Source organism: Lampetra planeri, chromosome 11, assembly GCF_965212315.1.
Source record: "Lampetra planeri chromosome 11, kcLamPlan1.2.h2, whole genome shotgun sequence".
Lineage (NCBI taxonomy): Eukaryota > Metazoa > Chordata > Hyperoartia > Petromyzontiformes > Petromyzontidae > Lampetra > Lampetra planeri.
This window is the reverse complement of record NC_136117.1, coordinates 14,967,747-15,224,794: the sequence shown is the minus strand read 5'-3', so window position 1 is coordinate 15,224,794 and position 257,048 is coordinate 14,967,747. Positions and strand designations below refer to the sequence as shown.

The following is a 257,048-nucleotide window of genomic DNA, read 5'->3' as shown; positions in this document are numbered from 1 at the left end:
GGATATACACACACCTACACACACGTACACACACCATGAGACACCACCACCAACACCATCCACCCCTCTCCTCCCCACATCCGCACTCCCTCGCCACGAGCCCTGGCTGTAATTCCTGACGTGAATCCAACATTCGGGAAGTGTGTCTGGGATGAGAGACTGATGCCACTGTTGCTGATGTTCACGATGCTACTGCTGCAACTGTTGCTGTTGCTAATCCTGCTGATAATGATGGTCGTTCAACTGTTTCTGATACTGCTGATGATGCAACTGCTGATGCTACTGCTGCTGATGTTGTGATTGTCCTTTATGCAGAGGATGATGTTGCTGATGATAAGTATGCAACTGCTGCAAATGATTCATTTGCTACTGATGGTGATGCAATTTCTAATAATGATGTGTAACTGCTGATGCTACTGCTGCTGATAATGACGATGATGATGCTGTTGCTGCTGATGATAATGATAACGATGCATCAGCAGCTGATAACGATTATGTGCAATTGCTGTTGCTGATGATGATAATGCTGCTGGTGCAACTGCTAACGATGATGGTGCTGCTGCTGATGATGATAATGCTGACGATGATGATGCTGATGATAATGGTGCTGCTGCTGATGATAATGCTGCTGCTGATGATGATGCTGCTGCTGCTGCCAGGGTGCGGAATGCGGCAGAAAGAGAAATCTGCCCCCAAATTCCTGAGCAGATGCGAGTGTCGCGCGCACTGCGCGTGCGCGTGTGGCTCTGGGGGTGAGCGAGAGAGAGAGAGAGAGAAGGGGTGGGGAGGGAGGGGGAGAGGAGATAGAGAGGGGGGAGAGTAAAGAGGAAGGCGAGAGTGGGGGGAGAGGGTGGGGGGGGGAGAGGGAGGAGAGGGTGGGGGGGAGGAGAGAGTGGGGGGAGAGGGAGGAGGGAGTGGGGGGGAGAGTGGGGGGAGAAGAGAGAACAAATGCTGGCAATAAAATAATAATGACGGCGGCGATGATGATCATCAACTCAAATGCTCTTGCTGATGCTGCTGCTGCTGATGATGCGGCTGATGATTGATGACGATGCTGCAGATACTGCTGCTGATGATGATGCCATTCAAGTGATTCGTTATGGTCTTACTGTAAGTGTGCATTCATCCGATGCTGCTGCGGATGATGATGATGATACAGCTGATGCTAATCGTGCTGCTGTTGGTGCATCTGCTGCTAATGGTGATGCTGCAGGTGATGCTACTGTTGCTGATGATGATGCTGATGATGATCACGGCTGCTATATGATTTTTCACAGCGGTTCACACAGCTCACGGTTCACAGAGATGCATGGATAGGTGGCAATGCGACAGCTGCTGATGTTGCTGCTGATGATGTTGCTGCTGTTGCTGCTGCTGCTGCTGATGTTGCTGCTGCTACAGCAGTTGCTGAAGATGGCACTGGTTATGATGATAATGATCTGAGTGGTAATGGATTGGGCAAAATAGCCGTAATTTTGCCTGTCATCATAGTAAATTATGTTTAATTCATCGTAGACGGAATGACCACATACACCACACAACATATACACATAACACACAGACAAACGCACCACACACACCACGCACACACACCAACCATACACACACACCCCAAGCACACGTGTCACCACACACACACACTCCACATACGCAACGCACACGCGTTAACTCATCCGTCTGTTTTATATTACGATATATATATTTAATGAGCTCAATAATAAAAATTCTGTAATGTGTGATGTCGGAACATTGCATGGCAATGTCCCACAGAGGGAGACACGTGTCAGGCAGCGTGGCTGGTCGACATCCCTCGCCATCGTCATCAAAGCGGTTCTCTAAACCCACACGTGGGCCGGGGGGATTGGTTGACCATACTTCACCACGCCGGTCAGTGTGGGTTGGTCAAGGGCTTGATGATGGCCGACGGTCGAGGGTAATTACGGAGTGCAGACCAAAGGAATGGATCTCTTCCGAGGGGACATCCGTTGTGGAGATGGAGCGATGATGAAAGCCGCTCCTCGCGTGCGGGTCCTGGGTGGACTGTTACTTAAAAGAATCGTGAGCGGTGGCGGGGGCGGCTTGGGAGAGGCCTTCATCCAGCAGTGGAGTGAACATGTCTGATGATGATTTTGTCCACTCACGCCTCTACCAGCGCACGACTCGCACGACGTACAGTATAGAGCTAGAGACTGCATTGACGCAGCCGCGGTGGCAGCAGCAGCAGCATTAGCAGCAGCAGCAGTAGCAACCAGTAGTATCAGCAACAGCAGTAGCAACCAGTAGTATCAGCAGCAGTAGCAACCAGTAGTATCAGCAGCAGCAGCAGTAGCAACCAGTAGTATCAGCAGCAGCAGTAGCAACCAGTAGTATCAGCAGCAGCAGTAGCAACCAGTCGTAGCAGCAGCAGTATCAGCAGCAGCAGTATCAGCAGTGGCATCGGCAGTGCACGTGTAAAGATAATCTGTCTTACGGCAGCAATCGCGTTCCCATGGTTACGCGGTTTAATAAAACTGGCACATTCCTCAACGCGCTGATGGTGATGACAGTGGCGATGATGATGATGGCGACAATGATGGTGATGGCAGTGGCGATGATGATGATGATGGCGACAATGATGGTGATGACAGTAGCGATGAGGATGATGATGATGATGGCGACAATGATGGTGATGGCAGTGGCGATGATGATGGCGACAATGATGGTGATTACAGTTGGGATGATGATGATGGCGACAATGATGGTGATGGCAGTGGCGATGATGATGATGGCGACAATGATGGTGATGGCAGTGGCGGCGATGATGATGATGATGGCGACAATGATGGTGATGGCTAACAGCGATTGTGGTGATGGCGGTGATGAAAACGACGATGGCGATGGGGGGATAGGCCTTCATTTAGAGGTGGATAGACCACGTCCCATGACGGCGATGATGCGTTTGAAGGCCCACGCCGATTCTATTTATCCGGGCGTGGGTGTCACGGCGAAGATGAGCAGGGTGATGATGGTGGTGGTGGTGGTCGTGGTGCTCCCAGCGGGGAGCGGCAGTGCAGCAGCGGTGAGCGCGCTGCGATAGAAACCCAGAGACCCGAGTTCGAATCCCGCTCACGTCCAACACCAATGACGACTATTTGAATCGGTCCTGGGCCTCCCCTAGGTAGATTCAGCTTCAAATGAGAACCTGGTGCCGCGTGTAAAAAGCATCGGGGAGACAAAAACGGCCGGGCGTGGTGTTGGTCATCCGCCTTCATAGGTGCTCGCTAACAGAACTTGCCCCAACAGTCTGTTTAGGTTATATGGGGGTCTTTGTCTTTGGTACTCACAATGGCAGTCGCGATGAAGATAAACCATCCGACGCTGTTTATAGCCCTGTAGAGCCAGTGGTGAACATTCCACATTCCTACGGCGGGAGCGAGTCTTTACATACAACCACTGTTGACTTCCCCATGAAGCTGTACTCGTTTTATCGATCCCGGTGAGATGATGGCACGGAGTCAACCCCCATCCAGGAGTTGAACTCGCACCCTTGCCCCGCTGAGCAACCCCGATCACTGGACAACTGTGACGGTGGTGATGCTGACGATGATGTCAGCGATCATGATGATCATCATGATGATGATGATTGCTGTGGTAGTAATGGCGAACCTGAGACGATGGTGGCGGTGGTGTTCACGATGATGATGACGATGGGACTGAGTGCTTGGCTGAGAATCGTCCCCGGCCGCGTGTGTAAATGTAATCAATGGCGAGGTAATCAGTCAATGAGTCAACCAGCCACACGAGCGATCTCGTGCCAGCCCGTGCCGTGCCAGCCAGGGTGGGGTGGGTGACGCAGAGGGAACTCGCACGGGAGCACGACCCCTACCCCCTACCCCACCTCGACGGCGAAACTCCCCGTGGCGCTTTGAGAATGATAACAAAGACAAAGATCGCCCCTATAGACATTAACAGACTGCGAGCCAGGGATCCAACTCGGCTGTTGCCAGTTTTCGTAGCGCAGCGCGCCAACTGCTACACTACCGCTCCCCACAACAACAACAACAACATCCATTCGCAACTAAGTGGCGGTGACGCCACCACGGCGCTTGTGCCAGGCTACGTGCACGTAAAGTGTCGAACGCCCGCCCCGCACACACGCACACACACGCGAACGAGAGATATCGCCGATAGGACATCTCATTGCCATTAAACGCTCACCAGAGAAGTCCACCGACGCTGCGTGTCCCTCCCTTGTCCCAGTCCCCTCGACGTGTGCAGCAAGGGGGTGCCCGTGTGGGTGGTGCGGAGAGGCGTGTGGGGTCGGGGTGGCCCCGGCGTGGAAGCCTGTCCATCAACAGACGCGTCTATAAACTACTCAACTATTTGTTCTTATTCTACCAGGTAAGGCCCACTAAGCTAAAGAGGGATTTTTTTTCAGAAGCGAACTGGCCACAAATTATAGCTCAACGAAGTGGCTTATCACGTGTAAATGTCTGGCAGTAAAATGCTCTAAACGCATGAATCTAAATGTAGAGGGAAACCCCGGAGGACCTGGAGAAACATCCACACGAGCACGGTGAGAGAGACACGCAAACTCCAAATAGGGAGGGTGGCGATCGAAGCCACGACCTCATGCAAGCCAGGCGAGGCAGTTCACATCTCTCCTCCCCGGCTTCAAAGGGGGCCTCCGCTGATGGACGCAGGGGTCCAGAGGTCCCACGAGGAGGTCATAACGAGGGTGCGGCGTTGACACGGACACGCGCGAAGTGGCGAGCAGCCGGCTGTTAATAACAGAGGGGGGGGGGGTGGAGTCCTTGAGTCAGGCAGTCACAGCCACCTGATGCAAAACGGGGGATACAAAGGCGGACGGGCGTTGGCACGGCCATACAACTCCTTCGCGCGCCGTTCCGGCCTTAATAGGTGCTCGCTAAGAGCCCTCGGGCCCACAGGCGCTGCGGCTGCAGTGCGATCTCCTGCGCGCGAGGGTGAATCCCGGGGGTTTCCCAAACGGGGTTCATGTCTCCCCGTGCCCCCCTCGCCAATCTGGGGTCAGGCATCAACCTCCCACCCTTAACCCCACCCCTCTTCCAGCCCCAGGGACCCCCCCCCCTCTCCTCCCCCACGCCGCCGCGTAGCCTCATCGACTGTAAGATCAAGTGCTCAGGGGCCAAGTGGCTGGGCACAAAGACAAAGGTCCCCCTCGAGAGTCATGCAGGCCACAAGGCCAAGTGCTGTTAGCGAGCACCTATTAAGGCCGGCACGGCGCACGAAGGAGTTTGCTGCGTGGCCAGGACAACGCCTGGGACGCCTTTTGTATCCCAGTACTGACGTCAAATCATTGCACATCGCGCGAGGAGCTAATTTAAGGCTGAGTCGACCCAGGGGAAGTCCAAATCCTGGTGTGATATCACTCGCCACTGATGTTGGCCGTGGCCGGGAATGGAACTCGGTTTCACGGCAGGAGGCAGTGTGCTCGCCGCTGCTCCATGTGCCGCGTATCACCACCCATGGTCGATCCACTGCTGGATGGAGAGCTCCCCAACCGGTGACCTTAGCTCATGGCCCTGCACGGTGCCACTCACACAGACAGGCGCAGGTTACACTCCCGTCACCAGCCTCCCCAATACAGAGACAAAGATCCCCCGTGTAGCCTCTCCAGGCTGTTGGGGCAAGTGGTGTTTATGCGTGCACCTATTATTATTATAAGTGACCGGAAAACACGCCTATGCCTCCCCCCCATCGCTGCTGTGTACTCAGAGCGCGCCAGATGCTCATCCGCACACAAGCACGTGGTTCTCCCCCGCCCGCCCCAATACACAAACACACAGATGCAGGTGCCCCGTATAGTCACGCAGGAAGTCGGGGGAAGGTGGCGTTACACAAAGACAAAGATTCCACGCATAGCCGGGGATACTGTCCATCCGAGCGTTGTAAGCGAGCACCTATGCAGACCGTCACGGTGTGGGAGGGGGCGGTGTGGTCGGCTCCACTCCCGGCCGCTTTTGTCTCCCCATTGCTGAAGTTGAGTTTACACAGCGAGCCCGGCAAAATAATCATTTACCCACACGCACGGCCCCTCCCCCCACCTCTCCCACCCAATACACACAAGACAAAGATCCTCCGTATAGCCGTCAGACAAGTGCTGGTTACGCACACGCGTAGACGCCACGAGTCTAATCCACGTTGTGCAAAAAAACCGGATCTGTGAGAGAGGAACACGCGCCGGGGGGTGTGTGGGGTGTGGGTGTGGGGGGGCTGTGGGGGGGCTGTGGGGGGTGTGGGGGGTGTGGGGGGTGTGGGGGGTGGGGGCGGGTTGAGTGAGCGAGTGGGAGATGCCACCACGAGGGTCTCTTGGTCACGCATCGCCGACAGCGAAGAGCAAAGTCCTCCAGCGCCTCCGCAGCGGTGCTGCTGCTGCTGCCTTGCGCAATGAGGCTGCTGCTGCTGCTGGCGGATTAGCGATAGCGAGGATAGCAGCGGCACAATGAGTGCCTTATTATTATCATCGCTCATGGGGAGGCTCGCAGACTCCTCCGCCTCGCCAGTTCTCCCGCACCCCCACCCCCACCCACCCTGCTCGCGCTATGATGATGATGACCCAAGCGCCGGCCGGAGTGGGTGGGTGAGTCAGTGGCATTATGGGCGGATAGGTGGGTGAGTGGATAGGTGCGTGGGCGAGTGGATAAGTGAGTTGTTGAGTAGGTGGTTGCGTCGGTGAGTGCGGGGGTGATTCGATGAGTGAATGGGTGGACGCGCGAATGAGTTAGTGGGTAGATGGGTGAGCGGGTAGATATGGCAGGTGCTTGAGTGAGGTAGTGGGTGGAAAGATGAATGAGTAGCTGGGTGGATGAGTAGCTGGGTGGGTGAGTAGATGGGTGAATGGGTGGACGAATGAATGCTATAGCGAGTGGATAGATGGGTGAGCGGCGGTGACCTAACCACGGAACCTGTGCCAGGGCAGGTGCACTTTGAGGTCACGTGAAGTGTCATAGGCTCGCTGCTGGCAGGAGGTGACGGGACAGACCCAGGTGCCGTGGGCTGACTGACTGAGCTGAGTGGCAGGTGGCACCTCCACCACCACCACACACGAGCTCCGAGAGTGACACAAGCGGAGCGACCCTCGCGCCTCAAATCCTTCAAAGGCTCCTTCTCCTCGCCTCGTGTACATTGAGGCAGCCCCCCCGCACCTAGCCGCCCCCCGCCCCCACGCGCCACGAAGTCACCGGGGCTGTGGGTGACGCGGGGCTGTGGGTGACGCGGGGCTGTGGGTGACGCGGGGCTGTGGGTGGCGCGGGGCTGTGGGTGACGCGGGGCTGTGGGTGACTGCTGCTGGAATTCAGCCGTCGACAAATACCGGGCACGGGTCCCGGCACTCTGCTGCCGAGATTGACTTCCTCCACGTCCATAGACTCACACAGAGACCCATAGACTCACACAGAGACCCATAGACTCACAAAAACCCATAGACTCACACAAAGACCCGTAGACTCACACATAGACCCATAGACTCACACAGAGACCCATAGACTCACAAAGACCCATAGACTCACACAGAGACCCATAGACTCACACAGAGACCCATAGACTCACACAGAGACCCATAGACTCACACAGAGACCCATAGACTCACACAGAGACCCATAGCCCCACAAAGACCCATAGACTCACACAGAGACCCATAGACTCACACAGAGACCCATAGACCCACACAGACCCATAGACTCACACAGAGACCCATCGACTCACGTAGAGGCTCGTACAATAACGCGGTGGAAGAACCCCGAGTATTCTACACGCCTCAGTGGCCTCTTTGTTTCTTTGTTTTAGTCTCGGATTTATAGCGGGGCTCCATTATTTATTTATTCTTCGTTACCGTCATCATCGTGGTCGTGTTGACGGTTGTCTTGCGGAAGGCGTCACGCTGCCGTGACGTGAAGCCCAGGCAGCGGTGCAGTGCGAGCGGTGTTTTTGTGTGTGCAGAGTCATTGGTGCCCGGACTGACACCGTCAATTCACGACACTCAAGGACTCAGGGTTGATGGGTCTCTTCGCGAGTGTATGGCTCTACACACGCGTCAACTGGTCTCAATGTAAGTCTACGAGCCTGGACGTGAGTCGTTGGCTCTAACGCAAGTCTATGGGCCCCTTATGTCAGTCTATGGCTCTCTATCTACGTCTTCATGTAAGGCCGTGGGCCTCGATGCGAGTCTATGGGTCGCTATGTGCGAGGGGGCCAGAAGATGACAGGACAGCGATGTGGGTTCGTGCACCGAAATGTCGAGGGGTCTGTTGAGTGTCACGACTCGGCTGGGTGGCCACCACGCAGGGGGCTTGCCAGGTGTTGTAGGCGCGCCGCCGCTGGGGTTGTCTCCGGGGTTTCCGCGCTCCTGCCACGTGGAGTCAAAACTCTCCCGAGTGGGGTTCGTGGCCAAACGTCCCAGTGAAGCAGCAGCAGCAGCACCCTCCTGAGTCTCGAGACTAGGAGAGGCTCTGCTGCGTAAACGGATGAACTGTCAAAACGACGTCGTGAACTCCTCGTGTTGTTATTTTTTACAGCAATACAACTGTGGAGGTGAATGCACCGAACTAGCTAGCGGTGGATAGAGCAAAGTCTGACGACTCGCCGGATGGACGGGGGCTCGATGTGCGTTGTGAGCGCGCCCTCTAGAGGCGAGAGGGGACGCCGGACCCCGCGTGGGCCCTCGCTGGCGTGCGGTGTGGGGGCGGTCAGTGGAACCCGTGCTGTGCCTGAGCGGGTGAGCAGGTGGCCGTGAGTCTGCTGCCTGTCGGGGGCGTTGATGACGATGATCGTTGCGGTGTGAGTGAGATCCCAACCAAATGGGCTATTTTAGAATTAGGCAAAAGTTGACCCTGACGCCGGCTGAGCTTCCTCCACGTGGTTCTACGCTGCGCCTCTTCTCCAGTGACATCCATAGACTCACATGGAGACCCATAGACTTACATGGAAACCCATAGACTTACATGGAGACTCATAGACTTACATGGAAACCCATAGACTTCTCATGGAGACCTATAGACTCACATGGAGACCTATAGACTTACATGGAGACTCATAGACTCACTTGGAGACTCATAGACTCACTTGGAGACCCATAGACTCACATGGAGACCCATAGACTCACATGGAGACCCATAGACTCACTTGCAGTGTGAGTCGTGCTTTGTGTGACGAGGTGAGTATTCAAGAGACCAGGAGACCAATGGAGTAATTTTAGAATGACTTCTCGTCGCCCGATTAATAGCCGATGACTATGGCTTTATATCGATTCATTAGGCTCACGATGAGCAAGCATCAGGGGCGGTGGCGCAGTGGTTAGCGCACCGTGATGTGAATCAGCATCAACATCGCCAGCATCAGGGGCACCATCAGGGGCAGCAGCATCAGCAGTATTATTACAAGAAACAGCATCATCAGCATCGGCAGCAACAATAGAAGTAGCAGCATTACCACAACAATTGACAGGAGCCACGTTATCAATCATCATCAGCAGCAGCAGCATAATCATCATCATCAGCAGCAGCATAATCATCATCAGCAGCAGCATAATCATAATCAGCAGCATAATCATCATCATCAGCATAATCATCATGAGCAGCATAATCATCAGCATAATCATCATGAGCAGTAGCATAATCATAATCAGCAGCATAATCATCATCAGCAGCAGCATAATCACAATCAGCAGCACAATCATCAGCAGCAGCAGCATAATCATCATCAGCAGAGTAATGATCATGAGCACGATCGCCAGCAAACTGTTGCCTCCTCCTCCGTCTCTCCACCGTGGGGTCTGTGACCAACCAGCACCAGCCGTCAGCAGGGACCCCCCCCACCCCCCAAAATAATTATCACCCCAAGCAGCCCCCCCCCCTCCCCCACCCATATTTACCTCCAGACCTCCCTCCCCTCCGCCTTTATCTCCCCCAAGTCTATCGCACACGCTCACAGAGACAACTCCCGTGCAAGCGACTGCCTTCGCCGTCCTAACCAGCCATGGTCAATCCACCGCTGGATGAAGCCCTCCCCAATCCGTCGCGACCATCTGCCACGATCCCGCGATGTATTAATCCACCCGGCGCATGAGCTCATCGTTTCATCGCTCCGTCTCCTTTGGCGGAGGGGTCCTGTGTTGGACAATGGTCAATCTCACGTGTTAATGGAATCGTTTTCGTCGCAATGTTTGTTTGTTTTTTCTGGGGGGCGGAGAGAGGAAAAAGGAAGAGGATGGGGGTTGGGGGTGCGGATGTCAACTCCATTAGTCACTTGGCCAACCCAACTCCACCCCCACCCGCCGTGCTTTGTTTAAGTAGGGGAATGTGGAACAGCTGATTAAGCGGGGCCACGCCGCGCCCATTAAGCCAATTAATCAGCAACAGCAGCTCGGCCAGCGGCTGCTGCTGCTGCTGATGGCAGCGGAGCGGAGAGACAAAGACGGGCGGGGAGGGAACCGTGGGATGCGAGTCCTGTGGCGATCGCGATGTCGTGAGAGAGTTGTAAAACAAAGACAAAAGTTCAAGAGAAACCCGGATAGTTTCAGAGCCTGCTGGGGGCAAGTGCTGTTAGCGAGCGCCTATGAAGACCGGCGCGTTACAGGAGGCGGGGGGTGTTTGTTAGCACCACCCCGACCGCGCCTGTTTCCGCGGCGCGGATGTTGACGACACCTCTAGCCTGGCTGAGTCGACCTAGGGGAGGCCCAGGACCGGTTCAGAAAAACGTCACCGGTGGTGGTGGCCGTGAGCGGGAATGGAACTCAGCTGGCCGGACACGCAGCGCAGCGCGCGAACCACCACGCGAGCACATGGCGCACACACAGAGGCGGTGTTATAATGATCCACGGCACGCGAGGTGGAGGTTGGCCACCACCAACCACGCCCGGCCGCCTTTGTCACTCCCACAGGCAGGTGCGCACGCCGCCCCCCCACGCACTCCCACAGGCGCCGCCCCCACACCCCGCACCGATCAATCAAATTCCTTCACGACGAATAAATCTCAATCAGACACACTCAGCGCGTGGCCGGCGCACGGTCTCCTTAAAGCCCAATTAATGTGCTGCTCCTTTCTGTTCCACTCCCCCTCACATCGCGGCCCAGGGGAGGGGGGGACTCTCCAGCCCAGGGGAGGGGGGTCACTGTCTGTGTGTTTCTGTGTGTGTCTCTCTGTGTCTCTCTGTGTGTGTATCTGTGTGTGTCTCTGTGTGTGTGTCTGGGCCCGGGTAAAACTACGTGGCCGGGAGTCGGAGCCTTTCCCTGTACACCTTGGGGTGCGACAGGGATGTCCTCTGGCTCCCACATTATTTAACATCTATTTCGACTGCGTAATTCGTGAAGCCTTCAATAGCTGTACCGGGGGAATTTCCATTTGGTACAGATATAATGGGAGGCTGATCGACGCCCGGGTGCGATCAAGGGATGGCTCGCTATTGGTCAACCACGTTATGTATGCCGATGATTTGGTAATCGCTGCTCATTCAGAAGAGGAGTTGGAGACGCTGCTGCCGAGACTGGAGCGTGCCGCTAAGAGGTGGGGCCTTACCATCAGCCACACCAAAACTAAGCACCTGCCTGGGTATTTTGTACCATCGGACACTCCACCCCCACAACTCCCAATCGGTGATGGGGCAGTTGTGGAGAGAGTGGAGAGTTTCCCATACCTGGGCAGTGTGCTTATGACCTGCTCCAGTTTATCAGCAGAGGTCTCACTCCGAATCAGTCGAGCGGCAATATCTTTTCATCGGTTGCGTGACGCTGCGTGGAAGCTACCTGGTCTGTCGCTCCTCACGAAGCTTCAGGTCTTCTCGGCCACGGTCATTCCCTCCCTTCTCTACGCTTGCGAAACGTGGACCCCCCTAATGGAGCATCTTCGCCGGTTGGAAACATTTAGGCTGGCCTGCCTACGATCCATCCTGGGTTTAACCAGGCTGGATTGTGTGAGGAGCTCACAAATCCTTGAAAGATCTGGGCAAAGTCCCATCGGTGAGCTCTTCCGGCAGGCAAGGCTGCTTTGGCTGGGTCATGTAGCCTGCATGCCCAGCCACCGCATGCCTAAACAGCTTTTGTTCGGCCGGATCGAGGGGGCTAAACGGGCGTGGCACGGGATGGAGAAGAGATGGAGTGATGTGGTACAAGAGGACGTGGAGCTGAGTGGACTTGCCGATGACTGGTACCAGCGGTGTCAAGATCGACCTCAGTGGAGGAGGCTCGTGAAGGACGCTACTGGGCAGTTGGAGGCAGTCGCCCTCCAACAACAACGGAGGGCGGAGGAGCGACGCTCACAACAACGAGCGGAGTGCCGGGTGGCTAAAGCACAGCAAGTTGGTACAGTAGGGGGCACAGGTGGTGCATCAGCCAGTCATCTCGGTCATCTCGGTCAGTCGACCCGTGGCACCTGCTGGGTCTGCCCCGTGACCTCCTGCCAGCGGGCGTTCGACACTTCACGTGGCCTCAAGGTGCACTTGGCCTGGAACAAGCGTCGTGGTGACGTCACCGCCACTTAGTGGCGAATGGCGGTTGTTGTTGTGTGTGTCTGTGTGTCTTTGTGTGTGTCTCTGTGTGTGTGTCTCTGTGTGTGTCTCTGTGTGTGTTTCTGAGTGTCTTTTTGTGTGTATGTGTGTGTGTCTGTTTGTGTGTCTGTGTGTCTCTGTGTGTCTCTGTGTGTGTCTGTGTGTGTCTGTGTGTGTCTGTGTGTCTCTGTGTTAGCCGTGCAAGGCGCGTGTGTTATTGGGGTCTTACCGAGGTTGACTCGCCATTACATGAGAACCTGGTGCGGTGAGTAAACTTCAGCATTGGGGATACAAAGACGGCCGAGCGTGGTACCGGCACATTAATAAGTCCGTACAGTACCCGCTTACAGCATTTGTCCCAACAGTCCATTCAAGGCGATATGGGGGATCTTTGTCCAGGGAATGTGTGTCTATGTGTCACTCTGTGTCTGCGTGTGACTGTCTATGCCGATGTACATCTTTAGTTTATTTTGCTTACGTCCCAATGCATCTTAATTATTGTTTTTTAAAGAAGGGCCATTGCCCGAAACGTCATCTGAATATAATTCTAACCGTTGATAAGGCAGTGACAGTGTCAGCCGCGACTCGCGCTGCGTCTTTTAGTAACTTCATTGTTGTAATCGCCACGTCTTTTAGTAACTTCATTGTTGTAATCGCCACGTCTTTTAGTAACTTCATTGTTGTAATCGACACCACGTCAGGCCCCGCACGCAGTCCCGATGGGCTCTCTGTTGATTGCGCGGATTCCACCAACCCCCCCAGCCCCCACCCCCTGCCCACTGCATCAATCAAATCCCACACAATAAACAAAATAAATCTCAATCAAGCGCCCCACAGACAACATAAATCTCAATCTGGCCGCGGGTTCGATTCGTCCGCGTGTCTCGCAGTGCGCGGCGCTCCCCTCGGCCTCAACAGCGGCAGCGCAGTCGTGTGGAGCCGTAAGTGCGCGTGGTGTAGGTACACGTGGCGTGAGTACACGTGGTGTAGGTACACGTGGCAGAGGTACACGTGGCAGAGGTACACGTGGTAGAGGTACACGTAGCGTGAGTACACGTAGCGTGAGTACACGTGGCGTGAGTACACGTGGCGTAGGTACGCCTGGCGCGAGTACACGTGGCATAGGTACACGTGGCGTGAGTACACGTGGTGTAGGTACACGTGGCAGAGGTACACGTGGCGTGAGTACACGTGGTGTAGGTACGCGTGGCGTGAGTACGCGTGGCGTGAGTACGCGTGGTGTAGGTACACGTGGTAGAGGTACACGTGGCGTGAGTACACGTGACACTGCAGAAGCGTCCCTCCCTGCACCTCGCGCTCCCCGCTCCGTCTTCCCTGCGCCCCCTGCACCTCCCCCGCCCTCCCCTCCCCGTGGCCACGTGAGGAGCGTCCCCGCTGGAACTCGCCAGGGACCGCTCCGGTCTCTCGCTCGCTCCGTCGCCCGTCGGGACGCTACTCCGCGCGGGGTCTCGTGTGGCCGCGGTGGTCTCGCGTGGTGGGGAGCGGTGGCGCAGCGGTTAGCGCTCACGCCCAGCAACACCAGTGACGCTTATCGGAACCGGACCCTGGGTCTCCCCCTAGGTCGACTCCGCCTCAAATGAGTACCTGGTACGGTGTGTAAACGTTGCCACTGCGGAGACAAATGCGGCCGGGCGTGGTGCTTCGCCATGCACCCCTCGTGTGCCGTGCCGGCCTCTGTAAGTGCTTCCTAACAACAGTCTGATAAGGTGCGACTTTGATCTTTGGCTTTGGAATCGTGTGGTGGTGATCGTGAGTGGTGGTGAATAATTTGATGTTGTAGGCGAAGGTTAAGCAAACGGACAGATGCATCGCTCCATCTCAGTTCCATCCATTCCTCAATTCCTGCAGCTCTGCCATGCGTCCCTCCTCCACATTACCACACGCACAGACACACACGCTGACCCCAACACACGCACAGATACACACGCTGACCCCAACACGCACAGACACACACGCTGACCCCAACACGCGCACAGACACACACGCTGACCCCAACACACGAACAGACACACACTCTGACCCCAACACACGCACAGACACACACGCTGACCCCAACACACGCACAGAGACACACGCTGACCCCAACACACGCACAGACACACACTCTGACCCCAACACACGCACAGACACACACGCTGACCCCAACACACGCACAGACACACACTCTGACCCCAACACACGCACAGACACACACTCTGACCCCAACACACGCACAGACACACACGCTGACCCCAACACACGCACAGACACACACGCTGACCCCAACACACGCACAGACACACACTCTGACCCCAACACACGCACAGACACACACGCTGACCGCAACACGCACAGACACACACTCTGACCCCAACACACGCACAGACACACACGCCGACCCCAACACGCGCACAGACACACGCTGACCCCAACACGCGCACAGACACACACGCTGACCCCAACACACGCACAGAGACACACGCTGACCCCAACACACGCACAGACACACACGCTGACCCCAACACACGCACAGACACACACGCTGACCCCAACACACGCACAGACACACACTCTGACCCCAACACACGCACAGACACACACTCTGACCCCAACACACGCACAGACACACACGCTGACCCCAACACACGCACAGACACACACTCTGACCCCAACACACGCACAGACACACACTCTGACCCCAACACACGCACAGACACACACTCTGACCCCAACACACGCACAGACACACACTCTGACCCCAACACACGCACAGACACACACTCTGACGCCAACACACGCACAGACACACACTCTGACCCCAACACACGCACAGACACACACGCTGACCCCAACACCCACAGACACACACTCTGACCCCAACACTCGCACAGACACACACTCTGACCCCAACACACGCACAGACACACACGCTGACCCCAACACACGCACAGACACACACGCTGACCCCAACACGCGCACAGACACACACGCTGACCCCAACACACGCACTGACACACACGCTGACCCCAACACACGCACAGACACACACGCTGACCCCAACACACGCACAGACACACACGCTGACCCCAACACGCGCACAGACACACACGCTGACCCCAACACGCGCACAGACACACACACAAATACAAAGACCACCGTATCGCCTTTACAGACTGTTGGGGCTAGTGCTGTTAGCGAGCACTTCTCAAGGACGGTACGGCACACGAGGGGGTGGGTTGCCAGCACCACGCCCGGCCGCCTTTGTCTCCCTAGTATCTCCCCTAGTAAACCTAGGGGAGTCCCAGGACCGGTTCAGATAATCATCACTGGTGTTGGCCGTGAGCGGCAATCGAACTCGAGTCGCCAAGTTCGTAGCGCAGCGTAGCGCTAACCGCTGCGCCACCGCTCCCCATCGGAGCTCGGCAGCGGCGCGAGCTGCAGGGGGCTCGCGTGGCGCCCAGCGCTCGGTGACGGGTGTCATTACAACAACAACAATAACAACAACAACAACACGTGTCGTGGTTACCAACAAGCTATGCCTCGCGTTTTCTGTCTGGCTGCTGGCTGGCCTCCTCACCAACCCGACCAGTAACTCTGTTGTTGTTAGCGGCTGCTGCGGGCCATGGCCACAGAAACTAGCTGGGTAACTGGCTGCAAGGGATTGTAACAGATACAGTAAACGTTGAACAGAATTGGAACGTCGGAGGGAGACGTTCGGAAGACGTTTAATTATAGTGACGCCGAAGACTGACCACGGCTCGTTTAGAAGTGCCCGAACTTTTCAATTTGTGCTCCTATGAATGCCATTCTTTCCCCAGAATATTCTTTAAATCCTCGAGAATATAAAAAACGAAAACCTCACGATACATATTATCTTGGCATTTTATTACTGCGTCAAATAAAAAGGCAAATTACTTTTCGTGCTCCGAGTACGGGAAGGTCGCGAGACGGACATGAGACCCATCTTTAATTTTCTGTTGCGCAGCGACGCGTGTTAATAATTATTACTAATATAATATATAATAAGCCAAGAAAGTGCGTCCCGCGCGTGGCGTCACTCCACATGACCCCCCCCCCCCCCCCGTCATTAATAATCATGAGCGAGTGACGTCACTCCACATGTCGCACCCCTCCCCAGTAACCATTAGCGGGTGACGTCACTCCACATGGGGCAACCCCTCTCCCCCTCATTAATAATCATGAGCTGAACAATTTTTCTATTGAATATTTCAGATTTACTGCAATACACCCGTCCTTGGACGGACACACAAGCTCGTAATAATAATAATGAGGCTTAAACAGTGACATTTATCTCGTGATCCGATGTGATGACAGTTGTGCCCATAGAGGGTTCGCTCTGCGTCACGAGACGGCGAGAATCCATTCAGAAATCGTGCGGGTGAGGAGCTGGGGGGGTGCCGTGACCCCACCCCCACCACCAACACCCTCGCGTCCGAGAACGGTCCCGCGGAAGTGGATGTCACGGAATTTCTTCGGAGGATTCGTGCAACTGAGCTCTTGTTCACGCGCGAAGGCCACGTCCGCACGCTCCCTGCTGCAGAGAGAGAAAGGATGCTCGTCACGTGGCAGTGAACCTGAAACGTTTACAATCTCAGAGCTAAAATCGAGCCAAATGCATTGAAAGACCCGGATATGTGGAGCCCGTTGTGGCGCGCCGGACCCCATCGGCTGGCGACACACGCATGGGACGAGGTGGATACCGCGCGTGGCCTCTCAACGCCCCGGGTCCCCTCATTCAGAACCCGCATTGAGGGGCGCGGCTCGGCGCGTCTCTCGATCCACGGCGCCGCCGTCCAACCCGGCGCGTGCCGTCGGGTCGCGCGCGCGCGGCGATCTGTCACTGACATTCCCTGTCCTCTACACAGCCCCCCCCCACTACCCCCACCCTCACCCACCCCATCATCCCCAATCCCTCCACCCCACCTACCACCTCCACCACCCCCTCCACCACCGCCCCCACCCCAAGCCACCCTGCATCCACAATAGCCTCCCAACCTTTCCCCCTCCACCACAGCCCCCCCCCCACCCCACCTGCCACCGTTCCCCCTCCACCACATCTCCCCCCACAATCCCTCGCGCTCTCTTCTCACCCCCTCTCTCTCACGCCGTGAGATTCTCCAAAATATCGCTTACACAGCTGGGCCAGTTCCCACAAACACAACACCCTCCCTCTCCTTCCACTCTCCCTCCCTCTCCCTCCACTCTCCCTCCCTCCACTCTCCCTCCCTCTTCTTCAACTCTCCCTCCCTCGCGCTCCACTGGGGTCGAGGGTGCAGGCGGTGCAACTGCGCCAGGCCCGTGCCAACCTCACTGGCCAGAGCCACCGTCTCTTCCTCGCTCTCCCTAGAGCTGCGCTCTCTTCCCGTGTGCATCTCCTTTACTCTCCCAGCCTCTTCACACCCACAGCTCTTTCTCTCTTCCTCTCTCGCATTCGTCTCCCTGTGCCTCATCTCCTTTACTCATCCTAGGACCCCTTAATCAGGGGATACCAAGGGGAGCTACCTAATCTGTGGGGGCCATATTAGGGGGGTGTCTGTATGTGTGCGTATCTCATCCTCAAAGGAGTACCTGGTGTGGTGAGTAAACTTTATCACTGGGGAGACAAAGGCGGCCCGGCGTGGTGTTGGCTACCCATCCCCTCGTGTGCCTTCCGGCCTTCAGAGATACTCGCTAGCCGCACTTGCCCAACAGTCTGGGGAAGGCTATCCTGGGAATATTTGTATCTATGTGCGTATCTGTGTTGCTGTAGGTATCTGTGTGTGAGCACGTGTCTCAACGCTTGCGAGCGGTGGCGCAGTGGTTAGCGCGCTGCGCGGACCCGGCGAGCCGCGTTCGATTCCCGACCACGGCCACCAACATCAGCGGCGAGGGATATCCATATTTGTCCCGTGCCTCCCTTAAGTCGACTCGGCCTTAAATAAGTACTGGATGCGGTGCGTTAACATCCACCACTGGGGATACAAAGATGGACAGGCGTAGTTCTGGCCACACCACCCCGTCGTCAGCCGCGCACGCCTTCACGATGTTCACCAACAGCGCTCTCCACCAATCTGTGCAGGCGAGACGAGGTGTCGTCTTTGCCTTGGTGTCTGCGTGACATGTCTCCCTCGCACCCAGCGCCACTGCTCTGACACGTGTGCGCGAAGCCGCCTTTGTATCTCCACGCCACAAAGGGCGCCGCGCGCCGTCTCGGGCTCAGCTGCACGGCGCGAGCCGGGCGGGGCCTTCACCTGGAGACGCAGAGACGAGGAGAGCCTCCTCCTCCTCATCCTCCTCCTCACCCCCCTCGCCTCCTCCTCCTCCCTCGCCTCCTCACCCCCCTCGCCTCCTCCTCCTCCTCCCTCGCCTCCTCACCCCCCTCGCCTCCTCCTCCTCCCCCCTCGCCTCCTCCTCCTCCTCCTCCCTCGCCTCCTCACCCCCCTCGCCTCCTCCTCCTCCCCCCTCGCCTCCTCCTCCTCCTCCTCCTCCTCACCTCCTCCTCCCTCGCCTCCTCACCCCCCTCGCCTCCTCCTCCTCCCCCCTCGCCTCCTCCTCCTCCTCCTCACCTCCTCCTCCCTCGCCTCCTCACCCCCCTCGCCTCCTCCTCCTCACCTCCTCCTCCCTCGCCTCCTCACCCCCCTCGCCTCCTCCTCCCTCGCCTCCTCCTCCTCCCTTAACTCCTCCTCCAGCACCTATCAAGGCCACCACCAACCACCACTACCACCACCAACCACCACTACCACCACCAATCGTACAAACTGTCCGGACGATCCGACGCGTGAACCTGTCTCAGCTACACGCGTGAACATCAATTTCCAGAAGGCGTCCGTGACGGCCGAATGCTCCCCAGCACCGCCCCATTAGCTCCCCTGTCGATGCTGCTCGTGGCGGTGGTGATAGTCGTGGTGGTAAATAAAAATCACAACCTCCCTCCCCTCTATCGAACACCAATTACGACAAAAACAACATCAATTAATTAAAAATCTGATTGAATTAAATTAACGCGGGGGGGGGGTCGAGGGGTGGGGTAGGGTGGTTGGGGGTGCGAGTGGGGGTTGGGGGCTAACTTATCTCTCGTCTCCTCCTGCACAGTTTTAAGAATCTGTTGACACGCTGCTTAAAATATCGTGCGCGGGGCCGCGCGTGATTCATGAATGAATGCGAGACGCGAGCCCCGCGGAGCGGGGAGCGATAGCGCGGCCCTTCATTAACGAGAGCGGCCAAGCGTTCACAATCCGCACGCGGTCACTCAACGCGACACCAAGCGGGAACTCCCCGCTGTTCTCCGCGTGGCCCTAGCCAGGACTCGTAATTCTCACGAGGTGCGGTGAGCGGGCAAGAGGGGTGGGTGGGTCAGTTAGTTTATGGGTGGATGAGCGGGTGAGTTGATGAGTGGGAGTAAGTGAGCAAGTGAGTGGATGAGTCAGTTGATGGGTGGGTGAGTGAGTTGATGGGTGGGTGAGTACGTTGATATGTGAGTGAGTTGGTGAGTGAGCGGGCGAGTTGGTTGAGTTGAGTGAATGGAGAAATGACTGTGTGAGTGTGCTGTGAGTAGGGGAAGGAGTGAATGGGTAATGGGATGAGGGCTCGGGTGCATGGTGGTCAGGGCTAGGGTGAGTGGATGATTGAATGGTTGGGTCGAAGGCGGAGCGGGTGAGTTTCTGGGTGGTAAGTGCGCAGTGAGTAACCGAGTGAGTGAGTGAGTAATCGAGTGAGTGAGTGAGTGAGTGGGTGAGTGAGTGAGTAATTGAGTGAGTGAGGGAGTGGGTGAGTGAGTGAGTCATTGGGTGAGTGAGTGGTTGGCGATGCAGTGAAGTGCTGGCGCGAGTAAGTAGGTCAGGGGTGAGTGGCGTAAGCGGGTGGAGGAGTGGGTTGCAGGTAGGTGAGTGAGTCTTTGGTTGAGTGGGTGACTTGGTGAGTGAGTTCATCGCGATGTCCACCATCACCACCACCACCACTGCTTTCTGTTTAAGATAAGGGAAGCGGTCTCTCCTCCTCCCGACAGCCGTTCTTGACAATGAAGAGTTCGTAACAAAAGTCGTCGCGTGTGGAGGACCGTGAACTCTGCCGTGACCCCTGACGACGCCTCTCCGCCACGGGCAGACCTCACTCGGGCGAAGGGTCAGGGCGAGACACAGAAGGAGCGAACATAATATTCGCATCTCTCTCGAATTTAACAGGCGAGAATTGGTTGATAGGAGGCGGAGGATGATGGAGGGGGGGGGGGGGGTGGAGGCTGCACGCTAGCAGTGGAGAGAGCTTCTCACGCACATCGCTCCGAGGTGACGTCTCACTCTGAGCTTGCGTGCGTCTGACTTCTTAGCTGCAGGCGGCACTCTCTTTATCCACACACACACACGTATACACACGTATACACACACATACATACACACATACACACACACGTACACACACACGTACACACACACGTACACACGTACACACACACGTACACACACACACGTACACACACATACACATACACACATACACACACGTACACACACGCACACACATACATACACATACACACACATACATACACACACACACACATACACACACATACACACACATACACACACGTACACACACGTACACATACACACACACATACATAGACATACATACATACACACACGTACACACACACATACATACACACATACACACACGTACACACACACACACATACACACACGTACATACATACACACATACACACGTACACACGTACCCACACACACAGATCCCGCGTATCGCCTGAAGAGACTGTTGGGGCAAGTGCTGTTAGCGAGCAGCGGCACACACGAGTACCGGAACGGGCATGCGAGCGGGTGGTTCGCTGTTGCTGGGTTCGGCAGAGGTGGTGGTGGCTGTTCACGCGGCCTCGTGAAATCGGCTGATTCCCCGGGCGCTCACTCGCAGTGGACAACAACTCCCTTACGGGAGTCATTCTCACTTCATGGAGGAGAATCTTGAATTAATTCATGATTATTTTTAGTGCCGGCTGGAAATAAAATAAAAGCCGCCCGGATTCATCACCTGCAACAATTCTCATTGTGCGCGGCCCGTAGCGTGTAAATTACACGGCCACGACTCCTAATGGTAACAGATAATCCCGGGTTTTAAATTAATATGTAAATGTATTAATCATAATAATCAACATCTATCACAATTAATGTTTTACCTGCGACGCGACACGATCATCGCTGCGTTGTGAGCGCTCGGGGTAAGAGGGGGCATCAATCTCACGCACATACAGCCCGCACTACACCCCCACCTACACCCCCACCTACACCCCCACTACAGCCCGCACTACACCACCACCTACACCCCCACTACACCCCCACTACAGCCCGCACTACACCCCCACCTACACCCCCACTACACCCCTACCTACACCCCCACTACAGCCCGCACTACACCCCCACCTACACCCCCACTACAGCCCCCGCTACAGCCCCCACTACACCCCCACCTACACCCCCCACTACACCCCCACTACAGCCCCCACTACACCCCCACCTACACCCCCACGACAGTCCCCATTACACCCCCACTACAGCCCCCACTACACCCCCACCTACACCCCCACCTACACTCCCCACTACACCCCCACTTACACCCCCACTACACCCCCACTACACCCCCACTACAGCCCCCACTACACCCCCACCTACACCCCCACTACAGCCCCACTACACCCCCACATACACCCCCACTACAGCCTGCACTACACCCCCACTTACACCCCCACTACAGCCCGCACTACACCCCCACCTACACCCCACTACACCCCCACTACACCCCCACCTACACCCCCACTACAGCCCCCACTACACCCCCACCTACACCCCCACTACAGCCCCCACTACACCACCACCTACACCCCCACTACACCCCCACTACACCCCCACCTACACCCCCACTACAGCCTGCACTACACCCCCACCTACACCCCCACTACAGCTCCCATCTCCGCCCACACTACCCCCCACTAAGACCCCCACCCTTTCACGACGTCCCTCTTCACTACACCGCCCCTGCGGGGATTATTGTCTGCTGTGTGTGGGGCATCTATGTGTGTGTGGGTATGAGTGTGGGTATGAGTGGGGAGCGGTAGTGTAGCGATTCGTGCGCTGCGCTATGAACCCGACGCCCCAAGTTCACGGCCAACACCGGTGACGATTATCCGGACCGGTCCTGGGCCTCCCCTAGGTCGACTCAGCCTCAAATGAGTACCTGGTGCGGTTTGTAAACATCGTCACTGGGGAGACAAAGGCAGTCGAGCGTGGTGTTGGCAACCCACCCCCTCGTGTGCCGTTCCGGCCTTCCTCGGTGCTCGCTAACAGCACTTGCCCCAACAGTCTGTTAAGGCTACACGGGGGATCTTTGTGTATGTGTGCGTGTCTGGGTGGAGAGATGATGGTGAGCTCCGGATACATCAGTGGGGGGTACGGGCGGCTGTTTGTGGCTGAGGCTGCGGGGAATGGGGGGGGGGCAACTGGGAATGTGGGGGGCTGGAGGGGCGGGTTGCGCGTTGAATTCTCACAAAGAGCCTCCGTACCCTGACCTTGTCCATGAAAAGGCGCGCGCGATAAGAGACGCATTGTAAAAAATCACTGATGCCATCTTTAAGTGCATTCAGCGCTAGGAAGATCAACCAATTGGTGCCAGACGCCCGGGGAGGAGGAGGAGGAGGGGGGGTGAGGAGGGGGGTGAGGAGGAGCGGAGTCTTTGTTTGGAAGAAGAAAAAAAGTGTAGGATAAAAGGTGCGCGACGATCAATAACGCGGCGCACGCCTCCCCCCACACTCGCATGGAGCGGTAGAGACCCCCCCCCCGACCCCCCCCCGACCCCCCCCCCCGTTTCCTTTTTTTAGCTCTGTGCAGCCCCCCCCCACCCCGGGGGGTTGAGACGTGGAGAGTAGAGTGTGGGGGTCGAGGGGGGGGGGATAGGAGGAGCTCCGATGAGGGGGTGGGGGGCAGGGAGAGGGTGCCCCCCCCACCCCAGCGTGTTCGAGTCGAGGGGGAGCGTAGAGGAGGAGCTCGCTGATTGGTGGACGCAGAGACGTTCGGTGACCTGCGAGAGTGAGAGGGCGATCGGGCCTATTGACCCCACGGCTACCGTGGGTGGACTTACACAAAGACCCATAGACTTACATAGAGACCAATAGACTTGCATAGAGACCCATAGACTTACACAGAGACCCATAGACCTACACAGAGACCAATAGACTTACACAGAGACCCATAGACCTACACAGAGACCAATAGACTTACACAGAGACCCATAGACCTACACAGAGACCAATAGACTTACATAGAGACCAATAGACTTACACAGAGACCCATAGACTTACACAGAGACCCATATACCTACACAGAGACCCATAGACTTGCATAGAGACCCACAGACTACTCGCACAGAGACCCAAATACTTACATAGAGACCCATAGACTACTCACACGTAGACCCAAAGACTTACACATAGACCCACAGACTACACACACAGAGCACCCAAAGACTTAGAGACTCGTAGACTTACACAGAGACCCAAATACTTACATAGAGACCCACAGACTACTCACAGAGCACCCAAAGACTTACACATAGAGACGCATAGACTATGCATACTCTTTGGTTCTGTCGGTAAAGTCACGTAGGTGGAAAAATCATCGATCACGACGTTACGATCGAAACGTCGTGATCGATTATCATCGCTTACAAACATCCAAGCATTCTGTGCATAGGGCCCCCTAGTAATCAGTCAGCCGCACACCTGTGGCACACACCTGTGGCACACACCTGTGGTACAGCACAGGTGGTACAACACAGGTGTTGTGCCACTGCATCGCCAATGCCGACAAACGAAGGTAGATCACAACCTGTGCCGGCTGGAACACCTACCGGAGGTGGCCTTCGCAAACATAAAGAGGAAGGTGCTCTACTCCTACATGGTCCAGTTTCACCAACAGGACACCCTGAGGAGCCACAAGGACCATGCCTGCAGGAAAGCCCTGCCCTGCATCTCTCCGGAGAGGCCTCTCTGGAGACAACTCCACTCCAGCCCGACGTACAACCGCATCGGTGACCTCAGCTGGAGCATCGCCCACGGCACCGTCACCACCAACGCCTCCCTGGCGCGCTTCACCAATACGTCCCCGGAGTGCCGGTTCTGCGGTAAAGTGGAGACGGTGGCGCACCAATACGTGGAGTGCAAGAGCCTGGACTCGTTGTTCAAGGTCCAGAGAAACATCCTCTAAAGTTCAGCCTCCACTTCTCCCCGACGGTCCTCATCTTTGGATACCCGAAGGGCGACGGACCCCAACATCTTCAGGGGCCGGTCAACGTGCTCGTCGGCTACGCCAAGCTCGCCGTGCACAGGGCGAGGAAGGTGGCCCTGGAGGGGAAACGTCCGGCCAGCAGCCTGGGCATCTTCTGCGCTCTGGTCGGAGCCAGGGTGTGTGGGCTGGAGTTCCGCCATGATCGGCTGACCCACGCCGTGCCGGCCTTAAAGGAGCAGTGGGTGCTGGAGGAGGCCGTGTGCTTGGTGGCAGATGACGGGGAGCTCTGCATGCAGATATGAGCTACCCGTCGGAGGCCGTAGGACTGCGAGAAGGGCTGGGTGCAGATGCAGCACTTGTCGTAAAAAAATATGTATATACATTTTTTTTGATAGTAATATTACTTAGAAAACATAGGGGGAACATAGACATGGAGTAGGGAGAGAGGGGGGTAGAGAGAGGGGGTAGAAAGAGAGGGAAGGGGTAAGGAGAGCAGAGCGTGAAATCTTTTGTGAAATCTTTCATTTGAAAAGGTTACATAAAGCAAAGCATTAAAAACACCAGAAATGATGAACGAAGCAAAGTGCCGACTACACTGAGCATCTTCTTGTTTCCTCTGATCGTAAAAAAATAAAAAGAGATGGAGGGAGATGGAGAGGGAGGGAGAGATGGAGAGAGTGAGGGAGAGAGATGGGGGAGATGGAGAGAGATGGAGAGAGAGGGGGGGGTCCGCATTATCTACCTCGCGCCGCGCTCAGTCACCTGAGCTACGCGCGGCTCGTGGGCGTCTCTCCCTCTGCGCACCGAATAATTATCATCTGTAAAATAAAACAAATCTCATGGTTCGTTTTATATAGCGGCGTCGTCCTTCATGCTAATTGAATCTCACAATCGCCGAGTAGGAACCACAGGCCAAGCTGGCAGGATGCTCGGCGGTGAGCAGTCGGCGCTACCAACAGCTGCTCTGCAGTCCTCTCTATATTAAGATGCTTTCGGCCAATCAGTAGCAGGACACCGGGGTAGCCGGAGCAAAATCGTGCGAGGGAGCAACACTCTATCCCACACAGAAAAGACAGATTCTGTCAGTCCAGACTTTGCCGAACTGCGTTCGACTGACGAGTCAGGGCACGGCACCTCCTCGATGCCCACGGGAAGGGAGGAGCCTCGCAAGGTGTGGCCATCCGCGTGTGATCCACCAACCCTCGCTGCTGTCTCGAACGGCGCTGGGCTACACCTTGCCACGTGTACGAGAGCCGATCACCTGACAATCACTGCCAGCACCTCGTGAGTGGAACATTCATCACCATCGTCAACATCACCGCTCCCCATAACGCAAGACAAAGATCCCCTGTCTATCCTTCACAGACTGTTGGGGCAAGTGCTATTAGCGAGCACCTATGAAGGCCGGCACGGCACACGAGGGGGTGGGTGGCCAACACCACGCCCGGCCGCCTTTGTCTCCCTAGCGGCGATGTTTACACACCACACCAGGTACTCATTTTTGCCGGAGTCGACCATTGACACACACACACAAAGATCCCCCGGCAAGCGCAGACACACACACGCGCGGATATAACAACAGCCGCCAATCGCCAAGAAGTGACGTCACCATGGTGCACGTGAAGTGGGGAAGGCTGGTAGGAGGTCATGGGACAGGTGAAGGTACTATGGGTTGACTGAGATGACTGGCAGATGAACCACCTGTGCTCCCCACTGTGCCACACACACACACACACGCGCGCACTCACGCACCTACACAGCACAAAGGCATCCTTTGTAAGAACCCGAGTTGGACTCTGAGATTCGGGGCTGTTGTCATAAATCTTGCACGCACAGCGGTGCGAAGCGGATGTGCGGGTGGGTGCGTCGGTGGATGTGAGGGTGGATGTGAGGGTGGATGGGAGGGGGAGGGTAAGGGAGCAGACACGAGACTGTGACGAATTTTTGTCTTAAGAAACCGAGACTCGTAATTCTTCGGCTGTTGTTGCGAGGACTGAGCGGTGATGCTTGGGAGGTCTCGCGCATGACTCGATGTCTCACTGGATGTGGTGTGCCGGGTCGCTAGTCGGCTGCAGGCTGCGGCTCGTGACTCGTAGCCACGGCCCACAGCGCGAGAGGTATACAGGACGGGGTGTGCCGGGTGTGAGTTCACACAAACATCCAAAGTTATTCCAAGATCTCATGAGCAGCGCCGCATCGGCTCTCAACTTCGCTTCACAGCCCTGGGCCAGTGATGGACATTCCACGTTCCTGTGACGGGGTGGCGGGGGGACACAAGTCTCACCCACAGGACAACCACTGTGGGGCTTCCCGACGAAACGGTACCAGTTTTATCGACCCCGGAGAGATGAGAGTTGGCCGAGTCAGCCGCGTCTCCTCCCCCGACCCTCGGCCACTGGTGGCGCGGCGCCGTCGGCAGAGGCGCCCAGCGGGGCCACGTGGGGCCCGCAGGGGCCGCGCGCCATCCGCCATGGTCCATCCACTGCTGGATGGAGGCCGCCCGACGTCAATGATTTGCAACGTCTTTATTAACACGTTTCACTTGGATTTCGATGTAAAGTTTCTTTCGCGACTTCAGGGATTCATCTTCTTGGTTCTTTCGGTAAAGTCACGTAGAAGGGAAATAATAAAAATAAAACATAATAAAATACAATTCCCACGACGTTTCGGCCACAACGCAAGCAGCCGTCCTCAGGTGAAGAACAGGGCTGTCGGAAAGACGTTTCACTTGGCGAGACAATGGGTCTTTACGGGTGGCATCAGGCATCTCTATCGATGTGGGTGTCATTGGGTCTCTGTCTGTGTGAGTCAATGGGTCTCGATGTATGTTTATGGGTCGCTGTGCGAGTCATTGTTAACTGGGCTGAGACCATCATCAGCTCGCCACACTCGACATCTCGTGGCGGCGCGGGGAGAGAGATCGCGGGGTGCAGGGGGAGAGGGAGAGAAGGGGGGGGGGAAGTTAGAGGCTGGGGGGCGTTGGGGACATTCGGGGAAGTTGTGGGAGGTTGGGGAAGTTTGGGCGCGAAACAGCGCACGTGGCCGATCTCGCCTCACCCCTCCTCACCCCACACCTCCTCACCCCACACCTCCTCACCCCTCACCCCACACCCCCTCACCCCACACCCCCTCACCCCGCACCGCCTCAACCCTCACCCCGCACCCCACACCCCACACCCCCTCACCCCGCACCCCACACCCCGCCCCCCCTCACCCCGCACCGCCTCACCCCGCCCCCCCTCACCCCGCACCGCCTCACCCCGCCCCCCCTCACCCCGCACCGCCTCACCCCGCCCCCCCTCACCCCGCCCCCCCTCACCCCGCACCGCCTCACCCCGCCCCCCCTCACCCCGCACCGCCTCACCCCGCCCCCCCTCACCCCGCACCGCCTCACCCCGCCCCCCCTCACCCCGCCCCCCCTCACCCCGCACCGCCTCACCCCGCCCCCCCTCACCCCGCACCGCCTCACCCCGCCCCCCCCTCACCCCGCCCCCCCTCACCCCGCACCGCCTCACCCCGCCCCCCCTCACCCCGCCCCCCATCACCCCGCACCGCCTCACCCCGCCCCCCCTCACCCCGCACCGCCTCACCCCGCCCCCCCTCACCCCGCCCCCCCTCACCCCGCACCGCCTCACCTCGCCCCCCCTCACCCCGCCCCCCCCTCACCCCGCACCGCCTCACCCCGCACCGCCTCACCCCGCCCCCCCCTCACCCCGCCCCCCCTCACCCCGCACCGCCTCACCCCGCCCCCCCTCACCCCGCACCACCTCACCCCGCCCCCCCTCACCCCGCCCCCCCTCACCCCGCCCCCCCTCACCCCGCCCCCCCTCACCCCGCACCGCCTCACCCCGCCCCCCCTCACCCCGCACCCCCTCACCCCGCACCGCCTCACCCCGCACCGCCTCACCCCGCCCCCCCTCACCCCGCCCCCCCCTCACCCCGCACCGCCTCACCCCGCCCCCCCTCACCCCGCCCCCCCTCACCCCGCCCCCCCTCACCCCGCCCCCCCTCACCCCGCACCGCCTCACCCCGCCCCCCCTCACCCCGCCCCCCCTCACCCCGCCCCCCCTCACCCCGCACCGCCTCACCCCGCCCCGCCTCACCCCGCACCGCCTCACCCCGCCCCCCCTCACCCCGCCCCCCCTCACCCCGCACCGCCTCACCCCGCCCCCCCTCACCCCCGCACCGCCTCACCCCGCCCCCCCTCACCCCGCCCCCCCTCACCCCGCCCCCCCTCACCCCGCACCGCCTCACCCCGCCCCCCCTCACCCCGCACCGCCTCACCCCGCACCGCCTCACCCCGCCCCCCCTCACCCCGCCCCCCATCACCCCGCACCGCCTCACCCCGCCCCCCCTCACCCCGCCCCCCCTCACCCCGCCCCCACTCACCCCGCACCGCCTCACCCCGCCCCCCCTCACCCCGCCCCCCTCTCACCCCGCCCCCCCTCACCCCGCACCGCCTCACCCCGCCCCCCCTCACCCCGCCCCCCCTCACCCCGCACCGCCTCACCCCGCCCCCCCTCACCCCGCCCCCACTCACCCCGCACCGCCTCACCCCGCCCCCCCTCACCCCGCACCCCCTCACCCCGCACCGCCTCACCCCGCACCGCCTCACCCCGCCCCCCCTCACCCCGCCCCCCCTCACCCCGCACCGCCTCACCCCGCCCCCCCTCACCCCGCCCCCCCTCACCCCGCCCCCCCTCACCCCGCCCCCCCTCACCCCGCACCGCCTCACCCCGCCCCCCCTCACCCCGCCCCCCCTCACCCCGCCCCCCCTCACCCCGCACCGCCTCACCCCGCCCAGCCTCACCCCGCACCGCCTCACCCCGCCCCCCCTCACCCCGCCCCCCCTCACCCCGCACCGCCTCACCCCGCCCCCCCTCACCCCGCACCGCCTCACCCCGCACCGCCTCACCCCGCCCCCCCTCACCCCGCACCGCCTCACCCCGCACCGCCTCACCCCGCCCCCCCTCACCCCGCCCCCCATCACCCCGCACCGCCTCACCCCGCCCCCCCTCACCCCGCCCCCCCTCACCCCGCCCCCACTCACCCCGCACCGCCTCACCCCGCCCCCCCTCACCCCGCCCCCCTCTCACCCCGCCCCCCCTCACCCCGCACCGCCTCACCCCGCCCCCCCTCACCCCGCCCCCCCTCACCCCGCACCGCCTCACCCCGCCCCCCCTCACCCCGCACCACCTCACCCCGCCCCCCATCACCCCGCACCGCCTCACCCCGCCCCCCCTCACCCCGCCCCCCCTCACCCCGCCCCCACTCACCCCGCACCGCCTCACCCCGCCCCCCCTCACCCCGCCCCCCTCTCACCCCGCCCCCCCTCACCCCGCACCGCCTCACCCCGCCCCCCCTCACCCCGCCCCCCCTCACCCCACCCCCCCTCACCCCGCCCCCCCTCACGCCGCCCCCCCTCACCCCGCACCGCCTCACCCGGCGCTCGACAGCTGTAGCGAGTCCCTCTGGCCCCCCCCCCCACTCTTCCTGTGAGGAACTCCCCACAACCCAGACCCCCCCCCCCAAACCGGGGGGGGGTCTCCGCCACAGCCGCAGCGAGCCATATGGGGCGCCTAATTGGAGGGCGGCTCCTTCCGAGACGGAGGCGGAGACATCGCGGCGGCTCTGGCGGGCTCTGTGCGGGGAGACGCCGCGTCCAGGCGGACTGGACGCACTGCCCGGGGAACTCCTGGTGGTGGTTGTGGTGGTTGTGGTGATTGTAGTGGTGGTGGGTGTTGTGGTGGTTGTGGTGGTGGTGGGTGTTGTGGTGGTGGTGATTTTATTTGTGTTGGCGGAGTTGATCTTCGCTCACGTGTTCAGCACCACCCCATCCACCCCCACCACCCCAGCTTTGCAGACTCAGGGGTGAATGGTGGTGGATGTGGCTATGGTGGTTGTGGTGGTTGTGGTTGTGGTGGTTGGGGGGGGGTAACAATCGCCTCGAGCCCCCCACAGAGGCTCCGCGGGCTGTGCACGTGGCGATGGCGACCCTCGCCCTGCCCGGCATCCATCCTCACGGCGCGCGTGCGGATTTCGTCGCTTCGTTGCCGCGTTGTTTGTTCGGCCCACACTCAAACATTCCGTTTTTGGATTTTAAATCTAATTTCTTATTTTGCTTTATTGACGAATGAATGCTCCATCACCTCCCCCTGTCATGCGATGCTGCGGAGTGGAGCTGTGCGAGTGTGTGGGGGGAGCGGTGGCGCAGTGGTTGGCGCGCTGCACGACGAATCCGGCGACACGAGTTCGACTGCCGCTCGCTCGCTCGCTCGCGGCCAAAATCTGTGAAAATAATTTGAACCGGTCCTGGACCTCCCCTAGGTCGACGCCGCCTCAAATGGGTACCGCGTGCGATGTGAAAACTCTGCTACTTGAGAGAAAACGGCGGGGGGTCGTGGTGCTGGCCACCCACCCCCTCGTGTGCCGTGCCGGCCTTCATAGGTGCTCACTAACAGCACTTGCTCCAACAATCTGTTTCAGGCTATCGACCTCTGTATTCATTCTGCGCACGCGACATTCAGGGCGGACGGAGTTCCTCGACATCAAATGATGCACCGGCTCCACTGGAGGAGTCTTCCATCGACAGCAAATCCCTTCCTCGTCGCTCTCTCGCCCTTCTCACATCCCTCTCCCTCCTCCCTCTCCCTCACCTCTCGCATCCCTCTCTCTTTTACCTCTCTTCTCTATCCTCCCTCTCTCATCTCTCCCCTCCTCCTCCCTCTCTCTTACATCTCTCCTCCTCCCTCTCTCTCTTACATCTCCTCCCTCTATTCTCTTGCCTCCTCTCTCACGTATCCCTCCCCCCTCTGCTGCTCCTCTCATCTCTCTCCCCATCAATCTTCATGCTCCGTGAGCCGCCCGGCCCCCTCTCACTCTCTCCCCTGTGGGTGCTGCTCTAAGGAAACCGTACGTGGAAGGAGTTCATTACGCGCGCGGTGAATGGCGATTGAGCGATTGTGCCATTGCGTTCATCAGCCGACGGAATGAGCGGTGTGCGTGGGAGTGAGTCGGTGAGTCGGTGAGCGGTGAGCGACCGGGTGAGTGGGAGAGCCGACATCGTCCCCACCTCCCTGGCTCGCTCCGGCAGTTGCCCTGCGCCTCCGTCGATCTGTGGAGCCGATGTAAGTGGAGCCGAGCGGCGACTCCTAATGCGAGGAGCACAGAGGCACAGCCGCGAGGCACGAAGATCACGATCCCCCACAGAGCCTCTTGTTGGGGGCAAGCGCTGTTCGCGAGTCGCAGCAGCGCCGGTAAAGGCCAGCACGGCGCTCGAGAGGGTGGGGAGGGGGGCAGCACCACGCCCGGCTGCCTTTGTGCCGAGATGTTCGTTTACACGCCGCACCAGGTACTCGTTTGAGGCCGAGTCGACCTAGGCGAGGCCCAAGACTGGTTCAGATAATCATCGTTGATTTTGGTTGCCGTGAGCGGGAATTTAACTCTGCTAAGGAGAGGAAACTAAACACACAAAGCAGTTCTAAAGCAATGAGTGTGTCAATCTGGATGATGATGTTTTCAAAGTGCATCATAGCTCCAGTGGCTTCCTAATATCGGAAGCAAGAGCGTTCCAGACGGCCGCAGAAGCGCATCTGAAAGCGCCGCGCGATGCGGCGACCGCCGTCTTTGTTCGATGGCGAGCAGCCACAGTTCGCTGCTGCTGCGAGGATGGTCGGAGTTGGCGTGCGATGGTTTCATGCTCCCTGCCGAACGCGGACGCTCCCCACACAGGCGCCCTCACCTGGCAGAAATCCAAACCATGGACCACATAGAGACACATAGAGACCCATAGAGACATACAGAGACTTATAGATACCCATAGAGACACATAGAGACGCATAGATACCCACAGAGACGCATGAAATCCCCACGCCACAGTAGTGCGAGTGTGGCCATGGGCCGAGATGTTAACTCCCTCGCCTGGTATGCAGGAGGTCGTGAGTTTGATCCCGACCCTGACAGCTGTATATTTGGAATGTGCATGTTCTCGTCGTAGGCGCGTCGATTTTTATCCGGATCCTCCGGCCTTTCCCTCTATGTTTATCAACGTGCATTTGGAGGATTTGGCTGCTTTAAATGTCCACACGGTGATAAGCCACTTCGTTGAGCTCTCGTTTGTGGCCAGGTCGGTTCAGAAAAATATCTCTATAGCTCAGTGGGCCTTACCCGGTCAAATACAACGAGTTTAATAGTTTGTAAGACGTAGTTGTAATAGTTTAATGCAACCCACACTGTGGACCGCACAGTAAACCCACAGTGGCCTGCGCCTCCTTCGACGGAGGGGGAGGAGGAACGGCGAAGCCGCGTGGCGTTTGCGAGCAGAGGCCCCTTTGTGATGGCGCTCGCCGCACTGACAGCGAGAAGCGGGGTCTGTCCATCACGTCACCTCCAAGGTCACAGACACGTGACCCCCCCTCCCACCCGGTGAGAGAGGTCACCTTGTAGAGGTCGAATAAGCTTTAGAGACACGCGCGCCGACGAACACACACACGGGCACACACACACGTGCACACACACGTGCACACACACACACGTGGCACACACACGGGCACACGGGCACACACACACGTGCACACACACACACGGACACACACACACACGTGCACACACGGGCACACACACACACGGGCACACACACACGGGCACACACACACACGTGCACACACACACGTGCACACACACGGACACACACATACACGGGCACACACACGGGCACACACACACGTGCACACACACACGTGCACACACAGACACACGGACACACACGGGCACACACACACGGGCACACACACACGTCCACACACACACACGCGGGCACACACGCGGGCACACACACGGGCACACGCACGGGCACACACACACACGGACACACACACACGTGCACACGCACACACGGGCACACACAGAGACGAAGATCCCCTCCTAATGGCCGAGCAGACTGTTGGGGCAGGTGCCGTTAGCAAGTGGCCCTCATCAAGACCGGCACGGCACACGAAGAGGGTGGGTGGTATCACGGTTGGCAATGTACGGTGCGAAAGAAGTTCAACATACCACGCTCCGCCGCATTTGTCTCTCCAGTGCCGATGTTCGCACATCGCATAGGTAATTAGTTGAGGCCGAGTCGTCCTAGGGGAGGCCCAGGACCGACTTAAATAATCGGAGTACACGCGCTCGCATACTAATACACGCGAGAATAGAAACAACAACAACAACAACATAGACCCACAACAACAACAAAGACAAAGGTACCCTGTATAGGCTTTAACGGACTGTCGGGGCAAGTGCTGTTGGAGAGCACCCACGAGGTCGGCATGACACACGAGGGGCGGGGTCGGTGGCAGCAGCGTCGGTGGCCGCTGCTCCTTCGCTTAAAGCACAGTTCGTCTTCACGTGCCAGCAATCGTGTCACCTTGATTGCATTATGACGTCCTTAACGCTAACCCCTAACTAACCCCTAATCCCTGCGTGAGCCCCCCTCTCTGCAGGACCCCGCCACCCCCCGCCCCCATCACCGCCCTCCTTCTCTCAGCAGGAGGCCCCCCCAAACCTGCCTCGTGATTGATGTGGTGTCGTGTTGCTCCCTGGACCGCAAGGTCGCGGGATCAGAACCGAGCGCTGTTGCAGGAGATATTGTGATGCGTATCTGCTCAGAATGGACTACCGCAGACATCGACCACCGCCCAGCCACGCCAACAGCCACGCGGCGCAGAGCCACGCCACGCGGCCTCACCACTCCAACTCGGCCACAACCATACAACCTCAGCGCGCTTCCACACCACCCAGCGCCCAGCGGAGCAATCAGTCTTGGACTGCACTGCCAAACATAAGGAAAAGTGCTCGGTGAGTGGGTGAGTGGGTGATGGGGTGGGTGAGTGTGTGGATGCGTGGATGAGTGGGTGGATACGTGAGCGGATCGATGGGTGCTTGAGTGAGTGGGTGAGTGGATGTGTGAGTGGATGTGTGAGTGAGTGAGTGAGTGGATGAGTGGATGTGTGAGTGGGTGAATGGGTGAGTGGATGTGTGAATGAGTGAGTGAGTGGATGTGTGAGTGGATGTGTGAGTGGATGTGTGAGTGCATGGATGTGTGAGTGGATGTGTGAGTGGGTGAGTGGGTGGGTGAGTGGATGTGTGAGTGAGTGAGTGGGTGAGTGGATGTGTGAGTGAGTGAGTTGGTGAGTGGATGTGTGAGTGAGTGAGTTGGTGAGTGGATGTGTGAGTGGATGTGTGAGTGAGTGGATGTGTGAGTGGATGTGTGAGTGAGTGGATGTGTGAGTGGATGTGTGAGTGAGTGGATGTGTGAGTGAGTGAGTGGATGTGTGAGTGAGTGAGTGGATGTGTGAGTAGATGTGTCAGTGAGTGAGAGCTTCGTAGAGTGAAGGCAGCAGTGGTTTTCATTGAGTGTGAGGTTACTTCACTTGACTTATTACACCACAAGTCCCGTGGATGGCGGAGGCACACGGCCTGCGCCGTTTCTATTTGACACAGCTGCTGAGCGCAGGCCCAACACGCCAAGCAGCGAGCAACAATCCGCACTCTCAAGAGGCAACTTTTCTCCAGCACAACTTTGAGGAGTGAGACACTTTTGTTGTTGTTTTACTTTTAAGGTAAACAAACAGGGCAACAAAAACACACGCACAACGAAATGAAGGCTCCCTGGGGCTTCTTTCCAAATCTCAGACTCTGAAGAATATAAATAAAGAGAATTAACCGAAGACGAAACGAAAAGCCCCGTACCCGATGGTTGGGAGTCCGTGAGCCGTGGGCCGTTGTCTGGCACTGGGCGCTCCCATCGATCCGAGCGAAGAATCTGCAGAGTTCACGAAACTTTTCTCCGTCTTTGTCCATTGTCACGCTGCTGCTGCTGCTGCTGGCGTGAGCCGACCGTCGAAGACGAATCCTAAAAGCCACTGGGAAGTCTCCCCGATCCATAGTAGCTTTAAATATCACAAAGAAGAGAAAATATAAATCCGCTGGCTAAGTCTTTATTGAATTGCTTTTATCAATTTTTCGCAATTTCACCCGGATTGTCCCAACGAGCCCACTCGGCTGGCTCTCCCGCGTGTGTTTCAGGGATTTATTTGGCTGCTGAAGAAGCCCGTGGAGCCAAACGTCAGACTTCGTGACGAACAGCACGCGGTACAGCGTGCAAACTCCTCGGACAGCCGCACAGCAGAACGGCGACAACCCCCCTACGAGGAATGCATCCCCTGTGCTCGAGAATGGCCCAGATAAGTGGATAACACAGAGCTACCTCTGAAATCCCTTCAAGTGACTTCTGCTCCTCGCAGTAGGGGGCAGTGTTTTCACTCTGCCATACGAGAGTCATGTTCTGCACACAACAGTCAAACCAAGATTTTTAATTATCAGAGCTGGAATTTCGCCAAATTAATTGCAGAACCAGAGGTAAGGTCATGGGGTTATTCGATGACCGGCCTGAGACCATCAACTCACTGCACTTGAGAACCAAGTAAAATCACAACTCTCGTCCCTGAGGTCTCTATGTGAGTGAATGGGTCTCCATGTAAGTCATTGGTGACCGGGATGATAGCACCAACCCACGACCCCGGGGTACCCAGGTTAACCACAGCCCAGTCAATGACAGCCTATGGGTGTCGATGTGTTACGTCTGTGATTTTGTGTGTCTGAGCCATTGGTAACATGTCTGACACCATCTGCTCACTACACGTTGAGAACCCAGGTTTAGTCACGGGCAGTGGCTGAAACCCGGGTTCGATCCCCGGGTCTCAGCTGTGCCAGCTCAGCGCTCTGCCGTCTGAGCTACTGGGCCACGTCTGCGATTGGCGAATTCAATTATTTTTAGTTTGAAAGTTTAAATGATTATGTTCGGTTTTTTCTAAAGAGTGTTGGTTCAATTAGGGTATTGCAGGGGTTAGTGGCGCTCGAACTTAAACATTATTCTTGAGGGATTTTTTCCAACTTGAGGCCAATCGAACCGGCTGCAACCTCATCAGGTCGGCATCGCTTCTCCGTCGAATCTGACATTTTTATTTTTTCAGACCCAGCCCCACGGGAAAGAGGAGCGCAGCAAGTCCACGTGGAGAACGTCGCGTGGACCTTGAGCAGGAGAGGAAGCGGCCGCGGGCCGCACTCCACCGCGGCTGGCAGGGTCGATGGCTGCTGGACGAGGCTGGCGACGGAACGGCGGCCCAAGGAGGGAGACGGAGCGAGGGAATCGTCCCGCGTGCGGGAGCAGGACGTGGTGATGAGTCACTCGACCGTGCGCGATGCCCGTGGGCTCGGGGGGAAGTCTTCATCCAGCAGTAGATCGATCATAGCCGACGGCGGCCACGAGCGGTGTTGCCTGCGCTGTCCTGAGCGGTGCCGCTACCCAGACGGAGCGGCGCGATGAGTTCCCGTATCGGAGCGAGAAATGGACTGTGGCATCGCAGGACCATTAGCGATGGTGATGACTTGGAGCTGCCTTCATCCAGTAGTGGATTGATCGTGGCTGCTGCTGCTGATGATCACGATGATGCTGATCATGATGAATTTACAGCTCATTAGCCAATGCACTGCTGGATGAAAGTCTCCCCAGGCCGTGTCAGTAATGGAGGTTGTTTGACCATACTTCACCACGCTGGTCAGTGCGGGTTTGGTGAGGCGGGGGTCGGCTGTTATATAACTCGCTACTGGCGTTAGCCGCCGGTGGGAATCTAACTCGTGTCACTGTGCTTGTAGGGCAGTGCGTAGACTTGCTCTGCTCATCCAGCACACAGTGAATAGCAGCGCCCAGCGCTGCGCGGACAACCCCCGTCAGCCCTGCGCGGGTCACCCGGCGGGCACGTGAACGAAAATGAAGATTAATTTACGGAACCATCCATTAAATAACAAGAACAACAACATTGCACAGCCCAGCTTCACATCATCACCATCATCGTCGTAGTCGTCACGGTCGCACAGCTGCAGCGTTGTAATGAGGGGCCATGAGTTTCCATGAGGGTCCAGGCGATGTGATTATAGGGGCAGGATCAAGAGGTCACGACGAGACTCGGCCTCATCCCCCTCCACCCCTCCCCTCGGGGCGAGGGCTGATAGGGATGTCAGGGACCCTCGCTTACAGGTGTGACCCCCACCGTGACGAAGGGGATGTGGGTTGGGGGTCAATCCCATATCGACAGGGGTGGGGGAGGGGTTCGGCTGCGGAGAGGGAGAGAGCGTCGCCAGATCTACCGAGAATCGTGGACATTGTAAAAATGATTGCGTAGTAAATACTAATAACGACAATAATCATCATCATTTGTATTTATATCGCGTCTTAATGCTATAATTTATGTTCACCGATGCAGATAAATATATCTGAACTCTCCGCACTGCCCGAGCAGACATCACCACGTCTGCTGTTCGTCTTGTGTCATGCATAATCCTTCATGCATAGTCCTGAGTAGGAACCACAGACCAAGCCGGAAGGCTGCCAGCCAGCAAGGAGCCGGCGCTACCAACAATTTATCTGCAGTCCTCCCGACATGAAGATCATCCCGTCCCATGAGCGAGTGTGTAGACAGTGAAGCCCATTGAGCTGAGAAGCTCGCTTTCGATCAAGGGTGACTCGGCCGGCAGACAACGTCAAAGCATTCCACGTGTGAGAAGAGCCAAGGAGCCCCCGGAGAAAACCCCCACGCGTGCGAGGGGGCAACACTCTATCCCACAGAGAACGGCGAGATGATATCAGTCCACGATTTGCTGCACTGCCTTGTCCTGGTGAGCCACGGTATGGGCCTCCTCGACGCCTCCGAGCAGAGAGTGTTAACCACTACTAACCACTACTAACCACTACTAACCTCTACCAACCACTACTAACCACTACTAACCACTACTAACCACTACTAACCACTACTAACCACTACTAACCACTACTAACCACTACTAACCACTACTAACCACTACTAACCACTGCTAACCACTACTAACCACTACTAACCACTACTAACCACTACTAACCACTACTAACCACTACTAACCACTGCTAACCACTGCTAACCACTACTAACCACTACTCACCTCTACTAACCACTACTAACCACTACTAACCACTACTCACCTCTACTAACCACTACTCACCTCTACTAACCACTGCTAACCACTACTAACCACTACTAACCACTACTAACCACTACTAACCACTACTAACCACTACTAACCACTACTCACCTCTACTAACCTCTACTAACCACTACTCACCTCTACTAACCACTGCTAACCACTACTAACCACTACTAACCACTACTAACCACTACTAACCACTACTAACCACTACTAACCACTACTAACCACTACTAACCACTACTAACCACTACTAACCACTACTCACCTCTACTAACCACTGCTACCACTGCTAACCACTACTAACCACTACTAACCACTACTAACCACTACTAACCACTACTAACCACTACTAACCACTACTAACCACTACTAACCACTACTAACCACTACTAACCACTACTAACCACTACTAACCACTACTAACCACTACTAACCACTACTAACCACTGCTAACCACTACTAACCACTACTAACCACTACTAACCACTACTAACCACTACTAACCACTACTAACCACTACTAACCACTGCTACCACTGCTAACCACTACTAACCACTACTAACCACTACTAACCACTACTAACCACTGCTAACTACTGCTAACCACTACTAACCACTACTAACCACTACTAACCACTACTAACCACTACTAACCACTACTAACCACTACTAACCACTACTAACCACTGCTAACTACTGCTAACCACTACTAACCACTACTAACCACTACTAACCACTACTAACCACTACTAACCACTGCTACCACTGCTAACCACTACTAACCACTACTAACCACTACTAACCACTACTAACCACTACTAACCACTACTAACCACTACTCACCTCTACTAACCACTGCTAACCACTACTAACCACTGCTAACCACTACTAACCACTACTAACCACTGCTAACCACTACTAACCACTGCTAACCTCTACTAACCACTACTAACCACTACTAACCACTACTAACCACTACTCACCTCTACTAACCACTGCTAACCACTACTAACCACTGCTAACCTCTACTAACCACTACTAACCACTACTAACCACTGCTAACCACTACTAACCACTACTCACCTCTACTAACCACTACTAACCACTACTAACCACTACTCACCTCTACTAACCACTACTAACCACTACTCACCTCTACTAACCACTACTCACCTCTACTAACCACTACTAACCACTACTAACCACTGCTAACCTCTACTAACCACTACTAACCACTACTAACCACTACTAACCACTACTAACCACTACTAACCACTACTAACCACTACTAACCACTGCTAACCTCTACTAACCACTACTAACCACTACTAACCACTGCTTACCACTACTAACCTCTACTAACCACTACTAACCACTACTAACCACTGATGGCCACTCCCATGAATAACGGATTGATTACCATCACAATGCCATAATCACCTTCACCATCAAGGCTGTGATGAGGTCAATATCAGAATCTCATCACCACCACCACCACTACCCCCTCCTAATGAATCCTTTGATGTGGTCTTCAGTCAAACACCACCCACCCCCCTCGCCTGCCTTAGTGCGCCAGCTCGCACGGCCACCCCCCAGTCCAGCGGAAGGTTTGAGCACTGGGCCGGTGTGGGTGGGTGTGTGGGGGTATGGGTGGGTGTGTGGGGGTGTGGGGTGTGGGGTGTGGGTGTGTGGGTGTGTGGGGGTGTGGGTGGGTGTGTGGGGGTGTGGGTGAGTGTGTGGGTGGGTGTGTGGGTGTATGGGGATGTGGGTGGGTGTGTGGGTGGGTATGTGGGGGTGTGAATGGGTGTATGGGTGTGTGGGGGTATGAGTGGGGGTGTGGGTGTGAGTGGAGGTGTGAGTGGGGGTGTGAGTGGGTGGGTGTGTGGGGGTGTGAGTGGGTGGGTGAGTGGGGGTGTGAGTGGGTGGATGAGTGGGGGGGTGAGTGGGGGGTGTGTGTGTGGGGGGGGGGGGGAGTAGGTGGGTGGCGCAGTGGTTAGCGCAGCTCCGCGCTACGAACCCGGTGACCCGAGTTCGATTCCCCGCTCCCAGCCCACATTTGTGACGAATATCTGAACCGAAACCCGTGTCTCCCTTAGGTCGACTCAACCTTCAATGATTACCTGTTGCGGTGTGGAAACATCGGCAGTGGGGAGGCAAAGGCGGCCGGGGAGACATGGTGGTGCTGGCACACCCACGTGGCGTGCCGTGCCGCCTTCATTCGGCGCTGCTCGCTGACAGAAACTTGTCCCACCAGCCTGTTAGAGGCTACACGGGGGATCTTTGTCTGTGCCGTGGATGGGTGACTCATTTGATTGATGAGGGGCTCTGGCACGGGGAGAGGGAAGGAGAGCGACGGTTCAGAGGTTGGGTGGGGGTCAGAGGCGCGGCTTCCACTCCGTTGTTGTTCGTGGCCACCGGCCCGCGGCCCTTCCAGCGACGAGTCCCGGCCAGGCCGAGTCCCCGCTCCGAAGGGGACGACTGGCGCTGGGAATGGCCCAGGGTCACAGCTGACGAACGGGACTCTGACCGGGGCCTACCGAGGCCCTCAGCTGGTCAAACAGAATGCGCTGGAGTCTCGAATCGGCTCGAGCCGCCATCTCTCCCACCCCGGGGCGGGTGTCTCACGCCGTCCCACGCAGGTCGATTCCCATCCACCCCGTCGCAGTCTCCCAGCGCAGCGACACAGGCGCCGGATCTCGCGGCAGCTCGTCTCTGAAGAGGTCGAGAATGTTCATTAGTGAATCACTAAACCTGCCCATCGGCTATGAGCCCGTTAAGGGTCAAGGGTTGAATCTGGAGTTGGCAGCAGTGACCTCCACATTCTCCACGGACGCTCCGGGGTGGCGCGGGAGTGGAGTTGTTTCCACTTCTAACAAAAGAGGATCAGCTCCTTCGCACGCGTCTGGTCAACGTGCAAGAGAAGGCCAACTTCCCAAAGAGTCCGCTCGAGTGGAGTGGCTGTTGTCCCCAGCAGTGGCGCGAGGGAGCACTTGCAGGGCTGTGCCTCGAACTCCTCACAAGAGGTCATCTCTGTGCCGAGGTGTTCGATGTTTCAATGTTAACCCTCATTCATACAAAGATCCCCCACATAACTTCAACAGACTGTTGCAGAAAGTACACGACGGGGTGGGTGGCCAACACCACGCTCGGCCGCCTTTGTGTTTCTCGTCGCGATGTTTACACATCGCACCAAGTACTCATTTGAGGCTGAGTTGACCTTGGGGAGGCCCAGAACTGGTTCAGGTAATCGTCGTGAGCGATAATCGAACTCGGGTCGCCGGGTTCGTAGCACAGCGCGCTAACCACTACACTACCGCCCCCCACCCAGACACACACAGACGCACACGGACACACACGGAGACATACACCGACGTGTGTATGTGTCTGGGTATGTGTCCTTGTGGGGTTCGTGTGCATGGCCACCCCATCACTTTATCAGGCATCTGGGCCGAGCCTATTGCATCGCAACACAACTGACAAGCAGACAATGCACATCTCTCCACGTGTGATGAAAGCGATGAATCCAGCAGAGCCGCACTCAGTTGTAGGACTCAGAAGGATCCTGCTGCTGCTGCTGCCACTTTGGGGTGATTTATGTTTCGATGTTTTCGGCGCAATTCGTGATGAGTGTGTTTATCATGCCTATTGTCGTGACACTACGTGGGGAGGAAACCGGAGCACCTGGATAAAACCCACGCCTCGCGCGAGGGGGGGGGGCGCTCTTATCCCCGTACAGATGTAAACAGATGGAGATTAGTCCACTTGCTGTGCTTCCTTCTCCTGGCGAGCCAAGGTTTGGAACTTCCTCGACGCCGACCCACGGGAAGGGACTTGCGCAGGATCTGTGCGGTGACCCACCAACCCTCGGCGCTGCCTCAACCGTGCTGGGTCACAGGCAGACGCGTTCAGTGTGGCCTCTCACACGTCTGTCCCTCCACGTGAAAAACAAAGAATACAGCATTTATATATATATACATCTCGTCATCCTGTGCACAATCTTCTCGAAGTGCGTAATCGTGCAGCATCACTGGTTCCAACACAGGGAGGCTCTGTCTGGACGGGCGTCTCGTGAGCAGAGCCAGGCACACCGCACTGGCCCGTCCGGCTAGCTGCTCGGCCTGGAGTGTGATAGTGATGATGATGGTAATGATGATGGTGATGATGATGGTGATGATGATGATGGTGATGATGATGGTGATGATGGTGATGATGATGGTGATGATGATGGTGATGATGATGGTGATGATGGTGATGGTGATGATGATGGTGATCATGATGGTGATGATGATGATGGTGATGATGGTGATGATGATGGTGATGATGATGGTGATGATGATGATGGTTATGAGTTTATAAGCGGCTGATGGATGTCGCTGGGAAATATTTAGGGCGGCCACGGGCCCTTAGGTCAGACCATGGCGCTTAATGCGACGCGGTTAATTTAATTACGCTCGTAATTAGCGGCGGATCAAGGGAGCCTGAGAGGCATCGATGATCGAGCCGCGTGTCAATCTGCGCCGAGGGTGCAGGGGGCACGCGAGACGCCGCTGCCGCGGCCGTGAGAACGCGACGACAACGACTCTCTCGCAGCCTCCTCCTCCACCCCCTCCTCCCTCCACCTCCTCCTCCCTCCTCCTCCACCCCTCCTCCTCCTCTCACCACCTCCTCCACCTCCCCCTCCTCCTCCCTCCTCCCCCTCCTCCTCCCTCCACCCCTCCTCCTCCACCCCCTCCTCCTCCTCCCTCCACCCCCTCCCCCTCCTCCACCCATCCTCCTCCCGTGCAAGGCCCGCGGGCCCCTGGTGGCCTTTCGTGCGGCCCCTGACGACGCACACAGAGTGAGAAGCCCCCCATCGTGCTGCTGTCAACCCCAATGGTTTCAAATCGAGTGACGGCCCTCAACGCTGCCGATGTCTTATCGGCGAAAGTGCCCCCCCCCGCCCTCTGACACCGCTCTGCCCTGGACGCTGCTCGGCAGGGCACGACGACCGACCTCGAGTGGGGAAAATGAAGAGCGACGGACACGCGGGCAGAAGCCTCCTCCTTCACGGAGACCACAAAGACAAAGATACCCCGTATAGCCTGCGTGGGCAAGTGCTACCAGCGAGTAGCGGCACCTGTGAAGGCCGACACGGCGCACGATGGGTGGGTGGCTCCACAGCAGCACGCCACGGCCGCCTTTGTCTCGCTGGGTAGTGCCCCGCGTGCACCGGACGAGTCCCACACTTCAGATTCGGTCCACATCTGGCCCCGGGTTTCGGTTGTTTGGGGGGGTTCAGATTCTATTCCCCTGCCGCTCTCGCTGTCCCCATTTGTTGGCGCGAGCGGGAGGTGCGACGTCTCCAGCCAAGACGAATGCTTCCCATTAGCGCGGGGGAATGAACGCGCGGGCCGGAGGCGCCGGCCGCGAGCTTCCCCTGCACCGCAGCCCGGAGAGCCCCCGGCACCCCCCTCCCCCACGGCCCCTCCCCCCTGCCCCCCAGCCGCCGCCCCTTGGCCACGGCGCTGTGCTGCTTGTAGGCAGTAATAGGGTGTTCTATCATTGCTCCATGCTGGCGTGGACACCATCTCCCCCCCCCCCTCTCCGATCCTCTCTCTTCCCCCCCCTCTACTACTTTCGTCTCTCACAGCTGGAACGGACACCCACTCTCCACTCTCCATCCCCCCCCTCTCTCTACGATCTCTCCACTCTCTACCCCCCCCCCCCCCCTTCTCTCTACGATCTCTCCACTCTCTCCCTTTACTCTCTTCCACTGCTGCCCACCTCTCACGCCTTGGCGAGGATATCTCCTCTCCCCTCTCTCTCTCTCCTCCTCCACTCAGTCGTCTCCCCTCTACGCCATCACTGTCACCACCAGCAAGGCCGCTATCGTCTCCCTGTCCTCTCTCTCGATCCTCTCTCTCCATCAGTCGGGGCCCCTCTCCAATTCCCGTCGTCCATCGCCCGGGCCCCGGTGCGATGGCACTAGCTGCACACTCTGTCTCCACGCACCGCTCTCCTCTCCCTGCCAGCCCCCTCCCTGCCATCTCCTCTTCCCGCCTATCCCACGTTGTCTCTCTTTTCCATCTCTTCCTCTCCTCCCTCTCTTCCGTCTCATTCTCACAGATATATCTCCTCTTTCCCATCTCCCACCCACTCGATCCCATCTCCTGCCCCATCTCGTCTCTCCCATCCCTCCTCTCCTATCTCATCTCCTCTCTCCCATGCCCGTTCTACTCCCTTCTATCTCCCCTTTCCTCCACGCGTGGGCGAGATCTCATGGGCGAGATCTCCTGGGCAAGATCACCCGGGCGAGATCTCCTGGGCGAGATCTCCTGGGCGAGATCTCCAGGGCGAGATCACATGGGCGAGATCTCCTGGGCGAGATCTCCTGGGCAAGATCACCCGGGCGAGATCTCCTGGGCGATATCACCTGGGTGAGATCTCCAGGGCGAGATCACATGGGCGAGATCTCCTGGGCGAGATCACCTGGGCGAGATCTCCTGGGCGAGATCACCTGGGCGAGATCTCCTGGGCGAGATCACCTGGGCGAGATCACGTGGGCGAGATCACCTGGGCGAGATCACCTGGGCGAGATCTCCTGGGCGAGATCTCCTGGGCGAGATCTCCTGGGCGAGATCACCTGGGCGAGATTTCCCGGGCGAGATCTCCTGGGCGAGATCTCCTGGGCGAGATCACCTGGGCGAGATCTCCTGGGCGAGATCTCCTGGGCGAAATCTCCTGGGCGAGATCTCCTGGGCGAGATCTCCTGGGCGAGATCTCCTAGGCGAGATCTCCTGGGTGAGATCTTCTGGGCGAGATCTCCTGGGCGAGATCTCCTGGGCGAGATCTCCTGGGCGAGATCTCCTGGGCGAGATCTCCTGGGTGAGATCTCCTGGGCGAGATCTCCTGGGCGAGATCACATGGGCGAGATCTCCTGGGTGAGATCTCCTGGGCGAGATCTCCTGGGCGAGATCACCCGGGCGAGATGTTCTGGGCGAGATCTCCCGGGCGAGATCTCCTGGGCGAGATCACCCGGGCGAGATCTCCTGGGCGACATCACCTGGGTGAGATCGAGAAAAAAACCTCATCCGCCGATGCTGCTGCTGCTGCTGCATTGGCAGTGGTGCACCATCACATTCAACAACAACAACTCAACAGTGTGTGTATATATATACACATACAATGTGTGTGTGCATATTCATAGCACATATTCATATTTAAGGCAGTGGTTTTGAGGGTGTGAGACGCGCGATTTGCGCGAGATTCCTCCGGATAGAGAACACGGAGACGGAGCGTCCGAATGTCCGGTCTCTGCGTCGCAAGCGTGACGCGTGGATAACTGCACTATGCAACACAATTTTTGTTCCTGGGTAGTAAGTGTTATTTCGTAATTGCTTATGGCTAAAAAGTATAGAAAATGGCTATTTTCCCCCACAAACTTGCTTTTGTGACCAAGACAGTGATATTTTGAAATTTACCTGTTTTCAATGAGAAAACGGGCGAATTTGTGTCTTTTCGTTCACATAAAGTCAGAAAAAAACAACATATGACTCAAAATTAACATGTATTTATACTTATACTAAAGTAATACAAAAATGACTACAATGCGCACTACGACAGGCGGGACTGGCCACAGTGGACCGAGTTCTCTGCGGGGAGGAGCAACGTCAAGTGGGAGCCACTGATGGACCCCCGGAAGGTGCTGATGCCACCGCTGCACATCACATTGGGCCTCGTGAAACAATTTGTCAGCGCTGTAGACAATTCTTATTGTGATGATGATGATCCCGGTCCTGCGGAGAAGGATAACTCCTGCACACTTCAGCAGAGGTATTGAGCACAGCTTCCTTAGTTACAAATACAGTGATGAGGATACACCGCACGCGGGCATCGCAGAAGCCTTGCTGAGTCTCAAGACTCGTTGTGCAAGAGGGAATCCAGCCAGGTCATTTCGCTACGGCGCGATGTTTAGCCGGTGCCAGTGACCTTGTGCGCGATGCGGCTTCTTTTTAGCAATGGGAGGAACGCGGAGATCCAGGAGAGAGAAAAACCCCGCACAGAAAGAGAACATCAAACTCTGCACAGAAACACTCACTCAGAAACACTCACTCACACTCACTCGGAAACACTCACTCACACTCACTCACTCACTCAGAAACACTCACTCACACTCACTCACACTCACTCGGAAACACTCACTCAGAAACACTCACTCAGAAACACTCACTCACACTCACTCGGAAACACTCACTCACACTCACTCGGAAACACTCACTCGGAAACACTCACTCACACTCACTCACTCACTCAGAAACACTCACTCACACTCACTCACTCCTCACTCCTCACTCAGAAACACTCACTCACACTCACTCGGAAACACTCACTCAGACACACTCACAAACACTCACTCGGAAACACTCACTCACTCCTCACTCACTCACTCCTCACTCACTCACTCCTCACTCAGAAACACTCACTCACACTCACTCGGAAACACTCACTCACACTCACTCACTCACTCCTCACTCAGAAACACTCACTCACACTCACTCGGAAACACTCACTCAGAAACACTCACTCACACTCACTCGGAAACACTCACTCACACTCACTCACTCACTCCTCACTCAGAAACACTCACTCACACTCACTCGGAAACACTCACTCAGACACACTCACTAACACTCACTCAGAAACACTCACTCACTCAGAAACACTCACTCACACTCACTCACTCGGAAACACTCACACTCTGCGGAACAAGAGAACAGATACGCTTCACCTACGCGCAAACACTCACTCACGCTCACTCATCACTCAGAAACACTCACTCACTCAGAAACACTCACTCACACTCAGAAACACTCACTCACGCTCTGGCCGAGGGAACCATCAAACTCCACGCAGAAAGTCGCCCGAGTCGGGAGTCGAACCCAGGCGACGCCCTGTGGCGTGGCGCACCAAGTCCCGCCGCTAACACCGCGACAGCAGCGACAGCCCCGCGTCATCGCGGATCCACGCATCACCATCATCACCATCACCATCATCACCATCATCACCACTATCACCATCATCACCATCACCATCACCACCATCACCATCATCACCATCATCACCACCATCACCATCATCACCATCACCACCATCACCATCATCACCATCATCACCACCATCACCATCATCAGCATCATCACCACCACCATCACCATCATCACCACCATCACCACCATCACCATCATTACCACCATCATCAGCATCATCACCACCATCATCATCACCATCACCACTATTCATCAGCATCATCACCACCATCATCACCACCATCACCATCATCACCACCATCATCACCATCATCACCACCATCATCATCATAATCACACCATCACCACCATAACCATCATCACCACCATAACCATCATCACCACCATCACCATCATCACCACCATCATCACCACCATCATCACCTTCCCCACGTTGATTTGCGTCCCACGATTTAATTTTGGAGCCGGGCTCCGCGTTTATCACCCCACGGCTTTGATTGCGCAATCTTTCAATCGGAAATGCTCCTTAAATCACAGAGCCGATATTCTCTCTCTCTGTCTGTATCTGTATTTGTGATGCTGCGTCGGCAGAGAGCGGTGAACAAGCACAGTTAACAAAGGCTCGTGCACGCATGGACACTGTGGTCACCCGATAATCTGCGTGCTCTGTGGGAGCGTTATTACCCGAAACGTCGTATTTTGCATTTGGTTCAATTCTCTACTCAGCAGTGGTTCATTTCGGTCACTCGCTCAACGACGGTCGGTCAGTTACCTCCTGATCACTCTTCTGTGACGACTACCCTGGTCACTGATCCTGGAACCTCACTCACTGGTTCTGAGGACTCGGTCTCTACCAGACTCTGGCTGCATCGTCTCAGCCACCACACTGCGTTCAACCACCATCACACGGTGTTCAACCACAACAACCACCATCACTACCACCATCACACTGTGTTCAATCACCACCACACTGTGTTCAACCACCACCACCACCACCACACTGCGTTCAACCACCACCACCATCACACGGTGTTCAACCACAACCACCACCATCACTACCACCATCACACTGTGTTTAACCACCCCCACACTGTGTTCAACCACAACCACCATAACCACCACACTGTGTTTAACCACAACCACCACACTGTGTTCAACCACCACCACCATCACACGGTGTTCAACCACAACCACCACCATCACTACCACCACCACACTGTGTTTAACCACAACCACCACCATCACTACCACCACCACACTGTGTTTAACCACCCCCACACTGTGTTCAACCACAACCACCATAACCACCACACTGTGTTCAACCACTACACTGCAACAACATCCGCCATTCGCTACCACGTGGCTGCACCGTCACCACGGCGCTTGTGACGGTGCACTCGGACACCACGTGACGTGTCGGACCTGTTCTGATCCGTCAGTGTTTGTGAGCTCCTCGCACAATGAAGCCTTCTTAAAACCCGGGATGGGTCGTAGGTAGGCCAGCCTGAGATTTTCAAACCAGCGCACAAAGACAAATACAAATATCCCCCATATAGCCTAAACCAACTTTTGGGGCAAGTGCCGTTAGCGAGCACATACAAAGGCCAGCACGATACTCGAGGGGGTGGGTGGTCAGCACCACCCCCAGTCGCCTTTGTCTCCCCGGTGGCAATGTTTACACACCGAACCAGGTAATAATTTTACGCTGAGTCGACCCTTGAGGATGCCCAGGACCACCACACACGCATACAGAGACGCGTATACGCACAGGGCTGCCCGCGTTGGATGCAGGCGACTGCCCACGTGATTGGCCGGCACTGCTGCCCGCTGGGACCAGAGGCTGTGCTGGCGCGTTTCCGAAGAGGGGGAGAGGAGGAGGTGGAGGAGGTGGAATCATGCGGCGTGACAGAGCGGCTTGGGAGGACGGATGATGACACGGACCGCTGCCCCTGCGCCCGCGCAGGCGCGCGAGCTTCAAAATCAATGCGCCCATTTGTATGGCGCCTGTCCCACTCGCCGACCCCCAGTCGCATAGCAACACCCGCTGATGGATGGTCACAAATCGGTTCCTAAGAATGCCTCGTTCCTCGGCAGCACCAGCAGCACCAGCACCACCAGGACAAGCAGCGCCATCAGCACCACCAGCAGCACCACCACCAGGACTATCAGCAACAGCAGCCGCCAAGGGTTGTGATAAATACCCCACGTGGTGGTGGTGGTGGGGGTGGTGGTGGGGGTGGTGGTGGGTGTGATGGGGGTGGTGGTGGGGGTGGTGGTGGTGGGGGTGGTGATGGTGGGGGTGGTGGGGGTGGTGGTGGGGGTGGTGGTGGTAGAGGTGGTGGGGGTGGTGGTGGTGGGGGTGGTGGGGGTGGTGGTGGGGGTGGTGGTGGTGGTGGGGGTGGTGATGGTGGTGGTGGGGGTGGTGGTGGGGGTGTTGGTGGGGGGTGGTGGTGGTGGGGGTGGTGGGGGTGGTGGTGGGGGTGGTGGTAGAGGTGGTGGGGTGGTGGTGGTGGGGGTGGTGGTGGTGGTGGTGGTGGGGGTGGTGGTGGGGGTGGGGGTGTTGGTGGGGGTGGTGGTGGTGGTGGGGGTGGTGGTGGGGGTGGGGGTGTTGGTGGGGGTGGTGGTGGGGGTGGTGGGGGTGGTGGTGGGGGTGGTGGTGGGGGTGTTGGTGGGGGTGGTGGTGGTGGGGGTGGTGGTGGGGGTGGTGGTGGGGGTGGGGGTGGTGGTGGGGGTGTTGGTGGTGGGGGTGGTGGGGGTGGTGGTGGGGGTGGTGGTGGGGGTGGTGGTGGGGGTGGTGGTGGCGGGGGTGGTGGTGGTGGTGGTGGGGGTGGTGGTGGGGGTGTTGGTGGGGGTGGTGGTGGTGGGGGTGGTGGGGGGTGGTGGTGGTGGTGGGGGTGGTGGTGGGGGTGTTGGTGGTGGTGGGGGTGGTGGTGGGGGTGGTGGTGGTGGTGGTGGGGGTGGTGGTGGTGGGGGGGTGGTGGTGGGGGTGGTGGTGGTGGGGGTGGTGGGGGTGGTGGTGGGGGTGGTGGTGGTGGGGGTGGTGGTGGGGGTGGTGGGGGTGTTGGTGGGGGTGGTGGTGGCGGGGGTGGTGGGGGTGGTGGTGGGGGTGGTGGTGGTGGGGGTGGTGGGGGTGGGGGTGGTGGTGGTGGGGGTGGTGGGGGTGGTGGTGGGGGTGGTGGTGGGGGTGGTGGGGGTAAGGGTGGTGGTGGTGGGGGTGGTGGGGGTGGTGGGGGTGGTGGTGGGGGTGGTGGTGGGGGTGGTGGTGGCGGGGGTGGTGGTGGTGGTGGTGGGGGTGGTGGTGGGGGTGTTGGTGGGGGTGGTGGTGGTGGGGGTGGTGGGGGTGGTGGTGGTGGTGGGGGTGGTGGTGGGGGTGTTGGTGGTGGTGGGGGTGGTGGTGGGGGTGGTGGTGGTGGGGGTGGTGGTGGTGGGGGGGTGGTGGTGGGGGTGTTGGTGGTGGGGGTGGTGGGGGTGGTGGTGGGGGTGGTGGTGGGGGTGGTGGTGGGGGTGGTGGTGGCGGGGGTGGTGGTGGTGGGGGTGGTGGTGGGGGTGTTGGTGGGGGTGGTGGTGGTGGGGGTGGTGGGGGTGGTGGTGGTGGTGGGGGTGGTGGTGGGGGTGTTGGTGGTGGTGGGGGTGGTGGTGGGGGTGGTGGTGGTGGTGGTGGGGGTGGTGGTGGTGGGGGGGGTGGTGGAGGGGGTGGTGGTGGTGGGGGTGGTGGTGGTGGTGGGGGTGGTGGTGGCGGGGGTGGTGGTGGTGGGGGTGGTGGTGGGGGTGGTGGTGGTGGGGGTGGTGGTGGTGGGGGTGGTGGTGGGGGTGGTGGGGGTGTTGGTGGGGGTGGTGGTGGCGGGGGTGGGGGTGGTGGTGGCGGGGGTGGTGGGGGTGGTGGTGGGGGTGGTGGTGGGGGTGGTGGGGGTAAGGGTGGTGGTGGTGGGGGTGGTGGGGGTGGTGGGGGTGTTGGTGGGGGTGGTGGGGGTGGGGGTGGGGGTGGTGGGGGTGGTGGGGGTGGTGGTGGGGGTGGTGGGGGTGGTGGTGGGGGTGGTGGGGGTGGTGGGGGTGGTGGTGGTGGGGGTGGTGGTGGGGGTGGTGGGGGTAAGGGTGGTGGTGGTGGGGGTGGTGGGGGTGGTGGTGGGGGTGGTGGGGGTGGTGGTGGTGGTGGTGGCCACGCTGCACGTGGCTGCCTGTGATCCAGTGCAGTGGCGGCGGCAGTGAGGGTTGGTGGATCACACGCGGATATTTTGAAACTTCCCTTCCAGTCGGTGTCCAGGAGGAGTCGTGGCTTTGCCAGGAGAAGGCAGTACACCAAGTGGACTAATCGCCATCTGTTTTACATCGGCACAGGGATAGAGTGATTCCTTCCTAGCGTAATGCGTGGGGTTTTCTCCGGGTGACCCGGTTTATTCCCACGTGGTACAATAATAATAATAAGCACGCATCACAAATGGGCCGAACGCTTCTTCAAGTAGAAACTCCGATGTAGCAGCTGCGGGACCCTCGTGAGAACGACTCCTGCGACTGGGCGATGTGTGTAGCGACCGTGGCAACACCACGCGCCGTGGGCCTCACTCACAGTGGACGTTGAAGATCCCGTGGCGTTATTCGCAAGAGCAGACCACGGTGTGCCGGCGCCAGGGTCCCACATTTGGCTAATTCGTCAATGTCCCCGCGAATAACTCTCAGTTGGGACGCCGCGAACGGATCAGTGGTCATGGGAACAGTGGTGGGGGTGAGAACGTGCAAACTCCACGCAGAGCGGCGCTCGTGTCGGGAATCGAACCCAGGTCCTTTTTGCTGTGAGGCACCACCTGCGCTGCCAATCACCTTGTCACCCATGACCAAACAACACAAATCCCCTCCGTTCTATGGGATTCTTGCGCATGATGGCAGCCAGATGCCAACGTGGCGGTCTGCCGCTCGCCACGCGGAGAGGGCTTCAACTGGGAGAGTTCGTGTCGGCTTGCTGTTCCTCCTCCTGTCTCTGTGTTCACGTGTGTGCTGTTGTGTGTTCATGTGTGTGCTGTTGTATGTTCATGCGTGTGCTGTTGTGTGTACCTCTTCGACACTTCACGTGGCCTCAAAGTGCACCTGGCCTGGCACAGGCGCCGTGGTGACGTCAGCGTCACTTCGTGGCGGATGGCGGGCGTTGGTATTGGAGTGTGTACGTCTAGGTAAACTCAGCCTCAAATGAGTACCTGGTGCGATGTGTAAATATCGCCACTATAGGGAGACAAAGGCGGCCGGGCGTGGTGATGGACACCCACCCCCTCGTATGCCGTGCAGCCTTCACAGTTGCTGCTCGCGAAAGCACTTTCCCTAACATTCTGTTAAGGCTATCGGGGGGTCTTTGTCTCTATGTGTGTGTTCATACGTGTGCTCTCTCTCTCTCTCAAGTAAACCACTCCATTATTCTGACAGTGTAATTGTCCGTCTGCTGCGTGACTTAGTGCAGCATTGAGATGCCAATCAGAGGCGCGTGTCTCTCCATGTTGTGCGTGTGCGTGTGTAGGTCGCGAAGTGGGGGAGTAGTGGAGCGGTTAGCTGCAAAACCCGGCGACCCGAGTTCGATTCCCACTGACGGCCAACACCGGTAACGATGATCTGAGCCGGTCCTGGACTTCCCCTAGGTAGACTCAGCCTCAAATGAATACCTGGTGCTATGTATAAAGATCGCCACGAGGGAGAAAACGGCGGCCGGGCATGGTGCTGGCCACCCACCCCCTCGTGTGCCGTGCCGACCCTCGCTTACAGCACTTGCCCCAACAATCTGTTCAGACTAGACGGGGATTCATTGTCCTTGTAGGTCCACGCAATCTCAAACCAGTTAGCTGTTGTGGTGTGTCTATAGCGCCGGAGAGACAAAGGCGGCCAGGCGTGGTGCTGGCTATCTTACTTCCGTCGTGTGCTGCCCCAGTCTCTAATAGGTGCTCACTAACAGCACTTACCCCAACAATCTGTGTTCAGGCGTTATCGTTGCCTGTATGTACTCTATGAATGTGTCTGTCGCTGTATGTCTCTCTGCAAGTGTCTGTGTGTGTGTCTCTGTGTATGCGTGTGTGTCTGTATGTCTATGTCGCTGTATGTCTCTCTGCAAGTCACTGTCTGTGTGTGTGTCTCTGTGTATGCGTGTGTGTCTGTATGTCTATGTCGCTGTATGTCTCTCTGCAAGTCTCTGTCTGTGTGTGTGTCTCTGTGTATGCGTGTGTGTCTGTATGTCTATGTCGCTGTATGTCTCTCTGCAAGTCTCTGTCTGTGTGTGTGTCTCTGTGTATGCGTGTGTGTCTGTATGTCTATGTCGCTGTATGTCTCTCTGCAAGTCACTGTCTGTGTGTGTGTCTCTGTGTATGCGTGTGTGTCTGTATGTCTATGTCGCTGTATGTCTCTCTGCAAGTCTCTGTCTGTGTGTGTGTCTCTGTGTATGCGTGTGTGTCTGTATGTCTATGTCGCTGTATGTCTCTCTGCAAGTCACTGTCTGTGTGTGTGTGTCTGTGTGTTTGTCAATGTCTATCACCCTAACCCTATTCAGACCCCTCATTATATCTCTAATCCTATTCCAAACCCGATTACTCCTCATATTTAAAACTCCTCGCGCCCGCCGTCTGGAGACGCGGTTGACCGAACGGGTGATGCGATGTTGTTCTGTTTGCGAGGGGCCGTCGTTGTGCAAAGAACAATTTCTAAACGTTGTTGACTCTCGCGAGCAGCGCCCCGGAGTTTCCGTCGAGTGCTCGAGCCAATAACATGTTGGCGATCCTGCAGGATTTGTTTAACACGCCCGACCGCTGATGAGACCTATGAGGTCAAAAGTTCGGTTTGCTTGCTCAAATAAATGTCAAGGTCAAACAGTCAAAGGGATTTCCTTCCCAAATGAGTATTGATGCGAGGACTCTGCTCCTGTGTATAGACCTGCAGTGCCAGTGGTGGAAATTCCACATTCCTATAGCGGTGGCGAGTCTCTCCGCAGGGCAGCCGCTGTTGACTTCCCGACAAATCGGTACTCATTGTATCGACCGCCGGAGAGATAAACAAAACAACGATAAACGTGTGTATTTTACCATGGCTATTTTACCAAGTAAGGCCCACTGAGCTATGTAACTCTTTTTCAGAAGTGACCTGGCCACAAATGATAGCGTAACAAAGTGGCTTATCACGTGGACATTTATAGCAGCCAAATACTCTAAACGCACGTTTCTAAATGTGGAGGGAAAGTCCGTAGGACCTGGAGAAAAATCCACGCGACCAGGTGGTCAGAGACGTGCAAAATCCACAGTTACAGGTGTCAGGGTCGGGATCGAACCCACGACCTCCCGTATAGCAGGCGAGGTAGTCAACATCTCAGAAGGCAGCTCTGCTGGTAACGTCCCCTTACTTTTGGGCGAGCACCGCGTGGTGATTTTGAGGCGCGTCTTCAATTGAAATGGGTCAACTGTGGAGTTAATAGCCGCGACAAGTGCGGCGGTAAGGATGTATTGGTAAACGCCCTGAGGATACACTCGTAGCAGTGCACGCGTCTCTGCGGTGGCAGTGGAAGGCAGCCAGATTGATGAGCGATCCCACTGGGACGGTGCAGGGGCGTTCTGTTTTCAGAATAATTCGCAAAGCTGAATGACGCAAATACCGGTCCAGATTATTTAGTTGCCCATTTTTTTTAAATCACAGCCTCGCTCCACGCCGCGTCGGTCGTGGCGCCTGTGTTGGTCAAACTTCGCCTCGCTGGATGATGATGAAGGCTGGGGACCCAGGAGCGAAGCTTCAAACCTCGCGTCACAGACAGCCAGGGGGACACGTGGCCTGGGTGTGTGGCTACGAGACGAGAGCTGCTTTGCTTCTGAGTTGGAAGGCACGCGGGAAGCCATCGCAAAACGCGGCACCGGGAGGCCAGCCTCGAACATGGGTCCCGTGAGCCGCGATGCGAGCCGCACGGAGCCACGATGGGGGGGGGGATCCGACAGCTGGCACCACGGCGCGCCCACTCTCTTAACCACGTGATGATTGATTGACCGGCGATTTGTCGGGCAGGGATCGAACCCAGGCCCTTATTGTTGTGAGGCGCAAGCACTGTCAACCACCGCGCTGCCACCCTGATGAGATTGACTGTGTCGTCGATCGATGAGGTCTGATGTCCCCCCCCCCTCGCCGCCTGGCCCCCTCCACTCCCCTCTTGAGATACACGGCCACATTCGCACGCTCTCTACTTCCACATCGTACGGGAGCTGTGCAGCGTTATTGTGCCGCTAGACCTTCGTGTGCCATTACCGCGGAAACACGAGTGGACACTTAAGGGGCAGATTCCCATCTTGACAAATCGGCCACAACACGGCGCCCTGGCAATGCGTCTCATTGTTTGGGAATGGACCCTGGAACATTTTAAATGCCAATGATCGAACCAAAAGGAACATCCACCAACTCGACAATTCTCCCCATAATTGGTTTGGTTGCTTCTGCGTTTGTAACACACACACGCGCGTGTGTGTGCGTGTGTGTGGATACGTGTGTGCGGAGTGGGGGCGCAATGTTTCATGCACACCGCTTTATGAATCCCGGCGACCCGAGTTCGATTCCAGCTCACGACCATTAACAGTGACAGCGAATTTTTTAACCGATTCTGGGCCTCCCCTAGGTGGACTCGGCCTTAAATAATGAACTGGCGCGGTGTGTAAACATCAGCACTGGGGAGACAAAGGCGGCCGGGCGTGGTATTGCCCATCATTTCGTGTGCTGCGTGGTCCTTCATAGGTGCTCGCTAACAGCACTTGCTCCAACAGTCTGTTGAAGGCTATACGGGGGATCTTTGTGTTTGTGGCAATAAATTATAATTATTTTTATTTGAATATGAGTATGCATCGAGGAGGCCGCGTGGCTCGGAGATGAGGGGACAACCATCGCGGAGATGGAGCGACGAGATGAGCTCGCGTGCAGGGGCGAGATCGATTGAGACATCAACGGGCCACGAGGGATGCTGCCGACAGCGTGGGAGTGGTGGTGGAGAGGACGCCTTCATCCATGAGTGGATAGACCATGGGGCTGACGACGACGATGATAATGATGACGGTGGTGGTGCTGGTGATGATGATAATGATGACGGTGGTGGTGCTGGTGATGATGATAATGATGACGGTGGTGCTGGTGGTGATGATGATAACGGTGGTGGTGATGATGATGATGATAATGATTACGGTGGTGGTAGTGGTGGTGGTGATGATGATGGAGTTTCCATCCAGCGCTCCCACAGGGACGTGAGGAGTCCCCGTCGCCTCTTGGAGCAGCGCCCCCGTGCACGATGTCGATAAGAGCCATGCAGACCACGTGTTACCACCACGTGTTACCAACCACCGCGCGATAGAACACGGAGGCTTAATTTAAATCTATATTCCTTCTGGAGGGCATTCTGTTTGACATTTAATTTAAGATAACCCCCCAACACACCCACACTTCCGCCCCGCCACGTTTTACGTTTCAGTTAATAACATGGAGGCGACCGTCCGAGCGTGTTTGCCCATTCAAATGTACGATTGTTTATTTATTTACTCGTTCCCCGTTAATCACGGAGCACACTCGCAGCACTAATCACAAGTGACGCCGCGAACGCAGCGGCAGTAGCCGCAGCAGCCGCAGCAGCTGCCGCGACGAGGGCGGCGTGGGAAGTGTGGATTCCGAAAAGTAATCGGCCTCCTAATTACAACCAGTCGTTACTGATTACTTGAAGTGTCAACGTAACCTCGTGAATTTGACTTTTTCCCGTCACCATGCACACAGTCCCTTGTCATCAATGCCGCTGCGGGATGATGGCTTCCCCGCCGCCGTGGTGCGGGTCGTTGGGGCTGCGTTGACCCTTCACATCACTGCGCTGGCGGATTTGGTGGTATCTTCGAAAATGCGGTGCGTGTACTGTAACGGGTTTAATAATGTATTTTATTCGGAGGACCCTGAGTGATTTTTATCCTTGGGTAAAATGTCCAGTCTGCCACCAGCTCCACTCCCCACCCACGCTCTGCGGTGAATCCATCCCTGATATCTAACCCAGCGCTCTGGGACGCCCCGCCAGCACGCCCCTCCATCCCTCCCGCTGCCGACTCCGTTCTCCCCCGAGTCGTGGTGGTGGTTGTGGTGATGATGATGATGCGTGGTGTGCACCCGTCCGTTCACCACAACACAACATCGGCGCTCCTGGCGGGCCTGGAAATCGTTGCGCGGCGTGCGGGCGAGCGGGGTTTATGTGGTCCCCCGGGGTGAGTGTGGGAACTGCTCAGTAATTGAACCCTGACCCTTTTGGCAACCGAAGCCGTTCCCTCGGCAACTGTTCCTGCGGCTCCTGCTGCTTGCGGCAATAGGAAGTGACTGGGAACAGTTCGTCTATCAATTCAATTAAAGGCCGCGGGTTGTCGTGTTCTTTTTGTTTAGTTTTACAAAACAGGGACTTGCAGGTCACTGCCATTGTCTACGTTGGAGGGTAAGACCTGTGCAAGTGCCGTGAATAATTACATGTGTGTCAAGACAAGGGTCGATTTTGCACACCAACAAAGGCGATTAAATGACAGGTTGGGCCATCGGCCTATCGGTCTTGCAGAGCCGGAGCGGTCACGCGCCCCGTCACTTCATTTCCTTCGACCCGCGGCTCCACGAGGCACACAACCCCTGCGTTACGGCCCGCACATTGCATTGGTCCATCACTGCGACGCCTTGGCCACACTAATCGGGTTACTCGAGCGGAGAATTGTCAACCTATCGCTGCAAGGTCCTCGAGTGGCCGAGCTGCGTGGGTTGTGTGCGTGCTGACGTCATCACGCCGCTCTCCCCTCCCCACCTACTCCCGACACTGGCTGTGTATCCCGCGAATTTGCGCGGGCAGTGGTTGTACTGCGTAAGCAACATCAAAATAAGCAGACAACAAGCCTCCTTCTCGTCTTTGCCTCTCTACATTAACGGGGTTTCCCCCACATCCAATCGGACACACTGCCTTCTGGGATTTTTGTTTAATCAGCAGCGTCGGTTGAACAACGCAAGCAAACTCTGGGCCGGTTTTGACATTCGGACTCTGCCGGTGAGACAATGCATGTCAAAACCGATCAAGAGTTTAAATTACGCGATGTTGTTTTCGTTTGTGCACAGGCAAATGCACGGGCGTGGCAGGTATTGCGTGCGCATTTGTTGGGACCCGCGCATCGGTCCATCGTTGACGCCGGGAGCGCTGTCCGTGGTGCTGATTTCACATCAGACGTCCCGCCCGTCGTTCTGATAACGCAGCGTCCTTCATTCACTGCACCGTGTCGAATCGCTTTCGCTAAACGCGGGAAAACATCGATGGGCTAATGTCGGCCATGATAAAACTCCACGAGCGATTAGGGGTCTGGCAGGTGCAGTTCAAGGGTTGTGTGCACGGCGTTTGGCAGAGCGAGGCGATGATGTGCGTCTGAGATCCAGCGCTTTCGAGAAAAGGGTTGGAGGGTCGCGCAAAGACTGCTGAAAATAGATGGAAGTACAGCAAGTGGGTTCGTGCACCCGTATGTGCGAATATTTGAGCGTTACCCCCCTCGTATGCATGGATTTTCTCTGGCTACGTCAGTTCCTCAAGCACGCAAACACTCATAACTGGTATCGGCCAACGAAATCAATGCAGGACCCTCATGAGGCGTCTCCAAATAAATATATGACGCTACTATTATCATCATCATTCACTGCACGGATATATACGGTTTTAAAATTATGTTCATAAGCGCCCTCCATACACCACATATAAATATGTATTTACTTAGGACAAATATACAATGCATTCTTATTTTTCAGAATGCAGGCATTGAATCGTATGTCTAATAATTGATCACAGTATTTACAATGTATGCGAATGCATTGTTAATTATATGCTAATGGTAAGCTGCAGTGGCACAGTGGTTAGCGGACTGTGCTATGAAACCGGCGGCCTGAGTTTAATTCCCAGCCACGGCGAACATCAGTGGCGAGTGATATCCGAACCGGTGCTGTGTGTTCCCTTCACCGCTAACCCGCACTAACTAGCGCGATGAAGTATGATTAAAAACAAACTCGTGACCAGCACGGTGTGGGGGTAGCCTTCATCCATCAGTGGATTGACAAAGGGCCAATATTCTTTGGTTATTTCGGTAAAGTCAAGTAGATAGAAACAAATATAATAAAGTGAATAAAATATATACAAATTAAATAAATAAAAACCACGACGTATCGATCGCTTGTGTTGCGACCAATACGTCGTGGTTTTTATTTATTTTATTTTTATATTTTGTATTCACTTTATTATTTTTTTTCTAAGTGACTTTACCGAAAGAACCAAATAATATGAATTCCTGCAGTCAGGAAAGTTTTAAGTCACAAAGGGCCAATAGATAATTAAATGTTAAATATATGTTAATTTGGCGAATACAACTGTCCAAATGTGACACCCCAAAATCATTAGACTCGAAAAGATAGCAATGACATGCAACAACAGTTGCATGTTTTATATTATTTAAAATATTATTATTGTTTTTTTTTAATACTATCATTGAGCAAAAAGTATATATTTTAAACGAATCATTGCCCCGCTCGTTAGAATTTAATTAAATATTTGTCTTGAGAAAGCGTTGCATACCCAGGTGCTTAGCTTTGAGCGTGAGACGACTGTGAATGAGCGGGGTGGAGGAGCAGTGAGGGCAGAAGCACGGTGGGGCTTGTTCCGCAGCGCCGACTCGACTCGCCAAATCTGTATGCGAGTCTTGTGAGCACACAGCGCCGCGTGTTATGTATATGCCTGCAGATGATATGCTGCAGATAATGTTGGGAGAGATAATATTCCTCAAGGAGTGCGGCCGAGGCAGCCTCATGTAAATGAGCAGAGAGCTCAGAAGTCATGCGGATCGGCTGCTCTGCCTTTTGTTGTGCATTTCGACACTCGCACTGTGGTCGTGTGCGCCAGTGTCAGTCGCTGAAAGGTTTGCAATTTTTTGTTCTATTATTCCTTGCTGCCTTGGATTTACCTTGTCACGAGCACCTGCTGAATCCAGGAAACCAGTCATAGTAGTAGTAGTAATAATAATAATACAGAAGAGCATTATTCCAAAGCGGCGGCCAATGTTTACGAACGCTCTGTTATCTTCACCCCGAGTAGTTGTCGGACTGTGTATTAAATTTTTTTGCCCACGTCCACTTTGTAATCCGATACTTTGATTTTTTTTCAAGGCTATAGTTGCATTTAAACTTTTTAGTTGTGAATAGAATGCTTTATTCGTTCTCGGCGTGTTACATTTTCCTGGCAAATTATCCTTTAGAAAATCGATCTCTCTGGGGAGAGCAGTCACCTCGCTACTAACAACAACAATAACCGCCGTTCGTCACTAAGTGGCGGTGACAACACAACACCGCTTGTACCAGGCTAGGTGCAGCTTGAGGCCATTATGTGAAGGAGGTCACGGAACAGACCCAGGTGCCATGGGTTGACTGACTGAGATGACTGACAGATGAACCACCTGTGATTCCTATTGTGTCAAATTGCTGTGTTGTAGCCGTAGCTGCTGAACACATTGTCATACGCAAGAAGAGAATAGATTGCAAAACTAACCCCAGACCAGACCCATGGTGGCCGATTAGGGCGGCAGCCCAGTTCAGAAAGCTATAAAGAGGAATCGAAAATCTATGGGTACTGTACAGAGATAGTTTTACTTTGTCGCTAATTTTACTTATGCGTGCCTATATACATAAGCATTGTACATATAATCTTGTCTGTTTACATATTAGTGCACGAACAACCCCACACCTGTTTAATGTTTCTGTAAATTAATCGTATAATTGTGCTGTGATCAATGTAAAAAATAACACTGATGTACCCTTTGTATAATATTCTCGATCTCTCACGTGACGCTGTGCTTTTGGCTCTGATTTCTATTTGCTACTTTTCTTTTGTTTTTGTCATTTTGGTGACCCGGGTCACGCTTGCAAATGGGACTCCATCCTGGTACTGTATCTTGCATTCTCTCCTGGGTTCGCAAAATAAATTTGACAAACTTCATAACACACACGACTCACATAACGGATAACAAGTGACAGGAACATTTTCAAGGGGGGCTAAATGTGTTGTTCTCCCAGATCGCTATTAAGGTTAGGGTCAAGGCCGAGCCTGCCCTTGACCATAACTCAGATGCCCATTACTTCTGAGGTGTGTTCATGTGAAAGGTGCCATGGAAACGTGGTCTATCCGTAGACTGACCGCTGTTATCTTCCCACAAAGTTGTACTCATTCTATTGACCCTGGGATAGATGATGCTGATTTTGGGCCGGGTCAAGTTACGTGACCTCATCAGCACCCAAGCAACTTAAAATGTAATAGATGTAAAGCAAGTATAAAATAGAAACCCAAATATAGAATACGATATCTCATCAGATCTGAGAAGCTGGGCAAAATTAGATATTGCGCAACAAGATGTGGCCAGGCGATGGCAGTTACTGAGTGTCGCCACTTGTCTGCCTGTGGGTTGTCTCCGGGTCCGCCGCCGTCCTCAGACACGAAGACACATTCTCATTCATGGGATTGTCCAAACATCCCTATGTACCAGGGCCCTCCTGAGAGAGTCTTGAGACTGAGCAAGGTTATGCTATTTAAGTAGATAGTATTATTAATTGGCGATGTTACATGCAGCTTTTCAAAAAATATATGCTGTCAAGACTATCAGCTTGAACGTCCTTTGGACGTGTCCGTCCCTCCCTCCAGACAGACATCCAGCCAGCGAATCTTTTGTTGAATGCAGTATATTGACAGAGTACTCTACGCTCAAATGCGTCGGGTCCGCGACCGGGATGGAGGTGGTTACGTCAGCACGCACGGGACGGGCTCATCGCCGTGGGATACGGGGACGTCATCACGTACAGACACTTGCGCGTCCGCCAGCCAGGCAGGCAGCAAACCTTTATTGTTGTTGGTGTCGTAAAATAGTGCGATATGACGATGCTGTCTTGATTCAACACGTAGGCTTTCGCGGCCAATATCATCCATCATATCAAAATAACACGGCGCTTAGCGAAAGACAACGCACACTGACCCCAGGGCCGGGTCAAGGCGTGGGGGCTTTAGGGACCGCAGCCCAGGGGCCTCCAGAGATGAAGTGAAAAGTTATCTCATTTGTGAATGCTGATTTTTATTTGTTGTTCGCCTTGCAAAAATACATTTTATTTTTCTTTAACTTTGTTTTCCTTTTGAAAATATTACTGGGGGGCTCACAGTACCAGGGGTCTACACAATCTTAATCCGGACCTGACTGACCCCGATCTGAATGTAGAGTCACACCACACCCCGCACAGAAATCTTCTGTCATTAAGACGTTCATACATCGGACTAAGAAAGTGTCAGATTGTGATAGTCTGAGAAGTAAAATGAAACATGTTAAAGCAGCGCTGCAATTGCACGGTTACAATGATGCACAAATCAACAGGGCACTGAATGCCAAAAACAAACCAAATAACACGAGCGTTGAAACTGACCAAGTAATTTAAATACTGTACATTATGGGAGTTACTGATAAACTAGCCAATTTTTTGGAAAACAAAATATCCCAGTCAGATTTGGCACGGCAAATAAAATACAGAAACTAATATCTGTTACTAAAGATGTATCACAGAAGCTATCAACAGAATGTGTGTACCGGATTAATTGCATTTGTGGCAAATGCTATGTTGGGCAAACAGAACGAATGCTCAGCACGAGACTAAAATAACAAAAAAGGAATTTGAAACACTCCCAAATACAACTGTCGGTAGTGGCAGAGCACGCGTGCTAACAAGGACACTCATCCATAATAGAGGTTTTTGGGTTAAATCGCGTAAATATATAAATGTGTGGTTAAAACCCGCCATCAGCCGACACTCAATTGATTTTGATGTTAAAGTTCTGTGCAAAACTAGTTACTACTTGCTGTAGTACATGCATAATATACGCTAATTACCATATGAATACACCACCCGGCAATGGATACCCATTGTAATTTAGATGCATTCCTTAATCCCCCCTCGGCCCTTCGCACGTGAAGTAACGCCATCACATCTATCCCCTCTATTTAAAAAACGAAACAGGAGGAGGATTTCTCCGAAAATCTGGCTGTGGCCTGATGAAGCTGGTTGTAATTACTGGCGAAACGTCGTACTCAGACTGTAAATGTTGTGGATTTGCTCTCCAACACACTGGTGTGCAGTACTAGTGACGAATTGGCATGTTCTGTTTACGTGACAAACCTTACTAATTGGCTGTGTCGGGTGGTGGCGGGTTTAACGACACATTTATATTTTCGCGATCCAACCCAAAACACCTCTATGATTGCTGTATTGAGTAACACATCATGGGGATTTTGAATTCTGATTGAAAAAGAGTATTCCTCATTTTTGAATGAAATAATTGTATACGTAATCATTTTATTCAAGACCAGTAGCTGGCTGCAGGGGGAGGAAACAAACATTGAAGTATTTTCATTGCTAAGTTATTAATTTTCCAATGCTTTACTTATATTTTGACTTAAAACTTTCGTGGCTGCAGGAATTCATATTCTTTGGGCCTTTCGGTAAAGTCACGTAGATATAAAAATAAAGTAAATGAAAATAATTTACAAAAACACCCAGCTTAATAACCATTGCTACAGTCTACATTACAGACTGCCAGTACACTCACCAAACTTAATAACCAGACTACAGTCTACATTACAGACTGCCAGTACACTCACCAAACTTAATAACCAGACTACAGTCTACATTACAGACTGCCAGTACACTCACCAAACTTAATAACCAGACTACAGTCGACATTATAGACTGCCAGTACACTCCGATTTAGAACCAGGCTACAGTCTACATTCGTGTTTTTTAGTTTTTTCATTCACTTTATTTAAATTTTTCCATCTCCGTGACTTTACCGAAATAAACAAAGAATATGCTTTCCTCATGTTTAAATTTTTAAATCGAATATTCTTTAATGTCATAATATAAGGCAGTACAAGTTTCCTTACATCATCTTAACATGTGCTGTTTTCAATAACTGTGCCGAAAGTACAAATTGGTTCGTCACGTAATTGATGTATCTGAGTAAAACTTGTTATATTTCCAGTTCTTCGTTAATTGCACGTAATTTATTCAGTGATAATTATAATGACAATAATTATTCGCACTCATATATATTTTTTATATATTTTTTTATTTTTTTCGCAACTTTGGGAGCGAATTCTCCAACTCCGTGCCTCTGTCGAGCTGTGAATCGCCTCGCCCCGAGACGTCCGCCTCGCGCGTCAACCTCTCATCGTGGGGCCACGTCGCCACGACTCACGCAACCCAGCAGTGGAGAGAGCCTGCCCCGGCCCTTGACGTTAAATCCTCGACGAATTATGGGGATAAATTAAAGAAATAAAGAGGTTTTCTCCGGGGTTTGAGGATAGAGGGCGCAATGGCGAGCGACGTTCGCTACCGCAGCGCCGTGAGCAAGTCCAAGGACCCCTCAGGCCTCCTCATCTCTGTCATTCGGTAAAGAATGTTCGTGTCGTCGTCGTTGTCATCTTGTTTTGTTATTGTTGTTTTGGTTAAGTTAATTGGTGTCGCTAGAGATCAGCGGTGGCTCCGGTGTGAGGGGCGGTGCGGCCTAGTGGGAAGCGCCTCGCCTGGAGGCCTGAGGCCTGGGCCTCTGCCGTCTCTGTTGCTAAATGTGAAACATTAAAACGTGAAAACTTCAAATGTCGGGCGCTGCAAGTGACATTCGAATATTGTTCGCGAGATTTGCAGCGCTGCATGTGGACGAGATAGCCTGTCGCGCTACGTCGCAGGATCGCGAGCGGCGAATTTCGGAGGCTTCATCATCCAGCAGTGGATGAACCTGGCTGCTGCTGCTGCAGCTGGACGCGATGTGTCCCGCGTGTGCGCTAAGGTCGCATTGTCAGCCGTTTTATTAACGCGGAATTGTTTATTTATAATAGACAAACAAATTAAGTCATTGTTGAGGGTGACGTCACTGTTAATCGTGTCCAGCAGACCTCTTATCCACTGCTGGATGAAGCCCCCCCCCTCTCTTCATTGCGTCGGTCATGTTGGTTTGACCATACTTCACCATTCTGGTCACTGAAGGCGGGGTCCGAGAATCGCCGCAGAGTTTAACTCGTGTTGCCGAGGTTGTCTAACCACTTTGCCACCGCTCCGCAGTTTATCATTATACTGTAATGTATATCGTTATTCAGTTACAATCGATTCATCGTAATAATAGCATCGGTATCCTCGTTATGGTTATTGCCTCTCCACTGGTACTCCATCACCATCAATAACAATTTCCAGTCGCAATATCATCCACCATCAGTTATTTTCTATCCACCGCTGGATGAAGGCCACCGGCATCTCGTCTTGGTGCCTCTGCGGATAAATCGATCTCATTGCCCCGTCCGTGCAGTGGTCGTCCGCTCGGACTGTCACCCCCTCCCAGGGCTCCTTCAGTCACTCGACGTCTTTCGGTCAATGTCCCATCCAGCACAAGCCCACATTTACTATTCTTGACTGTCAATAGGATGTCTCTGAAGGGAATGTATTCGCTGGTCCATGTGCTGCTGCTGCTGCTCTTTCTGTCTCGATGTAATTCCGAGGATGCGTCTCGCCATGCTTCGTTGCACACGTTTCAGATTGTCCTCCTGTCTCTAGGTCAGTGGCTCATGGTTTTCATTCGTGCGCCATATTTTGGCGGTGTGTGCCGATTTTAAACTTTTGTCTGCGAAAAACACAACGGCACGTTGCCTCTCGGTATCAAGTTCAGCTCTCTTCGTGTTATCATTGTTGAATATACGATGTTGATTATCGTCATTGTTGTTGCTTCCAGTGTAAGCTAGTTGTGAGCACTTTCTTATGAGCCATGAGCCAGAGAAGGCTGCTATTCAAATGCAACAGTTTCTGTAAATGATAATAAAACCCATCGCAGCAACAGTAGAATGCGTGCAGGCTGGATTCAAACACTTTAATACCACGCAGAGGAGAAACCGCACACAGGCAGCAGGATGGCATCATGCCTGGCCTGAATATTGTATGATTACTACATCGCATCCACAATGCTCTCAGCCTTGTCTAAACCACCAGCGTAAAAGTTTGGCTGTGTTGTTGTTTAGGCCACCCACTCAAGATGAGCCTCAGCTTAGGCAATGCTGAGAGTATTATACATGCATGCAGTGTAGTAATCACATGACATACATGCAAGGTGTGATGGAAGCTGCGCCTACTTTTGTGAGCACACATTTGTTTGTTGTGGAAATCTGAAGGCTGCCTTGTTTTTGTCCCGACGAAGGGCGCTATAAGGAAACACGGGTTCTTGTTAATGAATCACCCGTCACCAGTCACGTGCTACACCTGCGGTCATCTGCCACACATTCTTGTCTGCCTCGCCTGCATTTGTTTATGCTGGGATGCAATCATCATTTAACCTGGCACTACAACATCCTAGAATACCGGCTTGTCAAATATTTTCTATAAACAAGGTTACTGGGCTTCCAATTACAAGCAGGATATAACACTCCCATTACATAATTACAAAAAATCCTTATTCACCACATTTTAAATGCATCCGTTAAATAAATGGATGCTGCCACAGTGTAATGGTCAGCACACTAGATGTGTAATCCAGAGGTCGCCGGCTTGATCTTCCAGCGCGGAAGTTGAAACAATGGGGACAAGTTTCTTAATCCCCTGCCCCCACCACCTCTGTCCACCCAGCAGTGTAAAAAAGGTTCAACCACAGCGAGTCAATCGGCATTCTGCATTCACATTTGGTGGATTAAAGTGTGGATACTCCAGTATCTTCCAAGACATCTAGCCAGCATGGAAAAGTAGGCCATATCCATATATAGAGGGGCTCTATAGAGCTCCTTCGAGTGGAAGCCCCTTCTTCTAGCAGAACTGATAAATGTATGGCGTGTGGCCAATAGCATTTCACTGGATTTCCTAAACTCCATTCCTTGTGACCAACCATGGCACATGTTTTCAAACACATTAAATCCTTACAGCATGATGATTATTGCCAAACATACTGATGTGATGTATAGAGCTCTGATTAACTTGCCATCTCTCATTTACGTGCCCCAACTATATCCCAAATCAGTATACAGTAATCAGCAGATGTTTATTAAATGTTTATGTGGCATTGAAATGCCTCAATCATGGAATCATGCCTCGTTCTTTCTAAATCCAAAAGGAGACGTAACTGACTTCAAGACTGACATACCCCTTTAGCCTCCTATCGTGCATATATCAAATGTTCATGAAGGTAATTGAAAACAGAACAATTGACAATCTAGAGGGCCATCAATCAAATAAACATGCTGGGTTTAGGAAAGGTTTCTCTATCATCCATCACATACATGCAATCAATCAGATCTAATAACGTTATGTTTAGCATTTGCAGACTCCGAAAATGCATTTGAAGTGGTGGAAATGATGCAGCTATCGAAGCGCTCTCAAACCTCTGTATAAAATACAAAAAACCAATCAGAATGATGAAAACTATTCATAAGGATGTAACAGCAGCACAGAGATTACATTAAGAAAGTAACAGAATACAAATCACAAGAGTTTGGCAAGGGGATTTTAGGGAATGATTGAAGAACTTAATAAAGACAGTTTAACACATTTTTTCTCTTGGTTCTTTCGGTAAAGTCACGTAGAAGGGAAGTAATAAAATAATAAAATAAAACATAATAAAATAATTCTCACTACGTTTCGGCCACAACGCAAGCAGCCGTCCTCAGGTGAAACCAGGTCTGTCGAGGCGATAGCGTCTGAACACAGTTTTTCGCGACTACCATAATATCATTGTAATGAAGTGCTGCAAATGAGCGAATCCTCAAATAATACATTATTTAAATGCATGCCTACAAAGGGCAGCATACTTCAATAGGGATTACAATTGGTATGGCTATTTTAATACACACAATACACAGGAAGGACAAGTTCAAAAGACTCGCATAATGCATAATGTACGTGGCCTCAATAATTCCCCCCCCCCCCCCCCAAGTGGCGCAAGAGCGCAGAAGTGTGGTCACCGCATCTACACCTCCATATAAGGAACGAAACAGTTCGTCTTCTCCACAAATCTGTCTGTCACATCTGTAGTGGGTTCACTGAGAGACACACAAGATCAGGAGGCAACACGTTTATTCTATGGACCACAACGGGATAACAACATAAACTGGGTCAGGACAGTCGGCACACTGCCTGACCTACTATGCCGAGCACGAAGACCGAAGACCCAGGGGAAGAGGCAGCACGGAGGACTCCATTCCAGCAGACAGCCCCAACCCAGCCTCGAAACCTCCCTTTTATGCCCCCAGCGTGGCCTGGCTCCGCCCTCGGCCACGCCCCCTTCAGGAACGTCCAGAAGGTTCTGGGCCATACCCCACGTGTCCCTTCGGTCACCTTTGGCCCGCATCCTTACCCTGGCTTATCACGTGCCCTTGCCAGCCAACCGGGCTGCTACATCTTCAGATGCCCCTCTGCCAGCCACCAGCACTACGCCCCCTAGGGACTCGTTCCATGACATTGCATGCCCTACTGGCAGAGAGGGCTACTACACTCCCAGTTCCCCTCTATCAGTAACTGGCGCTAGGCGCTCTAGTGACCCATTCTATGTCACTACACATCTACGACTCTATATAAGGAACAAAACAGTTAGATCTAGATTTGAAGCTTTTGTGACTGCAGGAATCCATACTCTGGTTCTTTCGGTAAAGTCACCGAAAGAAACCGTTAGACTTCTCCACAAATCTGGCTGTCGCCTGATGAAGCTAGTTGTAATTACTGGCGAAACATCGTACTAAGATTGTAAATGTTGTGGCTTGGTTCTCCAACACACCGGTGTGCTTTACTAGTGACGAATTGGCATGTTCTGTTTACGTCACAATGCTTACTAGTTGGCTGTGTCGGGTGGTAGCGGGTTTTAACGACACATTTATATATTTAGGCGATCTAACCCAAAAAAAACTTCTACTAATAAAGACAGCTGGAGAGTTGGACTCAATATTAATATGAGAAAAACAAAAGTCGTGTAAAACAAGTTCCATGAAAAAATTAAGGCATTTGTCGGAGAGACACAGAGGATGCATTGGAATAAGTAAACTAAGGACAGCTTCAAAGGCCGACTGGGATAATCAAAATGATGAAGTCGAGCAGGTAGGAGTGTTTTTGCAAGTTGATAATGAAAGCAACACATCAGTGTGGCTCAAGAAGAAAGTTTTCAGTTGGTGCTTATTACCCGCCGTGACATGGATTGGAAACACAGACACCGACGTGGAACGTGAGCGGGCGGTTGTGCAGAGCAGCGTGGAGGGGATCGCGTTTGGTGTTGCGCTGAGAGGCAAGAAGAGAAACGCTGGGATCACATAACAAATGCAAATTAAATTATCGTATCTACTGAAAAAAACGTTTGTGTAACCTTGCTTAAATTCAAGAATCCTATTAACTGTCATCTATTATATCTTCAATAGTGCTCTTTATCGTTGGCCACTTGCCGATTTGGGCCTTTTGTGCTCAGCCACCTTTTGTAAAAAAATGTATTCCACCGATGGCGACAATGAAGTTAAACAGGTTTGATGATTCAAAAAAAAAAAATACTTGATGAATAGAAACAACGTCGAACAATCATGCATATGCATGAACTATTTAATGCTTTCCAACATGTGTTTGATTGGAAAGCGTTTAATTAGCAGTACAGAAGCTGATGGGTGGTGTTCAAGGCAAAATACATTTGGTTATTTGGAAATCGTTCATTTGGCTCTGGCTTGTGTCTCCAAGTGGTGGGCAACGTTTGAAATCAATTGATATGAGTTTCAAAAAGGCAAGTTTCTAAAAGCTGTGCAATGTTGTACGAAAAGTTCAGTTAATATTGAATCATCATTTGAAAAACAATATTGATCCCATGTTGCATATAGACAGACAAACAGACTCAAAGAGCTGATGCATCGACACTTTCACCCTTAGTTGGAAAGCGTTGATAAATGATGACAACCATCTTCTTGGTTCTTTCAGTAAAGTCACGTACGTGACTTTACCGAAAGAACCAAGAAGATGAATCCTTGCAGTCACGAAAGCTTTAAATCGAAAGATGACAACCATGTTGATAATGGTGATGGTCACGATGGTGTGGACAGGACCCTCTCGACCAGCGATGATGTTCACGACCGGGAGGCGGAGAAGCAGCGGCTGGAAGAGGCATACGACCGCTGCGACCACGAGCTGGACGACAAGATTGTGCAGCACTACACGGAGCTTACCACTGCCATCCGCACCTACAACTCCATCACCGAGCGCATCGCCGCCTCGCGCTCGCGCATCCGACAGGTGCACGAGCGCCCTCGCAGTTTTTCACGAGCGGTGCAACTGGGGTTTGCCGCAATATCATTGTTCGCAACCGGACATTGAATTTCATGACATGATGATACCGGTTGTCTTTGTAGAAGTTGTGTTTCACATTTTGGTCGTGTTGTTTTTATGTTTTAGTGTACTCCCAAGAATTTAATATGTAGGGTTTCGCGACCAATGTTAGATTTTTGTTGTTTGGCCAGGTGTGTCATTATGATCCTCCACCCCAATACAGTTCGCACAGTTAACTTCATCAGGTGGTGGAGGGTTTCCAATGACAGATTTGTTCAGATCATCGTTACATGGCCTAACTCCGAATTGTTTATGAATTGCTTCAAGTACGAATAGAGGTGGCTTGAAAGTTATTCAACTCGGGTTCACTCAACATACGTCTTCTCGTCATTGCAACGTTATGATGTATCATGCTTACAACTCAAATGTTGTTCGAAAATGATGACGTCATGGCGTTAATTACTCCAGGAAACGCTGTAGAAAACGCTCATTGAATGCGTAATAGCTTGCTTTTTTACTTTAATGAGCATGGTGAACTTTAATTACTGTTCTTTCGTAAATATTTAATCGGTAAATTAATCAGGAAATGAAATATTTAAGAGAGATTAAACAAGCGACGATAAATCAGTCATCCACCTTCGCCGCAATTTTGTCGACACATCAGAATGTTACGCGAGCCACGCCCAAAATCAATCACGGATAGTAACGTCTGCAGCACCCCTGCTCGGTGAACGACGATGTCACCGGTTCAACCCACGTCGTCGCATGTCCCCCCCCCCCCCAACCACGTAATTTCCCACCCCATGCTGGCGGCAGGTGCGAGAGAACCTGCTGTCATGCAAGACGCTGCTGCAGTGCAAGCGTCATGAGCTGCGCAAGCTGTGGGTGGAAGGCGTGGAGCACAAGCATGTGCTCGCCCTCCTCGACGAGATAGAGGACATCCGCCAGGTCCCGCAGCGGCTCGACCGTGCTATGGGCAGCAAGCATTACCTGCGCGCCACCGACATGCTGGTGAGCAGTGCTCTGGCACTCGCCGGCTCCCACAGCAACCGGCCGGCTCGCCGCTTCCTGACAGTGTACGGCCCGCCGCCACCGCTCGTCTTGCTGGTTTTACCCATCGTGTAACATTAATGGCTCTCCGAGTGAAGATGGACGAGAGATGGATGAGAGACCTGGAGACGAGAGGTAGACATTGGTTGTCACGTGCGGTGACGTGACGTCACGTGGTCCGCCAGCATGCAAATTCTACTATGTAGCCCGCATAAAGCACTATTGAGGAACTCTGTTTTTCCCAGCAAACCTACACGTGCAGCCTACCGTACTATTCTAGTGTGGCAGTCCCCAACCCTGTGGTCCATTTACTACTGGCGCTCTCCAAGGCCGTGGGAAGGGGTTGCAGATGCCACATTCTTTTTTGCAAAACACTACATATTTTTACTGCCCATTGCATGAGCCATCTCATTTATACGAGTCAATAAAAAGCAAGTACGGTCATTTTCATGTTTTTTTAATTAACGTTTTTATCGCGCCTTTAGATCGTTTCAATTTGCAAAAATATGTTATTGGTGCACAGAATTTCCAGAGGGTTGACAGTGATCCGCGGGCTCGGAAAGGTTGGGAACCACTTTCCTCTCGTATATATTTCCTATAAATCCCAGCTCCGTCGCGTACTATGCACCTCGAGCCGTGCCCGGTCGCCCGCGCGTGGCCGTACAGGTGTCGGCCGTGGAGGCGCTGGACGGGCACCTGCGCCAGGTGGAGGGGCTGAGCGAACTGCGGCTGGAGCTGCACGCCAGGAAGATGACCCTACACGTGGTCCTTATCGACGAGCTCCACCGCCACCTCTACATCCGCTCCACGGGCCATGCGGCACACCACGCGCCACCGCCGCACCTCACCGGGTACGGCGCAGCTTTACGTGCGCGCTCTCACATACACGCGGGGGGATAACGCGCGTGACGTGTAGCACGTGGGATTTGCGACGCGTGGTGTGATGCGGCAGAACGCGGCGCTCAAGAGCTGACGCCCATAACGGTGTGACACGCAACAAAAATCAAACTCATAATGTGATACACGTAACATGACAACCACATCGGTCGCCGCCATTCACCGACAAAGTGGGGGTGACGTTACCGCAGCACTTGTGTCAGGCTAGGTGCACTTTTGGGCCATCATGTGTTGAAGGCTTTACTGCTCGTAGGAAGTCACGGGAGAGACTCAGGTGTTATGGGTTGACCAGGATAAACTGACAGATGCACCTCCCGTGCTCTGCTCGTTGTTGTGAGCGTTGCTCTTCCATCTCCAACTACGCAGTAGCATCATTCACGAGACTCTTTCACAGAGGCCGATCTGGTGACAGTCGTTGGAAAGTTTGCACGTGAGCTGGCACGCATGAGCTGACACGCGACATGTGCCGCGTATAGAATTACACACGTAACGTGACACGCACAACGTGACTTGCACCGCATGACACCACGTGACACACACGGTCAATGCACATGGCCGCACACCGTTCTACAAGGGCGGCAGTGACCACAGACGTGACCTGTAAACCAGCACTGTGGAGGCGAGTGTTGGTAATGGCACAAATATTGTGAAACTCCTTTCCCGTGGGCATCGAGGAGCCATGCCCTGGCTCGCTAAGAGAAGGAGGTCGAGCAAAGTGCCGACTATCACCTGTCCCACCTGTCCCATCTGTCCCACCTGTCCCACCTGTGTCATCTGTCCCACCTGTCCCACCTGTCTCATCTGTCCCACCTGTCTCATCTGTCCCACCTGTCTCATCTGTCCCACCTGTCCCACCTGTCTCATCTGTCCCACCTGTCTCATCTGTCCCATCTGTCCCACCTGTCCCACCTGTCCCACCTGTCCCATCTGTCCCATCTGTAACGGTGGTGTGTTGCCCCCTAACATGCGTGGGTCTTCTCATGGTGATCCGGTTTTTCTCCCACATGTAAAAACACTCATTCATTGGCTGAAACATTAATATATAGAGGACTGGGGAACTTGGGCAATTGTTAGTAGCACCAGCTCACCGCCTGGCTGACTTCCCGTTTGTCTGTGGGTCGTCGGCGATTGTGAGGTGCCATTTGATTAAAAGGTGACGGTACTCTATGAACAACATTACATTATTATTATTTAGCACACAGGGGGCTCGCTGATGAGTTTGTGGCACGGGTATTAATTTGTGCTCGATGCACAAGTCACCTTGAGTGGTGTTGCCTCTGATGACTCCGCCAATGCCGCCACCCTCAGGTCTCTGGGCAAGGAGACCGGGACACCCCACCAGCACACAGATGTCACGAGCCCCCCCGCACCGAGGAAGGCCCCAGACTCTGCCTCTTCGCACGGTAGGGGGCCAGGCGTGGCGATGTAACCCCTCTCCCTTCCCCTGTTATATCCGCGCACTCTGCCGGTGCGTGGTTGAGAGCGATGGCATCAGCCGGCCTCGTACGTAGTAGTGCCCGCGTCTTCTGCTGGCCGCCATGGGGAGACAGATGGGCCCAGCAGTGCTCGCTGGCAATGTTAGGGTGGGCATGTGTATAAACACGAACAAAGATGCACCACTCGGCCTTACAGGGTGTAAGAGTAAATGTTGTAAGTGACGTCGCTAACCTGCTTGTGCCAGGCTAGGTCCACTGCATGTAGGTGTTGCAGTCTTGCTGGCAGGAGGTCATGGGACAGGCCCAGCAGGTGTTGCGTGTTAACAGACACACGTACACACAAAGACAAAGTCACCTGATATAGTCCACACAGGCTGTAGGGGTAAGTGTTAGTGAGCACCTGTTATTATTTAGCACACACATGGTGCACGTGGAGGTTGTGTGGCGAGTATCACACACAGCAGCCTTTGTTTCCCCAGAGCTGATGCTTATCCACTGCTCCAGATACTCGTCTAAGTGGGAATCCAGGATAGGTTTTGATATCGTGTGCCACTGGTGTTATTTATGCTATCAACCCCAGGTTACAGGTATCTTGGCACAGTGAACTAACCACTGCACATGCATGCAGATACATACACAGCAGCAGGGCACATGGTAAATAAATCATCTGGGTCAGGTGTGCTGAGGATAGAAGGGAAAATACTAACTAAAAACACAATCGGAATTCAAAACCGTAACTTGGAAAAATGAATTACGTGTATCATTACATACTGTGGATTTTTGGGAGTCAACAAAGCACGCTCGTTAAAAAATCAAATCACACTTGCATCCATAATAACAATAATCATCGTCTTCGCAGAGCAAATATTATAATCACACATCATCGTTATTACAATCACTCACAAGTCATCATTAGCATCGTCATCATTACGCTAATAATAGTAATGATAATAATTGCGATCCTCCACACTAACAATCCAACTAATCATAACAGCCGTCAAAATAAGTGGCCCCCTTTTATTTTCGCTGGCTGTGCAGAGCGTGCTCGCGAGTGTGTGCGGCTCGGCGGCTCCCCAGCGGGCTCTTGCCAAGAGCTTACAGCGCTCCCTCCATTACCCCGTGAAAAATGATTAGCTCGCCTTGCATTTAAAAACCCATTTAGCCGCATTTCGCCCGCCGCACCGTAATGGACTGCTTCGGCATCCATAAATTTAACCCCCCCCCCTCCCGCCGGCCCCCCGCTCCCGCAGAGCTCCCGCGCTGCCAGGATAGCGCGGCGCAGGTTCCGAATCGCTCCGCTCTCTCTCTCTCTTCGCTGCTGGGGGCGGGAAGGCTCCCGCCATTAGTCCCGCGTGTGAAGCGTGCGCGTTGATATTTATGTGCGCGCGCGCTCGTGTGCACTGTACGGCGTGGAGGTGCGCCTGAAGGCGCGCGGCGAATTTAGTGTCGGTCTTCGTTCGGGGGAGCATCCGGCCACGTGGCTCAGTGGCAGAGTGAGCGGCTTGCAATGGGAAGGTTGCGAGTTCAAATCTTGGTCGGGGGTTGATGCGGTCCATCATCATCCCTCCGAGGTCGATGAAATGCTTGTTGAATGTGTTGACTGTTTACTTCCTATTTTGTGGTTGTCCTCTGGATAGACCCATCCTTGCCTGAGCTTTGTGGAATTTCCGTCAGCGGCTCAGGGCTGTAAACAGATGAGCACTGCCTCAATACTCATTTTGTTACAGGAAATTACTTCGACTTTGTTTTCTCTTGAGTGGAGGGGTTGTATCATCAGTGCACTCATGTGTGTGCAGTAAATCGTCCTTTGTATTTTAACCCGCTTCGTTCCGGGCCTGTATGACCCAGGTCTCCCCGGTTAAATAGCCATGTGTTGTCTCAGTGGGTTTTCATTCCTGGCTTTAATGATGGACCTGGTCTTCTTTGATTCATATTGATTTTTAAGTTTACAACGTGTGCATTGAATCGCGTGTGTAATAATGGCTTTGTTTAGATTTGTATAGTCTATGTAATGGGTTGGAGGTGCTACACTTCACTGTAAATATAAAACAAATCTAATTGATTCTTGAATAGAATTGCAAGCCTGCGAGTAATGGTGGGTGGGGGTGGTGAATTATCGCACCCAAAGTGTACAGGTAAATATATTGAGTTTACGAGTGAATATATCTACAGTGTATGATGTGAAATAAATCAACATTGATTTACAGCCCTTTGCCAATGCACTGCTGATTGAAGGGCTCCCCCACACTGTGGGGGTGGTAGGGGGTTTATTTTAGCCTACTTCACCATGCTGGTCAGTGCCTGTTGGTGAAGGGTGTACCCGGGACCGGTTGAGGTATCACTCGCCACTGACGATAGCCTTGGCTAGAAATCAAACTCAAGTCGCCAGGTTCTTAGCACAGTGCTCTGTATATATCCAATGTATATACATGCATGCGATATACACCGAGCACTTGGCTGTGTTTTTATTGTTGCCACATCAGAAACCGTGCACATTTGATTTGAGTAAAATAATAACCTCTCTAGCTGATGCACACATGTGGCAACCAGTCAATATCAACGGTAGAACGCGCAAACGCTTGTCAAAGGCATAAATGCGCGTGCCGCGTAGATAAACACGCTATAAGAAATCTGCGGCTCCTGTTGAGGGTTAGGCGGGGGCCAAATAGCTGCAAATTTTTGGGCTCCGGGGAGACGGGCCCACAAGCTGATCGCACACTAAAACGGTCGCCTGGCCCCCGGGCATTACAGAGTCCCGTCACGCGGCCGGGGCGGCACAGAACGAACGAGGACACGGCGAGATATTTCACCTGCCGTCTGGAAGTAAATGCCAGCGTGATTTGCAGCGTTCGGTCACGGCTAAATTGAGACCGCATTACAAAAACGTCGCCGCGGTCGGCGGTGTGTATTTTGCAGGATGACGGGTTTATGCCTCTCCACTGCACCGCCCACCCGCCCACCCCCGTCCCTCCCAGGCAGCGCGGGCAGCTCGCCGCTCGTTATTGTTATGAGTTTCCGCGTGCCGTTTCACGCGCCGCCGCACGGCGGATTTTCCAGGGCGTCGGAAGCGACGGGCCTGAGCCGGCTAAACCCACACGGCCAAATAGCAGCGGGGTTTTTTCTCTGGGTGAGGGAACGGGAAGGCATTAGCGTGATGTGTTGGCAGTTTCCCCGGCGCACAAAACCAACATTTACATTTAAAGCCAAGTGCACGCACAGCACTGAGCCAACAGCTGTGCACGCAGCTTTGTTATTGGCCGGGACATTTACACAGTGCAGGCTGCACATATTACACGCAAATAACAGTTGTTAAGTGTGTGTGCGTACTTGCGAAAAGTAATGTGGGCCCCTTAAAAAGGCCTATGTGTGTGTACAATAATACTATGCTCAAAAATCAATGGGTTGTGGCTGCTGCGCTTGTTGTTTCTGCCGCTGTGCTGTGGGTGCGTAGTAGCACGCACTCCGCGTCGCTTAGTGCTTTATGACAAACAGTCGGAGCAAAGAGTGTAAACAGTCCTGGCATTTTTCGGGTCACATTTTCGTCTTTCTAACAAAGTCGGCGTAAATCCCAACGTAAGCTGTGCACCGATCAGTCCTTCTCTTGTTTAAAAAAACAAAAAACAATTCTTTGAATGAGTATTGAAGAGGAATCATGTGTGTTGATTTTTTTTATTAACGAAGTACATGTAGGTAAAGATGCGTCGCTCATTATTACGCGTATTTGAATAGACAAACAAAGACCATTAAATGTTACATGTAAATGAGGCTAATTAGAAATGCGTTGCATGCGGGCTGGTTCGCCGTAAGTCCTCGAGCAAGTGCTCCCCCTGCGTGGGCCGGAGCCGTTGGTGGTGAGAACCGCGGTCATTCAGCTGCCTCTGCAATGTTAGTATATCTGGCATACTTTATACATTGTGTTAGAAAACGGCCCACCAAAGCAGATGTTGTAGCGCTACCTCCGAGATTGCTTCAGGTGACCTCTGGCCTACATAGTATTGGGCATAGTAATATTCATCGCATGACGGTAAAACTGATGTTTTAAAATGATCATGTCTGGAATTTAACCACGTGATGTATTTGTTTTCCCTTGGTGAGGCCATCAACTCACTGTTTGAGAACCCGGTTTAGTCACGATCTCTGCAGTGTCAGCTCGGCCTTTTGACATCTGAGCAACCTTGGATTTGTAATCCAGAGGTCACTGGTTCGGTTCAATCTCCCGGTGCGGCAGCGGAAACAATGGGAAAGTTTCTCAAATCATCCCGCCTTCGGTCCAAAACAAAATAAGGTCCGAATTCGAAATCACGCTTTAAAATTAGTGAATTGGAATTACCAATAGCAATATTGCCCCCCAACTGATGCCCACGTTGCATCACCTTGTGCGGCACAGAGACATCTGACATTGGGGGGGAGGGCAGGGGTGGGTCACCTAAGCTACAGAAACATAAACACTAGAGTTTGGCATTGGAATAAATGTAAATTCTTTAATTTTCAAATTTACCCTAACATCTGGTGGCGGCGGCGGCAGGCAAGGAGGTGAGCGTGGAGATGGTGACGGAAAACCCAGAGGAGCGCGATCCCGAGGAGGACAGCGCCCGCTTCATGGCGGTGTTGGTGGCGGCCCTGGCCAAGCTCGGAAAAATCCCCGACGCCATCAAGGCCATCAAGGAGCGCTTTGAGCGCGAGCTGCAGGCCATCGTGCGCCGCTCCACCACGCAGGTGGCCGACTCGGCCTACCAGCGCGGAGAGAGCGCCGCCCCGCGCGACGCGCAGCCCGGGTGAGGCCGCGCAGACTATGCACCGGTGACGGCGCTCCCCGCCGCCGCGCTCACGGCTCCCCGCCACGCACGCACACACACAAAGACAAAGATCCCCTGCGTAGCTCATGCAGGTTGTTGGGCTGTTGGGGCAAGTGCTGTTAGTGAGTACTTCTGAAGGCCGGCAGGATGCACAAGGGGCTGGTGTGGCCGGAATCACACCTGACCACGTTAGTCTCCCCAGTTCCGATGTGTATACACCTCAGAAGTCTACAACCGGTTCAAATGTCCTTCACCAGTGTTAGCCGTGAGCTGGAATCGAACTCGATTCCTAGTGCAGTACAATAACCACCTAGCGACTGCTCCCCACACATGCACACATATCTAAATCCACATCTGTACAACAAAAACAACCGCCTTTTGCCACTAAGTGGTGGTGACATCATCACGGGGCTTGTGCCATATATACACCCATACATACACTTACACAGCTGCACATACACATTTAAACACACATACATACACGTCACAACCCCGGTGACAATTGCACACTCGTAACGTCACTGTCGAGTCCCTTGACCAGGGAAAATATTTTTGCACCCAGCACACAACATCTAGTATCACTCTCGCTATGGGCTGTGGCTTATAGTCACGTGCCAGCTGCTCCAGTCTTCTATCAGCGACTCGGAAAATATGCAGTGAGAAGTGAAGCCCTGGACATTGCGCGCCGGTTGTTTGTGTTGTTGGTGCACAGCTGTTCCTCACCGATGATTCCCACTGGGTTCACACGCACACACGCCTGCATCGCAGGCAGCGCTCCGGTTAAGTCAGGCATTCAACGCGTTAAAAAAATGATTCTCGAGTCGCGTTGGATGTTTTGTCACGCGGTCAATAAAGCAAATCAGAATAGCTGTTGTCCTTTTTGTTGTAAGTTTTCGTACAGTGTTTCAAAGCAGTATTGCAGTGAAAATGGGAGCCTTCGGCACCGTGGCTCAGCGGAAGAGCCAGCAGCTCGCAAATCGGACAGTTGCGAGTTCAAATCCTGGTTGGGGGTTGACTCGGCCCATCATCCCTCCGTGGTTACTAAAATTAGTATATCTTTGGAGTGAAGTCAACAGTGTTTTATTTGTAGATTCACCCCTGCCAATGTATTGTGGAATTTCCACCACTCATGGCTGTAAATAGGAGATGTGCTCATTTTGGCTTGAAATTACTTTTGCCTTTATAGAAGTTACGCATGGATTCAACATCATGTTGCATTTTACCTCCTGAAAAGGCTCAGAAGGCGCATGCTTCTTGTTTCACTCCAGAACCTGAGCCATGAACGAGTCGCGACGCATTCAGATAACGCGGTGACGCTGTGCTTGACGTCCCCCTGCCCCTGGCCCTGCTTGGCCTCCGAGCCACATTCAGGCATCTTGTGGTTTAGTTCTGGCTCGGCCCGCCAAATAGCCCCGGTGTAAAACCGCTCGTTCCGTGGAAGGGATGTCTGGTCAATAACGCCTCCCCTCCTCCTTCCTGCAGGCTGCTGTTGGAGCTGATGGAGCTGCTGTTTGACAAATTCCGCTGCGTGGCCGATGCACACAGTGTGGTGCTCGCGCACCTCAAGCAGGCGGTAGGGCCGGGCGGGGCTGGGCGTGCCGGCGACGTGAAGCTCTACGACATGGCCGACGTCTGGGCCAAAATCCAGGCCGTGCTGCAGGTAAATGCACCATGAAATTGGGAGCACGCGAGTATAGACATGGTTGCGTGCGTGCGTGCCTGCACGCACGCACACACGTGTTAAGGAGGGCCCATCAATTTCGGCAGAGGTGATGGTCAAGAACACGAATTTCCAACCAAAGTTTTTCGGCACGCAGGGGCGTGTGCATGCTTACGTGCCAAAGCTTCTCATGCCAACGAGCGTGTTGCAGCACGTTCGCGCGACGGCTCGTCTCGACAACGCACCCATGCGTTTATTTTTCGTGTCCTCACCAAGCGGAACATTGGGTGCATTTGCGTTCATTTGTACGTACGTGGCCCGGCTCCGAAGCAATGCACGCATGGAATGCCTGGCAAAATGCACAACTTAACCGCGTGCCGACGCAGGGATACATGTCGCCATTAATCATGGGACCACGGAAACTAAATGACTCAGCAGTACAAGCTGGAAGCAGAAAATAAATAAATATGAGCCGCTTAATTAACTTGTTTTGCGTGGGCTTGTGTTTATTAATAACAAGGAAGAAATGCATTTTGAGCACCGCTGCCTTCGGGAGCTCAATTTGTCGGTAGGATAACGTGACGGAGCGGAGCAACGGATCGACATGCCGGCGACGTACAAACACGACGCGGTGCCCGAGAGCGGTGACGAGCGTCGTGCGTGAGCCATACTGACGGGGTAATCTTGTTACAAAGCCACGAGCGGACTCGCACGTGCGCCCGCTCGTTTACGCGAGCGAGAGAAACGCCGCCGCATATTGGTTGCGCCATGGCGCGATGCCCCCGTCGTAACCACCCAAATACTTTGGGCCCCCCACTCCCTCTTGTGTCACGGACGAGGGAGCGACGCCGTCAAGGATGTTTTGAATAAGATGCTTTTTCTCCGTCTGCGGAACGTAACGAGACAAAGTGCGGCGGGAAACATTTTTTAGCGCGACGCATGCGAGCGTGCCGCCAGATTCATTTTTCTTGCAGATCATCTGTCACCGCGAACGGGGGCGGCAGGGGCGGCAGGGGCGGTGGGGGGGGCGTCCATCCGGGGAGATAAATGACGTCGTGCACCAACAGCTGATAGCAATCAAACCCAATAATATGCCTGGAGCCCTCGTGATCCGTTCCAACATAATAATTTGACAAATGTTTTCGCGCAAGATTTTACAAGATGAATCAGCCCTGCCCTCCCAGCCTTAGCATATATATATTTATCTTTTTTTTACTCTCCCTCTGCTCTCTATCGTAGTTCCACTCTCTCGTCCGCCCGCTCTCACTTTTACTCACGCGCTCTCTCTCTCACGTGCCGTCATGCATATTCCAATTTGCGGTTGTGGCTTTCTTTACAAGATGGGGAGGGGGGTAGAGTGCCTGGAGTGTAAAATGGGAAGTGAAAAAGGTTTAACATTAAAAATGGATAGAAAGAGCCATCGCAGCCCCAGGCAGCAACCACAGTTCTCGTTGGCAGCCATTGGCTCTTAGCCGCAGTAATCGTGATATGCTCCAACTCTTAAATATTAAGCTTAACAAATAGGCTCCACTTACAATGGAATGATCAGCCTTCAGTACAGAAGCCGGAGTCCCTACCCACCACCCCCTACTGGTTTTGCCACTCCATCACGTAATGTTCCCTCTGTCCGTGCTGCAGATTTTCACGTCTAAATACGTCTCCCAGCACATCGATTCATCTCGGCAAAGACGTTATTTGTGGCGGTGTTTCGAATCAGCAGGTGGTGCATGGGACAATCTTTATTTATCCACGGGCCGGTTTACGTGGAATTTGTCGGAAGCTTGTGTGCGGCACGTGCATGCATATTTAACCCAACGGCCGGCTACATCATCATCATTCTTCTTTGTGTTGTAGTAATAACAATGACCTTTGCCCAGGAAAGCCTCACTTTGTCACAATAAGTTTTACTTTTGATTTAAAGCTTTCGTGACTGCAGAGATTCATATTCTTGGTTCTATCGGTAAAGTCACGTACAAGGGAAATAATAAAAATATAAATATAAAACAATAAAAAAAGTTTTATTGTTAATGTCACCGAAATGAAGACTTTTCCACGAAGGCCCTGCACTGGGATGTTTGGCCAGTCCCATAAATGAGAGTTTTGATTAGTCGCCTCGTATTATCAGCACTGTTTTGTTCATCTGGTGTTTTGGCCTTTGGGCCTGTGCTCAGCAACTGTTATTTAAAAAAAAAAGCCTATATACCTATCACGCCTTTTATCTTCCCATGATAAATATACATTTTGGAGAAACATTCGTGAATATTCATTTGTGTCAGAGAACAGAGCTTGCTAATACTAATTAAGCTCGTGCCGGTGTTGAGCTCCATGGCCCTGCGAGTCGACTCGTGGTCTCGTCACCTCCTCGCGCCGTGCCCCTGTGCCGAGTGGCAGGCGCGACGCGACATCTGCAGATAATTAATTGGCGCGGTGTCACTCTGAGTGTCGGCGGCGCTCATGGCGCCGCTGTCGGTGCCAGATATTCTTCGAGGCGGAACACCTTCCCCGTCTCGCACATTCATGGAGGGGGGAAGTCGCCCGAGGGAAACTTGTAAATCGCTATTTATCCGTCCGTCCGTTGGTCGTTGTTATTCATACGTGCTGGAGTCGAACGAGGTCCGTCAAGTGGCGTTCCCTGGGCTACATGTGGCCCGCGAAAGGCCTCGGGAGTGGCCTGCCGAGCTTTGGCCCGCCGAGAGATTTGGCTCGCAGAGGCATGGAGAGCTACGGATTAGCGAGATGAAAAAGAGGCAAAAGCAAGATACAGACATGAGAGCTGTAGGAAAGAGATAAAGATTATTGACATGAAAAAGATAAATAATTGAGATAAGAGAGCTGCACACAAGAGATGATGATTTGTGATATGAAGGAGAGATGAGAAATGGATAGAGATAAGAGAGCTGCAGACAAGATATGATGATTAGTGAAATGAAAGTGAGATAAACCTGATGAGAGACGAGATACCTGGAGGCATGCAGTACAGATTAGGGGTCAGGTATATACACGGTATGACATCACGACACCATGTGATGCCACGTGGCCTGCCAGCACACGACAGTGTTATTATGTGGCCTGCCGGAACGTGGTTGACGAATCCTCCAACGTTCCAGTATCTTACATTTTAGAGTGGGCAACAGTTTTGAGTTGCCGTCTTCCCCATGTCGGCTTCGTAGCCAAGTTAAAGTGCTCACAGAAAGGAATATTTTGCACTATATTTTGCGCGCAGTTGCATTTAATTTTGCTCACTCTGTGTTAGCCGCTGAGGTCATGACGGCTTAATTATTTTTTATTTCTGTTGCTCTATGCCCCCTGTAACGTTCCCGTTCTGCGTAAAATATTGCTTTCACTGAACATTATTCTAATATGCAAGCGGGTGGAAAAGTGCTACTCCCTAATGTATGGAACAAGAGTCACCTGAAGGGATCTCATAGCTAGCTCTGTGATATATGCTTCCACGGACCATTCTCCGTCACAAATGGTTCCAATCCTCTGCGAGAGTTTCGGACTCTTCTGCGTCTTTTGACACGACGTTGAAAATACAACAACAAAGTGATCAAATAAGGTCAGGAGGTGTCGCAGACACAAACCCTCACTCTGCCGCATCTCTCTGCCATCTCACACGCTAATCTCTGCACCCCATCGTACTCCAGCGAGTGTCGGGCTTTCTGATCCGCGTCCCTTATTTATCTGGATGATACCCAATTGGCGTTTATTACGTCTACCGTAGGAACACATGTTCAATAATCAATCAATCTTCATTTTACGTGCCAATATCGCCTTCAATAAAGTAGGCATCAGTCCATATTATTTCAGAGCTGGATTTTGCCCAAACTAAGTGGCAAACAAACGTAACTCCATGCGTTTTTGTTGTACGGTGATTGGTGACTGGGCTGAGACCAATTCTTTCCACTTGAGAACCACAGGTAATCACAATGGGCTGAAACCTGGATTTGAACCCAGGTTCTCAGTTCTTCCGACTCGGCGTCTCTGACCTCGGAGCCATCCAGCCACCTCGGCCGCTCCTGATTCTCAGCCGGAGACCGGAGCCGGCTCCTTTGGAGCAAGCGGAGTTTTGCTGTGAGGCTCTTATCTCCGCACGTCAATTGACGTGACGACGCGACGAGACGGACGCTCGTTTTCGTTTCCCGCCGAGGTTGATGGATTGGCCGAGCCAATCTAACGGGCAGAGAGAAGAGGCCAAAAAAAAGGCAAAAAAACACGCCGGCGCTTGCTCCGTCGACGCGCGCGGCCGTGTTTTGGCTGTCCTGCCCGATAGAGTATCGGCGCACGTGCACGTCAGGGCGACAGATAACCCGCGCGGGGCGGGGAGGCGGAGGAGAAGGCGCGCAACCGCAATCGCCTCCCGGCTGCATCGCCGCGCCTCGGTCTCTCCGCTCCACCCAGTGGAAACGCTGGCTCCCGAGGCCGTCTGCTGGGCCGGGCTGGTGTAATCGATGGCGCTGCTGTGATGAGATTGGCGATTACGGATGACTAAGGATGGTGATTGATGATGATGGCGGCGGTGATATCCGTGGTGGCGGTGATATTGACGGTGCTGCTGGCGGTGGTGATAATGGCGAAAGTGATGTTTGCGGCTGTCAGGGTGGTGGTTATGACGATATTGATGGTTTGGGGAGATGGTGGTGATAATGCAGGCGTTCGTGATGACGATGGTGAAAGAGACAGCTGTGGCTGTGTTAGTGATGATGATGTTGTTTATTGTTAGAGTGATGATAATATGGGCGATTGTGGATGATGGTGACGGTAATGGCTGGAATGTAAATTGTTGCGACAGTGACGGTGACATAGATCGTGCAGAGTGATAATGATGTTGGTTATGATTATGATGATTCCAGTGGCGACTCCAGTCGCAGTGATGGTTGCAGTAATATTTAGATGGTTGCTTGAACGCAGATCGTGTGTGCGTTGTTGACGATTGTTGATCATGAAGAAGGTTGTAGTGATAATGCAAGCACTGGTGATGGTGACGTCGTGATGGTAGAGTTGGTGAAGATTGTGCGTGTGTCGGTGGTGGCAATATATCATCAGTTGCTTTTCGTGGTGATAGTGATTTGACGATGGCTCCTTCGCAGATGTTGCTCACGGATTACCTGGATGTGAAGAACACTCGAGCTGCCGGAGCAGAGCCCTCGGCCCAGCTCCCCTACCCCAGTTCTGGTGGAGACTTCTCCTCGTTCTTCGTGAAGAAGAAGCAGCAACGACAGCGGCCATCGCTGTTCAAGTGAGACTGGCACTGCATCGAAAACCGTCATCGCTAACACTCGCTGCCATCGCCACGATCGTCGTATCGATCATCGCCGTCACTGCGATCATCGCAACAATCATCCCTGTTGCTACTATCATCACAACAATCATTGCCATCACTACTATTATCGCAGCTATCGCAGTCGTCATTGCAACACTTAACAGCCATTATGACAGCACTTATCCCCATGGCCAACATCGTCACAACTGTCCGGTGTCAACATTCATCATCACAGTGCATCTGTTGTTGCCATCATCATCTTGACAATACGTAACGTAGCGCACATCACCACCATCGCAATTCTCTCCACAACTATCACCACAGCACTCAACTCCACTTATCATAACCAAAAACCTCAATTATGGATCATCACAACCGTCACCACAACACTCCAATAACCATCACCACAACAATGTTACACAACACAGGATCGCAACAATCATCACCATTGTTGCCACCTCTGCCATGACTCTCACGCTTGAGTGGAGCGCACGCAACTCAGAAGCTGAACTGTCTTACGCACAGGAAGCAGCCTTATTAATCACAGATGACGAATAGAACAATATGCCATGCATTTCCATCGTGCAAAACACTGTGATAAAAAAATCACAGCAACACGTTCCACGGCGACGGTTCTCAAGAAACACGGAGCGAGTTGACAGTTGTCAAAACGATACTCGTCATCCGTCAATGGACGTTGTTGCCGCAGCAACGGTAAAGGTCTGTCCCTCCGTGTCCTATTCTTGGCTTTGGAAATATTTGTTCCAACAAAAAAAAAACAGTTGGCTGATTTGGGAAATGACAAACCCTGATATTTTGGGAGGAAGGATTTTATTTTATATTTTTTGTATGTTTAGGATGAATCGATTTTTATTTCGGTGCCGCCACCAGCAACAGAGCGGACGAGCGATTCAGAGAAAATAAAAATGTCAGGAATCAATGCAGAGCCTGCGGAGGTGGTGTCAGCGGCGCCTTGCCTTTTTTTTTTGCAAAGCCTTTTAATTCAGCGGCAGATTGTTGTGGCCGCGCGCAAGCATTTCCTTTTGCAAATTGTCTGTCCTGTGAAATTGTTTCAATTTGTGCCTGCCAGTCCATCGATTTGTCTTTGAAATGGACGCCGCCGCCGCCACTTGGAATCGGGAGTGCGTGTTATGGAAAATAAAGCATTTAATCTTGAGTGTTATTAAATTTGAAGCGGTATAAGGGACAGTGAGTGATGGCGGAGGATGTGTCCGTGATATTTTACGGGGGAATATCTCTCTTTCTCGCGCGGTAACGCATAATTATTTCGACATGTAAACACCTCCGTGCGGGGAAAAAGTGCAAAGCATCTCAGCCCCCACCATTTGATTCCGGATAAAAGCTGCATTGCCACCCGGGTGTCCTGTGAAGCCAAAGGCAAATCAACGTAATCACCATATGCCTTGCTCTCTACACCGCTGGATGAAGCCCTTCCCAAGACCAGTCGCCATCTCTCACCGATTCGCAATGCAACAAGCCCCACCCGGCTCTTCCCGTGACTTGTCTTGCCCAAGCCCATTTACTTTTTTATTTATCAGTCAATATGGTGGCTGGATGTTGCATATGTTCTCGGAGTCGTCAATGTATCTGCCTGTCTATCAGTGTAATCCTAAGCACGCACCTCTCTCTTGTCAGCTTTTTATTTGTCTTCGGCTGAACAGATGACTTATCTTATAAAGAAAGTTGCAGGCCACAAAAACGAAAGACGATCTTTAGGTTTTCATCGCCTCGTTGTCATTTATGCAATTTCAACATTCCTGCCGCTGAGAAACCACGGACACGTGAGAAGGCGCTGAGCCTCTGCCAATAATTGCCCAAGCTCTACAGTCCCGTAGATATAGATATGTCTTCAGCAAATTAATGGGTGTTCTTATCTTGCAGATGCACACCTGGGCTATATCTGTTGGGCTGTCGTGCAAGCGTTTAAAGGTTCATTCATTAAAATGTCAGATGCTCCCCAATTGCACTTTGGTGATATTATTGAAAAAAAAAACACAATTTAATTGCTATCAGCCAAACATCCCATTGCTGAAAATTTACCTGCCATCTACTCAATTGGGATTACACATAGCCACAACATCTTGGCAGGACCCTCCTAATAAAGTCTTGAGACTCAGTGAGGTTTTCTGGGGCAAACAAGCGTAGTGATAATAATAACTGCACCATCGCTCCTGTACTGTTTAATGCGACGTCACTGCAGTCAGAGAACACCTGACTCTAACTTTAAGGTCTTTTTTCTCATACAGCGTATCTTCAAACGTACGTATCGGACAAGTTAAACGCGCGCACCGTAGGTATTTTGCTTAAAGGCAAGATACTTCTGTGTTTAGGCATGCACCTTGTTTTAATTTTAACGCGACTGTGTGTGGGCTTGCACATGCAGCGAGCGAGCGACGCGTGGGCATGGGCGAGACCCCGCGCGGCGCGCACTGCAGCGACGTTAATCGCACTCTCGCGCCGTTTGTCACGCGGGGCCCGGGGTTGTGGGCCCCTGCCGTTGTTTCGACTCGCAAATTTGTTATACGATGCGCGCGGACCGGTGATGGTGATGCCGATAATGAGGATGAAGGGTAGTGACGTTGGAGCACCCCCGGCCCCGTTGCCGCTATCTCCAGCCGTTGCGTTTGCTTGTGTCATCCTTTTTATTTGCCCTCCCCATCCAGCCGGGATGGCTCGGCGGCAGAGTGAGCGGCTCGCGATCGGAGTCCAATTCCTCGTTAGGGATTGGCAGCCGTGCATCCCTCGGGTCGATAAAATTTGCATTTCTCTGTGGTGAAATCAACGGTGGTTGTCCTATGGGTAGAATGGCCCGATGACGACGACGATGGTGCTGACGATCACGACGACGAGTGGTGACAGCTGACCACGACCCGTTCCGTTGGCTTTCGTCCTTGCCGTGCGTGCTTGCCCCCACCGCCGTGTTCAGCAGCGCCGCCGTGCGCGCCCCATCTGCCCTCTCCCCTCCACGCCGGCAGGTTCGAGTCGTCGTCCCACGCCATCAGCATGAGCACCTACCTGCGCGAGCAGCGGCAGGCGCTGTACATCAAGAGCGGCGCCCTGCAGGGTGAGTCGGAGGCCTAGAGAAGATGGCGACACTCGCACTACCGCGCCTGTGACACTCCGAAGGGGTTGGTGGAGCGCATAACGACTTGGGAAACTCCCAAAGCTGCTTGGAGATTTTTTTTATAACAGTTACTTAGCACAGGCCCAATTCACAAAGTAGCCAGTAACAAACAGCACTTTCTAAGTTGTAAATAGAGACGATGGGAGGGACTTCCACAGTGGAACAGTGAGAAGAAAGAAGCAAAATAGAAGTGCTGCCGTGACCTGCAGTGTGGCGGTTGAAAACAGTTTGCATGCGAGATAGCAGTGGATTCATTAACCCATATGTGTGGATCTTAAGTGTCATCCCATCCGGCATGCTAAACCCCTCGGTGCGTGGCTGTGCGACCACCATGCATGGCAAGCTGTTATAGGTTGCGGGACCACTTGGTGGGTGGCAGAGGGTTTGCCGTAAAATCAGATGAGAACCAGGATACTTCTCATTTGCAAGGGCGACCTGGGGCGTTAGTCTGCCAGCAGGGGGTGATGATCGCCGCTGTGTGTGTGTGTGAGATCCCAATTGGGTAATTTGCCTGCAATTTTCTAATTTGGCAAATTTGGACTTTTGACGCCGGCACACGATAGCCCAATCTTGCGAATTACGTCGCAGGGATCTTTAAAGTCGGCTGTGAAGCGGATGGAGAGCGGCGTTGTTATCACATCCGCAGTGTTAATCGGAGTGGCCGCTCGGTTCGAATCGTGACCCTCGGCAACAAGCGGCGAACGCGAGGCAATGTCACCAGCCATAGAGACCTTCCTGGATAAATGAGTGCCATTATGGGCAGTATTATTGTTCCCATCAATAATATGGCATTGTGAAATTACATATTCAAATGAATTAGAGAGCCTGTTGAGATTGGTATGTGTCCGACTGGGGAGAGGTGGGAAAGAACAAGTGATGGGATATGGGTTCTATTGGACATCTGTTGGATGAATGTTGGGCTGAGTGGACACTAACATTTACATTCGTTACAAAACGGTCACAATTCAATACACTGCAACACTCTGCAATGCGGTGTAATAGCTGAAACACTTTGTTGCACTGAATTACATAAATACGCCGCTATACTCTACGCTGCACTGCAATGCTCTGCCATAACTACACCACTATACAATGCATTGCAGTGGCACCAACACACTATAACACTGCGACGAAAGCACAGTACTCTGGAATGTGTTTCGCTTCGTATCGAAATGCGGGCGCACGCGCACCCACACGTGCATGCGTGCGTTGAGGTGCGTGGGGCGTTCGTCTTTGTCCGTTGATCAGTTCCACCGCCTGTAAAGGTTGCCCCGCGCCCGTGGTATTTGCATGCCATAATTGCACTTGTTACTCGGCGCCTCTGCGTAAGTAAGCAAGGCACGTTTTAAATTAAACCCTCTTAAATAGGCGTTCGCGGGTGTGTCGAGAAAGCACCGTTCCGGCATTATCGAAGGCTCTGGCGGAAGCTTAAAGTGTTTTTGTAAAAAATAATGTTTGCAATTTACATTATGAGTGAGTTGATAAGCACGGTGAGTTTTAATGCACCGACACCGCTGCCGCCACCCTGTGCCGGTATTCTCGCATGGCCCGGCCGCTCCCGGCTCGGTGCTAATAGATCCCCCCCCCATCGCGGCTGCCACCAGGGAGCCCAGCTCACCGTATCACCGGGCCAATTCTGTTTGACTTTGTAATGTATATTTTATGCCCGGGCAATATTCCACACCGCCCATTGGGGGCACAGGAAGCGAGCAAACGCGCGCCCCCGTGTCACGTCCTGGAGTTACGGTTTATTTTTCCTTCCCCTCACTAAGTGGATAATTATCGCTTGGCGAGGGTTTATTAATTAATTTATCTCCATAAAAAGTTGCTATCGTTTATCAACTTCCTCCCTTTTATTTTATTTCGGCACGGTCGTTTCGAATTTTTATTAATTGAGGGCCGATGCTCGATTCGATGCCTAATTCACGCCCCTGAATGAACAGCGCAGATTTATCTGTTACGAAGAACGATGGCTCTTTTTGCGGGCATGTACGTTTATATCGGTATTTATTTGTATTGAATCAGAAAGCTACCGTATTGCAAGAGCTGGCACGGCGTGTGTGCGTGCGTGCGTGCGTGTGTGAGGTGTTCGGGAGCCTCGTGTTTGCCAGTCAGGGGTAATACACTTTTACCGGCTCCTTAATCTGTACGGATTCCGCACCACGGCTCAATTTGCAAGCTCGGCAGTAAACGCTCGTGAAATAAATATATTTCACTACAAGCGGCATTACATGGATTTCATCTCAAAACATGTAATTACCCCCTCCACCCTCCACTCCTACCGACTTCCCCCTCAAAAAAGCCAGAGGAGGGTGTAGATTGATGGCTTGTCAGTGTAAATTATGCATAACGAATGGAGAGTGTTTTGGCTGTGATGGATGGCGGTGGCGCATGCAGCTCCGTCGCCCCTTCTCCACCGTCGTCACAAGAGCGCCGGCTGCGTGGCTAGTGCCGCCCGCCACCGCCGCAACTTGGCGCCGGCCCACCGCCCGATCGCGTCGCTTTAACGTTGATGAATTGGCGAGCGCCGGGTGGCATGCCCCGTTCACCCCGCGCAGACACCATTCCCAGGCTGGTGCTGGATGATTTCTCGCTGGCTCGCTGGTGCTTGCACGCGCCGCAGGTCACCCCCCCCCCCCACCTCTGCAACAGGAAGTGGCCAGCACCCACTCCGTCGCCTCTACCCCGTTTTCTCTTCGCTCGCGCCCAGCCTGCTTCTCCCTTGCCTGTCGCTGTCACGACCGCTACCTCCCTGCTCCCTGTTTTGCGTCTTCTCCACCTCTGTCGTTCGCTCCGCTTGTGTGCGAGGGGTCAGGGTTCGTCGGCGCCGCGGTGAGAGTGATGGCGGCGCCCACTGCTCTTCGATGCACATTGAGCTGGTGATTGCTCACCACTCCCAGCTCACTCTAACACTCAACACTTCCTTCCGCTCACTGCTCTCACTCAGCCCAGCGACCCCATGAATCCTAAAGCTTCAAATGCCTTTAATTATTGGCCAAAATGTTGTTTTGCATGAAAACAAATGTGAGTGCTGTCAAGGTACCACGAATTATAGTCTTATTTTTTGGTTTATTTCATACTAGCTTTACTACCCGACTTCGCCCGAGACTTGGATTCTTGTCTTGGATTAATGCACGGCCTACGCAGTTGTGATGTCACCGGTCACTTGCCGTGCAAAATATATCCATAATTGCGCCCCCACCCCCCCCCCAAAATACAAAAGTCTTTTTTTATAATTTTTGCATGGTGTACAGTTTGGAAAGTACCCACATGGCAAATTTAAAGTTTGTTGCATGTCGCGAAGTACGCTAAACTTTTTGAAGAAACGCACATAATCACAAATTTCCCTTTTATATTTTTAGATTAGGCATGTGGGAGGATGGTTGTGCAGTGGTTATTACATTGTTCTATGTACCCAGCCGTGGCTCACATCCTTAGCGAGTGATGTCTGAACTGATCCTCGGCCTCCACCAACACATGCTGATCAGCGTATGGTCAAACAACCTCCATGACGAATGTGGCATGGGAAGACCCTCTTCCAGCAGTGGATTGAGAAGGGGCTATAAATGTGCATACTAGGAATGTAATTAGTTTCCTTTCTCACCCACCGGGCCAAATTAACTCGCCAGTTTTTTTTTTATTCCACATGCCTGTGATGGTCGTAAGTTGTACACACATATATTAGAGAGACGTGAGTTTAAACAAGTACACTAATACCCCGGTTTACGTGCTGAAACGTGCAACGAATATCGAAACGACGTAAATAGAAGTGATTGACAGGGTAGGTGGAGGCGAAGGCCGAGGCGACGGACACGAGCAAGGACGGACGATGCTGTCGGCGACGTGAGTGTGGGGTTGAGGCGACGCACATCGGTTAGCGGTGTTGATAATAAAGTGAGGACGTATTTGCGAAACGACATAAAAGGGGGAGACGTAATTTGGGGCGTGATCGTACCGGGGAACAGAGCTCGTCAATCGAGTGATGGCACAACCGCTGTTGTACTCATTTTATGTACTCTACGGCACTTGATTAATTCCGCGTCCTCGAGCCAGAAACGTCCTTGTGGGAGCGCGATGATAATTTCGGTTGTAAAGCGAGCGGCGAGGCACCGCACCAGCTGCAGTGCGTTTCCTGTTGTTGCGGTTGAGCGTTGAGAGTCGGGACTGACATCAATCAGGTTTATACACGGAGCCAGGTGAGAGCCCATTGAGAAACGATGCCTCTCTCCTGGCAAACGGCTGCCTCCTGGGTTAAGGGCTAAAGCGCAGTATAATTCGCCGTTGATGTCGCGCGCGCACCCTGTTGAAGTGATAGCGTGTAGCCGGCTTGGCTACCAGAGGCGTACACACTCATACCGGTGTACAGATTATTATCATTATTATTACTCTGCTTGTTCACCGAGTCTCATGACTCTCTTTTCTGAAAGGGTCCTGCCAAGTTGTTTTTTTTCAGTTCGGTTTGATGGTTGCTGTGTAGATTACAATATGCAGATCATTTTTCAATTCAGCAAATTTGGACCATGAAGCCGGTGATACACAGTGGTCAGCTCTTGCGAATCACAGAATCTTTAATGTCCGCTGTGAGTGAAGCAGACTGCGCATCTTTATAGTTGTATGGTTAATATACAGCTGCGAATAACCACGCAGTTCTCCGGGTTCGTAATGCAGTGCGCTAACCTATACACACTCCCGCACCGCTGGTTCCACCCTTCTTTGTCGGTCTGAGGCAACAGGGGCCACTTAAGGCGATTCCGGGTCGCTCATAAATCACCGTGAGGCTCCGTGCTGCTGGAGCGTAAGTAAATGTTTTCTATCTGAGCCAGAGTTTGGTTTCTTTGCCCAGGGGATGTTTTTAATGATCTCAATCCTGGCCGAACGCTTCTCCCCCTTCTCCTCTTCACCCCTTGCCTGCCCTACCCCCTGCTCAGCGACCACACAACCAAACCCATCTCGTGGCGTGTCACCCTACCTTACCTGGGTGCCATGGATGGATAACGCAACCCGCTGGGGGGCAAGGGGAGTGGAGGTGCAGATGGGTGTGAGTGTGTGTTTGTGTTGCACCGTGCAGATGGGTGTGAGTGTGTTTGTGTTGTACCGTGCAGATGGGTGTGAGTGTGTGTTTGTGTTGCACCGTGCAGATGGGTGTGAGTGTGTGTTTGTGTTGTACCGTGTAGATGGGTGTGAGTGTGTGTTTGTGTTGTACCGTGCAGATGGGTGTGAGTGTGTGTTTGTGTTGCACCGTGCAGATGGGTGTGAGTGTGTGTTTGTGTTGCACCGTGCAGATGGGTGTGAGTGTGTTTGTGTTGCACCGTGCAGATGGGTGTGAGTGTGTGTTTGTGTTGTACCGTGCAGATGGGTGTGAGTGTGTTTGTGTTGCACCGTGCAGATGGGTGTGAGTGTGTTTGTGTTGTACCGTGCAGATGGGTGTGAGTGTGTTTGTGTTGCACCGTGCAGATGGGTGTGAGTGTGTTTGTGTTGCACCGTGCAGATGGGTGTGAGTGTGTTTGTGTTGTACTGTGCAGATGGGTGTGAGTGTGTTTGTGTTGCACCGTGCAGATGGGTGTGAGTGTGTTTGTGTTGTACCGTGCAGATGGGTGTGAGTGTGTGTTTGTGTTGCACCGTGCAGATGGGTGTGAGTGTGTTTGTGTTGCACCGTGCAGATGGGTGTGAGTGTGTGTTTGTGTTGCACCGTGCAGATGGGTGTGAGTGTGTGTTTGTGTTGCACCGTGCAGATGGGTGTGAGTGTGTGTTTGTGTTGCACCGTGCAGATGGGTGTGAGTGTGTGTTTGTGTTGCACCGTGCAGATGGGTGTGAGTGTGTGTTTGTGTTGCACCATGCAGATGGGTGTGAGTGTGTGTTTGTGTTGCACCGTGCAGATGGGTGTGAGTGTGTGTTTCACCGTAGTGTAGCGGTTGGCTCGCTACGAACCCGGCGACCCAAGTTCGATTCCTGCCCACGGCCACCACCTGTGACGATTGTCTGAACCGGTCCTGGGCTACCCCTAGGTCGACTCAGCTTCAAATGAGTACCTGGTGCGGTGTGTTAACATCGCCACAAGGGAGACAAAGACCGCTGGGTGTGGTGCTGGCCACCCACCCCCTCGTGTGCCGTGCCAGCTATCGTCAGTGCTCGCTTAACAGCATTTTCCCCAACAGTCTGTTCAAGTTATATGGGGGATCTTTGTCTTTGGGTGTGTGTGCACACGGTAGGGGCTTTGTGGGTGTCATTGTATGCGTAGTGCAGTGGTTGCCAATGCACTAATTGTTCTGGTTAGTGCAATACCTGGTGTGGTCTGTAAACAACAGCGCTGGCATTACGGAGACAAAGGCAGTCAACGGTGACGCTGGCCACCCACCCCCCTGTTGGCCTTAATAAGTGCCCACCAAGAAGACTTTCCCCAATAGTCTTAATGTGTTTATGGGTGGTCTTTGTACGTGAGAGAATGGGGAGCGGTGGTGCAGGGGTTAGCACACTACAATATGAGCCCAGCGACCGCGGCGATGGGTGATCTCAGTGGTGAGTGATTTCACAACCAGTCCTACTCGCTCCTGTGTGTGTCTGAGTAATTGTGAATGTGCATTCACGTGTTTGTATTTGCCCGAGTGTATAGCTCTGTGTGTCTTGCTACCATATCAGACCATTTAGCCTGGGTCCCGATTGGAAACTAAAAGAGAGAGCATCTTAGCTCAATGGGCCTCCCCCCAAATGAGTGTGTGTGTACGCACATGAGTGTGTGTGTACGCACATGAGTGTGTGTGTACGCACATGAGTGTGTGCGTACGCACATGAGTGTGTGCGTACGCACACGAGTGTGGGCGTACGCACATGAGTGTGTGTATTTGAGTGTGTGTACGTGCACGAGTGTGTGTATTTGAGTGTGTGTACGTGCACGAGTGTGTGTATTTGAGTGTGTGTACGTGCACGAGTGTGTGTATTTGAGTGTGTGTACGTGCACGAGTGTGTGTATTTGAGTGTGTGTACGTGCACGAGTGTGTGTATTTGAGTGTGTGTACGCGCACGAGTGTGTGTATTTGAGTGTGTGTACGCACACGAGTGTGGGCGTACGCACATGAGTGTGTGTATTTGAGTGTGTGTACGCACACGAGTGTGTGTATTTGAGTGTGTGTACGTGCACGAGTCTGTGTATTTGAGTGTGTGTACGTGCACGAGTGTGTGTACGCACACAAGTGTGTGTAATTGAGTGTGTTTATGTGTATGCATGGGTGTGTGCATTTGAGCGTGTGTTTCAGTGTGATTATGTGTACGCGCCTATGCGAGCATGTGTTCGAGCGTGTTTACGTGTATGCGTGGGTGTGTGTGTTTATACAGTGTGTGTGTGTTTTCGTGTTCACTGGATATCCTCGTGGTCAACGCACTCACTACGATGCTCAACTTGTGTTTTCGTCGAGAGGTCAATGTTTCACCACAGCCCAGTCATTGCTGTGGGTCATTACAAGGGTCGTGCCTCCTGTAGAGGGGACAATAAAGATTCCGTAATGTCATAACCAATACAATTAGTTTTAAATAAACCGTAAATAAATTGTTGAAAATCTTTACCTCTAATATATATTTTCATATTAATTTGCATTCATTTGAGATTACATCTAAATTAGCTCTCACCTGGATAAATAATGCAGCTAAATTGGGAAGTGATACTGAATCACAATGAGCTCTCAGCTTGTTAAATAAAACACTTTTTAACGAGCCTAAACGTTAAACTTTTGACCAATGAGTGGGGCGTGCGCGAGCGGAGGAAGGCGACCAGATCTGTGAGGCAGGGCTAGAGTTTCACCAACCCATCATGGTGGACCACAGACCAATCAACTCCTTAACCTTGAGGCCGTTTCCTCTGATACCCGCATAAAAGTTTCATGCTGGTACGAAACGTCACACCGACAGCCCGGTCCCATGAGGCCCCTTACTGAGCTGCACCCCTCCCTTGCTTTCTCACTCCCCACTGTCCCTCCACCCCCACCCAAACCCCCCCTCCCCACACCTTCCGCCCACCCTACTCATCCCTGAGTCTACGAGGGGGAGGTGGGCCGGCATCTCCCGTCATCTCCCGTCATCTCCGCCCGCGCTGGGCGGATGATTTGGCGGGTGCTGGCGGTCGGTGGCGGCCGATGGCAGCGTGCTAATAAACAATTCATGTGCACTTACCGCGCCTCGATAGCTTTACATCGACGGCGGCTGCCCTCGCCTGATTGATACATGCCCTCCATTTCATAACACGGCTCCCGTACAATTGATATTGTTTGGTGTCAGTCATTCCGAGGCCTCCTCACGCCTCCCACGCAATCCGCGCTCTACGATGTCGCGTCACGCGGTCGTGGTGGGGTGGGCGGCGATTGATGGTGGGGGGGGGGGAATACAAAAATGCTCAACTGATGTTAAAGGGAGCTCGCGTAAGTCATTCAGAACAACGCGCCGACTAGTTGGGCAGCGCGAGCCGAGCGATCTGGAAAATCGGCCTAATTGTCGACGCGTCCCCGTGTCGGCAGCATGAAGGGCGGCGCTGGTTCCAGACGGAAGCCACGTCTTAAACGGCAGGGCCTCGCCGGCCACTTCAAACGCAGGCCGTCAGATTTCCCGCGATGAAGATGGGAGCGTGGGTCTTTGATTTCGTCCCGGAAAGACTGATTGTGTGGCCGAGCGTACGGAACCTAAAAATGTCATGAAGACCTTTTAGCGGCTGACACAATTCTCGTATAACTACGAGGGAGAAATTAGTTTAGGATGCCTTGAAAGAAAAAGGATTGTGGCTTAAAATGCTGTCGCTTTGATGAAACGCGGGCGCACAAAATCATTCCGAGAGTTTGCGAGAGGTTGGCGCTGGGGGTTCAAACAGCGCAGTGGAGCTGCAGTCTCTGTTCCGCTCGAGTAAAGCAAAACAGATCTCTGCCAAAGTAATTCCCACAGACCAACGGACGGTAAATTGCATTTAAGCGGTTCGGCAGAGAAAATTCATCCCAAACAGACGCCAACAATTTTAACGAGCCCCATTTCCATCTGCCTCCCTATCATCTCGCGGCGAGACGCGGCGAGCACGCGAGCAAGGGGCGGCGCTGCCGGCCTTGCACCCGTGGCGCCAACCCTGTGTGGTGCCGCATAAATTAACGACGCCGGCAGAGAGAGACCAACGGCTCTGTCTAACGGTGCAGAGTGGCGGGGCCGTCCCCCACCTCCCGCTTCTTAGAGAATCTCGCTCGCGCGAAGCCAATTCCAAGTTCGTTACGGCCGCGCACGGGGCTGCCGGGGGGGAGTGGGGGGGCGCGTCGATTGCGCGCCCCGCGACGCTGCCAGACCCCCACCAGTGGATGAAAGTGTCGAGCGCGGAGCGAGCGAGCGCAGGAATCAACGCCACCCGAGCACTACTAGTTTCATGAAAGAAAATTGAAAAAAAGAGGCCTTAGCCCGGCCACTAAATATTTCAAGTAATTCTGAGAAACGCTCGCCTCCCACAGGCCGAGGTTATCAAATGTCACCAATTTACTGTGAAACTTACATCCGTGCGGTTGCGATTGTTGTTGCGCTGCACGTACCGCTGGTTTACAGGAGGACAAGTTTAGCTCATTTACAATAAATATGTTGAAAAGTTAATCTGCAGGCCTGCTCTTCATTCGTTCTCAAGTTTTACTTCCCATTGTTGCTTCCTTTTCAGCCTCGCGGCCGCCAGCTGCAGATTACGTTTCAGGATTTCGACTTTGCAAGCTATCGGAGGGAGAGAGAGCGAGCGCACTTTACCTACTTGTCATCCTTTCGTGTACAAAAAACTCATCAGTGAGGGTTGCTCTGCTCATTCAAACGAGTACTCAGCCAAGGTCTCTGCCAATTGCAAATTCCATGCTTTGATTAGTTTTTTTTTCAAAACCTGTTGACGCATTTTACATGTCCTTCTCGTGCCACCTCGCGCGTGACTCGCGATGATTATTTTGATTTCGTCGCGCGCCTCGAGGTGCCCGTTTTGCACTCTTTAGCCAGGTGCTCATTTTCTGGGATCACGTTTGCGTGTCCGTTCCACGTGTCGCCTGGCTCCTCGCTCACCCACCACCCCATTCTCTGCTCCGCCCCCCCCCCAATCCCATCAAAGCCTTGGTAATCCACGCATGCCGCCGCATAACCCCAGCCACATTAGGCGGTGGCTCGGCCTGCTAAGCCGTCGACGTGCGTTCAATTATAATGTGTTTTGTTTGCGCCGCCCCCTCCGTCGTGTGACTGACCTGACGATGTCCCGCTGAGGATGGGGCCTTCGCTGCTCGGGCGCTGGCTTCCTGAGGCCTTCACTGCTAGGCTGGTGACATGGCCAATGAGGCCTCCACTGCTGGGCTGGTGATATGTCGTTTGTCGCAGAGGTTCGCGGTTAGGCTGCCCATGGCGTTATTCAATAAGGAGTGGTATTATGCTGGGATCGCGGTCCAAAATTTGTCACATTTTATATTTCTTACCCGCAAATTGCTTAATTACTTTAAACACACAAGCAAACTTTACGTGTCTGTGAAACATATAACACCTTCGTGATATCCTTGCACTATAAGAATGGTGTGAAAACACTTGAAAAACCAGATTAATCATAACGCAAAGCGATTTTTTGTTAATGAGAATTTAAGTGATGCTCATCTGCTCTTTACAGCTCTGAGCAGTGTTGGAAAGTCTATATTCCTATGGCGGGGGTGAGTCTACCCACAGAAAAGGCGCTGTTGACTTCCCCACACAAATCTGTAGTAATTTTATCGATCCCGAAGGAATGATATGCTGAATCAAACCTCAACGAGGATTTAAAGTCGTAAGTTTTCATAACCCAACAAATAAAATTGCCACGTGTACAAGCGGTTCAAGTGCCAATTACAGTATTATTGTTTTTGCTCACCGGTGAGTTGAACAATTCTCGCAACCAAATTGTAGCAAGTCGGTTTGACGTATCACTTGAAACTGTGGCAAGCATCTTCAGGTAATGAAAAAGTAAGTCAATGTAATCATATTAAACCCCACGGCGACGTGGCCCACAGAGAGGGGCACGGCCGCTGGCGTTAACAGGGGCACTAACGGAGTGCTGACAGGCAGACGTGGGGGGGCGCGCCACTGTCAGGCGGGACGGCTCTGTGTTCTCGGGAAATATTATCTCGACGTCAAATAAATTGCCAGCGGGCGCGTGACAGAGCGAGGCGTTGCGAAGGCGCGGGGTCTTTGGAGGTCACCGCACCCACGGGAGAGAGAATCTTCCAACTCACTCGCGGGGAGTTTTGTCAGCGTCACAGCGAGTGAGAAAGCCCCCCCCCCCCCCCTTACACACCCCCCCCCCCTCCCGTTCCATTATCCGTCGGTGTCGAGAACTGGACTTCGTCGGGCCCTGGCTTTGTACCCGACCCCTGTCCTCATCCCACTCTCGACGGAGCGTGTGAGTAGGCGTCCAAGACGGTTGGTCCCTCTCTCTGCGGGTGTTCGCTGATGCGAGAGCGGACATGCGCACGTACGCCCAAGGATCGCCTGCGTCCCGCGTTCGCGTGGGTGCGGGCGGATCTTTCGCCATGGCCAAGGGGTCCGGTGCCGATTTGGGGAATAGAGGGCCCTAGGCGCAGTGAGTGAGAGAAGATTGACAGAGAGGGAGCGACAAGGAGACAGGAACGGAGAGATACACAGAGAGGGAAGCGCATGTGCACGTGCAGATGAATCACACGAAGATGCAAAGAGAAAGATGGAGAATGTTGGATACCCTTAAAGAAGGTTGAACAATTCTTGGCTAAATTTAAAAAAACTGTAATGAGGATTATGATTTTGTAAGGCCAATGAAGAGCAACGATTAGAGATTCAATTTAATTAGAATTGTAATAAGGCCAAGTAATGAAGGTGAAATGCATTTTAAACATTTAAAATATTCAATGAATGTTATGTGGGGTGGAGTGGTGCCAGTGGTTTGCGCACACTGCACATTACAACTAGCAACCTGAGTTTGATTCCTGGCCAAGGCTAACATCTGCGGCAGGTGATATCTGAACTTGATCCTGAACTCCCACCTCTACAAACCCACGCTGACCACCATGGTGAAGCTATGGACAAACAAACCCCATCACCGACATGCCAAGGAGTGGCCTTCGTCCAGCAACGGATAGCCAAAGGGTTGTGACTAATTTTACGTTTTATTATCAGAGATTTGGAGGGTTTTCCGTTTCCCGTTGAGCGGAAGTCGCACACGCTTGAAGACGGCGTGAGACAAGCGCCGGCGTCCATCTTTTCCGCGGCAGCTTTGTGTTTTTTTAATTGCCAGCGCGCGTCCCGTCTCGGCTACGGAATGGATTTCCTCCATTACGGTGTCATTCAACCATCAGTGCCGCCCCCCCCACCCCCTCTACCTCCTCCTGGCTCCTGGCAGATCCGCCATTAGTATTGACCTTGGCACGCAGCACCGCGCTGCGGTGTGCACCTGACTGATGGCTTCTGAATGTGTCTCCTCTCTCCGCTGGACCGATCTGCGACTCTCTCCGCAAATTAAAATTAGCCCCCATGCGGAGGTGGCCGAGTGGCTCGCGGGGGCCGGGGGGGACGGTTGCTGTGTGCAGAGGCGCTGAGCCGGCACGTGATGAGACCCTGGATTTAAATCCGCATTTCGCCCGGCCTGGCGGCTTAGCGGTAGACCGAGCGGTTCACCATCAGAAGGATGCGAGTTCAACACCTGGTTGGCGTGGGGGGGGGTTGACTCTCAGCCCATCATCCCTCCTCTCTGGGATCGATAACACGAGTCCCAATTTTCGTGGAAGTCAAGGGCGGTTGTCTTCTGACAATACTCGACCCCACCATATGATAGTAGAATTTCCATCACCGGCTCTGGGCTGTAAACTGGAGACCGAGCGTCACTTCAATGCTCATTTGAGCCGTGAATCACGTTCACTTTTCGTTGGTAAATAAACCGCATTTTCAAGTGTCGCGAGTTGATGGTCTCTGCCCTGTCACCAATAATTGCGCAAAAAACAATATGTTTAGTTTTTCATGTACTTTGGCAGATTTGAGGTCTGTGCACAATTATTTTTTAGCCATGCACAGGGTAATGAGTTTGTGGTCTGAGGCCAGGATCTGACTGCATTCACCAAACAAACGCATCGTATGTTTTTTTTGGCTTATACTGGCTTTGATCATTACGTTAATTAGTTCAGTTGGCACGTAGTGAACCTTCTTTGCAGGACATATGGCATCAAACATGTGCCCCTGGCATGGTTAAGTGACTTGAGATATATTCCCGGAACATCGTTTTCCAGTTTCCACTCTCTGACACAGGGTGGTGCACTGTCATCTGCGACAGTTTAAAATGGCAATATCCTTTTTTGTCCCATGATATGACAACTAATTGTGTAATAAATAGGATTTTCTAGTGGGGAGTTGGGGTGGGGGTGGTGCTGTGTGAATTGGGGGAGGGGGCCAGGGGGTGGTAAGCGTGGCAGTCGCTCCTCCGCCGCATCCCAGGAGAATGAAGACCCGGCTCGATTCTGCCGAAGAGAGGTTTTCGGTTTCTCCGGGCTTATCGCGGCGACGGTGGCCGGCGGTGCAGCTCTGGTGCCACGGGGCAGAGGCTGGTGGAGAGAGAGTGACAAGTCTGTAAAGAGGCTGATCTGTCGTCACCGCCGCGGCCGACACTTATTTAATTTTAACGATCCCTTTATCAGAGCCGAAGTCACCGTGACACGTGGCTAATGCTGGGGCGACTGCGCCACATCTGCGCGGGAGTGAATTAACGTTGATTTATGCCCGTGATGCCGCGTGTGCACGCACCGGCGGATTGTTAGAAACTTGATATTTTCCGCTATGTGTTTGCAAAACGTTGGGGTGCATTGTAGCTGATGCGCCTGTGCGGTACTGAAGCGCGTGTCTTTTGAACGCAATGCATGGTTTTTCTCCGTGTCCAACTTTGACGGGAAATATTTTTTATTTAGGTTTTTCAGCGACTCAAATGTAAACGGTGCCGGCGAAGTACAGCAACGCAAGGGTCAACGCAAGGGTCAACGCAAGGGTCAACGCAAGGGTCAACGCAAGGGTCAACGCAAGGGTCAACGCATGGGCGAGGCACAATCCGTTGTAGCGCCCGGCCGTGGAGTAGGGAAATTAAGGAAGAGCCAATGAGCTCGGCGAGCGATGGGGCAGCAGCGGGGGAACGGGAAGGAGACTATGGCTGCATGTCCCACTTACCGGAGGTTTCTGCTTTTTGATTTGCCGGCTTGATTTATCAGATGTTCGGCATCCTGCTTTAAATCCACGCTGTCAGGTCTGGATTAAGGGCACGTGTGGCTCTGAGACAGGGATAGTGTTATGGGCCAGCCCTGCGGCCCCAAGAAATGAAGTGTGCTGCCACCTTCCTGCTCTCCTACAATGGTATCCGCAGGCTTGCAGCCAGCTGCAGGCATGCATTAATCGGCCTCTGATGATGAACAGCGAACTCTGGGGTCGGTCTGTCCCTGGGACAATTACAGTCGGCAGTGAAGATGTGCTCAGAGAGAATTTCTCCTACAAGCGAGAGTTTCCAAGAAGTGTGATGAGAAGGAAGGTGACGTATGTGGGGCACGTCCTGAGAGGGATGAAGATGATAGCCCCAGGGACAGTGGAAGGAGGGGAAGGGCGGACAAGGAAGGAAATGCATCGATTGGTGGGACATTGTGAGACAGTTGGGACAGTTGGGACAGTGTGAGACAGTTGGGACAGTTGGGACAGTGTGAGACAGTTGGGACAGTGTGAGACAGTTGGGACTGTGAGAAAGCCGGTAGGACAGTGTGAGGCTGTTGGTGGGATGCTGTTATGCGGTGGGACGAGGCTCTCCGTGGGAGACGCTGAGAGATAGCGAAAGTTGTAACGCATCCATCATGCTCATCCTCAATCATGAGGATGACGAGATAGACAATTAAAATGTATTCTCCTCAAGATAATGCTCTGATATATTTCTGTGAGCATTAATAATTTGTTATTTATGCAATTAGGGTGATAAGGGGAATGATATTGTACAAATGAGTTGGGGGCTATGACTAACAAGAACTGGTAAAAGAAGAGATTTCAAAAGTAATCGATTACTCTTTGAATTGAACTCTAACCTCTTGGTCGTGCCAGCCAAGGCAAGCACCGCATAAAGGCCATGAGCTTTTGCACTCGCTGGACCCCTCGCTTTGGAACTCACTGGTTCCGAAGCTACTGAAGGACAAAGACGTTTCTTTCTCTCTCAAAATTCAAACGTGACCTCAACACTCGCCTTTTACCTCGCAGATGCGATGTGCGCGAGAGATGGTTTTTGGCGTGACGGCAGCTTCTTTAAATGTCTGATTATTTCGTTTGAATCTAAACGTGACAATTCATCGAAGTGCCGTGGGTGGGTGGCGCGGCGGGTGGAGAGTTTTTTTACGCGATTATAAATAATATCTGCTTGCGCTCATCAAGCGATTCAGAAATTAGCAAAACCATCAAAAGGGGTTGGCAGCACTCGTGCGCGTGCGTAGCGTGCGTTCACTTGCGCACGCACGCACACGCGGGAGGGGGAGGGGTGCGTGTGCTCGCTCGCCCTCGCACGCGTGGGCCTCGCGTTAAATATTGAAGCATATTAGTAATATTTCAAGGGAAGCCGGTGGAGGCGCGGCAAGAAAGGAGAGGAGACTGCAAAACGCCCATTGCAGGAAATCACGGCGTATTAAAATTATCTGCTCGCAGCGCGCTCCGCCTCTCGCCTTTGTCATCGGCTATACCGTTGCGGCTTCGATCTTGACAGCAGAACATTTCTTCACTTTCCATTATAACCGTGTTCGGCGCCAGCATTTGTTTAGCCCCTGTCTGTCCTCGCCATCGCAGAGACGGTATCGCTTCGTGCCAAGCCGCTCGGGGACTGTCATTTAAGAGTGTCACTCCGATTCTTAATTCCTGTTTTTGTTTATTTTCGTCGTTCGTGTTCGGCACAATAAACGGCTGATTTTTCATCCCGCGAGTCGGGGCGACCACAACCTTGGCTCGTGAGAGCGAAAGAAATAAAATAAAAAACGCGGCGTTATAGCGTTAACCCCTTGCGTGTCGCAGGGACGTGCGCTGCCGCGTCCCCCTACGATCCCGTGGGAGAGAGCGGGCCGCTCGTCCCCCGAACCTCCGCGCGCGTCGCACCAAGGTCGGACAAATTTAGCGGAACGGGTTTTAGCGCCGGAGCGAGCGAGACTCTGTCGACCCTGCCGGAGCTCGCGCGACGTCCGTTGGGGGCGGCCGAGACGCGTGCGTCGCGCGCATCGCACGCTCGCCGAGGCCCATCGGGTTTCGGTAATTGCCCCTCGCTGGCGCCCAACGCCCCGTCGAGTCGCGGTCCCGCTCGCGCCACCGCCGTCCGCTGGCGCGTGACGATTTCAAGGTGAAAAAGCGGAGGGTGAATACACGAGACCCTTTTTTTTAGGAGTGTTTTTTTTAATGTTTTCTACGTAAAATTGAAAGAAGAAATAAATTCCAGTGAAGCTCAACTCCCAGGGGTTTGCCTGTCAGTCGGGTCGCGACACGTGTTTTGTAAGTGCGCGTGAAGTTGTGAATATTCATGGAAGATTTTTTTTATCAAGCTTCGAAGCCCTTCCCCCCCACCTCCTTCGCCTCCACCCCCCTACCTCCCACTCATCCACCTTGTTTGAAGGTTATTGTCTTGCGCGGTGGAGGAGGGGGGGGATATGGGGGGGGGGAATATATAATAAACAAACGCGACAAGACTGGACGAAACAATCGGCTACGGAAATTCTAAATGACCTCGCCGTGTATCTCCGTCGTTCCCCGTGTCCCCGCTGGAACCGGCAACAAAGCGAATTATTGCCATTGTAATAAACACATTTCATGTCGCGCAATCGCGTACGGGCCCGTTCCACCCCGGCCTCATTAAATCAGAATTTACACATTTCATTTCCCCAGCTCCACCCACGGGGGCTTTACCGCCACGTGCCACGAGGCCGCGCCGCCACTCGCCCGCCCGCCCGCGTACACCACGAGATATTGCCTCTGTATTTTTTTTGCCCTTTTTTTTTCACCGCGCACAGTTTTTTTTTGGGCCGCTGTAATTATCAGCGCTGATGAGTCCTCGGCCGGAGCACCGGGGGCAGGGCGTCGAGCCTTATCGCCCATTTCCACGTGTGCCCCCTCTGACACATCCAATTTCCACGGGTTTGCAGCAAAAGGGGGGGCCCCGGCATGTGCGATAGGTGAGGCCGTGTGTTTTGTTTGGCACCGGCTCGCGCCCGGACCCTCGGCATCTAGACGCCGGCGCTGCGATCGTTTCCGCGGCGCCGAGCGCCGGTGGGAGATGCTCGGCCCCCGTCATGACCCGCGTTCCCCCCCCCCCTTCCCCCTCACTTAAACAACCACCATGGTGAGGGCCTCTTAGCCACTGGAGACGTGTGAGAGACAGCTACTGCTGCAGCCGATAACAAAAGATTACAGCTTGTATTCCCAGAGTGAAGGTGCGGAGAGTGTGCTGAGCTGCCCCCGCACATCTCCGCCCGCCTCTGTGCTCACCTCCACTAAACATCACCCTCTTCTCTCCTCCTCTGCTCCCTCCCACACGCCCTCCCCGCTTCAGGTGGAGCGGATGACAACCTGATCGAAGGCGGAGGGGTGCAGTTTGTGTGCAAGCCAGGCGCACGGAACATCACCGTCATCTTCCACCCCCTCATGAGGTGAGAGATAGGATCCCTCCCTCTCTCACTGGCGCGCACACATACCGACGTGCGCACTTAGACCTCGCACTGACTGCATGGTAGCCACTGGGGAGGCAGATGGTGAAACGGATGTGGAAACACGTGCACACGTGTGCACACACCATAGCCATAGCATCACACATGACAAAGATCCCCTGTGTACTTCTTCACAGGCTGTTGCGACAAAGTGGTTTCAGTGAGTGAAGGTGGTTTTGGAACCAACGCCATGCTTGGCCGCATTCATCTCCCCAGTGGTGGCATTTGTTGACACAGCACATCAGGTACCACGAGAGGTTCACGTACCGCTTGCCACAGATGTTATCCTTGGCCCGCAATTGGAATGATGAGGTCACTGCGTTCATCGTGCTGTGCACGAGTGATTGCCCCATCGCTCCCCACATACACACAAGACAAAGATCCCCCATATAACCATAACAAACTGTAGGAGCAAGTGCTATTAGTGGGCACCTATGAAGACTGGCACGGCACACGATGGGGCAGGTGGCCAGGACCATGCCCAGCCACCTTTTTCTTCTGAGTAGTGATGTTTACATATTGCACAAAGTACTGATTTGAGGCTGAGTCGACCTAGGGGAGGCCCAGGACCGGTTCAGGTAATTGTCACTGGTGTTAACCGTGGACGAGGATCGAACTCGGGGTGCCACCACCCCCCCACACACAGACGCACTTAATCCTGCATTATGCGAGCAGACGAAAGCACGTAATTACACCTGCACGCGTGTTTTGAAAATCCACACAACGTGCGCGGAGGCACTGAGTGCGGAGCAGCCCATGAATGTTATTAAAAGTGCCTTGGTCTCCTCCCGCGTGTAAACGTTTCTAGTATTCCACGGTAGCAATGCTCTAAATCTTTCATTTTGGTGGTGGGGATTCAGTCTGTGAATACCTCAACAATTGTGGGTGAGGAAAGACCTCGCCAAGACGACTCTTCCCCAATCCGGGTGATGTCGTCTCTGGCCCTTCTGAATACCGCCGGCGGTATTGATAGTGACAGCGGTAGTGGTCGTAGTAGCAGCGTCCTTTATTTAGCTACTAGGAGATGGGATGCAGACCCGTTGTGTTACGTCAAGTCACAGAAAGTTTTAAAAATTTTAAGTCCTACTAAATCTCGACTATATTCAACAATTTCAAGTGACATTGTTAGAGGATAAGCAGAAAAGGTGAAATTCGCTTAAAAAAGTGAAACATACAAGAAATTGAATAATTCTAGATTTGAAGCTTTCGTGACTGCAAGGATTCATATTCTTAGGTTTTTCCGGTAAAGTCACGTAGGTAAAACATTAAAATTGCAGCAAATCTGGCTGTGACGGTCCCACCTGATGACGGAGACTTGTGTTGCCTCCGAAACGTCGTGATTTTTATTTTATTTTACTTTCATTAATTTTAATGTTTTACCTACGTGACTTTACCGGAAAAACCTAAGAATAAGAAATTGAATGTGGGGTGGAGCGGTGGCATAGTGGTTGGCTGGGTTTAGTTTCTTGTCAAGGCCAACATCAGTGGCTTGTTTTATCTGCACCAGTCTCGGGGTCCAATCCATTATAAGCACGCACTGACCAGCGTGGTGAAGTATGGTCAAACAAGCCCCATGACCGAAACAGTCGGTGAGGCCTTTATCCAAGAGTGGCTTGATAAAGGAATGTGAATAATATTTTTTCATTATTTTCATTAATTATCACGAATACTTATACTGAGCTGTGTTTGTGATGAGAGCACATGGGATTCCAGGCAGACTAGGTTCATATCTCTGAGGCTGGGATTAAAGCCAGACATAACCAACAAAACTTACCTCTCTCACCTTGTAGTTAAACGTTTGTTTTGTCTACCTAGGTGAGAATTTAGTTTGCCAGTAGGGGTCTGATTTAATCCCAATCGAGTAATTTGTGGGTAATTTTCAAATTGGAAAAATGTGGACCCTGACACCGACAGACAATGGCCTGCTGCTGTGTGAAGCAGACAGCGCATATTCACACAGCAGTTACACCGCAGTAATAACCAGGGCGGGCACTGGGTTCGCACCGGGAACCACTGCAACATACCACTCGCAGCATACCACTGATTCAGCTGAGTTGAGTTCGTGGTCTGGGTAAGCCTAGAGCTTTTATACACACATTGCTGCATGCTTTTGTGTGTAGTTAAATCTACCAGCATGGGTGTGCATCTTTAGTACACATCAGTGATCAATACAAATCAGAGACCTTTGTGTTTTTAAGTTGAGTTTCATGCAAGGCCGCAGCTCGTACGTATCTCTAGCCGCGTCACCGAGCCCCCCTCCCCCCCTCGCAGTTCCACGGCCCCCACCCCTGCCGAGTGATGGAGCCGACATTAATTTGCGTTTTAATGAGCTTAGGATTGGGGGAAGATTTCATTACATCCTCATTAAAGCCCTTCTCCGTGCGGGTGACCATGGGATGACGAGACTGCGGTGCAACAGGTTTAACCCCTCGCTCGCCGCAGCCGCTGGGAACCAAGGCGGCGGTGGAACCTGGCAGGGGCTGCATGGCGGCCGGTCGCTCGGTGGCGTCCCCTCATCCAGCAGCGGACTGTAGAAAGGGCCGCACTTATTCATAATGGTATTCATTTTAGTATAAGTATTTACTATATATGTATGTGTATATTTGTCTCTATATATATTTATACCTGGGCTGTATGTTACATCTGTGTGACACCAGTTCAAAGCGTTACTCGTGAGAAGAGTCAAGGTGAGGTGTGGGTGGGCCGGCCACGACGCTATGGCACTCGAGTGATGTCACTCTGACGTCACTGCCCCACAGCTTTATTACTCGTTACTGCAGCAGCAATGTCGCTCAATGGCTTTGATGGACCTCCTGACAGCGGTTTCAAATTATTTTTTGCATTAACGCAGCCTGTTAGGTGGATATTCTGCAAGGTCATAGCTTTCGGTTGTTTAGGTTTAAACTGTTTTCAATGATAAATCGTGGAAATATTGCTCACCCGGCATCATCGGCACAAGAGTCGTTTGTTTGTCATTAAAAAAAAAACAATGGGTGCATTTGTAGCCGTCTGTGTTGAGTTCAGAGAATCAATTCGATGGCACCTGGGGTCACCAGACAGATTCCATTTGTGCCTGGTGCAGAAGCGTGCGGGATTGGGCAATGACGGGTGATGTGAGTGATGGATCGCACCACTTAAAAGGAGACTCGCATAGAGGCCCAAAGACTCGCATAAAGAGCAACAGACTCCCATAGAGACCCATGCACTCACAGAGACCCAGAGACGCATTTCGACATAGAGACCCATGCTATGCAGCACAATGTGGTGCTGCATAGCACTTCACCGCAGTCACAGTTAGGCGACTCTCTATATGCCCCACTTAAGGAGGAGGTAACCGCTCCTGCCACGTGTCGTTCTAACACGGTGGTTAACTGCAGAGTCCAGGGAATTAGGGACTAGGAGAAGCTGGGAATTTCTATCACTGACGTGCATTCAGGTAACACTATTAAGTTTCTGCAAAAGCTACTAGTACATAGGGTGAACCGTCGGACACCGTGGTGTCGAACAGCACGTGGCGCTACAAACCCAACACATGTCGGGGAGCCATAGAGCACAACTGCAAACGCCTGCGCAGTAGGGGCGGTTCTTGCGTTGGATCTTTATGCCCAAGGGAGTCGCTGGATCCTGAGTGGCGGCTGCTCGCTTGCTCTCCGGGTGCCCTGGCCTGGCCCCGGCGTGGGTGGCCACTCGGCCGAGAGTCTCTCCGCCTTCTCGTGTCTTGTTCGTCAGCGGCCGTGGTACAACTACCTCGAGGAGAGGTCGCGAGGAGCGCAGGGCACCGACGACGACGGTGGGCGATGTGGTTCACGTGGCAACGATGGCGATGATGGTGATGGCATGGTGCCCGGAGAGAGGAGCACGGGGAACGAAGGAGTTAAAGTCTTAATGAGTAAAGCTGCCGGCCTTTGGCCTGGGATGAGAATTTTCACTTAGATTGCAAATGGCTTTTTTTCACCCAAGACATTCATCAATGAGTGATTGTTTTGCTGATGAGCAGAGAAAGGTAGAGGCGTGAGACCCAACCAGGAATAAATGAAGATTAAGAAGGTAAGGTGAAAGTTTTTTTCCAGTTCCCCCACAGCCCCCCATCCCCTCTCCCTTTTGGATGAAGATTAAAAACAATGGCTTTAATCAAGCACATTGTCGAGGAGAAAATGCCACCAGATGCTCATTACGCCGACGCTTTCGCGCAGCGGAGTTGGTCCCGTTGGATATCCCGCGGGCATGCGCGGGTGTGCGCGGCTTGCGTTGTTTTTGTTCTGCTGTCTCGCCCCGAGCAATCCTCTCGTTCCGTGGGCGACGTGGCCCGTTGCTTGGGTGGCGCAGAGCAGCAGTGGTATCTGTAATCCCCCTCAACGCCCACCGGCGGAGAGCGCAGGATGAAAAAGAGAAACTCTTTACTCTTCGAGGCCCCAAGCCAAGGCGCCACGAATGCGAAAAACGTGAAGATGAAAAGCTGTTCCCTTCCCTATTCCAGTTTATTTATTTTCTCGAAGAATTAAGGGGACAGATTGGGCCTCATTACCACACTACATACCTGACTTGATAACATTTAATCAAAAGAGCAGTGCGAACTGGGAAACGTTAGATGTGTTGAATAAATAACATACAAAATGAAATAATAGAAAATAAGAAATAATTGTATTATATACATTTATAAATAAACTGCTTACAAATGTGTGAGAACAAATCAAAGATATTTCAAATGTGAGATAGAAATCCATGTTTAAACAGACAATCGCCGGCAAGCACACGCTTCCTCCCCTTGCAGTACTTTCAAGATTGGTGTTTGTAATAATATTACGCGGCAATCATCCCTGCCGGGGGCCGGCTATTCAAAAGCCCTGGCACCCCTGTCCATCAGTCAGCCGCGGCACGTCCCTTTCAAACGGCGCCTCCCGCCGCCGCAGGTGAGGGGGAGTTGTGCCGGCGCTCGGGGCGAGCGGCGCGCCGTGCGAGACTCAACCAGTCGATCCGTTCATCTCCGCCCGGGGCCTGTATGCTCGACAGCGTTCGCACTACACTCTATTTCTGCGATGGCCGACTTTCTCCCCTCCCCTCTCCGTTCCCTCCGCCTCCACTGCTTCCTCCTACCCCCCCCCTTTCCCCCGCACACCCTCTGCCTCGTGGTTTCTCTCCCAGTAACTTTGTTGCTCGTGCCCTCCGTGCACTTCCCCTCCTGCCTGCGGCTGTGTGGATGCGTGCCGCGTGGAACAGCCAATTTACCGTGAAATCTAGGTCTTGTTTTGCGCTGAGGTTGAGGGGTCTGTGCCGCGGGAGGGAGAGAGAGCGGTCTGCGAGGTTTTTTGTATCCATTTTTGTCTGGTTTTTTTTGCTAAAATTATTTGATGCACATTAGAGGGAACAGCTTGTATAAAGTGGGAGACATATGTCCACTAAAAGGCAAAGTCTTCCCGCATCCTCAAATCCTGGTGCCCGCCGGTGCCGCTTTTGTTTTTCCTTTGTGCACGCATCCGGTAGCACTTGTAGGCCAGGGCTGTACGTTGAGCACTTGCTGCGAGCCCACAGCTGCTTGTGTCAATGTGGATTCGTGTGTTGGGCACGGAGAATACGCGGCTCTCCGAGTCTTTGTTCGGTCTCCTCGCAGTCGGCTCGGACTTCACTCGCGGCTGCTAATAAAAAATGTGCCACTTGAGGTGGCGCGGTGGCCCCAGGGGTCAGGGGGTGAGGGTTTGAACGCGATCAGAAACCCGTGATCTCAGCCGCTCTCTCGGGGAGCGGCCAGTCGATTCTCTCCCCCCAGTCGCGAAGTCGCGTGCACGTCGTCATCGATTATATTGATTGTTTGATCATTTGTAATCGAAGGATCGCAGAAGATTAGGACTCTTGGAATGGAATCCGGTTCGGTTTCAGTGGCGATTGAGCCAAACCGATAGGCACGTGCACGCAGAGCTCATGCCGCGGTGATCAGTCACGTGGCTTCCGTTGCCAGGCACCAACGGCAGGGCTCGGTGGTCATTGCGTAGTCCATTCAAATAGACACAAAGACGCACACACACACGGGGATGAACTATCTTATTTCTTTTATTCGAGATTTCTAAATCTTAGGCAAAGCGATAATTGACTTTTTTTTTTATAATTGCTTTACATCCGATTAACTGTCGTGCAGAAAAATGAAAATTGACAACTCTAGTTATAAAGGGTAATCCATTTGTAGATACCCTGCTAAAATAATACTGGAGACATTCTAGAGACATGAACATTTTTATTTCAAAGCCTGTACACTTCTCCCACCGATATGAATACACGTGTTACTTGATTATATATACGCTTGTTCACCCAGGAAAGCCTCACTGAGTCTCAAGACTCATTTTTCAGGAGGGTCCTGCCCAGTGTTTGCAGTCGAGTGTGACGTTGCTGTGTATACTCCTAAGCCAGTGATTTGCAGGGAATTTTTGAGAATTGGGATGCATTGGGATGTTTTGTGTGTGTATACGAGCTAGACGAGCAAACCGGAGAACCTGGAGAAAACCCATGCAGGGGGGAGAAATATACAAACCCTGTGAAGAAAAGTGTCTGAGTTGGGAATCTAACCCAGGAATTTTTGCTACGAGGCACAAGTGTTGCCACTGCGCCACCACCCTGCCGCTCTTTAAATAATTTCCCGGCCACCTCTGCAGGATACGTAGCCATCACTTTCACGATATCAGTGACTTGTTGAGATGAAAATCAGAGAGGATCATTAGCATTCGGTGGGAGCCCTGTGAACGGACCAACCCGTGGTTGATATTATTTTTTTTTCGTTCCTCCTGCCTCCCACGTCGAGCGCTCGGGCGAACGAACCGACCGAACGTCCACGCTCGCGTCTTGCGGCGCGCAGAGCTCCCCCCGCTTTACGGGAAGACTTAGACGGCCGCTTCCGCTGGCACCGCGGTGGCGCGGGGGAGCGGCGGTGGCGGCACGATGAATTACGTGGTTCCTCTCCCGCGCCAGAGTAAACGTGGAGCGGGAGCCAGGGGCCGAGATGGAAGCGCTCGTCCTGCGAGGCTGTCAAGAAATTCATACCAGATGCCAGCGCCGATACGCATTAATAACAACCGCACGACGTCCGATCCAAACCCACCCCCATCCATTTGTTATGTAATAATCATAAATAATATTATGTACCTGTGTAGAGCTTCTTTGGTCAATCCACTGCACATCGAGGGCCTTGAACATTGCCAACTTGTCTTTGGCTTCCGACAGGATGAGGCTACCTCGTGTCATCTGTACCCTTACTTTAACCAGGAGACGATACAAACCCAGTCACACGCACAACACAGCAGTGCCTCTCTTGCAAGGGTGAGCTGCGTGGGTGTCCCCGATTTGTTTATTTGTTGTATTTACACCGTTGCTGAGCATTCTACACAAATCACCAAGTGGCCGTCGGCAAGCTGTGCCGTCAAAGGGCTGTAAAGAGCGCAACACGTTTCTTGATTTGAGCAAGATTATTATAAAAGCTTGGGGGGGGGGGGGGAGAGACGCGGTGAACGTGGGTTCGGTTAATGATCATCCTTACAAGACTACAGTCTCCCAGCTCTCCCTGTGCCAGAGACCAAGAGACTCGAGGAAGTTCTTTATCAATCCACTGCTGCATGAGGGCCTCCCCACGCCGTGCGGGTCGCCGGAGTTATTTTATCCTATACCGCAGCCACGCTGGTCAGCACGGGCTGGTAATGGCGGAAAACATAGTTGTGGGCACGCACAAGTGCAGTACAGCATTGGATCGGTCGCGTCTGACGGTGGTTAAATTTTGAACCGTGATGAGCAGGAGATGCATATGCATTGGGAATGTTACCTAAAAGAACACAAAAAGTGACGGGCGGCCCTGACATATTATAGAATGTAACAATATCACATCAATTAATATTCATGTGCAGGGTACAAATGCCCGATATGCGGGCGGCGTAATGCTCACAAATGGGAACGCATCTCATTTATAACTTGCGCGCTGTAATGGATTCTTTTGTAAATCGGTTCATTAAACTGAGCTCCGTATTCACTCCTAAAGAAGCGGCCGTGAGCTTTTTATTTAATTTTTTCCATTCTCAGCTGCTACAGAAAAAGAGACGGAACTACTTGTGCGAGAGACGAGGTCACAGGAGCAGCACAGACTTTAAATTCGCAGAATCCCGCGCACCGTGTCCTAATTAGTGGAGCCAGTGGAACACTTTTTCCGCACGGCAAGGTAGGGGGTGTTAGAGAGGGCAAAAGCTCAGCCCTGCAATGGCTCTCAAGCCAATTTTACTTTTGTTTACATTCGTGGCGTCTTTATGGCACAAATCTGCCACTCAAAGCGCCATCACATTAAAAGTCAACACAAACAATAAATATAGATTTGCATGCTATCTACAGTTGAAAGGGACCTCGACTGCAGGGTGCTCGAGAGAGAGACCATCTGGAGGTATATTTGGCCTACTCTTCTACGCTGACCCAGACATCTTGAAGAGGTGGCGGTTCCCACACTTTACCCCACGTGACTTACTGATCGGCCAACTATACTGCTGGGTGGACAGAAGCGTTGGGCAGGATTTAAGAAACTTGCCTGGAGAAAATACAATTTCTACACACCATGGGATTCATCAGGTCACCTAAAATGGGTTCATGAACCTACTTTCTATATTGGCATCTATTTTCCATCTTTTCAGTGAGACATCCGCAGCGGGTTTGGGAGTTTAACGAATGTCTACATATTTATAATCCAGCGGTTACTGATTCGTTCCACTCACTCACCGACGGTCAGTCACCTCCTTATCACTCTTCTGTCACTACGACTACTACCATGGTCACTGTTACAGTGAACTTCACTCGTTGATTCCTGCTCCAATTTTGAGAACTCATCCACCACAGTGCAGGGCACAGCAACACACTCAACCATCCACTCACCTGCTTACATTCTCAACCACTCACCCACTTACCCACTCACGCATTCACCCACCCACTTACCCACCTACTCACCACACTGCAGGTCACAACACTTCTCTCTCTCTGCTTCTTCATTCGCATTGCACTGCTACACAATTTCCTCCCAACATCCCTTTTTCCAAGCTCTTCAAAAATAACATTTTTTTTTATTCAAGAAAAGTATTAACTCTCACTTTTTACAACTTTGATGGTGCTGTTTGTTGCTGGCGGCTTTACGTTTTGGGCCTGTGCTAAGCAACATTGTTAAAGGATTTTTTTGTTTTACCCTTGCCTCCAAAGCGTTGCATTCTGTGTGCCCTCATTAATATTAACAGGCTTCATATGAAGCACCACCTCCGCTAGTTGCTACCCCCCCCCCACCACCGTCCCCCCCCCCCCCCCGTTTGCCCCGCCCCCCGCCCCCCTCCGCAACGCCAGAATTATTCTCACTTCTGTGCCCACTAGCGTGGCTCCCATCAACACCCTGCGCCCATGACTGTGTAATTGTTAATTTAATCTGCTTTTACAGTGTTATTAATATGGCTGCTCTTATTGTTGTTGATGCTGTCTCGTTGCGAGCTGGTGTTAGTTATTTTTAATGAGCGACCGTCGCGACGAGCTCGTGTCTGCTCGCCGCGCGAATATTAACGACCCCGAGAGAGCGAACGAGCGGTGCGTTTACGCGTTTTACACAACGCCGCTTTCAACTACGGTTAAACGTGCCGACGGATTTTGTTCCATCCGTCCGTCTGTGGATGTTATCCGTCTGTGTAACAATAGGCCACGGTAACTTGCGTAAAGGTAAACTAGTACGAACTAAATTGTAGGATAGGTTTGTGTAGCTATTATGCACTTCGCCGAGAAAATATTGGTTCATTTGTTTGCAGGATCGCCCGACTTGGAAATTAAGGATTATGCATGGTGGGCAGGACGATGGCGTATATCCGCACGATGTCACCCCGTGATGTCGCACGTCTCACGCTTAAAATGTAACCAACCGTAAACGGCCTCTGGACACTTGCCTTCCTGCGTGCCTAGTGCAGGCACTCCCATTTTTATCGCTAATTAAATACATCCTTGATCAAACCGCATTTCCAAAAGTGTTAGAGAACTTATGCATTAGCACGATTTCTTGTTTTATTTTTTATTCGTGTTGCGTCATCGCATTTTATCACGACTCGGCGAAGTTCCGCCTTTTTCCTGTCGGCTCCGTCGCCCGTGGGTCTCAAGTGGAGCCTGCCGGGGGAAATGGGGCTGCTACCAAGTGCTGGAATTGTAAGCGGAGGGCAGGGTGCGATGCCAACCTCTGCCAACTCGCATTTGAGTCACGCCCCCCCCCGCGCTGTCACTTGTCGGGTGGCAGGATTCGGACCCACGTCTCTGCGGCACTGGCACGGTGCGACCACGGTGCTACCCCACGTGAGATCTCCGAGCCAGGGAATGCATTCATCCAGCAGTGGATTGACATGGCTAGAACCCAGACTCGCACATTTCAGTAAGCCGGGGGGGGCAACGCTTTGCAGGCAGATGAGCAGGGTCCACTTGCCTTGAGCTTCGTGTAACGTCTATATTTAGCGCAGAGCTTGTAACTGCCTCCAAACGAAGGTCATTGATTGAGTTTTGAAGATGATGTTACTGAAGACGGATTGGCTGCCTAGTCTGGTTTAAAAAATAAAAATCCCTTATGGCAACAGACAGCAAATCATTTTACTTCACCCAGTTAGTACTGTACGTGTTATGAATCGCTGCTGATTGTGTAATTCACGAGGTTTCGGGGGCTCAGTTGTATAATTGACAGATGCGAGTGCACATAGGCGATTGGCGTGCCTTAGCGGTCCTGAAATCTCCCCGAACGGGCGTTAACGAAGACGCATCTGACCCAACCAATCCGCGATTGCATCTCCCACCTCCCACAGCCACGAAATTCATTAAGGGCTCCAAATTAGCCCAACTACTCCTGCGTCGCAGTCACTTCAACATCACCTTTGCTTTCACCCCGGGAGTTTGTGAGCGTGGGACGCGCGCTTTAAGTGATCAGCGGACGAGATGAGCTTGGGCAGGAGGCAGGCTCGGATCTTTATTAGCGAAGTTAGTGGAGAGAGGAGGGCTCTGTGTTTCACCTTGCCTCTTCATGGTCACAACTGAATTCCTCCCTGAGGCCACCACCTGTTTGTATCGTGACGCCCGTGTAAAGACGTTGAGAAACAAAGACGAGGACTTTGGTGTTCGCGATGAAGCCGTTCCACATGTGCCGCTGTTTTTGGTTTGCCAGCAATGCCTATGGAAAGTAAAATGTAATAGATTTAAAATCATACAAGGCACCCTCTATGTATTTATGTATCTTGAACTTCTTTGTCACCGTACGTAGCCAACCGTGCTAGGTACGAAATCTGATGGTTAACTGTGACCAAATAAACCGGAATGTGCCCTGTCAGATAGATGTTGGAAACTAAGCAGCTTCGAGCCTGGAGAGTGCTCGGATAAGTGACTGCCACGTACACAAGGGTGCTATAGACTGCTGCCTGGCCACGTAGGCGAGCAGCAGAGGGCAGTGACGTTGAAGCCATTGTTGTACTGCACTTCTGACCAACGTGGTGAAGTGTGGTCTATAACCATCATGGTGTGGGGATGACTTCATCCAGCAGTGGATTGACAAAAGGGCTGCGCATTGCATTTATCGATTCCGGATAGTGAAACAAACTTGAGTCCTGGAAGGAACATGATTTGCCATTTGCGGTTGCTGCTGCTGCTGGTAACAATACTCACACCTTGGGTCACGTGCCTCTCAGCATGCCTCAGAGGCGGTGGCTGTGTGTTGCGAGGGGATGGGGAGGCCTCACCTCCACAGTTTGTCATCAAAGTTTCTTACGCGGGGTGAAGGGGGTGTGAGGGGTGGGGAACAGCCGTTGCCAGAGTTATAGATCTTCGTTTTCACCTCAAAGTGGAAAGTGGAACGATGCCTCATCATAATTTATTACGACGGCCGTGTTAAGGTCAGCGGTGTGCACGGCCCATCAACTTGGAACAACGTCCGGCGTAGCGGCGCTTTTATTTTATTTTTTTGTCTCTTTCAATCACGTGCCGGGCGCGTTTATAGGGCAACAGAGACGACCCTGTCCTTGAAAAACTATTGACGCCACAAGCCAGTGGAGCATGCCGACTGAGAAAAACCACACAAAGGAGAGAGAGAAAAAAATAAAATAACACCTCCCCCGCCCAGTGTGATCGAAATGAACGACCCACAATTTCGACATTCCCTCCAAAGCTGGGGGATGGGGGGCCCTTCTACACAGGGGTTGCCCCCTCCCCCCCTTTCACACGGGGAGGACTACCCTCCCCCCGGCTTAGATACACTGAACGAGTTGCATTGTGGGTATGGACGGTGCCAGCCTTCCACCCACCAGCGACTCGCTCGGAAAGTGAAATCGCCAGGAGTGGCCACCACCGCACCGTTCCGCCACGTTTTAAATGTTGGTTCAAATCGATAACGGCGGCTAACGGGCACTAGCGGGGGCGTCGGCTCGGAGTAGAAGATGCAGGGAAGCAGTGGGATGAGGTGGCATCGAACAAAGTATTGTCGGCTCGGCAGGCTCCCGACTCTCTGCTTCTCATCTGTTTGTGTGGCTCCGTACAAAGTTCCCCCATTCTCACCCCTGCCGCGCGGTCCTCTCGTTTCCCTCGTTTCCCTTTGTACCTTCTATCAGTCTAAGGCTAACTCCGCCGTGTCCGTTGATAACGTACAATAACACTATGAAAATCCCTATTTAGTTTATCTCCAGACGCGCGGCACCTCATTTGTACAGCGTCTTGAAATGGGGCCTGCTATTAGAAGCCTCACAAGTCTGATCTGTATTGTCATTGCGATAAAATGAGTCGTAGCGGTGGGACAGCTTGTAATTCGCCATGAGACAAGCCGTTAAGATGCACGCACGGCACCGTCTGCTTCCGTGACGATGTCTACACCGCTCCGTACCCCCCCCCCCGCCACTGCCCCCCCCCCCATCTTACCCGGGCCACTGATAATGGGGTTTTGGGAGTTGACCCCCGATCTCAACCCTTGACCTGAGCCTTTAATGGTCGCTGGGCTTCCAGGGTGGAGCCTGAGGGCCCAGCTACTTGCCGTGACGTCGCTCAAACCAGCCAAGTGTGCAGACAGATCATCGCCATCATCAGCCGTGACCTTTCCACTGCTGAATGAAAGCCTCCCCAAGCTGTTACCACCTCTCACATTTGATACCTTATCAATCCAAATTGTATATTCTTAATAACCATTATAATTAAAACTTCATTCGGGCCATAACATGCCAAGCCATTACAAAGGTGCTGTTGTGGTCATCTTTAGTCGAGTCAAGGAGCCCCCAAGTTAACGTGCTGTGGTTCCTTGATCTATAGGCAGCCTTAGACCAGTGGTGTAATTCCACATTGCTGTGGCACCTCCGATGAGCATGGTTGGCTACGTACGGTGCCATAGAAGTTCAACATACAGAGCATGCTTACATTTGACTTCCGGCAGCGTGATAGTCGTTTTGATAATGGGCTCGAGTTGAGCCCGGCTGGTGTTTGACCTCGTAATTGAGTGACGAGCCCTCGGCCACCGCACCGCTCACCCCCGTAGAACCGCAGCGATTAGTACGCTTGTTCACAGTGAGTCTCCTGCCACGTCTTCACAGTCGGAGCTGACGTTGCCGCGTGGAATCCAAATTGAGCGCAATTTCAGCATTGGAATGTTTGGCCAGCACCGGTTACTTTTGCAGGTTTTTGTAGGTTTAGCTGTGGGAGGAGACGGGATAACCCGGAGGAACCCCACGCAGAGCAGGGGACGACATACAAACTCCACGCAAAAAGGGAGCCAAGTCGGGAATCGAACCCTTGCCCTTTGTTGCTGCGAGGAGCAGCTGTTACCACTGCTCCCCACCGCCGTCCGTCATAGCGGTAGCAGCTCAGGTAGCATTGTTTGCACCGACCGTCAAAGGACACATTTTACCGTCCGTTTCGCCTGCCAGCTCAGACGTGAACAAAACAAATAGTGATCGGCGGCGGGGTCAATGAGTCCCTCAGGGCACACTCTCTCTCTCCGCTATTCCAAAACCTCTCGTGCAAATCAAACCCCCAGGGGGAGCGGTGACAGCAAATTGATCTTCTTTGAACCCCAAGAATCACGAGAGACGCTGGCGACGCAGTGATGGCCGCGCCGTGAAGTCTTCCCCCCTCCTCTTCCGCTGGAGAAGCTGCAGGTTTCAAGCGCCGTTTGTGGACCACTGCTGAATTCAATTCCACGAGGAGTGGACAATGTTGTGGTGACAGAAGTTTTTTTTTACGTGGGTCCCTTGATAAACTTGCTCATTAAATAAGGTCATTGCATAATTCACTTTTATTGAGTGATGTAAATATCATGGTATAAGTTGTACCAGCAAGTAAAATATTTGGTCTTGCCCTTTGGCCTAATATCTGTTGAGATGAAAACTGGTCTCACACCCACGACAGTCAACCGTAAGTGTTTGTATTTTACTTGGGCACTAAATTCTATTCCTGGGTATGGCAATATATCCAGGAGCTAAATGCCGATGTTGACGTCTGCTCGTCATGAGAGGGCCGCAGAAGAGATTTTGTCCAGTATTGCTATTCCTCCATTGAAAGAGCGCAGACTTACAGTGGTTTACTATATGGTCCCATAGTTTTGGTTGCATGGCCACAATCGCACTGCTGTGGCTCGTATATAATTTCCATCTGTGAAGGAGATGTGCACATCATTGACCTGTTGATCTTCTGATACGGTTGATGGTTCCACCAGTGTCTTAGAGGCGGAGGAGGAATGTCATAGCCAGGAGGACCTTTGGGTCTCGAACAAGGAGGTGTTTATTCTGGACCACCTCCACGTTGTTCCACTCTGTTGGTCAGCGTTCCTAATGATCAGCCCACCGCACGAGTGGATGCATCTCCACCATTATGGCTCACAGTTGGATTCAGCGCCTCGCTGTCATTGTCTGCCTCCTCGGCGGCCCACTGGCCGGCGTGCCATGGTACCGTCGTAACGCCTGTGCGTTCAATAGTTGCGCTGCTGCATCTGACCCTCACGCAGTCATAACCCTTAGCCTGAATGCACACACACGTACCGATGACTCGTGCGCCTTCTGCTATTCCATGCTCACGGGCGCCCTCCGCGAGCGTAAACTGAGACCCGACGTTTGCCAATTATTGGGAAGGTGGCTTGGCTTTACTGAGCGGGCCACGTTCCCATCGGCGCTGTGGCGCGCGAGCGAGAGCGACGTTCCGAGGGATTCGTCCCGACCCGGTCCCCATCCAGTACTCGTGCGAGAAACGGTTAACAAGCGCTTGCTTATTACACGTAATTAAAATGTCATTTAGATCAGCCCTCCTGTAATTGAATGTCTTTTGCCTCCCATTACTTATGAGAGTCGTAAATTAGGGCCTGGGCCGGCGGGCTGGCCCCACTAGCCGCCTCCCGGACCGCGAACTCTCGTCGGGTTCCGCCGCCGTCCCCCAGCGAAAAATCTTTGAGCAGCCGTAGAAAGGGCAATCAGAAAGAACGTTGAGATAATGACACGGAGCTGATGAGTGCTTGTGATGAGGCTCTACCACAGCTGAGCTGCAGTGATGAAGAGGCTAGAAAATTAAAGATATGGTTAGAAATCGAAGTGAGACCCTGATAATCCTGGTCTCTCGAGTTTTCCCCTGGTGAAACAAAATTAACTTGCACTAGCAGGTAACATTCACTGATTGAAACACCTTTTATGATCGAGTGCTGGAAATTCCACATTGCTGTGTTGGAGGCATTTAAATCCATACAGGCAGCCATTGATGACCATCCACAAAGGACAACTTGTTATATCTGCCCCCAGAGGGCTGAATGGCTGAGTTCACCCCCGAGGGTCACCTGAAATCTCAGACGTGCGACAGCAATCCGCGCACTTGTGACCACGGCGCCCAGCTGGCGGATGCGCAAATAAAGTAAAATCGAGTTGATAAGTAACGAATCTGTGACCAGTTTTTCTTCCCCGCGGTGAGTTATTTTCTTACTGTCTGCGGATGAAACAGTTTCACGGCATTCAATGCCTGGAAATTGGGCGGGGGTGTGAATTGACTTTGCGAGTTCGATCGTTTTTTTGTGATCTTCTCAATTTGGGGGGGCGGGGGGCGAGGACACCCCTCCAGGACAATTGCTGCTGCTGCTGCTGCTGCCGCTTTAATCCGGCAATCACAAACTCGCGACAACACAGCCGGGTAAATATGCACATTTGTGAAGCGCCGCCTGGGTTTGGCTTTTCATAAGAAACCTCGTTTTGAAATTGCTGCCTCCATATGGGAGAATTAAAAAAAAAAGAACATAAAGAAGCCTCATTGTACAAAGGTTTTCAGATTGTTTAGACTCGGACGTGCGGTGGGAGCGATCTGGGGTGCGGGTATCTCTCCCTCGGGCAGCGAGCAGTAAGTTATCTCGTTCCTGCATTGGGATTTCTGATTAAAGCCGAAATTGAGAAAGCAAGACAATGTGGGGCTGAAAGGCTGTTTGGCGAGTGCTCTGAAAATTGCTAAATCCGTTATCTGTCCGTCCGTCAGACTGTCTGCCCGCTTTAATTCACACCGCCGCGAGATGCCGTCGGGGATGTTCTGAAAGCAGGGAGATGTGATCGTTCCAGACACTGCGGCAGGCTGCACATTTACTTCCTTAATTCCCTTCCAATCGCCCTGTGCTCTCCTCTTTTTGCTGTTCCATCTCCTCTCCCGCCACTCTTTGGCTCTGCTTTCTCTCTCTCCCTCTGCCTTCCTGTGGCTGCCCATTGCCCCCCCCCCCTTTCCCGCCTCCTGGCCTCCCCCCATCTCCAGCTCCCCATGTCTCGTTTGAGTTCGCTCAGTCTGACTTGAAACTCGCTTTCGGGAGCAGCGGTACATATTGTGCGAATTACTCAATTGGGATCACACAGCAGCAGCGGGATCACACAGCAGCAGCAGCATCACCTGCTACGAAAACTTAGCAGGACCCTCCTAAAAAAGAGTATTGAGACTTATTGAGACTTTCCTGGGTAAGCAAGCAGAATAAACTGTACTGTCATCTCTTGGTCATCTGCTCGCCTAGCAGGTGTTGGAGTTTCACAAATCTATACGTAAGCCTCCAGCCCTTGCCTCCAAAGCGCCGAGTCACGCTCTTGCCTTTCTCACACATTAATCTCAATTCAAACTCCCTCTGTTGTTAGCTATCTTTTGCTGGTTGTATTAATGAAAACAAATTACAGTACAACCGATTGCTTTTGGAGCTCAACACATTCTCTTCTGCTAACACTTCCATGGAACAGGAGAATACATAACAAGCTCAGTGTTTCAGGCACTCGCTGTTTTTGTGAGTACTATTTATGTATGTAAGCCACAGGATGAGCGTATTTTATATTTGCCGGTGCAACACTGCCAACACAGTCTCGCAACGTTGTTATTGTTCTTTTTGCATAATTTCCCACTGCTGTGAATCTGTGGGTCTCTGAATCTATGGTTTTCTGAGTGAGTCTGTAGGTCTCCGTGTCAGTCTATGGGTTTATTGGTACATTTTTGGGTCTCAGTTTGTATATTTGGGTCTATATTTGAGTCTACAGGTCTCTGTGAGTCTATGGGTCTCTTTATGAACCTATAGCTCTCTGTGTGAGTCTATGGGTCTCTATGTGAGTCTGGGTCTTTTACTGTCTGTTGTTGTTGTCGACCTGTATCTTCCCACTGCTGGGCAAAAGCCTCCAACATTTACTTTGATTTATTTTCTTAATTTTAGCAAAATTTTTTTTTTTTCTATTTTGAACAGCAACATGAACAACTGAAACAGGGCACACACTGTCCAGATGACTTGCATTGACATGCGTAATGATCGAGGTCCCTAGTTAGGATCTAGAAAACAATATGAGCCACGGTTGATCTCTTTATGTCAGCTGTGCGCTTGGAAGTGTGTCTCCACACCATTCTGCTCAGTCCGCTATGCATATAAATATATAGCCAGTGGATGGTGGTATATCCGCTGTCACTACCTACAAGACCATCACTCAAAACTGCTCTAGAGGAGTCGTACAACCCTAGCTGCCACTGCTATCCAGTGGCCTGAAATCAAATCTATAGCTACAGATGACCAATGCGAGAAATTATCATGTATTTTGATTATAGTGTGCTGCTACTACTATTATTACTCCTGCTATTATGGATTGACTCATTCCGCTAGCGAAGGATGCTAGGTTTAGTAATATATGTTATGTATGTCGCTATTGTTAACTTTAAATCACATTTCTTATGATCACTGTTACATTGTTTTTATAGCATTATTTTAGTAATTTCTAGAAAGGTTTAGTTTAGCCCGATTTTTTGATGTAGTGTAGAGTTAGACTTAAATTTTTTATTCAAATTGTATTATGATTGTTATTGTGATCTAACATCAAAATGGGATTTTTTTTTTGCACAGTTTAGTACGCAGCATAAACAAATGGTGCTTTTTCTGGAAGATTTTATTGTTTTGTAGGGGATGTTTCAATTTGCGTACAGTACATTAAAATGTAGCTTGTAATTTGATTGTTTGTTGCGGTTGCACCCAAATCAAGAGCCGAATGGCTCACAGGGTTATTCCAAATCAATCAAACTGAAACTGAATTTTGGTGACCATACCCATCAAGGGATGCTCTTAAACTCACTCTTGATGCCACACTTGCAACTGTGACTTGCAACTCTGAATTTGCGAGTGTTATTTTTCCCGTCTTCGTATAATGGTTTAACAATTTCTGTTATTTTTCTTTTCCTCTCTATCATTCTGTTGTTTTGTTTGAGTTTGCGTACGATTGTTCAATTCATCTCACCGTGTAACTTCCTCCGTAATCTTCCGTCATTGGCGACCCCATCTTGCGGGGGTGGGGGGGGGGCTGGACACCTCTGAAACCGGAGTCTCGCAGCTCATCAGCCTCTTCCAGCCAACATCAAATACCTCGCTGTCTGTGTGCAGCTGGGGTGAAAGGCCCAAGCTAAAAAACAAATCAAGCAGGCTTTTTCTGGGAACTTGTTACACAGCGGAGAGCTTCGCGTTCTGTGTTTGCGATGACCCTCAGCCACGCGGCGCTGCCCGGCTCCTCGCGTCTTCTTAACTCGTAAAAATAGACCCGGCAGTTATGATAGACAACAACCATAAAGCAGTTAGGGGTTTACCTGGTTAATAACATCCTTCCAATGATTGCTCAATTTGTATCCATCTTCTCGGTTGAAGTTATGTCTATGTTTATATATCTGGATGGTTTCATGAACAAACCTTTGATAGTAGCCCGAAGGTTTGCAGAGCACCTTGGTCTCGGAAAACATCTCCAGCTCTCTCGGTCTCCCACTTCCAGCCCTGCCCAATTTACCCCCGTCCAGCTTCACGTCCCTCTCCTAGCGTCCACGCAGCGCTCCCCTACCCCACACCCCCCCTCTCTCTCCCCCCTTTCTTACCTATATAACCTCTTACCACGGCATCTCTCTCCCACTTCAGCAAAAAAAAAAATCTTGCTGTGGTTTTCCCACCTGATGATGATTGCTTGTGTTGCAATCGAAACGTCATGATTTATTTTATTTTATACCTACGTGACTTTACCGAAAGAAGCAAAGAGTACGGATTCCTGCAGTCACGAAAGCTTCAAATCTAGATGAAAAATGGATAGTTTACAGTGTTGGCAACGAGCGAAATTAAGTGCACAACCAGATTGAATGTGATGGGATGTTTTTGTGCCGTCATTCGTGACCGGGCTGGGACTATCGACTGGCTATACCTGGGAACCCGTTTTAATCCCAGGCCGGTCGGTACCTGGATTGAAATCCAGGCTCTCAGCGGTGCCGGTTCACCGCTCTGACCTCTGACCTCACATAGCGACCTCGAGTTTGAATGATTCTTTAGATGCATGGCAGCATGCGTGTGAGAATCAGTTATGTTTGTATTTGCCTCACTGGTGTGCAATGGCTTCACGCGATCCCCTGCAGGCACTAGAGACGCTCCAATTCACCGCAATGTAAACAAAAGTAAATGTATTGGATAGAATCGTGACGGAATCAGGACAGCTGATCGAATGTCTGTGAGGGTGATTCAGTCCACGTTCGCTCCAACATCTATTGGGACGGATCTTTTTAGTGGCGCCTTTCTCTGATGTGGTGGTGGTGGGGGGGGGGGGAGTTCAAGGGTTTTAATGACGGTTGACTCTCGTCCCGTCCGTCTGTGACGCCCACCCGCGTCGCCGCGTCAACCCCCGAGTCCACCTCCCTCCCGCGACCCTCCCGCGCGTGTCTCCTCTCGCGCGAAGGTTCATCAAGGAGACGGAGCAGGCGATGGGCTACGGGCCTGGCAAGCAGTGCACCCTGCGCGAGTTCCTCACGCAGTACGTCAAGAACATCTTCCTCAACCAGGTGCACCTGGAGATCAACAAGGAGATCGAGGCCGTCACCAAGGTGGCCGATCCCCTCAAGACGCTGGCCAACGCCGACACCATGAAGGCCCTCGCCGTGCAGAGGCCTCTGCTGCAGGTGGGTCGCGCCCCCCGCTCACTCGGGCGGGGGCGACTCCTGCCTTGGGCCCTTGAGTTTTCAGCTGGTCCAACAACATCAACTCGCACTTTAAACGTCTGCCCATGTGCTTGCAATGGGGTTTATGTTTATTTCATTTTTAATTAAATTTGTCTCCGTAATAGCATGTGTGTGTATATATATTGTTTAATTCGTTCCTGCATTGTGCCTGAATTTGTCCTTATCTCTTCACACCACGCTGCATTTAGGTAGGTTATCTTCTCGTGTAATTTACTCACCCTGTACGTGTGTTACATTTGTAAGCGCACGATTGTGTGCGTCTGTGCACGTGTCTGTACGTGCGTGCGTGTACGTTTAACCTTGAGGGTTGTTTAGGAGTTCAAGACATTTGCCAAAGAGTAACAAATAACCACTCTTCCCAAGGCATATTCGCTTAATGTTTTCATAACATTGTATCAACAGACACGCACACATCGAAATGTCTTTTTACGCTATATGTAATATATAATATATAAATGTTCCTTTTAACAAAACCCACATTTGCCAAAGACATTCATAACGGCATACTCTTAGCATTTAAATATACGACACCCATAAAATTAACTGGGTAAATGGTTCCACGTGTGACTGCCAGCGGCGCGATGTGGAGGAGTGCGATGGGTGGGGGGGTGGGGGTGGGTGTTGGGAGAGTGGGGCGGGGGGTAGAGTGGGGCGGGGGGGGTGCCTGGGGAGAGAGGCGGTGGTGGGGAAACTGGGCTGGCTTCTAGCATGGGACTCGCCAAGGGGGGTAGATGTGGTGGTGGTGGTGGTGGTGGAGGAGGAGGTTGGAGATCGACTGAGGGTGGAAAAGAGATAACGATTCCCCTCGCTCATTCCATTAGTGCCAGGCAGAGTGGGTCTCATCAGCAGGAAGGAGCAGTTTTCTCGTCAGAGACGCCACCGCTGCCTGTAGACCGAGTCTCAGCCCGGCTTGCCGTGCGTGGGGCTCTACTGAAACGTTCTCGCACTGGGCGACGTCATGAGGTCATTGTGTGGTCAACGAGATGAGTTGGGGCTTTCGGAGAAGCCTAAAGTGGGAATGTGGACAGAAGCAGACTTTCCGAAGCATTTTCTGGTTGTACCGAGTGTCCGACGTTTCATTCCATGTGCTGGAAGCTTCATTAGTTCAGTTGCTGAAGAAGCTGTCAGCGCGTGAACCGAACCGTCCGACATCACTCCGAGCGGCACGCGTTGCAACCTTGATAACGCGTGGGAGAGCCATACAGCACGAACTCCTGCGTGGTATGCACAGGCTGTGATTCGTATCGTGAAGGAGGAGGATTGGTTTCTGAGCAGACTCGATTGAAAACTCTGATCACTGAGCACTGCAGATGGTGACACTGTGGCCTAGCCTAGCCATGCACACTTACACCGGCAGAAGAAGTTATACCAGAAAAACCACCGCGGCAGAGAGGAACGATATTTCTGGTTACCCAGCGCGTTGCGCCGGCTCGGTTACGTGGCCAGCACCAGCGAGCAAGCGGGTAAACCATCTCACCCGACACGTTGCCCCGGCCGCCCCAGCAGCGTCACCCTCATCGCCGTCTCTGCGGACAGTGCTGAGAAGCGTGCAGCGCAGCTCCTCGCAAGCCGTGCGTCGCTCCCAGTGGGCGATGCGAGCCGTCTGACATGGTGGCTGCTGCGGCGGGGAAACAAAACCCGGGGCCGTTCAACCGTGCGGCTGCTCAGAAAGCCGCTTGCGCTGCGGCTTGGTGGTTCTTGTAGGACGAAGGCCTAGGAGGGTGGGGGGGCGGTACTGCGTCGCGTACGTTGGCGGAAAAGCGTTCGATGCGCCGTCGTAAAAAATTACCCCATTGATAAGCCGCGCATCCGATTTCCACGCATCCAATTTCGCGGCTCACATCTCCATTGTACGGCTTCCTTCGAGGCAAGATGTGTTCTGAGCCCCCGTGTCAAAACACCACATTGTTCCACACAAAACGCGCCTCTTGCGACCTCTATCGTGAGCAATAACTGTGTAATTTGCTGCGCGGGAGCGGCGGTGATTCCGTGTTCCTCCGGCACGCATAACGATAAAAAGCCGCTCCCGCTGCCATCTGCTCGCTCGCGTCACGATGGCTGCCGCGCGGTCCCTCTCTCGCCCGTTAACTTCGCCCGCACGCCGCGGTTCGAGCAGCCGCGGCCAGCTGTCGCGCGCGATCGGCATGAAGCCGACGCGCTTTCTTGAACAAGGAAAACACGGAGCGGGGTTAAACAGGCGTTTCAATTTGCTTTGCCACCGAGCCCCCCTCCCCCCCGTGGATGCGTGCGAGCGAGCGTGCCATTGTGCACGAGCGTACGCGTGTACACGAGGCCGCTCGTTGGCGAGCCACGACGTTATCGTGAGCCACACGCAACGCGTGGCTCGCTTCAGCGAGCCACAGGACCCACACAGGCTTTTTGCGGTGACCCATTCGACCGGCCCAGCCAATACCAATAACCCGTATTTACCCTACACAGCCCAAACCAGTAGGCCACACAACCTATAGAAGCTGTCAGTGAGCCACACAGCCCTTCGCAGTGAGCCGCGTGTCCCAACTCATCACCGTCTCTGTTGCTGCTGCCGGCTCTGTGTGGGGGTTCCGTGTGAAGCAAATCTCACTTCCAGCCAAGCAGCTCAATTTGTTACTCCTGGCATCTGTTTTCCTCCCGTCACCGTGAGTCATTTATGTATTTATTTTGTTGTTTTTCATTACACATTTTACCGAGTCAGCAGCGCCCCCCCCCCCCCCGTCCCCCATGGGGGGTAGCCGCGAGCGTGTGTCGATGGTGCGGCACGGCACAGCGGCCGTGCCAATGGCCCCGGTCTCCCCGCACACTTCGAGCAAATTATTTATTTATTTCTAAATTACTCGTTGCCAATTGCGCTATCAGCAACATGTCACAAAGTGAGAAGTCCTCTGAATTCTCACAGATGCGGTGCGATATCTGCTGTTGTTAGAGAACGGCCACGCGTGGGTGATGTCACGGATCTAATTATAACCCTGAGGTCCCTTCAATCTTATCATCGCCGTCACCCACGCTAATCCACTGCTGGATGGAGGGCTTCCCAAGCTTGGAGAGGCCTAGGAATGGATGGTGCATGGCTGATGATGTTGTTGGTCCGGACAGAGAGGAGTGGTGGTGAGTGCACCGCGCTGTGAACCCAGGAACCTGAGTTCAATATCTGCACACAGCCAGTATCCCTGCCACGGTGATATCCGAACTGGTACTGAATGCCGTCCAATTCACCAACCCCTATCACTGACCAACGTGGTAAAATACGGTCGATCAACCTTTATAACCAAGATGGGCATGAGGAGGCCTTCATCTAGCAGTGGATTGACAAAGGGCTGTACAGTACGGTGTTCTCATTGTCGAAAATGCCATCTCCTTTTATCGCTGAAGGGTGGCGGCTACCAATCACTCCGTCGCACCCTTTACGAGCCTCTCTCTCGTTGTGAAGGGGCTGATCCAGACGCGGCTGGCACGAGCCGAAGGCAGCTCCGCCGAGTTCCAGGTCGACCTGTGACAAATCCGTTCACCCTTTCTCCATCCGACGCCGCACGCCGCCATTCCCTGCTGTCGCACGCAGGGCTGGCAACCTCGGCATGTGCAACGATACGCCGTTTACTTGGACGGTAAACCCTCGCGCGGAGATATACTCTTGCACTTCTTCATTATCGCTAATGAAATAAATGCCTCCCAGCTGTAGCGCATTAATTGCGTGCCAAGATTCACCTCTTCCCCCCCCCACTCCCAGCTCATCGATCACCGAGATTCACGTGTGAGCGTACGGCGATGCCGAGTGTCGCCGCGTGCCCCGGCACTGATTAACGTCCTCCTTATCCGGAGAGAGAGGAGGGGGAGGCGCGGGCGTTGTACGAACCAAGATCCACATTCCCGCAGTCGGCGTCGTCATCCTCGCTGATTCTTAGCCTCCGCCGCCTGCCCCCGAACGAATGTGGCTGCTGTGCCGTGTGCCTCAAGTGTTGTACGGACGGAGTGGAACCTCGCGAGATGTGCCGAGAGCACGCCCAAAGATCCCAAACGTGAAATGGTCAGCAATGAACGGCACCTGGCAAAGTTGTGACATGTAACAGGTTTCTTAAATTGAAACAGGTTATCTTATTATTCTAAAGAGCTTTGGGAAAAAAAGGCGATGGGATGGAATTCCAAAGTGGAGCAGCAGTGCAAGTAAAGAAACAATAACAGAATAATTTGAGAGTGTTGGATCATCAATCACGCTGACTGAGTAGTATCCAGGCCTCTGCGCAGGGATGCAAATTCATGACACGTTACATCAACAAAATACTCATGACGTGACCCTCCTCTTTGCCACCACCCCTCTTACATAGCCTTGTAAGGATTCTGTGATTAAAATCTTTTCTTACAATCATGATCATCGTTATCGTCATTAGACCATAATCTATCCACTGCTGGATGGAGCCTCCCCAATACGTCACCATACCTCGTGGCCTGTAGATACAACAATCCGCCTGGCTCCTCCACGCAAGCTCAGTTTGTTGCTCCATTCTCCGCACTGGGTGTGTAATTAAGCATTTCCTCATTTGGCTGCTGCTCTGTTGTTAGTCTCGACCACCGTCCGTCATTCTCTCCAGCGACGTGGCCTACCCAAGCCCATTTATTTTTCTGAACAATTTAATACTCTTGCACTGATTTGTTTATGTTCTCCTTTTCACTCATTCCCCTTCTCCTTGCATTCACCTCGCCAAGTTCAGCGTTTGATCTTTGTGGATGTTCGTGTCTTCTGATCCGCAGGTCATAGCAGATAATGTGCATTCCTCACACGGTACATGCATCAAATTTTTCTTTCAAGAATCAGCGACTGATTTACAATGCATACAAGTTGTGTGTCACTCATTGGAGGAAACTGCAGATTCAGATAACAGTAATAACAATACTGCCAGTTACTTGCCTAGGAAATCCTCCTGGAGCCTCAAGACTCGTGTTCAGGAGGGTCCTGCATTGGGATGTTTGGCCATTACCGTGAATGATAGTTTGTCTTGGTGTGAGACAGAACCAGAGAACTCGGCCACACCTCGCGGTCCCATGCCTACAATACCTGGCAAGCCCTGTTGGTCACCAAACAAGTACTAACCAGGCTGCAGCTTGCTGAGCCTCCCAAGATTCAACAACGTCAGTCACGTTCACGGAAATACGATGGTTGGTCGATATGAAGCCTGTAGATTCTCCATGAACCGCCTCAACGGCAAACATAATAACCATTGCAATTCATCGACGTTGAATCATGGGGCAAAAGGTAGTTGGTGGGGCCAGGTGTTACAAGTGGATGTCCACTCACGCCCACGTGCAAACACCGTCCCTGGCTAGCGCATCTTGTCTCCCGAGCCAACACAGATGGAATTAAAACCTTCATGTGAAAAACCCACTCCGTTGTCTGACTGATTTGTTTAATCAGCTGCCTGATTGCTTCAATCTGTGCCTGGGGTTGCAAATTGATGACATGAATAATGGTAGGTTTTTACCCTTTTAACTGGTACAAAACTGACACCTTTATTCAAGGCATCATGTTTGCAATGACCACAACACAAGTAGTCAATAAAGCAAACAAAAAGAAGCAACTCTGATAAGGATAATAATATGCACTGTCCTTGAAGTTGATTGGCCCACACCCGAGACGGCTTTCTTTAGAACCTAGTCCCCATTGGTGTAGGGCCAGATGACACCAGAAGGCGTACAACTCAAAAACAGTGCAATATCAGAGTATTGAGAGTTCGGGGTAAACATTTACACTATGAGATCTCTTTTACCAGTGGCAAAATATAATGGTAGGTTTTTACCCTTTTAACTGGTACAAAACTGACACCTTTATTCAAGGCATCATGTTTACAATGACCACAACACAAGTAGTCAATAAAGCAAACAAAAAGAAGCAACTCTGATAAGGATAATATTCAACTTCAAGGACAGTGCATATTATTATCCTTATCAGAGTTGCTTCTTTGTTTGCTTTATTGACTACTTGTGTTGTGGTCATTGCAAACATGATGCCTTGAATAAAGGTGTCAGTTTTGTACCAGTTAAAAGGGTAAAAACCTACCATTATATTTTGCCACTGGTAAAAGAGATCTCATAGTGTAAATGATGACATGAATCTTCATTGTACCATCTTCTCCGGGGTTACCTTTTCCACACCGATTGCCTGCCGGCAGGATTTGGCTGCTCGCTTCTTCTCGGCGACACACGCCCACGTGCCGATCCGCGGTGCTTGCGAGCGGCGTAGCAAGCAGGCAGCAGAGTTGGTTGCCGTACCACTGGCCGGCAAACACCGCCCCCCTCCCCTGCCCTCTGGGACCAGGCCACCGCACCATCGACACAGCCGCGACGGCACCACCACTGCTTTTAGCGCCGATCTCTTGGGACGCGGCGATTGCGCTTAAACTCATCTCATGAATAATTCAGGAAGCACTGTTCACCTGTGTCTGGGATAGCGTTGGCTTAGCCGGCGCTGGAGACGGGACAGCCGGCGATCGGGGGGTTAAACCCGGGTCGCCGGAGCCAGCGTGAGACCGCCGGTGCCGGGTGGCTTGCGTTAAGCGCGGGCGTCGCGGAGAGGATGGGTGGGGGGGGGGAAATGTGGGGTCGTAAAGGGGGGTCGGAGACAGAGGATTGGGGGGCGGGAGGGAGTATGTAGACGGATTGATAGAGAGCTCTTGAGTGAGGTTCTGGCCTTGCCGGGGGGTTGAGGGAGGGGGTGCAGGAAGGCAGAGGGATTTGGGTCGTGCGAGATTTGGGTGAGATAGTGGCATGAGTTCCGGCGCGTCTGCCACAAATGATCGGCGGAAATAATCTGGTTTGACAGGTGTCTGCGCCGATCGCGACGTGGAGGCGCGGAGTTTTCTCTCACAGTGCCGGCACAAGTTGGGGGGGGCGGGGTGCAGGTCGTGTCGTGTCTAAAGCGAGCTTGGGAGGGCATTAGGGGGAGGCAAGGGAGAGAGGCGGAGGCCTCAGCCTGTCCCTTGCCCTGCTCCGAGCTTTCATCCCGTGCTGTAGGAGGGCAGCTGTTTTACCAATGGGCAGTGGGATTGTTTACTGGGAAAATCTTAGCATGCACCCTTGCCCTGAACAGCAGCGCAGTGTGTCAGTTTAGCGCTTGTTTCTTTACTCCGGACACCGCTGCAGGCTCGCGAGAACACACTTGTGATTTTTCTGCCCTTTGTTGACATCGTAGTTTGTTCGACATATGTTATTAGAATTGTTATTATTTGCACTCTGCGAGTCAAAACATTGCCTTTTTGTAGTACAGCGTAAAGTGCAGGACAACTCCTACACAATTTTCTCCGATCTCGATCTCCATAAACGGACAGTTTGTTGTGACGGTTGATGAATGGGACTGTGGACGTTGTGCCTCCGCGATCCCTCCCACCTCTTGGGTTGTGCGGTGTGTGCATGCTCACCACCGGCTAACGGCCCCCAAAAATCCTCGTCCACCCGCCAAACATCGGCACTTTCGACCGGTCGAGGCTGTCCGCCTTGTGCTCCTCCATGTGACCGCTAATCGTGATGCCTACGAGGCAACAACCTCCCAGGCTCTCCCTGTGTCCAGGAGATCGCGAGCTTCAAGCCACTCAACTAATGTGCACAGGCCTTTTACGAGCACCTCCCCATGCCGTGCAGGACTTGAGTGTCGTTTTTACCATATTTCGACAGGCTGGTCGTTACGGATTATTGAATATTGGAAATGTTTAAGTGTGAGCATAGACGTGCAGTACAACCCAAGGTCTCTAGCTGTGGCTGCCAGCCACATGCCTGCTCACCCAGTCCACCAGCAACCCCGGTTAATTTTAACTCTGAAAGTAAGCCCCTAGCACAGTCGTGGATTTACTGCACTGCCCTCTGCTGCCCCTAGCGTCACTTTACAGCCCTGTGATGACCTGTTGCGCCTGGTGGTCACCCGTACAAGACAAACCCAGGCGCAACCTTGCTTCGCTTCCGAGATGTAACGAGATGGGACGCCTTGCGGGGGATTTGGTCATGGTGAAATGGTGGCTCAGCAACTGACCCCGATAGAGAATGTGTCATTGTCATTTGTATTCGCAGCAGCAGCAACAGTCAACATCAATTCAAAGCACCTCGCTGTTCAAACAAGCGTGCAACGCAGCTTCTCTCCATTCACAGCCCTGAGCCAGTGTGGGAAATTCCACGTTTCCGCATCAGGAGCCAGTCAATCCATTGCGACTGTCCACGCGGCCGTATTCGTAGCAGCGGCAACGGCGGTGGCGTCATGAATATTGTAATGAAGCGTGTGAAGCGCCGCGTGATTGACAGCGGTGGCGGTTACGAAGGGGGCAGGGTGCGTGTTGCGAGGGTGTCTCGCGGTTGTGTCGTGAACGAGCCCTCGCCGCGGTTCAGGCCCGGCCACCTCGGCGTGCCGGAGAACGCTGAGCGGCACTGAACCTGCCGGCTCCCTCCGCCACTGTCAGCTCACGTGTCCACTGACCTTTTCAAGCGTGTGTTTTCGGCACACTTTGCCAGACCGTGTCATCTTCATGCTGTGCCCTTAAGGAGGGATGGGCGCTTACATTTATTATTTCGTCGGCCGGCCAGCCGGCTGTTCGCTCCTTGTGTGTGTGGTTTTTTTCCTCCGTTTTTGTTGTTGTTGCCGTTTGGATACATATTTATTTATTTCTGTCGGCCTCTCCGTCACAGCTCGCTCGGCTGACAAGCGTAATTGATTGGAGCTATTGCCGGCGTTATAGAAAACTGCCGCAGGTTCCAGGTCCGAGCCGCGCTCCGACACGCCGAGTTAATCGCGTAGTTCATCATATTTTCGGTGATTAGTCAACCCCAGTCGTAGCTGAGCCCGCTGGCACCACGTCCGCTCGCGGCCTTCGCCACACCGGCGCTTGGCCTCCCAGCGCCGGGCACCGCTCGCTCGCTCGGAATACTGAGGGATGGCCTTGTTTAAAAATTGAAAAGGTTTTGGCTCATTAGCACGGGGCCTGAAATATACAACGTGGAGAAGAGGCGTCGTAATATGGTATATTTATAAGAATGATGCCCCCATCCCCATTATTATTTATCACGCCGTGGTTAGGGGTGCGGGGGCGCGGGGGGGCTCCAGACACCTACCCCGGTGTGCGTGACTCCCGTCGTTTCCGTGAATGATTATGACCTGTCCGTCGAGGGCAGTGGGCGGGAGATTCTCGTTCTCCCTCCCTCCCACAATTTCACGGATTATCACGGTTCAGGAATCGAGATTCTTTGCAAGAATTGTTTCTTCACTGTCCTTGCGGCACGTCAAGGATCTGTTTTGCCCGCAGCATTTCCAAGAACCGCTCGCAGAAAACACGAGTAGGTGCAAGTAAGCGCTTCTCACGTGCACAATCCGAGGTATGTGTTGCGGTTGCTGTGGGGAATCTATGGGGGAGATTGCGGTGGGGGGGGGGGGCGTACCCCTCTAAATAAAATCAGTGCCCCCCATTCAAAGGCAGCTCCTAGGGGTGGCTGGGAAGCACTCAAGTGCAAGAGGTCATCAAATCCATTTCCGATAATGCCACCGCACCTCACCATTGCTTCTTACAAGAGAGGGGAGAGGTAGGGGAGTGCATGGAGCGGGGCGTAGAGTGAGATGAGGGGGAGAGGTAGGCAGGGGCTTTTCCATGGAGAAACGCACACGTACCCATGTGTGGGGTCAATGTCACATACGCAAATAGAAAAAGGCCCCAAGAGATCACGAAATTCCACTGCCAATTTTTCTCTGTGTCAGCAAGCAGCTTTCTTTATAAGCTCCAATGCTGTGCTTTGCAGTCTCTATGATTATACATTCGTGGCTGATGTCCCTGTACTCCCTTCACCCTTGTAGAGAAGCATCAGAATAAATGTAGAAATATTGTCTACCTACAAATATTATGGTATGATCAAATCATCCGGGATGCGCCGTGCCGGCTTTCATTGGTGCTCGCTAACCACGCATACACACGGGGGGGAGAGAGTGGAGACGCACAGTTCCCTACAGATAGATTCGAGAATCCACGGCTCTACTGGCACGTACTGGGGGTAACGCGCAACGCTGTAATCTGCTGTCCACCTTGCAGCCCTGCGCCTACAACACCTGGCAAACCCTGGCGGTCAATGTTACGGTAAAATAGCTAACGACCGCCACGACATTGGGCACTGCGTGGGGAGGCTCTAATCCAGCAGTGGATTGACAAAAAGTGCCGCTCGCGTACGCACGTGTGCACCTATTGCGCGTCTCGCGTGAGTTATTTCGCAGATGAGATTGGGAAGCCAGCAAGCGGGCTCGGTAATTGGCAGAACACGGAGGCCGCTGAGTGGCCAATCTGTTCACGGTCGATTCCCCGGGCTGCCCGGGCGGTCGGCGCATCTGCAGACGCGGCGGCTGCGCTCGTCGGCGACGGCTAAACGCCGGCGCCGTTATTCCAGGATCCCCGCGCGCTGCCTCGTTTGTTAGGAAATGAACACGCAGGAAAAAAACGCCAAACAAATAACCGCCTCGCTCTCACGACGGGCTTTCGGGTTGCACCGGCGTGCGGTTTGGCAGTGCGACCGGGAGGTTGTTCAGGAAGCGAACTTTGACCCTGCCTCTCTGGCCTCTCTGCTCTGAAGAAGGGACGTTGCCCAAAACGTCACCTGTTATATACTTTTATAGCCACAGTGCTCCTGATGAAAGTCTTTAGTTTCTTTTCATCTATATGTATTTGTCCTTGTGCACCACTGGCAAAACAGCCCAACGCAACATCACCAAAATAATTTGTTTAAAATGTAAACATAATCTGAATAATACGCGTGCTGTCATTTTGAAAGTGGTCATCGTTTTATCAGTTCCAGAAGAAGCTCCCGGCATGCGGAACGACCCGGAAACAGCCTGGAGCACTTCGCCTTGCGATGCGGCCGTGTTACCCGTCTGGCTAAGGAGGCTCCGATGAAGCTCCGTTTTTCTTTGCGTGCCAAAGCCTCGTTCTCTCGGGGCCATTATCACTGCTGCTGCACAAAACACAGAATCGGTTGCAGTTGGAATCCTGCTTCCGTCATATCTGGGGGGAAGCACCCAGTTCCTACCTCCCGGCACCGGACAGAATTCAGAGTAAAGCAGTCAGGATCATTGATGGTCCAGCACTCGTAGATTCGCTCCCTCGCTCACCAGCGGTCGGTCGCCTCCGTATCGCCCTGCTATCACTACTACCATTGTTACTTGCCTACCAGACGCTGACTGTTTTGTCTCATCCAAACTGTGTTCAACCACCACATTGCTGGTGACAATAACACGCTCACTCACTCACCCAAGCACTCACTCGTACATCGCAGGTCACGAAGCTTCTCTCTGCTTCTTCCCTCGAACTGCTTCACTTTGTAATTCCCTTTCCCATCATCATCATCGTCATTGTCTCTTCTCTCAAGCTCTTACAATAATAACCTCGCTCAAGTCAAGAAACGGGTGATACTCTTATCAATCGCAATGTTGATAGCGCTGTCTGGTGCTGGCCGCTTGATGCGGACCATTAGACCTGTGTTCAGCAATGGTGTTCAAATTAACAAAGACAACACAACCGCAAACACCAGCACAGTTGTAAATAAGTAACCACCTTTCTTAATCGACATGAGGTGACGTCAGAGCTGACTCGAGAAGCCACTCTCCTGGCCCTTTCCTCGCCGCCGCCACCGACGGTTTGTGAGAAATCACGACAATTAGAGACGTTGACAGCCGCCACTCCAACACATCTGCCTCAAATTAGAGCGGCCCACGGCGCCACTTTGCGCCGCGTTGCTGGAGGAACGGCGGCCGCCCACTGCTGTGAATCGCTCGCCAGGGCCAGCAACGGGCGCGCTGCTCTCCACGCTGCTCTGGACCGTGACTCCACAACGTCGTGGAAGGGTGGTGACGCGCTCGGCGGCAGGGCGGCAGGGCGGCGCGGTGAGCGTCAGTGGTTACACCTGTGCCTAACGGCAAGGAGGTATTGGGTTCTGTACGGAGTTGAACTTGGGTTCAACTCACTGAGGCATTACAATCCACGGCTACTGAGCACTCCTTGGCGGATTTCTTCTGACTATTGTTGACTATTGCTGACGAGTGTTTTACACTTTTGTTAGGTGACCTCACAGTGACAATGTCATAATCACCCTCGTCTACCTATGGGGGTGTCATGCAGGTCGTTATCGAGAGTCGAGCACACGCGTTTCCCTCGCCACACACTACTCAGCACACACACAGTCTCACAGCTCTCACCACACGCATGACATGTCTCACCACACGCACAGATCACCTCAGCCACCACATACTATCGAACCTCTCGCCACGTACTCATCTCTCATCATGCTCATGCATCGCACACGTGGATCGCACACGTGCATCACGCATCGCCACTGACCGCACACATCGCTTACCACACACACATGCCTCTCACCACACGCACATGCACGCACACACTTGTGTCCTTGACCACGCATGTAGCTCACCACAAATATCACAGTGCACGTGTAACCCGTTCCACTCGTGCCACACAGTCCCCACCACGCACACGAGGCGAGAAACTCAAGAGGCCAGGATGCGAGTCTCATTCGCAATCTGGGTTCAGGAAAATTTATAAAGAAAAAAAAACCCCACACACACTCACCACACACAGACTCGCCACTCCACACGCTCACGCCGCTCGCCACGTGTGGCAGTGGGCACGGGGGGTGGAGGGGGTTGCGCCACCGGGCTGCCCGTGGGCCGAGACGGACTGTGCCCCCCCCCACCCCCCGTGACGATGCCGGATTAAGCAGCTGCTCATCCCGGGGGCATGTTCTTATTTACTGCAAATTACACGGCGCCGCTCATCATAACAAACCACGGCAGATGTTGTCATGATTTAATAACGCCGACTGGAAACTGTTTCAGAATTGCCCACACCCGATAAGTGACCAGGCTAATCAGCCTGGCATATTTCTAGCGTGCTCTAAATTGTAGCGTTGGTGCGTGCGTGCGTGTCTGCATGCGTGTCTGCGTGCTTGCGTGTAAATGACTGCTTGTGTGTTTGTGCATGCCACTGTGCGTGGCAGTGCGTGTCTGTGTCTCGATTGCATGTGCGAATGACTGCGTGTGTATTTGGTCATGCCTGTGTGCAGTTACGTGTCGTGTGAATGAACATGCTATTGTACTTGCGGGTGCACGTGTCTCACCGGTGAGCGTGCTGCACTACGAACCCGAGTTCGATTCCCTCTCGTGGCCAACGCCATTGAGGATTATCTGAACCCGTCAACTGATGAATACCTGGTGCGGTGCATAAACATTGCCACTGGGGACACAAAGGCGACCGGGGATGGTGCTAGCCACCCATTGCCTCGTGTGCAACCTACTCACAACACTTTGCTCCTACAGTCTGTGAAGTCTTTAGGGGGGGTCTTTGCTGTCTATGTTGTCTGTATTGCCATTGTGCGAATGACTGCGTGTGTATTTATGCATGCTTGTATGTATGTGTCTCTCCACGTATTAATCACTGAATGCATAGCTATGCATGCTTGCGTGTGCAGTCATGTGTGTGTGCATATCTGTGCATGCCTGTGTTTGCATATGTGTGCATGGTCCTATCTGCCTTTATGCGTGTGTGAGAGTACGTATGGGTGCGTGCGCGTGAGTGCAGGTTCATGCATGACTGCGTGTATTTGATCATACGTTTGTGTGCGTATGTTTTTGTACAATACCTATGCATGTTTTAGCTACACATGCCTTTGTATAGATGTGCGTGTGCATGATTTCATGAGTACGTGTTTATATGTAAACATACCTGTGTGTTTATGTGCGCACATGCATGCACACTTACGTCTGTGGGGGTATGTCTGCCTGTACACGCATGTTCATTCATTCACCTCAAACTGCACCTAGCCTGGCACGAGCACTACGGTGATGCCACGGCCAGTTAGTGGCGAATAGCGGCATAGTTTTTTCCTCATTCATATATGCGCAAGGCTCTTATGTGAATGCACGTACGCATTTGCAAGCGTGTCTCTGCGTGTATTTGAATACGTGCGCGTGCCTGTGTGTGTGCGCGCGAGTGTGAGAGAGAGTGGAAACACACATGCAGCAGAGGCTGCTTAGCGTCAAACCCTTGGGCTGCCTTCGTGAGGTTGACGCTGACAGGGCGAGAGCACCGTGTGCCGCCTGTGCGCCGTGGCGACCGCAGACGCGGCGACCGCAGACGCGTTCCAACGAAACGGTGAACGCCAGCCGCAGCGCGCCGTAACAACAACAACAACAACAACGACGCGCGTGTGTAATCGCACGCGTACAGCGCGACGCGCGTCAGATGGACGGAGCTCGCGAGCGCGACCGGTGATCGCGGACACCAATGGGAAACGAACTTCGTGAAGCGGCCGCTGCGGCCCGGCTCGTCGTTTGTTTAATAATAATAATGATTTCAACTCGTCAAGCGGCGCACAGTACTCGCTCGCTCTCGAATGGAGAGGATGATATGGAGGTGCGAGGAGGAACCGCAGACAGACGGGAAGGCAGCCATGCGATAGCCGGCGCCAACAATTGCCCAAGCTCTACGGTCCTCAATATATTGAGGTGTTATTGACCAATTATTGAGTGTTACGTGAGAGAGGAAACTGGAGTGCACGTGTGCAAGGGTGGAAACGCTGCATCCCAGGCAGACGGAACAGGTGGAGTCCGCATTCTGCTGAGCCCTTCTAGGAAAAACAAGTCCAACACGAGCCCCGTCACAATGTCTCGGCATCCCGCTGTTGGGTCATTTACGCGGCACGTGGGTAAATCCTGTCCCGCTGGGTTCCGGATGGGGGGTACACTCACCCTAATGGCCAATTTTGCGATAGATTAAAAAGGAATAATAACAGCATGTTCACTGCGCTCTCCTGCCAGCATCTTCCGCGCAATATCACCCCTCCTTCTCCTTTTCCATTTCAAGGTTTCTTTGTTTGCTTTAGAAGCCGCGCTTGGACGGGATCCACGCGGTAATCCTGCCGCGAGACGGCTTGGCCGCATCTTGCGCTCGTCGTGAGATGCTCGGTGGTGTCTAACTGCGGCCCCCCGCTCCGCCTCCAAGCCCCGGTGTTTATCTTTGTGGGGGGGCCTGGTGGCCATCCCGATGAGCCGGCCGGCTCAAGAGCTTGCGAGAGAGAGAGCGATGAAGCTGGCCGGCCGGCCGACTGGCTGGCTGGCCGGCCGGCCGGCCGACCATCGTGAACCTTCACCGCGCGGAGCTCGCAGGATGTGGGGGGCGGTGAAGGGGAATTGCGCAGGGCCGACATGAGAGGGAGAGAATGAAAGAACCAGTCTCATTTCGCACTTTTCATTAACAGTTTGAAGTAATTGGGTTAACGAACAAAAATAGCGTTCGCTCTCCTGAATCAAAATTTGAATCGCAGTTTCTCATTCTAAGGAGAGAGGGAGAGAGAGCACGGCAGGGGGTGGGGTTGTATGCAGGAAGCTAAAGCTGCTGCAGATTACAGATTTCCACTCTCGCTGGCCCTGACTCAAATATTGGGGAAGGGAGGGTGGGTGGGTGGCTTGCTGGAGGGGCTCAGACCCCACGTGCGTGTGTGTGCGTACGTGTGCATGTGTGCAAGCGTGCGTGCGTGTGTGCGTATGTACGAGCTCTGCCGTGCCAGCCAGTACGTGCTTCTGGCTCCGAGACAATTAGGGCCATTTTCTCAGTAATCCGAAAAAAAATGTGGAGCCTTTAAAAAAAAATGACTGCATTATGAGCGCTTCTTTTTCGCATCAAGCGTGCAAGGGGGACACACTCGTCTCCCTTGCACGCGCACACACAAAGACAAGGGCCGTTAGCGAGCACCTATGATTGCAGACACTGCACGCAGTGGTGATGTTTACACACCACACCAGGTACTCGTTTAAGGTTGAGTCAACCTAGGAGAGGTCCATGACCGATTCAGATATCTGTCGCTAATGTTGGTCACGAGCGGGAATCAAACTCGGGTCACCAGGTTCGTAGCACAGTGCGCTAACCACTACACCACTGCTCCCCTTACGTTTGTACACACATGCACTCGCGCACTCGCTCACACATCACCACAAAGAGATTCAGTCGGCGATCTCCATTCACAGGGCGCCAAACGAAAGCCAGCGAGCAAATGCTGCTCGCCATTTCGCGAGACACGGCGCAATCACAGCGCTCCTTTGTTATCGCCGCCTGCCCTATTTATAAAATGTCCCACGGCAAAAATGAACAAAACAGAAATGAGAATCAACTGCCGCGATGCCGAGCTTTTTGTGGCATCAACGGCTTCTTGGGCTGTGAAGACGCCTTGACCTTGACGGCGACAACGGCGGTAACGGGGGCTCGGCAACGTCACAGCGCGTCGCGGCGTTCCATCCTGTGCGGACGCTACCGTGAGCCAGGGCAGATGCCCGGGGTCTTCGGAGCCACGTGGTGCTCCGCGGGACGACCACGTGAGTGGTAGCGATGGGCACAGGGTTCTTGCCTTCTGCCAGAAGGCATTTTGCACTTGGCGCATCATGCGTTGAGCGCGCCAACGAGAAGCGTGCCGCGCACGCGGGAGGTGCACGCGGGCAAACGCTGCTGTCCGATTGTTTAAGTCGCCGATGCTGCTTCCGATTTATCGGTTCGATTTTTCGACTGCTCGGATGATACGAAAAGCCTCGGCTCTTCGTTTTAATTTGGCCCGTGTAATCGGCCACCAAAACAGTAATCGATTGCATCTGTGGCCGAGCAATCGACTCGTCGTTTAATCACGCCAGACGGTCGTCCTGCCAGGCGAGGCCATGCCACACCCGCTGTCGGGCCGCAACGTGGCATGTGATGGTAGCGGGCACGGCGCAAACCTTCCTTACACCCCCCCACCTTACCCCACCACCAGGCACGGATTGGAACCGCCATGCCGTGCCAGCCTCCCTTGTGGCCACAGGAGTGTGAATGAACCACTGCTGGATTACACAACCGTGACTGGTGGGGGGCAGGGGGGGCGGGGCTAGAGGAGGGGATGGGGGTGCTCCCAACGTCCCTTTTTAATTTTCATTCTGCGGGGTGGCGGCAGGTGTGGTGACGGCGAGCGCTGTAGGGGAGTACCCGTCGCTCGCTCGCTCCGGAGAGATGACGGCATCATTCTTGCGTCTCGTCGCCACGCACGGGCAGCGCTCGTGATGTTTACAGGGCCACGTTCCCCACGGAACGTTTCCCCGCACGGTAAAGTTAAAGCGCCGTAGGACTTCGACTGTGACCCTAACCCACGTGACAATGTTTGTCGGTGGCTCATCCACAAACACCTCACCAAGGGCGGTCTTGGTTTTTGGACGCTTATCACAGGATCCTGAGAGATGGCATTGGCTTTGGGTAAGATTTCATCCAACAGTGGATTATTAATGTTGCTTTGCTTCCATAATCTAGGTTTTTTTTCTTCGGTTAGATCGCGTAAATATAAATGTGTGGTTAAACCCACCACCAACCGACAACCAATTAGGAAGGTTTGTCACGTAAACAGAACGTGCCAATTCGTTACTAGTACAGCACACCAGTGTGTTGGAGAGCAAATCCACAACATTTACAATCTGAGTACGACGTTTTATTTATGCGATCTAACCCAGAAAACCTATATTATGAATGATATTGGTTGCAAAAGCTTACGTGTTAAGTTGCTCTGCTTGTTTACCTGCAAGGTTTTGACAGTAGTTGGCGGTGTTGCTGCTGTGTCTGATCCCAATTTGTAGTAATTTGCAGGTACATTTTTTAGCATTTGGATATTTGGCCTATACCAACAAACACATGGCAAACGATGATGGCCGATGATGATGATGATGCCAATCAATGGAGTTGCCCAGCGCCCCTCCGCCCCCCCCACCTAAAAATTGTCCACCCCGGGTGGCCGGACCGCGGTACAATGTGCTTTGTTTGGTAATCCCGATGGAAGTTGTCACCCTGCTGGAAGCCCAAGCGCGCCCCGGCTAATCCCGGATCCCAGGCTTCGGAAAGGGGGGGCCGTGCCTTATCTCTCAAGACACCCACGAAAATATAATTTCTCGGGTGGCCCTCGGGTCAGACAACGCGACACACCCGCCTTTGGCATTGTTGGTAATTTAATTTTCTGCCGCGCGCTCGGCCGGATGAATCCCCCCCCCCCCCCCCCCCGCCGCTAGCAGCCCGAGTCGGCTTCCTCTCGTCGGCTTCGTATCGTCGGCGCTCTCGAGACTCTTGGCTCGCCGGCTGCCCCCCGCGACCGGAGGAAGGAGGAAGCCAATTCGTTTAAAGCGTCAACGAAGAGCCCAGGTGCAATGCCATCCCTCCGGCGTGACCGCGGCCGCGGGGTACAGACGACCTCTCGTCAAATTAATTTTGACGGCACGACCTCCGGAGTCGAGGAGTCGAAACGTCTCGCCGCTCCAACAAGTGATTGGTCCAAATTTGATCAGCAGCCCTGAGAGAGTGGTGCCAACAGAGTTGTACTCGCTCAGAGTTAACACGTGAGACTCATGCACATGCATCGACTCAGATGCCATATACTCACACACATTGCGAGATTTTAACAACTTGGGTAAAATAATGGATGGGAGGGAATTCCAAAGTGGAGCAGTGTGAGGGAAGATAAGTGTTGCTTGGGCGGTTGTTGAACACGGTTTGGATGAGACAGAATGGTAGGGTCCTCAATGTGGGTGGAGAAATGAATGAGTGAAGTTCACGTGAACAGTGACCATAGCAGTAGCAATAGAAGAGTTATAAGGAGGGAGCTGACCGTTGGTGAGCGAGTGACCGAGTTTGTGCCGGATCATCAATCGTGGTGCGTGCTAGAACTTGAATAAAAACCGAATTCCACTGTGCACGTAAGACTCGTGACAAGCATCTCATGCCAGAAGCACGAGATGATTGACATCAAACCCGAATGCGACCACGCTCACTTGGTAAGAGGTCCTGTGCTTGACGTTAAACCACTACAAAGTGTTCAGACGACTACTCATCTGGACGGGTGGCACCTGCATGATCACACCTGCAAGCAAGCCAGCTTCCTTGGGACTTGCACTACAAAAGACAGCAGTGCATGGTGATGTTCAGGTGGTAAACGTTCAGGCCACACTTGTAACCGATGCACAAGGAGTGCGTTCGCTGGAGAGCTCTTGCGACGGAAATCCATGCCGCTCGCTCTGAGCAGCCCTCGCGTTTCCGTCCTCCCTGCCACTGCCATGCCACCCTCACCTCGCTGAACCCCGATACGGTATCACGGTCCCGTCACCTTGCATCGGTGAGCACCCTATTGTCACGGAGCGGCGGCACCGGCACAGCCTGTGGCGAGTGATTGAGACGATGGCACTGAGACAAAGGGCGACGCGATGGCAATTTGAGCAACTCCCCCGCGGAGCGCATCTCCGCCCTGTATAGTTGCTCTCCACTGCCGGCTGACTGGCATCTCAATTTTAGGCCCTCGGATGGCGGCCTGGTATGCCGGACCACTCGGCACGGCGAAACCGAAGATTAATCTCATTTACCGTCGTTCTTTTTTTCTCCTTTTCGCGCACACTCAACGTCATTTTTATCACGAACTGCTGTCGACGAGAGGCACCGAGGGCCTCGCTCGGCCGGATCAATGCGGCCGAGGATTACGGCGCGTACGTTTTTTGTCCCACTCCATCTGCGGCCGGCAGCCTCCACGTGCGGCCCCTCACAAGAACGTTCATTATCTCGCAGAGACACCGCCATTTAAATTGAGAGCTCAATGCGCCGCGCGCCAAGCCCTGCCGAGCCGGCGCTCAGCTTGCGATGCTCGTTACTGAGCGGCCGTCATTATCGGAACAAAACACCGCGGGCGAGCCGCTGTCACTCCGCCTCGCAGCGGAGAGAGCCGCGCCGCCGCGATTCCCGTCTGCGCTCGCTGTGTTCCCAGCTGTAGATATTATCCAGACACAAAATAGATTAAAATCGCGCGTGATTTTTGGTTGCGGTTCTCTCCCCCCCCCCACCCTCTCTCTCTCGTGCTCATTTTTCTTGTTTCGCCGTCGAGAGGGAAAAAGAGCGAGCCGTTATGTATTGTTTGGATTACGCGTCCCGTCCCAGTGCTGCGCTCCGATAATTTCCACTCCGCCAAATCTGGACTCCTTTAGCCGCCCCAAGCAGTGAAAGTGTTGGCAGGATTTTTATTTTATTTTCATTTTATTTATACAATCCTGTGTTCCCTGCAACGGCTGTTGCCCTGTGTGGAGAGCGACGCAATTTTTCATGGTTTTTTCTTCACCACCTTAACCCCACATCCACAAGGCCGTCTTCACCCACAGCAAGCAGCATCAAACAGAGTCTCCCCCATTTCCCCATCCCCCCCACCACCCTCCCGCTTGCCCACTCACCCACCCGCCCACCCTCGCGCCATCTCTTTGTTAGCGAGAGGCACGGGCTGACAAGCCCTGAAAGCGAATCGGTGGCTGTGGCATGAGCTGGGGAGGGAAACAGGAAGGAGGCGTGCAGGGGAAAGGGCTCTCCTTGTTTAACCCACGCAGCTTCAACCGCCGCTCCGTGGCCAGGACTGGACATTGCAAAGGTCCCGGCTGCGCGGTGCAGCTTCCCTTGCAGCGGGCGGTGCGGTTCGTTCATTCGGAGGCGACGGGACTCGCGGCGGCGCACACCGCCGCTACCGGGACCTGCGCTGCTCAAGCGTCCGCCCTCCGCGGCCGCATCTTGCGCGGCGGTTGCCAAGGTGGCGGCCGTGAGCAATCAGGCAGTGGGGCCGTGCCGAGGAGCGTTAATAACGCCACGGAACCAAGTTTCGACCCAACTATCGTGCAAAGCTGGTTAGAGCGGGCAGCGTTGTGACAGCTACTTGACAGCGCCTCCCCTCTCCCCCCTGCCTCCCCCGTCCACCCGCCTCAAAAGGCCTGAGTTAATAGGCTGCCAGAGAGGACTGTCCACTCACAAAAACCTATTCACCTTTCTCTTCCAATTTACGGGAGCTTGTAGCCGCTCGGCAACCCCTCACCTCGCCCTCGCGTCTCTCCCCCCCGCCACCCCGCCCCCCGCTGTAACACTCGCTCAAGTGTTAGGGCATGGAGCCATGAGATTTAGTGCATGCGAAATCCGTGGGCCCCCGTCGTGCCCGTGCGCGAGCGAGTGCGAGGTTGCAGGTGTGCTTGTGAATTTTGAGTGTGAGCTCGTGAATGTGTACCTGTGGGCGAGCGTGCGCGTGTGTCAGCCCCGTGCCTGATAAGAGTACATGCGGGTGAGCATATGCGCACGTCTGTACGCATACGCACAGACGCGCGCATATGCGTGTGTGGGAGCGCGTGCACATGCCGGTCACGTGTCAATTTGTGTTTGTTTGTGTACGTCCTTGTGAATATGAGCGCATGTGAGTCAAGATGCAGATGCGTGAGTTTTCATGCGTCTGTGCACCAGTGTGAGTGCGTGTGTACTATATTATTCTGTGTTAGTATGATATCTTAGTCTATACATGTGCATGAGTCTGTGAGTGCGTGTGCGTATACTTTATTACGTGCGTGTCTCTGTTTCCACCCTGCTGTGTGTATATGTACATATGTGTACAAGTGGGGGATCTTTGTCTTTATATTATTCTCCGAGTACGTGCACACGCTCGTCTGTGTGTGGCCAAAGAGGCAGTGTAATCGGCAGGCGTCGAGTGAAACCTCTGGGGAGCGCTGGTGCTGGCGACGTCCCCGCAGGCCGCCAGCGCCAAGCATTTGCCAGGCCCCATCACTGCTCCCCGCCACCTCCGCCGCTGTCTTCCCGTGCCGGGCCGTGCCCTGCTGTGGCCTACGAAGCTGTAAATATTTCTCGCAAAACCCCGGAATCCGTGCCCCGTTCGGCGCCGTCCATCCACCGGAACATAAACGCCGGCGGTGGTTTATGGCTGCTTGCGGAAAATCTGAGTCCCATCGCTCGATCTCAATCTGTCCGCATCTCGCTGCGAGTGACGCGGATCTGTACACAGCCGGGGTCCCACGGGCTTCGTCCGCGATGAGAGGGCAACGGGTGGCCGATCGGACTTGATTGATTTTTTTTATTTTATTTTTTTACCCAGTTACTGAGCACAGGCCCAAAGGCTCAAATTGCCAAGCGGCCAACAACAAACAGCACTATCGAAGTTGTAACAGATCAGAGTGCAACACGTTTCTTGAATTGAGCGAGGTTATTAATATTATTTCAAGAGTTTTGGAAAGAGACGATGACGGGAGGCAATTCCAGAGTGGAGCAGTGCAAGGGAAGAAGCCACTCAAATTTTTCATCTTCTTGTTTTTTTCTGGCTCCTAATTATTTAGGTTTTTGTGTGGTGAGCGTCTTGCCACAAGATGACGAACATTCGGTTTGGAACCCTCGCAGAAAGCAGTGCAGAGTCCATACAGCATGTCGGAGAATGGTCTTTTGACCATGCCGCCACAGACTTACAATTGCGTCTTAAGCCAAGTAGGTCGTGCCTGCCACCCGACAGCATGCCCTGCTGTAGATGTGTTCACCACTTGTCTCATTAGTTCACGCAGCTGGACGATGGCCAAGTCAAGTGAGAACTCGCCGTGCTGGTGCACCCGGTTTAATCACGTGCGGCGGAAACTCGGATTCGAACCCAGGATCTCAACGGCGTGTGCTGGCTCGGTGTCTCCGACACGGCCATTATAAACCGTTGAGTCAATCCGGCCACCCATCTGCGTTACTTCACAGCTCCCTCGCGCGCTGCCCCCTCACCCAGCGTGGCCCGGCAAAGCTCGTCACCACCCACGTCGGCACTTTGGCGAAAAGAGCCGGCATCGTGGAACAGTTAATTCATTACACGGCTGGCCGGTATAAATATTTAAGAGGCATGGCGATGGTGATAAAAGGTCTAACTCTTTCTGAAATGCAACGTAAGGGAGATCGGTCCGTATGAGCCTCTCTTTAAATCTTAATGAAGAAGCAAAAGACTGCGGCATTACGCCGCTCGCTACGGACCGCCCTAATGCGCGCGGCTAACGAGGATGGAAAAGGCCAGCGATTGGGCCGGCTTATTACTCATCGGGCCTCTTGACTTTCAAATGACTTTCAAGCATTCTCCAGGCGTGGTTGCCGGAGAGAGAGCATCTTCAGAGGGCGACGTTGCACGTAATGCGCTTGCCGCTTCCTGGAGAGAGCGAGAGCGAGAGAGAGCGAGGGAGAGAAAGTCATGCACATTGCCGGATGGGGTCGGGGTGCCGTTTGTTGTGGATGTAGCGAGCCTCGTCAAGCCCAGCGGCGGCTCCAAGCGCCACTTGGAGGAGGGAACAAAGCGCGCCATGGGTTTTGAAATCAGGGGAGGCACGGAGTGGTGGATTCAGCGAGATTCTGAAATGCGACAATGGTGATGATATTGCGGCCGCCAGTGCCAGCACGACCGCCAGTGCCAGCACCACCAGTCATTATCACCACGAGCTGCACCTGCACCACCAGCAGCGCCAATCGCCTTTGCGCTCCACCTATGAGACCGGGTTCTCCTGGGAAGCTGCATTCTCCCCGTAGGGTCTAGAAATCATAGATGACGAAGGCTCTGCCCGCGTATTCCAGTTTTTCGACCAATTCATCTGCACGTGCAACTTTAGATCAGAAAGTTGCTGCTTGCCTCGCGGTTCGTTGCCTCCTCGATCGGGAACCAGCCTTCCACGTTTCACTGTCGTCGGAAGCGCTACCGAAACCAGGCACGCTACCACCCACCGCACTGACCGGTTCGCTGGAACACGGAAGAGGTCTTGGCCACATCATATCCCAGATGAGCGTCTTATCACTCGGGGATTGACCGCCTGCCTGAGCCAGCACCGCTGTTCACATACCCGGAACCTGGCACCGCGCCACCCGCTCCCACCGCCGCGGCTTTGGCAGTAAACGAGCGGGCGGGCGGGTGGGCGTGTGGGTGGGCGATGAGTTCGTAAATCAGAGCGTCTTCCTCAAGACCAGTATTCATGTTTTCCTCTGTAGGTGGTACTGAGCCACTGATGGAAATTCCGAATTTCCATAGCAGAGGTCAAGTCTATTCATTTCGTGGCACTTAAATTACAAGATGTTTTGAAACCAGCTGACAGCGGGACACGCAATGAGGAGATTTGGAAGAGAACATGGTAGCTGAGTGTTGCAGGCAAAAAAAGTGGTCTCCATGGGTCCGGTGACCAAGGGGAAGAGTAGATGGTGGGATGTTCTTAGGGCAGATCTTGGAGACCATGCGTCTACTGTACACCAGCTGCAGATCTGGGGTAGGGTATAAAGCATTGGCGAGGTGCGTGGCATCAACATCTTTGGCCACGGTGACGTCTTGATCTTGACTCTTGTTTAGCATGCGTGCGGTTTGTGGGCCGAGTTTCACACACACAGCCCGACGGACCACAAAGCCTCCTGCGGTTCGCTCGCCGGCCTTGAAAAGCGCGCGTTCTGCGTCCACATCTGAGCCACCTGTTGCATTATCCGCCAACTCTCGACCCAGCCTGGCGGTGCTGGGCTTGCCAGCGAGAAAGAAGAACGTAGGCCGTGTGGGGGGGTGGCCGCTACACAGGGGCCATCACGAGCGCCAGTGAGGCGCGCGGGGACGTGCCGTGCCCTCGCCACGCTCGCCCGTCGCCGCTGTTTTGCTTGAGCGTGGGCGCGGACTATCGCATTTCTGGAAGGCAGCGGGGACCCCCCTCCGCCTCGCCGACCGGTGCTCCCGAATTCCCCGCGCCCCCCGCGGAGACCCTGCACCTGCCTAATTGGCCATCTGAGCCGGTGGCGTCCCCTCGCGCCATGTTCACCGGAGCGACACTCAGGGGCCGATGATCCTGCTGCCCCCTTCCCACCCCCTGCCCCCCCCCCCCCCACTGCCCTTTTGCCTCTCCAGCTCCTCACCCCGACCATTGATTTTTCACAAATTAGAGACACGTGGCTCGCTACACGTAGCGTCTCCACTTTTATGTGAGCGTTCGTTCGTTAGCGAGTTTATGTTTACGTTGTGTTCTTTTTATACAAGCGTGGTGGTAAATATCCCTCTTGGTGAGGGGTACTTGTTTACGCAGCAGAGATTTAAAATTCAAAACGTGGGTCGTGACTCTGTTTTTTTAAGCCTCTGCCCATTGACAGGTTCTTGGCTCAAATGCCCACCATCATTTCACTCCACGCAAACCCCCAACTCTTCCCTCACATCACCCAGCAATGGCGCAGAACATCTCGGGTAAATACAGTACAGAGTTTATTTATTTTGCAAAATCTAATCTGACGTTAACTGAATAGATGCGTGTTCGTTCCGGACACAGGTGCCTTCGTGTTCCACTTCCATATGAAGCAAGCCACGTGGCGCATCGCGTCACTGCCTTCGAGGCGCTCTGGCCATCTCTCGCGCTGCACGACAAGCGGGTTTATTTTCGAGTCGTACTGCGGGCTGTTCAGCAAGATGTCCGACGTTCCCCTCCACGTGCTGGGAGCTTGTTCAGGATCTGAATAGTTACCCAAAGCTCCCAAGACAAGGAGAAAAACGTCGGGCATCGTGCGGAACGGCACGCGGCACAACCCGAAAGCACAGCACGGAGCTGTGCGACACAACCGCGACAGCTCCATGCACAGCAGCGTCCTCGTTCAATTTGTTAATCTTCAGAGGCCTCTAGTGGGAGAGCGCCGCTATTGCAAGCGATGCTTGCCCTTCTGCCCCTTCCGTGGTCGCTTGACCTCGGCGTTTTCTCTGCTCCGTCGATGGTGACCTTGGCTTGCGCGACGGTGCGAGATGGGACGTGAAGGTGGCAGGGGTTAGGGGTGACGTTCCCCCGGAGGAGTGAGCGGTCTTGCGGACGGGCGTGATTTAGCGGCGCCGCAAAAGTCCAATTTGTTTCCAGAAGCCGGCTGCGTGAGCTTGGCCTTCTTTCAATATCGGCAGAGCTTTGAACCACCGTGAAAAGAATGCATCTTACAATGTAATACAATTTGGAGCTCAAGATGATTGTGTGGACACGGTGGGGATTTCATTTTATCGGGAGAGGCAGGCGATGTGTCACTTTGTGAGTTAATGGGTCTCTGTCATCGTGGGTCTCTGTGTCTATGGGTCTCTACATGGCTATGGGAATATATGTGGGTTTAGTGGCATCTGTGCGAGTCTGTACAATACAAGTGGGATTTCTATTGCGTATAAATGCGACCGCTTGTCAAGATGCTGTATGAGCACTGTGGGCATGTTTTATAAAACGAGGCAGTCAATCATAGAGACTAGACTAACAGAGCGACCCATAGACTCGCATAGACGCACAGGGAGCCATCGACTTTTGATAGAGATCAACAGATTTGCATAGAGACCCACAGACTCGCACACATTCCTCTAGACTCCCATCAAAGACCCACGGACTCGCATAGGGACCCACATATTGACATACAATCAAATTTTGGATTTATACATGGGGAGTCTAAAACGTGACCGTCTAAACAGCGGCAAACTTATTGAGCGAAGAGCGCTGACGTTTTGAGGTGTTGTAGAGGTGCGTTTGAAGATGGGACAATAAATAAATTAACGGCTTTCGCTCTGACGGCACGTACAAAAGTGATGGACCGGCACCCGGCTGCCCAATTTGAAGGTGACGAGTCTGCGGCCACGCTGTAATCTCGCATAAAATCGGCAGAAATGAGAGATTTCGGTAGGGCCGGGTGGATCGTGCGGAGGAACGTGCCTCCCGAGACGCCTCCGCCCTGCAGGGTGTGCGCGGCGGTGCGTGCTGCGTGCGTGCTGCGTGCGTGCTGCGTGCGTGCTGCGTGCGTGCTGCGTTCTGCGTGCGTGCTGCGTGCGTGCATGCGTGCGTGCTGCGTGCGTGCGCACGAGTCGGGAGCATGTTCCCCAAGGGCGTTGATTCACGAGCGTGCGTCTGTGTGCGCATGTGTGTCTGCAGTAGCGCAACGGTTAACGCTACGAACCCAGGGACCCAAGTTCGATTCTTGTGCGTGCTTATGTGTTCGCGTGAAATGCGGGTATGTAGATGTGTATTTTTTGTCTTTATGTTTGTATACGTACAAACAGGCGTGTTTATGTGTGCGTTCATGTGTATATTTACGTGTCCATTCGTGTGTGTGTTCATGTTGCTCTCCGGGTGTGGGGAGCGGTGGCGAAGTGGTTAGCACACTGCGCTGCAAATCCAGAAACCTGAGTTTGATTCCCGCTCACGAACAAAATCAGTTCCGATTATATGAACTGATTCTGATCCTCCCTTAGGTAGATTCAGCCTTAAACGAATACCTAATATGTGTGTAAACATCGGCACTGGGTAGAATCCCTACCCTCTCGTGTGCCGTGCCGGCCTTAATAGGTGCTCGCTGACAGCACTTGCCCCCAACAGCCTGTTCAAGTCTACACAAAGAATCCTTGTCACTGTCGTTTGTATATGTGTGCATGCATGAGTGCGGTCGCACGTGTGTGTGTGTGTGTGCGTACATCCACGTGTGTGTGCGCGCTTGTGCGTGTTGTCCCCAGGGTGCCGTGGTTGTGGAGAAGTCGGTCCAGGACCTCATGAACCTGGTGCATGACCTCAGCGCCTACTCGGACCAGTTCCTGCACATGATCTGCATCAAGCTGCAGGAGTACCGCGCCATGTGTCACGCGGCGTACAGGTGCGGTGCGCCATGTGTTCTACAGGTGCCGTGTGCCACGCGGTGTAGAGGTGCCGTGTGCTACCGTGTAAACAACTGGGCTTCCGACTGGATGCATTACCTGACTCGCTGTTGTGCGAAGAGAACTCGGCTTCCGACTGGACAAATGACCTTACTCACTATTGGACAAGGCACATGTTTCACTGTTAAGCCGTGAGCTCACTCACTATTGGACAAGGCACATGGCTCCCTGTTAAGCCGTGAGCTCACTCACTATTGGACAAGGCACATGTTTCACTGTTAAGCCGTGAGCTCACTACTAAAAGGTATGGAAGCCGGCTAACAATCGGGCAGTCGGTCTGTCGTTCAGCTCGGCAACATGTAAACACCATGTGATTCACCACGTTCATTCGCAGTTTTTATTTCATCATCGTGATGTAGTTTTTTAACACGCTCCCGCATCCGCGCGTTTGTGCCGACGGGCGCGCGTGCCGCAGTGATTCCCGTCCGCCTCCGCCCTCCCCCCTCTCCCCGCGTTGTCACTTCACTCAGGGCCCCGACACATGCACCCGCCAACTCCCAGCCGTGCCAAGCCACGATCGCTCGCAGCCTCCTGCTCCTCCTCCTCCTCATGATTAACGCTCGCCGTAGTGGAAGGAGAGCAGACGTAACAGCGGCAATTAATCTGTCATTACACTAACTCGGCTTTTGTCGCGACTGTGCCCTTCTGATTAACGGCCACGGTTAGCACGCCCGGCGCTCCCCCCGTCCCCTCCTCCCCCGGCGGCAAGGCCCCTGTAACCTGGCACGGTCGGTGGTGCCACGGAGAAAGCAGTAGGGACCTCAAACTCGCGTCAGAGGCGCGATGCGCAGCCTGGTTATCTACGCAACAAGAGGTGTGCGGTCGGATTGCATCTTCTCTCCAAGTTGTTCACCGCTCGAGTCTGTGAACGAATGTGTTGGGCTCGGCAGTCGGGCGGAACGTGACTCGCCAGTGCTCGGCTCACTCGTTCAAATCCCTGTCGGGGGTCAACTCGGCCAATCACCTGCCTCCCAGAGTAGATACAACAAGTACCTCTTTGTGAGATGTCAACAGTGGCTGTTTTGTTGGATAGACTGGCCTTTATCATAGGAATGTGGAATTTTCACTGATATGAGAACCCCCCCGCCCCCCACCAGTGCTGCTACTGCCGGTAGTGCCAGGGTACCCAGAGGCATTCCATTAACAGGCTGTGACCTGCTGAGCAAACTCAATTGCCTTGCAGCCACTTCCAATATTTCCATGTTTATACAAATGCCATTAAGAAGCATTGATTTGGAAAGCCCACAGGATTTTAGATTAAATGGTTTATTCGTCTTCCGGGGATTAAACACCTTTGTCTTTTTTACATGTATACATTTGTAATAAATTGTCCCTGCTCCATTGGCCCATACGTATGTTTGATTACATTACAATAATTAAATCAGGAGTGCACTTTATTTGCTCGCAGAAGGATGCCGGCGCCAACAGCCTCGCCGCACGCTTTCACGGCGGCCATTAACAACGACCCCCGGCGCGGTCGTTCGCTAGAGCCGGCCATCGTGCGCCTGTGTCACGACCCACATTTGATAAAATCACCTGCGGGCACCGCCGTGATGAAAGGCAGCGGCCGACATGCCGGGCGATAAGGCGGCCGTCGCCGCCGACATTTTAACACGCATTATTTATTTATTCCGCGCGTTTTTTTAAGAGCGCCGCTTTTAACGAAGCTCTCGGGGCGGCACGCAGGAGGCGGGGGGGCGGGGGCTGTCTGGAGGCCCCGGGGGCGGCCGTGGGCCCCACTCGTCGATCGCGCCCCGCCGTGAGTGCCCGCCTCTCAAGGTTACGCGCCGCCTGAAGGCCGCGCCGCTATCTCTGTAACGGGATATGTCACTGAAGCTAAAGGTTAGCTCCATTAGCGGCAGCCTCTATCGGTTATCGGATTAAGAGCCTGGCGAGGACCGTGCGGGCGGTGGGGAGGGGGGGGAGCGGACTTAGCCTCGGCCTAATTGACTGAAAAGAAGTAGCTCAACTCCGAAACAATTTACTTACCGGCTGTCATTTTCCGGCGCATCTTATTATGCTGTACGTACGGCATCATTTTGCCAGGATGAGCCACTCGCTCCGTAACACAATTAAAGCGCACGAAATGAAACCAATTACAGCTCGTTGAGCCCGCTCCCCGCTTTATTAACCCCGCGAGCGACGCCCCGTCGCGGGGTGCCACGGCCCGTTCCGATGGCGATACCCGACGGACGCGACGCTCGTTTTTTCCCAGCGCCGCCGCTGGGAAAAAACGAGCCCGCGGGCGTGCCGTCCAGGGCACGGGGCCCTTCCGCCGAGGGCCGCCGCTGTCGGAAAGCGTGTAGTTGATCTGGCGAGGGTCGCACGGATCGCGGTGGCGCCGGACTATGGCGTGGCGGCAGTTGCGGCGGTGACGTGGTTAATTCGAAGGCGTGTGATTCTCATTAAAAGCCTGTCTCGCTGCTAATCCGTCAGGAGTCGCGTGTTTGTTACTTTCCTGTGAGGAGCGGCGGGGCCTGGACTTATCCGCATCGACAAGGGGATTATCGAGATCACGACGCACATTTAAATTCAGACGCATTTATTTATTTTATCTTATTGTTCGTTCCGTTAAAGCCGCTGTCCCGGGCGCTGTGCGACATGTCGCTCGAGTGCACGTAAAGGGCGCGCGGGCGCGCACGCGATATACGTTTACTGCGGGCTGCGGGAATGTTTCTGCTGGAGACGGCGTAATGAGCGCATCATTTGTAACCTAATGGAGAAATGCAGGCCACTAATGTTGGCCGTTAGAATTAAATGTGACTGAAATTATGTTAATGATGATTGTAGCGACCTTAATGAGAGCGCTGTTTTCAGAATTAATGGCACCGCTAATGGAAACACACGTACGCGTCGAGTATCTGGTGCAAGCCTCCGACTGAGCTGTGAATCCAAAAACCAGCCGGGGACTGGAACAAATAATCGGTAGAACCGTCGGTGCAAATATGTTCGGCGACAATCTGAAACGTTCCCTAGACATTTATAGACATCTGCAGGCATCATTAGGCATTCACAGACGTTTAAGTCTATCCAGAGACACCGTAAAACATTCAGAGACGTTCATGCACATTTTCAGACATTGCAAAATATTCACAGACAATCAGACACTAACTCATTTAGATCATTCAGAAACATCCATAGACATGTTGACGGGTTGAGAGACATTCACAAACTTTCAGACACTTTCAGAGACATAGCTCAAAAACTTTCCTGAAAGATGCCCGACACATCAAATTACTCCCACCCCACTCACATTAGTCACCATTTGTTCTCCACTCAATAATTGTGCTATGGTTAGCCAGGCACCTGCCATAGGAATGTGGAATTTCTGTGAACAGGAGAATGAGTGCCATGCTCATTTGAACAGCTCTACCATGCCATCTCTCCTCCACACTCCATAATGCATCGACAAGCTCACCAAAGCAGCAGCAGCACGAGTGAAAAATCTTGCTGGGCCACCAAGGCTCGCTCCCAGGGTCACCACCCTCAACAAGAGGGCGATATACGACGCTCTCCCCAGTCTTGTCAGTTTCATTGTAGCTATTAAAATATTCTACTACTCGGAACGTTCTTGTCGGACATTCTTCTTCCCATGAAATATTCCAGTTTTGTTTTGCGCACCTTGGAGGTGGTGCTCTTCTGGCAACGCCCCGACTGACCTCTGTTCCGACCCCCTGCCACCCCGTGCCGCCCGCACGGCCGCTGACAGGAACATCGTGGCGGTTCACTCGGAGGACCGGCTCGTGATCAGTGCCTCCTGGGCCAAGGACGATGACATCACGCGGCTGCTCAAGTCTCTGCCCAACTGGACCAACCTGGCGCAGGCCAAGCAGCCCCGCGCTCGCGGGCAGCAGGGCGACACCAACGAGGAGGAGTACACGCGGTGAGTGCGCGGCTACAAAGGCAAAGGTCCCCCCTATAGCGTTTAACAGTGTTGGGGAAAGTGCTGTTAGCGAGCACCTGTTGTTGTCAACGCGATGCCCAAGGGGATTGTGGGGTATGGCCAGCAACACACTGGCCACTCATTGAAGCCAAGGGAGGCCCAGGATCAATTCAATGCAGATATCACTTTCCGCCAATATAATAAGCCTCGACTAAGAATCAAATTCAGGTCACCAGGTCCACGAAATGGCTCTCGCCGTCTCAAAAAGTGACAGACGAGTCGTTATCCAGATGATGTCATGCTGTGGGTGTCACTTGCAAATGTTCTCATACAAAATGTCCGCAGTGACATCACTAACATCAACGTGACAGATCACCGGACTGTAAAACTTAAGTCTCTTCTTCCTCATTAACCAAACTTCACACTTGTACTTGACAGTTTTGAGACATTCAATCTGGGTGCTAATTTAGGAGAAGAGTTTCTTTAATTATTTTCTCCACAGTTTTGTCCAAATCGCGTGCCATTGGCATCACGTCATTAGATGCAGAATCTGAAACTCTCACGGAAGCGGATGTCACAGCTACCTCCGAGATCCCGTTGTGATCGTTGTTCAACACAGTAAGGAGGGGGCGGGGGGAAGCAGCACTTTCCCAGCCGCTCCGCCACCGCCGGCCTGCGTTTACATCCTCACTGGTCGTGCAGAGCAGTGTAGGTTGACTGGAAGACTTCCTCCTCACCGTGTCCACAAAGACAAACATCCCCCCGATTGCCTGTAGGCAAGTTCTGTTACTGAGCACCTATGAAGGCCGGAACGGCACCACGCCCGGCCGCCTTAATCTACCCAGTGGTGATGTTTACGCATCGCACCAGGTTCTCATTTGAAGGGAGGCCCAGAACCGGTTCGGATAATTGTCACTGGCGTTGGCCGTGAGCGGGAATCGACATCGGGTCGCCGGGTTCATAGCGCAGCGCGCTAACCACTACACTTCCACTGCCTGTGCGCACGCACACGTTGATCACGTCCTGCCAAATGCTCGCAAGTTGATCAGAGGGGCACAGGGGCCCGTTGTTTGTAAGCCAGCAAAATAAACTTTGAGCTGGCTGCAGACTAATGAGGGTTGCTCATTACAGGCCGAGGCTGCCCTTCCTACCGCTGGTGCTGCTGCCACAACCTAACTACGCTTTAATCATCAGGTTTTTCTTGAAATAATTTCTGTTTATTTTTTCTGAAAGCTGCGAATGAATTTGCCATTTTTACACAAGAACTAAATGAGTTTTGGGTGCAGGACGATATTCGAAATTTGACGAAGTGGATTTAATTACCTCTCCCTCCATGGCTGGAAAGCCCTCCTGAGCTCTCTCGGCCTGTCTCCGAGACACGGATCGTTATTGTGAATCATCACCATTAGCGCGATTGATGCCGAGAAACTTGAGCGAGGCAATTAATGCACGACGAAGGTGAGACAAAGGGTTGCTCCCCAGCGGCTCCAATTATGGAAGATTAATGGTGGAGCCGGGGAGGTGTGCAACCCTACTCGCGCACGACCGAGCTCCGACGTTACATTAACCGGTCGGCAGGCGCGCGGCAGCGCAGGTGCGCGTGCCGTGCCGTCCGGTTCGCGCCTCCTGCGCCGGCAGCCCACGGCCTCCCCCGTGGGGTCGCTGCGAACATTCGGAGCGGCGCAGCTCGTCGGGGGCGCGGTGACGGCCGGGAGGCCGAGGGCCGCCACCCGCCCCCGCCGGATCCTCGATCGTTTCCCCGCGGTTCGCGCGACTCGTAGGGGCGGCGGGAAGCCGGCCCGTCGGACCGGAGCGGCGGCGCGGCCGAGGGGGCGGTCTCGTTGAGGGGAGCGTTAAACTGTCCGATTGTTTCGCCGTCCCCCAGATGGATTCCCTCCGTCGAGGCCGCGTTGGAGCTAGCAAATAGTAATTTTACAATGTAATTAAATTGAAGATGGGGGTCAGGCCGCGGGTAGGGGGAGGTGACGGGGAGGGAAATGGGCAGAGGAGGAGACCGTCCTTATGGCGCGTGAAAAAAAGATTAATTTTCATAATGTTCTGGCCGCCGCCTTAATTGTAATTGTATTGGTGCCGAGCGCGGGAGACGCGCTCCCCGTCGTTAATAACGGCGGGGCGCTACGATTATTCGTGCTTAAGAAGCCGCGGTTGGCAGAGTACTTCTGTTCCTCGTTATAAATAGTGGTAATTGGACTTTACGAGGTTTTAAAAGGCATAACTTTAAGGGGTTTTGCTTGTCCCCACAAGCGCTCCACTCGTTCACTTCGCTACGCCGGCACTTCTCACAACGCCAAGCGCATGTACCGTTTCCTGGTCCTATACCACGATGTTTCCGCAGAAATGGAAACGGCAGTAAATGTGAGAGGCTTAAAGTGTCAGTGTGTGCGAGTGCGAGAGAGTGTGAGAGTATGTGTGAGCCAGTGTTTGTGTGACCCGCCTCCACGTGTGCCGTGCCGGCCTTCATAAGGCTAGCTAACAGCACTTACCCCAAAAGTCTGTGAAGGCTATACAGGGTACCTTTATATTTGTTTGTGGCAGTAAACATTGCTGCTGCAGGATGAATAGGTGTCATTCCTTGACATCCACATTTACATTGCGACCAATGCTTACATCCGCACGTTTGTTTTGCTGTGCTTGTACGAGTGGGAGGTGTCCTCCAGGGAGGGGGGGCTCCGGCGGGGGGGAGTGAGATTTGCGCTCGCACCACGCACGCCAAAACAAACGGACAAATCGCTCAAAACAAAACAAACCTTCGGGAATTCAATTAAATTACCGGTAAGCAAAATGTGCATCATTGGGTCCATTTGTCAGGCCAATTATCCTTGTCACCGGCTTGCCATTAATTACCAACGAAACGTTAGCGGAGCGGTTATCGGTGTGGCGGATGTCAATTTACGTGATGTCCGAGCGACGCCGCCCGGCTGATTGAGCGCGTGAGAACAAATTCAACGTTCGCCTTCATCCGGCCGTGTTTGGCCCTGGCACGTCGCCGCCTCCTCCGTCTGCGACCGTAAACCTCCCGCGGAAATTCCACGTTCTCATGGCGAGGGTTAGTCGGGCGTAAAGACGGCCATTGCAGAATCGCGACGGAAGGTTCTAGGCAGCGCAGCCAATGCCCGTCTCCCTCGTGCACGGCATCTGTCTCGGTGAGGTTATTGATTTGTGTTGATATTTGTTTCACTTCAGTTTGTAAAGTGATCTCACTTGCAATTGAAATGTTTCTTTATGGCGTTTGACATGGCTGTGTTTTACAATTGTTACGGTTTCTGCCCTTGTCTCTTTATTCGTTTTTGCAACTCAGGTCTCCCTTAAGAGAGCGGCGTTTAGCGTAATGGGGCTGTCTACGTCGCTCTGTCAATCCACTGCTAGATGAGGGCCTCCCCACACCGCACCGATTGTGGCGGCTATATTACCATCCTGTACCGCGATGGTCAGTGCCGGTTGGTGAAGGCAAGAATAGCTAAACATGGAGTCATAGCAGTACAGTACGACAATAGATGTTGCTGCACTGCCGTGTACTTCCCACCATAGAGCACCACACTCTATAATGCCCCTGCTTAGCTTCTGAGATCTCTGACGAGATCGGGCGCATTCCAGATGATTTGATGGGAGGAATTCTCATAAACATCGTCTCTACCACTGCGTGGGATGTCGCTGCCGTGCTACGCCGGAGCTCTCCGGCACACTTGTGGGTCCTACTCTACGGCATTGGGCACGATGTCCAACGTCTCGCTCCACGTGCCCGGACCTTGTTCAGGAAAATCACATTACTCCCAATTGAATAAATTGCCAACCCTTGACCGGGATTTGAACTCTGCACATTCAGTCCACGAATCCGGCTTGCTTACCGCCGTTACCGTTTGTCCGCCTCCAGCGCCATCAACGCGAAGGAGTCGGACGTGCTGACGGGGAACCTGGGGGAGCAGCTCATCCCAGAGCAGGCCATCCTGCGCGACCCCGGCGACCTCAAGGCCCTCGCCAACCTCCACGAGAGCCTCGAGTGGCTCGCCAGCCGCCTCAACGGCTTCCTGGCCGACATCCCCGCGGCCCCCGGTACGCGACGACGTGGCCGTGGGGCCTGCAGGCGGTGCAACCGTGCCGGGCGGGCGGGGGATGGGCCACTTGCAGGGTGATGAAGTGTTTGTTGGGGCCAGTCACTTGTCCAGGAGATGGGGGCCCCGTTTAACTCCCTGCACCGGCTCCCATGGCGACTTCGCCACGGAGCACTTCGGGGGCACGCATGGCGAGGAAGTTCACGCGCCTCACACACTCGCCGCACGCAAACCGCACACACGCGCACCGCGTCACCGCTGCTCACGCGCACGAGACAAAGATCCCCCCTATAGTTCCTAAACGGACTTTTGCGGCAAGCGTTGTTAGCGGGTAGCACCTATGAATGCCGGCACGGCACACTAGGAGGTGGGTGGTCAGCACCAAGCCCGGCCGCCTTTGTCTTCATTGGTACCTACAATCCAACGTCATTTATGAACCCCGATTGATGCACTGCAGGATTCACGTATTTTCGCAAAACATCATCCCTTACTGTGGCGCCACAATCCACCTCGCTCATACACATGCCGCGCACACACGCGCACACACGATTGTTGTGACCTGCAGCATGTAACGTGAGCGGGAACCCTTCTTGCACATCACCGTGAGCGTTGACACCTCTGCGCTGTTATTTACTCACTTAGTCTCGGCTGTTGAGTTGAGAGAGGCAGCCAGCCTTTACACTGACGCGCTCGGCTGTGAATGGATCACGTGTTTCTGGGAACCTAGCGCCTTTTGAGTGGGATGGATGGATATTTTGCCAGCTTGTGTTCATGTCAACAACATCTATACCCTACCCAACAGCGCAAACAAGTCCCCCCATCGGCGTCACCCGGAATCCAATCCCCGTGTCCGAATGCACACCATCGTTTGTTCCCTTGTTTCCCTGTGCCTCTGTGTCTCCGTGTCCCCGTGTCCCAGTGTTCACGTGCCCCTTTGTTCCTCGTATCCTAACTCCGTGTTTCCGTTTCACCATATCCCCGTGCTCACATTAACCCCATGCCCCTATGTCCACATATCCTCGCACCCCTGTATCACATTCTCTCTGCGCCCTCACGTCCTTACGTCCTTGTGTCTGCTTATCTTCACGTCCTCCGTGTCTCCACATCGCCGCGTCCCCTCTATCCCAGCGCCCCCGTATCTCCACGTCACCACGACCACGTGTCCACCTGTCCCCATTCCTCCATATCTCTGTACCCCGATACGAAGTCATCACCTTGTCCCTGTGCCCCCATGCCCTCCCTCGTGCCCCCACGTCTCCGGCCCGTGCGCGTGCCCGCGTCGCCCCCCCCCTCCGCACCCCAGTCCAGGACACGATGTCGCCCGCTGGCTCGGAGTCGAGCCCCGACAAGGACCTTCTGTCGGTGCCCGAGCAGATCCTGAACACGCTGTGGGGGCTGACGCGCGAGTTCCAGGACATGGCGGACCGCTGTCTGCTCGTGCTGCACCTGGAGGTCAGGTGAGCGGCCGCCACCTTCTCCACCCGCCCCGCCGGCCCTCCGCTGGACTCCGCCGATGCCACGTGCGCAGCTTCTCGTTGCGGGATCGAGAGGGGTGGTCCCGACTCAGGAAGGCCTCCGACCAGCAGTGGATTGATCGAGGCTGGTGATGACGATACAGCTCGTCATCAGTCTACTGCGGAGTGTCACCGTGCCACGTCACTTCCAATCCTGACACTGTAGGAGTGCCAAGGCCTTGGTGCTCCGTTGGGTCTGAGATCAATCAACCATTGGCTTGCGTGAACAGCCAATATTTCCAATCCATTGCTGGATGAGGGTCTGCCCTCCCCCATTGTAACCATTGTGGAATGCCTCTCGTGCGGGTGCAGTGGGGTCAAGTGTGGGTACTCCCACCTCTTCCAAGACATCTGGCCAGCGTGGTGGAAGAGTAGGCCAAATACCCTCTAGAGGCACTCGTCGAGTTCCCCTTAGTGGAGGCCCTCCCACCAGCAGCAGCGTGAGTAAGCATTTGCAGGGCTCCGCCTTGACCTCTCGCTTGTACGTGTGCGTGCGTTCATGTCTCCCAGGGTGCACTGCTTCTATTACCTGATCCCCCTGGCGAAGCAGGGCAACTACGCGATTGTGGCGAACGTGGAGAGCATGGACTATGACCCGCTGGTGGTGCGGCTCAACAAGGACATCTGCGCCGTCGAGGAAATGATGAACGCCAGCCTGCAGCTCCACAAATTCCAGTACATCTTCGAGGGTGAGCCGGCGTGTGGACGAGCGTGCGTGCGAGCGTGCAAATGGGTGAACCGGAGTCTTCACAGATTGTCTTACCAAAAATGTGTTAAATTATCACATTTCGGGGTCATAAGTTTGGAGAAGTGGGCTTCAAAGAAGAGCCGGCGCATGCAGACTGCAAAACTTTGTTCATTACAGGCTTAAAGAATCACCTATCCAGCGTGGGCTACGAGCGAATACGTTCGTTTCAACGGAGGTTGATAGCGTCGACGCGTCAGTTCGTCTGTCTGTCTGAGACGGGGGGGGGGGGGGTCACGATAACTCTCGCACAGCTGATGACTCTCACATGCATGATTCTCTGCGTGTATCCTAAATGTAAAAATCGATTTTAATCCGTGAATCGGCACCGCATCACCGCGCGCCGCGATAGACAAACCCGGCGGGGTGGGGGGGGCGGCGGTGGCTCGTCACGCTCGCTGCGTCCCCCGCATCCCCCGCGTTCCGTAACCTCTTCCGCTCTCGTCGCCTGCAGGCCTGGGTCACCTCATCTCCTCCATCCTGATCAACGGCGCCCAGCACTTCAAGCGCATCAGCGAGTCCGGCATCAAGAAGATGTGCCGCAACATCTTCGTGCTCCAGCAGAACCTGACCAACATCACCATGTCGAGGGAGGCCGACCTCGACTTTGCACGGTGAGCGGCCAGGGTTCAGTGACCGCGACCTTTTTGCCGCGTCCCATCGACAGCAAAGTGCGGGCGGTTGGTATGCGGCGCTCTGTGTCAGCCATCGTAATGCCCAGCGCAACAACGGCGGGGATTGCTCGCTCGCGAGCGATAAGTGTTTAGAATTAACAACGCACGCAGAGGTGTGCACAAACGTACATTTCTGGCGTGCGTAAGGCGCACACAGCCTTTGCGCACGATGCGAAATCCATCGGCATTTCCTGAAGTGCATTATGGTCCTATCGTCCTATCTCACCAAAATACATTTGATCGCAGTAGCAATGATAGACAACTGTGGAACGCATACTGCGTTGCCAGTGTTGCACAAGCACAATTAAAACATTGATCACCTATTGATTATCATTCTGCTTATTTACCCAAGAAAGCTTGACTGAATCTCAAGACTATTTTTCAAGAAGGTCCTGTCAAGTTATCGCAGTAGGGGGGCGATTTTGCTGCTACCATGTGTGATCCCAAGTGAGTAATATTCAGGCAATGTTTCAGCATTGGGATGGGTGGCCAATACCGGTTGCATTGTTTTTGTTTAGCTATGGGAGGAAACCGGAGAACCCAGAAGAAACCCATGCAGAGCAGGGGGGAGAATATACAAATTCCTCACAGACAGGCGCCAGAGTCGGGAATCAAACCCAGGCTCTCGGTTTGTTTAACAACGGTGGCCTGCAAAAGGAAAACGTAATTGGCGACGTGATGTAAAATGGCTCTAGTTCACAGCGTGACGTATTTACAAGAGAAGAGTTGTTTGCTCTTTAAAAGGGAAGGCTTCTGATGCTAATGAGCTGATTTACATGAAGGTCCAGACCAAGGTAGAGAGAGGTGGGGGAGGTGTGTGGGGGGGGTGAATCTTGCGAGCAGCCGGCTAAAGGCACCGCTTTAAATTTTAGGCGCAATTTCAAAACGTTTTTTTTGCGTCAAACCCCACAGGGGCCGCCTCAACCGCGCCCCCCCCCCGCCCGCGCCCCGTTTGGCCGGGGGTCACAAACGGCAACCCGTGTTGGCACTCCATGCCGCATCGCCCACGCGGAACGCGGCCTCCTGCGCGCTGCCGGTGGGGTGGGGGGGTGCACTCGGTGAGCCGCGCAAATCACCTCGAGCGCGGAGGCTCGTTACGCCGCTCTGCGCTCGAGCCACGGGCACTGAGCGGCGGCGGAGCGGCGTCGCCCACGGGCGGCGAGGCCCGGCGCTTTTCGCTTGGCGAGGGTCGGCGGGTCGTGCAGAGATTTGTGAGACTCTCAAGCCTGCCGCGAGTATACAAGTTGGCCAGGACAATGGCGGTCCAGCGAGTGGATGAGTCCATGTGCACGGAGCTCCGAGTGTTACCTCCTCACAATTCGCCGTGGGTTTTCTCCGGTTTCCTCTCTCACGAAGCCAAACTCTCATTAATCGTGGAATTGGCCAAACAAGCGCAGTGTCGCAGGACCCTCCTGGAGTGAGTCTTGGGACTGGGTGAGGTCTTCGTGGATGAACATTGTTGTCGTCGTGGTTACAGCCGAGCGGTTCCTCCACCGCCTCCACGACCGGGAGCCGTGGTGGGCGTTTGGTGGGGGACGTGACGAGGGACGAGGGTGGGTGGATGGGGTAGGGGCATCTGGACAGGGGGGGACCCCACGTGCTAACGAGTGACAGGCCACACTAATTACGCTCACGTGATGCGCGTCAATGTTAACGACACGCGCGGGGAGACGTTCGCCCAGCTGTGGATTGAGAATGGCTCGTGATAAGATTTAAGTTGATGACGATTATGATTATGATGTTGCAAAGCATAATTGTGTAAACGCGGTGTAATTGCGTATGTGCGGAGCACCCATGTGAAAACTGGAATTATATAAAAAAAACAAGATAACAATAATAATTATATATATAGGGTACATATAATCAATGCTGTCACTGATGATCGCCGTGACAATGGTGGTGCCGACATTGCTGACACCGCTAATGATAGTGAGGCTGTGACGGCGTTGTGTGCGATGTTTATGCCTGTCCAGGAAACACTGCCGCGTGACTTGCGCAATGCACGTACGTGTGTGTCGTGGGGAGCGGTGGCGCAGCGGTTAGTGAGCTGCGCTACAAACCCGGCGAACCGAGTTCGATTCCCGCTGCCAGTCAACGCCAGTGACGAACGAACCGGTCCTGGGCCTCCCCTAGGTCGACTCAGCCTCAAATGAGCACCTGGTACGGTGTATAAATATTGCCACTCGGGATATAAATGTGGCCGGACAAGGTTGGTACTTGGGTACCCCTCGTGTGCCGTGCCGGCCTCCGCAGGTGCTGCTCGCTAACAGAGCTTGCCGCCACAGTCTGGCATAGCCTAACCTGCGGTGGTGACGCGCGCGTGTCTAGGCAGTACTACGAGATGATGTACACCACTCCGGACGAGCTGCTCAGCGTGCTGGTGGACCAGGGCGTCCGCTACTCGGAGCTCGACTACATCAACGCGCTGGCGCTGCTGCAGCGCAGCCAGGCGGGCGTGGGCGACCAGACGGTGCAGAACGGGCGCATGCAGCGCCTTAAGGAGATCATCCGCGAGCAGAACGCTATCAAGCAGGCGGCCAAGGACAAGAAGATCACCACCGTCTAGGGGCCGCCGGCGTGCGTGGCCGCGTCGGCTCGGCCGAGACCAAGGCGTTGTTCCGCGCCGGTATCAGGGGTTGGAGCCGTACGTAGTCCCGTGTTAGTCCCGTGTTAGTCCCGTGTTAGTTCCGTGTTAGTCTGGGTTAGGGTTTAGAGTCCGGGCGACGGCTGCAGCCCTTGTACGTCAGGGCAGACTCTCGACGGACGGATTGGCGGAGCGGTGGCGCAGAGATCACCGCGCTACGAATCCCCGTGGTCCGAGTTGATTCCGGACCACGGCTAACATCAGTGGCGAGTGATATCCGAACCGGTTCTGGAGCCCCTTCTTCAGCAACCTGCTCTAACGAGCGTGGTGAAGTATGGGGGGTGGAGGGGAGGCCTTCATCCACCAGTGGATTGGCGACGATGACGTGTAGGCTGGGTTAGAGTCCGTGCCAGGGCTGCAGTCTTGGCTGTAAGCTGGTGTAGCCGCGTGTTGGGCAAGACGAGGTGTTGGGATCACGCCGAGGTTCCACTTCATCGTTACGGAGCTACAGATTCCTCTGGCTCGGCGTCTCTCGTGGGAACTCGGTTTACGTTCGGTCGCGGATAACGCTGAAGCCACGGCCCTGACCCCGTCTCCCCCCTCGTGCTTGCGCGGAGAGGACCACCTCGTTCGGCCACCTCGTTAATGTCGTGGCCGTGTCGAATTAAGGACCCCCGACTTCCCCTCGTCGCGTCTCTCAATATATCCCAGTTTGGAGCGTGCGCGACTACCCCGCCCCCCCCCCCCCCCCCCGCTGTCCCCGCTGTCCCCGCTGTCCCCGCTGTCCTCGCTGTAGCTGCTGAAGCTGCTGCAGCAGCTGCTCACCCCCCTCGTCTCGGCGCCGGGTCGCGGCACGACGCTTCGAGTCCACGGAGAAAAAAAAAACTAAACGTGTTTGCTTTTTTATTTCGTGCTTAAAAATAGTCGACCGTGACTCCATCTGGCGTCTCTTTTGACAGTTCCCGCTTTCTCCCTTCCTGCCTCCTGCCACCGTTGCCGTGAGAGTTGGGAGGGGGGGAGCCCCCCCCCCCACCACCATCTCACGCCCCCCCACCCTAAACCTAAAACCCGCGATCGGGGGCGATCGCGGGAGGCAGTCGGGCACTGCCGTGCGGCCAGAGGGCAAAAGCAATCAAGAAATCACAGCAGCGGTTGATTAGTTTAATTAAGCGAACATTACACAGTAATTTCAACGTGAAATCAAGCCGCATTAGAATTTACTCAAAGCCAGCATCATTCCAATCAAGAAATGCTAATTCAGCAGAGGTGCGTCGCGCTGAATAAATTACGTCGCGGCCTCTCTGCGCTGCCCTGCGGTTTGACCGCCGCTCCAGGCGTCGCTGGGTTCGACACGGGTATGCGGGGGTCGCGGGGGTCACGGGGAGTCCCGTAGTAGGATCACGTGGTGTGGTCGATGAGACTCGGGCAGTCACAGCAGAGGCACAGCCGGGCCACAGGCGTCCCTTGCCACTGGGTGGATTTATAGACCCCCCCCCCCTCTTGGAAGGGGGGTTGGGTCGTCACGGTACTACCCACGGTTATTACGGGGGGGGGGGGTCCCTTGTGAAATCAATGGGAACCGTCACCATACCCCGAACATGGGGGTCCGTGTGTGGTGGCGTGCATTCATATAGACTCGGCCTTTGGCATGTGTAACGCGCGCAACGTTGTTTAGTGCTGCTGTAGGAATCGTCGTGTGAGCGAGCTGACGCGTGAGAGTGTGTGGTGAGCAGAAACGCAGCGGTTAGCACGCAGCACTCCTCTCCCGGCGATCAGAATTCGATTGCTGCTCACGCCCACCATTACCAGTGACGATGATCTGAACCTGCGGTGTATTAATGATCCTTATGGCGGTACCCCGGGGTACCACATAATACAAAATGGCCGAGGCAATTAAATGTTATTTCTGGGACAGTATTTTGTCCAGGGGTGTACTTCACTCCGCGACTGGGGTACCAATCAATCCGAAATCAGTGCCACTCCGCGATGTCGAAACGCCAAACAGCATAAAAAATTCATTATCGAAAAATTCAATTTTGAATAGTGCATCGTGTCCAGCTCGTCGAGATGAGTCGATTTCCGCATCGCCGACCAACAGACTAAAAATGACCGCATCACGGACATTGTGATAGCCGGGGTACTATGGTACCCCGGGGTACCGCCATAAGGTTCAAATATCCCCACTGGGGAGACAAAGGCGGCCGGGCGTGGCGCTGGCCACCCACCCCCTCGTGTGCCGGGAGGGCCTTCATAGGTGCTCGCTAACAGCACTTGCCGTAACAGTTAAGGCTATACGGGGTGTCTTTGTCTTGTGTCCACACCCGTCTTTAAAAGGGGGCGGTGACAGTAAATATTTAAACCGGTCCTGGGCCTCCCCTAGGTCGACTCGGCCTCAAACAAGTACCTGGTGTGATGTGTAAACATTGCCACTAGGGAAACAAAAACGCTCGGGCGCTGTTCAAGGCACACCGCCCCCGTGTGTGTCGTGCTGCCCTTCACAGGCGCTTCTCACTGACGACAGCACTCGCCCCAACAGTCTGCCAAGTCCGTACGGGGATCTTCTTGTCCAGCATGCACGAACGTGCGTGTGACCGCGTGCGTCCTGGACGTGTGACGACCGGGTGTGCGTCGTGTGAGCGACTTTCCAGGAGCGTGTCCTCTGTCCCGTGTCGCCAAGCCCCCCCCCCCCCCTCCAGATGTAACGCTTTGTGAGCAGCACGATCGATTGCGGCAAATAAAGATTTTTACCTGCAGACAACGACCGCGCACCGCTATTGACTCGCACAGCCAGACAGTCTGCAGCTCGCAACAACAACAACAATAATCCTTCCCGCATCAACCACGATTACCGCATGGATGGCCACAGACCCGAGGGAAGGTGGACATGGTGGCAGGCGAGACGGTGTAGCGCGGTGCTCTTCATCGCAAGGCCCGCTGGCCATTGGCGGCCCCTGGTGACTTTTAGTGCGGCCCCTGACGTGTGGCGCCCGACAATTCACAACAAGTGCAAGTGTCCCTTGCAGGCGGAGTGGCGGCTCTCACACTGACGATGTCCGAACGGTGAAAGTGGCCCCCGTCTGAAGATTATTGAGCCGCCTCTCCCGATATCCTGCGTTCAAATCCGAGTCTGGATGGCCTGTGATTTACTACGCGTTCTCGTTTGTAGCGGTCTCAGCCCAGTCACCAGTGGTATAGAGAGACCCATAGGCTGGCATCTACTTGTGGTTAAACCGCGTTCTCAAGTGTGGCGAGTTGATGGTTTCATGTAGTTAGGTTTGTAACGGCTCAAAGGGTTAAACATTCTTCCTGTTTTATTTCCAACGACTGCAGAAAAAAGCCATAATTTTAAGTTTATATTTTGATATGGCTAATTTGGTCTCTATGTGGCTCTCCTGGGTAAATGATCATAACATCAGCATCGACAAAAAAGGAAATTGTATTTCCTTGCGATGAACACTTCTCTCCGTGGCAGGGCACGTGAGAACGCGACAGCACCTGGCACGTCGAAAGGAACTCGAATGTAGTTCTGTGATGTCACGTTCCACAGGCCGTTCTCTAACACATGGAGAGACAAATTGCCGTTCCTTTGACACGCGACGCCTGGAGCGACATTGGAATATGGAGAAGAGAAGCCAAACACCGCAGCACCAGGACGCGTTGTTGACCGTGGCAGCGTGGTGGTTGGGCGCTTGCGAAAGTGAAGGAAGGCTTCCATCTAGCAGTGGATGGAGAGAGGTTGATGATGGGCGAGGTTGGTTTGCCGTGACCGATTTCGAAGGGGGTTTTGTCCGTCGGTGGTTAATGAGCGCATGCTCGAGTGAACATTAATTTTTGGTTTAAATTGACAAACCTGAGTGAGCATCAGCTTAATTGGCTCCAGTGTGGTTCCATTAATTCACAGCCAGACTGATTTGGGGAGGGGGTGGGGATTCTCTCGCGAGTCCTTGACTCTGGTGAACAGGAAACTCTGCACTCGGCGTGTTGGTGCGTGTGTGTGCACGTGTGTGTGTGCACGTGTGTGTGTGCACGTGTGTGTGTGCACGTGTGTGTGTGCACGTGTGTGTGTGTGTGCACGTGTGTGTGTGCACGTGTGTGTGTGCGCGTGTGTGTCTGTGCGCGTGTCGGTGCGCGTGTTTGTGCGCGCGCGTGTGTGCACGTGTGCACGTGTGTGTGTGCACGTATGTGTGCACGTGTGTGTGTGCACGTGTGTGTGTGGGCGGAGCGCGAGTGGAGTGGTTAGGGCCACAGCGAGGTTCAATTCCCGCTCACGGTCAACACCAATGGCGATTATCTTAACCGGTCCTGGGCCTCCCCTAGGTCGACTCGGCCTCAAATTAGTACCTGGTACGGTGTATAAGTATCGCCACTGGGGAGACAAAGGCGGTCCGGCGTGGTGCTGGCCACCCACCCCCTCGTGTGCCGTGAGGGTCTTCATAGGTGCTCGCTTAACAGCACTTGCCCCAACAGTCTGTTCAGGCTACACGGGGGATATTTGTCTTTGTGTGGATGGATTGGTGGTGCAGAGATGAATCCTACACATCTGGCTGTCTCCCATTGTCGACACCCCAATGTCCCTGCTGTGCTGTTGCCTCTCTCGCTCTCCTCTCGCTCGTTTTCCCCAAGCGACTGCTCCCCGCGGTGTCTCGTCTCCGCGTCTCTCTTTAGCGGCGGGCGGGGAGAGGAGCCGGAGCAGTGGAGCTCGTAGGAACGCGAATTTTATTTTTGTATTTTTAATGAAAAATGAAAAGGACCCGTCAAATGAAATTGCTCTGACAAGAGTGTGGAAGTGTGTGGTTGGTGGCTGGGACGCGGCCCTGATGGTGTGAAATGAGATTTCAAAAGAGCGACAGTGCTGAGCGTCCCTCCCCTCCACCCCGCTACCCCCCCCCCCCCAATTTGTCTCCACCGCGGCGCGAGGAAGAGCGTCGCTTGACGGCTCTGGGGGGGGGGGGGGCTGTTCCTCTCTGCGCGGTGCAGGAGAAAGGGGGAGAAGAGGGGAGCCTTTGCCAAGGTAACGGCGACATAATTGTGTCACGGCTATAATAAACACAGGCAGGCACCACGTGTGGATGCATATCACGACAAAGATCCCGCGTGCAGCCGTGAAACAGATTGTCGGGGTGGCAATTGCTGTGGACGAGCAGCACCGATGAAGGCCGGAACGGCGCACGAGGAGGTGGTGTGACCAGCGACTAGGCCCGGCCGCCTTTGTCTCCCCATGAAAAAATTTCACGTCGCTCCGGGTATTTGTTTAAGGCCGAGTCGCCCTATGGGAAGCCCAGACCCGGTTCAAACTTTTCTCGGCTGTTGTTGGTCGTGAGCAGGAATCGACGGCGGGTCGCCGAGTTCGTAGCCCACACAAAACGCGGTCACACGCACACAAGGACAAAGATCCCCCATATAGCCTTTAGCAGACTGCTGGGGCAAGTGCAGTTAGTGAGCACCTATTAAGGCCGGCGCGTTGCACGAGGGGGTGAGTGGTCAGCACCACACCCGACCGCCTTTCTCTCCCGAGTGGCGATGTTTACACACCGCACCAGGTACTCGTTTGAGGCTGAGTGGACCTAGAGGAGGCCCAGGACCGGTGTTGGCCGTGAAGGAGAATCGAACTCGATTCGCCGGGTTTGTAGCGCAACGCGCTAATGACTACACTACCGCTCCCCCCACACACACACAGTTATACACACAAGGACACTGACCCACATACACACAACAACAACCGCCATTCGCCACTAAGTGGCGGTGACGTCACCACGACGCTTGTGCCAGGCTATGTGCACGTTGAGACCACGTGAAGTATCAAACGCCCGCTGGCAGGAGGTAACGGGACAGACCCAGCAGGTGCCACGGGTCGACTGACTTAAGATGACTGAAATGACTGGCTGATGCACCACCTGTGCCCCCTACTGTGCCAACTGGCTGTGCTGTAGCCACCCGGCGCTCCGCTCGCTGTTGTGAGCGTCGCTCCTCTTTCCTGGTCTCAGGCTCTGGATCGCCTTCAGTACTTCCTCAACAGATGGCACCTCAGCCAGCCACTCACAGGGGGTGACTTCTTCCAATATTTTAGGCACCGCAGCCTCAGCAGGGTCATCCCATTTTGTCCCACGATGTTTTCCAGGCTGAGGGATTTCCCCTCCCCCAGGACTCCACAGAAATGCTCAGCAAATCTGCAAACCTGTTCCTGGGGGTCGGAGATTGGATCACCGTTCTTTCCCCTAATAATGGCAATAGGTGTGGCGTTGTAGGTTACTTTTTAAAAAGCGATTTGTGACACTGACCCACATATACACACACACGAATACTGACCCATACACACAAGGACACTGACCCCCACACACACACACAATGACACTGACCCCCCCCCCCCACACACACACAATGACACTGACCCCCCCCACACACACAATGACACTGACCCCCCCCCCCCACACACACACACAATGACACTGACATACGCACACACAATGACACTGACACACACACACACACAAGGACACTGACCCCCACACACACAAGGACACACACCCACACACACAATGACACTGACACACACCCACACACAATGACACTGACACACACACACACACAAGGACACTGACCCCCACACACACAAGGACACACACCCACACACACAATGACACTGACACACACGCGCGTGAGCGCATTGTAGCATGCTACGCGCGCTCCGCTCTGCAAATTGACGTGCACGCGGATTTAAATATCTGTGAAATTCTCGAGCAGATGCAGCCCTCCTCCTCCTGCTGCTGCTGCTCCACCTCCTTGCTAACCTCTGCGCGTCGCGATTCCCCTGTGCGGGAACCCGAGGCGAGGTGACCTTAGCCAAGGTGCTCGGGTTTACAGCGCCAGAACAATGAGGGCCACCACCAACAACCACCACCACCACCAACAACCACCACCACCATTGTTAGACGGACACAGAACAGCGCTGACACGCGCCATGGCACAAACGAGACGCAGATCCCCGTGTAGCCTTCACAGACTGTAGGGGCGAGTGCTGTTAGCGAGCACCGATGGAGGCCCGCACGGCACACGAGTGGGTGGGTGATCAGCACCACGCCCGGCCGCCTTTGTCTCCCTAGTGACGATGTTTACACGCCGCACCGGGTACTCGTTTGAGACTGAGTCGACCTAAGGGAAGCCCAAGACCGGTTCAGATAATCGTCACTGGTGTTGGTGGCCGCGAGCGGGAATTGAACTCGGGTGGCCGGGTGCGGAGATCACTGCGCTAACCGCTGCACCACCGCTCCCCACGTAACAAAAACGCGGATCACGCGCGCGCCCCAACACGCGGGAGAGGCATGGACCGCGAGCCCCTCGGCCGGAGCTCGCCAACCACAACAACAACCACAACAACAACCACAACAACAATCACCACAACAGCAACCACAACAACAATAAGAAGAAGAAGAGGAGCCGTCGTTGTCGGATTCGATGGAACAAAAAAAACCTCAATATTAAAAATGCACCACCGTGGTGAATTGGAGACGGCGCGCTGCTTAACAAATGACGTCACGAAGCGGCTCTTTAAAGAGCCGCAGGCTGCCTCACCTCGCCCCACCACCCCCAACTCGCCCCACCCCCACCTCGCCCCACCACCCCCTAGCCCCACCACCACCTCGCCCCACCACCTCGCCCCACCACCCCCTCGCCCCACCACCACCACCTCGCCCCACCACCCCCTAGCCCCACCACCACCACCTCGCCCCACCACCACCACCTCGCCCCACCACCCCCTAGCCCCACCACCCCCTAGCCCCACCCCCACCTCGTCCCACCCCCACCTCGTCGTTACTACCCCCCCCCCCACCCCGTCGCTCGTTATCGATACCAGTCATGATCAATCCCCTGCTGGATGAAGGCCCCCCTCCACCCTCCCAAAGCCGCCGCTATCCCTCATCGCCATCCTGAGTTGTTGTTTTTAACAATCCACCAATCCACCTCGCACCCGCGAGTGGATTCCCATCGCTCCGTCTCCACGCAGGACGTCCGTCGCCGTCGTGCTGGACCCACGCGTCGGGGAACGCCGTGATCCGTTTATAGACACCCCACTGAACGCAACGGGGGGACGACGTTTGCAAAGCCTCGTGTCTCCCACCAATCTCGCTCCACTCATCGTCGTCGCTATTCATTGATATTCCGCTCGCTTACCCAGCGAAGCGTCGCAGAGTCTCGAGACCCTTTGTAAGGAGGGTGCTGCCAAGTGTTCGGGGGCGATGCTGATGCTGCGCGTGACCCCGATTGAGTAGATTGCAGGTAGATTGCTCAGCATTGGGATGGTTTGGCCAATGCCAATTGCGTCGTGTGTTTATCCTCGCTGTGAGATGATAGCGGTGTTTATCCGGAGGGAACCCACACCGAACAGAGGGAGGACACAGGAATTCCACACGGAAAGGAGTTCGAAGCGGGAGTTGAACCCAGCCCCTTGTTGCTGTGAGGCCCCGGGTGTCACCACTGCAAATCGTCAACTACGTTTACATCCTGCCCTTTCACAATGTGCAGAGAGAGAGCGCGATCCTGGCCACTCTCCATAGAGAGGCCCTCGAGAGCGGCCTCTAGTGGAGGCCCTCCCGCCAGCAGTGAACAAAGCACTTGCAGGGCTGCGCCTTTACCGCCCTGCACGCTCGCTCACCTGAGTGCGGATTTTCCTGCATCGATCTCCCGAGACAGCGGAGGATGAGATGGGATGGGGTTGGGTGGGTGGGGAGGGTGGAATTGGGGCTCGGGATGGTGATGAGAGTTGCTACTGAGATGTAAAGAGGGATGGGTGGAGGAGGGGGGGCAGAGTAACAACCCCCTCCACCCCACCACGAACGATCGAAGTTAATTTTTTTAGGATTTGCATTTCCGGCCCTGATTGTCGCCGCCAAAATGTCGTGAAGAAGAGAAACTCCACTTGGCGAGGGCCCAGTCAAGAGGCGTGCCACCTCGTTCCTCCTCCTCTCAATGCCCCCCCCCCCCGCAATGATGCCCCCACTCCCCCGCCCCTCTCTAAGCCCCCCCCTTCCCCCTCAACATGAAGGCGCCCGCCCAGAGGCGCGCGCTTGGAACTCAGGGGTCGATTCGACCCGCGGGGACGATAGAAGATGTTGCTGTCCACGCGTCACCGCAACGTCAACGCTATGAATACACTTTTATATATCTACACACACACACCTGCCTCCACCCAACCCGCAGTGACCAGCGTGGTGAAGTATGGTCAAACTACCCGCGTAACCCACGCGGGCGTGGGGATGCCTTCGCCCATCAGCGCTTTGGTGAATTTGTTTAGAGCCGGCATGAGTGTAGGTCGCGGGGCCCGATCAGGAGCCCTTCCCCCGTGGCCAGCTTCATCTTGAGCGGGGGGCCCCATGACTGTTGTCGTTTTGACTGTTTCGCCACCACGAACATGTACCGCTGTTGTTGTGCCGCTGTTGTTGTACCGCCGTCTCCTGCCAGAGCCAGGGCACGGCGCCTCCTCGACGCCGCCCATGGCAAGGGGAATTACACAAAATCTGTGCGGTGATCCACCAACCCTGGCTGCTGCCTCCACAGCGCTGGGTGGCCGTCCATCGTGCAGCAGCACAGCCCCAACCACCCCCGTGTCGAGTCGCCGGCTGGAGGTTGGGGAGTGGGAGATGGGGGCGGTGACTCGAGGAGGAGCAGGGGAAGCTGGTGCCCCCCGGGTTCGTGCTGGACGCGAGAGTGAAGGCCGTTTGCGTGAGTGGTGGCGACAGGAGTGGAAGAGTCGCGGTGCCACATCTCCATTATGCGCGGATTCATTTGTTGAAAATGTCTCACGTTTTATTGCCCGCCGCCGCCGCCGTCCCAGTGGCATCGTGTCGGACAAGGTGAATTAAAATGCGCAACGTGGTGGAGGAGCTGTCTCGATTTAATTCCGAATCGCATTAACACGCGGACCCACGCCGCACGCGACGCACGAGCCTCTGGAAATTGAATTTAATTCCACACAACCCTCATTATTTCCCTCCGCCAATTAACATTCATCGCCATTTCACTCTCGCAGTTAAATTCTGAGCGCGGAAATAAACATCGCTGCCCGTGTTCAGGCACACGGGCAGCTCCTCTTGTCAATCCACTGCTGGATGATGATGAGGGGGCCCCCTCCCGCCGTGGGGTGTCTGACTTTGGGATTGGGGGTGTTAGGGTGATGTTGAGGGGGGGGGGGTGTTGACCGTACTTAGAGGGGACACGCAACTTATAAAGTTCTGAAAAGCGAGCGGTGTAGGTGACGTGGGGACGGTGGGACAGGGGGAGGCCTGCAGCCAGGTGCTGGCGATGAGTCTCTCAGAAGGGGCCTCAGAGGACGTGGAGACTTGGTAGCCAGGTGAAGACGCATCGGTCGTGGTGGTGGCTATGAGACCGTCAGAAGAGTCGTTGAAGGAGAGTGCCAACGCTGTGCCAAGAAGACGCCAGGCCAGACGATGGTGAGACTGGAAGAGCAGCCCTTCGAAGTCGGTCAGCCTGCGACCTTGCAACACACGACATAATCTGGCAGAAGGAAGGACGCGATGGCGAGGTACGGTGTTGGCATCTGCGTGATGATGACCTGTTCACCTTGACCTAACATAGCCTCGGTTTCTCCCGCAGCGCGACTCCCACACCCCTCCCCCACCCCTCCACCCCTCCTCCACCCCGGCCTTAATTATTGATGAGACGCCGGTAACTTGTGCCCATGCGTGTCCCCTATCAGCTCGGAGTAAATGAGTCGTTATGAGCCTCGGGGAGGCTCCATCCGCCAAGCTCCAGTGCCGCACGCGGCCTCAGCGCCCTCAACGAGCCCGGCAGGTCCCGTCTGGGAAGTTCCAGTGGGGGAATCGGCCCGGGTGGTCCGGCGATGAGAGGCTGCTCGCGAATTGTAATTAATGCCAGGCCTGTATAGTCATGGCACGTTCCGAGAGCACGTTCGCCGAGGAGATGGAGCGATGGAATCGGCTCGTCGTGCTGCAGAGGCGCTTTGTGGATTGTTAAAACGCAGGATGATAACACTGAATGTCAAATCCGTGCAACAGAGCGTGGCTTCGCGTCATTTCAACCAGTGTTGCTGAAACGGTGCGCTCCCAGAAGGCCGTGCGGCTGATGGGATGTCTCTCCCCATGGCGAACTGGTTTCTTTTTCATGGAGAACTGGGATGGGAGGCGAATCGCCCGCTTATTTATCGTTACGTAGATCCTCCTCCACAGCCACGGTTAATTGGCGGTGTGATTGATGTCACGTGTTACGTTGTTCATGGATAATCGTGCGAGAATCCAGTGAGATTACCAGCGACTCGCCTGGCCTCCAGAAGCCAATGGGTTCCACCCAAGCCACGCGTTCATCGCGGGCGCCCAAAGTCTCCCCGCTGGCTCGCCACCTCGAAGTGGCACCCACCCACACACACCCACCCACCCACACACACCCACACACACCCACCCACACACACCCACACACACACCCACACACACCCACACACACACCCACCCACACACACCCACACACACCCACCCACACACACCCACACACAGCCACCCACCCACACACACCCACCCACACACACCCACACACACACACCCACCCACACACACCCACCCACACACACCCACCCACACACACCCACCCACACACAGCCACCCACCCACACACACCCACACACACACCCACCCACACACACCCACCCACACACACCCACCCACACACACACACCCACACACACACACCCACACACACACGCGCCTTGTGCCACCGCCCCGATGGGCTCTTCCTCTTTCTTGTCTCTTCCTCTTCCACGCGCCGTGGTTCCTAACAACCTTGTCCGCTTATGTGAGGCAATGTCGGTTCGCGCCGAGACGGTTTGAGAATTTGTGAATGAAGAATAATAATAAGAAGAAGAGGAAGAATCTCCTTCTGTCGAGGCAGCGGCTCGCCGCCACTCCTGCCAGGCGCTGGGAGCTCAGCCACCCGTCGTGAGTGCCCTGACGCAGAGACAGGCGGACAGAGACACAAAGACATCGATTCCCCCTGTAGCCTGTTTAAAGACTGTTGGGGCCAGTGAGACACACAGATAGACACCGACACACAGACAGACACACAGACAGACACACACAGACAGACACAGACACACATATATAGACACAGACACACACACAGACACACACTGATAGACACACACAGACACAGATAGACACAGACACACACAGACACACGCACAGACACACACAGATAGACACACACAGACAGACACACTTACAGACACATACACAGACACACACAGATAGACACAGACACACACAGACAGACACACATACAGACACATACACACACAGATAGACACAGACACACACAGATAGACACACACACAGACACAGACACACACAGACACACACAGATAGACACACACACACAGACAGACACACACAGACAGACACAGAAACACAGACACACAAAGATAGACACACACACAGACACACACACACAGACAGACACACACAGACAGACACAGGCAGCCACCTGGCTGCATCCCCTCCCTCCCCGCCCCCATCACCGCCCGCGCGGCTCTCCATGCCCCCAGGCGCGCTTCTCGCCGACAATCGGCGTCGTGGTTTTGTGTTTAAAAAGAGGAGAGGAGGGAAGGACGTGGGGGGGGAGAGGTCTGTTTTCACTCCCAGCAGAATTAAGAATGAAAAAAACATCTCGCGAACTTAATTGAGCGTATTCCTGCGTGTTCCTGGTTGGTCCACACCAAACACACAGTGGGGTGAAGGCGCAGCCCTGCAATTTCCGACTCGCCACCGCTCCCAATCTGTGTTAGACTTGAAACAAATGTACTGCTTACATTCTGTAACGATGCAACATCTGCTTAGACAAACAACCAGACAGTACAAACGAGACAAATAACACAACGCACTTCCGAAATTTATTCAACAGAATTATATCCCACAATATGTTTTAACATCTTACCGACTATGTCATGTGGGAGACGGAGCCTTCTGCAGCCAGGCGCCCCGATTTTGGAATCTCCTTTCTCGGTCAATTCGGGATTTTGAGTCTGTTTCACTTTAAAATCACCGTCTTAAAACTCACATTCTTGTACTGCCGGCTCTCCCCGTAACTTGAGATTTGAAGTGGAGGTTATTATTATTGAAATCAAATCTAGAACTCGGATCGATACTCGCCACGTGTTCAATGGGGGTGGGTGGGGGTCACGTGCGGTTTCCACGAAGACTCTGGATCACGACCTCCACGCGTAAATGCTGCCCTCTGCTGCCCGCGAGCAGGGACCCCTCAGCGAGAGGATGGGAGCAGCAGTAGTAGCAGGAGCAGCAGCAGCAGTAGCAGGAGCAGGCGGGGAGGGGTCCCACGCGGGGCAGGAGCCACCCAGCAAGGCGGGGTCATCAGACATCCTCCACCTTCCACCAGGCACTTGACCTGCAAGCCGGGAACTCGCGTGAACTCTGACCGAATTCACAACGGGCGCGCCAGATTCTATGGCATCTGTGGCGAGTGCGGCACTCGGCTGGGTGGTGGCCACCACGCAGGGGGCTTGCCAGGTGTTGTAGGCGCGCCGCCGCTGGGGTTGTCTCCGGGGACTCCGCGCTCCTCCCACGCGGAGTCAAAACTCTTCCCGAGTGGGGCTCGTGGCCAAACGTCCCCAATGTAGCGGGGCCCGACCGATAACCAAAGTCTCAATTCCAGGCCACTACTAACATCAGTGGCGGGTGATATCGGAAGCAGTTCCGGGCCTACCGTAGGTTGACTCAGCCTTCAAAATGAGTTTTTCGGGCGATGTGTAAACATCAACACATGGGAGACAAAGGCGGCCGGGTGTGTAGTGCTGGCATCAGCGCTCACTTGTACATTGGTCCAACCATAACAGATGCTCGCTAACAACCGCAGGTGTCTACTGAACGGGGATATTTGTCCTTTGTCTTCGTGTCCGTATCGGGAGCGGTGGCGCAGTGGTTAGCGCACTGCGCTGTAATCTCGACTTCTATAGGGGACCCGTAAATTGCCGCTCGCGGTGGCTGGGGAGGAGGATGATTGCATCTTCAGGGTTCAATGATCCCACGGCGCTACTCGCAACCAATGAACCTTCAGCATAACCACCACCACCACCACCATCATCTCCTCCTCCTCCGCTCATCCCCAGGACCCCTATCCAGGGACCTCGTGGTGCCCCCCTTCTGCCGGGAGACACAGCCCCCCTCCCAACCCCTAGGGTTTAGCGGAGTGACTCCATTAGCCTCCATTAGGGATGGAGGGAGGAGGAGGCGCTTGGAGTTTTCCGATCGATCCGCGCGGTGTCCGTGATGAATGTCCCCGACCTCCCCGTGACTCTTCTGACACCACGAGGCCACCGTGGGCCCATTATTATCCATTAATGATGATAATGGACAACAACAACAACAACAATAATGATAATGATGATGATGGTAACTAGGACACTTGTTGTTGCCGTTGTTATTGCCACGATGGGGGAGCGGTGCTGGGCGCACTGCTCGATATGAAGCCGGCGACCTGAGTTCGATTCCTGGCTAACACCAGCGGCCGCGCTGCTAACACGTGCGCATGGATCCAGTCAGGAGCCTTGGTCGCCCTGCGCCTGGAGATTTCCACTGTCCCCAGAATTAGTTCGTAAATGCCCCTGGCCACACACACGTGTGTGTGTGTTTATGTACTGCATGCCCGTCAACCCCTTATCCATGCAGTACCTTATTACAGACCAATTCAGACCATATTGGTCACCCCGTATCCTTATACATCTCAACGTTCATCCTACAAAGTCCCATCACAAGGGAGAAACACAAACAGACAGACACAACGTTGCTTTGCCCGTATTGAAACGGCTGTACCGCCGTATGGACCTGTAAACTCAATGTCCCTGTAGTACAAGAATTCGGGTAAACCGTGTGGGTTGACAGCTGTGGCTCTGTCGAGCCTCAAATGAGTACCTGGTGCGGTGTGTAGACATCGCGACTGGGGAGACAAAGGCGGCCGGGCGTGGTGCTGGCCACCCACACCTACTCGTGTGCCGTGCCGCCTTTCACAAGTGCTCGCTCACAGCGCTTGCCTCAAGTCTGTTAAAGGCTACACGGGGGGGGAGTCTTTGTGTTGCATATCTACATAGACAGTGTGTCTAGCTCTGTATATGAATGTATATGCTAGGGTGGAGCGGTGGCGCAGTGATTAGCGCACCGCGCTACGGTGCGCTAATCACTGCGCTAACAACAGCGGCGAGTGCTGTCACGCCGGCTGTTGAACCTTCCCTGGGAGCAGCGCTCTTCATGACGAGGCGCGTGGGCCACTCGCGGCTCCTCGTAGCCTTTAGTGCGGCCCCCGACAATTCACGTGACAACACCCCCCATCATCATCATCATCACGGTCGTGCTCCTGTGAAACCCCCAATGGTTTCAAATGTGTGGCGATGTCTTAATGGTGAAAGTGGCCCCCTGTGAAAGCCAGTGAAGAACACTGCCTTAGATCAACTGAGCCTCAAAGAGTGCCCGACGCGGCATGTACAGAGTGCTACTGTGCTCGCTAACAGCGATTGCCTCCGCGGTCTATGCGGTCATGCGGGGATCTTCTGGCCAGCGTGCAAAGGCGACCTCTAGAGCCCCCAATAGTGGCAGATTTTCCGCCAGCAGTGGACGAGAGCGAGCAATTGCAGGGCTGCGCCTTCATTGTTCTTCACCGATACGTGAGCAGGCGCGCTACCAACCCGGCTACCCGAGTTCGATCCCCGCTCAAGGCCAGCATTCATTGCGAATACCTTGAAACCCGTTCTGGACTACCGCTCGGTCGACTCAGACTTGAACGAGCACCCCGGGGTTGCCGTGCCCGCACCAGCGTCACCGAAGGTGGCTCCCCCCGCGCGTGGCGCGCTCTGCCCCCGGCACGCCGCGCCAGCGCTCTTCGTCTTCGTGCGAGCGCGCTCCCTTCGGGGCTGGCGCGCCGTTGACCCGCCTTGTTCCACCTGTGATACCTCGCGATCCATCATCCTTACCCACACAAATGCTATCTGCTCCGCCGTCTCGGGGGACGCGAGCTGGGGCCGAGGAGACGAACCCTGATAGATATTTTGTCTCGGATTCGCCGCCAAGATGCACGCGCCGTGCCGCTGCCATTTCCCCTGGGACTCGCGGTGAGAAAACGAGAATGTGCACGCGAATATACACACGCACATATTATACACCTACACACATACACACATACATATATACACACATACACATGTATACACACATACACACGTATACACACACATACACACATACACATGTATACACACATACATACATATATACACGCACATACACACACACATACACACACACACATATATACACACATACACACATATATACACACACATATATACCCACATACACACATACACACACATACACAAACACACACATACATACACACACATATATACACACATACACATATATACACACATACACACACATACAACAACAACCGCCATTCGCCACTAAGTGGCGGTGACGTCACCACGACGTTTGTGCCAGGCCATGTGCACCTTGAGGCCACGTGAAGTGTCGAACGCCCGCTGGCAGGAGGTCACGGGGCAGACCCAGGTGCCACGGGTCGACTGACCGAGATGACCGAGATGACTGGCTGATGCACCACCTGTGCCCCCTACTGTGCCAACTTGCTGTGCTTTAGCCACCCGGCGCTCCGCTCGTTGTTGTGAGCGTCGCTCCTCCGCCCTCCGTTGTTGCTGGAGGGCGACTGCCTCCAACTGCCCAGTAGCGTCCTTCACGAACCTCCTCCACTGAGGCCGATCTTGACACCGCTGGTACCAGTCATCAGCAAGTCCACTCAGCTCCACGTCCTCCTGTGCCACATCACTCCATCTCTTCTCTAGCCCGTGCCGCGCCCGTTTAGCCCCCTCGATCCGGCCGAACAAAAGCTGTTTAGGCATGCGGTGGCTGGGCATGGGGCTACATGACCCAGCCAACGCAGCCTTGCCTGCCGGAGGAGCTCACTGATGGGACTTGGCCCAGATCTTTCAAGAACTTGTGAGCTCCTCACACAATCCAGCCTGCAGGTGAAACCCAGGATGGATCGTAGGCAGGCCAGCCTAAACGTTTCCAACTGTGACACACACACAGTGTCACACACACAGTGACACGCGCAGTGAGACAAAGACCCCCCGCGACTTCTATTTGACGACTCACACACGGGTGTCGACTGCGAGCTGCCGTGGCCGAGCGGGTTTGCTGTGGGACGTGAAGCACAGGGACACAGGTTCCAGTCAAGTTTCTCTTTATCGTGTTTATTGTTTTTTTTATGTAGCTTAGGCAACGATTTGCAATGGACATCATTACAAGTATCCACTTTATTACATGTCGATATATTAATATAACACAAATAAAAACTTTAACATGTCAATGTTCAAATCGATGACTACTTAATAAATAGAAGTTCCTCAAGTAAGTTTACTCTTGTGTAGTGTAGTGGTAATGTTTGCAGCCTTCCAACACAATCAACCCGGGTTCGAATCCCGCTCTCAAATAGTTATATTTTTTGTCGTTATTTATTTATTTTGCAGCTTGCCTGATGACGTCACCACGCACATCTAATTTGCAGGGCAATCCCGTGCGTGAAGTAACATCACTTGGGGCACCTCCGGGGCCAGCATCTGTGTGGGAGCCGCGGTGGCTCAGCCGTGCTGGGCGAGGGACCGGCAACTCGGAGCTGCCGAGTTCGAATCTCGCCCTTGGCGGCGGCGAGACGAATACATCCGCGCTCCCGTGAAGCAACCGCGCAACGCAAGACGCTTCATCAGCCTGCATCAGGCCACTTGGTGAGTGGTTTACACGGCGCAGTTGTTCTATGTGGATGTATTAACATGCAATGTCGTGTCTCTGTTGTGCATATGCCGGGCTGCAGTGGCTGATGGAGGAGGGCCACACTGGAGCGTCAGCGACACCTGCAGGCCACGAAGAGCTGAGGCCTGCAGGAGAGGGGTGGGACAGAGGGAGGAAGTTGATTTTATTTTTGTGATGCACATCAACATTTGTCCACCAGGGGGCGCTGTTCCTCCACCACCAGGGGGCGCTGTAGCGCCTAGGGGGCGCTGTCCCATTACATTTTGCCTTGAAAACGCTCATTTTGAAGCAATTCAACGTTTCACCAACACTTTCGGCCGGCGAGCCGCGGTTTTCCGCGGAATCGCCGAGAAACCAGTCGAGGTTTGAAAGACGACCATGGATAGCGACCCTGAAGACGCGGCAGTCACGAATTCTGCAGACTGACACGATTCATTTAACATTTACAGTTGTGATCCTATTAATATAATCCTGTACAAATTAATGTAATCTTGTACAAATAAATGTAATATTGTACAAATAAAATTCCCGTCCAGCTGAATCACCCGAGACTGTTCACTTACGGGCACGAGGCGAACGAATTGGTTCACCGATGATGGGGAGTGTTTAACGCGAGACTTAAAACAACATCGAGCGAGTGTCGCGCTCACCTCAGGGTCATCGGGTCCAGATGCAGAGCCCAGAGAGCCCAGAGAGCCCCCTGGTCCCTGGGTCCATGTGCAAGGTCCTGGGCCCAGGCGCAGGGTCATCGGGTCCAGGTGCCGAGTCCTGGGTCCAGTCGGAGTACACACACAGACACACACACAGACACACACAGACACACGCACACACCGTCACACACGCATGCACACACACAGACACACAGACACACGCACACACAGTCACACACGCACACACCGTCACACACGCATGCACACACACAGACACACGCACACACAGTCACACACGCATGCACACACACAGACACACGCACACACAGTCACACAAGCGTGCACACACACAGACACACGCACACACAGTCACACACGCATGCACACACACGCACACCGCTTTCCCTCCCTGTGGTATTGGATGTGAATGATGCATCGGCTCGCACACGGCCGACTCCGCTGCTCTGTCGACAAAAGAGGTCGGGGAGGCCGAGTGAGAAATTCGTGGCCACCCTCAGGGACACAGGTCGCCATGCGCAGCTACGTGGCGCTGACGTCACGGCGCTTGTGCCAGGCTAGGTGCGTTTTGAGCCACGTGAAGTGTCGAGGGCTTGCTGCTGGCAGGGGGTCACGGGGCAGACCCAGGTGCCGTGGCTTGGCCGACAGGACTGGTAGATGCACCACCACCTTTGCTCCCTACTGCGCCACCTGGCTGCGTTTTATCCGCACGGCGCTCCGCTCGTTGTTGTGAACGTCGCTCCTCCGCCCTCCGTTGTTGTTGTTGTTGGAGAGCGACTGCCTCCAAACGCCCAGTAGCCTCAAAGTGCACCTAGCCTTCCACTGCCTAGTAGTGTCCTTCACGAGCCTCTTCCACAGCTCCTGACTGATACAAGCCCACTGAACTCCACATCCTGCAAGTCCCTCCTGTGAGCGAGCCCAGCCGTCGTGAGGGCGTGCACGTGGCACCACAGTGGACACTGGGCACGGTGGACGCTGTGGTGGACAATGATTGCAATTCCCACCACCGGACGATACCGACCACCTCCCCCCTTCCCCTCCCACCTCGGCTCAGGGGCTCCTCCATCTCCACGGCGGAGGTCCCCTCGGGAGGGCCGCGGCGATGTTTGCTGATTCCAGACGCGGCGCCACGCGGCGTGGCGCGACACCGCCCCCTGGCGGCAGAGCGCCGCCGTTACACGAGGCTCGCACCACACAACCAGCAACACAACTCGGTGACGTTGAAGCAACGTTAGAATGACGTCTGCCTTGATGCGCACCCTCTCACAATTCTGGGACGAAAAAATCTGGCGGAACGAGACGCGGCCTGGACCGGTTTCGGCTGAGCCTCATCGTCTAGCTCCTGTAATCGCTGGTGATTTGACATCTCGATTCGGTTGAGAGAGACTTGGTGTGACCTGCATGGCACCTGCCTGGGTCTCTCCCGTGACCTCCTGTCAGCGAGCCCGCGGCGTGTCACGTGGCCTCAAGGGAGGTGCACCTGCGATGAGCAACGTGCACACCAAGTCACCTAGCCTGGCACGAGCGCCGTTGTGACGCCATCGCCACTTAGTGGTGAGCGGCGATTGTTGTATTTGTGCCTGTATGTACGTGTGCCTGTGTGTGTGTCTGTGTGTCTATTTGTATGTTTTCCTGTGTGTGTGTCCCTGTATGTACATGTGCCTGTGTGTGTGGAAAGTTTAACCGCGCGTTTATGCAGGAAACGTGAATCCGTATCAACACACAAACTTGACCTGGCAGTGAACTATGCAGGGGCCCCGTGCAGTGCTCGGATCAGCGGCTCGCAGTCGGGAGCTTGCAAGTTCAAATCCTGGTTGGGGTTCGACTCAGCTTCTTCATCGCTCTGTACAACTTTGTGGGGAAAGTTTAATCCTGGTTGCCCTTTGAATGGACTCGCCCCTGCCATAGCAATGTGGGGTTTCCAACACTGGCTCAGGTTGTGAACAGGAAACAATGCTGGAATTTACTCTGGATTTGTGATCCGGTTGCGCCGAGGCGGCCAGGGGTTGGCAGTACAGCAAATCGGTTCGCGAACCGATCCCTCGTACACGCTGTGGGTTTTCTCGGGGTTCTGCGGTCCCCTCCCCCTCCCCCTGGCCCAGGCCCCGTTATCGGAGCCACCAGCGCTGCCCACTTCCTCCAGGGCGGCGCTGCGCAGGGCGCGGGTTGAGGAACCCCGGGCATGGCGTGCGGAACGGGGCCCCTCGGCAGCTTCCGCTTCGCCTCGCTTGCCCGCGCGAGGCTTACGCTGCCACACAGCGGGATCGACTCAGAGAGGGGATCGACTCAGAGAGGGGATCGGATCAGAGAGGGGATCGGATCAGAGAGGGGATCGACTCAGAGAAGGGATCGGATCAGAGGTGCCGACGGCGGAGAGGAGTCGCCCTGGTGCCCGATCAGCCTGGAGACGGATCGGTTGAGGGAGAGGGGTCGATGTGGAGGCGGGTCAAGCAGCCGAGCGAGTGAGTGACCAGCCACGGGGAGACTCGGCTCAGAGGGTGACCGACGCAGACGGACGGGGATCAAAGCCGAGGCCGCTATGTTTGAGACAAAGGAGGCGGGGGAGGAGGAGGAGACGGGAGACGTGGCCGATGCAGGGGGTCCGGACGAGAAGGGGGGCCGCTCCGAGGACGCAGGAAGACTCGGCGGGGGCCCCGGGGACTCGGGCGAGGAGGAGGGCGGCCGGTGGAGGGACGCCGACGACCCCGGCCTCGCCGTGCAGCTGCGCCCCGAGTCCAAGCGGCGGCGGGGCAAGGGCGGCTCCCGGAGCCCCGTGCGGGACGAGGGCCCCTGGCGGGCCCTGCTGGGGGGCTCCTCGGGCGGCGTGAGGAGGGCGCTGGTCGTGGAGTTCGTGCTGCCCACGCCGCGGGCGCGCTCGCGGGAGGCCGAGCGCGTGCTGGTGGCCGTGCCGCTCTGCGTCACCGTGGAGCGCATGCGGGCCCTGGTGTGGGCGCGGGCGCGGCTCGAGAGCGAGCACCCGCGCGTCTACCAGCGCTGCAGCGCCGACGCATACTCCTTCCTCTATCGCAGCAGCAGCAGCGGCAGTAGCAGCAGCAGCAGCGGCCACCGCGGGGCCCACGGCGAGGAGGGCCACGACGACGACAGCGGCGGCACGTGGTTCGAGATATTCGACCCTCAGCAGCTGGTGCACAGCCTCCACTGCTTCATCCGCTGGATGGAGGAAGAGGAGGACGAGAAGAAGCGGAAGGTGGCGATGAAGAAGGATGGAGAGGATGACGTGGAGGAGCAAGACGCGTGGTCTCCGGGCTCCAGGAGGATCCACGTACTCGAGCGGACCGCGCTCCAGGTGGAGGAGAGCCCTCAGCTGCGCCGCGAGCTGGACGAGCTGGTGGGGGTGGAGCTGTCCCAGATGGACGGAGGCCCAGACGAGGAGGTGTTCTCCACGCGCAGGAAGCTCGACGCCCTGCGCCGCACGGAGGTGCGCGACCGCGACCCCATGCACTACGCGCTCGACCCGCGGGTGGTCACCTGCGCCCTCCCCGGCTTCCTGCCGCTGCGAGCGCCCGGCGGCGGCGGCGAGATCTTCGTGACGCTGCACCACGGCGCCTGCAGCCAGAAGATGAAGGTCGGCCTGGACGCGCCGCCGCAGCAGATCCTGGCCGCCTTCTTGCGCAACGTGGCCAGGAAGGGAGACCTCTTCAGCCTGCCCGAGGGAGGCGGCCTGGCGCTCAAGGTGTGCGGCAGGGAGGAGTACCTGGTGGGCGAGGGGGTCCCGCTGCGCGACTTCCACTGCATCCGCAGCAGCCTGCGCACGCCGGGAACGGACATCCACCTCGCCGTGGTGGAGCTGCCGGACGTGGAGGAGGACGCGGTGGAGGCCGAGTCGTGGCCCCTGGTGGACGAGGGCACGGGCCAGACGGGCACCCACGAGCAGCTCTCGCTGGACCACAACGACCACGAGCACGCGCTGGCCATGTCGCTGTGGGACTGCGCCAGGAGGTTCCGCGTGAAGGTCGTGGGGGTCGAGATACCCGCGCGACCCCGCGACGCGGACGACCTGGACGTCTTCGTGGAGATCCGCATCTACCACGGCCAGGAGGTGCTCTCGGCCGCCAGCACCCAGCCAAAGCCGCTGGCCGACGACGAGGTGCTGTGGAACCAGCGCCTGGAGTTCGACATCAGAGTGAGGGACCTCCCGCGAGAGGCGAGGCTGTCCATCTCTCTCCACGGGGTCAAGTCCAGCTCCCAGCAGCGTGGCGGCGGCGGCGCGCCGGACGCTCCCTCCATCTCGGCGCCCTCCTCCTCCTCGTCGTCGTCGTCCGCAGTGGGGGAGCCACGCGCCAAGAGCGCTCGGCTGATGTTCTACGTGAACCTGCAGCTGATCGACCACCGCTCTCTGCTGCGGCAGGGGGAACAGCTGCTGCACATGTGGAGGCACCCGGAGCGCGGCGAGGATATGGCCACCATCGAGGCGGACAAACTCTCGTCGGAGCAGAACCCCGAGCGAGACACCGCGGCCGTGGTGTGCTTCCTGCTCGACTCGTACGCGTTCCACGTGGCGCTGCCCCGGGGCAGGGCCGAGAACGGGGAAGGCGACAACGGCTGCTGCCCCGAGTCGGTGCTGCCCCCGGGCAGCGCGGAGTGGCAGCGCTTCGAGAATCTGGTGAACGCGGAGCCGCTGGGAGCGCTGAGCGCGGAGGACCGCGCGCTGATGTGGAGGCACCGCGCGCTCTGCGCCACCACGCGGCCCCACGGCCTCCCCAAGCTGCTGCGCTCCGTGCGCTGGAGTCGCGCCGAGGCCGTGCAGGTGCGGCGGGCGCAGCTACGGCCCGGGGTGGGGGGGGGGGGGCATGGTGGGGGTGATGGGAGGGGGTGCAGAGCCATCCCGAGGGTACGGCGGATCGGGGCAACTGCCCAGGGCCCTGCGCTTTGGTGGGGGGGGGGGGGGGGCACTCTTTGGCGTCGGGACCCCACGCAGTGGCATTTACCCCGGGCACCACCACACCCCGCTATGGACCGCCCTGAGGAGGGGGCATTGCCACGGGGCATTGATGGGGGAAGTGACAGGGACATGCACGTGACTTGCTGCTTCATTCAGCTGCCGCATTAGCTGCAAGAACCGGTTCTTCTCATAACGCAGCTCCATCCCGTAATGCGGGCGTGAGTGAAATCCAGGTCGTCCTGTAATCCAGGTGGTTGTGGTGCTGCCGATGCTTCCCCACTTGTAATCTTAAATAGTTGCTGTAATCATCTTGGCCTATCCAGGTGGATGGGGTGGAGGCAACGCCCCCCCCCCCACTTTCCCCCAGGAGACGCCAAACATGTAGGGGGGAGGGGTTTAACTGCATTTACTGGAGAAACTACATTGAATGTTTTCGTAGTATTATTAATTCCTACTATCTCCCCATCCCCCACCCTCCTTGGGCAGTACCTAGATCCTCTCTCTCCGCACAACCAACACTCGGAGAGTCAACACTGGGCCTGGGCTCGCAGCTGACGACAAATATTGAGGGGGGGGTGTACGTGGGTGATGTCAGGAACCAAATGTGTCCCGGCTAAAAGTAAATAATCTGCACTCGTGATATTGGATATGGGGCGGGGTTACCCAATCAGTGGGTGGGGTTAGCACAGGAGTAGGCGGGGTCTATGGGTAATGGGCGGAGTCAACTTCAGAAAGTGCGAATCGGATCGCTGTTGGAGGTGCTAGTCGCTGGGTGGGCGTGGTTATACATATATAATGGGTGTGGCTTAATCGGAGGGAGGGGCTGACAAATCGCCGTGACGTGTATCTTAGTTGAACCTCTCAGATATCTGGTAGTCCTAATCTAAAAACTGTAAACTATTTTGTTTGCCAGGTGAAGTCCACTGAGCTCTCAGCTCCATTTTAGAGGTGACCTGGCCAGACGTGACGATAGCTCGTGGAAGTGGCTGACATCACCACACGTGGGGATTTAGAGGAGTCACAAAATCGTCTCAACGCGTGGTTGTTTCTAAATGTGGAGGACAAAACCGAAGGAACGCGGAGAACAATCCACGCCGCCGCCGAGAGAAAAATAAACACGCGGACAACGAATAGTTAACGACCCACGGCCTCCTGCACAGCAGGCGAGGGGATAACGTCTCCTCGCCACCAGGGCGCCCTAAGCAGACACCTTAAGCCCTGAGCATCCCCTCATCATTGTTTTGTCAGTCTGTAGAAGTAATACCGAATTAATTATTATCTCAAATATTTAGGAAATGCCCAACTCCACCACGACCACCACGACCACCACCCCCCACGCGTGTCCCCGTCGAGCCCGGGCGCGTCTCCCTCCGTGCCGCGCAGGAGGCGCACCGCGTGCTGCGGCAGTGCGACCCGGCGCGCCTCGGACTCGACGTCGCTCTGCAGCTGCTCGACTGCCACTTCGCGGACGCGAAGGCGCGGGGCCTCGCCGTGCGCCGACTCGAGCTCCTGGGAGACGACCACGTGCAGAGATACCTCCTGCAGCTCGTGCAGGTGAGGGCGTCACGCTTATCCTGTGAAGTGTCAAGCATGTGTAGGGCCATGTGCACTCACCTGGGGATGATGATCATTCCTGCAGCTGATCGTGGTGATGCTGATGATGCAGCCGCAAGAGATGGTGATGATGCCATAGCTGCTATAGTTACGATGATGATGCTATTGCTGTAGCTGCTATCGTGATAATGCTATGGCTGCAACTGCTATAGGAATGCTGCTGCTATAGCTGCTGCTGACGATGTTGACGATGTGCGTGGCTACAGGCCTTGAAGTTCGAGCCCTATCACGACAGCGACCTGGCGCGCTTCCTCATCCGCCGTGGACTCAGGGTGAGACCTTCCACATCTGACGAGACTTCCACCACCACCATCATCATCATCATCCATCTACCATTACCCATGCCTCCCTGTCCCTCCATCCTCCTGTCCCTGCAGCGATGTCCCCAATGTCTTTGTGCCCAGTGAAGAGTTGACCACCCAGTTTCGGCGTCCCCTTGTCAACATGTCCCGGCGCCTTTGTGGCTCGCTGTCTCCCCGTCCAGCGCAGAGTCGCTTGACCACCTTGTGTTGTCGATCTCCCCGTGTCCCCGCGGGCAGAGCAAGCGCGTGGGCCACTTCGTGTTCTGGTTCGCGAGGGGCGAGTGCGCCTCCTCTCCGCGCTTCTCTCGCCGCTTCTCGCTGCTGCTGGAGGCGCTGGTGCGGGGCGCCGGGCGCGCGGCGCGGCGCCAGCTGCAGGCCCAGCTGCGCGTCGTCAGCGTCATGCGCGACCTCGCCGTGGAGGTCAAGAGACTCGTGCCGGACCGCACGGACATCCCGCCCAGCGGTAAGGGACACGGCGGGGGGGGGGGGGGAGACAAACACCGGGGGAGACGGCGAGACTCGGGAGGCACGTGGACATCCAGCCCGGTGAATAGACGCATGGGGGAGACACTGGCAGGTGGGGAAAGACCGAAGGAGACCCACCGGGACATCCCGTCCAGCGGCAAGAGACCAAAATGAGCACGCAGGCACAGAGACAATGTGATACAGATGCCGTGTGACAAGGGCCCAGGGAGAAAAGGGACATGTAGGGAGACCCAGAGATGGTGCTACATGGATGCCCGTAACACAGACCACCTCGTGTCCGTGTCTTCTCCGTGCAGCCACGGCCTTCGTGAAGGAGCGGCTGCAGAGGGCCGAGCTTCCGCCCACGTTCCGCGTGCCCTACGACCCCACGCTCATCGCGGGCTCCCTCCAGGTCTCCTCGAGCCACACCTAACCGCGTCCCCACGGCCACTGGGAAGCCGGCCGGCCATCCCGGCATGGAAGACACTTTAATTACTCGTCCACATTTTGCTGCTCGTGGGTGGAGGTGGACTGGACAGAATTGACCCCCCCTCCGCATGTCGTGTTGGAACAGGTGGACAAGTGCAAGATCATGGCGTCCAAGAAGAAGCCGCTGTGGCTGGAGTTTAGCAGCGGCGACCCGACGTGGCGCGGGGACTCGTCCATCGCGATCATCTTCAAGCACGGGGATGACCTCCGCCAGGACATGCTCATCCTGCAGGTGCTAGGCTCATCCTGAGGTCCCAGATGTATCCTACAGGTTCTATAATCAACCTATAGGTCCCAGACTAATTTTGAAGGTCATCCTGGATATCCTTGACTCATTTAACACTTTCCCGTTCCGATGACGTACGTGTGCGTACGTGTGCGTACGTGTATGTCACCAGTGATTCTTCTGATACCCCCCTCCCTTTCAATTATAAACTCCCCAGTGAGATGATAAAAGAGATTGGGCAGACGAGAAATAGGGATGTTGTCAGTTGAGAGACATGTACACCGAGCAGTGAGAAGAGAGATGTCGGTGAGGCGGAGACGTAGTGAAGGGAGAGAGATGAAGACAAGAGAACAGGGGTGGAGTTAATTTGAGAAAAGACGATATATTAATTGTATGTTATGTTAATTAGGATCTGAAGTCGAGATGACATCTGGCTTACCTTTCTATGTTTCCAATAATCCAGGGCCCCCCTTGATCCGCTTGGGGCCGTGAGCTTTTGCTTAGAGTGCTCAGCGCCACCACTCCACTCCACCACCTCTCACCCAGCCGTGTGCTCTCTCTCTCGCCGTGAGCCGCTGTCAACCGGCATCACCCATCACCGCTGGGACACCCACCGTCATCATCACCCCCACTGCCAGAATAATAATCATCATCTTCATCCCCGCCACGATCATCACCACTGCCACTGTTGTGACGTCGCTTGTGTCTGGATCACCCGAACAGATCCTGGTGATCATGGAGTCGATTTGGGAGAGCGAGTCTCTGGATTTGGGCCTCCTGCCTTACGGCTGCATATCTACCGGAGACAAGATCGGTGGGTCTCGGGTGACGGCAGCATCACACACTGGCACCACCACCACCACTACAACCACCACTGCCATTATCACAACACCGGCATGACCACGACCACCACCACAACCACCGCAGAAACCACCACCATCACCTCTGCTACCATAACCACTGTCACAACCGTGACTTCACCACAACCGCCACCACCACCACCTTCATGCTCACCACCACCTCCATGCTCACCACCGCTGTTGCGCGCGAGCGGCAGGGATGATTGAGGTGGTGCGCGATGCCACGACCATCGCCCAGATCCAGCAGAGCCGCGTGGGCAACACGGGCGCCTTCCGCGACGAGCTGCTGCACCAGTGGCTGCGTGACAAGTGCCCCATCGAGGCCAAGGTGAGCACCGCAGCCTGCGCACACAGCCTGTGGGTCTCTACGTGAGTCTGCGGGTCTCTACGTGAGTCTATGAGTCTCTACGTGAGTCTCTACGTGAGTCTGTGGGTCTCTACGTGAGTCTGCGGGTCTCTATCTGAGTCGGTGGGTCTCTACGTGAGTCTGTGAGTCTCTACGTGAGTCGCTGGGGTGGTTTTCTGCGAGTCCATGCTTCTCTACGTCAATCCAGGAATTCAGGGCCTAGTTTCTCACTGGCATTGTTGCGGCCCCCCAGTACACGCAGGCGCTGGAACGGTTCGTGCAGTCGTGCGCCGGCTACTGCGTGGCCACGTACGTCCTGGGCATCGGGGACCGGCACAACGACAACATCATGATCCGCGAGAACGGTGCGCACTCCACGCCTCTTGCGCTCCGCTCAGGAATTCCTTCCCACCATCATCGACCGTCGTCTCTTACAGCGCGATGAGCTCTCCGTCTGTTGCTGGTCGGTTGGAGTTTTGGGACCTTTCGGGCCTGTGCTAAACAACCCTGGTTTAAAGATAAATTGAAACACACTCACACACGCGCGCACGCGGTGAAACCCCTGTCGATCCCTCGCCCGCCCGGATCGACCGCGCGCGTGCAGGAAACCTGTTCCACATCGACTTTGGCCACATCCTGGGCAACACCAAGAGCTTCCTGGGCATCAGCCGCGAGCGCGTGCCCTTCGTGCTCACGCCGGACATGCTCTACGTGATGGGCGTCACTGGCAAGCGCAGCAGCGCCTACTTCTGCAGGTTCCAGGTGCGCTCCGCACGGCGCCCGGCACAGCGGATTAAATGCCCCCCGCCCCATCTACCCCCCCCCCCCCCTTTGTCCAATTTCTGTCCTCTTCAGAGCCCGGCACCGACACCACTACCCTGCCCCCCCTGCACGCCGATTCGTCGTCTCTGGTCCAGTTGCACTGCCTACACACTCGATAGCTGTGCCACTGGGTTCTGTTCTTACGAGTGTCCACGTAAGTACATGGGTCCTATGCTAGTCAAGGTTCTGTGTTAGACTACGAGTCCTCAGCTCGTCTATATTTCCTATGTTAGTCTGTGGCTCTTTACGCAAGGTCATAAGGTATCTATTGAAGTACAGAATATGGGTTCCTGTGTAAATCTATAGGCGCTACGTTGGCCATTGGGTCAATGGGCCGCTGTGTAAGTCTGGATCTGGGCGATGTCCAGTTCTTGGAATCACCCCTGGTTTCAAGGAAGAATTCAATGTCCCAAACCCATCCCATATTTGTTATTCTTCATGTTTTGTGGGACTGGTGCAGGACACGTGCGCCAGCGCCTACCTGGCTCTGCGCCGCCACACCAACCTGCTGCTCACGCTGCTCTCCATGATGGCGCTGACCGGCATGCCGGAGCTGAGCTGCCGGCAGGACGCCCACTACGTGCGGGAAGCGCTGACGGCCGGCAGGCCGGGCCACGAGGCCCAGCGGCATTTCCTCGATCAGGTGATGCGCCGTCCGCGCCGTCCGCGCCGTCCGCGCCATCCGCGCCGCCGCAAGCTGCGACGGACGGCAAACGTGGAAATTCTCTCTTGCCCGCTGCTGCGTTCTCACTCAAAGCCCCCGCTGAACTCTTACCGAGTCAGAAGTTCGGAAGTTAATTTCCCCAGTGAGACCCTCCGAGCTACAGAACGAGAAAGCTGAACATTGTATTTTTTATGGGAACCTCGTGTCGCTTGTTGCCGCCAGAACCTCACAATTGACGCCACCAACCCCCTCTCCGCAGGTGGAGGTGTGCCGTGACAAGGGCTGGACGGTGCAGCTCGCCTGGTTCTGCCACCTGGTGCTCGGTGTCAAGCAGGGCGCGAGCAGCTCCTGAGGCCACTGGTCACGGGGAATTCCTGGCAGCACCACAAACACCAGAAGTTCCTGATGGCCCAGAACACCAGAAGTTCCCCAGGGCCTTGGACACTCACAGCTACTGCGGGCCTTGGCACCTGCAGTTTCTGATGGACCCACGGATGACAGAAGTTCTTGAGGGGCCCCAGGGGCCAGGCGCTCGAGGGTCCCAGGGCAACCGCAACTCCTGCAAGACCTGTCCTGTAAAATAATTACGTTGAACTTCTTGCGCGCCGTACGTAGCCAACTGTGCTAATCGGAGGTGTGGGGGAAGGACAACAAACTAAACACAAAAGCAGTTCTAAAAGGATCCTCACATATGAACACACTCCCATTCTGTGATCAAAAACACGTTTATCCACTTTGAAATAGAAGCCCTTATTCTTGTTCTGCCACACAAGAGTTTGTACGTCTCACGTCCCCTAGTTACATAAATCAAACAATCAGATGTTTAGCCATGCGCCTGTATGGTTCTTCACGCTGCATGTGAGCGTGGTCGGTTGGCGATGCTTTGCAATGGGAGTGATACGGTATCCACGGGTCTCTACGGGACAATGTTGGTAAATCTCCAATAGAAACTTGACATGCTGTATCATTAAGTCTTCTGAAACGTATTCTGTGTAATTTGTGTCGGGAGGGTGATTTAGTTTTGTTCTCTGAGCTTTGGGCACTTCCACAACATTACGAAGATGTTGGGGCCCAGACCGAATAAGCAAGGTAAGCCATCGAGGGGGCAGTGCTTGTAGCTTGATGCCTTGATCCACAATATTGGGGAGGGAGATGTGGAGGGGAAGGGCAGCTGCCTCCCCTACTCCCTCTACTCCAACGCACATGCTGTTACCATTCATTAAATACAAATTAAAACATTTTACACACCCAAAGTTCTGGTTTTTAATGTTGTAGTTAGGCCTATGGCCGAGTCACATGGAATGCACCAGATCTTGTCGGATCTCAGACGCTCAGCAGGAGTTGAGCCTGGATAGTCCTTGGATGGGCGATCAGGTTGTTGCCATAGGCGGTTGTAGGTCAAGGCTACGTGGAGGGCAGTGAAAGCATAGGTCATTGTTGGCCTATACTTTACCTTCACGAACCCGCACTGACCAGCGTGGTGAAGTATGGTCAAAACAATCCCTGCAAACCGCATTGCTTGGGGGGGGGGCTCATCCAGGAGTGGATTGACAAAAGAGTTACACGTGTACATATGTAAAGCATTACCATCAGTCATTATCCATCCACTGCTGCGTGAAGGCCTCCCAAAAACCATCACCACCCCTCATGATCCTGCAATGCGAACATTCTAGCACCTGCACATACGCGGATTTCATCGCTCCATCTCCTGAGTGAACGTACTCTCGATGTACATTGTTCACCTGAAATACATTTTTAAAATGGAAATGTGATCTTGTTGTGAAACATTAGGTGCAAAATAAATATTCAGACAATATGCCTCCTCCATCTACATCTGTCCCTCCACGTCAATATTAACGTGTTTACACATCCCATCAGTCACCCCACCTTCTTGGGAGTGCATGATGGTCAGCAGCAGTGGTGCAACACGAGCAACACTATGGGCCGGTTGTGACATGCAGTGTCTCATCAGACACTGAGGCGGGATTGCTTGAATCAGTGCTGGTGAACTGGCCAGATGTTTGTAGGCGAGATAGTTCATGGCTTGCAGATGACATCGTCGTTCGCGTGGTTATCGTGCGGTGGCGAGATGTTAACTACCTCCCCTGATATGCAGGAGGTCGTGGCTTCCATTCCGACCCTGGCGCCTGTCGGATTAAACTAAGTGCGGGGCCTGTAGCATATGTTATAAAGGGGCCCTAAATAAATAAATAAACTACATATTAAATAAAATGTTTAACTTGTGTAGTAAAGTAATTGTATTTTGTCATTTGCTATACAGCCAGATAATACGACAAATGGCTAACCTTAAACACCCAGTCGTTCATAAAAGTTGAAGGCGATATAGTACTATAGTAATTGAGCAAGTGCAGAATCACTGAACCGGAATTAATAGCTTGAAAGCATTTAGCGCGGGGCCCTTGAAAGTGTGGGGCCCGTAGCTACTACATATGTAGTTGCTACTGTTGCTACTCAGATAATCCGGCACTGCTGCTGTATATTTTGAGTTTGCGTCTCTCTCTCCCCGTGGTCGCGTGGATTTCTTTTCTCCGGGTCCTCCGGTTTTCCCCTCCACATTTAGAATCAACATCACCCACGCGTTTTGAGTATTTGGCTGCTATAATTTTCCACGCGATAAGCCGCCACACTTCGTTGAGCTATGAACGCGTGTCCAGGTCGCTGGCGAGCTTCACCCGGTGGTGACATCAAGAGAACGAAACCCAAACACGCTCTGGGAGACGTGAAATGTGCGCGGCGTGGCCGCTAGGAGGCAGTCGCCGCAGCTGCCCGAGCCGAGAGGGGATCACGCGGCGCGGAGCGACCCGGAACTCGCAGGTCTCTGTGAGTGGTTCCGTTGTTTCAGTCCCCTGCCTGGGACCCCCATTCCTAGCTTCGAACCCCCTATTTTGGGGTGGGCAGGGGTCTCAGCCAAGTAAATCAAGCTCGGCAAGGCTGGGGCATTAGGGGGCCTGGGGTCTAAGGGAGGAAGGGATCTCGGGGTCTGAGGGATTAGGGGGAGAAGGGGATGAGCCGTTGACAGCCTCCTGCCTCCTGCCAGCAGCGCGGGCGGCGACTGGGACCCCAGATACAGTGCGGGCCTGCGTGTGGGGCCCTCAGGGGTCTCTGTATCCTCTGTATACAGGGGTCTTCGGGACCCCTGGGACCCTCTTCCTGTCCCGTACCCCCCCCCCCCGTGTGCCCCCCCCCTCCCCCGTGTGCCGATCTGGGCGCCTCCCTGCGCCGCCCGAGGCCGCAGTGGCTCAGGGTCCCCCCGCGGCGACCCCGCGACCCCGGGAGCCCCGCGCGGGGACTCCGGTAAGAGCGTCTTCGGGCCGTGGAGGGGAGCGCAGCCGGGGGAGCCCGGGGCAGGGGTCTAGAACCCCTCGGCAGGGGTCTGGGAGCCCTCGGCAGGGGTCTGGGAGCCCTCGGCAGGGGTCTGGGAGCCCTCGGCAGGGGTCTAGAACCCCTCGGCAGGGGTCTAGGACCCCTCGGCAGGGGTCTAGGACCCCTCGGCAGGGGTCTAGAACCCTCAGCAGGGGTCAGCAGCCCGCGGTTCCAAAGTCCCCGCGGGGGCGTTAAACTCGAGCCGTGACCGTTGAGACCGGGAACAGGAACCGGGGGGCATCCCTCGCCTCGTGAGCGGCGCCCAGAGCGACGTGAGGGTGACGAGGGCTGTGAGGGGGTGAGCGGGCGAGGGGGCTGAGGAGGTGAGGGGGGTGAGAGGGTGAGGGCTGTGAGGAGGTGAGGGGGGTGAGGAGGGTGAGGGGGGTGAGGGAGGCGAGGGGGTGAGGGGGGTGAGGAGGTGAGGGGGGTGAGGAGGTGAGGGGGCGAGGGGGGTGAGGAGGTGAGGAGGCGAGGGGGGTGAGGAGGCGAGGGGGGTGAGGAGGCGAGGGGGGTGAGGAGGTGAGGGGGGTGAGAAGGTGAGGGGGGTGAGGAGGGTGAGGGCTGTGAGGAGGTGAGGGGGGTGAGTAGGGTGAGGGGGGTCAGGAGGTGAGGGGGGTGAGGGGGTGAGGAGGTGAGGGGGGTCAGGAGGTGAGGGGGGTGAGGAGGTGAGGAGGTGAGGGGGGTGAGGAGGTGAGGGGGGTGAGGAGCTGAGGGGGGTGAGGAGGTGAGGGGGGTGAGGAGGCGAGGGGGGTGAGGAGGGTGAGGGCTGTGAGGGGGGTGAGGAGGCGAGGGGGGTGAGGAGGCGAGGGGGTGAGGAGGGTGAGGGGGGTGAGGGGGGTGAGGAGGTGAGGGGGGTGAGGAGGGTGAGGGGGGTGAGGAGGGTGAGGGCTGTGAGGGGGGTGAGGAGGGGAGGGCTCTGAGTAGGCGAGGGGGGTGAGGAGGGGAGGGGGGTGAGGAGGTGAGGGGTGCGATGGGGTGATGCGTGAGGAGGCGAGGGAGGCGAGGGAGGTGAGGGGGGTGAGGAGGTGAGGGGTGCGATGGGGTGATGCGTGAGGAGGCGAGGGGGGTGAGGAGGTGAGGGGGGTGAGGAGGCGAGGGGGGTGAGGAGGCGAGGGGGGTGAGGAGGTGAGGGGGGTGAGGAGGCGAGGGGGGTGAGGAGGCGAGGGGGTGAGGAGGTGAGGGGGGTGAGGAGGGTGAGGGCTGTGAGGAGGCGAGGGGGGTGAGGAGGGTGAGGGCTGTGAGGAGGCGAGGGGGGGTGAGGAGGTGAGGGGGGTGAGGAGGTGAGGGGGGTGAGGAGGTGAGGGGGGTGAGGGCTGTGAGGGGGGAGAGGAAGGGAGGGCTGTGAGGAGGTGAGGGGGGTGAGGTGAGGGGGGTGAGGAGGTGAGGGGGGTGAGGAGGGTGAGGGCTGTGAGGAGGCGAGGGGGGGTGAGGAGGCGAGGGGGGTGAGGAGGGTGAGGGCTGTGAGGAGGCGAGGGGGGTGAGGAGGGTGAGGGCTGTGAGGAGGTGAGGGGGGTGAGGAGGGGAGGGCTGTGAGGAGGTGAGGGGTGCGATGGGGTGATGCGTGAGGAGGTGAGGGGTTTGAGGGTGAGTCGTGACCGCTGTGTGTAATGAATGTGATGAGTGCAGAAATGAACGGGTGGAGTGGTGTGGACGCGAGGCGTGTTAGCTGTGAAGTTTGTGGAGTTCGGGGGGTGGAGGTGAGTGTTGAGTGAGGAGATGAAGGGGTGAGAGGTGTGGAGGTGAGGTTATGGTAATAGTTCACATTTGTAAAGGTGAGGGGTGTTGGTGGCGAGGGTTGCAGAAGGGTGAGGCGCATGAAGGTGAGGAGTGTGATGGTTGGAAGTGTGGGGTTTGAAAGTGAGCGGTGTGGAGGGGAGGCGTGATGGGGGTGTGAGGAGTGAGTGTTGAACCCCTAAGCTACCATCACGTGGATCGCCCTGGCCAGAGGTCCCGGGGGTTGGAATACAGAGCCTGGAGAGTTGAGGTTCTTGTCGACCACCTCGGGGCCAATCTGGAGCGAGGCCCTCAATGGCCATCGTCCATCAGCATTGAGGCACTGAGGAGCACCGTTCAGATGTTATTGCTGTTACTCGTTGGTGCCCCGGATGTCGTGGCTGTCCGCGGGACTCATTGTTGGTGCCGGAACCTGGTCTCTCTGTCCTGGGCTGTGCCGCGGTGTTGCTGCCCCTCCCGTGGTTCTACGACTCCAGATGTTTTTACGCCTTCTTCGTATGGCTGATATTAAGATAGAGCAACAGCTTTAATTCTAGATGGAGGTGGTTGAGCCAGATGATTTGACTTCGGAGTTAGCGGAGTTTGTCCATCGCTGTGATGATGCCTCCCTCTTTGTATTTGTGAATCGGGCTTTGAGTCGGCGCTCATTCCGTGGTCCGTCCTGGGTGACGGCAGTCGCTCAATGGAGACGATGGAAGGCTCCGCAGGGTCTGTCGCCGCTGCCGGAACAACGCGGTTGCCGCCTGTCATTCCAGAAGCTCGCGCTGCTGCCGGGCGCAGAAGATGGCCGAAGCGCCCGAGACGGAAGGGCTCGTGGAACGGCCGAGCAGCTCGGGGTCCACGAACGGGGCCCCCGTCGACGGTCCCGGGGGCTCGCGGGCGAGGACCCACGGCCCGAGGCCTTCTCCGGACGACGGCGACGTCGTCGTCACTCCGTCCAAGCGCAACCCCGACGGCCGCTTCGTCAACCCGTGGTCCACGTGGAGAAAGCCAGACAAGAAACAGGCTCTCAAGTGGATGCTGACGGAGGAGGACTTCAGCAAGGTGCCGGCGGCCGAGGTACGGGCCAGTGTTGCCAACTCGTCAAGGTGTCAAGTCGTCCATCGGGCCTCGAAGTCACAACTACTTGTACCTTTGGCAAATAGATAAGCAGACGTCTCCCTCACAGTTCTGTCTCGACATAAAACCGTATGGACCTTTATGGTTGTCAAAATGTCAGACAATTTACTAATAATTAAAACAAGAGTAAACATATGCAGGATCCTTCAAATTTAACTGCAATCGTTCATAGATCATAAGGGCCTCGTACAAGTTCCATCCCATCGTGCTGTCAGTGTCCGCACACTAAGAATCCTTTTTGAGCTCACGCAGAGCAATGAAATACCACCCCCCACCCCATATTATCAGAGCCACTTCTGAGATGCCTTCAAGTGACACGGAAGTGAGCAGCACTTTCCCACTTGCCCTATTAGAAAGTGATGTTCGTCGCGTGAGTAAAACCGATATTGAGTCATTTTCTGAATTAAGCCAATTTTTTAATGCAGAACCAAATTTAATGCCGTGGTGATTCTGTACTTTATTCGTGATCAGGCTGGGAGCATCAGCTCGCTACACTTGCGAAGCCTCGTTTAACCACAGGCGGCCAAAATCACGATTCAAACCCGGATCTCAGTCGACGGCGCCAGCTCGGCACCTGACCCTCCAAGCCGTCGGGCGGCCATCTCTCCCCGGGACGCTTCCTTACAACCATTCCCTCCTTGGCTCTGCTTCCCAGGAGCTGCAGCGCACGCTGCCGGTACACAAGCCGTACTTCGTGGAGGGCGCCGGTGGCAGCGGCGGCGGCTCTCCTCCTGAGAGCGTGCGGGTCACGTGGCTGGGCCACGCCTGCGTGCTGGTGGAGCTGGAAGGTTTCTCCTTCCTCACGGACCCCGTGTTCAGCGAGCGCGCCTCGCCCGTCGGATTTGCGGGGCCGCGCCGCTACCGCCCGGCGCCGTGCACCGTCGCCCAGCTGCCCGAGGGCCTGGACGCCGTGCTCATCAGCCACAACCACTACGACCACCTCGACCACAACTCCGTCGTGCAGCTCAACCGGCGCTACGGCACTCGCCTCTCCTGGTACCGGCACCATCGGGAGAGGGTATTGTGACTCCCTGGAAGTGGGACCCCAATGGCACCCTGGGGACAGAATCCTAATACTGTATAGAAATGTTTTACTGTTAAACCTTAGTCAATCGGAACCTACTCCTGCGCACAGAAATTCCTTGTGGGGCGGATAAAAGCTCTTCTTCATCGCCCCAACTGTGTGCAGCTGTGGGGGCGATAGCCCCATTCACCCCCCTTGTGACGGTGCCTATGTTTAATGGACTCATGGCTGCATTGGTTCCACCAACCTTCCGTCTCTCCCAGAGCCACAATCACTCAAGGCCTCACCTCCATTGCGCTAACGAGGGTGGAGGCTGGCCCCTGCACGAGCGATGGGCATTGCGAGTGGGCAGCAGGGACCCCCCCGTACGCGTGACCGTTCCGCCCTCCGCCCATGCAGGTTCGTGCCGCTGGGCCTGGCCGGATGGATGCAGGACACCGGCTGCGAGAACGTCCACGAGCTGGACTGGTGGAGCGAGCGGAGCGCCGGCTTGCGGAGCAACATCACGGTGGCCTTCACGCCGGCGCAGCACTGGTGCAAGCGGGGCGCGTTCGACGACAACAAAGTGCTGTGGGGCAGCTGGTGCGTGAGCTCCGGTCGTCTCGGGCACCCGCAGCTTCACCTAGGCGGGCGCCAGCTCCGAGGGTGAGAATGTGGGCAAGGCGAGCTCACGTTGGCGCCGTGCGTGCCACCCCGCCCCCCCCCCCGCCCAGGTGCGTGCTGGGCACTGGCGCGCGGTTCTACTTTGCGGGCGACACGGGCTACTGCGACGTGTTCCAGCAGATCGGCCGGCGCTACGGCCCCTTCACGCTGGCGGCCATCCCAATCGGAGCCTACGCGCCCAGGTACTTGCGGCAATAGAGGCTACTGTGTGTGGGGTGTTGTCTATGCAGAGCGTGTGCTGGGGTGCAGTGGATCACACGTACCCTGTGCCATGTGTCAACACCAGCACCGGGAGCACATGGGCAATCCGCGGTGGCAGTGCTGGTCACACCAACCACTCGTGTGCTGAGCTGGCCTGAGTAGGTGCTTGCCCACAGCACTCGTCACAACAGTTTGTATAGCTACACAGGGAAGCTTCGTCCCATCTGTCCATGTCAATCCATCGGCTCATAATGCATAACTCCCACTGGCTACGACAGGGCATTGTTTCCTAGAAGTAATTTTGGTGCATGTAGTTCATGCTGTGTGTGTGCGTGTGCAATCTGGTACAAACGCCGAGGTGAAATTGCCGCCGCTTGGTGACGAATGGCAGTTGTCGTTATTGTTGCTGTGTACACCTAGCGTGGCACAACCACCGTGGTGCTATTGCTACCACTTAGTAACGAATGGCAGTTGTCGGTGTTATGTTTGTGACGCAGCTGGTTCATGTCCAGCCAACACGTGGACCCAGAGGCGGCGGTGAAGATCCACGTGGACGTGCGAGCTGGTTACTCCGTGGGCATTCACTGGGGAACCTTCAGCCTGGCCAATGAGGTGCGTTTGTGATTGATGCTTACAGGGTGTTATTAGAAGGCGGTACAGCAAATGTGGCCCCCACCTATTCCATCTGTATGGGATGAAGTGTTGCCCCCTCACATGCATGGGTTTTCTTCTCTGTGTGCTCCCGTTTCCTCTCACATGTACAGACACTCGTTAATTGACTGAAAACATCTTAATATAGAGGACCGCAGAGCTTTGGGGGGAATTTGATGCCGGCTTGCTGCTGGGCTGCTGCCTGCCCACTTGTCTGTGGTTCCTCTTGCCTCCGTGTCATTCTCTCTCTCTCACTTGGAGAGCGCCTATGGACTGTGAACCCAGTTGACATCACTGGCCTGCGACATCTGAGCCGGTCCCGCACACTCAACTTCACCAGCCCACACGGGACACGGCGTGGGGAGGCCTTCATCCAGCAGTGGATGGCTCAAGGGCTGCAAACATTATTTTGATGGATAATTAATACGGCACTGTGACCTTCCACTGCTCAATTAAGGCCTTCCCGTGCCGTAAAAATCGCTATACGTGATTGTAATTTGTAGACATCAGCTCAGGTGCCTTGTGATGAGAACACTTGATCATCTGAACAATAAAAAATGTTTGGGGAAAAATATAAAATATCACGTGCCACTAGATCTGCTGGAACCGCGCATGCAGTCCGAGTGACATTGCGGGTAGACCAGGGCATGCGATGCGATGCCTGCTCTTGTGACTCCTCCTCCTCCGTGCGGGAGTGCGGTCGCAGTTTTACCTGGAGCCGCCGCAGAAGCTGGCGGAGGCCCTGAGCGCGGGAGGCCACAAGCCGGACGTGTTCTTCGTACTCCAGCACGGCGAGACGCGGGACGTGGGGTCCGGGGGGTGTCGGCCATTCCCTCGCTAGGCCTACCGCGTCACGGGCAGCACGGACCAACCCGCCTCTCTCCTGGCAGCCTCTCTCATGCTCTAAGTTGGAGTCTTCGCGTGCCAAGTGGCGACTTTGGCCGAGGAAGATGCACTTTACTCTCAGAGATGGTGGTGGAATGATAGATGCTAATTTATCACATGATTGTGTTTCTATACCTGTGGTTACCCCCCCCCCCTCAGCCTGACTCCATGCTCTGCTGACGAGCAAGGCTGGGCGAGGCGTTATTTAACGATTTACTTGCAAGGCAGCGACACGGCCGAATGAGTTCGCACACTCCACCAGCTGCTGCTCTCAACTCCCTCGCCCGCCAGTGCCGCACGGAGAGAACAGCGCAGCGGGCGTCTCGGGAAGAAGTGAGCCGGCCACGTAATGTGTGCCGTGACAGGCTTGGCCGGACTCAGCGAGCAAATAGCGAGCAACGGCCGAGCCCCAGGTTGACCTTACCCAAGATGCTTTTGTAATCTATCAAGTGCATTTTACACTTTTCGTTTTATAAACGTAAAGAAAATAAAAACCAAAGTGTGCCTCGACGCAAGGGCTCGTGTGTTCACGGGGGTTCCTCTCAAAAAGGGGAGAGCTGTCAAGATGTTACTGCGGCATTCTGGGCTAATAGCGCATTCTCACGTTTACATTCGAGACGGTTATATTTTAATAGCTTGTTTATTTTGAGTCATGATCTCACACGGGCATCACGAGCCGGCCGTGCGAGCGGTGGCCCCGTGCGTCAAAGGCGCCCCCCCGGCACCTCGGTACCACCTGACCTCTCATCCCATGCCGCTCACTCTGTCCCAGATTTCTGCTTCCCCCGACCCTCTGGAGGCCTCGGTACCGCGGCGTCTTAGACGTCCCGCACCGCCGCCCTCCACGTTCCCCTCGTGCCGCGAGTTCAGGGCTGTAACGGAAGTCACGAATGTCCAAACGATGCCCCCAGGCTGCGGCCACCACTGGGGGGCACGGGCGGAGACCGGCGGAGCAGGCGGGCCGGGGGTCAGCCGCGCAGGATGCGGCGGCGGCGGCGGCGCACGCGCCTCAGCTGCTGCTGGCGCCCAAGGCTTGCCAGGTACCCCTGCCTCCGAGCCCTGTGGGGTGCGCAGACCTGTGACTCGGCAAAAGGGCATAGCGTTCTCGAGGGTCGTTAAAAACCGACGAACAAAAAAAACCGAACCCGCGTTAATTGTGCCGTCCTCTCAGAGCAGCGCGGGTGATCCGGCGAGTGGTTCATTGAGCGAGGGTCTCGTTCGATTTAGCAGTTGTGGGTAGTGCAAAGTGTGGGAGCGCATGTTGGCGAGTAGGCCTTCGAGGGTCTGAGTTTTGATGAATGCGTGTTGCCCGTGTGTGCGTGAACCGGGGTAAGTGTAGCGGTTAGCAGGCAACTAGCGATTAGTGCGCTGCACTAGGAACCCTGGCGATCGGAGTTCGAGTCCCGCTCATGGCATATACAAGTGAAGATTAAGATAAAAGTGGCCTGGTGTGCTGGCCACCTACGCTCTCACGTGTCTTGCCGGCCTTCGTTGGTGCTGCTCGCTCATAGCACTTGCCCAACAGTCTGTTAAAGCTATATGAGGAATATTTGTATTTTGATCAGGGGTAAGTTAGTGGGTGAATGCTTGCTCGTGACGTGAGTTGTGAGTGCAGTAGAGGAGAGAGGGTCGTGGGCAGGTGAACGTCTTACTGCACGACCTCCACCTGGTCCAGCGTCCACTGGTCCCGCGTGGGGCCCCCGTGCCGTGGCTGCCACCACCGCAGCATCACCCCCCTTGCCCGCGCCTTCCTGTACGGCCGAGACAATGGAACGCGAGTGAGGATGGGGGGGGGGGGAGTCTACCCCCACTTGTCCCTGGCACCACTTCACCCCCAGATACTCCCTGGGCTCTGTTCAACAGCAACCCCCCTTCCGACCAGCGGTGATTCCTCAGGGAGGAGGAATCACCTCCCAACAGCTCTGGCTCGCCGTTTCCACGCGCGGCACTGCCACCCCCATCTCTGTGCTGCTTCCGGAGGAACCTCACGAGCGCCTGGTGGTGGTGCCCCGGCTCGTGGGTGCAGCCGCCGGGCTGCGGTTGCGCGCCTACCCTGGTACGTCGTACGCCAGGCGTCGCGGCAGCAGGAGGTCGCGCGTGGAGTGCGACGCCAGCAGCTGCCAGCTGGCACCGTTGTCGGCGCTGTACTGCAGCAGCACGGCGCGATCCTCCGCATCGCCGGGGCCGTCGGCCGCGTTGCAGCGCTCGGACTGCGCCGGGCTCCCGATCCGCAGCACAAACAGCACCTTGCTGCACACGCACACATGTGCAGCAACACCACACGCAGAAACACGCAGAAACACGCAGAAACACGCACACGCGCGTTACTCACTTGGGGTTACACACAGCGATCGTCACCCACTGCTGGCGGACTAATGACCGATTGCAAGCCGGGTGCCCACAGGGACAGCTGCAACTGGGGGTGCCCCCTTTCAAAATGTGTTGATGAGATGTAGTGTTAGTCACTCATTGCGTGTAAAGTGATCTGAGATATGCCTGCGCAAAGGACGGCGACTTTATAAAAAAAAGATTCTCATCATTAAACAAGTACACACAGACCCATACATACAGGCAGCAGATACAGAGACAAAGAAAAAGCCAAAGATCCCCCGAATAGCTTTAACAGACTGTTGGGGCAAGTGCGGTTAGTGAGCACCTATGAAGACCGGCACAGCACACGAGTGGGTGGGTGGCCAGCACCACGCCCGACCGCGATGTTTACAGACCGCACCAGGTACTCGTTTGAAGCTGAGTGAGCCTCGGGAGGCCCAGGACCAGTTCAGAAAATAGCCACTGGTGTTGGCCTTCAGTGGGAATCGAACTCGGGTCGTCGGGCTCGTAGCACAGCGCACTAACCGCTGCACGGCCGCACGTACACGCGCACACACGCTAACAAGGTCGTCAGGTCACACCTGGCCAGCGTGAGGTCGAGGGGCCGGGTCACGGCCTCGCGGACGCCACAGCCGCTGAAGTACAGGGCCTTCCCGTGCGCCAGTGGGTTGAGCGGCCCGCAGCCCTCGGGCAGGCCGCCCCCGGCCAAGCGGCCGCCCCCGGTGCGGGCCCAGCCGCGGCCTAAAGACTCCTCCGACTCGAAGCCCTCGCGCATTGCTGTCGCGAGGGGCAACTCCACCGTGCCGCAGTCGTCCCCTGTGGGCGACGCACGGACAGACGCTCGTGTACAGACCGCAGAGACGAAGATCCCCCTTGGAGCCTTTGACCGACTGTTGAGGCAAGTGTTGTTAGCGGTGAGCACCTGCGAAGGCCGGGACGGCACACGACCGGGTGGGTTGCAATAACCACGCAAGGCCGCCTTGGTCTCCTCGGGGGCTGATGATTACCGCACCAGTTACGAAGTTTAAGGCTGAGCTGAGTCAGGGGAGGTCCAGGACCGGTTGAGATATTCGTCAAGGGATGTTGGCTGTGAGCGGGACTCAAACTTGGCTCCGTGTTCTTAGCGCAGTAGGTACACACCAAACGCTTGCACACGGAATACGCACACGCACACTTGAGTTGGTACCTGTTTTTAAATAAATGTCTGTCTAGACTAAAAAACGTCAGTGTGCTTCTGAAGGGATGCTGACCAGCGATGGAGACTAGCGACGGACTTGCACGCCAAAGGACGGAACGAAGCCCGGGCGGACGTCCATGACGGAGAAGAAGCGATGGAATCATCGCGTGTGGAGCAGCTGGGTGGATCGTTAGAGATTTCAACAGCTTGGGGAGTCCTTCATTCAGCAGTGGATAGGTCACTGGCTGGGCCCTCGGGCTCCACTGTGGAAACCCAGCGACCACTAAAGGTGCCGGTCAAGGATTTAGATCGGGGGTCAATCCCCATAACCCATTATAAGTGGCCCGGGTTGGGTGGGGGAGCGGGGTGGGGGTGGTCACGGACCTGTGTAGCCGTCGTCACAGACGCAGACGGCGCCGTGCGTGCACCTCCCGCGCCCGCTGCACAGGCGGGGGCACGGCTCCCCCACGAAGACGTCGTCGAGCCCCCAGGCGGGGGGCGGCACGGCACGGTCGGCGCCGCCCCCCGCGGCTCCCTTGCCTCCCGCGGCTCCCTTGCCTCCTGCGCGCCGCGCCAAGATCCAGCGCAGCTGCGTCGCGCTGCGCGGACGCGGCACGCCGTGATGACAATGATGATTACAATCGTTACTGCCAACACAATCGTTGATTATCGATGCGTCGATCGACGACATCGGTGCCATCAACGCCATCGTCAATCAACATCATAATCACTACAATTTATCATTATCGGCACCTTGACGCAATACAAATCTACGTGTATGAGTCTATGGGTCTCTAAGTCTGTAGATCTCTATGCAAGCCTGTGGGTCTCTATAAACGGTCTCTTTATGAGTCTATGGGTCTCTATAAACATATGGACCTCTTGGTATATTTATATAGACTCACAGAGACCCATTTTTTTTATCACCCATTATGCTCCTATTACCCACAAACCCTCACCGAGTCTCACGACTCTTATTCAGGGGGGTCCTGCCGCGTTTTCTCAGAGGGGGGGGGGGGGGTGGCGACTGTCGCTGCGTATATAATCCCACGAGTTATTTACAACGCAACCCGCGTCGCGTCGTGTCCGTGTCGGCGCTCCGGCCGCGAGCTCACGTGGACGCGGCGCCATCGGGCAGGCCGAGGGTGACGCGGGTCCAGCGCGGCGCCGTCACCGCCGAGTACACAGAGGCCTCGTGCAGCCGGAAGGGGGAGCAGCCGGCGCGGGAGGCCCCCGACGGGAGACACTCGCCCTGCACCAGCGCCCACTGGTCCCGGCTGCGTGCCGGGAGGTGGGGGGGGGACACGGTGGCCATGCAACCCAAACAGTGAACCCACTGTGGTCTGTGCTCCTTTAACCGAGGAGGAGGAGGAACAGCGACACGACACGAACTCTGTCTGTGCTGAAGCCCTCTCGTCATCGCGAGCAACAGACCCTCCACATTGGCATCTCACTCCTGAACATGTTGCGGCCATCATGCACAAGAATAGAATCGCGTGGAATGGTGGCTGTTGTTGGAGTGCCGGCGAGCGTACTCACCCTGCGTCCGTGCTGTACTCCAACCGCACGGAGAAGGCGTCGGAGCAGGCGTCATCGCTGCCTCCGCCGCCACAGCCGATCACAATCTGCTCGCTCGCACAGGCGCCGCGCGGACATCACTCGGGGCAGCAGGGGCAGCAGCAGAATACAGGGGCAGCACATGGGAAGTGACATTGGGAAAAGCCACAAAGCAACATCGCCCCCTACTGGCAGGATAATCGTCACTTCCCCAGCCAGTGCTGCGTTCACCTTGTGCCACACAGGGACAGCTGCCACCGGGGGTCCCCTTCGGCTAAACTGTCGCGGGGAAGTTTTATGAAGTTCATCACCTGGAACTGCACCATGCTGCCCGGCGCGATGATGAGCTGCCGCGTGGTGAGGGAGGCGGGCGTGGGCAGCGGCTGCCCCCCCGGCCACACCAGCGCCCCCCCGGGGCGGGAGCAGAACCCGGCGGCGGGGGCGGCGTGGGGGTGGAAGGTCCACAGGTCCTCGCGCAGCGCGGCCTCGCCTGAGCCTGCAACGTCAGCAGCGCCAAGCCGCTCGTCGGCGATGCCGCGCGGGCGCCCCGCGTCGCGGAACCAAGAATACCCGCCCAGCGGCCCCGCCGGGGGACTCTCACCTGTCTGGAAGTCGTCCACCAGGATGCTGGGGTTCACCTCCTCGCCGCCCACCAGCACGTCGTCCAGCGCCCACGTTGCCCGCGCGACGGCGGCGGTGCAGTTCAGCAGCCCCGCGCGGCCCAGCGGGCACGGCTGCCACCAGCGCAGGCGCGTCGAGTTGGAGAGCGCCGCGGGCGAGAGCGCCACGTGGTCGCAACGCGCCGTCGCATAGCGCTGGGCCTCCATCTCAAACAGCAGGTGCCACCGCACACCTGGGGGAGGGAGGGGGAGGGAGGGGGAGGGAGGGGGGGGTGGTACGGTGTCGCAGTGCCGCACGTTTCTCAGTCAGCAGGTGCTGTAGCCGAGGGGTAGGGAGACACGAAGCCAACGCAGCACAGGTTTGTGGCTCAGGTAACGGAGCACCGTTCATTCACCTCCCCCCCCCCCCCCCCCCCCATGGCTACAACGTCTCTCAACTGAGCGACCGTTTTGGCTGGAGCAGCGTGGCGACGCTTTACGTTGCTAACCCTTACACCGTGAAGAGGTTCACACAACGCGAGCGGCGGTGGCGCCGGCGCCTCTCACCGCCGTCCGTCGAGAACTGCAGCAGCACCGAGTCGGAGTGGCCCCGGGCGGCGGGGCCTGCGCCAACGTCGATCCGCGCGCAGAAGCGGACAAACCTGGGCACCGCACGGGACGGCACACACCCCGTACGCCCACAGCAGGTCAACAACGCATAAACCATAACAGAGTGCTCAAGCTACCACATTTCTGGCAGGCGCAATCAGCCCCTCCTACTTTTATATAGCCACACCCATTCGCCTGCAAGCGCTGCCCACAGAGCGAGTAGATTTGCTCTTTGCAATGTTTACTCCGCCTACTTCTTATAGGCCTCGCCCACTACTCGGGTAGCTCCACCCACAAGAGCCCCGCTCGCTGCCCTATCACATTTTAACCCTGGGGCAAGATCCCGGATTTTACAACACTTACATTGTGGGACATTGGGACAGGCTTTTTGAAACTGGGACTGTTCCCGGCCAAGCCAGGACATTCGGTAAGTTTACAAGGTATAGGACACCACACAACACAGCATGACACACGCAGTCACGAGATGCAACCGTGTAGATCGAGCGCCGTGTTCTCACGGGACTTCGCGTTTACCAGTCGTTCAGGCTGGGTTCAACTCCCGAGGAGTCCGAGGTGCTTTGAAAGACCCCGGGGTGCTCCCCGTGACCCCCTGACCCCATGGCGACTCACGTGGCCCCGCGCAGGTCCAGCTCGGCCGTCGCGGCCTGCCGCGCCCCCACGCCGCGGAAGTGCAGGGCGGCGCCGTCGGAGACGACCTCGCAGGAGGGGCAGGGCCCCCCGCCCTCCACCAGCTCCCACGAATCCGGATCAGGGGTCCCAGCGGCCCCCCCAAAGCGCTCCTTCAGCAACGACTGAGCGGTCACGCACAACGCTCGCGTGTGAGTAATCCAGACGCGCGATGCCAGTGTGTGCAGGTGCAGGTGCAGGCAAGTGAGCACGCGCATCCCACCGGCCCAAGCCGCGTGCCATGGCAGGCCTCGCCGGAGGCCCCGGGGTCGCACACGCACGCCCCCCGCACGCAATCCCCGCGCCCCCCGCAGTGGCCCGGGCACGCGGGCCCCACCCAGAAGTCGTCCAGGGCCCACGGGGCCCCCAGCTCCTCCTGCAGGGCCCTGAACCGCACGGGCCTGGCGGGGCGGCAGCAAGAGGGGGACGAGCGAGTCAACGCCACCACGTAGGGCCGTGTGGCCGTGCGGCGCATCGGCGCAGCGCCCAGTCGTGCGATCGCGTTGTTGTGCCGCCGGAGTTGCCGCAACGTCACGCTTGGCGTCACGTGGGCTGACACGACACGTCGGTGATCGCGACGCCACTTTCCCGTAACTTTGCAACCGCGTGACACATTTTCGCTGCACTGCTTTTGCGCCACGCGAGTCGTAAGAGAGTGAAGGCCGCGTCGACGTTCTTCACGTGCAGTTCGCCCAACACAGGCCGTAGATCTTCCACTCATCGCCAAGGTCCACTCCACTCCGCTCACACAGCACAAACCGGTACCAGCTCAGCTAGAAAAACTTCAATCACCTCTCTTTATTTACACGGCCAGGGAGAATGAATTTCTTATTAATAGCCCTCACTCAGGTCAAGAGATTATCACGTGATTCACTGATGTTGTGAACTTATCAATTGTAACCGCCAATGTGAAGATCACGTCAGGTGGTACTATATCTGGGCTGGGCTCATGGCCTTTTGTCTTCACAGTGATAATGTTTGCACACATCGTACCAGGTACTCATTCGAGGCCGAGTCAACCTATGGGAGGCCCAAGACCGGTTTGGTGATGGCCGTGCTAACCGCTGCACTACCACTCCCTACACACACACACACATGCACGCACACACATGCACGCACACGCACGCACGCTACCTCCCCGTGAGGCTGTCATCGAGGGGAAAGGTCACCCTCCTCCAGCGGCGCGAGGGGAAGAGGGCCGAGGCCTGCGCCACCGCCCCGGTGCACTGTGGGTCGGCGGGCAGGCACTGCGGCTGCAGGTAGCGCCACGTGACGCCGAAGTCCACGGACGCTTGGACGTGCACGGGGCCGCCCCGCTCGTCCCGGCTCTCAGTGCCGTCCCGGCAGCCCACGACCATCTGGGCACCAAGGCATTGTGGGAAGGCCCGTGGTAACTTCATCGTTATTTATTTACTTTATCCAGGAGAGCCACACCGAGTCGTAGGGCTCTGGTTCAGGAGGGTCCTGCTGCTATATTTGGGTTTTGTGTCAAGATAAATGACGAGTGTGTTTATTATTATCATACCACGTGGGTGGAAACCGGAGCACCCGGAGTAAACCCAAACCTTACGCGCGGGGGCAAGATGGAAAAAGATGGAGATTAGTCCACACTTTGCTGTACCGCCTTCTGGCGAGCGCGCGGGAAGGGCATTTCACAACACCCGAGTGCGATCCACCAACCCTCCCTGCTGCCTCGGCAACGCTGGACCACAGGCAGCCACGAGCGGCAGCGTAGTCGCCGCTCGGCCACGTGCGCGCTTGGAGACAAGAAGACGTCGCCTCGCCCGAGCGGCCAGGGGCTCGGGGCTCAGGGCGCTCCGCATCGTCTCACCTTGGCGTGGAGCACCCAGCCGGGCCTCGGCTCCATGTCGTGCGTGGAGAGCACGACGGCGTCGCCGGCGCCCCCCGCCGTGGCGTCTCCGCACAGCAGCACGTCCCCCGGGGCCCCGCAGAACCTCCCCACCTCGCAGTCGTCGTGGAACAGCCAGCCGCTGTGCACTGCGCGGGAGAAGAGGAGCCGGGTCAGCGGCAGAGGTGCAGGCCCCGCAACGGCTTTGTTCTCTACCCTGCTGCACGTTCCTCCGTACGGATCGCTTTGCTGTGCTTGTTCTGTGCTCACAGCGCCCACGGATCATCCCCCCCCGCCCCTCCTGCAAATGTAGCTGGGTAACTGGCTAAAAAATAATATTGAATTGCTCGAGGATATTTTGGCCTACTCTTCCACGCTGGCCCAGCCACACACTGCCAGGCTCTCGTGTAATTATAATAATTGTGTAGTTTAATGTAATCGCGTAGTTCATGCGAATTGCATCTCTCACAATCTCCAAGGAACCACGGACAAAGCTGGAAGGCAGCAGCAGCAGCAGCCAGCAATTGCCCAAGCTATGCAGTCCTCTATATATTCAGATTTTTCAATCAAGGAAAGGGGGGTTTGTGGGGGGCGTGGTGGGGGTTGGCGGGAGGAGGCTCACGCTCCACCAGGTGCCGCGTGTCCACCGTCGGCAGCGAGTCGCCGTCGCCGCCGGGGGCGCCGTCGGACTGCGGCAGGTCGAGCAGGCGGGCGAGCGGCACGGAGAAGGAGTCGTGCATGCCGAGCGGGCGCTCCTGGCGCCAGCCGCCCACGAGCACCGAGTCGAGCGCCCAGTCGGTGCCGTCGCGCGCGCCGTGCCGCGGCTGCCACCACCGCAGGCGCACGCCGACCGCCCGGGCCTCCTCCTGGAGCACCACGCTCACGAAGCTGGCGCCGCGGGACCACGGGGGCACGGTTACGCGAGCGCTCGTTTGAGGCCGAGTCAGCCCGAGGGGAAGCCCGGGACCGGCGACAAATGATTTGCCACCGGCGTTGGCCGTGAGCGGGAATCGAGGCATACTAGCCGATGCGCTACCGAAGCAAAGGCAAAGATCCCCGTATAGCCTTATATGACTGTCAGGGCAAGTACTGTTAAGCAAGTCGCACTTATGAAGGCCGGAACGGCACACGAGGGGGTGGGTTGCCAGCACCACGCCCGACCGCCTTTGTCTCCCCAGTAGCGATGTTTACACACCGCACCAGGTACTCATTTGAGGCGGAGTCGACCTAGGGGAGGCCCAGGACCGGTACAGATAATCGTCACCAATGTGGGCCGTGAGCGGGAATCAAACTCGGGTCGCCGGGTTCATAGGGCAGCGTGCTAACCGCTACACCACCGCTCCCCACATATACACACACACACACTGACACGCTCAATACTCGTGGGCTGACGTGTGGACACGCGCACACAACCAGAACGTGGGGGTCGGGGTGTCGTACCCGCCCTGCGTGAGCTCGTGCAGGAGCTGCCAGGTGACGCCGCCGTTAGTGGAGAACTGGAGCAGCACGGCCGGCTCGCGCCCGCCCGCCGGCGTGGCGCAACCCCAGGAGAAGGTGAACTGAACGAACTCGGCCAGCGTCAGGTCGAGGTCCACGCTCACCAGCGTCCGCGTGCACGGCTGCGCGACGCGGCGCGTGAACGCGCGGGCAACGCACGGACGTGCGGAGACGACGCAGAGACACGGACACGAGCACACCGGTAAATACACACACGCGTGCAGTCTGAACATGCCTAGCGGGTGGCAGTGGGAGTGGTGGCGGCGGTGGTCGGCCTCAGCGCGTGGAGAGCTCACCCCGGTGAAGTGCAGCGCCGTCCCGGAGACGAGGGAACCGCAGCCGGCTTCGACTGCGCCGCCGGCCACCTGCAGCCAGCGCTGGGGGGCGGGGGGGCCCTGGAAGGCGTCCTTGAGCTGCGTGGGCAGCGGCTCCGTGGCCTCGTCGCAGTATAGGCCGGCCCAGCCGACGTCGCACCTGGGGAAGGGGGCATCGTCGCAGGGCCACGTCCACGCGACGTTGCCGCTGCCGCATTTCTGCAAGCCTCGACCGGGACACGCGGCGCGGAGCTGGAAGCCCCTCCCCTTTCCCGCCAGCCCCACCCGCTGTCACACAGCCACGCCCACTCAGTCGCTAGCTCCTCGCGCACGGCGAGCACCATTCGCCGTTCCCGACGTCGGCCTCGCCCACCACCGCTCGGCTCCTCCCACTGCTCCGGCAGCTCCGCCCTTTGCTGGCATCGCGAGTCAAGCGCGAGGCCAGAAGATTTTAACCCAAAGAGAAAAATTCAGGACGGGCTTTCTGAAAGCGCTGGGTTGTCCAAGTCCAAACGGTACATTTGGTAACTTACTCAACATCGCTGGCACTATCACCCATGTTGCCCCCCCCCCACCCTTCTCCCGTGCCCCCCTTTCTCACGTGCACGCCCCACGTGTGCAGCGGCCGTGGCCAGAGCAGGCGTCGGGGCACGAGTCCCCGATGTGGACGTTGTCCAGGGCCCAGCTCTGCTGCCAGTCGAAGGGGAACGGCTGGGACCAGCGGAACCTGGTGGCGGTGGAGCTGGGGATGCGTGGGCAGAGAGGGGGTACGCAGCGGCGTGACAAGCGAGGCCATGGGGAGACGAACAGGGTCACGGAGGCATTGAAACGGAGACACGTACGGAGACACGAAGCCCCATGGTCATTTTGAACTCTTCGGGACAGAGGAACACGGGCAGAGGAACTCACGTGAACTCGGGAACACATCTAAACACGTGGAGACACACGGGGATGCTGAAACAAGAGGCCAACAGAGACCCACGGGGGGGGGAGGGGGTGACACACGGACACGCTGACCTGGTCACAAGAAGATACAGATGCAGCGGGTACAAGAACACACGGACGCACAGACATAGGGTCACCGGGACACGGGGAGACAACAGGGACATAACGGCGGGAAAACAGGGACGTAGATAACAATGGGACAGCGCATGAAGACATGGGACACGGAGACACGGGGACACACGCGGGGGGGAAACGCGAGGGAGACCCCGCGGGGGGAGACACGCGGGGGGGACACGCGGAAGCACCGGGTGGACGGGGGCAGAGGGATGGTGATGCGGGTCCAGCGGGGGTAGAGGTCGGAGGAGAGCAGGGAGCCCGGCACGGCGTGGAGCCAGCAGGGGGCGTGCGCTGCGGCGCAGTCGGGCAGCAGCGGCCGCCACGTCACGCCCAGGTCGCGCGAAAACTCCAGGGCGACCGCTGCGGACATCACAACGACGACAACAGCCACCGTCGCCATTCGCCACTGCGCTTGCGCCAGACTAGATGCGCTTTGAGTACGTGAAAAGTGGCAAGCACTCGCTGGTAGGAGGTCACGGGACAGACCCAGGTGTTACGGGTTGGCTGAGACGACCGCTGTGCTCCCCATTGTGCCAACGTAGCCAAGACAAATACAGAGATCCCTCGCATAGCCTTTTAACGGGCTGTTGGGGCAAGTCTTGTTTGTCACGTGTAGGAGCACCGACGAAGGCCGTCACGGCAAACGTGCGGGTGGTGTGGCCAGCGCCAGCGCCCGGCCGACAGAGACGCGCGCGCTCACCGTAGCAGGTGCCAGCATCGCCGCACGCGGCCACGAAATCGAACTGCAGGAAGGAGTCGTCGCCCACGGCCAGGTCGCCCGTCACGGCGTAGCGCGACGACGACTTGTTCCCGAACACCAGCGCGTCGCCCGCGGAGCCGCACGTGGGGCCACGGTGCCCGCCCGGCAGCAGCAGCCAGGCGTCGCCCGGCGCCAGCGAGAAGTCGTCCTCCAGCACCGAGGAGCCGGGTGCGCCGCCCCCCACCACCACCTGCGACGGCGGCGCCGCCGCCCCCGCCAGGGATTAGTGGCCCGAGTGGATCAAGGGGTGTCGGGATAACAAACTCTAAATGTTGGATCATTAAATGGAACGCGGCCACTTTTAACCGTTTACAAATCTCGTAACTTTGATTACACTCGAGATCATCACGATTGTAATTTTGTCTGCTTATTAGCCTCAAGCGGCGGCGATTTGAGCCTCGTGAAAGTAGCACAGCGTGTCCGCCGCGTGATGTTAGTAGCCACGCGATGCTCCTCCCATCGCCATTTCTCTTTGGGGCCCACAATGGGTTGTCACCACCACTGGGGCAGACAGATACAGCTGCCAACTGGAAAGCTCAACCAGGAACTCGCGACCTTCCGACCGCGAAGCCGGCGACGGCCAACTCGGTCGAACGGCGGAACCGGAAAACACGGAAACCCGTGGACAAAATCCGTAATCTTGGTCTGCGCGGCGCCACCTGGTCGATCGCCCAGGGTGTGTAGAGCGCCGGCGAGAGGAGCGGCTGCCACCAGCGCAGGCGCGTGGCCGGCGTCGCGGCCTTTCGCGGCACGTGCAGTGCCACGTAGCGCGGCGCCGTCCCCGACTCGCCGAAGCTCAGCTCCTGCAGGAGGCGCCAGCTCTGCCCGGCATCCGTCGAGAACTGCAGCAGCAGCGGTGCGGAGCGGCGGTCGGGCGCCGTCTTGCTGCAGCCGAGACGCACGTAGAACTGCACGAAGCTGCGCGGTGCCGCCCAGGGTCAGGGAGAAAGAGTTGGGGTCGGGGTTAGGGTTAGGGTCGGGGTTAGACACGGGGTTCACAGATACGGCGACGGTGAGGCTTTCGGGCCGAGGTTAGGTGATTTAGGTTCAGAGTGCGGGTTAGGCTTCGGGGTCAAGGTCAGAGTCAGAACTAGGGTTGGAGTTAGTCTTTAGGATCAGATTCGTCTCGCGATCGTGCGTATGTGCGTGCGTGCAACTGACGTGGCGCGTGAGAGGTCGAGGTCGTGGGTGAGCAGCATGCGGAGGCCGCCGTCTGCGTCGGCGAACACGAGGCTGGAGCCGTCGGCGAGGACCCCGCAGCGGCGCGACACGCGCCCACCGCTCCACGCCGCCAACTCGGCCTCGCTCGGGGGCTCTGCGCGCACCGCACGGCCGTCGGGGGTAGCCAGCACGGGGCAGTCATCCACATTGCAGGGCACGGCAGCAAAGGGTGCGGGTAAAGCATAAACATTCCCCGGTGGCGTTTGCCAACGTTGGAACGAAGCGCTGCGTGCCGTGGTGGCCGTGCGCGCGTTGCCGTGTACGCGCGGAGCACCAGGAAGCAAGCGACGAGGACTGGGGACCAGTTTGGAGTTGAAACACTTTGGGATTTTAGAATTTTTAAGTCAATTTGAGGAAATATTTACCCGATGGGAATGATTTGCATACGAACATTTCGAGTCTCGCGAACGCGCGTTGGCACGACCCGCGTCCCGCCGCATCACCTTCGAAGTCGTGGGAGAGGAAGCTCCGGAGCGGCGGGCGCCGGGCGCACGTGGGGCCCGAGAAGCCGGCGTCGCACTCGCACCGCGCGCCGCCCACGCAGCCGCCGTGGCCGCTGCACATGTCCTCGCACTGCGGGCCCACGTACACACCGTCCAGCGCCCACGGGCCCCCCCCCGCGCTCCCCGGCAGGAAATAGCCCTGGTACCAGCGGAACCGCACGGGCCTGCGGGCATCGACGGAGGATGGACGCGTGCGGGCGGGGGGGGCGGAGGTTAAGAGGGGGCAAAACTGAAACTGTGGGGGGTGGTGGAGGCTAAGGAGAGCAGCAGAGCCGACTCTTACAGGGTGGTGGTGGGGATGGTGATGATGGTGATGATGACAGTGGAGGTGAAGGCATTGCAAGTGCAGAGTCTGCTGCAGCTGACGGTGATCACGATGGTGATCATGAAGCTGTCGATAATGGCGTTGGCGTTGGCGACGGCGGTGCCGCCGTCTCCGTACCCGCACAGCTGCAGCTTTCCCACGTGCAGCGCGTGCCGCGCCCACCCGGGCCGGGCGCCGGCGTAGAAGACGCTCGGCGGGTGGCGCTCGGTGGAGCACAGGGGGCCCCCCGGGCGGCCAGCGCCGGCGCACAGCGGCCGCACCAGGTGCCAGGTGGCGCCGCGGTCGCGCGAGAACTCCAGCCGCACCGGCGTGGCCGGAGCGCCGGCGGCGGTGTCTTCGCCACACCCCACCGCGATCTGCGACCGGAAAAGAAACACGAATATGCACGCTATAAAATTTCGAAATTAAACATAAAAAAAATCGTTGGTTGCCGTCGGGGCGGCCGGGAAACGGCAGCGAGTGCCACGGCGCCAGACGCGAGCGTCACCTGGAACTGCAGCACGGTGTTCTCCGCCACCACGAGGTCCCGCGTGCTCGCCGAGCGCTCGCCGTCACCGCCTGCCGCGAACACCAGGGCGGTGGCACCAACCCTGCGCGGCACACGAGGGGCTGGTTGGTCAACACCACGCCCCGCCGCCTTTGTCTCCCTCGTGGCAATGTTTACACACCAAGTACTCATTTGAGGCTGAGTCGACCTAGGGGAGGCCCATAACCGGTTCAGTTAATCGTCACTGGTGTTGGTGCGCCGTGAGCGTCACACACACAGCATCACACAACATCTCACACACACAACGTCACACATTCAACGTCACACACACAGCATCACACAGCATCACACGTCTCACACACACAGCGTCACACAGCATCACACGTCTCACACACACAGCGTCACACACACAGCGTCACACAGCGTCACATGTCTCACACACAGCGTCACGTGCCCAACATACACAGTATCGTCCTCGCCGCCGGCGCCGCCCCCGCCAGCTCCCCCCCCGTGGCCGGCGCAGTAGGCCCCCGCGCGGCCCCCCGGGTGGAAGAGCCCCCCGGGGCCCTGGAGGCCGAACGAGTCGAGCAGCAGGGCGTGGCCCGGGCCGCCGTCGTCCCCGTCCAGCAGCACGTCGTCCAGCGCCCACACGTGCGCTTCGCGCCCTGCCACGCGGGGCCACGGGGGGGGGGGGGGGGGTACGTGGAAGTGAGGGGCGGCGTAGGTGGGCAGAGGGCGTGTCACCTGGGGGGAGAGGCGTAGCGCGGTGGTGGTGGCGGTCGTGGTACTGGAGGTAGTGCTGCTGGGGGGGGGGGGTGTGGGGGAGGCGGCACCTCAAGGGGGGGGGGGGCAGGGGTCGGGATCACGACCTTGCGGGTTGCTGTTGGGCGAGGGGCGTGGGGGCTCCTCACCTCCGTGCCGCGGCTGCCACAGGCGGAATCGCGTGGCGTTGGTCTGCGCCGTGTGGGGGAGCGGCGCGCTCACAAACAGCCGGTCCGCGGGGGGGGCCGCGGGGTCGGCGGGTCCGGAGGGGGGCCCGGTGGAAGGGGGGCCCAGCTCGTCCAGCAGCCGCCAGGAGATGCCGCCGTTGATGGAGAACTGCAGCAGCACGGCGTGGGAGCGGTCGCTCCAGTCTGCGGCGTGGTGGAGGAGCGAGCGAGGTGGAGCGAGGAGGAATCGGGAGGGTTGGAGTCAAAGTCTGCTGCGGTGCGGTGAAGCCGAGTGGAATGAATGGGGAGTGAGGCGGGGAGCGAGCGAGGAGGGGGAGGAGACGCACCCGAGGAGATGAAGCGCAGGTAGAGCTGCAGGAAGTGCGCGCTGGTGCAGTCCAGGTCACGTGACACGAGCAGGCGGGGCCCCTCCTGCAGAAGGGCGCAAGCTCAGCCACTCGTTTGCCAGATCGCGCTCGCCCAGTGGTGAGCGTGCGAGCACGTCGCTGTGTGGGTGTGCGAGCCCCCAGGTCGCTCTTGCAAATGAGACTCTACCCCGGTCTTTGGTGATCTCAGCTGGCCAAACAAAATGAACTTGAACCTGTGGGTATGGAGCAGAGCTGCAAGCGAACGGTGCGAGGCTGTGGGAGTGCGTGTCAGTGAGTCACCCCACGAGTCCTCCAGCGTGTCTGTCCCACGCACCCCGTGCGTTGCCACGTGAGTGTGTGTGTGCTGCTCATTTCAGTCATTCAACCCAAAGCACCTGGGTAAGTCCCGTGACTTCCTGCCAGCGGCGAACCTTACACACCTCACGTGGTGATCTCAAAGTGCACCAAGCCTGACACTAGCGTCAAGTGCTGTGTTGACAAGCAAGTGAGAGTGTGTGTGCACGTGTCTTTGTTCTTGTGTACAATTGTGTGTGTGTACGAGTGTGTATGTGCTTGGAGGGAGCAGTGATGTAGTGGGTCCGATTCCTGCAAATGGCTAACACCAGTGACGATTATCTGAACAGGTCATGGGCCTCCCCTAGGTCGACTCAGCCTTAAATTAACACCTGGTGCAGTGTGTAAACATCGCCACTTGAGAGCCAAAAATGGCCGGGCGTGGTGCTGGCCACCCACTCCTCATGTGCCATTCCGGCCTTCACAGATGCTCGCTAACAGCACTTGCCCCTACAGTCTGTTACTGGCTATACGGGGGATCTTTGTCTCTTCGTGTGTACGTGTGTGTGTGTGCATACAGGTGCGTGTGTATGTACCAGTTCGTGTGTGTGTACAAGTGTGTGCCCTCGCCTGCCGGAAGATGAGCGCCGGTCCGGAGGTGACGGCGCCACTGGGAGGGCCGCCCCAGTCGGCGCCGAGGCGCTGGGGCCACTCGACGGCGCTCGGCTCCGAGTCGAAGTCGTCCATGAGCAGCGACGGCAGAGGCACGGTCGGCACGCAGTACGCGCCGCCAAACCCCTCGTCGCACCTGCGGCACGTGCGCGTCACGTACACACGCCGGTGAGTGGAGATGCCGGCGAGTGCGCACGCCGGCAAGTGCCGACGCCGGCGAGTGTGCACGTCGGCGAGTGCCGACGCCGGCGAGTGTGCACGTCGGCGAGTGCCGTCGCTCACCGGCAGTGCCCCGAGAGGCAGGAGCCGTGGCCGGAGCAGAGCCAGGGGCACCCGGAGCCCAGGTAGACGTTGTCCAGCGCCCACGGAGAGCCCCGGGGCCCACAGGGGCCCCCACGCTGGATCCAGCGAAACCGCGTGCGGGGAGAGCTGAGCGCACAAAGACAAAGATCCCCCATATAGCCTTAGCAGACTGTTGGGGCAGGTGCTGTTAGCGAGCACCTGTGAAGGCCGGTACAGCAAATGAGGGGGTGAGTGGCCAACACCACGCCCGGCCGTCTTTGTCTCCCCAGTGGCGATGTTTACACACCGCACCAGGTACTCATTTTAGTCCACCTAGGGGAGGCCTAGAACTCGCTCACTAAAATACTCTCCTTGCGGAACACTGACCTCCTGGGGTCGGAAATACTGAGTCTGTGTGTTCTTGGTGGTGATTAAGTTGCTGGGAGCGCTGGAAGTGCGGGTGGTAGCGGTGGTGGCAGTGACTGCAGCACTGTCGGTGCCGGTGGCGTCGCCGGCGCCACCACCGGCGGGCGGGGTCGGCGCCGGCGCACGGCGCGCCGTACGTGGCAGCGGGCGGCAGGTAGACGGTGACGCGCGTCCAGGCGGCGTGCGTCTGCGCCGTGTAGACAGAGGCGCGCGCGTAGCGCTCGCAGCCCAGCGCCGGCGGCGCGCACTCCTCCTGCAGCAGGCGCCAGCCACGTCCCACCGACAGCGAGAACTGCAGCTCAACCGCGGCGCCACCGCCGCCGCACGCCTCCTCCGCGCCGCCCCCCGCAGGGAGCGGCGCGTCGCCGGGCCCACCGTGCCCTCCCGGTTCCCCCCCCACGCTGATCTCGAACTGCAGGAAGGTGGAGGCGGTGACCTGGTAGTCCCACGTTTCGGCAAGACGCGGCCGCTCTACTCGCAGCGGACGGAGGAGCCCAAAGGCGGTGTTTCGGGGGGGGGGGGGGGGTTACACGGGGAAGGGGGGGGGGCACACGGTGACATACCAATACACAACTCGACACTCAACAACACAAAGCAGCACTACTACTTCACAAAGCACCGTGTCACAACGGCTCACAAGCGGTGGCGTGACGTCGTCGGCTTGGGCCCTGCTGCAAGGATTTAAACGAAGCCCCCCCCCCCTTGTCCGCCCCTCATCGTTGCCTGGCACCTCAGCCCCACCGGCCCGTGGCCGGGCCGTAGAGGCCTCACCGGAGTGGCCGCCGAACCGGAGGCCGTGATCGCCGTTGCCGGAGCCGGCGCCGCGAAGCACATGGCCCCCCTGGATCTGGAACCAGGGCCCCCCGCCACCGCCGGCCCCCGGCTCCTCGAAGCCGTCCTGGAAGCCGGGCAGGGAGCTGTCGTTGACTCCGACCAGGATGTCGTCCAGCGCCCACTGGGCCCCAGCGCGGCCTGACACGCACGGGGCAGACGCGCGGGGAGCGTGGGACAGACGCATTGGACCTCGGTCTCCTCCCCTAGGTCAACTCAGCCTCCAACGAGTACCCGCTGCGATACGTAAACATTGCCGTGGGGAGACAAATGGGGCTCGGCATGGAGCCGACATGGAGCCGGCCCCCTCGCGCACCTTTATTAGGCGCTACTCGCTAACTGCACTTGCTCCAAAAGTCTGCCGAGGCTATGGGGGTGGGATCTTTGTCTTTGTACCGTGCTGCGGCTGCCACCAGCGGAAGGCGGTGTGCGGCGTCTTGGCCGGGGGCGGCAGCACGAGGCCCACGAGCTCAGGCAGCAGGAAGGAAGAGAAGTCGAGCTCGCGCAGCAGCGACCAGCTGACCCCGTTGTCCGGGGAGAACTGCACGAGGACACCTGCAGCACAGCGAGAAAGCCAGCAAGTGGTGTGTGGAGCGAGCACGTGGGAGAGTGAGCGAGTGGTGTGTGGAGCGAGCACGTGGGAGAGTGAGCGAGTGGTGTGTGGAGCGAGCACGTGGGAGAGTGAGCGAGTGGTGTGTGGAGCGAGCACGTGGGAGAGTGAGCGAGTGGTGTGTGGAGCGAGCACGTGGGAGAGTGAGCAAGTGGTGTGTGGAGCGAGTACGTGGGAGAGTGAGCGAGTGGTGTGTGGAGCGAGCACGTGGGAGAGTGAGCGAGTGGTGTGTGGAGCGAGCACGTGGGAGAGTGAGCGAGTGGTGTGTAGAGCGAGTACGTGGGAGAGTGAGCGAGTGGTGTGTGGAGCGAGTACGTGGGAGAGTGAGCGAGTGGTGTGTAGAGCGAGTACGTGGGAGAGTGAGCGAGTGGTGTGTAGAGCGAGCACGTGGGAGAGTGAGCGAGTGGTGTGTGGAGCGAGTACGTGGGAGAGTGAGCGAGTGGTGTGTAGAGCGAATACGTGGGAGAGTGAGCGAGTGGTGTGTGGAGCGAGCACGTGGGAGAGTGAGCGAGTGGTGTGTAGAGCGAATACGTGGGAGAGTGAGCGAGTGGTGTGTGGAGCGAGTACGTGGGAGAGTGAGCGAGTGGTGTGTGGAGCGAGTACGTGGGAGAGTGAGCGAGTGGTGTGTGGAGCGAGTACGTGGGAGAGTGAGCGAGTGGTGTGTGGAGCGAGCACGTGGGAGAGTGAGCGAGTGGTGTGTGGAGCGAGCACGTGGGAGAGTGAGCGAGTGGTGTGTAGAGTGAGTACGTGGGAGAGTGAGCGAGTGGTGTGTAGAGTGAGTACGTGGGAGAGTGAGCGAGTGGTGTGTGGAGCGAGCACGTGGGAGAGTGAGCGAGTGGTGTGTGGAGCGAGCACGTGGGAGAGTGAGCGAGTGGTGTGTGGAGCGAGTACGTGGGAGAGTGAGCGAGTGGTGTGTAGAGCGAATACGTGGGAGAGTGAGCGAGTGGTGTGTAGAGTGAGTACGTGGGAGAGTGAGCGAGTGGTGTGTAGAGCGAGTACGTGGGAGAGTGAGCGAGTGGTGTGTAGAGCGAATACGTGGGAGAGTGAGCGAGTGGTGTGTAGAGTGAGTACGTGGGAGAGTGAGCGAGTGGTGTGTGGAGCGAGCACGTGGGAGAGTGAGCGAGTGGTGTGTAGAGCGAGTACGTGGGAGAGTGAGCGAGTGGTGTGTGGAGCGAGTACGTGGGAGAGTGAGCGAGTGGCTACTGATACAGCGAGGATGAGTGAATCAGCGGTTTGAGTGAGTGAGTGGTTGTGCAACTAGCACGTGAATGAGTAGAGTTGTAGAGTGAGCGAGGTGAGCGAGTGAGCGAGGTGAGCGAGTGAGCGAGCGGAGTGGTTGAGGTTCCGTGGAGTCACCCTGGTTGCGCGTGCGAGGTTTGGAGCAGGCGGCGCCCAGGTCGGTGCTGCCCACACGGACAAAAAACTGCAGCATCCTGTGGCATGGGGCAGCACACACGGCACACTGCGTCACAACGCGGCACGCCGCAGCAACGGCACACTCACTCACACTCACTCACATAGCACACTCATACAACAACAACAACCGCCATTCGCCACTAAGTGGCGGTGACGTCACCACGACGCTTGTGCCAGGCCATGTGCACCTTGAGGCCACGCACACTCACTCATACTCACAGCACACTCACTCACACTCACAGCACACTCACTCAGTCACACACAGCACACTCACTCACTCACAGCACACAGCTCACACTCACCCGACGCCCGTCGTGTCGACCGGCACGGTGCGCGCCTCGCGGCGCCCGGCGCCGTCGAAGTAGAGCGACTCCCCATCCCCGAGGAGCCCGCAGCCCCGGGCCACGCGGCCCCCCAGCACGAAGGCCCACAGGGGCCCCGGCTCGGGCCCCTCAAAGCGGTCGACGGCCTCGCGGGGCGGGGGCGGCACCAGGCCCAGCGCGGCGTCGCGCACGCACGAGCCCTCGCGGCCTGCGCCATGCACGCACAGCGACAGGACGGGCGTCACGGTGTGTGGGTGGGTGAGGGTGTGTGGGTGGGTGAGTGGGCGAGGGTGTGTGGGTGAGTGAGTGGGTGAGGGTGTGTGGGTGAGTGAGTGAGTGGGTGAGGGTGTGTGGGTGGGTGAGTGGGCGAGGGTGTGTGGGTGGGTGAGTGAGTGGGTGAGGGTGTGTGGGTGGGTGGGTGAGTGGGTGAGGGTGTGTGGGTGGGTGAGTGGGCGAGGGTGTGTGGGTGGGTGAGGGTGTGTGGGTGGGTGAGTGAGTGGGTGAGGGTGTGTGGGTGGGTGGGTGAGTGGGTGAGGGTGTGTGGGTTGGTCAGTGGGTGAGGGTGGGTGGGTGAGGGTGTGTGGGTGGGTGAGTGGGTGAGGGTGGGTGGGTTGGTGAGTGGGTGAGGGTGGGTGAGTGGGTGAGGGTGGGTGAGTGGGTGAGGGTGGGTGGGTGGGTTGGTGAGTGGGTGAGGGTGGGTGAGTGGGTGAGGGTGGGTGAGTGGGTGAGGGTGGGTGAGTGGGTGAAGGTGTGTGGGTTGGTGAGTGGGCGAGGGTCTGTGGGGTGGTGTGGGTGGTGCTGGCCACCGCACCCCCTTATGTGCTGTGCCATCCTGCTACTCGCTAACACCACTGTCCCCAACAGTCTATTAAGGCTGTACTCCACGTGGAATCTTTGTCTTGTGGGGAGCGGTAGTGTAGTGGAACCCGGCGATCCGAGTTCAATATTCAGTCACGGCCACCAACACCGGTGATGATTATCGGAGCCGGTTCTGGGTCTCCCATAGGTCGACTTGGCCTCAAATGGAGTACCTGGTGCGGTGTGTAAACATCGCCACTGGGGAGACAAAGGCGGTCGGCCGTGGTGCTGGCCGCCCCACCCCGTCGTGTGCCACAGTGCCGACTTTGGTAGGCGCTACCCGCTAACAGCACTTGTCCCGACAGTCCGTTAAGGCTGTACGGGGAATCAGTATCTTTATGCGTGCGTGTGCGCGCCCTTGCCCGTGTATCCGGCGTCGCACGTGCAGTTGGCGGCCCGGCAGACCCCCCGGCCCCCGCAGTGGCCCGGGCACGGCTCGGACACGGCCACCTCGTCCAGGGCGAACGGGGGGGGGCGGGGGACCCCCCACGGGCCCCGGGGTCCCTGTCTCCTGCAGCCAACGGAACCGCACCTTCCTTCGTGACGCACGGACACACGCACACAAAGACAAAGATCCCCCATATGGCCTCCACCAGACTTGTCGGGGCGTGCGGCCTATGGCGTTGATGTTGCGGCCGTGGTGCGCCGGTCGTAGCAGCAGTCGTCGTCGTTGTCGTCATCGCGTTGTTGTGTTGCGGTGGTTGTAACGATGGCTCTTGACACGTGGTGAATGTGGCGGCTGTGATCGCCATGTGTTTGTGTTCGTGGTGCACGAGGCGTGGTCGCGGCGTGGCAGTCAGGGTCGCGGTGCGGTCGCCGAGACTGCCGTCGCGACGCGGCGGCGTCGGTAGAAGCGCACCGGGCGGCGACGGCGCGGGGCACCACGAGCGTGACGCGCGTCCACGGCGGGAGGTCCCCGGGGAGGAACACGGACGCCGAGCGGAGCTCCGGGCCGAGGCCCTCGCAGCCGGCGCCGCTGGGCCCCGCCGGCAGGCACGCCTCGTGCACCAGCGCCCACGAGCGGCCCGAGTCGTGGGAGAACTGCACCAGCACCGCACCGCTCGCGTCCCCCGCGGCAACGCCGCCGGAGCCCTCCCGCCCGCCGTCCGGTCGGCAAGCGATGTTCAGCTGCGGCGGTACAAAGCGGGCACTGGGATTGGCGCTAGCACGGACCTGCAGCAGCAGGGGCAGCAGCAGGAGCAGTAGCGGCAGCAGCAGGGGCAGCAGCAGGGGCAGCAGCAGGGGCAGCAGCAGGGGCAGCAGCAGCAGATGGAGCAGCAAGGTTCGGCGTTCAGCGCTCTGCGCCATCCGCAGGAGGATGGGCGTTATTCACGCCGGTCCGTGCGGGAATGACCCCACGGTTCTCACCCCGTTCGAGCAATAACCCCCCCTCCCCCCACCCCCCACTGCCATGGACCCCCCCAGGGCGGGGTCATACCTCTAGGGGGGGGGGGGGTCACCTTGAACTGCAGCGAGTGTCCGGGCTTGACGTCGAGGTCGCGGGTCACGGCGTAGCGGTTCCCCTGCGCGAGGCCGAACACCAGCGCCGTCGGCGACGGGGGGGAGCACAGGTCCTCCTCGTCGCCGTGGCGACCCTCGTTGGCCGTCGTCAGCCAGATGCTGGGAGGGGACGCGGCGGCCGGGCGCGGCGCCCCCCTCGGGGTCAGCTGGGAGGTCAGGCGGGAGCGGCGACAACACCACGCGGAGACAAAGTTCCCCCCGGATAGCCTTCGAGCGGCCGTCGGGGCAAGTGCCGTTAGCGAGCGGCACCTGTGAATGTCGGCGTGGCGTGGCCGGAACCACGCCCGGCCAAATTCGTTTCCCCAGCGCTGATGTTTGCACGCACATACACACACGCTCACACACAGCAACAGGTACCAGGGGAAGCCCAGGACTGGAACGGTGTTAGCAGCCGTGAGCGGGAATTGAACCCAGGTGGCCTGGTTCGTGGCGCTAACCACGACACCACCGCGTACGTGGGTTCGCACGCACATAGATAAAGATCCCCCCCAATTGGCTAACAACACTCTGTTGGGGCAAGGACTCCTTACCGGTCCCCTCTAAGGAGACCCCTGCGTATGGGGGGTAGGGGATGGGGGGGGGGGGTGAGGGGAGACCTGGTCCCTGGGCAGCGAGGCCTCGGTGAGGAGGAAGTTGAGGCCGGCCTCCCCGCTCACGATGATGTCGTCGATGGCCCACTGGTCCTGCCCGAAGCCCGAGTGCGCCGGCTGCCACCAGCGCAAGCGGGCGCAGGGGGCGCGGGCGGCCGGGGGCACCGCCTGGTGCACGAACCTGCGGCATGCGGGGACGTGCCGCGCGTCAGCACGGGCAGCAGCAGCAAGATCGTCATCATCGTCAGCATCATCGTCGCGATCAGCAGGAACACGATCAACAACACCAACAGCACCATCGGTACTATCATTAGAGCAGTACCATCACCACAATCATCAACATCGTTGAGAGGACACGGGGAGAACACCACAGCGGGTTCACTACCATCATCATCATCATCATCCACTTTGGCCCCACCACCGCCTCCACCCACACGTGACCAACAATGCCAACAGCAGAACTGTTGGGTGCAGCCGGCACCTGGCCTGGGTGTAGTCGCGGTAGTGCAGCTCAAGCAGCAGCGTCCAGGTGGCGCCGCCGTCCGTGCTGAACTGCAGGAGGACGCCCTCCTCGCGCCGCTCCGCCCCGGCGCAGGCGGCGCCCGCGGGGCCCCCGCCCAGACGCAGCCAGAACTGCACGAAGTCGGCGCCGCGCGTGTCCATGTCGGTGCTCACCAGACGGCGCACGCCGCCCTGCGGGAGTGCCGGAGACGGCGCGCCGGCGTTGTCGGCGCGGGCGGCAACGTTACCACCGGTGCTGCGTGGACTCCTACGCCCGAACCGAACCGACGCCAGAGGCACGGCGCCGATACCGACGGCACGCCGGCGCCAGGGCCAGTGGTGCCGAGTTGCCCGCTTGTTGCAGAGGCTCGCGGTTCGGATTCCAGCGGCCACCCCGATAAATACCTCGGCACGTAACAACAAATAGCTGCCGCTTTGTAGGGAGGTCAACGGCGACTACCCTATAGATAGACTCACCCCCACCCCGCCCCACAACAGCAATGTGTAATTTCCATCCCCGGTGTGCGTGCGTGCGTGCAGTGGCGTGCAGAGGTATATGGAGCGCGCGGTGCCACCTTGAAGAAGTAAATGGAGTTGCCGGCGGCGACGACGCCGCAGGCCCGCTCCGGGGGCCGCACCTCCCCTCCGTCGACGGCCGCCCACGGCGGCCCGGCCGCCCCTCCCCACGCCCCCGGGGGATCCTCGTCGAAGGTGGCGTGCAGCGACGTTGGCAGCGCCTCCACGGGCAGACAGCTGGGGCCTTCGTAGCCCAGGTCGCAGCTACCGGCACACATCGTCGTTACCGTCGTCGTCGTCATCGTCACAAATCATTCTCAGTTTAACACGTAGGCTTTCGCGACCAATATTATCCATAATAAAGGGATATTTTTTAGGTTAAATTGCGTAAATATAAATGTGTCGTTAAACCCAGCACCACCCGACACAGCCAATTAGAAATTAAACAGGAAGACTTCTTCACAATTCTGGCTATCGCCTGATGATACGAGATGTAATCACCAGCGAAACATCGTACTTGAATTGTAAATGTTGTGGGTTTATTCTCCAAAACACTGGTGTGCTGTTCTAGTAACTAATTGGCATGTCCTGTTTACGTGATACATTTACATTTTCGCGATCTAGCCCAACAAAAACCTCTATTATGGATTCTCAGCATCATAAGCATCATCATAACATCATCATGAACACTGGCCTCATCATTGTCATTATCATCTTCACCTTTTGCCATCATAATCATCATCAGCATGATCATCATCATCATCATCAATCATCTTCATGACCAGGGCTTAATTTCTCACTCCAGGTCACAGTTTGACCAGAGTAGGTGGCACGTGACTATCAGTCGCCACAACCACAGCGACAGGAGACATACTTGATGTGGTGTGCCGGGTGTGGAAATATTTTCTGGGTCACCAACCTGGACAGACCCGACTGAAATTAATCACCGATTAACAAACAGCATTGCCCACATAATCACAATCTCCACACCCGCACGCCCGCCACACCCGCACGCCCGCCACACCCGCACGCCCGCCACACCCGCACGCCCGCCACACCCGCACGCCCGCCACACCCGCACGCCCGCCACACCCGCACGCCCGCCACACCTGCACGTGCCATGGTGGCACTGCCCATGGTTGTGGCAGGCCTCGGGGCACTGCTGCCCCACGTAGAGGCTGCCCAGCGCCCAGCTGTGCTCCTCCAGCGAGTGTCCCGGCCAGCCGTGCTCCTCCCAGCTGAGCACCTCCCAGCCGTGCTCCCCCCCGCCAGGCTGCGCCTCGCTCCAGCGGAAACGCGTCGCTCCGGACCTGCGGTGAGTCACGCTCGCTCAGCTACGCGCACACACAGCTACACGCACACAGCTACACGCACAGCTACACGCACACAGCTACACGCACAGCTACACGCACAGCTACACGCACAGCTACACGCACAGCTACACGCACAGCTACACGCACAGCTACACACACACAGCTACACACACACAGCTACACGCACACAGCTACACGCACACAGCTACACGCACAGCTACACGCACAGCTACACACACACAGCTACACGCACAGCTACACACACACAGCTACACACACAGCTACACGCACAGCTACACACACACAGCTACACGCACACACACAGCTACACACACAGAGCTAGGAGTGTGTGGGCACACTCACAGAAAGAGCGCCGAACAGCTTCCACGCTCCGGTGCCAGCGTTCGGGGTCCCTCTGCCAATCCCCCAAGCGAGCCGCCCTCCTCATCCCCGAGTCCTGACAGCAGCGCTCGACCTGACGCAGTTCTCTTCCTCCCCCCTCTCCACCTCCCTCCACCCCCCAGCCCCCTCAGAGCACACACGGCCGCGGCTGCGAACACCGCCCACCCACCAGCTCACCAGGTGTGCTGTGTGTGTGTGGGAGTTCACCAGGCGTGTGTGTGAGTGTGTGTGTCAGTGTGTGTGTGAGTGTGTGTGTGGGAGCTCACCAGGTGTGCTGGGGGAGGCCGATGGTGACGCGGCTCCAGCTGGAGCGCTCCGACGAGCGGTAGACGCTCGCCGACGCAAACTCCCCACAGCTCGGAGCGCCCGGCAGGCAATCCTGGAAGGCGGGTCGCAGGTCAAGGTTCGGGGTCACGGACCTACAAACCGCAACCTCTGACTCTCACGGTTAGATGTACAGAGGCCTCTGCTGCTTTGCTGCCCCCACCGTCTGGAACTCCCTCCCCCCCCGCACTGTTGACTCTGTGTCCCGAGTCCAGGCTCAATCCATTCTAGATTGAAAACTCTTTTCTTTGGAACTGCTTGTTGTTGTGTTTAGTTTGTTGTCCTTCCCCCGCACCTCCGATGAGCACGGTTGGCTACGTACGGTGCGAAAAAAGTTCAATATACATACATCAACTGACTCATCCAAATGAGCTCAATAATCGATACAAATTGACATGTGAGAGCTGAGGCTGGGAAACAGACAGGCCAGAGAGACGGAGAGACATCGGCACCTGAGTTAAAGACGAAGGGGGGAGGGGGGGTTGGGGGGTAAGCGGCACCTCTTGGACGAGGTGCCACGAGAGGCCGTGATTGGTGGAGAACTCGAGCCGCACGCCAACGCCACCCTCGCCGCCGCCGCCGTCGCCGTCGTCGTCGCCGGGAGCGGCACCCCCCCCCACGCAGCCGAGCGCCATCTCGAACTGCAGGGCGTACCAAACGCCCACCTGCAGCGGCTGCGTCTCCACGTAGCGCGCGCTGGCCCCCGAGCTGGAGCCGGAGAAACTGGGGTGGCGCGCGCGGAGAGACGAGGGCGGGGCGAGATGCGGGGAAGCGCATGGGGGAGGAGCGGGCAGATGCGCGTGCGACGTTGTGTGCGATGACGTCGTCGCGCACAAAGTGTGACATCATCGCCTTGGCCGACAAGGCTTGCCCTTGGAGTGCTCGTTTTTTGCTGCCCTGCCCAAGCTTGCATCTCGTGTTGAAACATCGGCAAAAATGTATGCACTTGTGCAATTTGTACTTATCGACTCGATAATCTTTACAATACTTTGCACTCCTATCGTTGTATTTGTATCTTTTGATGTTGTGACTTGCTGACCCGCCCCTACTGGACATCTGTGCAAAAGTTTCCTCCTCCAGCCTAAATAAAGATTCTGAATCCGACAAAAAGTTTGACGGCGAGTGAGTCGGAGGGCGAGCCGGCGGGCCGGCCGCTCACCTGAGCGTGGCGCCGCGCCCGCAGTACGGCGCCAGCCGCCCCAGGTGGAAGGTGAGCGCCTGCGCCACGGCGGCGGCGTCGCCAAAGTCGACGCTGACGGCGCTGAAGAGCTCCTCGGCCATCGCCAGCTCGTCCAGCGCCCACACGTCGCGGCCCGCGCCCGAGTGCCGCGGCTGCCACCAGCGGAACTGCACGCCGTAGCGCCGCGCGCCGGCGGGCAGCTCCACCGTCACGATGCTGCGCTCGGGCACGATGTGGGAACGCGTGGGCGAGCGAGTGATGTCATAGGAAGTGACATCACGTCCGTGACGCCATGGGGGCAAACGCGATATCACTTGTCACTCAGATTATTACAACAGTGCAAACATGTTGGATGTTTAAATCGGTCAACAAAACTCATCATGAGTTCACACACACGCGTACAGCGGACAGAGACACAGACAGACAGCCAGATAGACACACAGTTCAACAGACAAGAAAACCAACAGACACACACAGAGAGGACAGGCAGCCAGACAGGCAGACACAGCGCGGCAGAAAGACAAATCAGTAGACAGACACACACACGGACAGACACGCGGACAGACACACGGACAGACATACAGGCAAGGTCAGTCGGGCACGGGGGGGTGAGGGGTCGTTACCGGGGCTCGCGGTAGTCGGGGGGCCGATACTGCGCCAGCAGGGTCCAGCTGACCCCGTTGTTGGGGGAGTAGTGGAGCAGCACCCCCTCCGAGGGGGCGTCCGGCGCCCGGCAGCCGCCCAGCTCGGAGCGGCAGCCGAGACGCAGCGCAAACTGCAGGTACCTGACACCCGCGCGGCACCAACGGGGGAGCAAACAGGTGAGCGGGTGAGTGGGTGGATGGGTGGGTGAGTAGGTGGGTGAGTGAGTGGATGGGTGAGTAAATGACTGGGCAGCCGAATGGGTGGGTGGGTGGGCACCTGCTCACCACTCACCTGGCTGTGCTGCTGTCCAGGTGAGTGGTGAGAAGGTGACGTGGCCCGTCCTTGCTGAACACCAGAGACTTTCCCGTGGCGAGCACACCGCACACGAAGCCCACCTGCTCACCGCGTACACCCACATCGTCCGCCACACGCGCACACACACACAAAGATTCCCCGCGTGGCCCTTAAAACTGGAGAGGCAAGTGCCGTTCGCGAACACCTAGTGGGGTCAGAACCACACCCAGCCGCCTTTGTCTCACCAGTGATGATGTGTACACACTATACCAGGTACTCATTGGAAGCGGAGCTGACCTCGGAGAGGACACGAGAGGGAATCGAACTCGGAAGTTGAAAACTCTCGGTGAGCCAGGCCTCATTTCAGCCGGGTCTGTCCAGATCGGCGATGCAAATAATATTTCCAGAACCTGGCAGACCATATCCTACACGCAGTTGTTCTTGCGCCGATTTTCATTGCCGTTCCTTGATGTGTATTGATTTTGCTTTTGTTGTTTTGGAGACTGCAGGCGGTGACTCTCGCGGGTGAGACTCATCCTGCCGGTCTCACCCGGTCCACCGAAATCACCGTCAACCCGACGCCCCTCGCTCCGACTGTGGCCGCTCGCCAGCGACCGGGGTGCTATCCGCCGACAACCAAAATCCCTGGCCGCGAGGAGGGGAGCCGCGCCACTCCGCCCGGCACGCACCGGCACCCCGGCACGCACCTGCACCCCGGCACGCACCTGCGCCCCGGCACGCACCTGCGCCCCGGCCACGGACAGGAAGGAGGAGAGTCCGGGCAGCGGCGGAGTCTGGAAGCTCTCAGAGAGGAAGGGCGGCAGCACCCGCGACGTCTCCTCGCACGCCTCGCCCGAGAAGCCCGCGTCGCAGCTGCCCACGGGGACACACGGGGACACACGGGGACACGTGGACCACGGGCACGTATGGGGGGATGCGAGTCACAGAGACTCACAGGGCCGGACGGGGATGCACGGGGGGCAGGGGAGTAGGTCACGGGAGACAGGGGAACAACGGAGGAGGTGACGCGGACAACACGCGGGGACGCACTGGGATGAGTGGGGATGCACGAGGGGACGTGTGGAGTTGTGTGACTGTGTGAGGATGCAAAGGGAACGTGAGGATAGATAAATGCAGAGGTGCAGCAGCAGGAGGGGGCAGCTGCATCACTCACAGGCATCCCGAGTCCGTGCACTGCCCTTGGCCCGAGCACAGCTCAGGGCAGGCAGGCCCGATGTAGACTGCACACGCACAAGACAAAGGTCAAGACATCCCTCTGAAATGGTTCGATAGAGGCGCACACACCGTAATAGGGAGGCAACACTATTTAGTAACTAACACAACGGTTAACTCTAGATTTGAAGCTTTCGTGACTGCAAGGAATCATATTCTTAGGTTTTTTCGGTAAAGTCACGTAGGTAAAACATCAAAATAATTCGGCTGTGACGGTCCCACCTGATGACGGAGACTTGTGTTGCCTCCGAAACGTCGTGATTTTTGTTTTTATTTTATTTTCATTCATTTTGATGTTTTACCTACGTGACTTTACCGAAAAAACCTAAGAATACAACGGTTAACTCTTAACAGTACACATAGGGTGGTGACCACTGACCTATTCTCTCTAGCACTGACACTCTGACACGGCTGGAGTGGCCAAGCCAGGAGGGCTACTGCGGCCAGGCCACGCCCACCTTCGCGAACCCTCGAGAAGGCTCTGCTTCTGGCCATGTGGCCCCCAAGGTCCCCCTGGGGCCCCCGGCCTCCCACCTTGATCCGGTCACGTGTCCGGCCGGGTTCATACAGAGTGCCACGGCCTCACACAACCCCCGTGGCACCGACCGACGGCCTCGAGACTCCCCGACCCGGCCGTGACGTCATTCCCACATTCACACGTAGTGACGTCATGTGTGTGTGAAGACTCACACGGTAGTGACGTTGCAAATCACTACACCTCTATAGCCTTGATAGACTGTTGGGGCAAGTGCTGTTAGCTCACAAATACACACATGATGCAGACACACACAGGAGGTGGGAATGGTGTTGGTTGTGCTGGTGGTAGTGATGGTGCTGGTGATGGCGTTGGCACGAGTTCTGGTGTTGATGGTAGTGACAGTGCTGGTGCTGGTGTTGGTGGTAGTAATGGTGTTGGTGGTAGTGGTGGTGTTGGTGGTAGTGGTGGTAGTGATGGTGTTGGTGATAGTGGTGATAGTGATGGTAGTGGTGGTAGTGCTGGTGGTGCTGGTGGTGGTGGTGGCGGCGAGGGCACCGTTGTCGATGGCCCAGGCGGTGCCATTCCCCGCGTGCTCGAGGCTCCAGCGGAACCGCGTCCACGGGGAGACGGCCACCAGGGGCAGCGGCACCGTCACACGCGACCAGCTGCAGCGCAACCATGGCACAACCACACGCACGCAATCGCATGCAACCACACAACCCCACAACACATGCACAATCGCACGCAACCACACAACCACGCAACCCCCCAACACACGCGCAATCGCACGCAACCGCACAACCACACAACCCCCCAACACACGCGCGCAATCGCACGCAACCACACAACCATGCAACCCCCCAACACACGCGCGCAATCGCACGCAACCACACAACCCCCCAACACACGCATGCAACCACGTGCATGCAACCACATGCACACAACCACATGCACACAACCACATGCACACAACCACATGCATGTGCGGCATAATTACATGCATCCCACAAACGCGGTGCAGCGTGGTGATGTATACTGCTGCTTAAGTGGTGTGGTATACTTGGTAGCTGTGTGCCAGGCAGATGGTGTGGTGTAATGTAGGGTGGTTTGTGTGGTTGGTGGTGTGGTTGGTGGTGGTGTTGTGGTGTGGTGGGTGGTGGTGTTGTGGTTGGTGGTGGTGTAGTTGGTGAGGTTGGTGAGGTTGGTGGTGTGGTTGGTGGTGTGGTTGGCAGTGTGGTTGGTGGTGAGGTTGGTGTTGTGGTGTGGTTGACGGTGTGGTTGGTGGTGGTGTTGTGGTGTGGTTTTGTGTGGTTGGTGTTGTGGTTGGCGGTGTGGTTGGTGGTGTTGTGGTGTGGTTGGCGGTGTGGTTGGTGGTGGTGTTGTGGTGTGGTTGGTGTGGTTGGTGTTGTGGTTGGCGGTGTGGTTGGTGGTGTTGGCGGTGTGGTTGGCGGGGTGGTTGGTGGTGTGGTTGGTGGTGTGGTTGGTGGTGTGGTTGGTGTGGTACCCCGTGTAGCTGTGAGCCGGATAGACGGTGCGGTGCGGTTGATGCGGTCCCTCGCACTCCCCAGGGAGGCACTCTGAGAGTAGGAGGTTCCAGGAGCGGCCCTGGTCCGTGGAAAACTCCAACCTCACGCTGGGCACAGACGGGGGGGGGGGGGGGGGGGAGACGCGCTTCCACAGCCACCACAGAGCAGACTCGCGCTACGCTTGGGGGCCACCATCCCCACCTGGTTGAAGCAGACAGCGCTGTTATTATGGACATAACACCGCAGCATTACCCAGGGTGGCCGGTGGATTCGAACCACAAACTTCTGCGACAGGCGGCAAATGTGTTAGACTCCCAGGCCCTGGCTGATGGCATTTTCCCGAGTCGCTGGTGAGCCATCAGTGAGTCACGGGTGAGTCGCTGACCACATTTGGTCAGTAACTATTCACCTCCCACCACCCCTCACCTGGAGTCCAACGTTTCGGCACCACAGCCCATGCTGAGCGAGAACTGCAAGAGGTGCGTGGGGCGCGGGGGTGTGGGGGGCAGCAGCGCCAGGCGGTCCAGCGCCCACACGTCACGACCGGGCCCCCCGTGCGCCGCCTGCGCCACGCAGAACCTCACGGCGGGACCGTGCCACGCGGGAGGGATCGCCACGGAGACCGGGCTGGGTACCTGGGGCACAGGGACCGGCGTTGCCGTGACAGCAGCAGCAGCAGCAGCAGCAGAGTGAGATGTGCAGAAACATCCATTACTGTTCTGTGCTCCCATGCTCTTACGTCCATGCTCCCCATCTAGACCAACCCAAAATGGTGAAGTATGGTCAATTAATCCTCTGCATGAGGTGGAGAGGCGCTCATCCGGCAGTGGAGGGACCAGTGCTTGCAGTATGTAACGATGCAGACGATTGGGGCGGTGGTGGTGACAGTGGTGGTGGTGGGGGCAACGTTGGTGGTAGTGAGGGCGGTGGTGGTGATGGCGGTGGTGATGGTGGTGGTGAATGCGGTGATGGCGGTGATGGTGGGGGCGTTGGTGGTGAGCCTCGAGGATCGTGGCGACCACGGGGAGCGACTGACCCGGTATTCGCCGCGCAGCATCGTCTCCAGCAGCACCTCGTCCCCAGCCGCACCGCGGATGGACACGGAGACGGCGTGGTGTGGCCAGGCCACGGGGTCGCACGCACCTCCACCTGGGCACACACACACACAGAGTGTACTCACGCACACACATCATGTTATGGCAGGTGGCACCGTGACTTAGCAGCCTCGGTCCTAGCGAGAGGTCTGCTGGACGTGGTGTGCCCGGCGCTCGAGAGACGCGGCGTGGCGCTCGGAGCCGGCGTGCCCTACCCGTGCTGTAGTGGAAGCGCAGGCTGCCGGCAGCGGTGGTGTTCAGGGGCGGGGTGCACGCCTCCCTGGGCCCGGGGCCCTGCATTACCAGGGCCCTGCCGGACGTCGACACCCCCCCACACGCGGAGCTCGGCGCTCCTCCGGTCACCGTCCAACTGGGGGGGTTTGAGGGGGAGGGAGGGCGGTGGTGGGGAAGTGGGGGGGGGGAGGGGGGAGCACCCGGCACACAACACTTAGCCAGATCTAAGTGTTGAGATGACTGGCAGATGCACCACCTATGCTCCCCACTGTGCCAATTTTGCTGCGCTGTTGCGAGCGTCGCTCCTCCGCCCTCCACTGGTGTTGGAGGGCGACTGCCTCCAACTACCCAGTAGCGTCCTCCATTGACGCCGATCTTGACACCGCTGGTATCTGTCATTGGCAAGTCCACTCCTCCTGTATGGCATTAGCTCCATCTCCTCTCCGGCCGTGAGCACGTGAGAGAGTGAGTGGGAGAGTGAGCGAGCGGGCGAGTGAGTGAGATGAATGAGCGAGTAAGTGAGCTCCGATCGATTCACTGACCCTAGAGGCTCCGACTCGAACTCCTCCTGCCACAGTCGCCCCTCGTCCTCCTCTCCCTCCAGCCGCCCCCGCTGCAGGTCGAGGTCGCGAGTCGCGGCGAACCCCCCCGGGCCCCCACCCTCCATCGCCGGGAAGAACAGGCAGTCCCCGTCCGACTGGCAGCTGTGCTGTGGCAAGCGCGTGCACGTGCGCACGTGTACGCGCACGTGTACGCGCGCGGGCACACAAAGCCTCAACAGACTCTTGGGGCAAGTGCTGTGAGCGAGCACCTATGAAGGTCAACGACTACGAAGGCCGGGACGGCACACGAAGGGGCGGGTGGCCAGCACCACGCCCGGCCGCCTTTGTCTCCCCAGTGCTGATGTTTACACAACGCACCAGATGCTCATTTAAAACCAAGCCAGGATGAGTTAAAATATTCGCCACTATTATTGGTCGAGGGCGAGAATCGAACTCTGACCGCTGGATTCGTAGCGCGGTGTGCTAACCGCTGCACCACCGCTCCCCAGCCTCACACACAAAGACAAAGGTCACCCGTATAGCTTTAACAGACTGTTGGGGCAGGTGCCCCACGTGCAAGCAAGCACACACACGTGCACACACCTTGACGACGGCTCCGGGGAAGAAGAGCCAGTTGCCCGTGTGGAGAGGGTCCATGTCGTCCTGCAGGCCGGAGGGCCGCTGGGCGCCGCCGGCCACCAGCACGTGGTCCAGGCCCCAGCAGCCGGCCGAGGCCGCGGCGCGTGGCTCTTCTTGCTGCTGCTGCTGCTGCTGCTGGCTCCAGCGCAGCGCCACGCCGGCTGCTCGCGCCGCCCAGGGCAGCGGCACCAGGTGGACTACGGCACGGGGGCTACCAGGAGCTCTGCACGATCACACACACAGACAAAGGTCCCCCGTGTAGTCTTTACAGAATGTCGGGGCAAGTGCTGTTAGCGAGCAGCACCTATGAAGGCCAGGACAGCACAAGAAGGGGCGGGTGGCCAGCATCACGCCCGGCCACCTTTGTCTCCTTCGTGGCGATGTTTACACACCGCACCATGGAACTCATTTGAGATCGCGTTCACCCGTACGTGATCACCACGCACGCACACCCATACTTAGACTCGCTCGCACATCTACGCGCTCACACCTTGACGCGCACCGTGTCGTGCGTGCTGCAGCTGACCTGATCCTCTCCAGCTCGGTCCAACGAGTAGACGGGTCGAGGGGGTCTCCGTGCGTGAACGAGACCACGATTGGGGGGCCCTCCTCGCCACTCCTGCACTGCCCTGCACCTGCACGGAAAGGGGGGTGCAGGCGTGGCTGAGCGAGCGTACCACATGAGTATCTGGTGCGGTGTGGAAACATCACCGCTCGGGAGGTAAAGGCGGCCGGGCATGGTGCTGGCCACCCACCCCCTTCGTGTGCCGTGCCAACCTTCATTAGGTGCTCGCTAACAGCACTTGCCCCAAGTCTGTGAAGGCTATACAGGGATCTTTGTCTTTGAGTGAATGCAAGTAAGTGTGAGAGTGTGAATGTTGGTGGGTGAGGAGTATGCGTGCGAGCGTGTTAGTGCGTGAGTGCGTTAGTTTGTGTGTGTGTGTGACGTAACATAGACTCACACTCAGAACTCGCAGGTGCCTGCACTCATGCCAGACGAACATCAACAATAAGAGCCGCTATTCGCCAGTAAGCGGCAGTGACGTCACCACGGCACCTGTGCCAGGCCAGGTGCACTTTGAGGCCACGTGTCGAAGGCTCGCTGACAGGAGGTCACGGGACAGACCCAGCAGGTGCCATGGGGATGACCGACTGAGATGACTGGCAGATGCACCCAGCTGTACCCCCTACCCTGCCAACACAGACCGACACAACTCTCGCACACACACGCTCGCTCGCACGTGGACACACGCAGACCCACGGGGGGCTCCGAGCGTGGGTCTGCGTGTGTCCACGTGTGTGGCGCTCACCCAGGGAGAACTGCAGCACCGTGGCGGACGTGGCGTTGAGTGGCACCGTGGTCTGCAAACAGCAGAGAAGCACAAAACGCCGCAACCGCAGAGTCACGCTCGCTGACTCTGTCTCCCGGCGAGGCAGTGTCAACTGAAAATAAACTCCTTTTATTTTTACCAGGTAAGGCCCGCGGAGCTCTTTATCGGAAGCGACCTGCCCACAAGTGATAGCTCGAACAAGTGGCTTATCATCATCACGTGGAAATCTATAGCAGCCAAATACTGCGAACGCGTGAAGTTGTTTTTAAATGCGGAGGGAAAACTGGAGAACCCAGAGTAAAATCCACGCGGTCAATGGGGGTCAAGTTTTTTTAAACAGCCCCCCCCCCAAATCACCCCTCCCCCCACCCAGCTGCATAAATTAATGCAGCAGCCACGACGAGCCTCGATGGTCAGGTGGTGGGGCAGAGCGTGGGTACTCCGATGTTTTCCAAGACGTCTGACTGCATTGTAGCGACATTCTGCAGTAGAACGTCGCTACAATGCAGTGGAGAGGTTGTGGGCGGGGGGGGCATCCCGTTGGATCTGGGGACCCTCCCCCATCTGTAACGGGGTGGGGGGAGGAGGGGGCGCGTTGGCGACTACGGCAGCCGAAGCGGCGCTGGCTCCCGCTCCCTGGGCTGCCTGTGAGGAAGCAGGCAGCGGAGGTCTGCGCGGTGCCGCGGTGCCGCGGTGCCGCGGTGCCGCGGTGCCGCGGTGCGCTCGGGGATCTGGGTAATTCCGAGCAGATGTGGGCGGCACACACCCGGCAGCCGTTCATCACGCACGGACCTCGTTCCACCTCCTCCCACCTCCTCCCTTAGTCTCCCCCGAGTCTTCCACCTCCTCCACTCGTCTCCCCTTAGCCTCCCACCACTTGCTGCCAATGTCAATGCCTCCCACCATCTTACTCCCAACCCCTCTACACTTTTACAAATCTCTCACGTTCTTGCAGCAGAACCCTCCACCACCTCCCTCCACCACCCCAGGTCTCCCACCACCTCCCTCCACCACCTCCCCAGGTCTCTCACCACCACCTCCCACCACCTCCCACCACCTCCCACCACCTCCCACCACCTCCCACCACCTCCCACCACCTCCCACCACCTCCCACCACCTCCCACCACCTCCCACCACCTCCCACCACCTCCCACCACCTCCCACCACCACCTCCCACCACCACCTCCCACCACCATCCCAGGTCTCCCTCCACCACCTCCCACCAACTCCCCAGGTCTCCCACCACCACCTCCCACCACCAACCCAGGTCTCCCACCACCTCCCCAGGTTTCCCACCACCTCCCACCACCATCCCAGGTCTCCCACCACCTTCCCAGGTCTCCCACCACCTCCCACCACCACCTCCCACCACCATCCCAGGTCTCCCACCACCTCCTGCGTCCTCCTGCTGCCCTCAGGCTCTGTTGTGCGAGCCGCGCTTCCTCTGGAACGCTCCGTCTGCTTTGCTTTCCTAGCTCAGCCGGTTTCCCCCACCGCAGGGAATTAGGGTCAGCGTGAAGTCATAGACGAGAGTGCCTGTTCAGTTGCGTGTTCTAACTTCACAGGTCGGATGATGATGATGATGATGGCGATGATGGCGATGATGGCGATGATGGCGATGATGGCAATCGTTTGTTGAATGATGGTGATGATTTGGTAGATTATGATGATGAATTGGTGGATGATGTGGTGGTTGTGGTATGGAGGTAGTGGTGGTGTGGTGGTTGTGGTATGGTGGTAGTAGTGGAGGTGGTGGTGTGGTGGTTGTGGTATGGTGGTAGTAGTGGAGGTGGTTGTGGTATGGTGGTAGTAGTGAAAGTGGTGGTGTGGTGGTTGTGGTATGGTGGTAGTAGTGGAGGTGGTGGTGTGGTGGTTGTGGTATGGAGGTAGTGGTGGAGGTGGTGGTGTGGTGGTTGTGGTATGGTGGTTGTGGTGGAGGTGGAGCTATAAGTACCAGTTCACGGGGCCCAGAGGCCTGGCAGAAGATGGCGGCGTTGCCATGCATTATGGGACCACAGAGGTCACTAACCTCACAGCCCTGGCAGCCTGACCTGCACCCACACAACCACAACACGAGCACAACACAATTGCATTAATAATCCAACAACAACTGCATCAATAATACAACCACGTCAGGATCTCAACCACAACCGCAACCTTGCGGCGTGCTGCTCAGCATGCCGGCGCCACTCACCAGAGGTCCGGGTTGAGGCCGAAGTCCGAGTCAAAGTCGTCCCTGAGCTCCACGTCCTGGGAGTGAACTTCAGCTGCCGCCACGGGGTCACGGGAAGGTCAACAACATCAACAACAACCACAACAACAACAACATCATCAGCTATAACGACAACAACTAGATGCAGTCAAAGCCTAGGCTCGATCTGGGTGAGGGCTAGGGAGAGACTGGGGTAGTTTTAGGGATCAACTTTTGGTGTGGGGCACTGAGGGTAAGGATCGGGGATCCAGTTAAGAGTTGGGATTAGGGCTCATCTTCGAGGTGCTGTTAGCACTGGGGCTGGGGCTAGAGTTAAGGTCCGGGCTGGCTCTATGGGACTAGCCATCAGGATGCTCCGAGTGCTGGGGCTAGGATTTGTGCTGGCTCTACGGGGCGAGCGTTCAGGATGCTCCGAGCGCTGGGGCTAGGATTTGTGCTGGCTCTACGGGGCGAGCGTTCAGGATGCTCCGAGCGCTGGGGCCTGGCTCCAGGAGAACGCTCGTCCAGCTCGCCGTGTGGATCTGGCCGCTGCCACTCACCGAGTTTGGGCCTCAGAGGAGCCGGGGTGGGAACTGAGGACAGGGAAACAGCACAGGTCACAGGTCAGGCTGGTAGCAACCAACATCGTGTTTGTGATTACACATGTGTCTGTGTGTGTGTAATTACACGTGTGTGTCTGTGATTGCACGTGTGTGTCTGTGATTGCACGTGTGTGTGTGTGTTCACACGTGCATACGCTTGTGTGTGTATGCGAGTGGTGGCCATACCTCCATGCTCGCACAGCTGGTGCACCACCGTGTCCTTAAACACGATCTGCCCACGCAGCGTGGCCGTGGCACTGAGTGAGAGACGGGGGGGGGGGGCAGCATCACCAATGCCTTTCAACCACGACCTCGGTCGGTTCTGCCACAGAACCAGGACGGGCGCCCCACCACCGACCCCCCCCCCCTGACCCCCCCATGACCCCCCCCTGACCCCCCCTGACCCCCCCTGACCCCCACCACCGACCCCCCCCCTGACCCCCCTCCTGACCCCCCCAGACCCCCCCTCCCTGCATTATAATCCAAGTGTGGTGGTGCACAGTTGTGCTCCAGGGAGTGGCAGGCAAGCCTGGATGAGTCTCGATTCCCTTTTAATGCCGAATTCAACCTGTCGCTGTGCCTGCTTGTTGATGAGTGGAATGTGGCTGTGATGGAGGGGGGCACGGCTGTGATGGAGGGGGGCATGGCTGTGATGGAGGGGGGCACGGCTGTGATGGAGGGGGGCACGGCCGTGCTGCTCACAGGAAGCTGATGCATCCGGTGCCGGCGGGCGGCGCCGTCCAGGTGAAGGTGAGCGCCGTCTGCGGCCGCGGCGCCGCGTGGGACGCCACCACGCTGCACACGAAGCCCGAGCCTAACGGGCGGTCCGACGAGAAGCCTGCAGCGGGGAGCAGCGGCAGCAGGAGCAGGGAGCAGGAGCAGGGAGTTGGCAGCAGGGAGCAGGAGCAGGGAGTTGGCAGCAGGGAACATCACGATTCCGTACATGCTGTGAGCCTGAGTCGTGGGATTGGGTAGTGCCCGTGCCCCGGGTCAAACTCGAGCTGCGCTGCCACGGCTCGAGGCGGACAACAAGGACAGCGACAGTGAAAACCGCGCAGCGGAGAGAAGTCGCAGGAATAGTCGGGGGGGAGGAGGGGGCGGTGGGGGGGCACTCACCGACAGCAGAGAGCCCCCGAGAGTGGAACGCGTGGGGGCCCACAGCGGGGCCAGGCCCCGGGCTCGTGTAGAGGCCGGTCATGAGGAGGCCGTCAAAGCCGGCGCTGGTGCTCAGGGTCACTGCAGGCAGCGCGCGCACAAAGACAAAGGTCACCCGTGTATCCTCTAACAGACTTGTTGGGGCAAGTGCTGCGAGCGAGCAGCACCTGCGAAGGGCCAGCACGACGCACCTATGAGGGGGTGGGGCGTGGTTAGCGCTTCGCCCGGCCGCCTTTGTCTTCCCAATACCCACGTTTACAAAATTGCCGAGTCGACCTAGGGGAGGCGCAGAAATGCTTCGAAAATTCGGGACACCGATGTTGGCCGTGGCTGGGAATCGAACTCGGCTCCCCGGGTTCGGGTTATAAATAAGCAGACAACAACGTCTCCTTCGCAAAGCCGCCCCTCCAGGTACTAAATGTTGTACACGTTCCATCAGCCACACGGCGGTGTGAGAGCATATCGATTCAGCAGCATCGGTTCAAGCGCAAGCAGCCTCCGGAGCGGTTTCATCTTTGTCTGGTAAAGAAAGTCCGTGCTGCACGTGCCTGGGTCTCTCCCCCCCCCAACCCCCGGCCTCCACTACTACACACACATACACGAGTCGCTGGACTCAGTCCAAACACCCCCCACCCACACACCTTGTCGTGGGGTCAGTGCGAGGCTGAGTAGCTCAGAGAGAGAGATCCCCGTCCTGGCAGCGCTGTGCAGCGATTAACCACATTGGCAGCATTCCTCACACCTCCCCTTCCCATCCCAACGCTGTTTGGTAGCGCTACGCTCCAACAACGTTCCAACGGTTTAACACGGAGAAGGCTTTCACGACACATATCATCCATAGTATCGTTTTTTTTGGTTAGATCGCGTAAATATATAAATGTGTCGTTAAACCCAGAGCAAATCCACAAATGTTGTGGCTTTGCTCTCCAACACAACCGGTGTGCTGTACTCGTGACGCATTGGCGTGTTCTGTTTACGTGACAAACCTTACTAATTGGCTGTGTCGGGTGGTCACGGGTTTAACGACACATTTATATATTCATGCCATCTAACCCAAAAAACGTCCCAAGAATTTTCCAACAACGCTCCAACAACGCTCTGCGCTGCAGCTGCGAGGCAACCTGCTGCCTTGCTGCAGTCGTTCGAGTGACTCGGAAGACGAATGCAGTGGGAGCTCAATCCACTCCTGAGCAGGGCCCTCCTGAAAGGGTGACTCGAGACTCAGTGGAGCCATCCTGGATTAATCCATTCACATTGTGGAGCGGTGGCACAGTGGTTAGTTTCACCGCACTCTAAAGCCGGCAACCTCAGCGCAACTACCGGCCACGGCCAACGCGAGCTGCGAGTTGCGTCTGAAGCGGTCTCGGACCTCCACCCCGCTTCTCCAACCCCCGCACTGACCAGAGCGGCGAAGTATGGTCAACTTGGTCAAGCGACATCAACCGCCGTTCACCACTAAGCGGCAGTGACGTCACTACGGCGCTTGTGCCACGCTAGGTGCACTTTGGGGTCACGTGAGGTGTCGAAGGCTCGCTGGCAGGAGGAGGTCACGGGACAGGTCCCAGGTGCCGTGGGGGTTGACCGACTGAGATGACTGGCAGATGCACCACCATCAGCTGTGCTGCCCATAATTTTGCATCATCCAGCCGTGGCTATAGAAACGAAGCTGTGCATGTTGTACAGGATCGCTATGATTATTTACACAGCCCGCACGGGCACACACCTCGTCACAAAGAGGGACCCCCTCGTTACACAGAGGCGTGGGGTCAAGGGGTCACTTGTGGTCTCGAGCTAAACGTTAACCCCCCTGCAGCCCCCCCCACAGCCTCCCCCCCCACACAGCCCCCCCGTGTGTTTATTCTCCTCCGGGTCGATACGGGCCGCTCACATTCCCCACGTGCGTTGTGTGCACCGCGGGGTTCGTGGTGCTGGCCACACCACCCCGCTCCGTGTGTTGTGGCTCCTCTCAGTCTCGCGTGAGGCTATACGGGGGACCTTTGTCTGCGTGTGAACTCACAGATGCCGTGGTATAGCGGTCAGCACGCTTGTGCTAGCAACCCCAGTTCGATTCCTGTGCACGGCCACCAACACCTTCGACGATCATTTGAACCGGTCCTGGGCCTCCCCTATGTCGATGGGGCCTCAAATGAGTACCTGGTGCAATGTGCAAATATCGCCACGGGGGAGACAAAGGCGGCCGCGGGTGATTTTGCCCATCCAACCCCTCGTGTGCTGTTCCACCCTTCATAACACTTGCCCCTTACGCCCGTGCAGGCTACACGGGGGGTCTTTGTTTTGTCCGCGTGCACACTCCAGGTCCGGTGTAATCAGCCGCGCACTCAGAGCACCAAACGCTCTCAACACGAACTCCCAAAGTCATTCCCCTCTCTCGCTAACGACTCACTCGGGAGGCACGCACGCTCGCTCGCTCGCTTCTCTCACTTCTCTCACTCGCGCTCCGTCTGCCAAAAACTCGGCACGGACCTCTCCCAACATTCCCTGAGCGCGAACTCTAACCCAGAGACAGCACCACACTCGCAACAGCCTCACTCGCCGCACATGCTCACCTCACCCCCCCAACTCGCTACCACCGCCGATGTTGACACAGACCCCCAAAGCCCCTGCTTCACTCACTCACCCAGCCCCTGCTTCACTCACTCACCCAGACCCTGCTTCACTCACTCACCCAGCCCCTGCTTCACTCACCCAGCCCATGCTTCACTCACCCAGCCCATGCTTCACTCACCCAGCCCATGCTTCACTCACCCAGCCCTGCTTCACTCACCCAGCCCCTGCTTCACTCACTCACCCAGCCCCTGCTTCACTCACCCAGCCCCTGCTTCACTCACCCAGCTCCTGCTTCACTCACCCAGCCCTTGCTTCGTTCACTCAACCTGCCCCTGCTCACTCACTTACCCAGCCCCTGCTTTACTCACTCACCCAGATCCTGCTTCACTCACCCACCCAGCCCCTGCTTCACTCACTCACGCAGCCCCTGCTTCACTCACCCAGCCCCTGCTTCACTCACCCAGCCCCTGCTTCAATCACCCCGCCCCTGCTTCACTCACCCAGCCCCTGCTTCACTCACCCAGCCCCTGCTTCACTCACTCACCCAGCCCCTGCTTCACTCACCCAGCCCTTGCTTCACTCACCCAGCCCCTGCTTCACTCACCCAGCCCCTGCTTCAATCACCCAGCCCCTGCTTCACTCACCCAGCCCCTGCTTCAATCACCCAGCCCCTGCTTCACTCACCCAGCCCCTGCTTCACTCACTCACCCAGCCCCTGCTTCACTCACCCAGCCCCTGCTTCACTCACCCAGCCCCTGCTTCACTCACCCAGCCCCTGCTTCAATCACCCAGCCCCTGCTTCACTCACCCAGCCCCTGCGTCACTCACTCACCCAGCCCCTGCTTCACTCACCCAGCCCATGCTTCACTCACCCAGCCCCTGCTTCACTCACTCACCCAGCCCCTGCTTCACTCACCCAGCCCCTGCTTCACTCACCCAGCCCCTGCTTCACTCACCCTGCCCCTGCTCACTCACTCACCCAGCCCCTGCTTCACTCACCCAGCCCCTGCTTCACTCACCCAGCCCCTGCTTCACTCACCCAGCCCCTGCTTCACTCACTCACCCAGCCCCTGCTGCACTCACCCAGCCCATGCTTCACTCACCCAGCCCCTGCTTCACTCACCCAGCCCCTGCTTCACTCACTCACCCAGCCCCTGCTGCACTCACCCAGCCCCTGCTGCACTCACCCAGCCCCTGCTCACTCACTCACCCAACCCCTGCTTCACTCACTCACCCAGCCCCTGCTTCACTCACCCAGCCCATGCTTCACTCACCCAGCCCCTGCTTCACTCACCCAGCCCCTGCTTCACTCACTCACCCAGCCCCTGCTTCACTCACCCAGCCCCTGCTTCACTCACTCACCCAGCCCCTGCTTCACTCACCCAGCCCCTGCTTCACTCACCCAGCCCCTGCTTCACTCACCCAGCCCCTGCTTCACTCACCCAGCCCCTGCTTCACTCACCCAGCCCCTGCTTCACTCACCCAGCCCCTGCTTCACTCACCCAGCCCCTGCTTCAATCACCCAGCCCCTGCTTCACTCACCCAGCCCCTGCTTCACTCACCCAGCCCCTGCTTCACTCACTCACCCAACCCCTGCTTCAATCACCCAGCCCCTGCTTCACTCACCCAGCCGCTGCTTCACTCACCCAGCCCCTGCTTCAATCACCCAGCCCCTGCTTCACTCACCCAGCCCCTGCTTCAATCACCCAGCCCCTGCTTCACTCACCCAGCCCATGCTTCACTCACCCAGCCCCTGCTTCAATCACCCAGCCCCTGCTTCACTCACCCAGCCCATGCTTCACTCACCCAGCCCCTGCTTCAATCACCCAGCCCCTGCTTCACTCACCCAGCCCCTGCTTCAATCACCCAGCCCCTGCTTCACTCACCCAGCCCCTGCTTCACTCACCCAGCCCCTGCTTCAATCACCCAGCCCCTGCTTCACTCACCCAGCCCCTGCTTCACTCACCCAGCCCCTGCTTCACTCACCCAGCCCCTGCTTCACTCACCCAGCCCCTGCTTCACTCACCCAGCCCCTGCTTCACTCACCCAGCCCCTGCTTCACTCACCCAGCCCCTGCCTCACTCACTCACCCAGCCCCTGCTTCACTCACCCAGCTCCTGCTTCACTCACCCAGCCCCTGCTTCACTCACCCAGCCCCTGCTTCACTCACCCAGCTCCTGCTTCACTCACCCAGCCCCTGCTTCACTCACCCAGCCCCTGCTTCACTCACTCACCCAGCCCCTGCTTCACTCACCCAGCTCCTGCTTCACTCACCCAGCCCATGCTTCACTCACCCAGCTCCTGCTTCACTCACCCAGCCCCTGCCTCACTCACTCACCCAGCCCCTGCTTCACTCACCCAGCCCCTGCTTCACTCACCCAGCTCCTGCTTCACTCACCCAGCCCCTGCTTCACTCACTCAGCCTCTGCTTCACTCACTCACTCAGCCCCTGCTTCACTCACCCACCCAGCCCCTGCGTCACCCACCCAGCCCCTGCTTCACTCACCCAGCCCCTACTTCACTCACCCAGCCCATGCTTCACTCACTCACCCAGCCAATGCTTCACTCACCCAGCCCATGCTTCACTCACTCACCCAGCCCATGCTTCACTCACCCAGCCCATGCTTCACTCACCCAGCCCATGCTTCACTCACCCAGCCCATGCTTCACTCACCTAGCCCCTGCTTCACTCACTCACCCAGCCCCTGCTTCACTCACCCAGCCCCTGCTTCACTCACTCACCCAGTCCCTGCTTCACTCACTCACCCAGCCCCTGCTTCACTCACCCAGCCCATGCTTCACTCACTCACCCAGCCCATGCTTCACTCACCCAGCCCCTGCTTCACTCACCCAGCCCCTGCTTCACTCACCCAGCCCCTGCTTCACTCACCCAGCTCTTGCTTCACTCACTCACCCAGCCCCTGCTTCACTCACCCAGCCCCTGCTTCACTCATTCACCCAGCCCCTGCTCACTCACTCACCCAGCCCCTGCTTCACTCACCCAGCCCCTGCTTCACTCACCCTGCCCCTGCTCACTCACTCACCCAGCCCCTGCTTCACTCACCCAGCCCCTGCTTCACTCACTCACCCAGCCCCTGCTTCACTCACCCAGCCCCTGCTTCACTCACCCTGCCCCTGCTCACTCACTCACCCAGCCACTGCTTCACTCACCCAGCCCCTGCTTCACTCACCCAGCCCATGCTTCACTCACCCAGCCCATGCTTCACTCACCCAGCCCCTGCTTCACTCACCCAGCCCCTGCTTCACTCACTCACCCAGCCCCTGCTTCACTCACCCAGCCCCTGCTGCACTCACCCAGCCCCTGCTCACTCACTCACCCAGCCCCTGCTTCACTCACTCACCCAGCCCCTGCTTCACTCACTCACCCAGCCCCTGCTTCACTCACTCACCCAGCCCCTGCTTCCCTCACTCACCCAGCCCCTGCTTCACCCACTCACCCAGCCCCTGCTTCACTCACTCACCCAGCCCCTGCTTCACTCACTCACCCAGCCCCTGCTTCACTCACTCACCCAGCCCCTGCTTCACTCATCCAGCCCCTGCTTCACTCACCCAGCCCCTGCTTCACTCACCTTGGTACTGCTGCCCCGGCTCGTACTGTGTTGGATTCCCCGCCACGTGCAGCGACATCAGCAGTTCCCCGGCGTCTCGCGCGCCCTCGGGCTCCCCGCCGTGCGAGCACATGAAGAAGTAGGGCGCCAACACAGGCGCCGGGGACTCGCTCTGCCTGGCGATCATCAGCAGGGCCACAGCCCCCAGCAGTCGGGCCCACGGGCCCCCCATGTGTCGGGGCACTCAGTCAGCCAGGCAAAGCCACGCACCCCCCCTGCCTCCACCTCCACGGTAGCAGTGGATGGAGACTCGTCTCGCTCACTCGGTGGTCGTTCGTGAAGATGCCGAGGATACGTCGGGGTGTTGGGGGTGAGTGGCGGAGGAGGAGGAGAGACTCGGGTGGTTGAGGAAGGTGGAGGTTGTCCGTGGAGAGTGTGGGGAGGGGGAGAGGATGGCCAGTGTGAGCTTCACGCTACCGCTGCCCGCAAAATCTCAGCCAATAACAGAAACCTGCAGTTCTCTCTCTCGCTCCACACACACAAATACAGCAATAGGCAAACAGACACAGACACAAATATCCCCCGTGTAGCCTAAATATACTGTAGGGGCAAGTGTCGTTAGCAAACACTCATGAAGGCCGGTACACGAGGTACTCATTTGAGGCTGAGACGACCTAGGGGAGGCCCAGGACCGATTCAGATAATCGTCACTGGAGCTCACTATGAGCGGGAATAGAACTAGGGTCTCCGGGTTCGTAGTAGCGCAGCACGCGAACCGATACACTACCGCTCCTTGCGCACACACAGACAGACACGCACGCACAGACAGACAGACACGCACACACAGACAGACACACAGACACGCACACACAGACAGACACGCACGCACACACAGACAGACAGACACGCACGCACAGACAGACAGACACGCACGCACAGACAGACAGACAGACACGCACACACAGACAGACACGCACACACAGACAGACAGACACGCACGCACAGACAGACAGACACGCACGCACAGACAGACAGACACGCACGCACAGACAGACAGACACGCACACACAGACAGACAGACACGCACACACAGACAGACACGCACGTGTCGCCCCCACACGTGGATTGGGCGGTGTGGGTCGGGGTCCCTCCGGTCAGCTGGGTCATTGCCTGCCCCGCTCTGCACGTGGGGCTCACGGGGCCAGAAGCGTTCACTCTCTCTGCTCCCCGCCCAGCCGCCCTGCCAGCCAGCAACCTGCACTCACCCTGTACCCATCCTCCAATGCTATACTCATCAACCCACTCACTCGCCCACTCACCTGTCCTGCCACAGGTAGGCACCCATTGCCACTAAATGTACATATTGGGTGGGGACCTGGTTCCACAATAGAAACCTGGTGACTCCAAAAACAACAAAACTTTCACAAAACTATTTAAAAACTATTCTACAAGGTCAGGTTTCGAGTGGCAATGTCGTATACGAAATATAGCAACAAACCCAACCACTATTTCACTCACTCACCCAGCTCTCACTCACCCACTCAGCTCTCACTCACCCACTCACTCAACAAACCTGCACCGACTCAGCCACCAGGCACGAACTCTCCAGCACAGCTACCCCAAACCACTCACCCACTCGGCACTCACTCATCCCACCATCTCCCCCCTCCCCCATTGTTGTTCTTGTTTGACTGTGGAACATTGCCCCTCCCCACGTGTTTGCATTGTCCACGAGTAATTATTAACGCTCCCATCCAATAGAGCGACAACGCTGCATCTGTACTGTCCATGTGGACACACACAAACGCGCACGCTTTTTGATTAATTAATGTAACTAATTTATCCAGGAAAGCAAGCAACACAAAGTCGATTTTAGGAGGGCCCTGCTACTGCATTCGGGTGTTTTGTTATCAAGATTGATTAATTCAATTATTTACGAACGGGTTTATTATTATACCACGTGGGTTGAAAGTGGAAAACTCGGAGAAAACCCACGGCTTGCGCGAGGGGAAAACACTCAATCCCCGTACAGACGGATACAGATGGAGATTAGTCCACATGCTGTATCGCCTTCTCCTGGCCAGGCAGGGTACGGCACCATCTCGACGCCCACGGGAAGGGAGTTTCACAGCCCATCTGTGTGTGATCCGCCAACCCTCGCTGCTGCCTCCACAGCGCTGGGTTAGTGACCCGTGCCTCGAACGACGACATCATTGTCGACGACATCACTGCCATCATTTCAGCGTGCACCCATCACTGCAGGGATGCACTGAGTGCAGTGATGCAACAATTAATTGATTACTTCATTGATTAATCGACTCGATGTATTAATCGATTAATATCGAGGGGGGAGGGACGGCGGGAGGGGGGGAAGGGGGGAGGGACGGGGGGAGGGGGGAAGGGGGAGGGACGGGGGGGAGGGGGGGAAGGGGGAGGAACGGGGGGAGGAGGGTAGGGAGGGGTAGAGGGAGGGGGGCCACACAATATCAAGCTTATTGAACAGGGCCCTATATAATTGATAATAAATCAATGTATTTCCTCTGCGAGACTCAATAAACTACAAATGTTTGGCGTCACGAGGGATCCCACAGTGTCCCGCTCCTGCCCGCGTCTCGCCCCCCCGTGCAGCCACTCACGTCTCAGTGATGGGACAGCGGCGAGAAACCAGGCATCTCGCTGAGATGTTCCCCCCGGGTAAAATCAATTTCTCTTTGCCGCGTTCTCCCGTGGAGTTTAGCGACCATCCCAATGGGATTTTTTTTTCATTCGGGCTAAAATTTCTGTTGTTTATCAGGTGTATGATTTTTAAACTGGGGCTCGCGTCACCCGTCGTGCTATTGCATATCGTAGACCGAATGAGAAGTACCCGGAGCGAATGAGCCAAAATGATCTGAGGTTTGCATCATACGATATTGATATTCGAAAAAAAAGTTTTGTTCGCTGGCTGGCTGCCTGGCGGGAGGGACGGACGGTCGGTCACGTCCAAGGGACGCGTGGGCTGCTGCTTGGTCTGAGTTTGAACTGCGACCCCCTCATCTACATGCCCCCTTACACACTCA

General features: G+C 55.7%; 4 protein-coding genes and 2 long non-coding RNA genes across 8 annotated transcripts; 4 read left to right on the top strand and 2 right to left on the bottom strand.

Annotated features, from left to right (window-relative positions):
• Nucleotides 1-30,231: 30,231 nt before the first annotated feature.
• LOC144721399 (uncharacterized) lies at nt 30,232-38,120 on the top strand. 2 transcript variants are annotated; one of them, XR_013585901.1, is made up of 2 exons: nt 30,232-34,629; nt 36,807-38,120. It is a non-coding gene; the product is annotated as an uncharacterized LOC144721399 (long non-coding RNA). The 2 variants fall into 2 exon arrangements; XR_013585902.1 differs by having other exon boundaries at nt 35,860-38,120.
• A 26,937-nt stretch (nt 38,121-65,057) lies between these two features.
• Nucleotides 65,058-171,440, top strand: EXOC4 (exocyst complex component 4). The gene is made up of 18 exons (XM_078598996.1): nt 65,058-65,368; nt 71,011-71,200; nt 72,050-72,244; nt 72,950-73,134; nt 74,489-74,583; nt 79,142-79,391; nt 80,895-81,072; nt 86,163-86,311; nt 89,332-89,420; nt 107,035-107,131; nt 127,393-127,612; nt 155,015-155,151; nt 158,922-159,095; nt 162,988-163,166; nt 164,469-164,622; nt 165,190-165,368; nt 165,879-166,038; nt 168,427-171,440. The coding sequence occupies exons 1-18, from the start codon at nt 65,292-65,294 to the stop codon at nt 168,662-168,664; spliced, it is 2,946 nt and encodes a 981-aa protein (XP_078455122.1). The 5' UTR covers nt 65,058-65,291; the 3' UTR covers nt 168,665-171,440.
• Nucleotides 171,441-185,957: 14,517 nt separating this feature from the next.
• On the bottom strand, nt 185,958-188,807 carry LOC144721397 (uncharacterized). 2 transcript variants are annotated; one of them, XR_013585900.1, is made up of 3 exons: nt 188,247-188,807; nt 187,185-187,302; nt 185,958-186,659 (listed from the first exon to the last, which is right to left on the bottom strand). It is a non-coding gene; the product is annotated as an uncharacterized LOC144721397 (long non-coding RNA). The 2 variants fall into 2 exon arrangements; XR_013585899.1 differs by having other exon boundaries at nt 187,185-188,807.
• A 538-nt stretch (nt 188,808-189,345) lies between these two features.
• On the top strand, nt 189,346-199,709 carry LOC144721395 (phosphatidylinositol 4,5-bisphosphate 3-kinase catalytic subunit gamma isoform-like). Its single transcript, XM_078598993.1, has 12 exons — nt 189,346-191,970; nt 193,489-193,659; nt 193,926-193,991; nt 194,259-194,484; nt 194,804-194,898; nt 195,061-195,207; nt 195,925-196,015; nt 196,259-196,389; nt 196,661-196,772; nt 197,012-197,169; nt 197,690-197,872; nt 198,153-199,709. Exons 1-12 carry the CDS (start codon nt 189,742-189,744, stop codon nt 198,243-198,245), a joined length of 3,702 nt encoding a protein of 1,233 aa, XP_078455119.1. The 5' UTR covers nt 189,346-189,741; the 3' UTR covers nt 198,246-199,709.
• NAPEPLD (N-acyl phosphatidylethanolamine phospholipase D) lies at nt 198,955-208,064 on the top strand. Its single transcript, XM_078599056.1, has 9 exons — nt 198,955-198,982; nt 200,661-200,728; nt 201,036-201,208; nt 203,767-204,070; nt 204,786-205,126; nt 205,554-205,736; nt 205,868-205,999; nt 206,516-206,630; nt 207,376-208,064. Exons 1-9 carry the CDS (start codon nt 198,955-198,957, stop codon nt 207,508-207,510), a joined length of 1,479 nt encoding a protein of 492 aa, XP_078455182.1. The 3' UTR covers nt 207,511-208,064.
• A 111-nt stretch (nt 208,065-208,175) lies between these two features.
• RELN (reelin) lies at nt 208,176-256,290 on the bottom strand. Its single transcript, XM_078598994.1, is given in 66 exon segments — nt 208,176-208,613; nt 209,207-209,305; nt 209,607-209,804; nt 210,467-210,701; nt 211,447-211,661; nt 212,178-212,339; nt 212,602-212,687; nt 212,931-213,115; nt 213,221-213,472; nt 213,786-213,880; nt 214,458-214,639; nt 214,738-214,915; nt 215,649-215,872; nt 216,346-216,512; nt 216,986-217,251; nt 217,804-217,982; nt 218,157-218,334; nt 218,776-218,916; nt 219,425-219,596; nt 219,937-220,186; nt 220,656-220,914; nt 221,158-221,311; nt 221,661-221,884; nt 222,163-222,401; nt 222,533-222,635; nt 222,996-223,197; nt 223,444-223,665; nt 223,809-223,893; nt 224,754-224,931; nt 225,078-225,224; nt 225,641-225,974; nt 226,275-226,475; nt 226,731-226,889; nt 228,301-228,377; nt 228,663-228,891; nt 229,904-230,015; nt 230,017-230,077; nt 230,401-230,669; nt 231,002-231,208; nt 231,659-231,833; nt 232,134-232,345; nt 232,729-232,933; nt 233,779-233,979; nt 234,651-234,763; nt 235,209-235,431; nt 235,868-236,104; nt 236,512-236,673; nt 236,825-236,928; nt 237,571-237,700; nt 238,002-238,068; nt 239,094-239,203; nt 240,043-240,171; nt 240,491-240,699; nt 241,101-241,213; nt 241,374-241,528; nt 241,935-242,101; nt 242,538-242,796; nt 243,100-243,208; nt 243,884-243,935; nt 245,859-245,955; nt 246,099-246,171; nt 246,656-246,688; nt 246,884-246,954; nt 247,400-247,535; nt 247,814-247,933; nt 254,011-256,290. Coding segments are annotated over 66 exon segments (10,890 nt in total). The 5' UTR covers nt 254,222-256,290; the 3' UTR covers nt 208,176-208,522.
• Nucleotides 256,291-257,048: the final 758 nt, after the last annotated feature.

Coding starts and splice junctions, on each gene's coding strand:
- LOC144721395 (XM_078598993.1), top strand. CDS start 189,742: ATGTTTGAGACAAAGGAGGCGGGGGAGGAGGAGGAGACGGGAGACGTG. Junction 194,899..195,060: donor TCATCGCGGGCTCCCTCCAG/GTCTCCTCGAGC, acceptor GTGTTGGAACAG/GTGGACAAGTGCAAGATCAT. Junction 196,016..196,258: donor ATCTACCGGAGACAAGATCG/GTGGGTCTCGGG, acceptor CGCGAGCGGCAG/GGATGATTGAGGTGGTGCGC.
- EXOC4 (XM_078598996.1), top strand. CDS start 65,292: ATGGCGAGCGACGTTCGCTACCGCAGCGCCGTGAGCAAGTCCAAGGAC. Junction 127,613..155,014: donor TGCAGAGGCCTCTGCTGCAG/GTGGGTCGCGCC, acceptor TGTTGTCCCCAG/GGTGCCGTGGTTGTGGAGAA. Junction 166,039..168,426: donor GCCGACCTCGACTTTGCACG/GTGAGCGGCCAG, acceptor GCGCGTGTCTAG/GCAGTACTACGAGATGATGT.
- NAPEPLD (XM_078599056.1), top strand. CDS start 198,955: ATGTTGGGGCCCAGACCGAATAAGCAAG. Junction 198,983..200,660: donor GCCCAGACCGAATAAGCAAG/GTAAGCCATCGA, acceptor CGTGGCCGCTAG/GAGGCAGTCGCCGCAGCTGC. Junction 201,209..203,766: donor AGCCCCGCGCGGGGACTCCG/GTAAGAGCGTCT, acceptor CTGTCATTCCAG/AAGCTCGCGCTGCTGCCGGG.